The sequence below is a fragment of the Urocampus carinirostris genome, chromosome 3, assembly GCF_059441175.1.
Source record: "Urocampus carinirostris isolate Australia breed hairy pipefish chromosome 3, RoL_Ucar_1.0, whole genome shotgun sequence".
In the NCBI taxonomy this organism is placed as follows: domain Eukaryota; kingdom Metazoa; phylum Chordata; class Actinopteri; order Syngnathiformes; family Syngnathidae; genus Urocampus; species Urocampus carinirostris.
The window spans coordinates 48,528,190-48,749,377 of record NC_142351.1 but is presented as its reverse complement, the minus strand read 5'-3'; the positions used below and the strand labels follow the sequence as shown (position 1 = coordinate 48,749,377).

General features: G+C 38.7%; 6 protein-coding genes and 2 long non-coding RNA genes across 16 annotated transcripts; 3 read left to right on the top strand and 5 right to left on the bottom strand.

Moving 5' to 3' along the window:
- Positions 1 to 1,422: 1,422 nt before the first annotated feature.
- dhrsx (dehydrogenase/reductase (SDR family) X-linked) lies at positions 1,423 to 16,508 on the bottom strand. Its single transcript, XM_088330032.1, has 7 exons — positions 16,342 to 16,508; positions 11,758 to 11,865; positions 10,950 to 11,018; positions 10,647 to 10,748; positions 6,605 to 6,812; positions 4,658 to 4,865; positions 1,423 to 2,512 (listed from the first exon to the last, which is right to left on the bottom strand). Exons 1-7 carry the CDS (start codon positions 16,439 to 16,441, stop codon positions 2,330 to 2,332), a joined length of 978 nt encoding a protein of 325 aa, XP_088186158.1. The 5' UTR covers positions 16,442 to 16,508; the 3' UTR covers positions 1,423 to 2,329.
- Positions 16,509 to 33,135: 16,627 nt separating this feature from the next.
- Positions 33,136 to 58,785, top strand: cd99 (CD99 molecule). 2 transcript variants are annotated; one of them, XM_088332169.1, is made up of 13 exons: positions 33,137 to 33,402; positions 35,782 to 35,814; positions 36,059 to 36,115; positions 37,085 to 37,117; positions 39,995 to 40,051; positions 42,583 to 42,621; positions 43,650 to 43,700; positions 43,821 to 43,889; positions 43,973 to 44,002; positions 46,695 to 46,715; positions 52,026 to 52,142; positions 52,216 to 52,269; positions 57,056 to 58,785. In XM_088332169.1, exons 1-13 carry the CDS (start codon positions 33,150 to 33,152, stop codon positions 57,082 to 57,084), a joined length of 843 nt encoding a protein of 280 aa, XP_088188295.1. In that variant the 5' UTR covers positions 33,137 to 33,149; the 3' UTR covers positions 57,085 to 58,785. The 2 variants fall into 2 exon arrangements, with proteins under 2 accessions (XP_088188296.1, XP_088188295.1); XM_088332170.1 differs by lacking the exons at positions 52,026 to 52,142; positions 52,216 to 52,269; positions 57,056 to 58,785 and adding an exon at positions 48,566 to 49,162 and having other exon boundaries at positions 33,136 to 33,402.
- A 1,526-nt stretch (positions 58,786 to 60,311) lies between these two features.
- prkx (protein kinase X-linked) lies at positions 60,312 to 75,784 on the bottom strand. Its single transcript, XM_088332168.1, has 8 exons — positions 75,281 to 75,784; positions 69,468 to 69,636; positions 68,079 to 68,342; positions 67,254 to 67,373; positions 66,773 to 66,868; positions 65,351 to 65,408; positions 65,091 to 65,168; positions 60,312 to 62,245 (listed from the first exon to the last, which is right to left on the bottom strand). Exons 1-8 carry the CDS (start codon positions 75,417 to 75,419, stop codon positions 62,120 to 62,122), a joined length of 1,050 nt encoding a protein of 349 aa, XP_088188294.1. The 5' UTR covers positions 75,420 to 75,784; the 3' UTR covers positions 60,312 to 62,119.
- A 5,861-nt stretch (positions 75,785 to 81,645) lies between these two features.
- scn1lab (sodium channel, voltage-gated, type I like, alpha b) lies at positions 81,646 to 127,699 on the bottom strand. Its single transcript, XM_088332167.1, is given in 27 exon segments — positions 81,646 to 82,829; positions 82,913 to 83,183; positions 83,765 to 83,869; positions 83,944 to 84,081; positions 84,170 to 84,223; positions 85,417 to 85,692; positions 87,139 to 87,261; positions 88,507 to 88,680; positions 88,761 to 88,915; positions 91,166 to 91,304; positions 96,085 to 96,615; positions 97,134 to 97,490; positions 97,576 to 97,749; positions 97,827 to 98,065; positions 98,240 to 98,354; positions 101,815 to 102,135; positions 104,054 to 104,329; positions 107,172 to 107,378; positions 107,468 to 107,609; positions 107,812 to 107,875; positions 111,144 to 111,434; positions 113,143 to 113,234; positions 117,811 to 117,939; positions 118,686 to 118,776; positions 118,986 to 119,103; positions 119,859 to 120,175; positions 127,303 to 127,699. Coding segments are annotated over 26 exon segments (6,033 nt in total). The 5' UTR covers positions 120,126 to 120,175; positions 127,303 to 127,699.
- A 2,234-nt stretch (positions 127,700 to 129,933) lies between these two features.
- Positions 129,934 to 139,357, top strand: LOC148369920 (cordon-bleu protein-like 1). Of its 6 annotated transcripts, none has more exons than XM_088332164.1 (8): positions 129,981 to 130,075; positions 131,543 to 131,596; positions 132,551 to 132,650; positions 133,600 to 133,873; positions 134,925 to 135,028; positions 137,671 to 137,859; positions 137,930 to 138,053; positions 139,044 to 139,357. In XM_088332164.1, exons 3-7 carry the CDS (start codon positions 132,615 to 132,617, stop codon positions 138,029 to 138,031), a joined length of 705 nt encoding a protein of 234 aa, XP_088188290.1. In that variant the 5' UTR covers positions 129,981 to 130,075; positions 131,543 to 131,596; positions 132,551 to 132,614; the 3' UTR covers positions 138,032 to 138,053; positions 139,044 to 139,357. The 6 variants fall into 6 exon arrangements, with proteins under 6 accessions (XP_088188288.1, XP_088188287.1, XP_088188286.1 ...); XM_088332163.1 differs by lacking the exon at positions 129,981 to 130,075 and adding an exon at positions 131,007 to 131,079; XM_088332162.1 differs by lacking the exon at positions 131,543 to 131,596 and having other exon boundaries at positions 129,934 to 130,075.
- Positions 138,242 to 177,139, bottom strand: LOC148369918 (protein polyglycylase TTLL10-like). 3 transcript variants are annotated; one of them, XM_088332158.1, is made up of 13 exons: positions 159,767 to 159,910; positions 158,436 to 158,576; positions 151,458 to 151,664; positions 147,166 to 147,280; positions 144,890 to 145,036; positions 144,701 to 144,787; positions 143,414 to 143,501; positions 142,212 to 142,348; positions 141,971 to 142,117; positions 141,762 to 141,848; positions 140,325 to 140,400; positions 140,161 to 140,237; positions 138,242 to 139,692 (listed from the first exon to the last, which is right to left on the bottom strand). In XM_088332158.1, the coding sequence occupies exons 2-13, from the start codon at positions 158,498 to 158,500 to the stop codon at positions 139,576 to 139,578; spliced, it is 1,350 nt and encodes a 449-aa protein (XP_088188284.1). In that variant the 5' UTR covers positions 158,501 to 158,576; positions 159,767 to 159,910; the 3' UTR covers positions 138,242 to 139,575. The 3 variants fall into 3 exon arrangements, 2 of the variants coding, with proteins under 2 accessions (XP_088188284.1, XP_088188283.1); XM_088332157.1 differs by lacking the exons at positions 138,242 to 139,692; positions 140,161 to 140,237; positions 140,325 to 140,400; ... (6 more) ...; positions 147,166 to 147,280; positions 151,458 to 151,664 and adding exons at positions 154,512 to 155,082; positions 155,153 to 155,246; positions 155,309 to 155,425; ... (5 more) ...; positions 175,734 to 175,908; positions 176,952 to 177,139 and having other exon boundaries at positions 159,767 to 159,938; XR_015850063.1 differs by lacking the exons at positions 138,242 to 139,692; positions 140,161 to 140,237; positions 140,325 to 140,400; ... (4 more) ...; positions 144,701 to 144,787; positions 147,166 to 147,280 and adding exons at positions 160,910 to 161,090; positions 163,249 to 163,334; positions 168,988 to 169,108; ... (2 more) ...; positions 175,734 to 175,908; positions 176,952 to 177,139 and having other exon boundaries at positions 144,898 to 145,036; positions 159,767 to 159,938.
- LOC148369919 (uncharacterized) lies at positions 169,053 to 175,997 on the top strand. The gene is made up of 3 exons (XR_015850064.1): positions 169,053 to 169,192; positions 173,596 to 173,743; positions 175,785 to 175,997. It is a non-coding gene; the product is annotated as an uncharacterized LOC148369919 (long non-coding RNA).
- An 11,152-nt stretch (positions 177,140 to 188,291) lies between the features above and the next one.
- On the bottom strand, positions 188,292 to 194,038 carry LOC148369917 (uncharacterized). Its single transcript, XR_015850062.1, has 2 exons — positions 193,765 to 194,038; positions 188,292 to 191,444 (listed from the first exon to the last, which is right to left on the bottom strand). It is a non-coding gene; the product is annotated as an uncharacterized LOC148369917 (long non-coding RNA).
- Positions 194,039 to 221,188: the final 27,150 nt, after the last annotated feature.

Genomic DNA, 221,188 nt, shown 5'->3' with positions numbered 1-221,188 from the left:
TCAAGTTTATTTGCATAGCCCTGAATCGCAAAGAGTCTCAAAGGGCTGTACAGAATACAGATTATTGCAAACCACAGACTATTATTACACCATCACGTCAGATCATACTGTTCCATTTAGTGGTCAAATATTTCACAGTGTCCCTGTACACACCTTGACAACAATTTGGAATTTACCTTAACACAGAGACCACAGTGCATTGTAGTGCATTGTGGAGGCCTGAGATCAAAGGATGGATTAAGAGCTTGCAGCTGGTACATAATGTTGCAGCAAGGCTTTAAACCAAGACAAGAAAGTTTGATCACACTCCCCCGATTTTGGCTGACTTGCATTGGCTCCCTATCAGTTTAAGATGTGATTTAAGGTTCTGGGAGTCTTATACAAATTATGCATGGACTTTCCTCCCCATATCTTTGAGATTCAATTTCCCTCTATGTTCCTGCTTAGCTCGGAAGATGCTGGTCTACTTGTGATCCCAAGAGCCAAGAAGAAATCCACAGGTTCGAGAGTATTCCCTATTCAGGCCCCAGTGCTGTGGAAAACTCAATCTGCAACCTCGCTGGAACTGTTTAAATTTAGGCTTAAAACACACTTATATTCTATATTTATATGAAAGACCTATATTTAATCTTGATGATGTAGATCTATTGCAACATCCATTGCAGCCTGGTACTCCTGGAGGGGGGAATACCTTATGTGCGGCCCCTTCCCTAGGTGTCTTATTTACCTCACACTGAGGTTTAGAATTTTTCCCTGCCCTTGTGTAGGTTTTAAAGCAGGGGATTGTGTAATAATAACCTTTACAGCCCTTTGAGACCTCTTGTGATTAAAGGCTGTACAAATAAATATTACTCGACCAGTGAGTTGGCTCAGAGTTGCTCATGCCATGCATGTGATGTTGGTGCAATGTAACGAGGACACACAAATATAGCACATGATTATAGTTGATTAATGCCTATCATTAGTATTATTACTATTGTTGTCGTTAATTATTTTTTTGTAAATGATTACATTAATATTACTAATCAAGAAAAAGTACAAACACACTTAATGGACATCTAGATCCGAGATATGAAAATATTGTCATACATTAAACCAGTCTGTCGTGCAGAAAGGGTTGGAGAACACTGCTTATTGAATAATACAAAAACATTTCCACCTTTGTCCAAATTATAAACCCCTACACTCAAAATGATTAAGCGGGTATTTTAGAAACTCAAAACAGGCAAAAAGTAAGGTTTAAAAATTGTAAAAGGTGTGCAAAAGTACTTTACGAGGTTGTCTCAGATTTACCAGTGTCTGCTAAATGAACACAATATCCTCTGTCCGACAAATTTTCTACAAAAAACAATCATTAAGTATTGGGCTATGGTTGGAGTTGTATGTGTGCGTTTATAGATTGAATAGACGACAATTCTAGTGTCCCGTGAAGTAAATTTTATTGACAGTAATATGGTGTTTTATAAGGCCTGTAAAAACAAGATCACGACATTGAACAGAAAATATGAAGGCAGATGGTGATGACAATGAAACGGTCTCAAAACACTTTGTACTATCAGTCAATAATGATATTTTTGTAAAACCAACACATATTGGGCAGCCTCAATGTCCCAGTCTGATGATCAAAAACACAGTATCTAAAATTGTTTGCCCCAAACTTTCAGCAAGCCAAGGGTAGGCACAGGTTTTAAATCAGAAAAGAAAACCATCGAACTAAAGTGTGACAAAAAAGTGCTGCAAATACAGTGAAATACTGATGATCTCATATCAGTTATTTAAACATTGTGAAATCTTGGATTTGTCAAAGGCAATAGACAATTTATGATTATGAACAGAGGTCAATCATAAGTTTTGACATCGGTTGAAAGTGCATTAAGTAAATCTCTCGTCGCTGAAATGATTAAATAAATAAAGACAATATTGTATTCGATAAGTAATCATGTGTTAATACTAGGGAGCATCAAGTACCGATACTCTGTATTAAATCGCTACATTCTAGTGGCGGTTAAACAATCAGGACCCTAAAATTAGAGGATAAACTACCAGAAAATAAATGCAACATAAAGAAAAATTATTTGTTGGGAGTGAAAGATATTTCTTCAAAATACTAATGAATTTTGCAGTGGAAAGGCAATTGTATGTGATAATGGCATTTTTGTGTGGAATCAAGATTTTGGTATGGTACCAGTCTAAAAACAGTTGTGTATAAATACTGCGGGTAATAAATAGCCTTTGTCTTGGCACAACTTTCCTGTCTGTGGCCAAGAAAAAAAGTCCTTTTTTTTTTATTTGGATCAATTGGTCAGGGAGACCTAATTTACTTTGTAGATTAGGTTGTATGCAGGCCAGAAAGCTGACAACTCTTTTTCCACAACTCTACTTGAAGCTCGGAGTCGTAGGAGTCTTTGGCTGATTGCCTCTTCTCGCCATTGTACAGATAGCAGCCACCCACACCTTCCATCTCAGCAGCAGCGGCAGCATACATGATTATTGAGGCACCTTCTGTTGGCGTCTGAGTGCGGGGAAAGAAAAGTGCAAATATTAATTTGAAAGATTGAATAAAAGTTTTGTGCAGTCAGTTAGTTTTCATTCTAATACAGGGATGTCGAATTCAGATTGGCTCTGGTGTTGGATCCACACTTTCTGTTCTCGGGCGGGCTGGATGACTAAAAATAAATGTAAACTTAAAATGTTTAGTTAGTTCGTTCAGCGTATTTTTTTCAGTATTATGCTTTATAATTAAGCATCCTTTAGTAGTCTATCCTACATAAAATAATCACGGGGCGATCTTCTCGAAGCATAACACTTTTATTTAAAAACAATGGGAATAAATGCATTAACAACTGGTTTATTTTAACAGTGGCATAAATTAAGTTTTAAACCTGAACCAACCCACCACGGTCTACAAACTAAAAAGTGGCACCTTCACTCATATCAAACTACTAGGCTGCACCTACAAACGCTGAGAGTATATCCTTTACTGCCCTCTCCCAGGCCAGAGGGAGCACTTGGTTTGCATTTATTTTAAAAATAATCATTTTTAATAAAAATGACCTAGAGACTTGCTTTTTTTTTGTAACATACTTAGAGAGCCTGCGAGCTATTTGTTTGTCATGATTGTTCTTCTACTTGCTTGATGATCTAGTGGAAAAAAGGATTCGGTACTCTTGAAGTGGCAGTAAGTGTGGCTAGCTTCCCTGGTAAGATCAACATAATCAATTCTTATTTTAAGGCGGTATGCTCTGAGGAGGAATGACTTCTTCCTTCGCGCGTTCTTTTAACATCTCTGTTGAGATGGGTAAAACATGTGCTAAAACTGAGCAGTTCCGCTGAAAATTCATTTGACAGAAACAGAATAGTCTGGGAAATGTGAGGTACATTGCTTTATTATTGTATTGTTCTCAGCTCAGGGATGCTGCTGGAAATGTGAATTTCCCTTCGGGGATGAATAAAGTATCTATCTATCTATCTATCTATCTACATAATAAGGCTTTATGCTTTCATTAATGTACTATCAATTTTTCTGACCGTCACTTATTGGCAGGACGGGCTATGACCAAAACAAAATACTTTACTGATACATTCAAAGTCTTCTAACTGCAAAATAAAAACACCACTTGAACCAATGTAAAGACTGAATAACCACAGAATGAATGGATAGATCAAAGTCATGTGATTATATCAAGAAGTAAATAATTACACACAAATAAATGAATAATAAAGAAGTGCATTAATTTGGACTTCATAAGTGAAAGAGATATAAATGACTGAAATAATCAAAGCTTGAAAATATTTACAATAGTAAACAGTATAAGCCTGGGGTCCCCAAATATGGGGGGGGGGGGGGGGGCACCCGGGTCGCTAGTGATTGCGAAATTAGCTTTCCCAGTTTCAAGGAAATTAAATAAAAAAACACAACACATTAAACAATTCGAAAGATTTATAGAAAGTGTTTTGTATTGTTAGTGAGTTTTCTTACTGGCGCAATAAATCGTTGACGCGATCAGTGTGTAATCCTCCATGACCTATTCTGAATAATAATGCTAAATACATGATTTTAAAAATACCCTGTCAGTATATGCAAAAAAACAAATGATCTTTTCAGGAAAATGCTTTGGTGGTTCACTGAGCCTGTTTGAGCTCTACTTCTAATAATAAATTCCCTAAGGTAAAAATGATACACTATCGACACAGTAATAACATTATAGTTATCAGAATTGCGTATCAAACAACTAGATATTTTCACTCATCAGTAAGAAAGGAGTACCTCTTATCTTAAGAAAGGTCTTCAAACCCCATTATGAGTATACAATTAACATCAGAATTACAACCGTAATCGGATCGACAAACCGGTAATCAAGATCGGACCTTAGTCAAAATCTATCCCAATGGCGCTATCTGCTGCAGACTATCTAGTCACTGAGTGTAGTGATAGATTGCAGTGTGAGAGTGAAATTCTGGGATAATGCCTGGCTGCCAAAATTGTCGTCCGCGATGCCAGGGTTTTACGAGCTGTGGTGGCAGATATTGAATTTTTTAAAAAGCATTTGTTGGCAGTGGTCATAAGTACAGGTGAATGGAAGTCAATTAGGTCATAATTCGGATGTTACCCGAATTGTTAACACAACGATAGTTAAACTGACAAGTTTGGACTTACCCTGAACAAAGTCTTTGCAAATGGTTTCTTGAGAGCCTGTGCAAGGCTCCATAGATTGTTGTAAAGTGCTGTGTCTACCATCCCAGGATCCACCGCGTTGACCATTACAGAGAAATCTTGGCTTGTCATCTGCTCTTGGAGGTGGTAAGTGAAAAGAACCAAAGCTAGTTTGCTTTGAGCGTAGGCACCATGGGAGCTGTAACTTATCCTGGGACAGAAGGAAAAAAATGCCAGGCGTTACTTAACGTGACTTTGCACTATTGAACATCACTGGTGCACCACCCCAATGTAAGAACAATGAACATTTTCAATGGAAAGTTTTACAGGGTTTCTGTCGAAAACGTTTATGTTTACAGTATCAATATAACAAAACAATATTCAAGGTTGAAGATAACCCTAAAATATTCAATAACATGTTATTTTAAGCCTTTAAATGTGGTTCATCGTTTGAGGTGTCCTTTAAAAAGTTGAAAATTAACTATTTTCTCTTAACCCCTATATAGTGTTTCAAGGTTATCAAATGTGATAACAGGTGTGTCTGAGTGGCCATCAAATCAAATTACAAGGGGAATATATAGTTATGGAAGTATATAATGTTATTAGAATGTTGTATCGACTGTATTGAGTGATACTCCTTTCTTAATGGTGGTCAGGACCGAGTGAGACCCCGCGTTAAAATTGATTGGCTAACAACGGTTAGTGGTGCCATTCCTAACGCATTAGGGTTAATTAAGTATGTGTTAACAACGCCCGACTGAGTTCAAAGAGCCATTGTTTTTTATCCCAGCACACCCATTAGTTTTGATCTCACCTTAAGCAGATCTGTTCAGAAGTACGGAACACAGAAGAATTGAGAAATGGGAGAACAGGGTGAGTGATGGATGATTTATTATTTGCTCTACATTTGCTTGAAATGAAAGCTATTTTAAAAAATAGGTACTATAAAATAAGAAAAATTACAATACCAAGCTGTTAGCAATCAAGGCAACATTGGTAGTTGAGTAGTTTAACAGTAAAAAAAATTCTCCAGATAGTTCATTGCTATGTGCACTAGCTAAAACAAGCACCAGCAGCACTGAGCAAAAATGACCAAAAAGTGACTTCATAACAAGAATAGCAAGCAACTTTTTTTAAATTGAGTTATCCATTAAATGCTCGTGCTTTGTGCTAGTTGCAAGGCATACCCACTCATCTAAAATTTGCTAATTTATCAGATCAATACTCAATTTGGTTGTGCAATCCAACCTTACAAAACCCTCATAAGCCATCGTTTTTGTGCTCTCAGAGGCCTGTCTCATGTCCCGGTTTTGTCTTATTTTTTAAATCTAGCTCAAGTCTGTCAATATGTATGTACTTGAACATGCATGAACAAGCGCAACAGAAGCTCTTGAGGTGCGAGTAAAACATTTCCAAATCTGTACAGCTCCTTTAACTAATCTAAGAACTGGATTTGACATAGTTCATTTTGGACTTTTTTTTCTGCTTCTGCTGATTGTAAAGCAGCCAACCAGAAAAAGTGTGAAACCATCCCAATAATCAGGAATGCTCCATTGCTGATCAGCTCAATTTAAAATGCCACGCACTCTTATTTGCTGGAGGATAAATGTCCTCAAAAAGCCAAAACAAATTCCCTGAAATAGCCGGTGATTAAGTTTGTTTGCATTCACCCGTTTCTTGGGCTTTGTTTAATTGTTGACTAAAACAAAATAACAGTTGCTCAAGGTTTAGGTAATGGCCAATCACGGTTCACCTTGCAAAGATACACCCAACTTTCAGCAACTGTCTCATTTTAAATTGACAGCAGAATAGCCCCCCCTTGAGATGGATACAAACTGGCATTTTTGATGTTGCTGCTTGAATCAGATTCCAAAAATATAGTAAAAACCAGAATTCAATATTCAGGGTAAAATTTTAAATTTACAAGACAAACCAATCAGGGAGGTTTACCTCCTGTTGAGATCGTCCATGTGTATAACCCCCGCATAGTGAGTCGCAGAGGACATGTTGACGATTCGGGAGCAGCAGCCAGCACGTCCTGATCTTTTCAGTATGTCGAGCAGCAGGTTGGTGAGCAGGAAATGGCCCAGGTAGTTGAGAGAAAAGTGAAATTCAAAGCCATCCTCTGTTTGCCTTTCAGGAACCAGCATGGTCCCAGCTGCACAAAACAATAACTTATTAAGATAGAAGAAACAAATGTATTTGTTAGCTTGTGGAGGGGGTTTAAACGCATAAAGGCAAATCTTTTATGTAAATATCAACGGTATAAACAGGTTCACACCTCTTTTTATTAATTGTCTTTTAAATATATTTATCAAATTAAATATTCACCAAAAAAGAGTACTGGTTGCACTATTCATTACGGTTGCTCATTCAAAATGAGACAATGTGTATTATTTGACCACAAGATGTTGCTGTACAGTGAAGTGAAACCAAAAAGGAGTGCTACAAAGCACAATGAAGAATTCAAACTACGAAGACTCAAAGTGATCAAAACACACAACATAGCACTAAGATGGCAGACAATCAAGTAACCTCTCTTTGGGTGAGGTTTTTGTTAAGTAAAACAAATGCTAAAGGAACCAGACAGAATGTGAAACATTTTCACTCTAGGACGCCCTCTACTGGCTCGTGTCATATTGGCAGCCTCTGCTCATGCAAGTACATGTATTTCCTAGACACGCTTGAATAAACTTTGCTTTTTCCACCTTTCGTGGGGTTTGGGTTAGCATTTGGACGGTATTTGAAGAGGCCTCTTCTTACTTTCACCATTTTGACGCTATACTAACAAATAGAACTAATAAAGCCCCGTGGGGACGAGCATGTCGTCGCTCTCCATCACTCCCACTGCCCACCATTTTTGCTACCTAAAAAGATTTTACGCCCTGAACAGGTTTGCTAAAGGTAAAATAAAAGCAGAAAAGGCGCAGGGGGAAATAAAGCACAGGGGCTCTTTGAACCAAGCATTGGTATTATTGACACATATTTAATTGAGAAAATATTTAACTTTCAACTTTTTTAAGGGAACCCCACTCCACATTGTTCATGTATTTTTACTTGCTGTGTAAAACAACATTTTTTTCAATGGATGAAATACATTTTTTTCCCACCTTTAGGTGCAAAATAATACAAACCATAGTTTTAATTATTATTTTTCTTAACTGACTTTGTTTCAAAAACATTTGTGATATAATTTTTTATTTTAAGATATTTTGACAAATTTCTTAAAAATAAAAATATTTAAAACAATCTTAGAACAAATTATTTTGTCTGTTTAAATATTTTTTCTTAGATTCATTTTAACCACCACCACAAGGCGCTAAATAGACATTGTCCCTTTGAAAAAATATAACTAGTATTGTCAGAATAAAATTGTAGGAAGTTCACAGATCAGTTTATTTTTCAAATATTAAATATTAACTGATATAACAGTAAATTTCGACAAGAGAAACAAATCTGACAACGAGAACTTGTCAGTCTTAGGACGATATTGTTCATAAGTTGCAACTTCGAAGTGCTTTTATCTGTTTTCACATAAACCAGGGGTGTCAAAGTAATTTTCATTTGGTGGCCACATGGTAGAGAAACTACTCTCTCAAGGGCCGGACTACTAACATAATGGCATACAGAGTGTGCTCCAGCTGCAGGGCTTGGCGTCTTGGCTCACAAATAAATTTTGATTCAGGGATGTAAGATATGAATCTAAAACGATTATTTGGTTGTTTTTTTTCCTTCACCAAGATGTAATCCATTGTAGTGTTACCAACTGTGTATTTGTAAAAAAAAGAAAAAAGAAAAAGAAAATTGAGAAATTACCCGAGGATACTCATGCAGACTGGAAAGATACAAAACTAGCATAAAAACACTAATTTCAATGATTAATTTAATGATTAAAAAGTATTTGATTTTTTTTTAATGTAAATGTTTACCTGAATATAGTAACTTTATTGTTAGATTTCATGGACGGAGCTAAAGGTTCTTTAAACATTTGCAAAGACACCCATGTGATATTTTCTTCAATTTTGTATTTTTTATATCACTTTAAACATCGCAACTTTGACTTTTATTTTAAGTAAAATAACATCGGGTTGGGTTTCCTCAATGTTCTGTGGTTGATTAATGTTAGTCAGCAGCTTTTTATTCTTGTTCTTCTCTCAGCATTGTCTAGCTGGCAATGTTCCCTCTAATTTTCCACGGGTCTGAGCGTTCACACAAAGTTGGTGAGCAACGCTTGAAACAACCGTGAGCAACAGCAATCCCAAGTGTGGCAACTAAGTCATTATCAAACATGTCCAAAACTTGACATCAAGTTACATTTTGCTGAGTTTCTGGCAATGCAAAATTATCTTTCACTTTTGAATGAATTGACTAATGTATTATTGCAAAGGTTGTATGGCCTACAAACGTCATTTGTTTTTACATCAATTCTTACACAAGATTTCCATTTCTTTTTTTTCCTGGTATCTTTGGTCGCATAATACTAACATTTTTGGGTGCTTATTTTGTCGGTTGCACGATACACAACTGTATTTAAATCACATTTTTTAGTGGAAGTACAATGTTGGCAACAAGATTGACTTGGTATAATTGGAAATTATTTGAATGCAACACAAACTTTTTCTTCTTTTTCCGTTTTTTTCTATTTTTTTAAATTCCTTTAAAAAAAATCTCATTGTGTTTATTTTTTCCTAGCTGTTACTTTTTTCTTTTTGTTCTCTATTTTTTTTCCTTTGTTTCTTTCTTTTCTTTTTTATGTTTTTTTTCTGAATTTTTCCTTCTATTTTCTCTTCCTTTTTTTTCTTTTTTTCTCAGCTTTTCACTACTTTTTCATTTTAGTACTTTTTTCTTTTTATTTTCCATTTCCCCCCTTCCTTTAAGTCATTCTGTGCACAATTTTACATAATATTTGGCCGTGTAGGGATTAAAGAAGCAAAAACAACCCGAAGAGCCGTTTGGGACCCGAAAGAGCCGGTTCTTTTTAGTGAGCCGAGCCAAAGAAGCCGGTTCACGAAAAACTGTACTGACTTTACTCAACTTCGTTCTACTTCGACATTGACTTCAAAATACCGCATTGAGAACACAGCGTTAGGGGAACCCGTGTATTTTTACCTTCATGCACTGTAACTTGACTTAATTCGCTTCTTAAATAGCGATTTTTGAGCCCTGATTTTTGTGAGCTGGCTCTGGGCAGTGTGCAATTGCGCACACACGCAGCTTGGAGGGAACATTGCCAGCTGGCCACATGAAAGATGTGTTGGACACATTTAGCCCATGTGACTTCAATCATTTAAATTTGGGTGTCTTATCTATTCTGTCCTCAAAGCTCATCAAAGGCTTAGTAAAAACCCATCAAGATTAACCAAAGTTCAAACATTACACAGAAAGCAGAAGTTTTGCATTCCCGTTTTTGTGCTTGTAGCTTTCACCACTGTTAAGTAGTCAATTATCTTATGATAATTTGGAAATATTTTTATACTTAGTTGAAACAGTTTCTTCAATAACTTGACTTAACCATTTCTGCTAAAACTACCGTGTTTTAGTCTCGTGGTCCAACAATTAGGGTCCCCTCTCATGGCTCAGTTTGTAGGGAAACAGTAGGTAATTAGCCTACACCCAGGTAGTGCAAGTGTGGCTTTTTTGAGATTCATTTTTAAATCTCCACATTGATGGACGAAAAAAAATATTCTTGACATTTTCTCATCAGTGGCACTATTATACAACCCTAAACGAGAATGTTATGGACTCTTGTCTTTCATTTTTTTCAAATCACTTCGCATTGAAACTTCATGTGTGAATATGTAGTGTAAATACATGTGTGTGGGTGTGTATGTTTTGCTTTCACCCAATCACAATGTAGTATAAACTCAAGAACATATTATAGTTTATGAAATACACTACATTTGACATAATGCAAATACAGAAAATAAGAATGTACAATGAATGGCGTGCCAAACAATGCATTAAAACATTTTATAGATAAATTCCAACTTACCATTGTTAACCAGAAGATGCAGGGGAAGCCCTTTGCCCTTGAAAGTTTCAACAAATTTTCGCACTGAAGTCAGGGAAGTCAAATCCAGGAAGAGAAACTCCGCTGGAAATCAGTTCAATCTTAGTCATTAAACATTATTTTGTAAACAAAAAAATATACAATACAAATATAATATTGCCAGTGTCCATGTAAAACACATTTCCAAATTGTGGTCAAGGGAAATTATACATAGGTTGTTGGTTGGCTTTAAATGAACAAAAGTGTTGAACAGACGTAGTGATTTGACAATTACACAACAAATACCTTTTCCTTCTTTGCATTCTCCCTGAATCATCTTTGCAGCAGCTAAGCCTTCCTCTTTTTCATTCCCAGCTGGAAATAATAATGATGAGTTAAAAAAGAGCTATTAGAAACCAAATAGCGCTTTACTAAAATTCTGAAAAATGATTATAATCATGATAATAATGATTAACAGCAGCAACAGTAGCAGTACTACTAGTAGTATATACAATGGGGAAAAAACATGTTCTTGTTGCCGTTAAAAATATAGTAAAGATTATTTTTTTCCGAATTCATCTACAATTATTTCGATCTAGAGGGTAAAAAAAGCCCTTCTCTTAAGTTAGTTAACCACATTTATGTCTACATTGACATATTTTAATCTGTTTTTCATAACATAATTATAAAACACTCTGGCTATGCAAGTCGAATAATTTATGCAAACAACTTTACCAGTTTCTAATTACTTCACTTAGTTGCTCGTTCCTGAAACTTTTTGGGGCATGCGCAGTAGAGAACGCTACTTTGGGGCATCCCACCTTTACAATAGGGTCTTATGTGCCTTCTCGTGGCAGTCAATAACATGTTTTCAAAGTTGGAATAAAACATTAATAAATAGCTACCGAGTGGAGGAAAAAAAAGTGTTATTGGTGGTCTAAAAATTCCAGCAATGTTGACAAAATAATGGTTCATTTAGGGGGTACATAGAAGGGTTTTGTTCTAGGTACAGGTTTGGATGGAAAAGTTGAAATCACGGCTTGAGGGGCTAAAAAGTGAATGTTAAATGAACATAAAGGAATGTTGAGCGCCAACTGCAGAGATAGTTTCCTACCGATGATGACATGCATGCCCAGTTTTGCCAGATGTCTTGCAGTCTCATAACCCATTCCTCTCGTGCCACCTGTCACAATGCCAACCCTTCCATTTTGCTTCTGCAAGGCTGCAAAAAAAGGAGATGGAGAATATGACCAAAGAACGTGAAAAGGCAAATGACAAAATGTTTGAGATGTCTGCAAAGACAAAAAGTGACAAACCTGCTCTGCTTGTTCATAACACTGTTCATAACAGTGTGGTATATATATTAAAAAAAATGGCTTCCCGTTTTGCAAAGAATAAACGTGAGGCTATTTCAGAACCACCTGCGTGATCATTAAATGTATCGAAATGAAAACGCTTTAAAAAGTGCTTCCTTTACTGAATCAAGAATAAAGGGACAGTGTGTATTATTTCACCACTAGATGCCACAGTATTGTGTAGTGAAACCAAAAACTAGTGCCAAAAAGCACAAAGAAGAATACAAGCTATGGAAACTCAAAGTGACCAAACTTCACCCTTATTCTTCTAATTTTTTTGCCCAGCCTTCTGTGAGGTTTTCGGTTACCCATTGCAGCAAGATTGAAGATTATTAGGTGGGGCTCATGTTATGCAAAGTAAATGCCATTTTCTCAACCTAGGAGTATTTAAAAAAATGCAGATTTATTTGATAGATCGTGTATTTTTGCTTATTATTACATAAAAACTTGCTTTTTTTCAATCTACTTAGTTAATTATCACTAGAAGGCGCTAGATATTACACTATGTCCCTTTAAGTCAACAGACTTGATCCATGTAACAGGATTGGGCTAAATCCCTTGCAACTAAATATCTCACATTGTTGTGCAGATTATGGAAAAATACAGGGACATTGCATAAATCCATCCTTGTGATTATCACATGTTACACCACACAATTGGGCTTCATTTTTGTTGGGTAAATTTAATGAAAAAAAAAAAAAAGAGAAAGAAACAGACCTTGTTAAAAAGTATGTCTTGTATAACATTCCCAATTAAGGAGATATTTTAGACTGATATACTTTCTTGGGAAAGTCCACTGAAACCACATTGCTGATACGCTATCATAATTGAGAAGATAGTACAAAGCTCATTCAGTAAACATAGATGATTTTATGAAGGAGGGGATTTTGGGAAGAGTATGACCAACCGACCAACCATGAGTTTTAGACTGGGGGATACTAAAAATACGAGGATATTTGTAACACATTTTCTTGGGTGTTCATATACTTTGCAAAAGTGTTGGAATCCATCCATGCTTATTTCAGGCAGGATGGAGTTGACACCATCCTGATTGTAATGCCAGTCAATGCCAGGGCACAAGGAGATTGACAAACATTTTCCTCTAATTGTTATAATTTGTCAATCTGGGTTTTTTAAAAAATCATTTCACGACATTAACTACGGAAATGTATTTTGGTAATATTCACTCCATACATTTTCTCCTTCATGATAGCAATGCACAGCTTTCAATAGAGACATGAGCTAATCAACTAAACCTTTACCATAGAAAATGAAATTACTGTACCGTTTGCTGTCAGATATATGATACTCTCCATTGAAGGCAATGTTGGGCTACCTTTAAGCAAAGTACTGTAAAATACAAACCCCAGTAGTAATTTTCGTATGTGATTTTCTGCACACATTTGAGAGAAGTGGAACACAACATATGCACAGAAGTGTGTGAGCTTAACATTTTTTTAAGGTTAAAGGTTGGGTGCATCGTTTGAGGTGTCCTTAAATAGATGAAAGTTTATTTTCTCAATTAAGTAGGTGTTAACAATATCCTACTAAGTTAAAAGAGCCCTTATGCTTAATTCCCACTGAACCTATCTGCCTTCATTTTATGTATTTTATTACATTTATCAGAGGTGTTTGGGGCGAACCACATTAGGTTCGAGGAGTGGGGCTGTGACGACAGCTGGAGAGTGACATCATGCTCGTTCCCGCAGTTTTTTTTGTCAGTGTAGCATGAAAATGGTGAAAGTAAGAAAAGGCCTGCTTCTAATAGAATCCAAACGCCAACCCAAACCCCCAGAAAGAAGAAAAAAGGAGTTTGTTCGACAACGTCTAAAAAAAAATCACGGACTTGCATATGCATCATGACTAAGCTGACTGAGGCTACAATTATGACTTTATGCCAGCAGATGGCGGCAAAGAGTAACAAAGTTCCAAATTTCGTACAGCCCCTTTAAATAAGTTAATGGTTTCCCCTTTTAAAACCATTTTTTTTTAGCTTTTTACTTCTCAGACAATGAGGTAGTTTTCTTTTACTTAAATGGATAACGACTAATCAATTATTGTTCATTTTACCATTTTCTTCAAAGTAGTACAGATTAAGAGTACCCGTAACATTGCCACATCTACCTTATTGTCATTCATACAGAATAAGAAAGATGACAAAGAAAAATAAATGTCTACATCGACATTGTTTCGATCTTACATTAAAAAGTAAAAATGAAAATCACTAATATGAAATACTCTCACCTGTTAACCTGTATGATTTAATGTGATTTTTACGATCATATTCAATACAATTTACAGTAACTTTAAAACAATTTTTCCCCCACTGACTTTAACTCTCCTGTTGCCATTGCATCAAAACACCCCGCCACTTTTGTGGTTAAAAACACAGAAGAAAAACACTAAAAACTGAAAAACACTACTAGACCCGAGTGATTGAAGTTGGGCACTCGCACACAATCAGGGCTTGATTCCCGTTGCATCCAATGTTGGGCAAAATGTGGTCGGCAATATTTAACGACAAATCAATCATTGCTCAAATACATAAATGCAACCTCGTGTATAACCCACACACAAAAGTTGAGTTCTTCTTGGAAAACATAGTGCATTGTATACAAATAAGAATGGTATAAGAAAAAAAACAAGGCTTGGTACCAGTATGCAACCATAAATGAGATGTGTGTGTGTGTGTGTATATATACATATATATATATATATATATATATATATATATATATATATATTACACATTAACTCTAAATTGTATTGGTTCAAGTAGTCAGAAAAAAATAAAATGTTGTTTTTATTCACAATTCCATGTAAGCTGTATTAAAAAGTACAAATAAATCCTCTAAAATTAGGAAAGCAATAGGGTTAAGAGAAATTATTTTGTTTCAGTACACGCACTTCGGCCAAAATCTTGAAAACTAAACGTTTTCAATACATTTAATGCAGTTATATAGTAAGTATTTTAGAATTGTCTAGATTGTCGTCGATAGAAATATTGAATAAAATACCCAATATGATAAAGTTTTGATTTATTTTTTTGTGTGGAGCTAATTGGTTTTTACCTTAACCATTTTACTCTTTCAGGGTCGAAAGGTTTTTATTACCGATTTAACCTTTATTTTACACGTATTTGATCAAAAGTTACGGTTACTAAACAAGTCCTATTTTTGGTGAGGAAATACTTTGTTTTAGCTTAACTAGTAATAATATTAAGTCACATGGGGTTAGCAGGGTTAAATAATGTACTGCAGGGTTCAGTACTTGACACCCTTCTTTTCAGCATTTACATGCTTCCATTAGGTGATATTATTCGCAAGTATAATATCAGTTTTCATTGGTACGCAGATGACACTCAACTATATCTTCAGTTGGAGGAATCTGCCACACTAAATTGTGGAAATTTGGAGGCTTGCCTCACTGAGATTAAAGAGTGGATGTCACTCAATTTCTTGCGTCTTAAGTCTGAAAAGACCGAAATGTTAGTTTTTGGTCCATCTAAATGCCGTGACTTATTCTCAAAAACTGCTGTGACCATTGACATATGTCACATCACACAGAGTGACTCAGTTAAAAATTTAGGTGTCATATTTAACCCCGATCTGTCCTTTCAAACACACGTGAAGAAAATTACTAGAACCGCTTTCTTCCATCTTCGCAACATTGCTAAAATTCATCCTATGCTGTCTCAGTCGGATGCGGAAATTATAATTCACGCGTTTGTTACCTCCCGTCTCAATTACTATAATGCACTGCTCTCCGGTCTCCTGAAGTCCAGAATCAAGAGTCTTCAGCTGGTACAAAATGCTGCAGCGAGGCTTTTAACTAGGACAAGAAAGTCCGATTACATTACGCCGATTTTAGCTAACCTACATTGGCTCCCTGTTAGCCTAAATTGTGATTTCAAGGTTCTCTTGTTATTATACAAAATGGACTTGCTCCCTCATATCTTTGACAATATATTGTTGACAATATCTCTGTACTATTTGTAATTGCAACATCAATTGCAGCCTGGTCATCCTGAAAGGGGGATTACCACATGTGCGGTCCCTTCTCAAGGTTTCTTCATTTTACTCATGTTGAGGTTTTTGAGTTTTTCCTTGCCCTCATTTTGGTTTCAGATCAGGGGATAGTGTAATAATAGTCTGTGCAATAACCTGTGCAGCCCTTTGAGACTCTTTGTGATTAAGGCCTATACAAACAAAAATGACTTGACTTGACTACTCTTATTTTGTAAAATGATCTTCTACTAAAACAGACACATATCATTTTTTAAGAAACCCAAGAAAATTAACAAAAGAAAAAAAATGATAAAAAGTAATAATAAAAGAGCTAACCTGGCAGAGTGAAAGATTTGTTGAACATCTGGTAGATGAGAACTTTGATTCCACATAAGTAAAGTTTGAGAAGAGGCACTAAAACCGACAGCGGATTCATGACTCCTCTTCCTGTCTCTGCAGCGTCCGTCGGACTGTCAGAAATGGGTGTGCAGTCTTATCGGGTGTCTGGAAGGAAACAAAAATATCGGTTTGGTTCCGCCCTCCGTTAGATGACATCACTCAGCGTCAGCTAAATCTGAAAGCTTATTTTGTTTTCCTCCTTGTTTGACGCTCCGTATATAGTTGGAATTCGGGATCGGATGATGCCCACCGCGTTAACCCTTTTCTTGTGTTAGCTTTTGGGTCAGTGGTTCTCAACTGGTCCGACCATTCCACCCTAATGACAGGCTACAACCCTAATCAAGTAAAAATGTCCATTCAGATTTTTCATATGAAACGATATTGTCGTTTAACGCAGAGATAGTAGAATATATTCACCTTTAAAAAAAAAAAAACTCAATTCCCAGCAAAACCAAAACCACTTCGAGTAAGGCATAACCTCACATTTAGCCTACATCACATACAAGCAAACCCCCAAAACAGCTTTAAAATGGCCAGATATTAAAAGAAGTTCATACCCAAAATGTTAATACAACGTGTACCGAAACAACGACAATTACTTAATCACGTAGATAAAGATCAATGTACTGGTTAAAACGCTAGAGCAACACTGAAACTCAGAACGATTTATTATTTAACCTGATAGGCTAGTATCTTTTTTTCTCTTCAACGTCTAGTATGTGTATTATTTGTTATTGCAACATCCATTGCAGCCTGGTCATCTTGGAAGGGGGATTGCCTCATGTGCGGTCCCTTCTCAAGGTTTCTTTATTTACCTCATGTTGAGGTTTTTCCATTATTATGGGAAGAAAACGGATTCAAACAAAATCACAAGAAAATGAAATGTGGTTCCTCTCAAACACAATTGGGATGCCGCCGATTAAATCAACAATAGGAAGAGATTGAGCAGGGCAATATCGCCATGTACTGTGTAATCGACCCTCCATTTTATCTTCTTTTTAGGATTATTTTGCTATGGCAAAGGCTCACGACCTATTGAAAATGGGCCCTCGAACCACTTTTGGGTCCTAACGCACCAGTTGAGAAACACAATTCTAGATAACACTCGGTGGCTACCCTCAAGTTGAATCAGCTGTAGAATACACTAAAACCATAATACATCATCCCATTTTAGTAATTTCTTTGTTTGGCCTTCTTTTTTTTATGTTCTTTTCTTTCTAGTTTTGGTGTGGGTCCTTGGGACTTTTCCCCTGCCAGTTTACCCCTGAATTTCAATTTTTAAAAATGTTCATATTAACGACTGCTTCATTTCTCTTTACTGGTCCTTCCAGAGAAGTTCTTTTCCAAGGTCATAGCTGGTGGGGAAAAAAGAACAAGTGGCATTGTGACCCTGCAGACCAGTAGTCATATATAGGACTACACATTTTCCCAGATTTTTTTTCCTCAGTGATGCCACTTGCAGCTTTGCCTGTATGAATGTGTAATTTCCAGATACAGTCTTGGCATGACAGGGTGCCCACATTTTGATGCCATACTCCCCCGGATTACTTTAATCTGAAAAAGGTCTTAAGCAACATTGTTGCTTGGAAAATACTCAGCTCCATGGCAAAACTACAAAATTTTAGATTTACAGATTGTGTCAAAAATGTGGGTGTTATTTTTTTTACTCTGAACTCAGTTCTATTCTACATATTAACCATATAACTAAAATTGGATTTTACCATCTCAAGAATATAGCCAGTGTCGGCCCATTTCTCTCTCAAGAAAACATGGAGATGCTGATACATTCTTTTAAATCCTCTCGTATAGATTATTGTAATGCCCTGCTTGTCAGAACCAGAACAGGAGGAAGACCCAGGTGCGTAACGTTTCTCACACAAGCTTTATTTTACAGGGAATTGGGCAGTCATGCATGTTAACACAAACGCCAGTGATTCGGCGACCGCTGGGCGGAAGAAGTAAGGCAGCAGTCTGGCGTGGAACGACAGGAAGCCAGAGGCAGACGAGATCGATACCAGTTACAGATACCAGACAAATGGGGTCGATACTGGACAGGACGGGACAGGCAGGATTGATAGACACTGGAGACTGGAGTCTGATAACAAGCAGGACGAGATAGACGGGAATGATACCAGACACTGGAGACCGATATCAAACAGGACCAAATAGACGGGAACGATACCAAACACTGGAGATCGATATTAAACAGGACAAAATAGACGGGATTGATACTGGACGGGAAACACAAGCAGGAAACTGGACGGAGTCACAACACACGTCTTGCGGGTGCAGAGGTTCGTTGATGGACTGACAAAGGGTGAGTGAGAGCACTGAGTTTAAATAGGAGGGAAGCCGTTCAGTCAACGAGCTGCAGCTGGCGCCAAACAGGCAGGGCCAATTGGCAACTGTGACACTGCTCTCTGGTATTCCCAAAAAGAACATTGCCAGCTTGCAGCTACTACAAAATGTATCTTCTCGAAGAAGAAATCACATTATGTAACCGCGGTGTACGTGTCCCACCAAAGATCCACATTTACGCTGGACTGGATGATGAGGTTTTTATTATTACAGTTTCTGCAAATGGATGAGTCACAACATTAGCTTTTTTTCTGCTGGGTCAGATCTCTTTGATCTCTTTGTAGTACTCTGGTAAAACTGACAACAAAGCATATCAAAGAGCTTTCTTTTCACTTTACAGAAAATACATTTTAGAATATCACAATACATGTATAAATCTTTGCATTTTAACAAGATACTTTTAACAAGAGATCGTATAGTGGATTTTTAACGTTTACAATGAATTCAACATGTTTTTCTTTACTCTGAATTTTAACCAACATCATCCTTTTTTTTAATGTATATGAAAAATAGGAATAAAAACAATAATGAGTATAAAAATGGATACAATTTACCTGCAAATGGATGAGTCACAACATTAGCTTTTTTTCTGCTGGGTCAGATCTCTTTGATCTCTACAAGGGGAATTAATATTTAGTAAAACAGAAACAAAACGAAAAGAAACCTAAACAGCTTGACAATATCAATCACATTACTATGCATGTTGAGAGATTTGTCAGCTGGGGTTATAAAGTTTAAAATTAACTTATTTTGTGGAGCACCAAAAGATATGTCTTACCTTTGTAGTACTCTGGTAAAACTGACAACAAACCCCACCTCCTGGTCACATGTTAGAAGCCAAAACCAAACCCCACCCCATACCAGCAGATGGCACTGTTGGACTCAGCATTGCAGGACATTTACCAAAAACTATACACATATTTTAGCAGGAATTTCAATAAAATAAAAGTTATTATCACACCCGTTACATACACCCCCCTGAAATTCTGCTAAAAATGGGAGTGCTACACTAAACATAAAAAAAAAAATCACATGCCAAAAAGGCAAATACTGATGAAAAAGAGGACCCGAAAACTGGTACAGTATTACAAGGAACAAACTGAAGTGCATGTCAGTTCTAAAACTCTCCCAAAAAGGAGTGTGAAAAGAAAGGAGGCGATCAAACTCCTAACTAAGCACAGACTCAAAGATGCCTGTTACATCTCTGAAATATCAAACATTGTTCCTGTAGTTGTAAGTGCTCACATAGGCATAATTCTTGTTTCTTACTCAAGCTTTGTTACTCAAACTGAAAGTGCATCTCTACTGAACTTAAACTAGGAACTAGCAGATATTGCGGACAGAGGATTGTCACCTACCAACTGGTCATTCATCTGACAAATTAGACGACTAGGAGGCCTGATGGACTGGCGGACCCTAAGACCATAACGGTCAAGTTGAGCACAATTAACCTGAGCTTGAAGGTCTGGGACAGTCAAGTCTAAACAGTCAGTATCAGGGGAGTCTGCGTCCGGATGGTCAGGGTTCAATGGGGTCTCGTCTGGGAGACCCATACCCAAAGGGATCATGTTTTCAGAGCACTGTGATGGGCTTTCCGTATTGTCACTTGAAGTATGGTCAACATCTTGTTCGGGGATGTGCTGACTTCCCCGACTGGATGTATCAACACTGCGTGAGTCGGACTAGGCATCAGATCTGCTGTCTAGTGAGTTATCCTCTACCTCTGGATGAACTTGCTCTTCACCTGCCTGTATCACCCAGTTTACTGTACGGACATCAGTGTCTTCAACCGCGTCAGGTAAATCAGGGCATACATCACTTCCATGCATAGCAGCGTCAGACTCTGAGTGTTCAGATTCGCTGGCCAGATCATCCTCTAAGGGCAAGAAGCTAACAGAGAGCAGCAAATTCCTGTGAACTACCTTTTCTTTGCCCGTCAGACAATCCTTGACTCTATAGACATTGAGATCAGGCTTGAGTGATATGACTTCATACGGGGTCGACTCCCACTTGTCTGCAACTTTGCGTTTCCCCGGGACACCTCTGTTGGCGATCAACACCCGGTCTCCCACGACGAGGGGTGATCCTTTGGCCCTACGGTTGTACAGCTTGGCATGACGAGTCTGTTCTCTGAGAGTATTCCTCTGTACAATCTGAGCAGCTTCATGTAGATCTTTCTTCAGATGGCGTACAAAGTCAGAGTAGCTGACAACAGCATCATTGGTATTAGCATGTTGAAACATGACATCGACAGGGAGACGAGGGATCCTACCAAACACTAGGTAAAACGGTGCAAACCCTGTTGTCTCATGCTCTGTGCAGTTATAGCAGAATGTGAGCTGCTGCAGCATTTGTGGCCACTTTGCTTTGGGCTGAGGGGGAAGGGTTCTGATCATATCTCCCAATGTTCGGTTGAATCGTTCTGCGATACCATTTCCCATGGGGTGGTACGGAGTCGTATGGGATTTCTGCACCCCTGCCATCTCTAGAAGCTCTTTGATCAGTTTGCTCTCAAAATTAGCTCCCTGATCAGAGTGAATATGCCGTGGGAAACCATAGACAAGGAAGAAATCCTGCCACAGACGGCGAGCAACTTGTTTGGCGGTTTGATTCCTGCAAGGGAAGGCGTGCGCCATCTTGGAGAAATGATCAGTTACGACCAGGACATCTACAGACTTGTTCTGTTGCTCAGCAGTCCAAAAGTCTATACAGACCAACTCCATAGGCTCAGAGGTGACTATGTTCTTGAGTGGTGCACGGTTGTGTGGTTCCGGTGTTTTCCCTACTACACAACGCTGACAGGATTTGACATAATTCACAACATCACGTTCCATGCCATTCCAGAAAAATCGTTGCCTCACCAGAGACAAAGTACGGTTCTGGCCTTGGTGACCTGCTGAGTCATGTAAACCTTGAAGGACTTTCTGTTTCAATGAATCAGGCACCACAAACTGGAAGATTTTCTTGGCCATGTGAGGATCTTTCCTTATTTTGTAGAGCATGCCATTCTGTATGGTGAGTCTGCTCCAATGTTTCAGTAGTTTCATCACACTAGGCGACTCGACAGCTCTCTCACGCCTGGTAGGTCTCTTGTGTCTATGCACAAAGTACATGGTTCTGCTTATTGTGTTGTCCTGTTCTTGTAAACCAACGAGCTGACTCTGTGGGAGTGCCGTTGACTGATCTCCCTTCTGCAGAAGATTGAGGTTGGCATCTGTTCCCATCACTTGACCCACGCCACCAGTGGACTGAGCACTGAAGACAGCAGCAACTTCTTCTGATGTCACAGAACCATTGGAGCCTGATGGAATTGCCCTTTTTACTGACTCGTCTGATGTCCCAGCACTCTCGTCTACAACAGCGTGACAATTGTTGGATACTCTGAACACCTCTTGCACAGTACTGTTGTTCACCCCGTTGACTTGGTCCAAGAGCGAAGTATAGGGCTCGGTAACAAGGCGATGACCCACACATGACCGTACAAATGGCTCACGGCTCAGAGCGTCGGCTACGATGTTCTTTGGGCCGGGAATGTACTTCAGGTCAAAATTGTATGCAGCAAGCTTCGCTACCCACCGCTGTTCACACGCATCAAGTCTTGGTTTGGTCAAAATGTATGTCAGTGGGTTATTGTCGGTCCACGTGGTAAAGTGTCTTCCTTTCAACCAATGGCTGAATTTATCACATACCGCCCATTTCAAGGCAAGAAATTCGAGCCTGTGTGCAGGGTAGTTGAGCTGGGAGCGAGAAAGCGTCTTACTTGCAAAGGCGACTGGTCTGGCTACTTTTCCACCAGGTGGCAGCTGTGACAGGACTGCTCCAATCCCATCAAAGGATGCGTCGACAGCCAGAATAAACGGCGCATCAAAATCTGGGTGGGCCAGAGTGACACCTGTCACGAGGTCGTGCTTCAGTGTTTCAAAGGCGTTCTGGCATGCATCGGACCAATCTGCCGGCGTCAGCTTCACTTGACCTTTCTTGTGGGCTCTCTTGCGCTTATGCTTGTCACCAGATTCAGATGTGAGCCTGAACAGAGGTTTTGCCTTCGCAGAACACGCTTCAATGAAGCTTTGGAAATACATCACCATGCCTAGAAAAGATCTGATTTTACTAGGGCATGGCGTCTTGCCATCTGACTCCATTAGATCAGCGACTTGTACGTCATTTATTGCTCTCACCTTCTCTGGGTCAGTCCGAATTCCATCCTCACTGATGACATGCCCAAGAAATTTCACAGTCCGTCTGAGGAAAAAACACTTTTTGGGTGCTAGCTTGAGGTTGTGTTCCTTGAGGCGAGTAAACACCATCTGCAGGCGCTGGAGTGCAACTTCCTCCGTGGGGGCAAACACCATCAGATCGTCGAGGTAACATAATAGGCTCATGAAATTCTGATCACCGAATATCGACATCATCATCCTCATAAATGTTGCTGGGCTGTTGCAAAGTCCCTGAGGGAGCCGGTTGTACTCGTGAAGCCCGAAGGGTGATGAGAATGCTGTGTACTTTTTGTCATCAGGGTGCAAGGGGACATTGTAGTAGCCTGACGTCAGGTCCATTGTGGAGAAAAAGGCATTTCCCCCAAGTGCGGCCAAAGCATCAGCTTGATGCGGTAGTGGGTAGGCATCCTTTATTGATCTTGCATTAAGCCTTCTGAAATCAGTGCATACCCTTAGTTCTCCATTCCGCTTCCATATGAGAACAAGCGCAGATGCATAGTCGCTAGTCGACTTCTGAATAATTCCTTTCTCTTCCATCTCGTTCAGAGTCGTCCTCAATTTTTCATACTGACTTGGTGGTATACATCTGTAGGGTAGACGGAACGGCTTATCATCAACAAGGTGGATACGATGTACAAACTCTTTGGCCTCTCCACAGTCCATTTTATGGCGAGAAAAGATTGACTCGAATTGTTCGATGATATGAAGGAGCTTGTCTTTACACTGCAGCGAAACCTCACATGACTTCAGGTCAATGTCTTGCAGTCCCAGAGCTTCCAATGTACGCATCATGTCCTCTTCTGACCTGGGTCGGACCTCTTTGCTCTGTACACTCTGCACGTTGCACTTGACCTCCTCTGCATTGGGCAGGTCTTCCGCTGCGATACAAGGAGACACATCTGCAATTTTCCTGTTTCTCCTCAGCACAACAACTCTGTCCGTGGGATTAAAGACTTTAACAGGCACCCATCCATCTCCCCAGAGTGGAGTAACAACTCGTCCGACAAGGACTTGTCTGGGCCCGGCCTTTGATTGGGTTGGCTCAACGACCACTGTGCTGCCCGCAGACGTCCCGGCCAACTCAGGTAACTTGCCCCAAATAACGTACTCGGTCCGTGGATTCAGCGTCACGCAACTCTTGATTTTTACTGTCCCTACCTTGTCAGGAATGCAATCACCTCTCCATCTCTCTGTGTTGGAAAGCATTGACAGGAATTGACTGTGGTGATCGGACAGACCGTTGTCAGGAGTGGAAACTAATCTCCAATAGCCATCTGTACTTTTCAATTGAGTCAAAATATATTTGATGGCATTGCTGCCAAGGATCATCTGTTCTGTCTGGCCTGGCACCACCATTACTGGTATTATCATTTGGCACCCGTAAACTGTGACGTGAATGTCGTACATGTCTCTGGGAGAAACTTGGTGTCCACCGCAGCCTACAATGACATAATTATCGGCCGTGTAACTCATCATATCAGGGAATTGCTGCAGGAGGGACTTAGCCGTGTCCTCACTTACTGTACAAGCCATCGACCCACTGTCCAACAGCGCTCTGAAAGTGGGGCCTTCTTGCACAAGTACAGGTGTGTAAAACAGTTCGTCAGTCTCCGCTATTCTCTGAAACCCCTGAAAGATCAGCTTCTTCGATGGAGGTATCTTGTTGCTATACATCTCATAAATTGATTTATTATCTTGCATGTCAGGCTTCACATTAGTGGTTGGAGGTATACTCAGTTGATCTGCACTGTTCTCCCCTAAGCGCAGATCAGTTAGTTTCCCTGAGGCAGCGGGACAACTTTCGTCACTGGACAATCACGTCGAGAATGCCCTGGAGCATGGCAGTGAAAGCAAAGGTTTTTGTCTCGGCAATGAGAGAGAGCACTGTGTTCGACCTCTTTGCAAATGATACATGGCTTGGCAGTGAAACCATTGATTCTGGCTCCAGGTCGCCTGGTTGGAGCTCCCCCTCTCTCTTGAAACTGGTTCGAGGTAACACGTATCAGAACTTTCTCCAACATACTAATAACGTCCGTTAGAGAGACATACTGTGGGCTCGAAGTCTGAGGTGGCTCGTGCACGAGGGTTGGACCAAGGTTCACCTCAGCTTTGTGTACTGCAATTTCCGCTCTATTCGCAGGTTGTTGTAGGGAATTTGCTTTGTAGCTCTTCTCAGCGTGGTATTCATTCAGCACCTCTAGTACCTCACATGCTGACCACTTTTCGATGGTTTTTGATCTGTAAGTGAGTGCCAGTTCCTTGCATGGGCAGTTCCTAATAAACATGCGAGTAACCTCTATTTCAGGGTTGTCAAATGTTTTGCCCTGCTCACTCAAGCACTCAGAGGCAAGATCAGCTGCTCTGTTTAGTCTCAGCCAGTAGTCATAGGGGTCCTCCTGGTGTTTGGGCAAAGTTGAATAAAAGTCAGCTAAAGGGACAGCAGAGTACTTGGTACAGCTAAAGTGTTTCCTGAGGAGACTATAAATCATGTCAGGGCGGGTATAGACGTCTATATTACTGTTTCTAATGCCAAACCTAACTACATCTTTAGCTTTTCCTCTCAAATGCATTTGGATTTCCTCTGCTTGCTCTTCAAGTCTCACATTACTCTTCTTAATAAATGTCTTCATTAGATCTTCCCACTCATGTAATTTTATTGAGTCTGAGCCATCCCCATTAAATGATGGTGGTTCTTTAACCTTTCTCTGTGTAACCACCTGAACCTGTGTTACATCTGACACATAATCTGGCTTACTCAATGTGTTTGCTACATCTTGTGTGGCAGCAGCGCTAGGAGCTACTGTATTGTGTGACTGTATACGTGAGAAAATGCTATCAGCCAATGTATGTCCTATCTCCTGAATAACATTTGTCATCTGATCAGCTACACCCTCAGAAATGTCACTCGTGCTCTGATTAAACATGTTTCAAATATGTAAATGAGTCAAAATCACAAAATAAATCAGGAGCTTGCGTAACACGTCACTGTATAGCAATTTTAAATACTGTGAGCTGATGGCATCATGAAACAATGTGGCAGGTAGGACAGTCCTCGGTTCGGAGAGTTTGATAGAAGTCACGGGTCACGGCACCAATGTAACCGCGGTGTACGTGTCCCACCAAAGATCCACATTCACGCTGGACTGGATGATGAGGTTTTTATTATTACAGTTTCTGCAAATGGATGAGTCACAACATTAGCTTTTTTTCTGCTGGGTCAGATCTCTTTGATCTCTTTGTAGTACTCTGGTAAAACTGACAACAAAGCATATCAAAGAGCTTTCTTTTCACTTTACAGAAAATACATTTTAGAATATCACAATACATGTATAAATCTTTGCATTTTAACAAGATACTTTTAACAAGAGATCGTATAGTGGATTTTTAACGTTTACAATGAATTCAACATGTTTTTCTTTACTCTGAATTTTAACCAACATCATCCTTTTTTTTAATGTATATGAAAAATAGGAATAAAAACAATAATGAGTATAAAAATGGATACAATTTACCTGCAAATGGATGAGTCACAACATTAGCTTTTTTTCTGCTGGGTCAGATCTCTTTAATCTCTACAAGGGGAATTAATATTTAGTAAAACAGAAACAAAACGAAAAGAAACCTAAACAGCTTGACAATATCAATCACATTACTATGCATGTTGAGAGATTTGTCAGCTGGGGTTATAAAGTTTAAAATTAACTTATTTTGTGGAGCACCAAAAGATATGTCTTACCTTTGTAGTACTCTGGTAAAACTGACAACAAACCCCACCTCCTGGTCACATGTTAGAAGCCAAAACCAAACCCCACCCCATACCAGCAGATGGCACTGTTGGACTCAGCATTGCAGGACATTTACCAAAAACTATACACATATTTTAGCAGGAATTTCAATAAAATAAAAGTTATTATCACACCCGTTACAATTACACCAATTTTAAACTCACTGCATTGTCTCCCTGCATTGTCTCCACTGCATTGTCTCCCATCCTTTCTTTCTGATTTACTTTTATTATATCAGCCCTCGCGGTCCCTGAGGTCCTCTGGCAGCGGCTTGTTGACCGTCCCTAGAGTGAGGGCCAAAACCTATGGCGTAGCAGCATTGAACTGTTTTGTTCCTTACCTAAGGAACAGTCTGCCAGAGGACATCAGGTCTGCTGGGACTCTTGATATTTTTAAGAGGAGGCTCCTGATCCACTTTATGGACATCATTTTTAATACAGTGGTAGGGTGTGGTTCAATGGCTAAAAATTCTGAGGCCATCTGCTGCCAGCCCTCTTAGTGTGGATAAGCCTTCCTTAAGTCCCTTTCCTCACATGGTTAGTCTGTGCCTTGCCGCAACCATGTTTCTTTTGCTTCTTTTTTTTACTATTTATTTTGTTTTTATTGTATTTTAACCCTTGTGTGTGTCAGTGTATTATGTAACAATTCATTCCCCGAAAAGTGTTTTACAAATAAATTTGATTTAAATGGACCTTACATGTCTCAAAAAGTCATTGTTTCATTTTTTTGCACATATTCTGGAAAATTGGCAGAATGAGAATGCCCTACAGCTTAAATGAGTGGATGAGGGTTTGTCTGGTTCCAAATTCCCTACAGCTCCATTAAATTACAGCTTTCGTCCCTTTTAACAAGATTCAATTGACACTGAACAGCTTGAGCAAGATTTCCCCAAGGGTGACGAGGCTATCATCAGTAGAACAGTTCTCTATTTAACTGTGGAACCCCTTTAATGTTTATTTTTGTAATAGATTTGTAATCAGTTTATGGACTGCACCTTTTTATAAGAATGATGGTAAGCCACCTCAGTCTTTGCACTTTTAAATTCCTTCAGCCATTGCCTGTAGCTAATTTATGCCCGGAATATTCTGTAATAAAAGCTACGAAGGAACTTCACACCTCCAGCTCTTATAATGAACGACCTCTCGTCTCATAACCCGGGTACAAAAATGAATACGGAGAGGAAGAAAAGTTGTTCTTCAAGTTGTACGCCCGTGGTCTTACGTACTTCAATCAAACATGTAATTGTTAATTGTGGAGTAACTATTAATTATAAGCTATTCAACAGGAATAAAGTTATTTAATGGTACTGTATTTTAATGAGTAATAAGAAATTTAAACAAAAAGTGTATGTCTGGGTATTTATTTTTGCAGTTGGATGTCAGATTTTAACCTGTTTTAAAAATAATTTGTAAGTCTTGGCTTGTTTATTTGTCTTTGACCCTTCCATCAAGTTGCCTTGTGTACAGAGAGCCAGTAAGAAAGCTGAACTTACAAGCGAACAAACAAAAATGCTAATATAGCTTTTGTATATAAAGGAACACCATTACTTTGTTGATTTTTTTACTTTATAGAATGTCAATTAGTACACTGGGGAAATCTCTCAATACAATTAGTATACACATTTAAAAGAACTAATGTGTCATATTTTCATTCTTTATTTCTAAGTTGTATTTGGTATCCTACTCTTTTTATTCTCTTCCTTGTCCTCCTGTTCTCTCAGTATTCATTAATTCACGGAATTTCCAGAAGTTTTACCTAGAAAAATTCCAGACTTTTCAAAACGGCACATAGTAATTGATTGTATGCCAGGAGATAGCGTCAGTTTTTCAATTTTATGAATCCGTACAAATCTTTACCACTTGATCACAAAAAATTCTTTCATTGAAAAAACACCCTGGAAATTCTGTGGGTGATTCCTCTATTTATAAAAATGGGAACATATTTTTTCAGAAACGCTTATATTGTATCCGATACCGATTGTGTGTGAGTGTCTTTTTCCCCTTAGGATTTTTAGCCTATATCTTCTGAAGCTTGCAGTGTTTGTAAAGTGACCATAGAAAAAGTTTGGCACTTGGGAACACGTTCCCTGAAATTCCACATTTAAACGGTTCATTCTAGAAATGTACAGCGCCTTTCATAAGTCCATCCATTTACCGCACTGCTGATATACTCACTTGGGTTGTGGGTGTGCTGTTGCCAAACGCGATGAACTAAGGATTTTAATTTTATAATTTAATTTAAGTTCATACTTTCACAAACTAATCAAGAAAATTTGATTTTTCGGGGGGGGGTCGCGGGGGTGCTGGAGCCTATCCCAGCTGTCTTCGGCAGGAGGCAGAAGACCAGTCGCAGGGCACACAGAGATAGACAACTCACTCATTCATTCGCACCTAGGGACAATTTGGACAGGCCTGTTAACCTGATATGCATGTCTTTGGAATATGGGAGGAAATCGGAGTGCCCATGCAAGCACATACATACTCCACACTGGAAGGCTAGATTTGAACCTATGACCCATGAACTGTTCCGCAGACGCGCTAACCATTCAGCTGCCGTGCCGCCCCCTCTGATACAATGATAACAAAATAAACTAATTAGGCTGGAAATTGGTTTGTAATTGATTTGTACTTTGATATGAATGTAAGAAATTAAACAATTAATTAAAAATTATAACGATAAATCTACAAATAAAAATACAGACAACAGAATTGCAGTTAAATAAATGGTCTTTATTGTCATCATACAAAAGTACAACAAAAGTTGAGTGCTGCTGTTTTTAGTGAAAGAAAACGATTTAGAGAGCAGTTGGCTAGATGCATGCAGGTAACCTCGAATTGAGCCAGATCCCCGCGATGATTATTGTACTACTGTCCCGAAAGTACCAGTTTCAAACGAGTTGTAGCTCCAGGTCATCAGTTTCAGTATCAACTGTAGCAGTAGGCCGGACCTGCAGCCTCGCTATTGCCTTCTATCCCGACATCACCCCCGGCCGCTGTCCGGACTCTATAACAATCCACAGAGCACCCGCTCGTGATCACCATTTCTTTGCGCTCTTTTGACTCTTCAGAGTTTGATTCAACTGATAAATTTCATTTCAATGTAACAACCTGCTAAAGGCTAGCTGTTGCTATGCTTCCCTGTTTGTTTTGGGTGAAATCATTGACTTGCGCCCACCCTGCTGTTTAACTGACAGCATACAACAGCCTATCACAGTCGCGCACACATAGTCACGAACTTGGTTTGCGTTTGCCTCCTGGTCTCTGTACTGCATGGGTGTCTAAGCTTCAGAAAGCGGGCCAGATTTGGTAAGTGGAAAATGTGTGGGGAAGTCTATTCATTTAGCCTGGCATTCTTTGAACAGTTTTTCATAAATTCATCCTCCGTGAAAGGTTTGCAGTGCTTAGCGTTCAGCGTCGCGACCTTGTAGCTCGCCTCTGTAGCATTTCATTTGACTCTCGTGAAAAAGTCCACCCGTGCCGTTCAAAAAGCTTGTAATTGCTTCAACTTCGGGGCGGCAGTAGCTCAGGAGGTAGAGCGATCGTTTTAGGATTAAGGGATCCCAGTTCGAATCCCGGCTTGTCCGTGTTACATGTCGAAGTGTCCTTGGGTAAGACATTGAACCCCTAATTACCCCCAATACGCAGGTTAGCGCCTTACATGGCTGCACAGATCACGGTCGCTATTGGGAAATGTGAAGCACAATGTAAAGCGCTTTGGGAAGTCATTGACTTGAAAAGCGCTAGATAAATGCAGATCATTTCATTTCAACTTTTCACAGCATTTGTTTCTAGATAGCTTTTTAGTCAGCATGTTTCGTCTGGCAGTGTCATGAGGGACCGGACCAGAACGGAGGCAGGAGGCAGGAAGGGAGAACTCAATTGCGTTGACGATCAAAACTTATTTAATAAAATAAAAGTCGTCCAAAACTCAGGGACAAGACAGAACAAACAGGCTTTAACTAAAAACGTGCAAACACAGGTTTCTTCCGACTCAAACAAAACAGGACAGAGCAAAACAGAACGGGATATGCAGACAGAAAATGCAATGAGCCAGCACCCGCAAAATCCCAAACCCCCCTTAAGAAGCAAACGCGCAAATTAGGCGATCTGCTTCAGCTGTTGCCCAGGGGGCGGGGCCAGCCGGTTGCCACGGCGACCATGCTGGACACGACAGGCAGAGCTTCTTGATAATGTATATTTTTAAACAGCCACAGTATCTTAATAAATTAGGCAGACGCAGTTATTTCTGATTTCAGGGAAAAAAAATACTCAAATTTCCACTTGTCCTTGAAATGGCGGGCCTTTACAGTCAACTTTCTTTTTATTAATTACAGTCGCCATGTTGTAAATGGGGTGGGCTAAAATTCTCACGGAAAGGCAAGGCGGCCAAAGGACTGCTGCTGCTATCCTCTGGTGAATTGATGAATTTCATTTTCAACATTATCATACCTGTCAACCTCCACGGCTCCATGCCCTTACAAACTGTCGTATTTTCCTTTATAAAAGACAAAATAATCTTACACCATATTTTTTTTTCAAACGTGTTTATTTATGTAGTTTAACATGTTATATTGTACATGTCTTTCGTTATATCATCTAGTCTCATCTCATTAGCTGCACTGCTTATCCTCAGTAGGGTCGCGGGGGTGCTGGAGCCCATCCCAACAATCATCGGGCAGTGGGCAGGGGACACCCTGAACTGGTTGCCAGCCAATCGCAGGGCACACAGGGACAGACAACTCGCTCGCTCATTCACACTTAGGGACAATTTGGACCGGCCAATCCACCTGAAATGCATGTCTTTGGAATGTGGGAGGAAACCCACGCAAGCACAGGGCGAACATACAAACTCCGCACAGTAAGTCCGGTAGCTGGATTTTAACCCACACAGGAGGTTCCCAAGACCTTAGAACTGTGCCGCACACACGCTAACCACTGCGCTCGTTATATCATATATATTGTTAATTAACATTTTGTTGTGAGATACTGAATAGCTCGACATGAATGAGGTTTATTATAAAACAAGTTCAAAAATGAAGTAGCTTGGACGTTCACTGTAGAGGAAAAAACACATGCAAATTTAACTAAATAGAATATTACATTTTCTTATTCAAATTATTAATTCATTTTCTGTATTAAATTATTGTTGGTAATATACCAATTAAAGGGATAACTACAAACCTGTCTTTTTTCATTTTCTCCTTTTATACTTCCTTTTTTTCTTAACTTCTTCATACAACATAATAATTCGTAATATAATGCATCAAATCAAGTGAGCTCTCTTTAACGAGTTGAGCCAAAAAAGCCGATTCTCTGATAAGAGACGGACTTCCTTTCACTACATCAAACCGTCGCTTCGTTTGCAACGAAAACAAAACGATACCGAGATAGAGGCTACCGCGGCGAACTCGTTTGACTTGATTGAAACAAAAGGAAGAGAAAAAAGAAGGAAACATTTAGAAAAAAGCCAGAAAAGGGAAAAGAAAGAAATGTAGGAAAAAAGTCAACAGAGAACAAAAAGAGAAAAGTAACAGCTCGGAAAAAAATATACATGACGAGATTTTTTTCATAGGAACTTAAAAAAAACACGAAAAAAAGAAGAAAACGTTTTTGTTGCATTCAAATCATTTCCAATTATATCAAATGAATCTTGTTGCCAACATTGAACTTCCACTAAAAATTGTGATTAAGTACAGTTCTGTATCTTACAACCGAATAAATAAGCCCCCAAAAATGTTAAGATTATGCGACAAAATATAAGGAAATAAAAAGAAAGGGATATCTTGTGAAAGAATTGAAGAACAAACAACGTTTGTCGGCCGTACAACCTTTGCAATAGTACATGAGTCAATTCATTCAAAAGAGAAAAATAATTTTGCATTGCCGGAAACTCAGCAAAATGTAACTTGATATCAAGTTTTGGACATGTTTGATAATTACTTATCTTTCCACACTTGGGATTATGGTTGCTCACTGTTGTTTCAAGCGTTGCTCACCGACTTTTTGTGAACGCTCAGACCCGTGGAAAATTAGAGGGAACATTGTTCGGGACGTACATGGCCCCTGGGCCAACTTTTAGACACATCTGCTGTACTGTATTAAAAAAAAATATACATGAATGAATGTATGGTGTAATTATCCTTTACAACCACTAGATAGAAGTAGAGGTTAACGTTAGATCTGACACTCAACATTGGAACTGCCCAATTTGTATGTTTTCACACATAACCATCGGTCTGTATAGACACTTTCTCAAATCCTTTCTTGAAAAAAAAACAATAGTATCGCCCAAAACACAATTTTATCTATGAGTCACTCAAAGCGAACGTGTTGTTTTTTGTAGGAACGCCCTGCCACACCCAGTTGGTCTCGTCCCAAGTTGACTCATGAGAGTTTTTGTAACTGGATCCCGGCGAGCAGTGGTGTCGCCTTCTCTCTGCGCTCGTCCCCGAAATATCCTCGAGCTAAACACGCACATAGGAACGGCCAGGAACCGCATACCTCATTTTCCCTCTCACTTTTTTCTTCTTTTTCCCGGAGACCTCAAAACTTGGGAGATAAAATTCATTTTGGTCAACATGAAGTTTTGTGTGCTACCCGTGATCTTTCTCTTGGCGACAGGGGCATTGGCGCAGGACGGCAAGTTTCTCTCCTTTTTTCCCCCCATTTAGCATAATCGCATTCAATGCTTTTCTGAAAGCTGTACAAAAGAGACAACACATTTTGCCTTTTGCGACGTTTTCCAGTTATTGCAATCGCTAAGGGATTTCTCCCAGCAAATCGACCTCGTTTTTTCATCTGGCTCAGACCCAATCATGAAGAAACCTGTTGCATGTTTAAGCTCAAACATAAAATCGTGTTTCGTGTTGGAGTAATACTTCATAAACTATTTATCAAGTGCGCCATGTTTTTGCTTCCGTTGCTGGAACTAATGTAATGGAAACAAACAGTGTACTACAGTCCATAAAATATTAACTCTTGACGGGGTTTTCTAAACATTACGCCACTGAAGTAAGCAAAGTTCACGATTATCGTATTAGTTTCACTAAATTCATTCAAATTTTAGATTCCATGGATATAAGTGGTCACTGAAGCTAAACGTTGCTGCTTTGATACGCAGATAATAATTATGTCAAGGGCTAACAGTTCCAAGCACGCCTTCAAAATTACACTGTAGCAATTTGTTCATGTTCATGGATCTATAAATCACCAGTGTCGTCAGAAAAGCTTCTTGATCTGATTCAGATACAGCGCCTTCATCATCTGGTTGCTGTTTGTTTTTTTTTCGTGTAAAGCGTCATGCCGCCTTTCAGAGATGTGGCATCGGCTAATATGTACTGACATGTAAAAAATGAATCAACAACTCAATCGATCTAAACCATATCTTTCTGTCAATTTTCAGTTATAATTTTTGCAACATTCCCTAAAAATGACAATGTCTCAGCACTGGGGACATTTTTAAACATGCCCATGGTCAACTTGTTTGGTTTTTGCTGGTTGTTTTTAATATTTTCACACAGGTAGTTAAGTTAAGTTGAAGATCTATATCGTTTTCTGACCTTATGTGCATTGATCACTCAACTAAAAAACTTGTTCATTATGGCACTGCATAATACAGTTGTAAAATACAGAGCAAAGCACAGTGCATCATTAAATACCCAAATACATTTCTGTGAGCAGAGTTCAAACAAGACACACAAAAGGTCTTCCTTTTAAAGACTCCTAACTTCTGTTTCTCACATTGGAACTTCTCTGCCCAATTCTGTCTTCTTGAATGAATGTATCAAGATATAGAAAAAGGAACGCATAGTAAAAAATGTTCATGTACTGTATTGACGGAAGTAGTTGTGGTCAGTAGAGCAGATGACTCATTGTCAAGAGGCACCAGGCTTCAATCTCAGCTCAGGATTTCCTGGAGGGATTACACATTTTGGGGGTTTGCCTTCTGTGCAAAAAAAAAAAAAAAACTAAATGGCATGTTCGGTTGATCAAAAACATTTGATCTGAATTTAAGAACGATTTTTATGTTTGCCTGTTTATGTGTATCCCTTGATTAGCTGGCATCTAGAGGAGGGTGTCGGCTGACTCGATGACTAACTCAGCCGATGTCGTCTCGGGTATACTCTAAAAATTGATACATTATTCAAATTTAATTTTTAAATTAGATTATATCAATGGTGTTATTGTTTAAAAAAATCATGTCCAAACAGTCCACTAACCAAAAAAAAGAGTCCCACACAATGACCTCATTATGTCACATATCTTGCAGAATATTATTTCTCAGTAACAAGAACTAAATTCACAATGAACAGGATAATTCAAAGAGATTTTCACATTCCATCCGATGTAAGAAGACACGCATCCGGAGCTACCCAATACTAAGAATCTTCCATAGTTTACTACGCCAGTTAATAGGAAATTACTAAATATGTGTTTTCTATAAAAACTTTAAAAAACAAAACAAAATCAATGTTCTGTTAGTATTGAAAACGTTGATTTTTACAGAATAAGTTGTTACTGAACAGTTACATTCATATCACATTTTTAAAATTTGTACAATAAAGTTATTTCTAATCGTTATTTTATTGTTTGCATTTTTGAGTCATGAAATTGTCTAAGCTACTTTCTTCCCAAAATGGCTGCTCTTAAATGCTTAAGGGGGGGGCGGGCGGTGTCTGAAAGTTCTTGATCCATTCTAAAATACGATTTTCAATATTTGGCAGCTTTGCGCTTTAGAAAAGAGAGCAAATAACAAAATGTGAAACTTCAAAAACTTTTATTGCAACTACAGCCATACTTTGGTGCCACGTTTGACTTTTTGGGGGATTTGGGATTTTAAACTTTATAGTCACCCTTATTCTGTCAACAAGTGAAAACAATTGTAGCAAGCTATATCTTTGTATTTTGACAAAACGGTATTTTCTCGTTTCGGAACTGTGTACATGCAAACCGACAAAATGTATACGACAAGAATACAAAACATGCTTTGACCTAAAAAAAATTGTCTCTGTCGTCCAGGATTTGACCTGTTTGATGCTCTCGATGACGTAGGTGAGTATCCCTGATGATTTTGTGTTGGGCTGACTATTTGCCTGAATTAAATAATACTTTATTTCTGGGTGTGTGTATAAATTAAATGTATTTTTGGTATTGAGTATGCCTCCAAATGTTCATGGACAATGCTTTACCAATTCATGTAAAAAATCGTTACTTCACATTGCAAGTACTGGTATGTGTCTGCAGTGATTGATAGCTACATTAGCATCTCAGACACTTTTTGTTTCTGTCTTTATAGAACCAACACCACCAAAACCTGAGAAACCAAGAGTACCCAACAACCCAAATTTTGATGGTTTGTATGGCTCTCTATTTGAAATTCACAAGATTGATTCTTATGAGGGTTTGGTAAAGGGGGACGTATCGTCAAATGTTATGTTTGTCTCAGTGTCTAAGAATGTAAGGAGCAGCTTGTGTTCCTGAAAGCAAGAGAGAAGGATTTAAAACACAGTATCACCACAGCAACAATTCCAGCTTTTTAAGTATTCCTTCAGTGCCGTGAAAATGTATTTGCCTTCTTCCTGAATTCAGTGTTTTTTTTTTGCATATTTTTCACTCACAAAGGTTTCAGAGACAACCCAAGGAAATACAAAATACAGTTTTGAAATGTTGACGTCATTTATTAAGGCACAAGGAAAAATAAAATTAAAACCTACATGACCTTTTATGGCAAAGTAATTTCCCCCTGAACCTACTAGCGAGTTGGGTAACTTTTGGCAGCCATAAAAGAAATCAAACGTTTATTACAATAGTTGGTAGTGAGTCTTTCACAACACCGTGGAGGCGTTTTGACCCCTTCTTCTTTGCAAAATGATTTCAAATCTGGCATATTGAAGGGTTTTCTAGCATGAACTGCCTGTTCAAGGTCTGTATTTCCTCGGGTTGTCTCTGTGTGCTGTTAAAATTGGTTTGATGATGTGATACCTTTGTGAGTGATAAATATGCAAAAAGTACAGAAATCAGGAAGGGGGCATATACTTTTTCACAGCACTGTATTGTAAATAATAAAAGTTCAGTGTAGCTTCTTCTTCTTTCTTATACACATACTATATGATTTTGTGCCAGTATGGTGGTTAAGTGGTGAGCCAGAGATTAACGGTTTGAATCCCAACAGGGACCTTGCTACTCTGTAATGGTTTAGACCAATCTGGACTGTGGCATGCGGAATGGTGTCTAACTGACCGAAGGCCAACATTTTTGTTTTTGTTGATTGTTTACTATATGCCAACTAACTTCTAAAATATTTTGTTCTTATCTCTGCAAGGTGGTCTGGACCTCTCAGATGCTTTTGGGCCAGGTAAAATATATAGTTCATTATATGCTGTTATCACATCCGTTCCAATATTTGTTTGTTTTTTGCCAAGGAGCGTTAAATAAATAAATATATAAGGTCTAGGGCAGGGGTCGGGAACCTTTTTGACTCAAAGAGCCATAAAAGCAAAATATATCAATTTTATTTTGGGAAAGAGCCACACCATATATTATGAGACAAATTTACTAAATTGCTAAACCCGCGCCCCAGACAAAAGCTTAGTCTTCAGCACACGTATTTTTGATGATTTGATCAAAATTATGAAAAGAGAATAATGCCAGAGCCCGTGTCCCAAAATCAACAAACATACCACTTAAATTTGTCTCTTTCTTGCAATTACTCAAGATCGGTTAAACTCATTTTGACCCTCTTTTTCATACATATTGGTTTCAAAACCAGATGTAAGCAGTTATTTTGTAAAAACGTCACAACATTCTGCAGACAGGGAGCCTGATGTGCTTATCTATAGCGCAGACGGCGTAGGGCGAGAGATGGGAGGGAGTGCTTGCACTTTTTGCATAGCTCCACCCATCCCTCCCACTCGCCCAATCAAAAAACTTTAAGTTCTCTTCCGGTGTTTTGGCGTATTTACAGTTTGTTCTGTGGATTCATCATAAGGTATCTGAACACTGAAGACAGATAATATAGTGAGGTTTTATATAACGGATTCTTTAGCGTTGTACAGCCAGAACGAGTTTTTTTTTTTTTTTTTTTGTGACACCTTGACTGTAAATTGTAGTGAAAAACGTGCCCTATATATTCTGCGAAGTACTGCTCTATTATTAGCTTTGGTTTGGCTTTGCGTGTATCTGAACAGGATTAGTAGCTTACGTTTTGGACGAGATGGAGAAAATTTGCATGCAATCAAATTTGTCTCTGAGCCACAGGTACTCATAGAAAGAGCCATATATGGCTCGCGAGCCATAGGTTCCCGCCTCCTGCTCTAGAGTTTGTATTGGTGCTTAAAATTCCTTAAAAATGTTTGACTTTTAATGCTATGATTTCTGGGATTGACTAATGCTTGAATTTTGGGTAAGGTTCTTGTAAATGCTTGAAATCGTTGCCATGATTCACTACAAGTCTGCTTAAAATTTGTTGCCGAGATTGATTTTCCAATTAAATTTTTTCCCCCGTGATAGCCGCAACCGGCACTAGTTTGTACTGGACCCCTATGGCAGTGTTCTCTTTTGCCCGCGTCCCTGCGTCCTAGACGCATCATTTTTGCTGGGGACGCAGAGTCTCAAATCAACGTGCGTCCCCGGGACGCAACTTTTTTGACACAAAATTGTCATTATTACCGGATTACTTTTTTTTAACAAAGATTTACAGCACTTCAAACTTTTCGTCAGGCAGATCCGCCATTGTTGTTTTGGTCTCGCAGTTCGAGTTTTCGTCAGCACGCCGATCTCGGCAAACGAGATCTCGTTGCTTCGAGATGACGTCATTTTTTTGGTGGTTGTCGAGTGAAAGAGAAGTATGCCTCAGAAAAAACAGTATTAGTTGAAAATCAACGCAAAATTAGTTATTTCTTCTGTGTCAGTAATAAGTCGAGACATAATGCAGAAAGTGATAACAACGGCAATAATTCCGGCACGAAAAAACGGCGGAAAAAGTCTTCGGAAGATCGTGGAGGCTAGCAAAATACGTGTGACGAAAGAAAATAAACAAGAATACTCCTAGCAAGAAAAGGACTTTTCTGCCAAAATTGACTAAATTATATTCCTGGTGACGCTATGAGGAGGATGATAATGGATTGGACCTTGAGAAGGCCTTACAACTGTGGCGGGACAGCAAACCACAAAGAATATATGAACTGAAAAATCTGAAGGGATAACTGCTTTGTATTACCAATTAACTGTGATTATTTAAACTAAATGCAAATATTGATTAATATTTCGGTAAATTTATTTTGTATAATGTAAAATATTGTGAACTGAAAAATATGAAGTGATAACTGCTTTGTATTACCAATTAACTGTGATGATTAAAACTGAATGAAAATATAGATTAATATAATTATTTCAGCAATATTATTTTGTATAATGTCAATATTGGTGTGAAGTGAAACATCTTGAAGTGATAACCTATTTGTATTACCAATAAACTGTGATGATTAAAACTGAATGAATATATAGATGTTTATGATATATTTGTCGCCAATTTACAATTTCAACCTCGATAACACTAAATTTTGGGGACCCATGGATCTCTGTTGGGACCCATAGATTTTTGAGCATGCGAGTCCCCGTGACCCATCACTTTTCAGAGGTTAAATGAACACTGCTATGGTTGCATCAGGTGCATACTAAACCTAAAAAGTGGTTAGCGGGTGTGCGGCACAGTTCTGAGGTCGTGAGAACAAACCTCCTGTGTGGAGTTTGCATGTTCTCCCCGTGCTTGCGTGCGTTTCCTCCGGGCACTCCAGTTTCCTCCACACATTCCAAAGACATGCATTTCTGGTGGATTGGCCGGTCCAAATTGTCCCTCGGTGTGAATGAGAGAGCGAATTGTCTGTCCCTGTTTGCCCCGCGACTGGCTGGCAACCAGTTCAGGGTGTCCCCTGCCCACTGCCCGAAGATAGCTGGGATGGGCTCCAGCACCCCCGCGACCCTACTGAAGATAAGCGGTGCAGATAATGGATGGATGGATATACTTAGTATTGTGTTGGTTTTTATTGGTTCCTTTGTGTCTTGGTTTTATGCGAATTGATTGCGCATACCAATTATTAATCATAGAACCGTGTTCAATACTTGGGGCGCATAGAAAATATTATTGCTTGATTTAAAATGGCAAAAAAGTTACTTGATGCACAGTATTTAATGGTTTACGGTTGCTTATTCGCTTTTTGTTTTTCTCTTAAAGATGACCCAGAACCAGAGAATCCCAAGAAGACTAAACCAAGCAACCCAGGAGGTTCAGGTGGATATGTACAGCTTTTGTCTTTAAAGCACGTTTGCAGTCATAACATACTGAACAGTGGCCCCTTTACATATGAGATTAATTTGCTCCTGGATCAAGCTTGTATCTACAACTTCTCAACAATTTTTACAATAAAGTACTGGTTCTCAACTAGTCTGACTTAAGGACTCACCAGTCCACCCTCATGACAAGCTGTGACCTAAATCAAGACAAAATTTCCACTTCATCCAATTAAAGGCTTGTGCAGTTTAAAGCAAATATAGTACAGTATAATATATTCACCTTTTTGCAAGGAAAAAAAAACCCAAATGGCTAGCAGAACCAGCAAATATACTCATCATTGTGCCTACATCGCATACAAGTTACCCCCTTAAACGGCTTTAGAATAGCCACATACTCAAAGGAATTCAAAATATTAATAAAGCATGAACCTACACATTTATAATGATTTAATTATGTATTTAATAAAGATTATTGACCTGGTAAAAAGCAAAAATATTTAAAAAAAATTAAACCATTTGCTCTACATTCCATCAGCGCTCGACACTCGTACATCTTTTTCGTATTTTGCGATTGGTTACTTCTGTGGCTCGATCGATGTCACTGTTTTTCACTTTTCCTTCCCATTATCACCAACTTTCTTGGAACTCATGAGCTGAGAAAAAGAAATAACACAAACAAAATCACAATAAAATGAGATGTGGTCCCTGTCAAATCGGATTGACCTACTAGGTAGAAGAGATGGAGCAGGGCATTATCACCATGTACTTTTAAGAAGTGTAATTGACTTGACTTAATTGACCTTTGTTTTTTCTTCTACTTACCATTATTTTGCCTAGGCAAATGCCCGCAACCCACTCTTGGGTCCCGACCCACCAATTGAGAAACAGTGGAATAAAGCATCCGCGTTAGCCCTAAAAATTTTCCTAATTACTAAAACATTCGAATAATGATTGATCATTAAAAAGAGTACCGTATTTTCCGCACTATAAGGCGCACCTAAAAGCCTTTATTTTTTTCAAAAGCTGACCATGCGCCTTATAATACAGTGCGCCTTATTTATGGATCAATATTAATTCGCAAAGTCTTGCAACAAACTTGCAGCCGCCAACTAGATTTTCCCCCGAACGCCAAGTAGTCCGCGGTGTATGCTGGGATTTATTTACTGGCGTTTCATTGGCTAACCAATGTGTCAATCATCATTTGAATTGATCACTATTGGCTAAAGTTATTCGGAGGTCAAGGGGCGGATCCTTTTTATCATTTACAGGCTGGCATTGGCTTAAACGGCAAAACAAAGCCTGCATTGGCCAAAAAAGATTTGTCAATCATCAGTTGAATCGATCACTATTGGCTAAAGTTATTCGGAGGTCAAGGGGCGGATCCTTATCATTTACAGTCTGGCATTGGCTTGAACGGCAAAGCAAAGCCTGCAATTGGCCAAAAAAGATGTGTCAATCATCAGTTGAATCGATCACTATTGGCTAAAGTTATTCGGAGGTCAAGAGGCGGATCCTTTTTATCATTTGCAGGCTGGCATTGGCTTAAACGGCAAAACAAAGCCTGCAATTGGCCGAAAAAGATAAATGTGTATAGCACGTGGTTTGACGGCATACAGAAAGCATTTTTTACTATACTGTATTTGTATTTTTATTCTCCTGGATTTACTACACTCACGGATATAAGAGGACCACGGCTGCACATTATTATGAACACAACGACTTCGGTGAGCTACTCCGGCTATATATCTTGTTTCAGACTGAACTCGATGTTTCTGTGCAGATAATGGATGGAATGGAGTGTCTATTTTCAAATTAAACTCAATTCCAAGTGTTAATTGTCATATGCACAGTAAAGTTGCGAGCGTAAAAGAAAATAGAAACTAAGGAAAGGTTGGCATTTCTTGAATCCCAAGACCGCACGTGTTCTCGACACGTATTTGCGTCTTTGCAAGCTTTGGGAATAATAAGGGGGTAATAAGTTGGACTGAACTATCTGACTGTTTTGTCCACGTTCCCATTATAGCGCCTTATAATCCGGTGCGTCTTATGTATGTCAAAAATAGGACCAAAAACTATTTTTTCGGGGTGCGCCCTATAACCCGGTGCGCCTAATAGTGCGGAAAATACGGTAATAGGAAATAATAGGAATTGCCTTAACAAAATAAAATTTGAGTTGATTATAAGCACTTACTATGGAGGAAGCCAGCTTTTACTAACAGAGGTGTGTTTGTGCTGGGGGAGGAGTGAGGGAATTTAAAAGAAAAACAACACAAGTGCACGCGATCAGGTCTGTATGGCGGCAAACGCTCATTGCAGAAACGAGCCAATGTTGGTGGTGAGTGGTCCTCTAGTGGTAGCATCTGGAAACTCTCGTAACTAGGATTTTCTCTCGCAAGTTGGGCAAGATTTTTGAGGTAAGACATCTCATATCTTAAATTACTCATGAATGGAGTAGCTTGTATTTACAGGGGCCACTGTAATCTGCTTTTTATTTAATCTGCTAGAGTAAGTGTGTGTTAATTTTTGCAGATGGGTTTGGATTTGACCTAGAGGATGCTCTCAAACCAGGTGAAGCTTGTTGTTGTTCTTTAAAGCTTCAGTGTTCATTGTTCCGAGAGAGAAAATAGTCTGCGTCATTAACAGTGTTGAGAATAACTCCGTTATAAATAATGTAGTTAAATAATGAGTTTTTTTTTTCACTAACTGGGTAATCTAATTATTTTTTTGCCCGTTACCATTTCTAATGGTCCAAAAGGGTGCATTACTTTGGCTGCAGAATGCCCCACCCACTTGACACTGTTTTCAGCGGTGCGGTTTTCGGCTCTCCTCAGAGTTGTTTATGTCACGTCTTTTCGGATCATGACAACATTCAAAAAAGCGACTACCATATAGTTAGATAGGGATTATGACTATAGGATTTACTAATGCGCCAAAATAACAGGCGAATGAGGGTTGAGTCGCAAAAAATGTAAGCCCTATATTTGACAGCACCCGACTTGTGTCGTTCACGAATGAAACTCATCTATGAGCCAGCTCTTGGAAGTGAAATAAGGGAGCCGGCTCCCCACCAATCAACAGCCGGTTTCCTTCGAGACATCTTTTTTCTCTTGTCATTGCTAAATATGCATTTTAGGGGGGGATTCTGTGTTATCCTCTAGTGGTCGTAAACCCTACTTATTGGGTCACTAAATGTGAGAGGCTGTGGAAGTAAAGCGACCTCTAATGGTAGCATCTGGAAATTCTCGTTGAGCATATTTGTTGAGCATAAAAATGGTTCAAATTGTTTTGTATTTTATCTTTTCTTGCCAATTCATAAATATGTTACATTTCCTGTCTTTTCCGCTGTTAATGTGTTTGTATAAAAATGTAAAGTTTACTTTTTTTTTCTTCTTTTATCTTTTTTCCTTTTGTTATAATAAAGGTTTCTACTTGGCTGGTTTTGACTATCGCGTTACCTTTTTAGAACGCAACCCTTGCAAAAAACAAAACAAAGGATTACTCCATTGTTAATATACTTTTTTGTCTACTCTTATTCAGGTAGTAAATGATGGCTGTTTTTCTCCCTAAATTAATCCCACTTCTTTTTTTTCTTCAAGACCCGAACGAGAAACCTGACAAACCTGTCAATCCACCGAGGCATGGTGGAGGTGAGTGTGGAAACTTATTTATTTCACCAGTCACAATTTGCATCTTGGTCAACCAATATATTCTTTTTGCAAACCAACAGTAAAGTATTTTGTCTTGAAGAAATGTATAATCCCACACAGGGGGCGGTAGTTTTGATGACAATGACTTATTTGATGTAAGTGATGGTGGAAACTACAAGCCTGACGGAGGTAAGGCATCTTTTAAATTTTTTGTATTCCTTTTTTTATCACACTGAATTGAATGTCTAACAAATGCATTTGTTGTGGTATAGGTCGCTCTGGAGATTCTGGCTACTCTGATGGTATGTTGTGCTTCCATCAAGCACTGCATGCATGCACAGCATGCTCCTACAAGCACTCGAACACCACACAGGGATTTTTGGTCATATGATCAGTCCGTTTCGCTGAATGTCAGAGGCTAATTTCGCAGTTTTTCATTGTTTGTTCGTAGTCACAGAAATTAGGTCAAAAGTCACGAGCAACGGGCAAAATCCTGTCCTCAAGAACGTTTTCCTGAAAATGTACGTTTAAAATAATAGTCATAGACTGGTGTTAAAGTGACGAGCCAAATAATTATCATACTAAGAACTCTATGTCACATTTCTACATTTCAGGCTTCAAACTTAAAGCAACATGTGAGACACAATGGTTTACAAAACCAAATTATTTCATCATTTTATATTATTTTTACAACGAAAAAACGGAATAGTAAGAGTTGCAAAAATATTTCCATCCTGTCTCTCAGCTCAGCCAACTGACTCCAGAAGTTTATTGATGACTTCTGAATGATCCAATATCGACCTAAATGACTAACAATGAAAAACGGAGTGCAACTGTGTCTTTGAGCCTCAGTTTGAATGCAACTCAGGGCTCAGAGGTCTGCGAAAGGAGACACCGAAAAACATGCAGCGTTATGAAGACGGCAACCTGGACTTGCCTGGTGCGTTCTTTGGTCTTCATAATGCAGCCTGTTCTTCTTTCACGGACCTATGAGACAATTACAGAGCAGCTGCATTTATACTGAGACCCAATGACACTCGTGATCAGTCTATTTGTCATTGTAGTCATTTAGGTTGACATTGGATCATTGGATTTTTTTATCTGTCCCCTTTAACTTTGACACCCTTCGAGTAGATTCATTATTCTTTCAATAAGTAGTAGTTCAGGGGGAGAGGCATGGTGTATAAGAAGTGCTGTCATGCAGATGAGTACAAAACTATCTTGGGGGAGGGGATAAGGGGTTAAAGGTACCTTAAACTTTTTTGCACTAGGCAACTGTTAAGACACGTGATGTAGATATTGTAGAATTGCACGTGCTAAATAAAAAAATCGCATTTGCAAATCCCAGACATATCTGTGGATCTGCAAAATACATGATTCACTCCAGATTTCATAAAATGGTACTGGAGATATTGGAAAATTGACTTAGAAAGTCCTTAAAAAGTGCTTGAATTTTACCATGAAAAGGGTGTATGAACCCTGCACGGTACGTCCACACATATCGTAGTCAACTAATACATACTGTCCCTTCATCATCAGAGACAATAATGCTCCCATTTGATATTTAGGGTGGACGTTTATATGAACTGCTGTGTGTGTAGTATTACCCAGAATGTTTGTGGTTGGTACTACATGAATAGTGGTTATTTTAATTTGTACAATTACATGAAATAATGCAAAATAACAATACATACAGTGGCCTGCAAAACTATTGGCCCCTTTGAACTTTTGCCACATTTCAGACTTCAAACATAAAGATATAAAACTGTAATTTCTTGTGAAACATCAACAATAAGTGGGACACAATCATGAAGTGTAACTCAATTTATTGGATATTTTTTAACAAATAAAAACGTAAAAGTGGGTGTGCTAAATTATTCAGCTAATTTACTTTTAGAGCAGCAAAATCTGTCCAGAAGTTCAGTGAAGATCTCTAAATGATAAATGGAATCCACCTGTGTGTAATCAAGTCTCTGTATAATCAAGTCTCTGTATAAATGCACCTGCACCGTGATAGTCTCAGAGGTCTGTTTAAAGCGCAGAGAGAATCACGAAGAACAAGCAACACACCTGGCAGGTCCAAGATACTGTTGTGGAGAAGTTTAAAGCTGGATTTGGATACAAAAAGATTTCACAAGCTTTACACATCCCAAGGAGCACTGTGCAAGCAATAATATTGAAATGGAAGGAGTATCAGAGCACTGCAAATCTACCAAGATCGGGCCGTCCCCCTAAACTTTCAGCTCATACAAGGAGAAAACTGGTCAGAGATGCAGCCAATAGCCCCATGATAACTCTGGATGAACTGCAGAGGTCTGCAGCTGAGGTGGGAGAATCTGTCCATAGGACAACAATCAGTCGTATACTGCACAAATTTGGCCTTAATGGAAGAGTGGTAAGAAGAAAGCCATTTCTTAAAGCTATCCGTCATAGGTGTCGTTTAAAGCTTGCCACAAGCCACCTGGGAGACACACCAAACATGTGGAAGAAGGTGCTCTGGTCAGATGAGACCAATAATGCGACGTTATGTTTGGCGTAAAAGCAGCACAGCTCATCACCCTCAACACACCATCCCCAAACATGGTGGTGGCAGCATCATGGTTTGGACCTGCTTTTCTTCAGCAGGAGCAGGGAAGATGGTTAAAATTGATGGGAAGATGGATGGAGCCAAATACAGGACCATTCTGGAAGAAAACGTGATGGAGGACCTAAAGACCTGAGACTGGGACGGAGATTTGTCTTCCAACAAGTCAATGATCCAAAAAATAAAGCAAAAGCTACAATGGAATGGTTCACCAAAAAACATATCAAGGTGTTAGAATGGCCAAGTCAAACTCCAGACCTCAATCCAATTGAGAATCTATGGAAAGAACTGTACATCTCAGCATAATAGCCGACCTTTTTACAATAGCCCACATTGTTAAAAAAACAATTCAGTGTACTGTGATTTATATTAGTGAACAGTAGAATAATTCTATTTTGTCACTGTTTCAGGTGGTGCTGATCAGCCTCAAGGTAAATGTGTCTTTGCCTTTTGAACTTCCTGTTTTTGTCTTGACACCTTGTTACTTCTACTAGCATCATATTATCGATTTTCAAGCCCATGAATCACATTTTCTGTTTCCTGTCCAAAACTTTGGCCATTAGAACTTACCAGGGCTCTTTGATACTCCTTTGCTCATTGTGCACCTAGTTTGTACCTTTTTGTGAAGGTCTTGAGTTTTATGAACAGTTTTATTATTGCACAAGGTTTGGCAAGCACTGCGTGGGAAAAAATAAGTAAAAAGATAGAACCCTCTATAAATAAGTGTTTATCACCTCTTATTTCTTAAGAAGAACAACCACAGAAAAAAGATAGTTGGGTTTAAATCCCCAATATAACAAATGTGTTTAGAGATGTCTCTCAGCAGGCTGCACCGCTTAAAGATGTTTCCAAACAATGGGTCTGGACTCAATCATGGCCCGCCAAGGTTACAAAAACTGCTGTTTACCGCAATCCGGTTGTTGCATTTCTTAGGATGCAGTGCTTTTCTAAATATGTGAACTGCAAAAGATTTCTCAAAGACACTGTCTCGTGATAAGACTGAGGGTGAATATGAATTAAATTAGAAGCAAACATGTCTAATGTCCAGATAATAACATGATCACAGATGATTCTGAATTCAGACTTTAATGGGAGTATTCTCTTTTGTTGTTCTTTGTTTTAAATAATGTACTTTTTTATATTTCCAAACTAAACTTCAACAATACGAGCTGTAATATGTAGTAAAACTAGTTCCAACGCAGCATTTTTACGTTCGATACAAAATTAATGTAGCAATCAATAGAGTAGACTGACACAGATATTGATCAAATACAAATTTGAAGTGCTGTTGTTAGTAGTGTTTTCCCCTTATACTTTGGGTAGTCTCATTTTAAGGACCCTCTTTGAACTTTATTTATACAGCTTACTTGGAATATATATTGGGAAGTATCGGAAAATTCATAACATTTGAAGTTGAGTAAAATATAATTCTGGGGATTTTTTTTGGGCGGGGGTTTAACAACACATTGATGGGTCATTTTGACCTGAAAACAACAGGAGGGTTAAAGCTGTTGGCGCTTAGTGTGGAAAATTGATCAATATGTACTACTGATTTTTTAAAGATATTCTGGATGGATGTGGAATCTTTGTCCCATTCCTCCTGAATTTGTGTGATTGATGCATAAAACCTTTATGCTAACCTCTTCACAAACATGGTTGCTTTGACCACACGGGCCAGCATCCGAGTTCTAGCTGCTGTTGTGTTAAAAGCAGAGCGGTGTTTAGAATGGACTGCTTTTACTGTATATGCGTGCAGATATTGGTGCATATGGATGAGATTTGATAAAATCGGATAGGACACACCTAATGAAAACTACATGTAATTGCTCAATTGGCTGATTTTGGTGTGCTTGAAATATCTTTGAAGTGGCACTTGTACCTTGTGTCTTTTAGCTAAAAAGGTCAGTCAGTAGTAGAGAAGAATTCTCTTATATTGCCAATGTACATTGTTTACAATGCGTGGTAGTCAGACAGATTATGTGTTACTTACTTTAGTCTTTAATGCTTTTAGGATGTTTGTAATGGATTAGGGGAACCGGAACAAATGAATGGTATTTGATACACAAGTTATGGATCAGGTTGTTGGACAAAAACATCAGTTTGTGAGTTTCAGTGATGTTGTGACTTGGTGACTAAAACCCCGTTAGAAGAAGGCTTTCTCAATTTAAGGCGTGGTATATACAATTTCAAGACACAAATTTGGCTTATGCAATCTTGATAAAACAGGCTCTTAGACTAGTCTATCTGGCTAAAACTATGCTGCAATTTTGTGTTGTTGCAGATCCGGACCTTCAGTGGCGACAAATCCTGAAGATGCTAAATTTTAACATGCCTGAGGAAGTCATTATGTGGATGTCTAATTTAAAAAAGATCTTAATACCGCTCTTAGAAAAGGCCATGCAGCTCTTGCAGACTATACCCTGACTGTACGTTACCTTCAGTTTGACTATTTTGTCTCCCTCGAAGGTACTCGAATCTGATAAGTAAAATGAAAATAGGTTTGAAATGATTACCATGGGAGATTGGCTGACATCGGGCTCTACTAAGACCGAAACAGGGATTTATTTTCCGGATATGACGAGGGTCTTGTGTATTTGTTGTTGCACCTTTTTCCCCCTTTCACGATTTAAAACTAAATACATGAATTGTTGTATGCTGTTGGTGGTTGTGTCTATACGAAGCTGTAATACCAGGTGTTCTGTTTACAAGGTACTATGAGTCATGTGTGCTGTATGCAGCTATGTTACATGAAGGTATGAAAAATACTGTAAAACACTAAGAGGGCTGTTTGACAAGTGGTAATTTTCTGGTTGTAGAAAGTCAAAGCAACCAGAAGTTCTGTGGGAATGAATAAAATATGTGCCAAACGTCAACGATATTTTTTCTATCTTTTTTTTGTCGCCGCCTCACGGCAGGACACACCCGGTACATTCTCAGCTTAGCCAACAACAACAATCAGTTCTTCGATTGTCAAGTTGTACTTATTAACCAGTTATCTTGGTTCGTATTATCGAGCATATTGTGTAGGTAAATATTAAGAATTTAAATTTGTCATTTGAGTGGTAAAAAAAAAGTATTAGAACATGGTGTTTTATGGCATAAACTAGGAATGCAACTAAACCATTTTAACTACTCACAGACCATCAAGACCGATTAGTCGAAAATTCAGGTTTCAAGTTTAGCATGAAGTTAAGAAAATTCCGTGGCGTATGATAGATACTAAACATGAGAAAACTGGGTACAACGACAAATACATCTTTCATCGAGCATAGTCTGGATTGGTACAAAAACTAAATACAAATTCCATATCTAAAACCAATTAGCCACTGTGCTCGGTCAGTAGAGACATAAATAAACCTCTGTCCACAGGCAAATAAATATTACATTAAAATCAAGTCAACATTTTTTTATCCCCTTAAAACAAGAAGAGGCATATAGCAGCGATAAAACAGTACTGTAAATAGAACAAATATGATGTCCGTTTTGTGAAGTACATTCAGTGGTAGAACACAAAGTTGAACAAAAGTAGTTAAAAAATCTCAATAGTTTGAAATCAAACCGTTTTTACAACTAAATTTTGTAGTTTTCACATTTTAACAACTAACATATCTTTAGCGCATTGCATGCATTTAATTTCAAACACATTTGTAAGGCACAGTCTGGCCTTATATAGCAAAATAGCCTTCGCATAAAGTGTCATCGAAACCCTATTGGCTGAATTTGACCAAGGGGAGTCTATCTCCGTTTTGTTCGAAAGTCTGAGGTACTCTTTACATGTTTGTGCGTCACAGATTTACCACCATGATACACAAAGTCTGCTTTGCAAACTTTGAAACTAGTCTTTGAATTGGTCATATTCTGGCTAAAATGCTCCCAAACATTTGAAATTTTGGTACACATATTTTCTTTTATGCTGCCATTTCTGTGTTTATGTTACAGCCCCTGACAGAGAAGCTATTGCGCGTTTGTGACTCTCAGCAGGAATTATATTTATGTAGAGATCTCTCTCCCTCTCTGTTGGGGATTTGTCGATTTTTGTCAACAACGTCGACTAATCGTTGAAACTCTAGCACAAACAATGTGTTGTACTGGGTTGGAGAAGGTCTGAGCTGCAATCATCAGACAAATTGTTGTTTCATTCTAAACTAAAGTTTAGCTTTTTTGTACGGCTGAGTGCACGGCAGCACAGTGGTTAGCACGTTTGCGACACAGTTGAGAGGTCATGAGATCGAACCTTCCTGTGTGAAGTTTGCATGTTCTCCCCATGCTTGCGTGGGTTTCTTTTGGGCACTCCGGTTACCTCCCACATTCCCCAAAACATGCCTGTCGGGTTAATTGGTGGCTCCAAATTGTCCCTAGGTGTGAATAATCGAGTGAGTTGTCTGTCTCTGTGTGCACTGCGACTGGCTGGCAACCAGTTCAAGGTGTCCCCTGCCTACTGCCCGAAGATGGCTGGGATGGGCTCCAGCACCCCCGCGAGCCTACTGAGGATAAGCGTTGCAGATAATGGATGGATGGAATGAGTGCAACTATTTTGTTTTTGTGAAAATCTTTTGATGTTGGTTTTGTGCTGTGCCCAAAATAGAAAAGCCATCCATTAAAGCTGAGCAGAATGCCCAAAAATTAATCTTTATTTTATGTCACTCTGGGTAATCATTCTTAAATCATTATGAAAAAGCAATGCATCCAACAAACATGATTTCAAACGGCTTAATTACAAAAAGCCCTGCATGGAAAAAGTTTTTATGCATAAATACATATTGCATCAAGCATTCTTCCATATGTGCAAAGTCTTTAAACGGTCAGCACCAGCTTTGCGTGATTGAAATTCTACTCTTGAATTCCTTCATTGATTTTCCGATTTAGGTCATTTACTGAACTGTTGATTTTTTTAAATGGTGAATTCATCAAAACAATATAACTTCTTGCCAATCCCAATTTCAAGTCACATTGCATGTTTTATAGTTTTGGTGGGCTAGTACAATTACTTAGTGTCGATACTATCTGGTTCTTGTAAAGGTGGCCGATGCCGGTGCTCATTTATTCAAAATCAGGAATACTATAGGCAAACAGGTCTTATGTCCAGATGATAAAATTATCACTGATGATTCTGAAGCCAGACTTAAATGGCAGGATTCTCCTGTGTTTTTCTTTGTTTTAAATTTTGTATTTTTAATATTTTTAAATTAAACGCCAAAATGAGGGCAATAATTTGATTATTTTGATCTCGGTTATTAATGTACATGTATTTTTTTTTTAAGTATGTCATTACATTTTTTTATTTGGTAATTTACCATGTGTCGCAATCAGTCTCGAATGCTCCTTTTATTATAGCCTGAGGTGTCAAATACTTGTTTTCTTCACTTTTTGGATCAAAAAACTACTCTACTGGTGCATGCTACTAATACATCGAAAAAGCGGGAAACAAACTTATTTTTCCTAGTGTTGGTTTCACGTTTATATTTTTTTTCAAATTGTATTGGTTTTGTTTTGTGGTTAGTCATATTTGTATATGTTTTGCAAGCTGCTATACTGATCGCCTCCTAGGGACAATAAGGTTCTCCCAAATTTGGAATCATGAAAACAACTGCATGTTCTTAATCAGTATAAGGTTGTACCTTTACTCTGCCCTAAATTTCATGATGAATTACGGCAAGGTACATCTGGGTTCAAGACTGTATTGAAATCAGACCCGATAATGTTTCAAATGAATGCTTAAATGATATCCTTTTGTCTCACAGAGGCGGGTTCCGGAACAATCGCTGGAATTGTTAGCGCTATTGGAGTAGCGCTTCTCGGAGCCGCATCCAGTTACTTTGCATACCAGAAGAAAAAGCTGTGTTTCAAGATACAAGGAGGTAATTGCTTTTCACATACTCTGTTTATATTGCGTTACTTCGTGCAATCCTAAGTGCTATGTGTTGTGAACAGGTGTTGACCCAGAGAGTGGCAAAAGCCGGCATCCTGCACAGTCGGATCCTCAAGGTGGGCTTCCCCATTTTTTTGGTCCCAAAAATACCACATTCCTTATAGCACTCTGAATTTGGTTCTACGTCTTTACTGAGACAGATTCACACATAGTGGCCCCTCTACATATGAGATTAATTTGTTCTAAAATGGAGAAATCCTTGTATCTTGAACAAATGTTCCCCATAAGAAATATCTGAAAACCAATTAATCCGTTCCCAGCCTCCTAAAATCATCCAGGTTGACCCCTCAATAGCTATAAAACACATATTTCTTATCACTAAACACATTCAAACAATGAGTGAACATAAAAATATAGTAATAACATAAATCTAATAATAATAATAATAATATTAACAAAATAAAATGCAAGTTTATTATGAGCACCTACCAGTGAGGAAGTTGGTGGTTGCCAACAGAGGTGTTTGTGTAGGGGTGGAGAAGTAAGGGAGCGCGTGTGAACACGATCAATAAATCCTAGTCTGTATGGCGGGAAAACATGCTGATGCTGGCAGTGAGTGGTCTCAAGCACTCGGCCCTCCAGTGGTAGCCTCTGGAAAATCTCATAACTTGGATTTTCTCTCATATGTTGGCAAAGATTTTTGTAAGACATCTCGTATTTCAACTGTCCCGTAACCAGAGTTGGGAAGTAACAGAATACATGCAACGGCGTTACATAATTAGGATACAAAAATATATTCACATGTATTCTGTTAGAGTTATAGAAAAAAGAAAACGTACCATATTTGTAGAGGTTTATTGTTCTATATACTTTATCAATTATCCATTGTCCGTTTTCGGTCAAATCATAATACACTACAAAGCCAAGAGGCCGAGACACTTGCTCCCAGCCAAGAGGCTGAGTCAAGGTCCTAGCCACAGGGCCAAGCAGCGATCAGTGCGAATGCACCATTCCAGAAGGTACTGCAATACCGGGCCGATGCGTGGAATGGACAGAGCAAGCTCTTATTCCATCTCCCAATTATAAAGTGCACAGTTTAATAACCACGGCCTGCGCATTTTTTTGGTTTGGTTTGAACAAATGTATTGACACTAATAACAGAAAACAAACAGTGTGAGGTTTGAACAACCTCTCTTGACAATCTCAACAGCAATCAAACACATTCACAATATTATATTCCAATATGACGTTTAACAGCAAACACAATGTGAGGTTTGAACAACCCTTCTCGAAAATCTTAATAGCAATCAAGCATATTCACAATTTCGTTATATAACATCTTTGTTAGTGTCAATAGATCCGTCCAGGCGAAAATCGATTGTTTTTGGTCTGAACAAATCCACCGACACCAACAGCTGCAAAACAAACACGACAATCTCAACAGCCATCAAGCATATTCACAATTTTGTTATATCTGACAATATGACGTTTTAACATTTTTTCCTGATATTTTCAACATCAATTAAACAATTTCAGAGTTATTATCTTTTAACAGTAGTTAACCAACGTGTAAAGGGCAATACTATTGTGCAAGGGCATAGCTCTAAAGTACTCAGTTCCTCAACCACAGCCGGCAAAATGGACGGAAAATGATACCGGTAGTTAACATATGATGCAGACCTGTAGAGTCCAGGTCCCTTTAAAAGTAATCCAAGGAAAAAAAGTGTATATTTTCAAAGATAAGGGTGGGAAAAATATATATCCACTTTTGTCTGCCGTGTCCACAAACAATCACCTTTACCGGTCCCCACTTCCCGTCATCCCCCGCGTCTGTTACGCCCCTTCGTTTCAATTGATCAGTGCAAGACTTATCAGAATAAGTGTCCAAAATAAATACAAATAAATACATTACAAAAATATACAGGTGCAAATACATATTCTACATGGTTACACATATTTACAAAGAAAGACGGTACACCGAGAGAGTTTTCAAAGCTTTAATTATAATATTATAACTTTCATCCCAAACCGTGCCTGTGAAGGGTAGCAAAACGCTACTAACAACACGCTGGCAATACAGTTAACGGGTCTGTTAAAAAAAACATACCGTACATGTAGAAACCCCGGTAAACCGTCCTCAGCTTCCTCCCTATAACTGTCGCCATCAAAGTTGTCCTCCTCTAGTATGGGAAAGAGACTTTGTCATATAGACGTCGCCCCACGCTACCTTATTCAAAATACGCTAGCAACACGCTCGCAAGGAAGTGCGTGCAGTAGCTCTGTTTCCTTCTTTAACGGACTGCTCGATTGCGTTTAGCTTATAAGCTGCGTCACGTGCCTTGAAATCGAGTGCCGCTGGCGGCTGTTAGAAAAATTACATAAATTGGCCGCATCACTGAATAAGCCGCAGGGTTGAACGTTTGGGAAAAAAGTTGCGGCTTATAGTCCGGAATTTACGGTAGATAAAAACTTGTCGGGAGTCCATTTTTTAGCTTCCTCCACTTGCGAATCTTCGATTCATTCATCTTCAGTTCTCTCCCGGCTGCTCTGTTTCCAAATCAACACACTATGGCGCACTAAAACATGAAAAGCATTCAATGGAGGGAATTTGAGGTTTTTGGATTTAATCAATATTTGGGGCTCAACTCTGTTCAGCCTCCAGTAACACAATAGCATTTATATAGCTAGATATGCTACGACGTTAGCATCCATGAGTACATTCGCAAGCAATGCAAAGCGTGTGACGTGACGTGTCCTCTTCTGCGCAAGCGGGACATTGTGGCGTTCACACAGGAGATGCAGAGAGGTCGCATTTAGTTGGAAATGTGAACGATCTGACAAAAATATCGGATTTCACCCAAAAATTGGAATTGAGCATTAAGCTCCGCAGCCTCGCGGTGTCCTCGGCCACATCCGCCACGTTATATGACACGCAGGGCGGAAAGCACGATAAGGCGCGCCACGCAACTTAAAGAAAATCGGAGACTTTAATGTGCGCTTTATGGTCGTGAAAATACGATCATCAAATTACAGGTATATTTAGTTCACATAAGCATTACTTTGTGGGATTACAATTTAATTTAAAACAATATTTACATATGCATAACGCGCCGATGAACAAAACGTGATTGTCAAAATTAAATCACTGACAGCAGAGAAAAATGAAGCCTAAACACGATGCGTAGCACAGATTGTATGTTTTTCACACTGCGTTTTTTTGTCTTTTTAATTTTTCTTCTTCATCGTAGCACTCCTTAGTTGAATTGGCGCGAGCCTGCAGTTTATGTGTGTGGGTATTGGTGCAGAAGCGATGCGCTCTGGGACATTTAGTAAAGGCCATTGTCTTCTTTTTGTATTTTGCTGTTAGTTGTTGTTCAAAATCCACTATGCAATCACTGTATTAATGCGATCTTAATGGGAACTAGAAGAGAGCATATCTTGCCTGCCATATAAAGGCGAACGTTTTTTTTCTTAATTAGCGATACTATTTGGCTAAAATTTGAGCACTTTTTCGTAAAATTAAAATAAACCACATGACCTGGGTCTCCGCCAATTCTTTTCAGGGTCACATTGTACGTTCATCTTAAGTAAAAATTTTTATCAATATTGTGTTTATTTTTCATTTTATCAGGATATTTAGTTTTGGAGTAATTGAAAGTAATACAGGTACATGACTGCAATATTATCGTATTATTCATACGTTACTGATTGAAGTTTTCAACAGGTAACTAGTAGGGGTGCAACAAACGATTAATTTCATAATGCATCGGTCGATTGTTTTTTTGAATAATCGATAAATCGGATTTCTAATTTCCCTTCTATTTCTTCAGATATTGAAGTTTTGGACAGATAGACGATAGTGCAGGAAACAAAATATTCTATGATATAAAACAATAAAAAAATAATAATTATAAGTGTTTGTCAGTTACCTAAAAATGGATAGAAATGTATGCGATACACTTGCAAATATGTAATAAACTCTTTTCCTACCAGCTTATCTATGATTCATATTAATTTTGGACTTATACAAAACAAAAAAGAAAAAGAAATACATTTCAATTTGTGTCGATTTTTTTGTATCCACAAAGGAAAAAGTGGAAACAAACCCACTTTTCAAAATGGTGTCAACTAATATGTTTTTTGGGGGTTACATTTGGGAATATGATTAACATTGCCCATATGAAAATGATATATGCCCAATTTGCCCCTTGGGTAGAGTTGAACATGTCATTATTATTATTTTTCTTTTTACTTTATTTATTTCATACTCCTTTTCTGATTGTTTTTCTTTGCATTTTTGTCTGTTCCCCTGAAAATTGTTAACTTGTTTCATGATGAAACAGTCAAACACTACAAAGTTAAAACTTTCATGTCAATTTTGTTTGTGAATGATGTTCAAAAGGTAGTACATAGAAAAAAACGTAATATAGCTTTTTTTTAATTAAAAAAAACTGTCTCAGCGCCCTCTGCCAGACCAAAGCAGTACTACAATTCCCAGCGTCACAATGAAATGGTGTGCACTCTAATTCGCATTGATTTAACATTCTTGTTGGCTCATAAATCACGTGATGCAACAAATCGATGATCTAATTAGTTGCCAACACTTTTAATCATCAGTTTTTAGTCGATTTTGTCGATTCGTTGTGTCAGCCCTAGTAACTAGTAACTGTATCGGGTTACATTTTTGAGGTAACCCTCCCAACCCTCCTTGTTACCACAGTAGTTAATATGCAGAGGGGTTAATTTTCATGGCAATAAACTGGATTTAGTTCGTGTGAATCTTTTAAAAAAAATGCCATATTTTGATATCTGTGCTTCAGATTATTGTCAGTGTTTCATAAATCCCAATGTTGAACCGGCTAAGATATTTAACAACATCTTATCTTCTTATTTTAATTTCAGTTTACAGCAACTTGCTCAGGACAACCTAGATGGGGGTCTGCCCAAGACACGCCTCCCCCGGTGGAAATGAGCTTCCAACCCGTATGCGTTTCTTTGTAAAAAGTACCGTTTATGACTTTTCCCAAAATTCTGCTGCTTAATGTCTGTATTTTGTATCGCGACAGAAAAGTATTTAGTGGCTTCATCAGTCAGCGCATATTTGCCTTTTGTGACTGGTAACACTTCTGTACAGTCCTCTCAGAACTAATGCCATGCTACATTTGTGGTGATCGTGTTATGTGTTATGTTTTTGTTCTATATGAAGTTTGTTTTTTGAAATTAGCATGATAAGTTTTAAATACAACGCAAGGGAGGGGTTAAACAGCGGCAGGGTGGCCAGGGTTCACTAAATGTTCTTTCATTCAGTTGTAACGTAATGGTTTTTGAAGACGACGCATATGCCTATTGCACTGTTCATTTTGCAATTTAATGCTATAAATATATATACTATCAATATACTGGTACACTCATATGAAGACAATTGTTACTACAACTATATCTTCATTTTGGAGTGCACTGTCCTGTTTTCTCATTTTTTTCCAGACTATTTTCTTAGCGAGCCCAAATTTGAGGTACGAGTCGACTCCAGGTTTAATGAAGTCATTCAGTGCCATAAAGTATAGATATGAAGCAATCTCCCTGAGTGCCAAAAAGTTAAATCAAAAACGTTTTTTTTTTTTTTTTTTTTTTTTAAAAATACTATTATAAAGTCTTTGGCGCAGCTCATCAGTAAGTATCGATCCTCTAGGAGTTATTTCAGTATGAAAAGTCACCATTTCATGGCAGGAGGGGCTTTGATTAATCTTTATCCTCACGTCGAGGAAGCCCCCACTTCATTTTGTTGCTTCTTGTATTAAGCAAATAAGAGTGGATAGGCGGCCCAGATGGCGAGTAGGCGTAGTGAAGCAGAAAAGCGAAGATACAAGTAAAGACGGTTAAGGCTTCTAAGCTTTTTAACCTTTTAAAAAAAGTTGATGAAAACCCGTCGTCGTTGGAGCATAGAGGGCTGACATTTCGTGCACGTCCCCGATTGCCATGGTGAACGAAATTGTGTAATAACGTCATCGGAAACGTTCATGCATCGTTCGTGCATAGGTTCAGTTTTCTTGCGATAAAATGTTATTTTGCAAGCAAAGTGCCCTTGTGTTTATAGAAAGCATTCTTTAGATATTGCAAATACAAAAATAAGCACCGAAGTGAAAGTTTGGCTTGAAATGCATCCTTTCACAAAAAGCCGTTTTTTTTTTTCCAGAAATTTTCTTGGAAACAAATGTTTTCAATAAACTTATCAATGTTCAACTGTTGTTTGCTAAACAATGGTAAAAGCTAGAAACATACTTTTATTTAACGAAAGATAAGGGTCCAGGCTTTATTGATATACCCTGGGCCTATATAACTGCAGAACAAAATCTTCTGTAGGTCTTCACAAATGAGTCAAAATTGGCTGGCATCGGGACCTTCCTTTTTCAAAGAAAACGTCTGGCATTGAATGAGTTGATGGCTGCAGAAAACACAACATCCACTCTGGCATCCTGCGTTTTTGCCTTGATTTGACATTGGAGTAAATTAAATTTTGAACTCAGTTCTAGAACAAATTCAATTCGTAAATTGGGTGCATCACTGTATTTTGATGTGACTGTAAATGTGTGAACATATATGGAATTAAAAGTGAAGGGATTTGTTTCACCGCCTGCGATTGCGTTTGTTTTTGCACACCTTTTTCATTGCCAAATTCAAGACTTTTCAAGAACTTGTAAAGCCAATTTTCCAATTTATTCGTGCCATTAAAATAAGAAATCCGGTGGGAATTTTTGTATTTTGTACAGCCACAAATACATTTGTCACATTTACTCTTTTTAGATTTTTAGATCTTGAGTAAATCGCCACTATATTTGATTTGGAGACATGTAAGTTGTACGCCCTACGTATATCGCTTAGCTCCTCAGTGGCTTTGCTTTGCCATTGCATTTTTGCTTGCATTAGTTTGGTCTAGATCAGGGGATGGTGTCATAAGAGACGGCTCAGCTAAAAAGTCTCTGTAGTGCGAAGTGGAAGGAGAAGAGGACGACGAGGTGAGCGGAGAAGATGAGGTAAAATTTTGGACTATTTGATAAAGTTTCAGGAGCGAGCAGAGAGAGTGGGAAAGGTGAGATGGCACAACATTCATTTGGACAGGTAACTTAAAATTAGTTTTACCTGGTTATATCAGTATCAGAAATTATTTTCCCCCCATTTTATTAACACTCCACTTATTGAAACATAAATATTTTGTTTGTTTGTTGTACATGATTCAATTGTTTGTTTGTTTGTACATGATTCAGATTGAATCGTTTCTTGTACATGATTCAATTGTTTGTTTGTACATGATTCAAATTGAATCGTTTCTCCGGCGCCGTCACGAATGGCAGCCACTCCAGCAGCTCCCGTGTTATTTTCGATTGTTTCTCAGTTATTTTCGATTGTTCTCAGCTTAGGGATGCTGCTGGAAAAGTGAATTTCCCTTCGGGGATGAATAAAGTATCTATCTATCTATCTATCTATCTATCTCTCCCAATACAGATGTTTAGTAAAAATAAAGTTGCAGGAAGTTCTTACCAATACCAATTATCACTGGGAAAAGCTACCTTAATTCTTTTTTAATTTTAAAAGTCACGATTGATACGTTATCCTTGCGCTAATACGCATTTCATATTGCTCTGTTTAGGTGTAGTATGCACTGGTTCTCTTGGGCATACTAAAGAATTTTGTGCATAAAAGATTTTATTATTATTGATAATATATCAATAAAAATTAAATAAATTAAGGGCCATTTGGGAGCTGAAAGTGCCAACTCCTAGTGAGCCGAGCCAAAAAAAGCCTGCTTTCTATATAGAGCTGTCCTTTTGGGTCTGACTAAGGGGGCGGGGACACTTTACATGACATAACATGTGAATTTCCCTGCGGGAATGAATAAAGTATAACGAGCCACCAGAGCGGGTGTGTCAGTGTCATTTTACGCACTTTTTAAAATAGAAAAAATCTTCATTTATGGCGTGGTCAGACCACCTAGAAACAAATTCAAGAATTTTAAAGCACTTCACCCAAAATTCAAGCATTTTCCTGACCTTGAAAATACATCAAAAGGTAAGCATCTTCAAGGATTTCAAGCCCCCGTACAAACCCTGTATTTATATTTTGATGACACTGGCAAATGACACATAAAACAGACCAGAACAAATTTAAACCGCCAAAATGTCATTTTATTCACATCACGGGAAGAACAGGACAAATTCCAAGTGAAATTCACTAAGTATGTAGCAAAAACCAAGGCACCCGTTTGCTGCCTTCTGTAAACAATAAGAAAATTGCATTATCCCTTAATACTTGCTTCTGGCCAAGAAGTCACAGGGTTCGGAGGTCACAGAGTATGATGCGGTGAAATATAAAACGCTTAAAAAAAGTTGAAAATAACAGTCTTGTTGTTGTTCATGTTTAGGCTCAGAAAGATGATAGAAAAACTCAGGATGCGAGTATAAAAACCATGTTTTGTGGTACGACGGTTACAATAAGACGGGTTAAAGGGGTATAACATGCTTACTGATACCGGGACAGTGGACCCAGACTCTTCCCTACAGAAAAACGACCACATTTGACCATCTATACCAAATAAATGTGAATATCTCATTCTCCTCCAATAAGTGATTACAATGACCCTTGAGAACAGTTTTAACTATAAATATACCGACAACTATGAGCAGTCATGTCATTTAACGTTGGATTTAGGGGGAAATAAGCTTCTTTCTTAAAGGATAAATATCAAAAAGTTGCCTATTTACAGTATAAGTTTAAACGAAATATCAGATATGATCATTTTCCTGCTTTGACTCATTGTTCATTTCCTTATTTTTGTCATCCAATTGCACTCTCTCCTCTCTTGCCCTGTGCTTAATGTGCTGCTGCAGTTAAACACCCCCCCACCCAAGCACAATATTAGCAGGACTACAGAGGGAAAACCATGTTAATAGACCAATTAACCAAAAGCCAATGAGGACATCAAAAGCGTGCATGCGAGCGCACTATGGTGTTTGCGATCCTTATCTTAAAGCTATTATGATTAACTTGACATTTATATTTCAAAACAGTATTCTATTTTTGAATCATACACATTTATGAGACCCTGGCGGGACTGATTCAACCCTTGTGCCCAGCCAGAGACTCCCTATGTTAACACTTTTGCATTTGTTTGTTTTTAATGAGCGATGGGTCATTTGGAAAGTTAATGTTGAATTGAAACATTAGCCTGACTCGATGCAAAATCTAAAACTGCATCCTTTTAATTTGCATAAGTAGACTTGATGGTTCACACACAAAGGGTAACTATTTGTTACCACAATAGTGTGAACAGCTTTTTGTGATTAAATGAACCCTCATTTGGTGTTAGGATCTCTGGTGACCCCTTTCATGGTTATTAAATGTAATAACTAATTTGTCTCATGGGCCATATCCCAGTTTGTGTAACAGAAAACTGCCCCCCCAAAATAGTATATTTTACAAATAACAGGATATATGACGGGGGGCAAGGCAGCTGGGTTTTTAGTGCTCAGACCCGTGGTACGGAGGTCCAGGGTTCAATTCAAACTACCGCAGCCTCCCCGTGCATAATTTGCATGTACTCCCTGTGCCTGCGTAGGTTTCCTCTGGGCATTCCAGTTCCTCCACATCCAAAAACATGCATGGAAGTTTAATTGGCCAGTCAAAATTGTCTCGAAGTATGAATGAATGAGTTAATTGTACAGCAACCAGTTCAGTGTCTCCCATGCCCACTGCACAGAGTGGGATGGTGGATAGGCTCCAGCACCCAGGCGACTCTACTGAGGACAGGCGGTGCCAAAAATAAATGGATATATACGACCGTCCCCCCAACACCCCCCAAAAAAAAGAGTAAATCAATTAATTTGCTTAAGAATGAATAAGTGGGGGTCCACTGTATTAGCTGTATGTGTGTTCTCTATAAAGACTTTTTTTTTTCCATTGACCAAAAAAAATCTAAAAGTTTTTAAATATTTCCAAGTCCCTTGGTGGTACACAAGGGTCTTTTTTCCATTCCTCGTTGGGGTAAACTTCAAAGTTTGTGGTGTCGCCTTCGTGGGAAACCTTGGGAACGATTGGAGGCTGTGGATTTGAGCAAAAAGGTTACGGTTAGAAGTGAGCGTTTCATTCATGAAGTTAATTCACTTTGTATTTTAGGTTACAGTGTGTAATAATTCACCACCAGGGGTTGTAGCTTGGAATGGTTCGCAAGCGTGTGCATTAGAAGAAGACACTATGAAAGCCCGAAGGATACCACTTTGCCAAAATAGGAAGGCTACTTCCAATATTATACCTGTCAACCCATATTTTAATCATTTCAAGTTGCGTACACCATATAACAATTATTGTACAAGGAATTGCAACCATTGATATGGGAATCTGAGATTGACAGGTATTATATTTCTCTGCGTGAGCGAGGATGAATTTCAGCAACGGGTAGGACATGAAAGCTGATATTAACCCCCACAAGCGTCACCAAAAGACTGAGAAAGCTGAATACACAGAGAAGGGCTGGAAAAACAAATAACTGGAGTTTGTCAGGGCTAGCGTAAGGGGATAACTTTAGCTTAAAGAGGGAGAAGCTACTAAAAAGTTGAGTAAAATATTGTCGTGACCCGAATGACAGAACTCTGCTACATTGGCTTGCATGACCATACGTGGAAGACAAGTGACACTAAAGGACAAAGCAGGCTAAAAATAACAAGAGAGGCGAGTCATGGCCTGCAGCCAAGTAGCTAGAGAGCATGGGGGAAAAAAAGTCAAAGATGAAAAGCGCCAGACGCCCGAGTTTCAGGACTCTGACCATCACGTGCATGTGTAGTAGGTAAGAGGCCGCTAAGAGCTAAACGCACCAGAGGGACCACATCTCATTTGATTGTGATTTGTCCGTTTTATTCCCTTTTTTCTGCCCATAATAATGGGTCCCAAGAAAGTTAATGGGAAGGGGAAAGAAAAGTAGAAAACAACAATTGAGTTGAAGAAGGAAATTATTGAAAAATTTAAAAAATGTCTGCCATCGAAGCGCTACTGGAAGATACAGTAAATTGTTTCAAAATTTTATAGTTTTAGCTTTTTACCAGTAAGTTAATCTTTATTATCTACTATGTATTTAGTTAAATATCATTGTTTAGGTATGAATTTATTCAAGCAGTTGTAAGCAGTTTTGGTGGCTTATATGCGATGTAGGCTTATATGCCAGTGTATACGGTACTTCAAAACCTCTTTGGTTTTGCTGGTTATTTAGTTTTTGAAAAAAGGCGAATATATTTTAATATTTATGCTTTAAACTGCACAATCCCTTCATTCCATATATATGAGAAGTGGATTTTTTTTCTTTCATTTGGGTCGCGACTTGTAATTAGGGTACCATGGTGCGTCCTAAAGTCAAACCAGTTAATGACCAATTATTTAGATGCTAGTAATGTTAAGGTAATAAAACATAAATAAAACGATTGGTTTAACTTTTAGGTGCACTTCTGTTATCTGTAATTTAGACAGTAGCAGTGTGAACCTATTTTGAGAGCAAGATTATTTGAGACGTTACAAATGCTGCAAATTAATAGATCCGACAGAGAGTGCTAAGCCACGCCGACCATAGTTACAGTATCCACACGCGGAACAACTAGGGCGGCCGAAACAACAGCCAGCGACTCTTTAGTAGCTTTTCCTGAATGCATAGCCGTATCATTTCTTTCCTATTATGTAAACTTATATTACAGACAGCAGAAAAGGGTCTCAATTGTTATATACTAAGTTATATTTATGGCATCAAGGTGTCCAATGATGCAAATAACCTTGTAATGTTGGCGATCTATGAGGAAGTAGCCAGCCCCGTACCAACTTCGCATAGAAATTGATTCGGATTTGTCAGCTCTGATGGACCCTTACTGCAAATGGAAAGCAGGGTGGGTACATTGTATTGTTTTCTCTTCTAAAAGACCTTTATGAGTTTTAAATAAGTGACCTCACTCTTATTTCTATCTAATGCCATAAAAGAAGCAAAGTTTTCTAGGCTGTCTTTGCAGATAACTTTATAAGTTCATAACCTATAACGGAATGAACCCTTTCCGGAAGTTTTTAAGGTGTATCCAGGTTTCTATTTTATGGTAACATACCGAATTAATGTGGCAGGAAGGAGCTACACATTATGCTGCGAGGCTGCAGCGTAAACTTTAATCAAAATAAAACACAAATAATTTTGTTTCTGTTCCCATCAATCATCTTCACGTAGAGCATGCCTAATATACAGTTCAAATTAGTTTTTGGCTAAGGAAAGGGGCGAACCTCCCCCTACCAATCGCTCCGGACACATCGTCCAAGCATTTTTGATACAAAATGCTCTACTTACAAATAGATAGATAGATAGATAGATACTTTGTTCATCCCCGAAGGGAAATTCACATTTCCAGCAGCATCCCTGAGCTGAGAACAAACAATCGAGAACAATCGAAAATAACACGGGAGCTGCTGGAGTGGCTGCCATTCGTGACGGCGCCGGAAGAAATGATTCAATTTGAATCATGTACAAACAAACAAACAAAATATTATTGCATATGGTAGCAGTTCTTTTTTCGAGCAAAATATAGAGTGGTTTTCGAGTGCCCTCTTGGAAAAAAATGAAAATCATGGAACTTCAATGGACGCTCAGATGCCAATTTAAATGTTACGGGTTACAAAGCTACTCCCAGAATGAACACTGCGTGTGGATCGTGTGAATCACATGTGATACAAAGATGGACGACCTAAATTAGCAGCCACGGGATGTCATCATCCTCACGTTCTGACTGACTGAGAACAAGCGCTGTCGAATCGATTTATTGATATACGTTCATTTGTTAAAGATAATGTTGGCCTGTTGATTTTTGGACTTTAAAAGACTCCCTATGTTCCATAGGCAATTAGTTACAAGGTTAGGAAAAATACTTACCCTCAGTTTTCTCAACGGAACAGTTTCCCAATCAATGGCTTTAAACCATCTGTGTTTTTTCACATCATCTGCTCCATTCTGAAGAAATGGAAAAAAAGGTTGGACTTTGAATACAAACATTTTACAAACTTTATTTAAAAAAAAAAAAATTATGAACCATAGTAAATATTATGTGATATGAACATGTCTTAATTTACAATATCAACATGGATTAGTTTACAGTTGCTAAATGAAAAGAAAAAAGGTACATTGCAACTCACTTTCATGTTGCCCAGCCGTCTTGCTCGGTCAATTACCAGAAACTTCTTTATTAGGTCTCTATGGAAAACAAACATCTTGTTAGTGTTTGAATCTTTCCTCAAAGCGCCCCCTCGTGGCTAATTTCACACAGTGAAAAACAGTACTGTACCCACAATCAAAAACAATCTGCAAAAAAATAAATCAACGTTTCGATTTTAGATGATTTGACTTTTTCAAAAATATTTATTGAGCATTTTAAAAGATTCATGTGGGTCTTTGTTGAATTAGCGGACAACAGCAAGTATTTTTCAAAGTGCAGGGTGGCATTAGCTCCGGAGGTAATGCGCTCGTCTTGAGGTCGCAGGCTCGATTCCCGGCTCCTCCGTGTTATATGTCGAAGTATCTTTGGGCAAGACACTGAATCCCTAATGCCCCCAATAAGCAGGTAGGCGCCTTGCATGGCTGACTCCCTATTGGTGTGTGAGTGTGTGTGTGAATGGGTAAGTTGTAAAGTGCTTTGGGAGGGCTTCATTGACTTGAAAAGCGCTATATAAATGCAGACCATTTACCATTTTAATGGCCAAATTCCAGAACTTTTTAAGAACTTTCAAAGCCAATTCTCTAATTCATCCAGTACAATTAATGAAGGAATCAAGTGTTTGGCAAAGCTACAAATACATCTGCAATTTACTGTACATTTGCAATTTTAATTTTGCATGTTCATTTATCAAGACATATCTTGAGTATATAGGTGTTGGATAAAAATGACAGCGCTTACATTTTCAGGTGCTGTAAATTCTTCCGATTACAATTTAGCACTGGTAAACGCTACCTTAATATAGCCCATAATAAATGTCCTAATTGATGCGTAATCTTTCGTATAGTGCCCCGTTTAGGTGTTGCATGCACCTGTGCTCTTGGGCGTGACCCAAAGGGGGCGATGAAGTTTCATAGAACAATGCCATTCAAACAAAACGCCAGCTGCCGTTAATCTCAAGAGAAATACAATTAAAAGCTAAACACCAGAGAGCAGTGTCGGTGACGTTTTTAAGCAGACTTATTGGAAAACATGGCAAAAATGTCAAACATTTACAAACACTTCACCAGAAATTCAAGCATTTTTTAATCCTTGAAACACACATTAAAATTCAAGGATTTCAAGCTACAAACCCTGAAAGTGGCTCTTTGCAGAAAGAGTTTGGGAACAACTGCTACAATATGATTCGTTTTGTTAGTATAGCTTGTAAGCGTTCAAAATTAAGAAAAAGTTGGAATGTTTAAAATATAGTCCAAATGCTAACCCAAAACAGTGAAAAAAGAAGAGTATATAAGTACTTGAAGAATGCGCTGACTGAGGCTGCGATCATGAATTTTAGCCAGGAGATAACAGCAGAGAGACGAAAAATTCCGAGTTGCGGACGCCACCTTTAATGAACACTTACTTAACATAGAAATCCAGATGGCGTGGGAAATCCAGTTTTCCTGCCAGGATCTTTTGGTAAATTCCAAATGGATTGTCATCAAAAAAGGGTGGGTGCCTGTTGGAAGAAGGAATGATTTAACTTTATATAACTTAATTTTTGGGATAGAAGCACGATGAATTGTAATGCAATTCCATCGGCTTTTATAATAATTATTGTGTTGACCATTTATAGAAAAGCATTTAATGGGTTTACCAACAAATGAGCAAGGACCTGTTTACAACAATAAAACAAAAACCTTTTAAATTTAAATGAAATCTAAAAATTGCTAATGTGGTGCTAAAGATTGATCCCAAAATTACCCTAAAGGGTGTTTCAAGAAAAGGTTTCCTTTTCTACTTGGGTACGGCTTTAGTTTTTTTTGTTTCGAGACTAATTATTTTGCTTCTGACATTCAGGGACTCGAAAATGAAATTTGTTGTGTGTGTCCGGCAGTACGCACCCTGCCAACATTTCAAAAATGAGAATGCCAAGAGCCCACCAATCCACAGCACGACAATGACCTTTGCTCTGGATAACCTCTGGAGCAAGATATTCTGGTGTGCCACAGAGAGTCCAGGTTCTGCTCCGGAAGAGAAAGACAAAGTGAATTCAGACTACAAACATTGTCATTTCATTCACTTACTAATCAAAGAGAGTTCAATGCAAGGGTATATATGGTTTTTTTTTCACAACTTTGTCTGTTCGTTTAGGGTTGTGATGGCCCTGGGGGAGAAGCTGTGCCTTGTCCTAGTTTTGAGAGGCCCTGTTGCGCCTACCAGAGGGCATCAGGTCAAAAAGGTGGTGGCCGGGTTGGAAATTGTCTTTTCTTATGTTAATGGCTCTGCTACAAGCCGGCAGTGTCTTCTAGACTGGGCAGGGAGCAGGCAATGATCTCCTGGACTGTGTTGATCACTCTCTGTATGTTTGAGGAGCTATTCTCTGTGCGTGTCTATATTATACTCCTTTATTCAAGAAATGGATACCCAAACTTGATAGTGAGTGCAAGTAGTTTTATTAATGTGTGCAATGCAATAAGCTACCAAGAGGTTTGGGGTACATATCTATATGTACCACAAAAAAAAAATTGAATTGAGCTGGATGGATGGATGGATGGATGGATGGATGGATGGCTATAGATTAGGATAAGATGAGAAATGAGAGGGAATACATTCATTAGTATGGTAGTGCAGTATAGTACATATTTGAAAGTATCAATCTTAAAATATATATATATATATATATATATATATATATCTGAAACAAAACCCATGGATAATGATTTTACCTGTCTGAAAGCTTCTTTGCAAAGCCAAAGTCTGTCAGGCGGATGTGGCCTTCCCTGTCCAGCAGGATGTTTTCAGGCTTCAGGTCCCGGTAAACAATGTCTTTGGCGTGGAGGTATTCGATGGCGCAGACGATCTCGGAGGCATAGAAAAGACCCGTTGCGTTACTGAAGCGACCGCGGCTGCGAAGGTAACTGAATAGCTCGCCGCCGGGGACGTAGTCCATCAACATATACAGGAAGCATTCATCATGGTGTGTCCAAAACCTGACATGGGGAAAAACAAATAATATACATCACTGATTTCTAAACTCTAATAAACCAAATTAAAATCTAAGTTGAACTGACAGAAATTTGATAAATGTTATCATAAAATAATGAGCTTTCTTTAATTTACTCAGGATTCCTCAATATGAGATCTGGGTTCCTTCAACATCCAGATAATAAATGGCAACATGAGGTCACACAAGTTAACTAGTAATCCTGTGAAAGAGCAGTTAACTGGTTTGACAACAACTTCACAATGCCAAAATAGTGAATAGTACCCTCATGTAGGTTTTAGATCAGGGGATGGTGTGTTAATAGTCTGTAGTTTGCAATAATCTGTGGTCTGTGCAGCTCTTTGAGACTGTTTTTGCTATACAAATAAACATCACTTGACTTAAAATTGCATTAATAATACAAAATGCACAAAAAAAAAAATTGTATTTCTAAATATGGATCAATTTTAGTAATTGTGTCAGTTGTAAGATTTTTGAGAAACGGTTTGGTAGTTTTCTTTCTTTTGTATGTTTTACGTTAGACTCTCTCTGCTTGTGTCGAAAGAGTTGTAATAGAATTATTTATTAATTTTCTATACATTCCGCAATGCAAGTTTGCAATGTAGTTATTACATTTAAAAAAGAAAAATATTTGTGCTGTATTTATGGTAATTATATACTAACTCAAAGAGGGGTGGGTTCAATTATTTAATGATCATGACATTTCGAAGCAAAAATCTCAGTATTGATTGATGCTACCATGTATTTACTTGAATTGGATTGATACCAACATTTCCAGTATAACCCACCCCTGCTGTAAGCTGTCTAAGAAGAACACTATTCTATTTGTTTGGCTCAACTATAAACTAGCTCATCTTCCTTATGAACAACTGCTAAAATTTTCAAGGGCAAATGATACTGAGGCGTACTGAAATAGTTTACGCCAAGGAAAGTAGGGTAGAGATGTAGTAATTGATGAATTTTTCAGTCTAACTTCAGGTTGGACTTTGACTTTTGATAGTTAATTGATAACAGGTTGGGAAAAAAAAGCTAACTTCACTGCGCACTTGTACATTACTAGGATAGCGTTGAGTACTGTATATACAGAGGGAAGTGAGGAGAACAAACTCACAGTCGTATAAGGAAGGGATGATTGACCTCTTTTAGAACGGCCTTCTCATTGTGTACATGCTGCTCCTGCTTCAAGCGGATCACGTCAGGGATTCTCATCTGTTTCAGGGCAAAAAAGGTCCGGCTCTTCTTGTCCCTAACCAGGTATACCCGACCAAAGGTTCCCGTACCTGGTCAAAGAAGAAACAAATATGGTGATTTACAACCAACATCAAAATGTGAGATGGTCTTAGATTTTGCCTGTAATTTTAAAGCTCCAGTCAATCTCAAATGGACTACAGAGTTTTTTTCTTCGACTTGATAGAATAAAGGAACATATAAAAAAGGTTCCAAGGACATGCCTTTTCTTTTCTTTTTTCCAAGTTAATTTCCATTTATCTAAAAAATATTTATTTTAATGGATGATTTGGTTTCATAGTGGCATATGACCTGAGGTATGATGTCATATCTGGGAGTCTGGGTTGTAAGCCTTGCATGCTTTTCCAAATGTTATCAGGAACAAAGTCCTTGAAAAAAAATAAATAAAGCAACCTTTTTGAGCCAAGGCAAACATTTTTTCATTTAAAAAAAACTAAAAACATAACAAGCCACACTGTCGTTTGCAAACGTCAACAAAATTTCCAGGAAAAAATAAATAAAATTAAAAGCCTAAATTATCGTGTGTTGACAGTATATTAAGTTATCATGTGTTTTATTTTGGGTAATAATTCTGCTGCAGTTTGGGATTTTATTAGATTTTTAACCTATTTTTCAAGTGTTACTACATCCATTTTGTTTTTCCAGAAAAATAACAAATCATACTTAAAATTAGCAAAAATTTGCTTCCTATTGGAATTTATTTTATAACGTTCTATTATTTTTCTGCAGTTTTATTGAAGTAAAATAAGTAGTATACTTGAATCCTTCCTTTCATCTGTTTCTCTGACAAATAAGCTGCATTACATTTTAATTCCAACTTGTTTGACCAAAGCGAATATCACAATGACACATTGCCACCTCATCTCTTTTATTGTCAACCCCAGCGACAGCTCTTTGGAAATTGGGAGTATACTTCCTGTTTGCCGCATGATCACTGAAAGCCTTGCTCGTTGCGGCGTAAGATAACCATCTTTTATCTGTTGTTTTTTTTAGGAAAAATAAGAAAATCATTCCAAAGACATGCATTTCAGGTGGATTGGCCGGTCCAAATTGTCCCTAGGTGTGAATGAGCGAGCGAGTTGTCTGTCCCTGTGTGCCCTGCTATTGACTGGCAACCAGTTCAGGGTGTCCCCTGCCCACTGCCCGATGATTGCTGGGACGGGCTCCAGCACCCCCGCGACCCTACTGAGGATAAGCGTTGCAGCTAATGAGATGAGAAGAAAATCATTTAAATCAGCAACATTATGTGCAAGATTTTCACCTCAGCTATTTTTCAGCGCAATCTTAAGCAGCTTCATCAAATAAAATAAGTTATTAAATATACTGTGCTACCTCATGAGCAGATAATTAGTATATTTTACTAACAAATAATCCTCTGCTGATACAGATGAGTGTTTCAGTCACTCGACTGATCACTGGAGGAAAAAGATATTGAACAATGCCAATGCTCTTTTTGCTCCGATAAAAATGCGCAATTTCTTGCAGCACACTATAAAAGGAATTAGGGCACACTAATTGAAAAACACTGTTTCAGTGGATCCTTGATTGTATTTTGCATGAGGCGGGGGTCAGCAGCATGTGGCTCTTTGGTGCTCCCAAGTGGCTCCCTGGCGCTTTTTCAAAAATGTTTGATAATGGAAAATGATATCGTTTATGGAGGAGGAAAAACATGACACAACCATTGTTAACATTTTCCAATGAATATATACTAACGTGCAAAAATTTGGGGCACACTTTTATTTATCAAATGAGTTGTCTAATGTCAGTTCTCTTGCGCTTATCAATCTCTTCCTTTTGTTGGCCAGACTCAAATATGGATTTTTTGCCACTCTGCCTTACAGATGTTGCAAAAAAACATTTTCAGCCAATATAGTCATTTACCACATTATCAATGTATTACGTGTATTTCTGATTAGTTTCAGGCTATCGTCATTAGAAATACAGTGCTTTAAAATAAGGACGTTTCTAAGGGACCCCAAATTTATAACTGTAGTGTATATACTGTCTGTGTTGTCTTCCTTATAGGCCTTATACAAAGCTTATTTTTTTGCAGCTCCAAACATATATTATTTTTTTGGGGTCCAATAAGGTTTCCAACATTTTGGGTTGCCAACCCCTGGCATAAAGAGACGGCCACCGCTTTTAACTTGCATGTTTGGAATTAAATTCCAAGTCAAGGAGGGAACCGTGAATCCAAGGTTAATATCAAAGCAATTCTTTTATCCAGGGATCAGAATGGAGATTTTCATTTTCAGCTGAAATAGCCAGGGTCCAGGAATAAAACAGGGCCATATTCGATGGAGTTCACTTAGTTAAATTATTTAAAGAAATTAAATCTGCCCACGTGTGAAAATGCCAGTCTCTTGTCCATCTTTTCCATCAAGAAACGAGCGCGCATTGTTAGGTGAATATTGGTTGTGTTTGGTTAATGGAGTCAGATAACTAACAAACAATTTGGTAAACGGTACATTTTAATATTTAATTCCTAACAGGGGTGATGACGCTTCATAGGAAAATGCCGTGCAAACCAACACCAGCTACATCTAATCACAAGGGAGGAAGAAAGGAAATGGCTAAGAGAGGCCACCAGAGAGAAGTGTTGGTGTCATTTTTAAGCAGACTTTTTGAGGAACATGGCAACATTTTCAAGCATCGAGAAGCAATTCACCCAAAAATTCCAGCACTTTTCAATCTTTGAAAACCCAACCATAAAATTTGAACTTTTTCAAGGATTTCACGTGAACCGTACGAATATTGCCATTCACAACCACAAAAGCCATTTTGGGATTAAATGGAATTTATTAAAATATAAGATAGAAACATTTCTAGTAAAAGAGGGAGAATAACCTGCTAAAATCTAGAAAAGAGGAGTTAAAGATCATATGTAGTACAACGAGCAAAGATTTTAACTGCTTAACAACGGAAGAAAAAGAAGAATTGTCCATTTTACAGTTTCAACTAGATGAATTGTATCACCAAAAAGAAAAAAAGGGTCTTTGTCAGGTCACGTGCTAAGTGGCCTGAAAAGGTGGTGCAAAACTCTTTTTTTTTTCATTTTCATTTCTTCAGCCTTAAAAAACAAAGTTGTGAATAATATTCATCAACTCAATATTAACGTTACCATCACAGAGGTTCAACGGAAAAGTGCAAGTTATTGCTTAAACTTCCACGAAAAACTTCAAGTCTAAATATAATCGGGTGACAAACAAATATATAATAAATTCCCTCTAGACAAAAATGTTAAATGCAGTAGATCGAGAGATCTGTGACAAGCCAATTTTACCGCAGGAAGTGCATGAAATGATAATGTAACTCCAAAACAATAAAGCTCCTGTTTCAGATGGCCTATTGTCTGGATTCTACAAGTCTTCTGTATCAGAGTTAACTCCCTTTTTGCACAGTTTTTGCAGAGTATTACAAATTATGTCTCCCTATTACTCTTGCCCAAGGGATAGGTTTTGCTTCCCAAGCCTAACAAGGCTAGACTAGTCTTAGATAATTGACATCCAATTTGCTTAATCAATAATTATTATAGAAATATGGAGCTTTTGTTAGCAAAAGACATTAAAGTCAGTGCTCGAAGCCATCATGGATGAAACTCTGGGAGGATTTATGAGTAAAAGGCACGTTAATAACAACGTGAGATAAGTGCTGGATATTCTTGATTACCCAGATTTAATTGAGGGGGATGGGCTAGTGCTATTGTTGGATTTCTGCAAATCTTTTGATATTGTCGAGCATCCATTTATCGTAGAATCTCTTCATAAAATTGGTTTTTGCAGTTATTTTATGTCTGCTATAAAAAAATGAACCAAAATGGCAATAATTCAATTTAATTAACAGATGGTATGTCTCCCAGGTTCAGGGTCTATAGAGGTATTAGACAGGACCGCCCAGCTTCACCATTTGTTTTTGTTTTGGTGGCCCAGCTATTTGCTGATCACATCAGTTCTATTCCAAACATTGGCATCAATATCTTAGGTAAGAAGCTCTCAATCATTCAGCTTGCAGATGGCACAATGCTCTTTCTTAGAGATGAAAAACAAGTATCTTGTGCAGTAAAAACGATAAATAGGTTTTCCACGACTTCCGGTTTATGCATGAATCTCAGTAAATGTGAACTCAAGCCTAAGGAACGTTAGGTCACTTCTATCTTGAATATTTCTGTAGGATCTGAACTTGTCTACCTAGGGTTACAATAACAAAGGACCATTGAAAAAACTAAGAAGACAATAAACCAGTGGCCCTCGCGGGACATCTCTCAAAGGTAGAGTTCTCCTGTCTAAGACAGAAGATATTTCTCGCTTAAAGTTCGCCTCTTAAGCTCTGTCTTTGCACAGGAAACTGTTGGGCTAAATTGACAAGCTGCTTTGCAATTTTGTGTGGAAAAATAGAAATCACCACATCCCAAAGTCTGTTATTGCTAATGACTACACAAAGGGAGGTTTACAATTTCTTGATTTAGAAAGTTTACGTACGTCATTTAAAAAAACTGGGTCGTACAATCTGTCAATAACCCTTATCCTATATGGGAAAACATACACTTCCATATTTTGGCCAAACTGGGTGGCATACAATTCTTCGTGGCTTGTAATCACAAAATTGATCCACCGACAGGCTTGCATTGCTTGTGCTGGTTTAAGATCAGGTAATTGTTTAATTTTGTAATTGTAATCCTGTGCAGTCCTTTGAGACATTTTTTGTGATTAATGGCTATATAAATAAATGTGACTTGACTCGACTCTTGGTCTTTCATTTTCAAACACAATCTCCCCCCAGGATCTGCCCCTCCAGAGTGCATATTATAGAGCAGTTTACAAAAGATAAACATTTGACATGTATGTTTTGTTTCTGCTGCCCCCTCGGTGAAAACATTCTGGTCTGATATTTGTCATTTTAATGCTTATAAGATTGACTATCAGTTTGAATTATTTGGAAAATGTAATAACCATTTTTGTCAATCTTATAATCCATCAATCAGTCCATTTCCAGTGCCCCTTGTAGCTAAATTTTGCATTCATAAGTGCAAATTCACAGGCAGATTATTTTTTTCAATGTGAAATAGAACAATATATTTGTCCTCAAGCTTACCCCAAAACAAAAAGCCATTTAAACTAATAAAATTTCTCAAAATGTTGGTATTTTTATATAACTGGTGTTTTCCCCACTGGCATGTTTATTTATCTTTAACTGTATTTGTTTCTGGGTGGCATGGCAGCTGATGCCATCGGTTCAAATCCAGCTAACCAGCCTTCCTGTGCGGAGTTTGCATGTTTTCCATGTGCTTGTGTGGGTTTCCTTCGGGCACTCCAGTTTCCTCCCACATTTCCAAACCATACATGGCAGTTCAGATTGTCCCTGGGTGTGAATAAGCGAGTGAGTAGCAGTTTAGGGTGTCCCCTGCCTACAGCCCGAGGACAGACGGGATGGGATTAAGCAGATAATGGGTGGATGGATGGATGTATTTGTTTCGTTGTACCATTGGTTATGTTGCAAAGCGTTGCAATGCAATTCATGAATGGCAGTGTGTATGTTTTTTTTTTCAATAGAGAACAAAACAACAACCAGCACCCGGAAGTGCCAGAGACCTACTGTTTACTTACACAATTTTGAAAAGTCTTGAAGTAAACCCAACCGCAAATGTTTGTCGAGATGTTGCCGATGCGTGCAACTCACCTACTGTCGCGATGCTCATCAGGTCATCAATGCAAAATCGCTGGTGGTTGTCCGGCGCTTCACCCGAGGAACCGCCGCTATTTTCTTTGGGACAACAGTTCTCGTCACTTACTCCGATGTCGTCTTTTGAGGACGCCATGAGTCCCGTCTGTGGTCAATTATGTTGGGAAGAAAATGTCGAAGATTGAAACAAATACGCCATATCATATCCAAAAAGAGTGACACGGGAGAAAAATGTCAAACACGTTGTGACATTTTATCCGTGGTATAATGCAAGGGGACATCGGGGCCTCTTCAGTAAATAAGACAAAAGAAGTTGGAGACACGTAAAAGCGATAAATGGATGGCTACCTTAAAATTATCGAAAGTTTATAGCATAGTATACACATTTCTTAAAGGAGCGCATGTATAAAATTATAATAAGGGATTGCATCTTAAAAATATCCACCAGCGGCCAAGCCTACAACCCATTTCCTCATCTATTTTACGCCGATATTACGGGGGTGCGCATGCGCGTATTTGTTTTTCTTGTGTGTTCATTGGGACTGTTAACCAACTGACAAATACTTGTTTGCCATCTAGCGGCAACTATTTTGATTTTACCCCAGACTCCCAGAGGTCGTTCCGTACCACAGCCATCTTTTTAAAATTGATAATTGTATTGCAATTTTAACGCAAGGCTGTGAAGTTTTTACTCAGTCGAATCAGTATTTCTTATTTCTTTCCCGTCTTTTGGACAATCGAGCACAGCGTTCTCGTTTGCCGCTTGCAATGTTATGCCACTATTGTACTTTGATGGTGTAAAACAGGGGGGGACTAAGTCAGTTGAGCTGGGGGGTAGGAAAACCAACTCTCAAGGGGGCAGGTAGATTAAAGCAAGAGAAACAGACAAATAAAGACAAAAAAAGAAAGGAAGAAAGAAAGAGAGGAAGAAAGAAAGACAGGAAGAAACAAAGAAATACACAGGGAAAAAAACTCAAGGGGGCAGGCTGGTACATTAAAGAGAAAAAAAGAAACAAACAAATAAAGACATACAAAGAGAAAGAATAAAGAAAGAAAGGAAGAAAGAAAGAAATACACAAAGAAAAACATAAAGAAGGCATAAAGATATAAAGACAAAGAAATACACACAAAAAACATAAAGACGTACACAAAGAATATCATAAAGACATAAATGCATAAAGAAATAAAGAGAGAAATAAGTGAATAAGAGTAAGAAAAAGAGAGAAAAGAAAAAAGGAAAAAGAAAGAGAGCGAGAGACGGAAATAGATAGCGAGAGAGCATTGGAATGAAAGTGAGGAAGGGGAAAGTAAAGGGGGGAAGGAAGAGAGGAAGAGAAAGAGAAAGACAGAAAGGGACACAACAAGAGAGAGAGAATGAAAAAGAAAATGAGAGATGAGATAAAGACAGATGGAAAAGACAGAAAGAAATAGAACAAGAAAGAAAGAGATGGAGTGAAAAGGCAGAGAGAGAGAAAACCAAAGAGAAAGAAAGAGAAGAAATATTAGGAGAGAAAAAGGGATAAAGAGAGAAAGAACAGACAAACAAGAATGTATAAAGAGACAGAGAGGGACAGATAGAGAGAAACAAAGAGAGAAAAAGAGAAGAGAAAGAGGGAGATAGAAAGACAAAAAGAGAGAGAAAGAAAGACAACGAGAGGAAAAGAAGGACAGCTCCACTTGCGTTGTGAGTGGTGCCTTTCTTTGGCCACATCCAGTGGGCATATGTCTAACTGCAAGTCATTTTTCTCTTGTGCTTCTAACTCGTTGTCTCGCAAGCCGGATTAGAACCTTTAGGCACCACTTGTGTGAAATGTAAAATGTTTTAAAAGTAAAAGTTTTACGTGTTCCACGTGCTTTATATTTTGGGTCATTTAAAATTGTGTATGCCTTATCACAATTTTTAAAAAAGACTAAAAAATTGAAGAGTTGGATAACGCTTCACACAGAAAAAACACGGCAACCAGATGATGAATGTGCCATATCTGGTCAGATCAGGAGGCTTCTCCCTCTGCTGGTAAACATGGAAACCAGTGCATTACTATCTGTTTCATGTGGGTCGGCAAACACCTACCCCCCAAAAACGGCCTGGAGAGTGATGGGCCTGCAAGCCTGTACTTGCCCAAGGCACACCACAGGAAGTGGTGGTGCCCCTAGAGCTCTGGTTGCTAAGGGATCCGTGAAGTGTGATATATATAAATATGACAAGGTAAAAGTAGTAAACAAGAGAAAAAAATCACACACAAAAAATTAAATAAGCAAACATGACTAATTACAGATTATTTTTGCTATATTTTAAATCGTATCAGTTCTTTTTTTGTGAAAAAGGAAATAACTCAAAACAGAAAGAAAGAAAATAATAAATACACGTTTTTAGGTTAGCCTTGGCAGCAAGACGTCAGCCAATCATATGTCCTCCCTCTCGGTGGGTAAGTATTTTAAAGAAATGCGAGGTTACATGATAGATAATATATCTTTGCTCATTATTTAAATCAACATAGCTTTGTTATTTTTTTTACAATGACTCTTTTACCACTAAATAATACACACTTTACCCTTAAGGTTTATTATCGCTTAACAAGATAGAATTTCAATCGTCAATAATGTGAACAACTGACTGAGAATGGCATGTATGGAAATGGCCTGTTTTGGAAAGCAGTGTGGCCAGTAACAGTTGCTAGGCAACTGGGAGGGATAGGTGACAAGTGATGGTCCTTTTAACTCATCTTAACCTGCCTCCTCTTTCTACTAACCTTGATTTAAAAAAGGGTTCGCGGTCATTTTTATGTTTCATTCCTCCACTTGTATCAAAACAAATCTTATACACGCATACATTAGTGAAACAATGAAAAGAAAAATCATAGCCTAGGGGGAAAACTCCAATGAAAATACATTTAAAGAGAGAATTTTGTAAAAATACGTGTTTTTATTCTTATGGCGTTTAAAGAATAAGATCATGTGTGCAGATAGGATTCACCTCCTGCAAGCATTTCACTAAAACACCACATGAGTAATCCGAGATGGCGAATTAACTCATTCAGTGCTAGATGTTTGTCAAAAAGTAAATGTGGGTGCCAGCCAATTTCACTTTGGTGCTTTTGATGATGGCATTTGTGATAGCTGCAAATTCTAAACAATGCTTTCCACAAACACAAGGGCAAATTGTTTGCAAAATAGCATTTCATTGCAAGAACACTGAATTTGTGCACGCACGATGCATGAACTTAGCGAGAACCTTTCAGCGCCCGAAGTTTCCGTGGTCGCAGGATTTTGGTCACCATGGTACTCTCGTTCCTTTGGACGTGCACATGTCCTTATCAGCCCTGACGAGTTCCTCCGTCATCTTTTTTAGAAGAATAAAGAAAAGCTCTGTCTGTACTTATCCATATATTCACTTTACCACCTACTACTCACATGGGACCGCTTACACGCTTCAATCGCTGGATACAGGAAGCAACACAAGGAAGTGGGGGCCCCCTTGACATGCGGACAAAGATCTGATCAAAGCCAAAAAGTGATTTTCACATTGAAACCATTCCCAGAGGCTTGGTACTTACTGATGAGATTTTTTTTTAACAATACAAAAACTATATTTTACATTTTGGCACTCAGAGACAATGCTTCTGAAAATGTTCGTATACGTTATGGCACTGAATGAGTTAATGGGTTATCATCAAATGCACGACAATTATACAGAGACTTGGTCATTACTAAAAGGTATATATCATTGGTCACTCTCTTTGACCTGTACACAGCTGTCATAGGCCCCAGCTTCAACGACCCTGAACAGAGTAAATATATAAAACGGACAGAAGTATCTCACACTATTATCCTCAGTCATGCTCAGACACACACAAATCCCCCACACTATAAAACCTTTGAGTAAAAAAACAACCCAAAAATGTGCTCTTAATGAAGCCCAACACAAAACGTGGCCTAAGAATGGTTGTATGATTATTTACAAACCATTAACAGTTTTTAACATTCTGTAACTCTCGCATGGCATCTTCAGTGGCGCCTTGCAGTATTGAATAAAACCATTTGAGATGTGAGAGTTTTGAATTACAAGCGAACAAAGTTGACGCGTATTTATGTTTTCTCGGTTTGCGAGTTGTACGATACAACCCAATTGTTTTCTTGTAGAGGCACTAGTGTAGAAATTACATCTCAAACTTGGTGCTTTTAATACGCATATTCATTAATCTCGTTTGGTATGCATTTGTACATAACCTTACTGTCAAACGTGTGAGTACAACCTATTCTCATTTTATTCATTCATACTTATGTTTTTAACCGCAGGTCTTTTTTGGGATCAAAGGTGAGATGCAGAAAAAATGGATGCTTTTCGTCAATTTTTGTTGCTCACTTGTGTCTAGGAAATCTTTTTTCTACAACGGTTTAAAGATATATCCTGTGTGTGTGTGTACGTGAACACACAAAATCAACCCTGGTTTTATTTAAGGGTACGTGATAAACCTCTTGTCCGGAATCTTTACTGGCACCAACTCATCCATGGCTAGCTACATTGATTGAAAACGGACCAATGTGTACCTCATCTCATCTCATTAGCCGTATCGCTGATCCTCATTAGGGTCGCGGGGGGCTGGAGCCCATCCCAGCCATCTCCAGGCAGTGGGCAGGGGACACCCTGAACTGGTTGCCAGCCAATCGCAGGGCACACGGGGACAGACAACTCACTCGCTCATTCACACCTAGGGACAATTTGGACCGGCCAATTCACCTGAAATGCATGTTTTTGGAATGTGGGAGGAAACCGGAGTGCCCGGAGGAAACCCACGCAAGCACGGGGAGAACATACAAACTCCGCACAAGAAGTCTGGAGCTGGATTTGAACCCACGCAGGAGGTTCCCAAGACATGAACTGTGCCGCACATGCGCTAACCACTGCGCCGCCGTGCTGCCTCAATGTGTACCTATCTTATGGTATTTGGCAATACCAAAAAAAGAATCTGGGAGGGGGGAAAGAATGAATTATACACGATTACAAAAGGGAAAAAAAATGCAGTTTTTGTTTCAAATGCATACTTTCAACGGCACTGTGTCATGTACAGTACAGGCCAGGAGAGATTTAGATCGGTATTTTCCAACTTGACGGCATTAGTCTCTAAATATTTAATTAAAAAATGTGTACTATGGCAGCAAAGTATAGCTGCAGGCAAAGTAATTGAATTCAATTATCTGACAGTAAGATAAACATCTGTTAATACACTTTTCAAGTCAGGTATGGGGTGTGGATACAAAGTTTGTCTTTAAAGTGAACTAAGTGCTGGACAACATCCATTCATCCATTATCTGCACCGCTTATCCCTCAGTAGGGTCACAGCGGTGCTGGAGCCCATCCCAGCTATCTTTGGGCAGTGGGCAGGGGACACCCTGAACTGGTTGCCAGCCAGTCGCAGGGCACACAGAGATGGAAAATTCACTCGATCATTCACATCTAGGGACAATTTGGACCGGCCAATCAACCTAACATGCATGTTTTTGGAATCTGGGAGGAAACCCGAGTGCCCAGAGGAAACCCATGCAAGCACGGGGAGAACATGCAAACTCCACACAGGAGGTTCGATTTCATGACCTCAGAACTGTGCTGCACACGCACTAACCACTGAGCCGCCATGCTGCCTGCTGGACAACATGTCATCACTAAAATAAATGCATAGAAACGTGTCTCTTTTCTTATTATTTTATTTTTTTAAGAAAACGTAGGTTGCTGTATTAGGCTTATCCTTTTTTTTCTCTGATTGATCTTCCTTTCAACGGACTCTGACCTTCAGGGGTTATTGTCGAACTAACTATATGTGTTGTGGCTGCATGTACTACTTCAACTTGGAGAGGCTGTTTGTCTTGTTTTAGTTTTTTTTAGCTTGGATAGCTTATTATGTTGAACTCTTGACAGGTACATTTTAAAGTGGCAAAGAGGGGGAGCAGAATTGCTGAGTCTGAGATTTGGTGTACAGCTAGAAAAGAATGGAATGACTTCTCTAAAGTGAGGATTTTACAATTTTTCAGCAATTTGTAATATACAGATAAAAAAAGTTCCATTTTATTCCGGGCTTAAAATCAAAATAAGGGGGAAAAAATGTGGGTGGGAGTAATACAGCATTTTTTTTAATAAATGTGTAATTATAGCAGCAGCACTAACCACAGACTCAGAGCACATTGGAGTGCATCGATCAACAAAACAACTAAACAGAAAATCACCAGTGTTAGCATGAGTCTTTTCAGTCAGGCAGTGTCTTGTGGCTGATTTGGTCCCTTTCGATGTCTTTGAGGATTCACTGTATACACAACATACTTGACATCCTTCCTTAGCAATCAACAAGCACACAACATTACAAAAACATCTACTCCCTTCACTCCTTCAAGTCCTTTTTCCTCTCACAGTTTTCCTTCTCATACTTGTCTTTATCAGACTTGGTCACACTGTTGTAAGAGGGCGGAGAAGCTGTCGATGGCGTCATTTCAGTTTTGTCCGAGGTGGAGTTCTCATTGAACTTGCTGATGACCATTACGTCCTTGTCAGGGTCACGCAAGCCCTCTTTAAGCTTCTCTTTGTAGAGTGCTGACGCTTTTTTCATGGCCGTGCAAAACATGTAGCGGCGGAAGGCCCTCTGGATAATGACGGAGGCCATCTCTTCCTGCTTGCGCCGAAGCGTAGTGGTGATCGGCTCGTACGACACCTTGGACGGATTAGAGGCCATGAAGCGTTCCTCCATCTGCCCGCGCAACACGTCCATTTCGCCACCTTCTCCAAGGACTCGCTTGGTGAAGGCGAACAGGATGTCGAGGCAATGGATGCGCTCGCCACTGACCATTGGCAAGTCCATGGAGATGAGCTGAAGGATGTTGGGCTTGGGCATACGCAACGGCGGGTCCAGGGCGTCCGCAAAGTCCGATAGTTTGCTGTACTCCACGAACTGTGTAGCGTCTGGGTCGAAGCGTTCCCACACCTCGTAAAACATCTCAAAGTCGTCTTCGCTCAGCGGTTCGGCGCTCTCTTCTGTGGCTACGCTGAAGTTCTCGAGTATAACGGCGATGTACATGTTGACCACGATCAGGAAACAGATGATGATGTAGCTGACAAAGAAGAAGATGCCCACTGATGGGTTGCCGCAGTTGCCCTTGTAGTTGTTGCCAGGGTGCTCCATTTGGCTATCACAGTCTGGTTCCCTCTTGTTAAGGATGGGCGCCAGAAGACCATCCCAGCCAGCTGAGGTAGTGATCTGGAACAAGCAGATCATGCTATTCCCGAAGGTCTCAAAGTTGAACAGGTCGTCAATTCCGCTCTCCCGCTTGACGTAAGCAAAGTTGGACATGCCGAAAATGGCGTAGATGAACATGACCAAGAAGAGGAGGAGACCAATATTAAACAGGGCAGGAAGTGACATCATCAGGGCGAACAGGAGTGTTCTGATGCCTTTGGCCCCTTTGATGAGACGGAGAATGCGGCCGATCCTGGCCAGACGGATGACTCGGAATAATGTCGGCGATACAAAGTATTTTTCTATTACTTCTGATAAAAACATACCTGAAAAAGTCAGATACGCAATTAGCACATTTAAATATAACTGAACTAAAAAGAGGACTAAATGTTAATAAGGACATCCTTACCTACAATCGAAAGGATCACCACAACAAAATCAAAAATATTCCAACCTATGGTGAAATAATAGTGACGCAAGGAGATCATCTTTAGTACACACTCTCCAGTGAACAGCACAATGAAGACCAAGTTGATCCAGTAAAGGATCTGATCCATTTCTGGGGTCTGGTCATCAGTCTCAACCATCATGGTCACCATGTTAAGGCAAATTAGGATCATTATGACGATGTCAAAAGCCTGCTTTGTTATGAAGTCAAACACACAGCCTTGAAAAGCATTCTGGGGGTCAAACACAAGACATTGAAACAATAGATTAGATTTATGAAAACCATTACTGTGTAGCACAATAAAGCCGAACTAGCATTTTATTTAAAACTCTTAGTCCTTAAATCATGTACATAATAAGTTCAAACAGGATCTTTTTTTGTTAAAGTCAAGTCAAGTCAAGTCATTTTTATTTGTATAGCCCTTAATCACAATTAGTCTCTAAGGGCTTAAAGGTGTATGAATGTTTTACATTTATATACAATTTTTATCATCGATTTTTGTAAACTACATCTAAATATATTTCTATAAATATAATTAAAAGTGAAACAAATCAAATTTATATAGTTCATTATTCTGTGAATGCAATAAGGAAACATCAATCAGACATTATTCATATTCGTCATTATTGGCAAGTCAAATGCTAGCGACAATTGGACTACTTAAAAATTTCTAAATACACTTTCAAATGATTTTCTCGTTCCCCATACATGGTCAGGACCAACTTTAGCCCTTAGGATAGAAAACATATAAATACAATTGGGCAATCCCCAAATATTCTTCAGTGTAAAGGACAAGGTTTAAAGAAAACATACCGCTGGTCGAGGAATTGGTTTTTGTGGTTTCTTAGAGCCCAACTTCTTCATTGCATTGTAATATTTCTTCTGTTCTTCTGTCATGAAAATATCTTGCCCTCCAAAGTATAGAAACACAACAACAGATGGTTACAACCTCATTAAAGTCCAGACAGAAATCCACCAAAAAGACTACTTATCTTTTTCTTTTGCTGGTTGAAGTTGTCGATGATAACACCAATGAACAGATTGAGTGTAAAAAAGGAACCAAAGATAATGAAGATGACAAAGTAAAGGTACATATACAAGTTGACTTCATATTTAGGTTGCTCCTCCAGCTAAAGAGATGCAGATGGAATAGAAAAAAGTCAAATTGTATGATAAATTCCCTGTGCATGATTTATTTCACATTTGGCATAAACTCACATCACGAGAATCCACAGCTGCATACATAATGTCCATCCAGCCCTTAAATGTTGCCTGATAAAAAATAAAGAGTCAAAGTCAAGACAGGTCTGTGTGACCATCCTTATGCACCCCCCAAATGACAAGAACATTGGGTAGGCTGCAAGATCATTAAAAAAGTCCATAGTATAGTTTTGCCCAATCAAATGTTTAAGAGTTGCCAGTTGTGTCCAATTACATTATTCTATTAACCAAACACCAAGCTCTTTCTATTAATTAGGAAAAACTTTTGAGATGCTAATGCCAATAACAGCAGTATAACCTTGGGTGAAAAGCTTTTTTGAACCCAAAACACATTGAAAACTGACATGTTTTATTCTTTGCTGTGTGGTTTTAAGTTGTAATATCACCATTCACCACTAGATTACAAAAAAACAGTAGTTTTGCTTGCACCCTAATGTTAGAAAGTCTGTACAGTATTTATTGTATGTTGAATCACAGGTTACAAAGAGGGCAAAATTCTAGCATTTTGTTTCTCTTTAACCATCGGCAGATTTTTCAAACCTTGAATAGTCTTTTTTTCCCCCACAAGAACTTTTCAGATATTTTAAATCATTTGAATGATTTTTTTGAAGGCTCAGTCTAAACAAAGGGTCCTCAACCTTTTTAAAGCCGAGAGCTAGTTTTTTTTTTACTGATAAGCGCCAAAAGCTAACATGTTATCACTATGTTATTATTTGAATTTCATTTTCATAGTTTAATAGGCTCAGTCAACCACGAAACATCATTCCAGTTGGAAATCGAATTTCCTAGAAAATCACAGTAACCAATGATATATTTTCAGATCCAGTCCCCAGGCTACTCAGAAGAGTCTGTTATAAACAGTACAGATCAAATGGCTAAGGGGAAAATAGCCCTCGACCCGCTTTTTTTTAAGGGTAAAATACATTTAGTCCAAAAAACGTAATTTATCAATTTAAGTGATTTAGTGAGAAGCTTTAATACTGAGTAAAGGACAGGCACAAAAAGTGAGTTGCAGCAAAAGGAGAAGGACGGTGATGACGTGGTCATTTTAGTTGTAAGTCCACAACTAGGAAACATAGTTTTAGAAAATGGCACCTGTTGTTTAAAGAAATACAAATAAAAATTCAAACGTTTCTCCGCTGACTAACATTTATCATGTAATCTCATTTACATTTGTCTGGAAGACCCTGGTCTCACATTAGCGGTCATTTGCAGGAAAGTAACACATGCGTGAAACATCTCACCACTTGCAACAATGCCAAGTAGCCAGCACCGACATTGTCAAAATTGATTTTGACATTCTTCCACCGAGCGCTTTTGTTGACTAGGTTCAAGCAATCGGACTTGTTGTTGACCACATCAATGGGGAAGACCTTGTCGTCAGTTGTGTTGACGCAGTAATAGTACTTTCCTGCGAACAGGTTGACCCCCATGATGCTGAAGATGAGCCAAAAGATGAGGCAGACCAGCAGCACATTCATGATGGAGGGGATGGCCCCCAGGAGTGCGTTCACCACAACCTGGAGAGGTTCAAAGTACAGACAAAATCAGGACTTTTTTGTAGCCTATGTGGAGGGGCTTGGCTAACCCAGAAAAAGGTTGCTTGATTCTGGATAATTGGCCACTACAATTGTCTAATCACTTGGCTGTTTTACATTACTGTATACTGTGCTGTACATACGCAGGGTACATTTGTTGAGTGGTGTCTGCATTAAGAAGATTTTTATTATCAGACAGTTAGGAGGGTAAAGGCTGATTAAGTAAAGTTTACAATTTATAGGGTTAAAAGCAAAACAGAAAAAAACCTTAGAGGCAGGATGAGGTCACAACATTTTGTCTGACTGTAAATGAAAAAGGACACACAACAAAGAAAAAGATTACAGGTCACATCAACAAGGCACCAGACAAGCAGCGTCAAACGGCAATGTCTGCGATCCATCAACACAATGTGAAAAGAAACATGCAGATAGAAAATGCACATAATAGCATTGGAAGGACACATGCAATCATATATTAATTATTTGAAATTACAACCAATGTAGCCATTACTCTAAAACAGGGGTCCCCAAACCTTTTCTTGTGAGGGACATTTTACTTAAATTTGTCTGATGAGAGGCTAGGGTCAGTTTGTGTCAGAAAAAGTGTGAGAATTTCAGGAGTGCCTGTAAGAATATAATATTTTCCAGAAAGCCACAATCAAATAACCCCTACAGATTCTTCACGGAACAAAAGTCAGAAAATAAATATTTATGATACATTGAAAAAACAAATCAAAATCTGTGGGTTCTTCACACAAAAACGTTCTGAAACATTTCTGTTTTGCTCTATGCAGCCTTAACAGGTCCAATAACAGCTTAGATGTTAGAGCACTGCGGTGCAAGTGGTAAAGATGGCTTGCAATAAGGCACTCGATTTTATCTCATTATCACACGATTTCTAGTCACAGTATCAGGGACGAACGATAACAATCCATTCGTATTGTCATAGTAACATGTGAAACGCACATAAAATTAATGTCCGTCTCCTGTTGTGACTAAAGTCAGTGTAATGAGATCAAACCCAATTCCTTTTCATATTTCATACATGACACTGGTAGTCCAGTGGTAAGCCTCCGGCAGTCTCACTGCCATGACTCGGGTTCGAGGGTTTGAATTTTGTTACAACCAAAAACGTACTACCAGACTTTGAGTGCTTTGATCCATCTGTCTATCTATTGTTATATATACCAAAGTCATATCCTCCTAGTGGAAGCGGTGGTTTGAGTGCTTTTATAGGTTAAAATAATTTGCATATAAAAGCTCTCTGGTATTGTTCAGGGGGCCGGAACAAATGTGGAGTTGGGCCATAGTTTGGGAGCCACTGCTTTAAAGTAAACACATTTTCCTAACATGTCTAATAGAGAACTTCAGACATGCAGGAACATTCCTTGTTTTTAATAGCTCGACGTGAAAGGGAGTCATACTTACCCTCATGCCCTCAAACCGTGACAGCGCTCGGAGTGGCCGAAGGGCTCGCAGTGTCCGGAGGGATTTGATGGCAGTGAGCTCTGAGTAGCCCAAAGCATTGGCCACAAGGCTGATGAGGGACACCTGAAAGCATGTTGACAGGGGCCAAAATCAACATTTTGGGAATTCCTTTGGGTACTCATTAGAGTGAAGGGCTACCAATTGCAGTAGGCCCTTAGATTATGGTCCGCCTAGCCTACAATGTTATATGATGTTGAATTCGATAGGGCAGCAACAACAAATTATTTTTCATGCCTAAAAAACTTCTAATTTTTAAACTTAGCAGTGTTTCCGTGTATGACTGTGTGAGTTACATGCATCACACTTCTCTAAGATGCCTGCCAGCTATTAGCCAACGTAATATTTTGGTTTGCATCACAGTATGTTGGCTGAACACCCTCCCACAATACTCCAATTCTCTCTGCTTGTTCACTTCATCAACAAACTGATTTTAGCTATGGGTCCCAAGACTTGCAGTGATTTTAAAGAGAAAAGCAAGTAAATTATAACAAAACAAAGCTTGTGATAATCAAGAAATATAAAGGAAAGAAATATTTCCATAACTATTCTATGATTGTACCACTTATTAAGACTAAGGAGGTGATTAATGCAAAGGCATCTCCAAAGGGCATGACAATCCTTGCAAACAGAACTCTTAAAATTAGTTTTAATTTACTCAGCCATCATCCCGCCTGCAACCACCTACAATGAATTGTGCCAGCTCCCAAGTTACATCGAAGGTAGATACAATTCAATTGATACTTTAACATTCTATCCCCTTCCATATAACAATTTTACCTTATGATCCCCAACAAAGAACAGATAGATGTCGTTGCCTGGGGGTTTAATGTACATATTGTACGCAGTATTGATGATTATGTCAAGCCACTGATCAGGTGATGATAATGATTCCTTAAAATAATTAAAAACTTATACAAAAACATTATAAAAAAGTATTAATTTGCTGGGCAAAATCCTAAAACTGGCCCAATTTTATGTTCTTGCAAGGGGCTCTGCTCCACTCTGTTTCTTCGCATAATTGTATCAAAAAAATGTTGTTATATTTTGTTTTCTCTGCACACTCAAACTATGCTTTTGATATAAATAGCACCCTCTATCATGATGAAAATCTACTTTACCTTCATTTTCAAATGTTTGCTTTTACAACATTCCTAGACAATCACAATGTTGCATGAATGGTGAACTATCTTTAAAAATTCTGGTGGGCTACTTAGATGTTAATATCATCAATCATTTAAATTTTAGACATGTTGTGGTAAAATCTGTGTAAGCAAACATCAAAACTACACTTTATCAGGTTTTACATACGTCAACAATGAGGAAGTCAAGCCAACACCAGGCGTTGGTGAAGTACTTTACAAAGCCATAGGCCACCCACTTCAACAGCATCTCCAGAATGAAGACGTAAGTGAAAACCTTGTCTGAATATTCCAGCATCGTTTTAATGGTCCTCCTCTGTTCGATGTAAACGTCCTCAAAAGCCTGAGTAAAATAAAAAGAGCACGTAAAAATAAAAACTTAAAGAATGAGACATAAATTAGGCCACATTGAGTGAAACTCACCAGCGCGCCACTGCTGAGGAGGATCATAAAAATGATAAAAGACTCAAACCAGTTGTGCTCCACTATAATAAAACAGGTTTTCCTAAGAGTCCACCAACTCTTAAACACGGATGCTTCCTCGTTGACCTGGCAACACTGGAATCTGCTCACACATCCTAAAGCCGTAGAGAAGAATACAAATAAGGATTAGTAAACAAGTATTCCAGTATCAGCACCAAAGACGAATGTTAACGATAAATTCGTAACTAGATGATACTATTCTGCTGCAAATGCCTATGTTATGTTACACCCAACAACAGCATAAATCACACCTTTGTGAACTCTCAATATCTGTAAAAAGATCTCTTGGATATTTGCACAATGTAGTATGAAAGTCTGAGGCCTAGTAGCATTTGATGGGATTTTCTTGAAAAGTGTTTAACAGCAACCCTGCCGAATTTTAAATATATTTAAAATTCACACCTTGCTACTTATGCACAGCTTAATATATTGTCCAAATATTGTAAGTTTTACATTAATGTTACATATTTGCCTCTATAAGGTGTGCTTACACAAAGGTCATAGGTTTGGTCTTGGCATTGGTGGGGACATAGTACATCTTTTCACGTGATCACATAATATTGGTGGGGATAAGACAATGGTTGTGTGATATTGGTGGAGACACGTCCCCTCCGTCTATGACAACTAATCCTTTGGCTTAAATTGAAAAGGGAAATTTGTAGTCTATATTCTAGAGTTTCACTGCTCAAGTACAGGTAAATATCTTATAATTTTATGAAGTGAACATGCTCATGCAACTAAAGTCATGACACCTTGCATCTAATTTTTGCATACAGCTCAAACTTAGTTCAAATAAACCATACGAAATCATTAGAGTAACTACTTTATCTCAACTAATTGCTAAATTTAAGTTAGTCAGGACTTAAGTGCCCGCTTTTGTTATATTTAGGTGTGAAAGAGAGAGGACAAACAGGCAATGATTCATCTGTTGATTGCATTCCATAAACAAGCTACTGTAACTTTCTGGATTACATAATACAAAGTAAATTATAAAGAAATACATAGAGTAAAATAAAAATATACAAGCAAAACAGCAAAAAACACATTTTGAATATAGCTTCCTAGCATTACTTGTTTAAAAGGTGTTGTGTGGAATTTTAAACTTACTTTAAACAAACTCTTCTTTTTTGAATCTTTTTGGGGGTTTAGGTTGGCGTTTGGACTTACTTTGAACCAGGCCTCTTCTTACTTTTATCACTTTTATGCTACATTAAAAAAACCTGCAATAACAATGTCACTATACAAAACAGCTCAAGTTTCTTATGGTGATTGTTTGTGCACAGCATTTATTAGATTTTTCCACAGATGCACTATTGGATTGTGGTCTGGACTTTGGCTTGGCCCTTCTAACACCTTTAAATTGTTAGTTTTAGACCATTCCATTTTACATTATGTTTCATGTTTAGGGTTGTTGTCCTGAGTGAACCTAAGCCACATTCTCAGGTCTTTTGCAGACTCCAACAGAGTTTCTGTCAGAATCGCCCTGTATTTAGCTCAGTTCATCTTCCCTTCAACTCTCAGTCGCTGTTGGAGTAAAGCAACCTCAGAGCCTGATGCTGCTACCAACATTTCTGAAAGTGGGGATCGTGTTTTCGGGGTGATGTGCAGTGTCACTAACGCTAAACGTAACGCTTTGCTTTTGCCCGAAAAGTTCGATTTTTGTCTCATCTGACCAGAGCACATTGTGCCTCATGTTATTTGTGTCTCCCATGAGGTTTCGTGCAAACGCCAAACAGGCATTTTTATGGTATTCTTTCAGAAAGAGCTTTCTTCTTGCCACTCTTCTGAAAAAGGACAGATTTAGGCTGAGTACAACTAATAGTAATCTTATGCACAAATTATTGATGTATGCCAGCAGATCATGCAATGTGATCATGGGCCTCTTGGCTGCTTTTCTGAGTAGTTTTTTTTTTTGACCTAATGTTTAGAGGGACGTACAGTTCTTGATATGGTTGCAGGGGTTTTATGCTCACTCCATTTTGACGGTATCGCTCGCACAGTGCCCTGGGAGATGTGTAATTGTTGTCTTGAATACCATTCCTGCCTGAACTCTTCCACTTTAGAAATATATCTCGGATCTGCCTGGTTCATCTACAGTCTGTTAACCAGTATCTCCTTTCACAGACCAAAGAGCAGGTGCATTTAAACTGAAACTTAATACCACAGATTTGCACTCTTTTGCAAGGCAGTGTATTTGCACATTAGAAATTATACCACAGTAATCTAACATGGTAGGATCAATCAATAAAAAAAAGGAACCCATCCTCTTTTTTTTCCAAGTTAATGAGCATCCCATCTCTCTGTCCCACTTCCTTGATCTAACACACATGTAGCCGCCATCTCACCCTCAGTAAAGCAGGCCTCAGGGTCCAACGACTCCTCTGGTTCCAGTTCCACCGAATCAGTCCCCTCTCCCGGTGGCCGGATATCAACAGTGCTCCCTTCAGAAGAGCTAAGACGTTTGGGCTCTGTGTCGAGTTTCTCCTTGAGAAAGGAAAGATGCACATAATTACTACAGAACCATAGGGACTCGAGTGTTTTTAGTGTCAATCTTTCCTCAAACTAGGCACTGTCATGACAAATTTCGACTCTCTGAACGGCCTCCGCATTGTGATCCCATGCAACAGTGATCAAATGTACCTACAGGCTTTTAATATGACATCAAATCATATCATATATAACAATACATGACATGGGGGAGGTAATGCAACTGTGGGTACGTTTGATGTGTCCTCAGTTTGAGGAAGAGTGCATGCAGTATTCCAGTGCATCATCAATCCAAGCCTGAAATTGTACCAAGCAAAACATATGCGGTATTTTCACGTCGACTGAGAAATTAACAACCCAGGTCCATTTTTATTCAGTTTATTGCTTTATTATCTTGTCCCACCTAAATTTCTCTCTGCACTGCAATATAAGCCCAAAAAGGTACAATCCACAAACCGAAGGTTCTGATCACCAGTTTTCCTCAGTGACATGAAAATACATTATTTCCATTCCTTGAGAGCAGTGTTTAAGATTTTTTCTGTTGTGTTGAAGTCGGTAGATGACCACATTAGCTTACCAGCAAAAACCAGAACTGTGCACTGTTTAAAAGACAGCATGTGGTCTGGTGTTGACAACATGGCTTGAAGTATATAAATAGCGTGTAGAGAATGTGAGATGTGTCAGTCAGGCTCGTCGTCTTGTAGTTTTTGATAAGGGAAAGCCTTGTATTGCATGCATGAGACTTACATTTGGCATGTGACATTTTTAAACATGACATCCTACACAGTGCAGCAGCCCTGATTGCATTGGGGCCCAGCTAATAGGACATGGGAATGATGGAAGCATGCTCCGCGTGTGTGCATCCACTTCGGAAATAATACCGCTTTACTCGTCCTTGGTACTTGTTTGGCCTTGATGGGTTATGGATTTTACGAGGCAATGCCTGAATGTCTTTTTAGCTCCAACTGGTTCCCTTGGCATGCTACGCTGCGCTTTGTACCTCTGTGGCACGACAACCATATTCAAAAATGTGTGTGTAAGAAGATTATTGATTAATGGGCTGCTCTGAATTATTTTGGACTCCAAGACATGTATATGTTGCAATTTATAGAAACACAAGACCCAATGTCATTGGCAACAGTATTATCATTTTTTTTTATATATTATAATATATTTATATTTTATAATCATATAATATGACAGGAATACTCTCCTTCTTTCAGGCTATCAATGAGTGTTCAAAAGGAATGCACAGCTCAATTCATGACCCTAAATTATGACCCAGAAATGTAAAAATAAATACATACATTCCCTGAACTGCCACCCTTAAAAGGTTGGCAGGCAAGCTCGAGAGTACCTTAGCATTCCTTGGAAACTGTGTGGCTATTTTATCAAAAATATACTTTATTCCTGACAGCATACACATACATTACCTTAAATAACTGGACAGAGAATAGAAATGTTGTAAAATTAAATTTCCTTTAAACCCCTAATATCAAGAATCAACCAATTTCTGCAATTAATTTTGTTGAAGGGAATTTAGACTGGCCCACTTTGTTCATATTTTAAATGACAATTTTAATGATTTTTTAGTCACTCTGAAAAAGCTTACTCTTTTTATTCTATTTTATTTTATAATGTGGTTAATTAATAGTTGATAAAGACAAATCAAAATTAAGGAAGTGGAAATGGATATGAGAGCATAGATGACCCCCATGCTAAATAGTACTGATAACAGTTAAGGTTCAGCTCTGCAAGTCTTGGCCATTATTTTTTAGGCTGTATTTTAAACCTCCCAACCTCAGTTTTTGAATGTTCCATTTTGTCACCTTTTTTGACAGAAGTAGTCCAGTCAGCACTGTAGTGAGTATTTTAATATCCTACATTACAGTGTACACATACTGTTTATTTGTCAAGCCAACTTTTAGAGAGTCAGACAAGGTCAAGGTTTTAATGGTCTCAATTAGCCAACATGTATTTTTTGCTGTAGTGTATTTAAAATCATTGATCAGAATTTAACGGCCGCCTGTAATCATATGCCTGAGTTAGAGAAGATCAGCTATGTTTATGACTTCAAGAATAAAACAATTCATGAATTATCAAATCAACACATTTCTAATTTAGGTCTTATATCAGTGCCATATAGAACTAAAGCGATTATTTTTGTTTTTCTGCTCGTTCTGATACTTTCAGTTTTTATTGGTCTGATGCAAACCGGGTCACAGGTCTAAACCATCCAATTGAGGACGTATGGAACAACAGTGTGTACGAGGTGTACTGCTGTATCAAAAAGAGGCGGGAATAAAGCAAAGTGGGTTGTGGGTCGGGCGGAAGGCAGGACCAGGCAAAAAAACAAAAACGGGCAATCCATTGAAAGTATGACGAAAAAAATGCCTGTTCGTAAATGACATTGGCAGTCCTCATGGTTAGTGCTATGGTACAATAAAGTTGTCTTACAGTTCTTCTCTCACTGAAAACCTTGAGAGCCTCTTTGATATAGCTGCAATAACAAATGGGGGAGTTAAACAAAGTAAATCATGCGTACCACAAGCCATCATTTAATCTAGCTCATGTCTGTGTTCAAAACTGTGATACGATTTTCTTTTTGCAGAACAGACGGAAGTATCAAACACAATGTGAAACCATGTATTTTTTAAGTGTCCAAACACCTGCAACAATAAAACAATGGGGTAAATGGTTGGGGACGTCCTCGGGGCTTCAAAGCAAAGACCGTAAAATGTTTTTAATGTAGGTTACAGGAGTGACATAATGCACAATGGCAAGTACACAATTCAACCAGGGCGTCGCATCGGAACCAAGAAGATGGTACTGCTTTGGAAAAGTGTTTCAATAAGTGGCAGCTTTATACTTTGTAGTATAGATCTCTGCCAGCTACATCATACAATTATTACAGGCTTTTCTCTAGACCTTAAAAACTACGACAGTGAAATAAGATCTTGAAAGCAAAGTGTAAACAAGAACTTTTTTCCATTTTTATTTAGTCTTCAATTGGATTTCTTCTAGCTGGCACAGAGAGGAAATTGAGGTCAACCTTCATGCAGTCCTTTGATTCAATAAGCAGCGTCTGTGGCTTTTCACAATGACCTGCCCTTTCTTGCTGGTCTGTTTATAAGAAATTCATCAAAGCAAATCCATGTCATCAGTTGTATGCATGACGTTATAGTTTAACTCCCATTGCTAGAGAGTAAACCACCTACAGTGGTACCTCTAGTTACTTACGATAGTTTCAGGTTAGGAAGTACCTCCATGGTAAAATATCAACTCCATTTGCGAAGATTGCCTCAAGTTCCGTAGTCCATAATACGGTACAGTATGCGCTGCTTTCATTAGATCAGTTTTTCAATAAACGCCAGGCAAAAAGGTAAATTAATATTTTTGTTATGTCCTTTATTCTTTGTTTTCACATTATGTGCCTCCCGTTTTATGTTTATGTTGCGCTAATCTAATTTTAACATGTATAAGTTTCATGCTCTGATGCTCTTCATGATTTATAAAAAAAATATCATACTCTACTTTTGCCGGGTGAGGGACGGATTGTTGCATTCACATAAAAAATGTGTCTCCACTTACAAAGTTTACAGGTTACGAAGCTACACCCACAACAAATTAAGTTTGTTAGTAGCAGTACCACTATAGTCTGCAATCTAACTACTGCTAAGAGCTCCTCAAGCTGGTCACAAAACCACTCTAATCTGAACCGTTCTGAGAACTTTAACAAGTTCCATATTTTTTGTGGCTTTGTTAGAATGGCTAAAAGAAGACAAGATGTAATTCATGGATACATACATAGCTGTTGAGCCTCTCATACATGTATACTGCATAGCTTCGGTGGCCATATATGACCCCTTAATTAAGTCACTAAAATTTTCTTTATACGTTTGTCTTATGTCTTCATCATAATAAACAAGCCAGATATATCTTGTCAATTCCTCCAAAGTTTAACATGGTGTCAAGCAAGATCAAGAATAACAACACCAGAAACTTACAATACCATAGCATATAGTATGACTGTGAAGGGATCAATGTCTAAATTGTGATGAAAGACTGAACTAGTGTAACATTTGAAAAGGCAATACAACTAACCATCAGCCTTCCCTGCAATCAACTTAAATATATCATATATTCATGTATAACGCATACAACCTTGGGTGTACATTATACATACTGTATTTAGTACAATTACCAGTCAAAAAATATTGAAGACAACGATCGCAAAATATTGGAATCAAACCCGGGTCAAAGGGGTAAGAGCGCCGAATCCTAACCGCTGCAGAGATAGAGATGAAATACAAAAAGGCATTTGATATTATGCCATTATTACACTATTTTTACTCAATACCTGAGATGAATATAAGAGAATGGAGAAAACAGAAAGATGTCCTTAAAGATATAAAAAACTGAAAGAAACATGAGGAAAATACTCTTTGGTGTATCTCATGATGAATTGGACTTGGAAGGACTTTCAATTAACATTTGTCTCTTGTACCGTGAATAAAAATAGTGTGGTGATGAGCTAAAAAAAAACTAATGCTTTTTTGTATTTCACCTATGGTCCAGTGGCTTGGATTTGGCGATTTACCGCCGTAACTAGGATCAATTGCTATTGGATCTAACCGCAATGTTTGAGCTAAAAAAAGTTAAACAAAACAAAATACCTATTTCTAACCAAGATCATACATAATTGCTGGTGTTACACACAAGTAAACAGGGCATAACACAGATTAAACATCCACAAAAAACAGCAGTCCAAGCTTACCTCTTTACTGCCTTCCACATCTGAAGAATCACTGCTTAGGTCTTCTGTGTTAAGGTTCTCGAAGTCGGACTCGCCCACAGCAATAGGCACTGTGACTGTTAGAGTCGGGTTGTGAATGAACGACATGTAGTTGCAGTCATCCATGTTATATTTGTCGATGCTGTCCCCATCAACCATGCTCCCGACAACCAGTCCTCCTCCAGGGCGCCCGTTACCCTCAGTTGTAATGTACAGCCCCCCAGGGTCTTTGGTCATTTCAACTGTTGTGTGATTGGTGATGCAGTTGCCTTTGCCATTGCTATGTAGTTCTTCAAGGGGTTTGCTTTCCTCATGCAGGCTGGAGCCCTTGCCGCCCCCACCAAAGAGAAGGCTTTGGAGGAACTGCCGGATGGTAGATTTCAAAAAGGCAATACCCCGCTGGATACGGCCCACGGCAATTTGCAAGTTATTCATCTCACTGTCGTCGTCAGTTGCTGCCAAGTTGTCAGCGCTGAACGAGCTCAGAAGTAGAGCCAAGAACAGGTTCAGAACCTAAAATGCATGAAAAATGAAGTCATAAAAACATGCTATTAAATTGTGATATACTATAAATGAGGTCTACAAATAATACATTTTTCTTAAACTAAACGCAGGATTTTTTTTCTCACGTGTAATATTTCCTCCAATTAAAATAAATATTCTGAGTAGGCTTGCGAGTGTGCAAGGTTAGGTGTTAACACAATAAAACATTATTGGTGTTGTTATTGGTTCCAAGCAATTTTTTACAAAAGCTGCTCATCAAAGTGAAACGCATACACTTGTTCTGCCGTTTTGTTTTGGTTTTTAAATGCAAAATCCATCAATTTCAACACTGAGTAAGTATATGTGGACCTTACTCAAAGACATTAAAAGTTCCATTTCCCTTGTCAAAAAGTATGAGCACTTAAACACCACAATAATGTTTAAAGGACCATGATTAAAAAGTAGGTTTTTATATACTGTACTATATTCCTTCTAGTCATCTCCTGTTATGTTTATATTTTTCAAGAAAAATATAACAAGATACATACCACCAAGTTTCCGATGACCATAACCATCATGAAGACAATCAAACACATTGTCGGTCCTGACACCTCCATACAGTCCCACATTGTCTCAATCCATTCGCCACAAAGCACCCGGAACACGATGAGGAATGAGTGGAAGAAATCGTGCATGTGCCAGCGTGGTAGCTCACAATCATCATTAATTTTACAGACAGACTCTTTGTAATTCTTGCCAAAAAGCTGCATGCCAACCACGGCAAAGATAAAGACGATGATGGCGAGGACCAAGGTGAGGTTGCCTAGAGCCCCCACAGAGTTACCAATGATCTTGATCAGCATGTTCAAAGTTGGCCAGGATTTAGCAAGTTTGAACACCCTCAACTGTTATAAAAACAATACCAAAAAAATTGTCAGCATCATATTCTGAACATGATAGTGCAGGTTAAAATAAGACTGTTTCCCATACCAGTCGGAAGGACCTTAGCACAGATAGGCCCTCAACATTGGCCAAACCCAGCTCCATTAGACTCAGACTAACAATAATGCCATCAAAAATGTTCCAGCCTTCTTGGAAATAATAGTAAGGGTCGAGGGCGATGACTTTGAGGCACATCTCGGCTGTGAAAATACCAGTAAATACCTATTTGGAAAAAGAAAAACAATCAACTCTAGACATCAATATGAATCTTAGTCAGACGAATGGCTGTTAAAATGTACCTGGTTTCCAATTGACAGGACATTGTTGAATTCTTTAGTCATTGGATAATGCTCCATTGCCATGAAAAGTGTATTGAGCACGATGCAAACCGTGATAGTCAGATCCACAAATGGGTCCATGACCACCATGTTGACAAAGTCCTTAATTTTAAGCCAGACAGGGCAGCAATCCCAGATCAAACATGTGTTGGCAAATCGATACCAACAGGGGGGAAATTTCTGTCTCGACTCTTCAAGTTCTGGGGGACAATAAAATGGACAGCAAAAAAACGAGCATTTATTTTACATAGCTTTAATCATAAAGCTTATTAAATAGCCAATGCTAATGCAGTAACATATGGCACAGGATAAGTAAGAAGTTGGTTGTTTATCATCACGTGATGGAAAAATCGGTTAAAGTTAAGAATGCTGACCTTCCATGGTGTTGGTGAGGATGCTGGCCACACTCATTGCTCTTTGCCTGCCTCCTGGTTCATCTAAATAATCAACGGAGTGTTGTTTTCTCACTTCAGTGTCTGTTGTAGTGCCCTAGGAAAAGCCGACAAATCAAGAAACTCTGATACCGTAGGTTCACAACAGTCTGTCAAGATGGTTGCCAATTTTCATTGAAGGAGTTGTTTACCCTTTGTTCACTCAAAAGACACACTGTACGAAGTTTGAAGTGAGATTCTACGGGGACGCGTCACAGAAAAGTGGTCTTTGACTTGGATGGGAGACTTCCATTTTACTCAGAGTGCCTTACACTGACTTTTCACTGACACATTTCCCAGGGACATCATCAGTAGAAACTCGGGGTTCATTAATATCTTAAGTGTCAGTTTGATTGTACAAGGGTGAAAATCCAACCCTCAAAACCCGTGTTGGTAAGAAAAGACTGTTGGACTAAGGGATGGACACGGTTGGGTAGGGTTACTTTAACTTGATTACTTTCAATTACTTTAGGATTACTCCAATACCAAATATGCCAACAAAAGACAAAAGAAACTAAATATAAATAAAATGACTAAATTTTGTGCAGGCTTGGGGAGTAACGGAACACATGGAACGGCAAAAATGACTTTGGCAAGCTCAGGGATGTGATTTGACCAAAGTGAAATTATCTGAAAATTAGCCGGGGGTCTGGGGGCCGCGGGCACCCAGCTAGGTCCAGGGCAGTGCCCTGGTGGGGGGACAAGTGGGGCGAAGCCCCCCGGAGCTCATGGGTTTTCCGTGTTTTTAAGTACTTTCAATGCACTCAGATGACAAAGAAATAGACAAAACAACAGCATAAATTTTCAATGTATATTGAACTATCCCATATAAAATTACAGTTTAAGTCAACTCAAAATCAGTCACATTAAAAAACATTGGACTGCCTTTGCTTTTAAAAACTATCACTGAGAATATCATCATATCTAACTAATGTGATTACTAAGTTAACACATAAATCATGTTGAAGAGTTCAAATTTCATGAAGAAATAATTGTATCATGACCAAATGAAAAGTAACTCATATTAGAACATACCACAAATGTCTTTGTTATAGCAGAAGATGTTATCTGTCGGAGTCATGTGCATACACAATGAACTACTAAATCACTGGCCATGCAGAAACATGAAATTCATTCAAAGTTCTGAAATTTATATTTTCTGTTACATTCTAGATGAATTATAACATCACTTAATATCACAAATATTGTTTTCTATGTTCTACTCATTAAAACATTCAACATATTTACAGGAATATACAAGTGTTCATTCTTGAGCACAATCCATTCACATGACACAAACACTACTTCCTCCTAGACTTCATTGCTTTGGAATGGGTCTTTCTAGCCTGCTTCTGTGCAGCTTTGATGGTTCTTCTTGAGGCAGCCTTGCTCATTTGGGTGTCCTGTTTCACAGCAAGTTCTGTTCCTTTTGCAGACAACATAGATGCTTCTGCATCCTTCTCCTCCCTGTACCTTTTGGAGGATGTCCTCAGATTTAGGCACAGTTTGGACTGCACAGGATCCATCAGAATGTCTTTCCTTCCAAAATGGCTGACAGAGGTGGTCTTTCTTGCTCTTAGGGCATATTTCACAGTCTGGGTAGAACTGTATGTGGCTATGTCCATTCTGCATGCTTTGGGGTTCATGGTAGAATATCATACAAGTACTTAATTTAAAAAAATATAAATACTGACAATAATTTTGATTACTTATAGGCTTAATAATATTTTTAAATTTCCTAAATCATATTTTAAATGTTATAATTTATTTTTTTAATAGCAGCGTATCCGAATATTTGATAAATGAAAATACAATAATTATAGGCCCTACAGTAAAGTGTTGGTGTAATGTACACATGAAAATCTATTATTGTAATTGTTAAATATTTATGGCCATTTTTATTACGTTATAATATTTTCGAAAAAAGGGGGAAAACTGTCAAATAAATTTGAAAAGTTTACCACCTACCTCAAATATCACGACTCTATCAGCAACTGGTACAGGTTGTTGGGGTGGATCACGTCTCTCTATTACCGCTTCCAATTGTGATGTCAATAAGGGATGGAGGCCGTAAAGTTTTGGAGTTTTCGTTTGGGCACCGAAACTCCCAGCGATGGAATAATTTGTTGTTCTTGACTGGAGTTCTTTCACGTGTTTTTTTGCTCTTTGCGTGACTTTCAAGAGCTTTGAAACCTCTCCCACCATAGTCAATGGTATCATGGCACCAAATGCAAAGCGCTTTCCCGGCACGATCGATCTTCCGAAAAAAGTCACTGAACAAATTCGTCACAGTCTTCTTTCCAACATTTGTAGATAATTCCTTCTCTAACCAGTCCCATTGAAACTTTTTTTTTACGATCTTATCAATTTCTTTAACTCGCGGAGCATCTTTGCGTTCGATCACGGACATCTTTCTTTAAACACCCGGCAAAAACGTGTGAGAAATGAACAATGGCATACTCCTATGCCTTTATAACAAGCGCGTTTATTGGTCAACACGGAGACTTCAACCAATCAGTTACGGAAACACTAAAATGGAATGCTGTAGAGACGAAATCGGATTTTTTACCACTTAAAAAATCGGAAATTTTAAAATTTTATTTTTGGAGATAAAAAAAGCGGAATTCCGCGAATTAGCGGAAAAATCACATCCCTGCAAGCTGTTTGGATTTATTTTCATTTTGTTTCTGTCGCATTTTATGTTAATTTTTCCGGAGATCAAAGAGATTAAAGCCAGGAGAGAAAGCTTACCACGTGTTGTGAGTTATCATTTTATTCATATTTAGTTTATTTTGTCTTTTATTAGCATATTTGGAGTAATCCAAAAGTAATTGAAAGTAATCCAGTTAAAGTAACCCTACCCAACCCTGGGGATGGATGCCACAACCACGTTTTAACAAGTTTTAGTTAAAATGTATACTAATGAACAAATGTCCAGAACAGAGGACACCAACGTGGTGCCCGCAGGCACCGGGTAGCCCCCTAAGAACACCTGAGTATCCCGCGGACCGGTTCTTAAAATAGTTCATCAGTGATAGGTTATTGTTTGTTTTTCAACAAAATTGTATTTCTTACTTACACAATGCAGAGGTTTTAGTGGTCGATTGAGCCAATGTTAACCCAATCTTTTTATAATATATAACAACATAGTAATAACATAATAAGTTGACATTTTAGAAAATGGTAGTCCATTGCGGCAATCAGTCACAAAAAAATGAGCTCAAAAGTTAAAATATGTTGGCGACTGCTGGTCTAGAAAGTGTCAACATGGCTAGTTTTTAAGAAAGCAATGGATCAAAATGGGAGAATTTTAAGCTCCGGCTAATAAAATGTTCCTGATAAACACAACAACAAAAAACAAGTAGTCTCACCTAAGACCAGGTCAAAACAAACCCAGTCTTAGGTAAATTTCAGCCAATGTGGCAACTAAGGTCATGTTACTCAGGTCTCCAGCATTGACTGAAACGTATAGAAAAATTGCTAAATAACAAATTAACTTTAGAAAGCAGGACACTAACCGGAGAGTTAGTTACAGAAGTTCCTCCGACCAGTGAAACGACACCGTTGCAGTCCACGGCGCAATGCATCTTGCCGTTTGCAGGGAGCATGACGCGAGATACTCGGAGGCTGGTCTGGCTAATGGTGCTGCAGCGGCGCTCCAGACGGCGCGGCAAGAACAGGGAGCCCCGCCGGCTGTCGCTCTCTTCAAATGTGCTGTGCTCGTCGTCTGCAAAGTCGTTTTCCGAACCCATGTCGCGTGCTCGTCCGCGAAAACTGAAGAGGCTGGCTTGGCTGTTTCTCCGGGGTGAGAGGAGCGATCCACGTATACTAAGCAGAGACTTAAAAGGAAAATATCTGTGAGCTATTCAAAGTGATTATGTTTGATTGTTTTATTTTTGTTTTACATAATACAATACAATCTTGAAGAAAGGCATTTGACATTAGAATGATAGCACACATTACAATGACCTTAAAAGACCTTTTGTATGGCAGTTGTCTGGTTCTGTTCATTGCAAACGAAACTAATGTTAGGTGGTGCTGGGAACACTAAACAGGCAAAAACGCCATACATGTTGACCAGTATTTGGGCTTGCCTGTTACAATGGAACGCGTTCCTGAGACGCAAGTAGTTTTCTTGGTAACGAGTACTGTAACCAGTATTACTAAAACGTCGTAACCAACTGTCGTTATAACTTAGCGTTATTCTGCTACTTTTTAAAGGGATATCATGGATTGCAACCTCTGCTGATTGCTTATTGTTCCTCTTTCGCTCACGATGCAACGTACAACCCTAATCTGCCAGTTGCGTCCTTTAAAGGGTGGGCTTGTTCATATTTACCTTATGAATACAGTTACAGTAGTGCCATCTCAAACACAGAAAGAGAATGCTGAATTTCTCCTTATGGTGTCTAACACGTAAAGTGGTAGTATTCGTGAGTATACTGTACATACACAAAACATAAACTAACATAAGCTATAAAATAAAATACTGAAATTAGGGGGTCAGTTTATATGCGTTTATTATGCGTTGGTGTCACGAGTAGTGAATGATAGGCAGAGTGTGGCGAGGGAAGGTGCCCTACCCAGGAACAATTAAATCAAGGGGACAAACATGAGCACAAAATTTACAGTAAAAGTGTGCTGAACATTGGTCTTTTCATTTATAAAACTAGTTTTAAAATACACCAAGCCTGGTGTAAAGAAAGATAAACGTCCTGGACAGTACCTAAAAATGCAGATAGAGTGGTTTGACAACTTGCATAATGCTCTGCACTTTGGGGGTAGGTCCACCATTGTTTTTATTGTAGTAAAAGAAATTTCAATGAATGAGACAAAAAAAAAATCTGTGCTCATGACCGCACCAATAATTGCCAATAGAACCCAGATTGACCTTTTAAAGAATGTTGAAATATAGATCTGCTTCATAGTAGAATATGTTCTGGAAAATGGTAGTTTTGGATTCCATTTGCAATTATTGGAGCAATCATGTAGACAACAGAAATGATTTTGGTCCTATTTTTGGAAAGAAACACTCAAAGCAAAGAAAGTAAGCTTTGAAAGTGTTATGGGATGTGTGCAAGTAGTCACTAGCGTTATTTTGCATTAAGTTTTGCAAAAAAATAACAACTAGTTTTTACATCACCATGTCCTGTCCCAGGTTACATGTTATATGTTGGTGGTAACGTTGCACTTTACACATTTGTTTTTTGTGTACCTTTGGTTATGGACTCACATGCCAGGTACAAATTTTGAGAATGTTTAAAAATATGTCACTGTGTGACCTATTGTATGCATTTCCTGGTTAGATGTTCTAATAAAAATAACAAAATTAGCAATGTGTGTTTTAATTATAAAATAAAATTAAAAAGTAATATTTAAGAGGATTGGTGAAAATACCATGCATTAAACAATTAAAGTGCATTGATTTAATATAAGCTCGGCAAAGATGCATTTCTCGGCATAACGCCGGCTCGGCAGCTTTTATACCCGTGGTCCACACGAGAAAATGACGCGGAAATGACGCGATGAGGAAGCGGAACAGTCGCCGGCGTCTGTTTTGCGGGCATACCACCGATGAACAGCGGGTTGGCCAATTTTGCGCATTTTCCATCGCGGGCAACCACGGGTACAAAAAAAACGCAAAATTTTACCCGCGATACAGACGCAAACGGCTGTGTGACCGGGCCCTAAGGAAGGTATTGTATAAGAATTGAAAAGTCTTCTTCAGGCTACAAAAAGCAAGAGCTTAACATGTACCTGATTGGGTGAGGAACATCTCTTTTCATAGGAGAGCCTGTTAGCATCCATAGAGAAGTGAAAAGATCTGTTGATGCTATCCACAGTAAGAGATTTGTGAAACGTTTTGCATGCTCCCCTCTCCCCCTCCTCTTCCTTCTGTTTCCTTTTCTTCCTCCTGTTGCGTCGCTCTTTTGCACTTTTCGAACTGAGCTTGGATGTCACAGAGGACGATTCTGATGTAGGGTCTTCCCTCCCGCTGTACTCGCCGCTGTCGGTAGCTGCTGCCGCGGCAACCTATCAGCCAATAGGAAAATAAATACAGTTGTCATGACAACCTGGTGGCTAACGCCAATCCGTATGAAGAAAAAGCCTGGCAGCAGAAAGCAATCATGGCAGTGCTGACAAATGAACCTCAAGACTAAATATTCTAGGATGCTATGTTGGTTATATGTTAGCCGTAAATTAACAGTAAAATCACAACACACACCAACTCATTACAGTAGTATTGATCAGTTGAAAAATCTTCACTGACCACAATTACAAAACTTCACACAGCGGTGAAAGTGCTGAGTTCTGACCACTAGACAACCAGGGATGTAAATGAGTAACAAAAAGTTATTAGAATGTATCTCATTATCACCCTACTTTTACCCATGGTACAAGAGACAAATGTTAAGTCAAGCAAGTCATTTGTATTCGTATAGGCCTTAATCACAGTGAGTCTCAAAGGGCTGCACAGACCACAGATTATTGCAAACCACAGACTATCATTACACCATCCCCTGATCTAAAACCTACATGAGGGCAAGGAAAAACCTCAACATGAGGAAAATGAAAAAACCTTGAGAAGGGACCGCACATGAGGTAATGCCCCTTTCCACGATGACCAGGCTGCAATGAATGTTGCAATAATAAATAATACACAGCTATTGTTAAAGAATGGAGAACACAGAAAGTTGTCCTGAAATATATAAATAAGAAAAGCCTGACAAGGGAAACAAGTGTTTGGTGTTTCTGATGATGAATCAGACTTCGAAAGAATGAAATACCTTTTTTTTCCTGGACTATAAGACGTACTTAAAAACCCCAATTTGGCCAGAAAGTGCGCCTTATATAGTGCAGGGTACAAGCAAATAAGGTTGAAGAAGCATACAGTAGATATCAGTATGCATTATCATCCAAGGTTTTGAGTAATGAAAATTGCTGACCTAAATTGCAAAACATATGCGATGGGAATCTAACCGGAGTAGCAGTGGTGAACATGACGACACGATATCACCAGACCACCAGTGGTACGAATTATATATGACAAGGCATTAGACATTCTATCATCATCACACTATTATTCCATTCTCTAAGATTTGGATAGTGGATTTTTATAGGTTAAACAGTTTCTCCGCTTCTTCACCTGTGCGTCAATAACGATGCAAAAGACAGAAACAGAAAACAAAATGTTGTTCGACAAAATACTTTACAAGCTCTTTTACGTACGTAAACATATTAAACAGATAAGTTATTGACGCACAGGTGAAGAAGTGAAGAAGAACCTTTTAGAATGCGACATGCAAAATTGAGTTTCTGGTACCATGAGTAGAAATAGTGTGATAATGCTATAATCTCAAGTGCCTTTTTGTATGTCAGCTGTACCAATGGTGGTTTAGTGGTAATATTTTGCTGCAATCATCACCACTGATCAGGTTATATTTCCATTGAATACAATGTTTTGTTATTTGAGGTAGCAGCACAAAATAATGCATTGCATTAAAATGTACCTGTACACACAGAAACTCTGACTGTTGTCTCTATTTCACACGCCTTATAATCCAGTGCGCCTTGTTTATAAAAAAATATAACAAACGGCCACATTTTTGTGCGACCTAAAAAATTGTGCACCTTAAAGTCCGGCAATTACAGTGAATATATTATAAATTTAATGTTGCTTTGTATTCATAGTCTGTTGTCAAAAAATTATTTAATTGCCGCACATATTCACATTTGTCACTTACCAAGCTTAGTTTGAGTAGAAAAAAATGAGACCAAATTGTATACAGATTTTATAGGCGTAGATGTTATGCACGGATAAGGTAATTTTAAGTGGTTGATTAATGAAGTTGGTAACAGTGATGGCAAGCCACCATCACAGCGCTTATCCACAAATGTTTACTTGGTAAAAGGTTGTAAAATTAAAACAAATAACAGTATATTTTTAAATTGTCATTATTATAAGAGATCATGGGCAGCACGGCGGCGCAGTGGTTAGCGCTTGTGCGGCACAGTTCATGTCATGGGAACCTGTCGTGGGTTCAAATCCAGCTCCAGACTTCCTGTGCGGAGTTTGTATGTTCTCCCCGTGCTTGCGTGGGTTTCCTCCCACATTCCAAAGACATGCATTTCAGGTGAATTGGCCGGTCCAAATTGTCCCTAGGTGTGAATGAGTGAATGAGTTGTCTGTCCCTGTGTGCCCTGCGATTGGCCGGCAACCAGTTCAGGGTGTCCCCTGCCCACTGCCCGGAGATGGCTGGGATGGGCTCCAGCCCCCCCGCGACCCTAATGAGGATAAGCGGTACGGTTAATGAGATGAGAGATAAGAGATCATATCCCAAAATGTTCCAAACATTTTATATATATATATATATATATATATATATATATATATATATATATAAATAAAAAACTTTAAAAGTAAGAGTCGAGCCCCCCAAAAATACATAAAGACCACAATCCATCAATTCCATCCATTATCCTCAGTAGGGTCGCGGGGGTGCTGGAGCCCATCCCAGCTATCTTGGGGCATTTGGCAGGGGACACCCTGAAGTGGTTGCCAGCCAATTGTGGGGCACACCTAGGGACAATTTGGACCGGCCAATTAACCTGACATGCATGTTTTTGGAATGTGAGAGGAAACCGGAGTGCCCGGAGGAAACCCACGCAGGCACCGGGAGAACATGCAAACTCCGCACAGGAAGGTTGGTAGCTGGATTTGAACCCATGACCTCAGAACTGTGCCGTACAAGCGCTAACCACCACGCCGCCGTGCTGCCCATGACCCAAATCTTTCAACTCTAATGTCCCTTGTAAATTTTCGAAAGTGATCATCTTGACAGCTTTTCAATGTTGTCAACTAAAACATCCTTGCCTGTGCTTCTTCTTGCTGCCTCTTCAGCTGCTCCAGCATGGCCTGGAACTCTTCCTCTTTTTGTTGGGCCTCTTCTATGGTGGCCTGGTTCTGCTCATCATAGGCCATGGCAACAACAGCCAAGATTAGATTGACGAGGTAGAAAGAACCCAAAAAGATCACCAAAACGAAGAAGACCATATAAGGCTTTCCTGCAGCGCGTAATGTCTAGAGGATTCAAGAAAATAAAGATTAGAAAAATGCAACTATAACAGCAGCAAAACTTCTAAGAGGTGCAAGCCACGAGGTATGTATACCTGCTGGTAGAGGTTTTCCCAGAAGTCCTGTGTCATGAGTCGGAATAAGGACAAGAAAGCCCAACTGAAGGTGTCAAAACTTGTGTATCCGTAGTCTGGGTTACGACCCGCTTTGACACATGTAAAGCCTTCCGGGCAAAGCCTGTCATAGTGATGATTTAAATTATTTTGAGTCTCACAAAGTGCATCTGGAAAGTATGAAGCCGAATTTACTGGTAATGGCCCTTAGCTCAATTATAAGCATTGTGGCAAGAGAAAATAACCTAAAGTGTGATTTCTTAGTTTTCTTCCTACACAGTACATTTATTTTGTCAAAGCTAAAAATAAATGGTTGAAGTCCTTACCCTGCCCCGGATCCGTTTCCACAAAGGAGAGCATCCCTGCGACCAGGGAGGAAATAGTAGTTTCCTAAATGACAAGACATCAGAAATGTCACAACTTTATGAGTAAATGGCCGCCACCAGGCTGTACTTGCATACCATAACAAGTGGTACTCCAATGACCCAGGCGGTTAAGGGATTAGTAAATTGTGAAATTCAATTAACATTTCTTTTATTCGATTAATATCGTCGCTTGTGTAATAATACTTTTGCAATCGAACAAAACTTACAATGACTGTTGTGAAAAAAGTATATATTTTTAGCGTGCTGGCATGCATTAACAGACTTATGACTTGAGTGTATTTTTCTCTTGCCTTCTACATGCCTGGATCTTCCATTTCAAATTTTGCCAGTGGTTCAATCTAGTTGAGGTTAGAAAATTCTCACATAAGATTCCTACTAAAATCTCCAGTTCTTCATTTATCATTTGTATTCTTGGACAGTGGGAAGGGGAGAAAAGTATGGATGCAAGGTACCGTGTTGTGAAGATTTTAATACCACACAATGTCAATCATAAAAAGTTCAATTAAAATGATGATATTAATCAATTTTAAGAATTGATTAGTGCAACAGGCTAAAAACCAGGTGTGTTGTATTCGCATTGGAAAGCAACTCCAGCAACTCGTCTTGATCAAATACATCAAGGTGCAACAACTAAGTATCCTAGTTAGAATTGGTTTTGGTGCATCTCAAATCCATAAATCATCTACGTTTGATAATACAATTGGCAATACACTAAAAAGCATGGGACCTTTGTGTACCAGTATGCCTATGAACACATAGAATGGGCACCAAATTCCCAAACTACAACTGGCCTGCAACAAAAATTCAAATGTGCCTATTTTTAGACCAAACACAAGGAGCAATCAAACAAGGGAGACAAGAATAGAAACAATAATTCAAATGGGCCTGTTTCTATGCCAACCACGGCACCACTTGTTCATGAAAATACAACCCCCAGCCTTCGTTTTTTATTATCCATTGTTTTGTGCAACTTTAGCAGAAGGTCATTTAAACGCAGTTGTGGGCCATCAGGGCCTGCGAGGCATACTGTGCTGACTTTAAAAATATCTGAATCACGTGATGTTAATTATATTTTGTCCATGAATACTTGTTAAAACACTCCAAATTGTCAGCTTCTTTTTATTGCTTTTCCCCCGGTTACAAATACAGGGAGTGCAGAATTATTAGGCAAGTTGTATTTTTGAGGATTAATTTTATTATTGAACAACAACCATGTTCCTAATGAACCCAAAAGTCTCATTAATATCAAAGCTGAATATTTTAGAAGTTGGAGTGGGGCTTTTTTAGTTTTAGCTATTTTAGGAGGATATCTGTGTGTGCAGGTGACTATTACTGTGCATAATTATTAGGCAACTTAACAAAAAACAAATGTATACCCATTTCAATTATTTATTTTCTATAGGGAAACCAATATAACAGCTCAACATTCACAAATATACATTTCTGACATTCAAAAACAAAACAAAAACAAATCAGTGACCAATATAGCCACCTTTCTTTGCAAGGACACTCAAAAGCCTGCCATCCATGGATTCTGTCAGTGCTTTGATCTGTTCACGATCAACATTGCGTGCAGCAGCAACCACAGCCTCCCAGACACTGTTCAGAGAGGTGTACTGTTTTCCCTCCTTGTAAATCTCACATTTGATGAGGGACCACAGGTTCTCTATGGGGTTCAGATCAGGTGAACAAGGAGGCCATGTCATTAGTTTTTCTTCTTTTAGACCCTTTCTTGCCAGCCACGCTGTGGAGTACTTGGATGCGCGTGATGGAGCGTTGTCCTGCATGAAAATCATGTTTTTCTTGAAGGATGCGGACTTCTTCCTGTACCACTGCTTGAAGAAGGTGTCTTCCAGAAACTGGCAGTAGGACTGGGAGTGGAGCTTGAGTCCATCCTCAACCCGAAAAGGCCCCACAAGCTCATCTTTGATGATACCAGCCCATACCAGTACCCCACCTCCACCTTGCTGGCGTCTGAGGCGGACTGGAGCTCTCTGCCCTTTACCGATCCAGCCACGGGCCCATCCATCTGGCCCATCAAGACTCACTCTCATTTCATCAGTCCATAAAACCTTAGAAAAATCCGTCTTGAGATTTTTCTTGGCCCAGTCTTGACGTTTCAGCTTGTGTGTCTTGTTCAGTGGTGGTCGTTTTTCAGCCTTTCTTACCTTGGCCATGTCTCTGAGTATTGCACACCTTGTGCTTTTGGGCACTCCAGTGATGTTGCAGCTCTGAAATATGGCAAAACTGGTGGCAAGTGGCATCCATCCCTCTGCAAGATATCTCACTATTTTTGACTTTTCAGAGCCTGTCAAGTCCCTCTTCTGACCCATTTTGCCAAAGGAAAGGAAGTTGCCTAATAATTATGCACACCTGATATAGGGTGTTGATGTCATTAGACCACACCCCTTCTCATTACAGAGATGCACATCACCTGATATGCTTAATTGGTAGTAGGCTTTCGAGCCTATACAGCTTGGAGTAAGACAACATGCATAAAGAGGATGATGTGGTCAAAATACTCATTTGCCTAATAATTCTGCACTCCCTGTATGTGCTTTTATATTGAAGCATTTAACCAATTACATTTTAGCCATTAATTGTTGCCTAGTTCAAAAATCTACTCAGAAGCCTTCACAATCACATCTGAAGGCCCTGAGGCATAAAAAACATAACGCTATTGGTTTAGCCAATCCAATTCCGAGGTGGCAACTCCATGTACTTCCAGAAGGCGTAACGAAACATCAGCAGTTTCAAAAACCATGATTCGGTAGGGGAAGTCATGAAGTATCACAACAAAAATGTGAAGAGAAAAATCCCAGTGTCCATCAAATTGACTTTTTCAGACATAAATAGAAAAAAACAGGACGGGCTTGACTTTCAGCATTAGCTTTGCTGCCAATAGAAAATAACTTCTTGAGACTTATACGCACAGATAATCTGTGCGACAGTAATTGAAATCTTCTCGAGGAAAAATAAAAGGATACATTTTGTGTACAAATTAAAAAGATTTTTTACGAGTAAAGTGTAGCCTAATTTCTAAATAATAGTGCAATTTCATGAGGTTATTATTATAGATATTTTTATGTGTTGCAGCTATAGCTGCAGTAAAGCTGTTAAAGCTGCAGTGAGTGGTTTTATAGCCCTGAAATAGTCATTGAGAATTGGATTGATTCCGATGTTGCACTACTGAAGGCTTAAGCCTGAAATGCACGCCATTTAAACAATATTAACCCACATGCAGAACATCTGTCTTGCATTATTTTGCTTACTGTCATCACTGATGTACTCGGTCCAGTTGAATATGTCGGCCGTGCTGTTTAGGAACATGTTGTTGATTCCTGATAGGGTGCCATTGTCAATAAACGTGTCAGTGGCAACAGCGCTGCTGCTGTTGGAGAAGTTTCCAAAGATAGGCAAGCGCACACATTTCTGTCTCAGATTGCCCATAAAGAGTTGCAGGCCAATGAGAGCAAAAACGCTGAGGCAAAACACTGTCAGGATCATAACATCCGAGAGCTTTTTAACTGACTGGATCAATGCGCCCACGATTGTCTTCAAGCCTGGGAGTGAAAGGGATAAGGGGTTGCGGGAAAAAGGTACAAAGAGAATTGATTAGTACAATCATATTTAAGATAGTAAAGACGGTAAATTCACTAGCCCAAAGCTTTTCAAATAACAAGCAGTCAGTATTAGGTAAATGAGGGAACCCATGGCGTGTAAAGAGCTTATAAGTGGCAAGTACCCAGAGGGAGATAATATATATTTTGAATATATACATATTTAAAACGATCTTGACTTTATTGGTAAAACAAGATTGTCAACACTCTTAATTCTAAACATCAGGTTTACTAGGATCTAAATTATGGATTATAATGGGAGTTGATGCAACAACATTTCTAAATTTCCAGAGTTTTGTCTGTTACAAACTTTTCTCTCAGCGATAATACTATAGAAACAACAGAATCAAGTTATATTGAACATAGGTTCTTTATATCTAACCCTACAAAAAGTAAGCTCTCTAGTGTTTCATTTTTCATTGTTGTTTGATTTTATTAAAAATGTAGACATTATTAACAAGAGGTAAAGGTGAAAAAATACTTTGTCAGTCATTATTGTCCCCAGTACAAGTCAAATGTTTACAAAAAAAGAGATAAAAATACATTCAAAGAGGGCACTTTTTGATAAAGGGCATGGGGGCAGAAGCAGTAGCACCATCTAGTGACCATCCGTCCATGCCACTGGTGAAAGCTTCGCTATAAACTTGTTCAGGTCACTTTTTTGTCATGTTGATCTGACCCTAGGTCAAGGGCGGGCAGACTATGGCCCAAAGGCCTTATGGAGCCCGTCACGCTTTTTAAAACATCTTTTCCCAACAAAAATGGTAAAAAATATGATGAAGTGTATATCGGTACAAGTACAAGTTAAAATGTAGCAACTCTTTTCAATGCAAATATAGTGCTAAAAAAGGGAACTTTTGAAGAAATGGTCTATTTACAAACAAATACAGTATAAGTGAAACTGGCTTAAAATATGTTGCCAATACACTAAAAACTTTTTTTTCATGTATGGCCGAAGTTTCAAATCAGTCAATCATAGCTTTTTGTCATAGCCCGGCCCTTAAGCAGATTTCGTTTTCAACCAAATTGCGGCCCACGACTCAAAAAGTTTGTTCAGCACCTCACTAAATTTTCTGAGTTGAATGGTTCTTTTTTATGCCCTTTAAAACTAAGTTGCAGGGGGATTTGCAAACCAATACAGAGTTATTGCATGTGTGTAGTCTACTAGTCTGTTGGTGTAGTCATATGCATTTTTATTTCTACATAGACATGTACTTTCATGTGTGTGTGTGTGTTGGGAGGGGGGGGGTGGGGTTGACTACCTACTAACAAAAATTGCATGCTTCAAACAGGAATTAAACACTTAACGGACCATCACGTCAACACACACAAATGAATCCTTTGCCACCAGAAAATATACCTTTGCAATGTCTCATGCATGAAGGAAAAAGAACAAAATCCACAGGTGGCTCCCAAGGCAAGAATAGATTTCAAAGAAATTGTTCTGCATCTCTACATGTCTAAAAGCTAGGAATTCTTTCCATCAATGCAGATCGGAGCCAGATTCCTGCTTTTGTTTTATGAAGGCAACATGAAGGATGGCACAACGGTGCTGTCAGACTTAAGATAAGCTCAGAGGTGAGATGCTGCCAAAAATGCCACTTAGCCGTGAGGCGTTCATTTCCTCGTTTGGCCTTGATGGTGTGCTCACCTGGGATGACTGATATAGTTTTTAGGGCTCGCAGAACCCTGAAAGTTCGCAGTGCTGATACATTGCCCAGGTCCACAAACTCTGTGACATATCTGTAAGGGAGGAGGCAGCGAGGCAGGGGGAGGAGATACAGGGGGGTGGGGGGAGGTGGTTGCGATTGTTGAGGTTGCAACACATTCACGCACGACACAGACACCCACGCCCAAAGCGTGACAGAGGAAAAGGGAAGGATCATGGAAAAAAAGAGGAAACCAGTGGCAAATGGTCACACACAGGAGGATACAATAACTAAGTCTTACCTGGAATCACTGATATAGTTTTCAAAGCTCTCAATACTCTGAATGTGCGCAGTGCTGAAACATTGCCTAGGTTTATAAACTCTGTTATATACCTGCAGAATTAAATGAATAGTTATCACATAGCATTGCTCAAAAATGACAACATACATGAAGCTGTTATAGGAAAAAGTCACTGCTCTCAAATAAGTACCGTAAATTTCAGACTACAAGCCGCTTTTTGTTTTGCTACATTTTAAACAATACAGCTTTAAAAGTAAATATTACATGGTTTTTGCATCCATACAAAAACATATATATATATATATATATATATATATATATATATATATATATATATATATATATATATATACACCATTTCATCTGGAGGGACGAAAGCATGGTCCAAAAATTCTTGTGTGTGTTTTTTTGCTATTTTTTTACCTTTTATTTACTTTGTTATTGTATGTGTTTGTCTTGCTGTCGTGCTTGCGTGGGTTTCCGCCGGGCACTCCGGTTTCCTCCCACATTCCAAAAACATGCATTTCAGGTGAATTGGCTGGTCCAAATTGTCCCTAGGCGTGAATGAGCGAGTGAGTTGTCTGTCCCCGTGTGCCCTGCGATTGGCTGGCAACCGGTTGAGGGTGTCCCCTGCCCACTGCCCGATGATTGCTGGGATGGGCTCCAGCACCCCCACGACCCTACTGAGGATAAGCGGTGTAGCTAATGAGATGAAAAGATGTATATATATATATATATATATATATATATATATATATATATATATATATATCAGCAGTGTATTCCAATTATTTCCTGAGATAATTTTTCCCTACGTTCCTGTTTGGAACCTTCACTCCAAAAACACTGGTATTCTAGTTATCTTAAGAGCCAAGAAGAAATCCGCAGGTTCGTAAGCCTTCTTCATTCGGGCCCCAGTGCAGTGGAACACTGCCAACTGAAAAATACGCTTGGATATACAGACGCTGCCCTACTTATGAACGAGATATGTTCCAGACAATCGTTCGTAAGTTGAATTTGTTTGTCAGTTGCTGCAGTTCTATATTTTGTATGTAATGTACAGTATGTTTAATGTTTATATAAATATGTTTAAGGCTTGTGTTAGTCACCTGTATTGTTTTGTGCTTAAAAAAACACTTAATAAAATAATGTGCACTATAATGATAAAGTTAAGTTTAACTTACTTTTGAAAGATGAGCTTCAAGAGAAAGGCTACTGCCTCCTCGTGGTACTCCTCAGTGGCCGAAAAAAAGCGATCCAAACATTTTCTCAACCGCTTCAAGCTTTCTTATTCGACTTTCATTTAAAATGAAATGGCTCGCCTCTTCTTCTTCTTTATACTTTACACCAACCATATCTATGTTTATACACGAACTAGGATTTCTACTTCGGGGTGGATGCTGGGTGAGTTCTCACAGCGCCACAAGTCGGTAGCGGTGGAAAAAAGCACTACAGTATTGTCCTGTACTCAGAAAAAGGTGCACAAAACAAAATCTAACTTGCAGCAATATCCGGATATTTTTCGACATTCCGAAAAAATGTTCGTATCTATCGTTTACGTAACTCGAATGTCCGTAAGTAGGGGAGCGTCTGTAATAGCTTATTGATTAAGTTGACGTCATACTCTTCACTTCTTCTCCCTAAGGGAGAAGGACGACCCTGGTTGTTGCATGGTGCATGCATCTTGCTCTACTGTTTGCTGGTCTTGTGATTAAGGGCTATACAAATAAACATCACATGACTGAGATAATGTCATCCTGAGCTGTGACGTCATCGGAGGAACACCAGCACCCTAGCAAGCCAGTCACAATAATGTTTTACCTGTCATGTAGTCAAAGAGGTTACAAGCATTTTAAGTGAAGTTTTGGTAGTTTTTGTGGATAATTCAACAGGGGGGCAAACCGAGACTAAAAGAATTCGGGTCTGGGCAGACAAATGCGAGGCTGGCTGGCCAAAAAACAAGCAGTGAACAGGCAGGCTAACCGGTAACCAACAACGAAAAGCGGCAATGTTTATGGAAAAAAAAACACAATGCCAGCTGGAAATAAACAAACCAGGTAAAATCAAAACCGTTGCTAACGCCAGGCTAGCCGATCAAAAACACACAGTAAGCAGACAGGCTAACTGGGAACCAACTCTGAAAAACAAAAAGCGGAAACATCGACAGAAAAAGACGGAGAGCCGGCCAAGAAATAAAAAACCAAGGAAAACAACAAAACTGGTGTTAATGCCAGGCTAGACGATCAAAAAACACCTGGTGAGCAGCCACGCTAACCGCGAACCAAAAACGAAAAGCAGCAACGGCTATGGCAACCGACACAAAGCACTAACGACCAGGCTAACCGGCCAAACAACACACGATTGGCAGCCAACTAGCACCAATTCGACGCTTCTCTTCTGTGTCATCTTTGCCAATACCCAGTCGCCGATGTTTCAAAGAACCATAACAAGTGAATGTACTTTGCTCCGTTACCGTGGCAACTGCCAATGACAAAAACAAGAAAGTTGACCTATCACGTCTGTGTTTAAATCTTGAATGGTCACATGATCCGAAAACACGTGAAGTAAACAACTCGGAGCAAAACTGAAAAACGACACATATGTAAATGGCATCAGATGTGTGGGGGAACGGCGCAGTTGGCGTTCTGCAACCAGAGGCGTCAATGTCAAATTCTTCACGAGGCTGCTGCCAGGTTTGCGGCCGGAATTAAAAGGCAAGAATTTGATAAGAAGGACTCTATTTTTATGGCTGTTTAAGTCAGCGACTTAAAATCTGTCGCAGCTTGTAGAAAGACAAAATGAAGTGTCATTCTTAAATGTAAGCATGCTGCTTTTAATCAGGTGCACTCTGTAGTCAGGAATTTACGGTAATTTGGTGTATTCACACAGAAATAATATAATTCTGTTTTTTTAAGCAAAAACCCAATCAATCATTCACTTGATGCTTAATACAAATGGCAATCAACCCGCTAATCGAAAAGCGCCATATATCTTCTGAGATGAGAGTTCTTGAATTGGGCGAATTACACTAAATAAATGTAAACTTAGTCTCTTGGGAGTGCAAAATTCAGTAGAACAGAACAAAATCATTGGTTCAATCTGTCCAAACGACATACAAAAGGATCATTAGAAGGGAAGAAGAGAGCAAGCCCCTAATGTCCAAGCAAAGATCTTTATCGGCATCCAATTCCAGATAGCAAATATTGTAAAGGCCAAAAGCAATTTAATCTCACCTTAAGTCTTAACCTGTGGCTCGCATTTTTAAAGGCAGTCTATACAGCTATTTTGATTAAGAATCCAAACATTGCATGTACAGTGATCAAAAACTTTCAAAGCTCAGGGTTGATTAGCATGACAGAAGTTGTTAATACGACCTATTGTTTTGGTCCAACTAGAAAGGACAATATGAAGTTTCTTACACTCTAGATTTTGCAAATATAGCCTGGAGGACTAAAATGATCCACTAAACTTCCATAACCAGATTTTCTCCATTCTAATGGTTAAGAACAAAGGAAATTCATCTTTTGATGGTTATTAAGGTCCAACTTGGTAGAAAATTGTTAACAATGTAAAATGTCTTGACTACAGCTCCTAGAAAATAATTGTAGTCTAATAAATAACCATGTTCGGAATTACTCAAGTTGTGTGATGTAATGTCCAATTCAAACTCGATCTAATGCAAATTTCTTGACAACACACTTAACGTAAGTTACAGTAGTTGTAAACCTTGTTGCCTTAACATCCAGAAATCAAGAATCTCTCTAAAAGACAGACAATCCCGACTCTTTTTCTCATGTAATGGCATCATTGCTGCTGGGCAAAAGTAAACAAATATTTGATAGTTTGTGCAGGTAAAACAATGGACTAATTTAAAAAAAAAAGTCTATCATTATTTGTCTTTGTATCATTAATGTTTTTGTATCAAAATGTCTACGTACCGATAAGAGCTAGTTCTAGTACTTGATTAAATAAATCATCAAGAGCTACTTTAGTTCATAGACTGTGAATTATATTGTCCTGGCAACTGACGCAAACGGCAGTGCAGCTGCAAAATAAATATTGTCTAAACTTGTCCTCATCCTGAGTTTGTAAATTGATTGCAAGTGGCAAGAGAACAACTTTGTTTAGATACAGACCTCTGAAGCATTAGACTTAGGTCAGGTTTTGCTATTGCATAATTCACTTGTCAAAGTAGGTGTTTTCCCCCCAAAGCAATAGATTTCATGAAAAATACTTGCAATCGACTGAGCATCATGAATAACTAGATTCCATAATATACCGTGTAAGTTTGAATCCTGTTTTTCAATTCAACAACAGAACTCCATATTTAACAACATTTACAAATATTCAAGGTTGACAAAATACTTACGCCATGAGGATCACGCTAAAGTCCAGCCAGTTCCAAGGGTCACGCAGAAAAGTGAACTTTCCCATACAGAATCCTCTGGCAAGGATTTTTATGAGGGACTCAAAAGTGTAAATCCCTGTGAATGTGTATCTGACAAATAAAGAACAAGATTAAATTATATTAAAGACAGAATGCAGTGGTGACATGAATTATCATAAGTTTGTCAGCAATGTGAAAACATGTCAATTCATGCTTTTCCTACCATGACAACTGATGGGCCATGTCTAACGGATAATGTAAAGGTTGTAAATACTGAAGCCGAATGGAGGGTGGAAGAATCTGCTTTGAATATTGTTTTAGGTGCTGAAGTTGCAGCTGGGGAAGCTGCTGCATTAGACGATTAGTCTTGTCCTCAAGAGCCGCTTATCCAAGCTATGCCTCCTTTAATTATCTAATTCAAATGTTTTTAATATGCGCAGGGCAAGTTCAGCAGAAAACTGAAAACGAGTCTAATTATCCCATTAATATGTGTTGTGGGCCGGGAAAAATGGAAAATCAATCTAGATAGGGGTAAACTAGGAGCACGCTTTGAAAGCCTTGTTATTAAAATGTGCCTCAAGATTCCCATCAAATAAAATCCCTTGGCTCATATCCAACTTTTTTATTAACATTTTAAGTCTGGCGCAAATCATAAGAAATGATTAGGTAAAAAAGCCTATGAATTTTTAAATGCATTACAATGTCCAAAAGTGATGTACAAACAAGGAAAAACATTTCTTAAATTGAATCCTCCAAATCAATCACATTGGATCACCAATAAACACACAACATCTTAAATGTATTTGCCACTACTCAGAAGTACTGACCCAATTAAAAAGAGGGAGAAATTGACTTACTCTACATTCTTTGCCCATTCTGGAGGGTTACTTAGGGTCATAAAAGCACAATTGGTAAGGATGGTGAACATGATCAACATGCTGAACATCGTTGGAACAAAAGAGTTAAGGAGCACTTTATTAAAGTGATTGCCTCATACAGCAAAACAAAACAAAACAATGCATAGTAGAAAAATCTCACCCCATTACATGCACAGTGTGTGCAAAATTTGAAACGGCCCAAAGCAGTCACAAAATGTTTTACCTGAATTTCATTTGTATCTGATAAATGTTTCTTTTCTGTCAACTACAAAGGATATGAGTGTACGAGGACTTTAATAGCTATCCTCCTAAGCGGGTTGAAAGGACTTAAAATGTACAAGGCAGAGGTGGCGTTGAAACGGAAGATTGCCTTCCCACGATTCAATACTATGAAAGTCTGAAAAGGAGAAAAAAAGACAGAGAAAAAAATTGAAGTAGGTTTGTGATGCACCATTCAAAACCAGTTCTCTCTTCTAATCAAATGTAATCTAAAAACACACTGGTATGAGGGCCTGACTTATTTGAAAACGTAATTATAATTCCTTGCAAAGGCTACTTCCGCATCCTTACCTACCATAACCGAAAGGCAGTTGATAAGTTTCTGTATTTATTATTGGACAACTGCAAAGAAGATTGCATATGATGCCAATTCATTAGTTTTACTATATGTCAATAATGTTGCTGTTCTTTGATACCCACACCCTTTAAGGTGGATCTGCTTCTCGTAACCTAAGTGATTTCATCAAAAATAAAGGGCTTAGGAGAAGGCTTTTAGAACAGATTTTGAATTTGGCATTTTGAGGGGTTTTTCTACAGCCCGCTCGTGTTCTCCTTGCAAGTTCAAAATTCATTGTGGTATTCTCTCCTTCTTTTGAGTGTCTGCTAAGCTATAAATGTATCACTTGGTCCTTCGAGCCAGTGCTGTCATAAATTTGAAGTGCAAAGTGACACAAGTGAACTTGACAAAACATTTCTTATGTTATTGCTTCGTAGAAATACTGACACTTCTAATTCCATTATTTCAAAAGTAATTTTGTCTTTGCAGTATTTTCCTAAATTGAACACATCAGAGCTATAAAATGACAAACTTCATCTGCATCCCTCCTCCATTCCTTCAAAAGATATCACTTTCATTAGTTTTTCCACACAGACCTTCTGATTGCTGTAAAAGCTGTCCAAATCCTCCAGAGGAGTGGAAACCAAACCTGGAGGAATGTCGCCATAGATAAAAGGAAGTGATTTCCCTGCCTCCAAGTCAGTGTTGGGCTTTGGCCCGTTTTCATCATCGCAGTCGCTGCGGCGATCTGCCCGGGGTCTCCGGGCCTCCTCTTCAGCGATGCATCTTTCAATGACGACCAGAGACTCCGGGACAAAGGGGCGGAAGCTGTCGGGACCAGGCGGTACCAGCAACTGGGCCATTTTGTCATCCTGCTCCTTTAAGTCATGAGTGGCTCAGGTGGATTAGGGAGCTGCAGCACAAAAAACAAAGTTTCAAATGATGAGTTGGGCCAAACAATACAGCAGGGGCCCGAAACATTGTTGAACATGATCCGTGAAAGCAAATTTTTTTGATTTTAGATAGATAGATGGATAGCTCGATAGATAGATAGCTCGATAGATAGATAGATCGATAGATCAATAGATCGATTTGTTCATATCAATTAATTTATTTCATTTTAATTAATATTTGGGTTTTATTTTTATTTTGGGAGCGCTACACCATATATTTTAAGACATAATTCAACAAAACCACCAATCCTGATCTCCAGGCAAATCCTTATTATTTAGCACATTTCATTTCACTGTGTGAAGTCCAATGGTTTGATAAAATCGGTTAAATAATAATAAGTCGCTCACTCAGTTCTATTGAAAGGCATGATTTATTTTTTACAAAAGAGCTGACGTCCAGTCTGGTTTCATGTTCAATATTTTGCAGCATTTTCTCAGCTTCCGTAGGTCTAGCGTAGTTTTTTTTTCTGATATAACTGTCACGTCTGGCGCGGTTGCCATGGCGCCCAGTTGGCCCCAGCCGGGTGGCGCCGGATTATGGCGCAGTTGCCACGGCGCCCAATTTGCCCCGCCCATGGACATCGGCTGAGACATATTGACTGATTGCTCCTTGGACTACTTAAACGCGTTCCTTTGAGCTGTGCTTTGCCTGAGCGTTTGTTAAACTTTGTTGAACCCTGTGAGATTTTTGTGAACCTTCTGTGAGATTTCTGCAAGTTCTTTTTAACTCTGAGAAATGCCTAGTCTGTAAATTTGCCTGCGTTTGATCCTGTTTTGTTTTTGGTCTGATCCGTTTTTTGGACTTTTCTTTCCCCAATAAATTGTGAGTACGTCTACGCGAATGGGTCCTTTTTTCCTGTTTCCCGCTCCGCTCCGTGACAATTACTGCCAGTTGACTGCTAGATGGTTTTTTTTCAAAGCAGTATGGCTTTTGAGGCAAGCTTAATTTTTATAGACCCCATTCGAGTTTGTTATGTTTGTTGTGAGTTGCATATATTTAACCGTCAGATTAAACAAATGATTAACCCATTCAATGCCAATAATGAAAATCATATTTTTCCATTGTTTGTGAATAAATATCTTGTGCTTAGAAAAGACCCCTTATTAGCCAAGGTTTTTCTTTTGTAGGGTAGGCTACAAATGTAGGCTGAATGATAAAGCATAGAAATAAAAAAACTAAGCTAAATATTTGGTGTTGGCATTTTTTTTACTGGTCCAGCCTACCTGAGAACATCTAGTCTGAATCGGGCCATCGAGCCAAACTGAGTTTGACATGCCTGATATATAGGATTCCTGAGAGACGTAGAGCCAAAACGGGGTCTGTTGGTGTAACGCCAAGAGTTTAGACTGAAGTTGAAATGTTGCCCTATATTTTTGGACCTACATATCACACTGCATGAAGCTTCGACTTCACTTACAATAAAATTGGAAAGTTTCAGAAAAGGTTACTACAGCCCTAAATTTAGCTCTAAGCCAGATGTACTCATGAAAAGAGCCATATCAGGCTCGCGAGACATAGTTCCTGAGCTCTGCAATATAGTGTACCTATTATGGAGTGTGAACATTTAATAAAAATAACACAATGTGAAATTGTTTCACTCTCTCTCTTGTCCATTTCTTCCCAACGATTAAAGTATTATTTCAATATATTTTATGCATGATATTTGACATTCTATACCGGTAGTAGATTGGAAGCATTCATTCGATTTCCCAAAACATTGCAAAGGCTATGATTACAGGCAACCTGTATATCCACCACATGCCCTTTAACAAACTAACTGCTTTGTGTTTAAACAGGGTCAGATTTCAGACTATGGAAATTGGAGACAATGTTAGATGGTACTGTCATTTCCGTTATTGCAGCTATAAGTTAATCTAATTTAAGTGAGAGGTTGAGAGTCTGATTTGGGTCGGGAGCTGCCTTAAATGGTAGATTTACCTGGCCAAATCAGACGTTTTGATACACCTTGTGAGCAGAAAGTGTCACTTAATCTTAGAAAGGCTGCATTGACAGCCAAAGCTAGATAAGAGAGCTTTCCCTTAACTAAATTTTGTTTTTTGTCAGGTTAAAAAAAAAAGAAAAACTTTGTATAAACAAGTGGATAATATAAATATGATCGTCTTGTATGACTATCGATTTGAACCAAAAGATAATACACAAGCAATTTTACAATTAAATGGAAGAAAACCAATGAAAAAACTTTACAGTAGAGGTCCAAAAAGGGCAGACAAGGTTTCTTCTGTGCTTCAGAAAAAGACAAAATAGTGTAATAAACTTAAAAAACGGCAGAGAATTACCTAGATTGATACTGGTAATCGAAAAAATCACTAGTCGACCTGTCATGATTACTGATGCGGGGCACCTGAGTCTGCTCCGTTGGCGCCAACAACCGCAGACGCTGATTGGCTGTTGACCTCTTTTCAAACCCAAGCCTTCCTGTCAACATTTGTCAGATCGTCTGTGAACCTCAGCCACACGTAAGGCCAGCTCTTTTGACTCCTGACTCTATCCTGCCCTGTTTTCCGTCTGATTCCTTTTTTCTGAACCCGTTTACATTTTTGCTCCTCCGTCCCGGCCATCGACCTGTTTTTTCCTCGCTCTTGACTCTGCCGTCGCTCGACACGGAAGTGCCACTTCCGCGTTCCAAGCGATCTGCTACCCGTTACCGACGATCACCGGATCGTGGGTGCAAGCCCTTTCCTCCTTCTAAATAAAGCTGAGTAAACGAACACGATTAGGTCCCGTCTCCGTTTCTGGTCCGTGACACGACCAATGTACACTGACTGCTAAATAATTATTGGTAATATCTAGTAGATGAGAGTGCAGGTATGTCAGAGTCAAATACATTGAAAAATGTACAAGTACTGTTATTTTTTGCATTGAAAAGCATCAACATATGTCATCTTCTAGGAAAAGATTATCTGACTTGGTTTTTATTATCACAATAATATTGCATATGTTAATAAGACCCAGTTAATTTTAAACCAGTCAACTATTGTAAAAAAAACAACAGAAAATAAAATTAATAACAAACTGCTTGATGAAGTTGGGTTGAGTTTTTGTCTTTAAGTAACATTTCCATAACGCTGCCCGTAAATCACAAAATCCAATCATAAGACGGTCCCCGAGTTATCATTAGAAAGAGCCCTCATATTATGATTTGATCTTTGGCCACTAGGCAGTACAGTATATGTTTGGGACCCACTATTGTGTCATTTTACTGCAATCATCCAGCTTCAGCTTCCTTTCACACACAACCTCATCAAGCAAGCAAGCTATAAAAAACAGCAATTCGTGGCTAGAGTCCTAATCCAAGCCTGTAAACCACAAGTTGATGTTAGACACAATGAATTAAACTACTGATTGGTATTTCAGACCAGTTAAACAACCTTTCTTTTATGTTGGTGTACCTCAGTGAAACATTTTTCCAACCAAGTACCCATATCAGAATGCTTTAGGTAACATCTTATTTGAAATTGGTTTAAAATCAAAATACAGAACTGTAAGAGCTAATAACTACGGGTGCAAAGAAGAGTGGGACATATCACAGCCAGCTGTGATATACTAGGCTCTCTATATTGTTGTGCAAATGGATTTTGTCTGATTTATCTTAATAGTTAATGCAAATTATGTCGTGATTACCTAAGTGGAGCCACCTGGGGTAATCATCTGGCGCGCTGGAATGCGCCTCCTGATTGGATGGTGTTCCCCACTTAAGCTGTCAGCGTCCAGAGATGGACATTCGAGTGTACTCCTCGTATCTCTGAGTGTGACTCCAACATACAAGGTACCCACAAATTCCCTTGCTTGATTCATGCTTGCTTCTCGTTGTCTGACCTATTTCTGTTACAAGTTTTACGATCTACTCTCCCGCCCCGGCGACCGACTTACCCGCTACGTTGCACCTTACGCTTTTTATCACGGAGCTGCTGTTCCGCCCGAAGAGGCTTTCGACAAGCAAGAGCCGACGTCCCAAGCCTGTTCCAACGATCCTTGTCAATAAAAACTCTAAAACTGACGCAATTGGATCCGAGTGTCCGTTCTGGTTCATGACAAATTAACAATATAATTTTGAAAGCACTAATCTTTGGAGAACCATATGAATATATTTTTACGTATTTGTTTTTTTTCTTTTTCCAATTAGGATTCTTAAATTCGGACTAAATTTTCGAGCCAGCCTCCTTGCTTATGCAAAGCTTTAAGAAATGTCCTTTTAAACAATAGACAGTGGTAATCATACAATAAACCTTAAACCAACACAAAGAATTTTGTTTTGTTATTCCAAAAAAAAAAAAAAAAAAATTATATATATATATATATATATATATATGGGCAGCACGGCGGAGCAGTGGTTAGCGCGCGTGCGGCACATTTCTGAGGTCATGAGATCGCACTCCGGTTTCCTCCCACATTCCAAAAACATGCATGCCAGGTGAATTGGCCGGTCCAACTTCTCCCTAGGTGTGAATTAACGAGCAAATTGTCTTTCCCTGTGTGCCCTGCGGCTGGCTGGCAACTAGTTCAGGGTGTCCCCTGCCCACTGCACGAAAATAACTGGGATGGGCTCCAGCACCCCCGCGACCCTACTGAGGATAAGCGGTGCATATATATATATATTTATATATATATATATATATATATATATGGAACTTTTTTTTCAGGAAAATAATAAACAACCTTCTTAAAATTCAGGGAAAATAGTTGTCAAACAATATTGGGGCAAAATTGTATAAATATGAATTTTATATATAATTGTATATCAACCAATTCATGTTTTTTTTAAAAGGTTGTTATAAAAGATTGATTTATTTTGGGGGAGTTTCAAGTAAAATGACCCAATTAGGAGATGGATGGTCGCTCAACCCTGTTGTTTTTGACTAACGTTTTCAAAGTCCCAATGTGTAATATTTGACCACTATATGGCACTGTGTTTTCTGGGTGAGAGCGAATGCCAGGGCCACAGAGTATAGGATGGTGGTGACCTAAGTGTGGATTTCACTGTGTAAAAGAAATCCATATATCTCAAGTATTTTTGCCTCGTATTTAAAGTTTTTTGTACCACTAGGAGCCACTAAATGTTACAAAATAAGATACATTTTATCGACAATCATTTTGAAATAATACACTCGAATAATCCATTTTAAATCGGTTTAATGTGGATGCTTTTTTAAAAAAATGTAATTATCTGTAGGGTATGACCAGCAATGACTTTCCTGAGAACAACCTAGAACCGAAGAGGTCTTTCTACAAAGTCACATTTTGGCATACGGCTTTACGGTGTGGTATTCTGGGAACACGGCAGCGGAAAGAAAGATAAAGAGTCATCGACACAGCCCAGAAAATAATCGGGTGTTCTCCGCCCAGTCTAGTGGACATTGCCGGCTTACGACATATCCAGCAACATTATTTATATACTTATTTGGGCGTTTTGTTGTTGTTAAATGTTGTTACACTGCACTATTGTCACAATGCTATTCCTTTGATTGCACAATTATTATGAAAAAAATATTGCATTTTCAGGGTACACTAGTCTCCAAGCACTACCTTGTAAATAGTTTTGCCTAACTATCCTGACATTCTTTTACCTCAATTCTATTTTATCCTGGAGTGCCATGTCTAAATTTCATTGCAAACAATGTTCACTCTGATGTTGCCAATGACAATAAAGACTGTTCTAATATGAATTCCAATTCTAACATTATAAAGGATTCATTTCACCCCAGCCACCACCTTTTAGACTTGCTGCCCTCTGGTAAATGCCACAGGTTCCTTAAAATAAGGACTAACAGGCTCAGAGACAGTTTCATCCCAGGAGCCAACACCACCCGAAACAAGCACACAAGACTGTAAAAAATATCTGTCTTGCCTATACATAGGAAAATGGGTATTCTTATCTTAATTATAGACTAAATTCTTGCTGTTAAATGTTATTACACTATATTTCACTGCACTATTCTTACAGTGTACTTACAACCTAGGCCAGTCTCCAAGTATTACCGTGTTAATATTTTTGCCCAAGGCTGTAGTTTTGGCATGCAAAGAGGGGGCTAGATTGGCGTCGACACCAATATCTAATAATTATTGCACTGTCCCAACCAATATTGTCTGATTGCTTAAAAACTGACCCATCCCCACCAATGTCAAAATCAAACCTACGCCCTTGTTTTTGCCTATTTATTTTGACAGTCTTATTAGCTATTTTTTCTTATTATGTGTTTATCCTAGCGTGCCATGTCTAATGTCATTGTAAACAATGTCCACTATGTTGTTATCAATGACAATAAAGACAATTTTCATTCTAAAAATGTTACATACCGCTTTGGAGTTCCTGTATACCCGTAGGGTACACGTCCCCCCAATATAAGAACCATTTTTCCGGAGCATAACAATTAAAAAAGCCGCACAACTATAAGCTCACATTTGACTTTTACAAATGTGAAGATGCTTTTGCGAGCAGACCTCTGAATGGAGTCTGGGCGTGTCCTTGCCAGATTTGAGAGCCTATTTGCTCACAATCCAGCTCTCAAAGGGAGCGGCCACTTGTCTGAAAATAGATAAATACCTTGTGCTTTATAAAAATAAAAATGTAGCCAATCTCACGTATATCAAAGTGATTATTACGTCCCAACGTTTTTGCGTCGGCCTGAAGCAATGGTGGCTTACAGGGGGCTAATATAGGAAGCACGGTGTTATTTTTCATCCATTTTGTCTCCGTCACAGATCCAATATTATTCTATATTTACATTTCGTCAGGAGGAGATAAGACGTCTGAGTCACAGCTGCATGCATTCATTAGAGTTCAGTGCATTGAACCTGATTTATATTCCGTTTTAACTTGTTTTTTTACTTGAGGACATAATTGTCAAACAACAGGTTGATTGACAGTTCCACACATAAACGCAGTTTTATAAAACACGAACAGTAAGAGAATTTATGAAAAGGATACTTTCATATGAAATGACTAATGGGTGGCATCCATGTCAGAATAAACCTAATCACATCTGGCCACTAAAAGCGACGTTTTCTACTGTTTTGCTTGAAAACTGGAAGATATTTCACGTTTAGAAGAAAATGTCAGATTCTCACCATTACCACGACGTTCCGCAGGTGGCCATTAAGGTAAAATCCAAATCCATTTTCATAATTCGCTTTTTCTTAAAACCGGGCTGTTGGAGAGGGAAAATGCCAGAAACAGTCAAACACATGTCGTAATCTCCCAAAAGAGACAAAAGTATTGCCTGTGAGCACACGTTGGTGCCTTTTAATCCCCCTCAATCAATTTGACTTGCTCTCTGTCGCTTCGGTTTGAGTACAATAGAAGAGCAATGGAGGCATTAGACGAACCCCTCAAAGACGTCAACAACCCGCCCGCCTGGAGGACAAGTATACGTACACCTGGAAACTACTCATTTTCTAGTAACGTTTCTATCGTATTTTCAAATTGAATATGGAAGATTTTTTGTCTGATTAGCAGGTTGATAATTACGAAAGGGGTGGGGAAAAATGGAAATGTCCTCGCATTTTGCCTTAGGAAATGTTGCCACCTGTTGGCTAGTTGTTCATATTGCGTCATGGAGATGTGGAATTATACCATGCGTGTCCTGCAGGCACTTTCACATCACAGATGAACACACTCACATTATGTGCTTAGAATAAAGAGGAAATAATGCACATGTTTAATAACTGAGTACAAAAGGTAGATTTTTTTTTTAAAGTACCCCAAATACAGTAGTTTAAACACTCGTGGTGCCATGCCTAATTTTGTTGTAACCAATATTCACTTCGTTGTTCGAAGAAAACAAAAACAATTCTAGCTCTAATTCTATGGAGTCTATGTAATCTACACTAGCTTATAGAATTTATCGACTGGTATAAACAGACCTGAATTCTGCCTCAACAATGCGCACGCAGCTAGGCTACGTCACACTTGTTTAAAAACATCGAAAGGGGTCTATTATTAAACCACCTCATGTCATAATTACTGATTTGGATCACCTGTGCCTGCTCATTTGGTGCCAGCCACTGCGATTGGTTCCCTGTCCTTTTTTAAGCCCAGTCCTGTCACTCTCCTGTTGTCAGTCCGTCAGCGAACCTCTGTTGTTACAAGGCAAGCATTTGGACCCTGACTCCCACCTGTCCCGTTTGTGCACCCGTTTTTCTACGCGTCCGTTACTGATCTCCCCATTTGTCTCCAGCACCGACCTGTTTTGGATTCTGACTTCGTCTGATCTCCCGTCCCAGCTTATAAACCGTTTTTTGATCCCGACCACGTTTTTGATCTCCTGTCCCGGCTATCGACTTATTTTTTCCGTCCTTGACACCGCCATCTCTCGCTACAGAAGATCCACTTCTGTATTCGGATCACGATCGGATTGCATGAGTGGCTTGCCTTCCGCGTCCAGCAAGCACCGGATTGCGGGCGCTGCCCTTCCTCTTTATCAATAAACTTGTGGTTGACGCTACGTATTTGGGTCCTGATTTCGTTCTGGTTATGTTTGTTTGTTTGTAAATGATTCAAATTGAATCTTTTCTTCCGGCGCCGTCACGAATGGCAGCCACTCCAGCAGCTCCCGTGTTATTTTCGATTGTTCTCGATTGTTCTCAGCTCAGGGATGCTGCTGGAAATGTGAATTTCCCTTCGGGGATGAACAAAGTATCTATCTATCTATCTATCTATCTACCTCATCAGAATTCAGGCTTTCTGTAATAAAGCGGCTATGGTGTTATACCTTATTCCAAACCAAACAGACAAACAAACCAACCATGTCATCAAATGGATTCCAAAACTCTCCAAATTAATGTAATAAATTATGCCTCTTTTTTAAACACTAAATTCCATAAATTGTACTTCAAAACTAAAAATGCATGTGTGTTATCTTTTGCAGGAAATTAAAAAAAATATTAATAAGTAAAATAAATTGAATGCCAATACAGAGAATTTTTTAAGAAATCATATTAATCACTGTAACGGAGAGGACCACATTTCAAATAAGAATACAGGAGATCCAATTTATGGACTAATGGGAAACATGGTTAGACTAAAGGGAAAATAATGACACCACTTATGAAAAATAAAGACTGGACTTTAAGGAATGACTTGAACGTGGAAGATTTTCCCCAACACTGCAATGTTGTTTGGGTTGTTTTGTTTTTTTCTGTTTTGGTTTTGGTTAACAGGTATAAGTATATGCAATTACACAAGTCTATAAGAATTTTAGTGCCCGTTGATGCTACGTAGTAGAATTCACATATTTTGTTATTTTAGTCTGTACAGGTTTTGGAGAGCTCTTAGGACTAAGGGTGATACAAAGAAACATGACTTGACTTAAGCGGTTTGATTATCCTACATTTTTAACAGATGTACATAAACAGAGGTAAATCAAACAACCATCAAGCCAAAAAAAGAGGCAATGTTATTGATATAGAGAAAACTGAGTTTAAGAATTCACCACATTCACTGGAAGTCTGTAGTGCTTTATACCTAGTCACACTCTACAAAAAGGTGTTGTTTTCTGTTGTCATGTTGAAATGTCACTGCCTACAATTCATAATTCTAATTGTTTTCATTTATAACCTGTTAATTAATTCAGTCATTTATACGTTTATTCTTTAGTCGTTATTGTATAACTTCATTACTCCACTAGGGATTATACAACTTTTCTGTTATTTCAGTTGTGCTTTGTGTTTTGTAGCCTGATGTGGCCTTGAACATTATCACATCAGTGCCAGTTGGTACTTGATGGATTTGGTTTTGACAAAGACTTACTCTACAGGTATATTCGGTTTTTCCAAGAGAAAATTCCATCATTTCAAATTTGTTTTGGCTCCAGCATTGCCGTTCTCTGATGATAACAACATGGTAAACCCTTTTCCTCTCTTCACTCATGAACTATCTGCACACACTGTCTGTGACTCATTCCTGTCCAGAACATTCTGTAAAAAAAACAAAACCTTTGAAGGATCTGCTAATAGCCCAGCCTTTATTTACTAATTTACTATTGAAAAGGTTAACCTGAATAATTGGTCTTGTCTCATCTACATTATCTGTGTTACATCCATTTCATTATTTTACAATGTCAGTTTTGGACAGGCGTATACATTTCATAATTAGAGATACTGTATGAAGATTAGTGTGTACAGTAAAATATGCACAAGTAATTGTCAGTCAGCTGTGATTTAGCTGCATTAGTCATTAGAAGAAGCGTTATAAATGCCTCTTCTGCACTCAAAAAGGATCTTCACAACTACATCCAAGTATGCATAGACATTAAGTAAGTAGAGTCAATTTAACTTGAGTTTAATTTGTATTTTTTTAAAATCTGTAGATAACGTTAACTATATTTAGACAAAATTGGAGGGAAGTAACAAAAATCGGCTTGGCAATGTCATGCCTCTTTTCAGACACTGCCTCAGTGGAAATTTAACAATGTTCAAAAAGATGGGATCACTTATCCCCTCTTTATGTATATAAGCTCAAACTTGTCCGAATATATTTCAAATCTTAGTCGAAAAAATACGTACATTTTTCGTCCTTTCTTCTGTAGTACCGGTACATTGACATTTCATATGATGGCGCCAACGGCCTTGTTTAAAGTAATAAGTAAAATAGTGCTCTGACAAAAATAATCTTGTATTTCCTTGCAAATACATTTTTAAATTTTTTTTCCTAACGTGCTTTAGCAAGTATTTTTTTACTACACATTATAGGAGGGTGTGCTCAGACATGTAAAAGAGAGGGGCGTGGTTTAAGATTTATAATAAAGGGGATTACGCGACACAATCCTCGTATTTGCCCATCTTTATCATTTCATCGTACAGTAAACTCATGGACAACTTTCTAGGAAAAAAGACTCGCGGTAACAGGTAAAATGCATTTGACTAAATATTTTGTGTACAATGTAATTACTGTGGACTAGCTTAATGAACAGACATTCACAAGCACTAATCCTTTTTTTGAAGACAATCTACTGTTAATAGGATTTGGAATTGAGCCACACTGCCCTGCTAAACAAGCATGTTCGAATGCAGAATTCACTATATTACGCTGTGCTTCACTTCCATCTGCATCCGGATTATTCAATTTGCTTCTCATTAAGGTTTTCTTTTAAAGGGAAGCAATTGAATGACAATTCAAACATATAGAGGGCTCCGAGCTCTGTGCTAAAAATAGTAACACGGCTTCGTTTTTAGCACAGAGCTCGAAGCCCTCTATACTTTGTCTGAACAGTAATAGTTATAATAGATATATAATTTACCAAATTGAATTTCAGTTTTAGTCACTATTTATCTATTGTTTTGAAACAAAAAGCAAACTTTTTTTTGGAAGGTGCTGGACCCATGTGGGAGAGGGCAGGAACTGGAGACCATCTGGTGGTAGGAGGTGTGTCAGACCCAAACAAAAACTCCATTTTTTGACTTCATGGAGGAAAAATAGCATTATGGTTTTCATCCATCTATCCATCCATCCATCCATCCATCCATCCATCCATCCATCCATCCATCCATCCATCCATCCATCATCTGCACCGCTTACCTTAAGAAGGGTCGCAGGAGTGCTGGAGCCAATCCCAGCTGTCCTCGGGCAGGGGACACCTTGAACTGGTTACCAGCCAGTCGCAGGGCACACAGGGACATACTACTCACTCGCTCATTCACACCTAGCGACAATTTGGACTTGCCAATTAACCTGACATGCATGTTTTTGGAATATGGGAGGAAATTGGGATGCCTGGAGGAAACCCACATAAGCATGGGGAGAACATGCAAACTCTGCACAGAAGGCTAGTAGCTGGATTTGATTCCATGACCTCAGAACTGTGCCACAGACGCGCTAACCACTCAGCAGCTGTGCCGCCCCTGAAGGTTTTCAATTGTGCTTCATTGGATTAAGAAAAATGAATCTACTTTGTCCTGTGCTCTACCGAAGTAAGACATAAAAGCTTCAAAGGAATTATAAAACGTTAAGTGATACATAAAAATAATTGATGGAACCTAACAGACATGTTATGTACCTTGAACGAACAAGTGGCTTCAATTTGGCCACTCCACTGCACAAGCATGATTGGTGGAGTTCTTCAAAATTACATTTTTTTATTTATCTTTTATGGACTCCGTACCTTTAAAACCTTTACAGCAGATGATATTTTTTTCCCCCCGATTTTTCAAAACTAGAAAGTCTGTAGATAACTACATTTTGTGTCGCTGTCCAGTTGGCCTAGTTTGTACTAAAAAGGGATTTAGTCCAGAAACACAACATTGCAGTTACCTTTGATCAAGAATATGTGGTGTAAAGAAAAACAAAAGTTTTAATTTTTTTTTTGCTTTACCTGATCAGGATAGCCCCAGAACTTGACTGACTGGACTACAAACATTGGACTAATTGGTTAAAACGAGAACGGATGGAAAATAAAATCCGAAGACCTTATGTCCCTGAGGTAAACTTTTCTGTGCATATCTGTGCTTCACTTGCTAACAAATGCATACCAAATTGTATTACTCTGCACATGTTGAAAACAATCCAATTGACCCAGCCCTTAGTCATAACAAGTCTCAAAGGGCTCCACTGAACATCCCCTGATCTGGAACCTGCATGCGGCTGAAGGAAAACTCAAAAAGGCCAGCATGAGGAAAAAACTTTAAAACGGGGCCACATAGAGATATTCCCCCTTCCTGGGTGACCAGAATGCAATTAGTAGTTATTATTTATAGTTACGTGTTACTTCATTTAAAAAGTAACTCCCACAGATTACTGACCCCAAAAAATAGCCAGTTACTCCGAAAATAACTACCTAGTTACCAAATACTGTATACCCGGGATGCCGAACACGTGGCTCTGGAGCCGCATGCGGCTCTTGGCCAATAAGAATGCGGCTCTTTGCCTCATCATATTTTATATATACTGTGGCTCTCGGCCTTGTTTCATGTTTAGTTTTTTTGTGTGTATTGAGGGTGGAAACTTTCCTTGAAATCAACACAAGAACAATACTTGTTGTATTGTAAGGAAAGGAGTGTGGTATGGGAAATAATATGTTTTTCATTGTGTGTGTTTGTGTGTGTCTGCCCGTCATGGCAGGTCAGTGCGTGGTGTGGCTCTTTGACTCTCACAGTTAAAAATTTCGGCTCTTTGTATCAAACTTGTTCGCCACCCCTGCTGTATACTCCTACAAATACGGACCCCCTAAATATGCTTTAAAATAGCAACATGATAATAGAAATAGTAGAAAATGTGTACACATTATGGTGTACACACTGCTGGTGGATTATTTTTTTATCATATATGTTCTTTTCTAATGGTAATCCCTTTTAATACAATTGTCCAATTGTAAATTGTATGTGATAAACTGCACTTGTTATTGCTCAATCGTTGTCACATGTATTTGGCAGGCCACCGTACGATTGTTGATCAATTACAATAAATCCCAGAAGACTGTCTTGAGGGTGAACCCCCATCTTCCTCTCGACATGCTTCTGCCACCCGTTTGCAACAAGTGCGAGTTAAGATTGGAGACAACCAATCTGCTGAGGGACCATCAGTCCAAAGAGTCACTTGACGTCAACAAAACTTTAATCCAGCACGGAATAAGGGAGGTGTTTGCTTCAGACACAGCTGATAAAGGCGGCTTGGTCAATCATCAGCAAGCTCAAAGGCATGAAACAGGTAAGCTAGGACAGGCAAATAAGCGACTTTTTTACTTGTAGCAACTTTCTCACTCGTTCGTGACTTATGATCGAGTTTGCACTCTGCTGTTGAGTTCATTTTCTGCGTCTACAGTAATTCCTTGTTTTTCGCGAGGTTTGTGTTAAAAAAAGGACCCATTATAATCAAAATCCACAAATTAGAAACCTTTATTTCAATTTTTACAAGAGTAATGGCAGATTAGCCTGGCAAGTAGGAAAAACTGCTGGGTTTGTTCAATAGAGTTGATAGAGTCTCAAAACCGATACCTCAACAAATACCTCGGACAGATACTGGTGACAAGAGTGGCACCAAAACAATATTTTTTAGTTGTAGTGTTTTATTTACCGTGAAATATATTGTGATTATATCTTTACCTTTTTTCATTTTGCAGGCCAGATTAACAGGCCTGAAGGGCCGCATGTGCCCACTGGGCCATGGTTTGCCAACCCCTGGATTAGACTATCATTTTTACTTTTTTTTCTACAATGTTTGCAAAAAAAAAAAAAAAAAAAGGCCTAAAAATATAAGTAAAATCATGTTCTAATAGGGGGGCAGCACGGCAGCGCAGTGGTTAGCTCGTGTGCGGCACAGTTCTGAGGTCATGAGATCGAACCTTCCTGTGTGGAGTTTCTATGTTCTCCCCATGCTTGCGTGGGTTTCCTCCGGGCACTCCGGTTTCCTCCCACATCCAAAAACTTGCATGTCAGGTTGAATGGTGGCTCCAAATTGTCCCTAGGTGTGAATGAGCGAGTGAGTTGTCTGTCTCCGTGTGCCCTGCGACTGGCAGGCAACCAGATCAGGGTGTCCACTGCCCGAAGATGGCTGGGATGGGCTCCAGCAGCCCCCGGGACCCTACTGAGGATAAGTGGTGCAGATAATGGATGGATAATGGATTTTCCAATCGGTGCTTAATGTATGTCCAATTTCAGTGTATTATTCACATGATAATAATCTGCACAAAAGTTGTCTCAGCAGAATCAGAATTTGTTCAAATTTTAGCAGCTTCTACCATTTCTTGTTTTTGTGTCAGTGAGTATTTCCCAACAAAAGGATCCATCCAATGAAAAACGAAAAAAGAATCAGAAGATCATCTTTCTCAGCTTGTGTCGAAGACTGAAGAAAAAAGCAGATATGGTATGTTTTGGAATTGTTTGCATCAGAAGACATACAGCCTATCCCTTGAATGAAAACATCTTGGATTGGATTGTGTGAATGCTCGGGTAGGGTTTGCTGCTTTACAAAATTCAATCAGATTTATATGTTATTGACCAAAATGTTGCTTTAAATCCAAAAATCCATCCAATGATAGTCAAAATAATGGTTGGGAAGTTTCTTTTTGGGACACAACCTCTTTTTCATAGACGAAGACTGCAATAAACACTAGGGCAGAAATGTCAAACTCTGTTGCTCTGGGGCTGGGTCCAGTGTTTCTGCTCTGAGGCGGACCGGATAGGTCAAAGAATTTCAATTCCAAATTTTGAGCTTTGTTTTTTTCAGTATTATGCTTTATGATCCACATTTGTAACCTACCCTTACATATTATAATCAGGGATGACTAGGAATCTCTTCTAAACATGATACATTTTTTATTTTTGGCATTGAATATGTTAACTGGTTCATTTTATGTGAATTTCCCTTCGGGGATGAACAAAGTATCTATCTATCTATCTATCTATCTATCTATCTATCTATCTATCTATTTTATCAGTTGAGGGAATCCAGTTTTACATTTGAATCAACTCAACATTCCATACAAACTCAGGACTGCCCTCTAGTGGGTGGGGGAGCATTTGGAATGCATTAGTTTAAGAAATCAACGCAGCCTCTCACCGCTTCTACATCTTCATCTCCATGACTGTTGACCATGACCAATTCTTTGTCCTTTCCTTGTCAGACATTGCAAGTTTGGGGTCAGTGTTCCCTCTAAACTGTCACGTGTCTGAGCAATCACAAAAAGTAAGTGAGCATGGCTTGGATTCTAAGGGGTGTCAAACTCATTTTGACTCGGGGGCCACACGATAGAACAAATATTCTGTCGGGGGCCGGACTAGTAGATTAAAGAGAAAGAAAAAGAGAGATAAAGAAATAAGAGAAAGAGGGAGGGAAAAGGAGAGAGGGCAGGACAAAGAAAGAAAAAGAGTGAGAGGGAGAGAGCTTGAGAGACAAAAGAGATAAAAAGGCGTGAGAGAGGGGGAAAAGAAAGGGAGAGGAAGAAAGAAGTCCAAAGAGAAAAGAAAGCGCAAAGGGTAGGAAGAGAGAAAGAGAAAAGGAAAAAAGGAAGTTAGAGCAAAATAAATTAAAAAGACACAGATAGAGAAAGAGACAAAGAGCAACAAAGGAAGAGAAAAAGACACAGAGAGTGAAAGAACAGAGACAGAGAGTGGGAGAAAAAGGGTGGAAAAAAAAAGAGAGAGAGAGAGAGAGAGAGAGAGAAATACAAGTACAGTGTCTTTGTTCAAGGCACCTGGCTTTGGCAACATCAAGTTGACATATTTCAACCTGCAGCTTGTTTTTCTCTTGCACTTCTCTGAGTGTTGTCTCGCGGGCCGGATTCAATCCCTTAGCGGGCCTGATCTGGCCCGCGGGCCGCCTGTTTGACACCTGTGGCTTAGAACAACAGTGAGCAACATCAATTCTGCTTTGGCAACCAAATCAGTATAGAACATGTCAAAAACCTGAGATCAAATGAAGTTACATTTTGTTGTGTTAATGCTGGTAAATTATATCTTCATATTAATGCATTGTCTAATGTACTTTTGGAAAAGTTGCACATCCCACAAATAAGTATCTAACATTTTGTGGATTTATTTAGTTGGATGCAATATACAGAGCTATAACTTTTTATTGGTAGTAGCGTTGGCAAAATTATAATATATTTGAAAATTATTCAAATGTAACAGCAGATTTTTCAGCAACCTATAATCCAAGAAAAAGAGAATATTTTTTTATGTAAACGTGAACAGTCAGACTCCTGTGACGCTTGACAACACAACAGAAGCAAAAAGGTGTTTCATAAGCACAGTCAAGCAAAAAGAAACATGTTGAACACACTGCGCAAAGGCAGAAACCTACTGGAAGTCATGTGCAAAGTGCATCCACCATTTCAATCGCAACGACGATCTACTCCATTACTCCCACCCACGCCTCTGCAGTACCCCACCCCTTCTTTTATGCTCCAGCTCACATGTGCACTAAATTTTGCTCTTACTCAATCTTGTGTCGAAATTGACTTCAAAATACCATATTCAAAACACACAGAGAGAACCCCGCGTTGATTTTACTAGCATGCTCTGTAATTCTGGCCGAATTCTAGGGAATTATTGTTGTAATTTCAAGCACAGGTCTTTTTGCGCTGGATAGATTTTCTTGTGTGCTGTGAAGGTCTGGGTAGTGCGCAATTGCGCACTCACGCAGTTTAGAGGGAATATTGGTATGGGTTTGCTCTAGCTTTACTTTTTAATGACAAAATGTTGCGGGCGGTGAGATGATTCAACAGTGACCCCATGATATTCCATTGTGACCAACATGACAGCTTTATCTTATAATGTAAGAAACAGTAGAGAATTGTAACAAACTGTTTGCATGGATGTACAGAATAATCTGTAACTTCTTCAGAGAAATGACTGAGGATGTGTTCTAGTGATAAGGTGTTGTGAGAACTAAACTAGTAGTTTTGAGTATTTCAATTTACTAATGCAATTGAGAAAAAAAATTAAGATAATTGCAATAAATGTCTTGATAACTGACGATAGAAAATATTTACATTTCCCCTCCAGAAAGACCGAATCGTCAGTTCATCTCCGAATTCTTTCAAAAAAGAGTCAGTTAAAGTGGACAACAAGCAGAATCTTTCTCACTCAAACACCTCGCCTGGACTTTCACAGCAAAAGAGACGAGCTCCGCTCCCCCCCATGGTTGTGTCGCAGAGTGTTCCAGAAAATCTCAGCAATCTCGGTGGCTCGCAGGTCTGTGGTTATTCAGGTGACAACGGCTGGAAATTCGTTGTTTTTGGGTTAAAATGTTCCTTCTTTGCAGAGATTTATTGGGTCTGGCTTTAGGATGCCCAAGAGGAATGCCCCACCGCCTCCCTGTGTGAAAAATCAGTCATCGCTGCAAAAGGCAAAATCACTTCAGTGAAGTGCAGTGAGGTTCGATTCTGGTGAGTCACAGTCAGATTTACAAATAAAAGAACTTCAAGAAGTTAATATATTTGTAACTCTGCGCTTTATTGGTAGAGCAAGAAAGCAGTACATAAACTGTAGAATTGGGCTAAAAAAGGTTCTATTGTCTTACCTTAACTTTAAATGAAGTCTATGTTATCAGTAGCTTGTAAATATTTCATTATGAAGACAGTCCATGCAAATAGTCAAAATAAATCATTGGATGACTTAACTTGCCAATAACTTGCTAATACTATCAAAAACTTCTTTAGGGCTGAGATGTGCAGCAGATCAGAATCCTTGGTCTCACAATCGCCCTCTGCCACAAAGCAAGAAAATTGCGTGCAAACCTTTGCATTAGCTGATGCTCAACACCGTAACATGTTACTTACTAATTGTATTATTAATATTCATAATAGATTTGGAAAATAAAATTCCAAATATGTTAATGAGCAAGAACTTTAATGTTAAATAAATATAACCATTTCATATAATTTTTATTTTATGTTTCAATGATGACAGGTGAGGCACTGCCTCACCTGCCTTCCATGATTGAATCACATCAAGCATTTAAAGGGATAGTGTATATGATTAGGCTACTACCTGCTGTATTGTGTCGTGCAACAAAAACAAGTGCTAGAAGCACAAGAAAGAATACAAACTGGGAGAATTACAAACTACTTCGTCTCAAGGTGACCAGACCACACTATTTCTCTTCTCATGCATTAGCCAAGTTTTTCGGGTACCTGTAGCAGCAAAATGCCGGACAAATATGTCAGTTCCTTTTAAGTGATGCTCATGTCATGTAAAATAAATGCATTTGTATTTGTATTTGAAAATGCATGTTTGTATGATAGTTAAGGTACTTAAGCGAATTATTTAAATTGATATTGTTTTTTTTTAATGCAGTTTTTACTAAGAGGTGCTGATACTACACACTGTCACTTGGAATCAGCATTTTAGAAAATATTTTTCCCCTGTTTTCCTAGGTCTGACTGAAAATGAAGAACTCAAAAGCTGGTGGATTTTTCTTCTGCAGTCTTATGAAGCTACAGTTTTTTTAAATGTTGTTAGTCCAAGATGTAATCTGTATGTTGTGATTGTGAGAATCGTGTGTATTTATTCCTTTTTAAAGAATGATATGTTTCATTATGTTATTTAATGCTTCTTAAAACCAATAGACGCTGTTCATCACTTTAGAAAACATTCACAGGCTACTCAAGAGTTCTTTTGGGACTGAAACCTGAACTAAGGCATTTTATTGTGTAGCAAAAACAATAAACACAACTAGGTTGACAAACTATCAAGGGAATATGTTTAATCTTGGCAATGGTGATCACATAATAATGGTGATGACAAAACAATGATTGCCCAGTATTGTAGGGGACATGTCCCCTTGTCCAAGCCATAACTATGCCCTTGTAAACAATCATTCTTCCACCTATCGCATCACTTTTATGCCACCTCTTTACGTATACATTGTATTTAAACTCCACTCAACCAAAGTTGAAATACTTGATATCAACTGCGTCCATTGACATATTTGTCGGTCATGCTCGCCTCCTTCTGAGCTCTGTGCCGCTTCGGCCTGCGTGCTGGCACCCTGGGACTCAAATTTGTGCAGGTGCTCCTGTCTGGCTGCAAGCAAAGAAGAAATAATTGGTTTTAAAATCCTTCCTGAAATCACAAATAGGATCTTAGACAGCGTCGCCGCCAGGGTTGGCCACGGGCCCCCTATAAATGTGTTGTCCACCCCACTGGCAACCTCGCTTGCCAGTATATTATACATAACACAATAAATCAGAATTGTTGTAGAACTCAAACTTTTCACTGGACAGTTATGGACTATGCACATGAAATCATCAAATATGACACAATACACCAAAGTATATCCGTAGCCGTGTCCTTAAGACTTTCTGATAGTTTTCCCCTGAACTTCATACTTAAAGAATCTGAAATTACAGCTTTTATTTGTGGTGTGCCACCCCAATATCTGGTCTCCTTTATGAAAAAAAATCTGGAGGCCCCAGTGATCCCAGGACATTTTCTACATCTATTATTTTATGACGTGTGTCCTAGGAACATTTTACAGTACGTCAGCGCCACCTGCTGTAAATGCGAGATCCAGCTCTGATAATCTTCAAGGCAGGTACACGAGACTTGCAGTGGCTCCACCAGCTCTCCTGAAAAACGGCAAAAAATAGGAATAAGGACAGGAAATCGCAATGCAACTATTTGCATTTAGTAAAAATTCGTTCATGCTCACACACCTCGCAGTTCAAACTCAAGCCGTCCTGGCAGAGCAGATTTCTCTGTCACTTCGACACCTTGGCGGGGCAGCCTGCCCTTTTTTCAAGAGGAAAACAAAATGTTAATATTACAAAAATGATGACAGTTCTATTTAAATTACAGTAGCTCGATAGGTATAGCGCTTGTCTTGGGACTGAGAAGTGGCAGGTTTGATTCCCGGCACCTCTGTGTCAAATATCAAAGTGTTCTTGGGCAAGACACTGAACCCTTACTGCCCCTGATAAGCAGGTAGGCCTTGCATGTCATAACTGCCTCTGGCTATTGGTGTGTGAGTGTGTGTGAATGGGTAAGTGTGAAGCACATGGTAAAGACCTCTGGGAGGTCTTCAGTGATTTAAAAAGTGCTATATAAATACAGATCACACAAAGATACTGACACAAGAACCGATTCCCCTAGGACAGCTACTTTTTGTTTCGGATTGGCGTGAGAGGCCACCATTTTGATACCGCGGCTCACGGATCCCTTAAGAGCACCGCTTCCTGTGTACTGGTTTCTCAGATACAGCACCTTCATCATTTGGTCGCCAGTTGTTTTTTGGTGTATAACGTCATCCCGCTCTTCAAAAATTAACCGGACCTCAGCAAAGACAGGCATTGACGTATGTCTGACATTACTGATGCTAGATCCAAAATCACTGGTGAAAACGGTTTTGTTTTGAAATTTAGATTATCACTTTGTACAAATCAGATTGCATCTCTTGTGGCTTTCATACATTTTTTGAAAAATAAACTTTGTCCTTTGCTTTCATAACATATTAAAGGCATAGTCTTTAAATCCTGTACCTTGAAGTAATTTGTAAAATTATGTGAAAAAACTGCTCAAGTACTCCGAAACCATAGCAACGTCTTACTTATAATTTTTTTTAAACAACTATTTAATTAGATTATCAAATCATCCAAATACATCTAATCAACAATGCAATACATCACATTTAATTTAATGATGGATTAAAATAATCAAGCTAGATTCAAATACTTTAATAAACAATATAACAATAACAACAACAATAATAGTAAACATCAAATAAATAAATGAAGCCCAAATAGCACATTTGTAGTAATGTTTTAACAGGCTCTGCAGGCAGAACAACAAGCTAGCCCAGGGGTTGGCACCCCTGAAGGTTAAAAGAGCCATTTTGGACCACCCAAAAAAAAACAAATTCGTCGCAAATATTTAAAAGCCTTATATAAGCCTTATGATAACCCAACACATGTTGTATGTATCTATATTAACCTATTGTCAAAATTACTTCAGTAGGATGCAGGACATCTGGTGAAGAATGATGTGACTACTCTGTTGATACCGACCCAAGTTTATCAATATTACTCGTTCATTCTCCAAACTGCTTGTTAGCACTATAAATTATATTGCTGAATATGGAGTCAAACCTCCAATACCTGGTATGTGATATTGAGTTGCTTGTTGTCAACGGAAAGAAGCAGGATGTCTCGAGGGAAGAGAATCATCAGCCGTTCTTGGAGGCCCTACAAAAACAATTGGAAATTCTAGAAAACCCATTCGAGCTACATCACTCATATTTGGGGCCTTGAAGTTCCAACATTTAAATCTGTGTTATTGTTTTCCAGCCAAAAAATACAGACAATACCTGTCTGTATCTGTTGATAATGTGGACCACTGAGATGTATCCTGGGGGTCCCATGTGTTGTATCGGCGACCCCTCCCACTCCCATATGGGGGCATGCATTAAATACTTCTTCAGCTCTTCTCTTTTCCAGTGTTCATCGCAAGGTAGCTGCAGACACAAAATACAAACAACTTAGGGACTTAAATGTCTACATCATTCACTGACATTATGAACAAGAAGCTCATTTGTTAGTCATCATTACAAGATAGGAGAGAGCGCAGTGAGAAGGGCTGCTCTGTTGAGTCATGGACTTGTATCTCCTGTCTTCTAAGTGCCGAATCCATGTTTGTAACTCGGCAGCATTGGAGCATATAAAAATCTTGGGGTCTACCATTGAGCCTGCAACACAAGAAACACTACGCATTCAAAGGAATCCTCATTTCGGAAGTTGAAACTACAAAAGAGACACCTACTGCAAATGTATTTTAGGATTTGCCTGCAATGTATTGTGAAACAACATTTGATCAAATACCAATTATTCTACTTTTTGGAACCTATAAGTTTAGTTTTTTTTTTAAGTTAACTGCAGTTTGTCACGTTTTTTACTCATTTAAATCCTTAGTTTGAAGCCCTAGAGCTGATTTCAAACCCTAATATGAAGCTAAAACCCACATTTTAAAACCTATAGGCAGTTTAAAACCCTAATATGAGAAGCGATCCCAAGTTTTAAGCCCTAGTTTTATGTCTTTAAGCTAGTCTAAAACTCTAGTATGTAGCTTAAACCATAGTTTTATTTTCCAGTTATAAAACCTACCTGCAGTTTAAAGCCATAATATGAAGCTTAAACCCCAATTTTAAAACCTACCCACAGTTTAAGACCCTAATATAAGCTAAAATAGTTATAAAATAGATTTTCAAACCTTTGTTTGAAGCATAATTGGCATTTTGAATCCCTATTATTAAACAGAAACCCTAGGTTGATGCCCCGTAAAATCCTAAAATCTATTTAAAACCCGTGTCTAAACCATAGTGATAAACCTAAATTTGAATACTTGAAAACCCTAATACAAAGCCGAAACTGTAATCCAAACCCTTTTTTAAAACCTTAAAGCCAGTTTAAAAACCTTATGAAGCTGATTTTAAACACTTGTTTATTGCCCTAACGCCAGTTTAAAACCTTAACATGAAGCTAAAACACAAATTTTGACTCCAGTTCACACCCTAAAAACACTTTGAAACTCTGATAAACAGCCAAAACCCGAGTTTAAAACTTTATTTTGGAACCCTAAAAACACTTTTAAACCTCAGTACAGTAGAAGCTGGAACCCTGGTTAGAAATCCTAATAGAAATCCAAAAATCCAGTTTGAATCTCTGAAATGAAGTATATATCCTGGTTTTGAACCATACTAAAATATTTGAACATGTACCCCAACTAAATAGCAAAAGCACACACAACCACTTACTGCTAATTTCAAATTTATGAGGTGACTGATGGGTATCACTCTCCTTTGAGATGACCTGAAAGGTAAGGCCGGAAAGCGGAAGAAGGCCCTGCAAACAAAAAATAAGTTCAGTCCGCTTTTACAATACTCTTAAGGGGACAGTGCGTCATATTTAGTGCCTCCTTGTGGTACCCAAACAAATAATTCAGTTAAAAAAACATAATTTTGAATACTAAGCAAAAATAGCTGAACTATCATACCAATGTTAATTTTAATATAGATCAAAGGTCGAGAAATATGCATTTCTTTTACATAGTGGAATCCCTACTTATTTTGCCTCCAGTGGCACTGTTTTTTTTTGTTTGCATTAGACAACAATGGCATCTAGTGGTCACATGTTACACAGTGAGGCTTTAACTTTACAGCTCAGTTTTGAGAGCGCTTTAAAAATAACACAAAATAGGTCAGAACTGGTTTGGTCTGACAATTGTGGGTTGTTTTTGCACAAAATGTGTGGGTCACAATCTTTTGAATGGTCCTTTCAGAGGTTGTTTTAAACTATTAACGATGTTTGGGTTTTTTTTTTGCAATTTTGGGGGATTTAGACAAATTTTGTAGGGTTGTCAGTAAATGACTGAAATGAATTGACTTTTGGCTGTTATTTTTGACATAAAGACTCAAGGACTTTTCAAAACAAATTTTATTTTAAATGGTAAATGGTCTGCATTTACAGTATATAGCACTTTTCAAGTCAATGAAGACCTTCCAAAGTGCGTTACAATGTGCTTTACACTTATCCATTCACGCACACAGGCAACGACCTGCTTATTGGGGGCATTAGGGATTCAGTGTCTTGCCCAAGGACACTTCGACATATAACGCGGAGGAGCCGGGAATTGAACCTGCGATCTCTAGATCCCAAGACGAGCGCTCTAATAATAACAACTTGGGTTTTTTCTCATATTGTAAATAAAATGTAAAACGAATAAAAGTATAAGATATGTCAGATAATTTGGCAGATTTTAATATTTTTTTCTCATTTAAAGCCCCCGTGTGTGATATTTGACCGTTAGATGGCATTGTTTTGTCTAATGCGAACGAAAACCAGTGCCATATGGAGCAAGATCTACAATGGTAGTGACTTCTAGGTCGGGATTCCACTATGTAAAAGAACTACAAATTTCTCCACCTATGATTTTTTTTAATAAAAGTTAACATTGGTATGATAGGACATCGTTTTTTGTACCACTAAGAGGCATTAAATATTAGACACTGTCCCTTTAAAGGCCCAAAATGAATTTAACGTACCCGGTAAATAAAATCTTGCTGTGCTTGATCCAGGGAGAGTAGCAGCAGGTGGAAAGAAAATAAAACCAGGAAATGATCACGATTCTCCTATGTGGAAACAGGAAATTGATGAATGTGATTTTAAAAACAAGAGAATAACAGAACAACTTAAGCATACAAAGTACAAACCAACAAATAATCTTATCTGACTTGGGGATTTTTGGTCTGTAGGCCGAGCAGGGACGAGTGGACGATCTCGCCGTACATGTGAGCGGGTCTACCTTCCCAGCCTCTGATTGGCTGCTGGGAGAAGATCCTCTGGTGCAGTTCTGCTCTGCTCTTGCCCCAAAGAAAGCCCTGCAAACACAGAATTACACCACAAATCATAAGACGCTCGCGTTTGCACTTTGTGACTCAGAGAGTTTTGCCACAATGTATTTGAGAACTAACCTGGATGGTATTTTTTTAAATTATTTTTGGAAGTGTTGTTATTCAAATGAATTCAAGGTGAATAGAAAATAAGTCTTTAAACTCTTAAAATGATATGGCCCGAAACTATCAATGATGCCTTTAAGATATTGTGCCCTAAGACATATAGTAACATTATTCCTCAGCATAGCAAGCAAATTGTTTTGCATATTGTTTTTACTTAAGTTCATTAAAGAATACAACTTTCATAGTCTCCCTTTTCTGACTCATAACCTTAATGTCAAACAAACTAAAATACAGTAGGTAAGTAAGTAAGTAAGTAAGTAAGTAGGTAGGTAGGTAGGTAGGTAGGTAGGTAGGTAGGTAGGTAGGTAGGTAGGTAGGTAGGTAGGTAGGTAGGTAGGTAGGTAGGTAGGTAGGTCGGTCGGTCGGTCGGTCGGTCGGTAGGTAGGTAGATCTGTAGGTAGGTTGGTAGATCGGTGAGTGAGTTGGTGAGTGAGCAGGGTTGGGTAGGGTTACTTTAACTTGATTACTTTCAATTACTTTTGGATTACTCCAATACCAAATATACTAATAAAAAACAAAAGAAACTAAATATGAATAAAATTATGACTCACAACACGTGGTAAGCTTTCTCTCCTGGCTTTGATCTCTTTGATCTCCGGCAAAACTAACATAAAATGCGACAGAAACAAAATGAAAATAAATCCTAACAGCTTGCCAACATAATTTTTGCCGTTCCATGTGTTCCGTTACTCCCCAAGCCTGCACAAAATTTAGTAATTTTATTCATATTTAGTTTATTTTGTCTTTTATTAGAATATTTGGTATTGGAGTAATCCAAAAGTAATTGAGAATAATCAAGTTAAAGTAACCCTACCCAACCCTGTGAGTGAGTGAGTGAGTGAGTGAGTGAGTGAGTGGGTTAGTGAGTGAGTGAGTGAAAAAGTAATCAAGCGGGTAGAATGTAGATATTTGGAGGTAGGCAGGTAAAGGTAGGTAGGTATGTAACAGTAGGTTAAAAGGTACTAGTTTGGTAGGTAGGCAGGCAGGCAGGCAGGCAGGCAGGCAGGCTGGTAGGTAGGTAGGTAGGTAGGTAGGTAGGTAGGTAGGTAGGTAGGTAGGTAGGTAGGTAGGTAGGTTAGTATGGTTACTAGATAGGTAGGTTGGTATGTAGGTATAAGTAGGTAGGTAAACATAGGCAGGTAAAAGTAGAGAGTTAGATAAAAGAGGGTAAGTAAAAGGTAGTTGGTTAGGTTGGTAGGAAAGCAAACGTAGGTGGGTAGATAGGTAAGTAGGTTGGTAGGTAGGTAGATTGATTGGTTGGTAAGGTAAACAGGTAGGTAGGTAGTTAGGTGTGTAGGTAAATACGTAGGTAGGTAAGTAGGTAGGAAGGAAGGTAGTTGGAGAGGTGGGTAGGTAGGAAGATAGATAAAAGTAAGTAGCTAGGTAGGTCGGTCGGTCGGTCGGTCGGTCGGTCGGTAGGTAGGAAGGTAGGAAGGTAGGTAGGTAAGTAAAATAAACTTATTTTCTTAACACTTCAATTTAAAATGGTGAACTGTCCAGGCAAATCACGAACCAGCTCCAGAAAACAGGTAAGCCGTGATTGGGCTTTCGTTAGCTATAACTTGGTAAATTGTGGGTTTTTTTCTGTCAGAGAAGTGACACTAAGACAGTTTATTAACCTGGTTAATTTATTATTTATTACAAAATGCAATGCAAATCCATTTGAGGACCGCAAAAAAGGACCCCAGTTAAAGAACCAAGGAGGATTTCGGTACTGTTAACTTGAATGTCCATGTTTTCCTGTTTTTACGTGTTTGTACGCACTAATTTTGTGTACATAGTAAATTTGTATATTGTATTTGTGTACAGACCATGTCACACCAATTCCATGGGCTTTTCATGAATTTATTTTAATGTCCTTCTAACTTCTTGTAAAGTTGAAACCCGCAAATGAATGCAGAACGAGTGTGAATAACCACCATGGAAAACATGAACAGTTATCATGTGATTGTTTGTCACCACAAATACACAAAAACACTGTAATGACATACATTGCGATTGTAAGACTGCTCCAATTGTAGCACTGAAGTACATCGTGATGTTGGCTGCTTGTCGTTTCTGCTCCTTAATGACAATTGAGGGCCGTTTTTGCCCAAACGCCACACCCTGACAACACAAACACAATTGTTTCTTTAACACACTCGACGCTTACAATCTGGCGTGTTTGAGTTTTTGGAGCTCAGTCAGTAAACTGAGTAGGGGGGTGGGGCTTGTCAATAGCCTCATGCTGACACGTTTAAGAAGATTATAACCGGATCACACGCAAACACACCTGCTTTTAATTTGTCTATATGTTATTTTGCACATAATTGTGAGTTTGAACCTCATTTTAACAGCACAATGGCAGCTAGTTCAGTTTGGCTTCCTTGACGAGGTGGTACATTTTTCAGAATAAAAAAAAAAAAAAGCAGAAAACCCCATGAGCTCAATGAAATCAATGACCAATTACTGCAAAAATGTTGTTGTGAATGTGAACTTGTGGCTTAATATAAAGGTGGGGTGCATGTTTTAGGGGTTCTGGAGGGTGACAGCTTGGTTGTCCTCTGTAGGTTTTTATCTTGTTTGTATCGCTAGTGTAGCATAATAATAGTGAAAGTGAGAAAAAGGACTGCTTCAAGAAAACCCAAAACCAAACCAAAACCCCAAGAAAAAAAAGGAGGGGCAACGTCTAAAAACTGCACATACTTGCATGCGCATCATGAACCAGCTGACCGAGGCTGCAATGATACCATAATTGGAGAGATGGCAGCAGCGAGTCAAAAACGTAGAAATTCTGGAGGGATCTTTTAATCCAACCAAACAGCACATAGAGTATTTCGTTGGAGGCAGCCTAGTGTGCTCCAATGTAAAATACTGAATACATTGTGATTCTATAGTATGGATGTATACAGTATATTGGATCAGCACTGAAATGTAAATGTAACTGGTTTGCATTCATATAGCGCTTTTTAAGTCAATGAAGACCTCACAAAGTGCTTTACGATGTGCTTCACTTACCCATTCACACACCGATAGCAGCGTCAGCCATGCAAGGCAACTATCTAATTATCAGGGGCATTAGGGATTCGAAATGGCATCAAAACCTTTTGCATTTAAAAACATATTGAAAAACTAGTGTGTTACTCTATGTACAGCATCAAACTTTTCTTATAACTTGGTTCAACTCAAAGGACGTTTTTTAGGCAGTGAGGTATATTTTAATGCTTTAATGGGATAATAGTGAATTTTAAAAATCAAAATGAATTATACTGCTCAGCCAATGCTTTCACTATTTCAAGTTGAAATTTTTTCAACTACATAGAAATGTTCTGTAATGTACTCTTAATTTAACACTGCAAGCTTTGGTGCACATTTCAATCTCAATAAAGCTTCATTAACAAGGAACATCACATAATCTTTGAATATGAATTATTAATATGATTGTGAAAAGTGGTAGGCGTAGTAGAAGTAGTAATAGTGTTCTTGTTCTTCTTTTTGTGATTACCATTGGACAGATTTATGACAGCTTTTTCTCGACCAATACCGGTATACGTGTATAGTATTCAATTTCCTAGAAGTCACAGACACAGATACCAAATACAAACACCACTAATACCTTTGACACCTGCAAAAATATTTTATATTTTTAGAAAAAGACTAAGAAGTAGTAATGTATTATGTTCACGATTTACAAACTTACAAACTGCAAGAAATTAATTCTCTTACTCTCTTCCTCGGTTGTAAATGCCCCAAAGAGGTTAGCTGATGCTAGTACTGCAAGTACCAATACCTTTCGAATACCCCACCCCAGTTATCTTCAAGCAGTGGGCAGGGGACTAGGTGAACTAGTTGCTAGCCAGTTGCAGGGCACACGGAGACATACAATCCACTCACACGTTCACACCTAGGGACAATTCAGACCGGCCAAGTAACCCAAAATGCATGTTTATTGAATGTGGGAGACACCTGCGCAGGAATGGAATTGAATTCTTAACACCAAGTGGCTGCGTGCTGATCACCCAGCAACTGTGGAACATTCAGTAATATTAGATTTTGTGCTTGAAATGGAGAGAGAGAGAGAGAGAGAGAGAGAGAGAGAGAGAGAGAGAGAGAGAGAGAGAGAGAGAGAGAGAGAGAGAGGAAGAGAGAGAGAAAATATCCCTTTTATTAAATAAATACAATAAATGTCTTTCCAACACATGATTCTTAAATGTAGGAATTACTGTTGAGACCTATGTTTTATAAGAATTTTGTTCTTTTTTTGTAGTTATCTGCAAGTCATTTGACTACAATGATTTGATGTCTGCATTGATGCTATTGTCTCATACGTAAGATCTCTGATGAGACTCATAGTAAGTAAAGTCACACAACAACACATGCTCACACAACAGTAACTGGTGGTCGCGGATGCGGATTACCCTCTACTAATCTTATAGTTTTAAAACCAGCACAGATTGGCCCCGTCATTGTCAGTTTGAATTTAGCATCTCCATGTGTTGCCATTGTATCATTCTAATCTCATAATCACTAGCGTGCATCACTGAGTTCATAAAATTGAAGTTGTGTCAACACAAAGTATATTAATGGGAGCTGTAATTCTGCAAGTTGTTGGTGAGGGTTTTCAAAAGTCTGCCTCAGATAGTGTAAATATTCGTATATATTATTGCCTAAGGCAGAATTTGGAGACGTTTTATGAAGCCAAAACTCCAGTTCGAAACCCTAAAACCAATTAAAAACCACTAATATGAGGCTTAGGGGGAAAGAAAAACGTTGGGTTGGGATGTCAAGGGAGGTTAGGGGTTAGAGTTAGACATAAATCATAATATATAGCCAAAATCCTAATTTGAACCCTTGTTTGAAACCCTAAAAATGCTTTGAAACCACAATCTGAAGCCCAAACCCAGTTCGAACACTATGGACGCTTTGAAACCTAAGAAAAACCTTTTAAGTCGAAAAACTGTTCGGGTATGATACGCCTCCAGAGTGCAGCGACTAGGTTTGGAATTGGGCATAGGTGTGTCCAATAACCACACACCTGCCCTTAATTATCATTATCCACTCTCTTTGGTACCGTGAATGTTTTTTTTTGTGTTCTGATTCTTGTTTGGTCGGTTTGTTAGTTGTTTGCGGCCACTTGTTTTTTTGTTCATTACATTTCCCATATCAGGATATGTTTCTGGTTTGGACAATGGTCTTATTTGGTTTTGTTTGTACATGTCATTTGTTTTGTGTCCTCTCGTTCGTTTGTTACTTTGTTCCTGATTTTGTTAATACATAATATCCTTATTTTGAGCACCCTGAAGGAGAAATCCTAGTTCAAAAGTCTAGAAACAAATAATAGAATATTGTGATTGAAGTTGCTTGTTTTCTGAAATGCAATTTTTAAAAATGTCATACATTCTGGATTTATTATCAATTAACTGAAATATTACAAGTAATTTATTGTTTTGATGTTGCTGATTATGGTGAGAACTCTAATATCCCAAATTAAAGTATTAGAATATCATGAAAAAATGTACTTGTCGGGTTTTTAACTATAGTAGTAGGGTATTCAACTAATCAGCAACATTAAAATTATAAAAAGCTTTACATCTATTGCAGCCTGGTCATCCTGGAAGGGGGATTACCTCATGTGCGCTCCCTTCTCAAGGTTTCTTCATATTCCTCATGCAGAGGTTTTGAGTTTTTCCTTGCATCAATGAAGGTTTTAGATCAGGGGATGGTGTAATAATAGTATGTGGTTTGCAATAATCTGTGGTCTGTGCAGTCCTTTAAGAATTATTTTGATTAAGGGCCAAACAAACAAATATGACTTCGCTTGACTGGATTAATAATGAATTTAGAATGTCTGGCATATCTATCTATCTATCTATCTATCTCATCTCATCTCATCTCATTAGCCGTACCGCTTATCCTCAGTAGGGTCGCGGGGGGGCTGGAGCCCATCCCAGCAATCATCGGGCAGTGGGCAGGGTACACCCTGAACTGGTTGCCAGCCAATCGCAGGGCACACAGGGACAGACAACTCATTCGCTCATTCACACCTAGGGACAATTTGGACCGGCCAATTCACCTGAAATGCATGTCTTTGGAATGTGGGAGGAAACCGGAGTGCCCGGAGAAAACCCACGCAAGCACGGGGAGAACATACAAACTCCGCACAGAAAGTCTGGAGCTGGATTTGAACCCACGACAGGTTCCCATGACATGAACTGTGCCGCACAAGCGCTAACCACTGCGCCGCCGTGCTGCCATCTATCTATCTATGGAATCAAATTTGCTATAAATATTTTCCACATCTTACCCTAAATGTTCTCCAGAGAGTTCCAGGAGCTCGATCTCTTCAGGGCCCACCTCGTCCACCCCGGTGTGCCTCTGGGTCACGCTACAGCATCCCATGATCGTGTTCGAACTTCTCCCCTTGCAGAACCTCAGCAACGATGCTGCGAGCGCATCTCCCCACTGCGTGTTTGCCACACTCCAACCAGACGCAAACACACACAAAAAAGCCCTAAAAGAGGATATAAGGTAGAGAAGAAAAGGGGGAGGGGCAGCGACTAATCTCCAGTTCCCCCTTTTTTTGTAGCGTTTTCTGTTTCTATCAAATCCAGTCCATCAAAGGTGTTCATGCAAAGGAATCGAAGCATGAAAATTGATGAGGTCTGTTCTTTCTTCCTATTAGTTTTCTCACTTTTGTGTTTGTTTATTGTTTGCAAAAACTCTTCAAATTTAGATGACCCAGCTCAGAAACACTGTATTGTTGTGTCTGCGTGCAACTTCCCATTCTAACTTCCAAATGGGATGATTACGAGATGAGTCAGCAGGCCGTCAAAAATGGTTAGAATTGCACTAACATGGCAGAAACATTCGGTCACGTTTTCTGCATGGACTTCTTTTTTGCCACATTATTACCGTGTATGATTCCATGTTGAGTGGTCGTACTTAAACTTTAAAATTAAAACGAAAGGATTAGCTTACAAAATTAATTTGGTATGTCATCCTTAGTCTGATTAATCAATAGTGTATCATTAAAACAACTCTGTTGGTGGTGTGATTATGCACTTTGACCCCATCCTGTTATTATTTTTATTGGCTGAATGGGTAGCTCTCCGTGAGACTAAGCCCAATGAAATCTGCCTAGCAACAAAGTGCACTAGCACAATGTTTGTCGGACTTTCTGAGCATATGCACAATTTTTTTCATTTGAGGGATACTGTGTAATATTTCACCACTAGATGTCACTGAATTTTGTTGAGCAACTGAAAACAAGTATAACAAAGCACAAGAAAGAAAACAAAGTACAGAGACTTAAATTGACCACATTTTTCTTCTCATTTTTCTGCCCATTCTTTCAAACATTTTTGTTTTTTTTGGGTGTACACATAGCAGCAAGATAACGGACAATCGTGTCAGCTCCCTCTAGATCTACCCTCATGTTATGTAAAATAAATACAAATGTTTTGACCGGAAGGTTTTTTTAAGTGCACGTTTATATGACAATGTATCTACTTTTGCTTGTTTTTCAAATCAATTTTGTTAATTCTTTTAATAAAAAAATTAAGTTTTTTTACCTTTAGGAGGCCCTAAATAATACACAATGTATCTTTAACAAAGCTCAAAGTAGACAGTCAATTGACAATCATATGAGATCAAATCCTGGCACCGGTTTTAAGTAGTTGTTATGTAATTGTACATTTTCACGTTGCCTAAATTGACAGTGCAAAGTTTTTTTATTCATTTTTCTCAACGTGGCTCAGGAGGTAATCAATGTTATTCAATCTGGCAAATGATTAAATCAAAGTATTGAATTTTACTAGAACTTACCCAGTTTTATAGTTTTACTCTATTACTTCTTTTTCTAGGAAAAAAATAATAATACTTAAACTGAGCAAAAATGATCTGCCTGTGGAGCAAACTTATCTTTCTTTTCGATATTCTTTAATCAGTTGATATAAAATAAAGCCACCAATGCCCAGCATGGATTATCTTTGAGCAGGGTACCGTTTGATGAGCTTTTAAAATTAATTTTTCCCCTTCCTTTTCACCCTGCAGTCTAAAATTACCATTCTTGCAGTATGCTAATGTGTGAAACTCAAAAACATACCTTTTTATAATATTATAATAATATAAACACAATTTTGCAGCTAACCATAAATAATTCTTCAGATCCTTCTATAAAAATAAACAATACAAGTATCACATTGGTTTCTTGGTATTGCAAAGTGTGGTCTCTCTGAGGTTGTGGTCCAGAATTAATGGATTGTATTTATTCAACACTATATGACCCTACATACAACTCTTTGTACCTTTAGGTTGAATTGTGTTACTGATGATTTTATGCTGTTTTTAATATTGAACACCTGCATAGGAGATCACATGGAATGTCCAATTGCAAAACCGCGCTAGGGTAGGGTATGTATAGATGGTGGCACGATCTGGTTTTGCGGAAGCTTTCAGAAGTCCTTGAAGAGCGGAGAATGGAAGCTTCCAAAGACCATCCTTCCAAGATGCAAGAACTGATCACCATGATGTGACTTTAACTTAAGGGTGGGCCTTGGTAGGCAGCTCAAGTTTTCACCAGAGATAACCATCCCCTCTCTAAGGGCAGACGTCATCCTGTGGTTCGCTGCAAGCAAGACAGTGAGCCTGGCAGAGTTAACCGCCCCCATGGGAGTAGAGGCTGCATATGAAAGAGAGTCAAATACACAGCCGAGTGTCAAGAAGCGGGTTGGGCAACATGTATCTACCCTGTGGAGGTTAGCTGCAGGGGATTTGTCTGAACATTTATTTAACGACTCCACAGAAAGGTTGGAGTGAGTGGAGCAAAAATGAAAAGGGCAATAAGGGACCTGGCAGAAGAGGCGGAAAAAGCCAGCATCTGGTTATGGCTGAGAAGCAAGAACGGGTCATGGAGGAAAGAAAGGTCCTATGGGTGGCTGCTGGTGGTAGAAGGGAGACGTCACTGCCATTGCTCTACCACCATGAGATGTTCTGGGATTAATGGAGCGAGATATGAATGAAAGGTGGCTCCCGGCTGATGACCCTGCAGTTACCATTTGGCACTGGCAGCGGTGGGTCGGATGGAAACGCTATACAGGTAGTTCCTAACTGTGCTCTAATCGAAAGGAAATTACACTTACAACGTAGGCCTGTCCCCAAGCACTGACTTGTAAATATCCAATTTTTTTCTTTTTCAGTCTGTATTACGTGTTTATCTTTTTATCATTGATGTGGATGGATAGTGTTATGAGTGCACTGCAGTAAAGAGGTCTAAATATAATGGAAGCTAGAGCTCTTGTTGGTGATAGGAAGGAGTGGAGAGGTGTTGTGAAAGGATAGTAGGATTGTGGACGCGTTCTAAAGGATGGGCTGGGCACCCGTATGATGTGACAGATGATGTTTTTTTTTTTTTGCTATTTTATTTTTTCCCTTTTATTTCCCTTGTTTTTGTATGTTTGTCTTGCTGTCCGGCACCCCTCTTGAGGGATATGAGCAAGGTAGATAAATAAATAGATCTTAATATGGAGTGCCATGTCTAATCTCGTTGCAAACCTATAGTCCTATACGTTGTTATCGATGAAAATAGACTATTCTTTTCTACACATTTTAGACGTTTATTTACGTATGCAATTTTAGCATGAATGACTGTTGTACAATCTGTTGATGAGGCTGTAGCATTATGCACGGCAACCACAGTTTGAGCAGGTGAGGTTTGAAACCTCCAAACATGTTGGAGATGTCTCAGTTGCTAATGGACTGTCTGGTCTGAGTCTTTTGTCTTGTTTTCGAAATTGTAAGGCCTTTTTCTTCGATACTTTTGTAATCCGTGCCATGACGTCCGTTGTACAGGAGGAAAAACTCCCTCTGACCGGACAAAGGCAAGAGCCGCTGTCTCAGGCGACACTTGTTGAAGATCTCAAGAGTTAAATCTGAGGGGGAGAATCAAATAAACTGCAATTGAAAGTGAAAAATACGCTTGATAATGTTGAAGTAGCATACCCAGAGTCTCAGCTATAGTGCGAGGTATCACCTCTTTTAACACCTCACAGTTGACGTGAAGTGCCGGATTACAGTTCATCTCCAAAAGCCAAACCTTTGGAGAATAAAGAAAAATGTGGGCAGGACTAAAAGACTCCAAAAATATGGCTCACCCACCTTGAAGTCCTCATCCACCATAAAGTCACAACCAATCAGGTCAAAGAAACCAAGCCTGCAGTCCAGTTTGGTTTTGGCAGCAAGAAAACATTGTGTCATTATCTGCTGCATCCGCTTCTGAAGCACACATTAGGAAAAATAAAAAGTGTTTCTGCAAAATTTCCAGTTCGAAAATCAAAATATTAATGAATATTGATAGATAGATAGATAGATAGATAGATAGATAGATAGATAGATAGATAGATAGATAGATAGATAGATAGATAGATAGATAGATAGATAGATAGATAGATAGATAGATAGATAGATAGATAGATAGATAGATAGATAGATAGATAGATAGATAGATAGATAGAAATAATACATTTACCTGAATAGCACTATGTATTTCATAACTGTTTTCGATAAAAAGAGATAAATAATACTGTATCAGAAAGTTGTACTTATTCCCACTATGATTTTGAATGAGAACAACATACATAAAATACAATTGAAGAATAAAAGACTTAAAATGTAGATAAACAATTGATCACCAGCACAAGCAGTTTTGCTCATTTAATTAATTATTTTGCTTTTATTTTGTTTTATTTTTTAAATATTTTTGCAGTGCATTGTCTGACTTACTGTTAAAGCGACAAATAGATGAATTATCATATAAATCTGTATTTTCTTCAACACTTCTAGGTCGAAAATTTGCATTTATTCACCTAAAGGGAGCTTGCATAACAGTCCAAAATGTTACTGCTACGAGCAGTGATGGGCACATTACAAGGTAAGTAGGTGAAGTTTCACATTAATTCTTCCAAAAAGCAGCTGTTAGTAACTGACTTACTCCATACTAAATGGAACTAGTTACTAGGGAAATTAATTATTTCCGTCACTTTAAAAATAAGTTTATGTATGTCAAATAATTTGAAATTTTCAGGACAGTTTTTGAGTCAGTTGAATAGAGAACAACAGACAGGTAGGTGTGTTTTAGAACCTTGTAATATTTATTGCCTCATAGCAGCAACGGATTTATCCTACCCTTAAAGTACAACAAAAATAAACTGTAAACAATATAATAAAATATCAGTAGTAAACCAAATAGGTTTAATAAATTAAATCTAATCCAAATGGTCTGTTATAGGGATGGGAATTACGACTTTTTTCTAGAGAACTTTTTCAGCCTGGCCAGCTCTTTTGGCTCCTAAATGGCCCTTTTAAATATTATAATATTATAATATTACCATTTATAATGTGTTATTGTTAATGACTTGAAAAAGGGGGGAAACTTAAAAAAATAAAACAAACAGCAAAATGAACCCTTTATTGTTAACACTGAAAAACGCAGGGAACAAACAAAATCCTGGATACATAAATCCACAAAGAAAAAGATAAAATACAAAACAATTTTAACCCTCTTTGTACTCAACAAAGTCAAAGTCAACAGCACAGAATCCCTGAAAAAAACAAAACATTTTTACAGTTCCCAAAAGAAAAATAGTGTCTCAAAGTTCCCATTTCCAAGAGCTATCTCATAGAGCCGTTTCATTTGCGGACAACACAAGTCCGGTGCTGTCAAAACTCAGTCCAAGTTCGCCTTTTCTTTCAATGCATTAGTAGATACAGTATTCATAATCGCTATCAATCTGTATGGTAGTCGTTATTATGAATGGGAATATATTACAAAAAGACGTGACGTGAGAAATTCATAGGAGGGTGGAGAACTGCTTCATTCAAAGTAACGCACCGTTTTTGTCTGTCAGTAACAATAATAGTATTGTAACTGCGGAAAAAGTAACACGTTAGATTACCGCCTTAATGAAAAAATTAGACCGTTATATAACAGTGTTATTTATTACAGCGTTATTCCCAACACTGGTTACAGGTTCCCAAAAACCTCAAAAAGACTGGCCTAAAAATAAGAAGTAAAATTAACGGTTTTGGTGCCAGTGAGAGTCAGTAGTTTGTATTATTCTTTGTACTTTTTAACACTCTTTTTGGTTGCACGACACTATTCCTCGACATCTAGTGGTCAAATAATACACATTGTCCCTTGAAAGGATAAAAAAATACAGAAATCGTTAAGGTTGGTGTTGCAAACAAGCAGTGCCATTGTAGAACAGCAATGCAACGAGTAGATTACAACCTATTCTTTGCCGATACTGAGAGACATTAACATAATACAGGGTGTTTCAAAAATGATATCCTAGGAATAATAATAATTAATTATTGTAGAAAATATATGTATTCCCCTGTACTGACTCTCTCGCAAATGATTTGTATTTAAAAAGAAAAAAAATCATCTGCTGGAGACTGTTGCCCAAGATATGCTTCAGCGTGTTTGGCAGGAGACCTGACGTATGCCGTGTCTTAAGCGGTGTACATAATGAACATTTGTGAAATGTTTAACATGCTTTTGAACTTCTCATCCACATTTGAATACGTTTTATGATATTTAACATTAATACATTTTGAATTTATTTGTCTTAACCGTGTACTTTCTGTGATATTTACATCTCAAAGAATAAACACCATCTAAGTATCAAATGCCATGAATTGAGTTTTATAATGAAGCAATTTCGAAAATAGGGATAACCAATAATCCACACTTTTCATTATCATACTCCTGAAAAAGATCCCTCCCTGGATTAAGCTTAGATATCATCTTATTTTCATAGCATATTCATATTTCAGTAATGTACGATATGATACTAAAACATTTTTCCCCAGTGATTTAGGATCTAGCATTAGTTTGGTCACATGTCGTTGCATGTCAATGCAGAGTTCTGGCTCATCTCTGAAGAGTGGGATGACCATTTAAACTGAAAAACAACGGGGAACAGATGATGAAGGTTCTGTATCTGGGTCAGATCGGGAGGCTTCTCCTAACACTGGTAAACATCGAAACCAGTACTATCTGTTTCATGTGAGTGAGCAATCCCCTACCCCAAAACACAGCCTGGAGAGTGATGGGCACCACCAGGTTGTACTTACCCAGGACACACCACAGGAAATGGTGCTTCTACGACCCTGCTGGTTAAGGAATCCATAAACATAACAAGATAGTCTTAATGAGCTCAGGTTGTACCAATGACTGCTAATTGGTCCCTGCGAGAAGCCAGAAAACAAGAGCAGCACTCACCGTGAAGGTTGCCAGCACCCAGTCCCTTGGCAGATTCTTTGCAACCTGAAAGTGATCGTTAACATGAGCGTTTAAGCTCTCCATGGACCACACCGTCTCCTCCTTCATGTGCTCGTACTGAGGGTTCTTTTTCTGCACGTACTAGAGGCAGCCACCAGGAGACGCACATACCCACACATAACATAAATGGATAACTACTTGAAAGAGCATCATAATTCTTGTTGGCTTTTGTTTTGTGACTGTAATCCCTCGCTACTTCACGCTTCATACTTTGCGGCCTCAGTAAATCTTGGTTTAAAAAATATTCTGCAATCCCCAATTGAAAATTGCTGCTAGTATGGCCCGGCCACCAGAGTGTATTTTTGTTTTCATCAGGCCCGGTGGCTCCTTTTTGCCGGTCTCTCCACCAAAAAGTGAACCACATTCATGCGGCCGCTGATTACATAATGCTGCGAGGACAGAAGGCACTTTTGTCGCTTGCTGTTCTGGCCCACCTAAAATAAAATGCACGTTTGTGGTGGCGATCCATTGCTGAATGCAGAGGCTGGCAGAGCACTGTTTTTTTTCAGTTCAGGCCGCTAAAGTGTGCTATCGTGACCCACCTAAAATGAACTTCACAGTTTTGGCCACAATCCATTATTTCCATTTGAATATCCCTAAGAGTAAGAGCTGAGAGAATTTTTTTTTGTAATGTATGACAACTCTTTCTTCTGATATTTACTTCTAAAATGAACAGCGACTGTGCGGCCACGATCCATCATCCTTTATTGCATATTGGTCTAAGTGGGGACTGGCTGAGGTGCTTTTGTCCAGACAAGTGAATTTCTGGCCCGCCAAAAATGAAATACACGGTTGTGGCTGGCGCTTCTGTTTTTCAGTTTTTCCCTGCCTAAATTGAAAGGCAACCTTATGGCAGTCATCCATTTTCCCCAGCTGACTATTGTTTTCAGTGGGATCGAGAATACAAATTCGTGTAATGCATGGCGGCTCTATTTTTCTGTTTTTTCCACCTGAAATGAAAAGAACCCAGCTTGCAGTAATGCTAAAGGGAGAAGCAAAAACATGACAACCATGGAAACAAAGCTGCCAATGATCGATACATGTAAATAAGGCACCGGTATTGTTACTCTTGCTTAGTATTATGGCAGGCCTTATCCTCCGGTTGTCTATTTCTGGGTTCAGGGGGCCAGCAGAGCGCATGTTACAAATGGGGTGGGGGGCTACTTCGCAGGTTCTTGCACATTGGGTAGAGTCCCTGTCCCCATTGAGCGCCATAAACGAGGGATTACAGTATTGTTATTATAAGCGCTACCCAACTTGAAAACTGGTACCTGATTTGTCAAATGTGCTGAGAGGTTATTGGAAGTGGGGTCATAGAGGTCACAGGTCAATCGGGCGTACCCGTGTCGAAAGAAGACCATGCAAGGTGACGTGCAGGCGATAAGGAGATAAGAGCGCACATCAAACTTTTTTCCTCGTAACAGCAGCGGCCTCTGGATGTAACTGCAACAGGATTGAGGGACATATAGCTGACACTTACAGAGGAGTAGGGGCTTCAACATTACAATAACTGAAAATTAAACTGCAGATCTGGAACTAGCATAAAGGGGCAATCCGCTGAAAAGGTATATAACTCAATCGCTGTGTGGCATCAAAACAAAAATATATCCATCTCAAGACCAGTGGTGGGCCGTCAGGGCCAGCAAGGCATTCTTTGCTGGCCTAACATAACCAGATATCACTATTATAATTGTAACAAAAGTTCGTTTCATTTTGAACATATTTTTCAAAAGTATAGAATCAATAGTGCTAAAGTCTGAGGCCTGTAAGTGAATGGCACATGTAACTGATAAAGAGTTGCAATAGCAAATCAAATCCCGAGATGGTGACAATGGGGCCAGCTAGAAGACCTCATGTTGAACATGACATGTACGTGTCTTGTGATAGGATACTCACTTGAGTTAAGCGCAGGCAGATCAACCAAGCTACAACGTAGCTTTTTTGAGTTAAAAATATAAAAAATGTGCCATGTTACTAAATTGACTATTCACTATGGCTGAAGGGGATGACAATAAATATTTGGTCACAGATATACTTGCAAAAGCCATTTTCAAGATGGACCTGTCAAGAGAGGCAAGATCGCGTGGGGAGGCAAAAGTTTGAGGACGATTAATTCAAAATTCTTTTTTTTAAATGTTTGCTGTATTTTGCATAGTGACACAATTTGATTGCTGACTCAGGTTTATTGATGTTTAAATCCTCTGGAAAATAGCCTGAGTTGTATACGATTAAAGCTATGCGACTAGCAGGTGTGCGCACGTGTGTTTCTGTGTAGGATTTTTTGAACCATGATGCCATAAATGATGGTATTTGTAAGGATATTTTTTCAAGAAGGACTCAGTAGAACATTGCTGAAGGCCTAGGAGTAAAATGGACACCACTGCTCCACACACTTTATTAAGATGTGTACTCACTGTTGGACAACATAAGCTTGAGGGTGACGCTGTATCCTTTTGGCGGGAACGTTTTCGGCGTGTTGCAGCTTCAGCTTGAAGGCGGTGAAGTCATCTGCGCTCTTCAGCAGGAAGATCCCCCTGCCCTGGTTCAGACCATTGGGCTTGCAGATCCACATTGGACTGGAATTGGTGCTCGGTGCTGTCCAATGCCAAGAGGGGAATTTCATTACGAGAATATTGTTAGTATCCAAAACAGCACCATCTTATAGAGGGCGCCAGCAGACATATTGACTGGAGGATCCGACACCTTCCTTTAATCTACCCTCAATAACAACCTGCATATAATGAGTATGTCCACAGCAGAAACTGTCGGATTGTTGCAGGCCATTCAATGATTTTCCTGCATGCACTTGGTTCCTGATCCTTTCATGCTTGTCCTTGGTCTCAGGACTTAATGTTCCTAGTCAGTAGTGATGGGCAAAGTGATGCTTCGTGGCCCAATGAGACAAGTGTTGAAATCTTTCAGGCTTACTCAGTGTTTCATTCATATTAGCTCTTTAATGACCCCTACTGCAGCAGTGCAATATTGCAGATGTATTTAGTATTGTAATGCCGTAATGAAGACCTGAAGAATTGCTCATAACTTGTATTTTCTTTCAATGAATAAAGAAATCAATGCATATACTTTCAGAAACTGCTTTTTATGGATATTTGTTGGATGGATCGGTACGGAATTTGGATACTTTTCACTCGTTGACGCCATCTCCTGGTTTGTGCCATAATTGCAGCCTCTGTCAGTCTCTTCAGATTGCCCATGCAAGTACATTTTTCTTAGACATGCTAAAATAAACTCTTTTTTCATCTTTTTTGAAACTTGGGTTGGTGTTTGGACATATTCGAAGCAGGCTGCTTCTTACTTCCACCATTTTCATGAAACACTAACAAATAGAAAGAAAAAAAAAACACAGGAACAAGAATGACATGAAACTTCCCTCTCACCCCCTGCTTTTCTTCCCTAATGTGTTCCACCCCAAACACATTGGCTAAAAGTAAAATAAAAGCAGATAAGGCGCGGGGGAAAATAAAGCATAAAGGCACTTTGAACTCAGTTGGGCATTGTTAACACATGCTTCATAGAACAAATATTTAACTTTCAACTTTTTAAGGACTCTTAAAATGATGCCCCCCACCTTTAAGACAAACTATTGTCTCTAATGCAATGTGATTTAATCTATTTTGTCTCCTACCATCGAAGAATTAACTACCTTGTAAAACAACACCAACACAAACCAACACAAACTCTCAGAACCTACTTTTACTCGACACAAGATTCGACGGTTCGTTTTGCCCATCACTACTTGCAAGCCATAAGTTTTGTTCAGACTGTGTTCATCACAAACAAGCGAAGCGAGGGTGGTGATAATGTTTTTCGTTTTAGATTAAGTTTGTTTGTGTGTCTGTCCCGACAAGAAAAGGGAAAGGAGTTTAGAGCTGACCACCATCTTCTACACGTAGGCAGGAATGTTACCCGAGATGTGAAAAAAATCCCAAAATAGCTGACTCAGCCCTTTTGCTTTTGTTGTTTGAGCATTTTTCAGAGAAAGACATTCCACTCTCCAATTGAATATCAACGCTATCAAGGTTACCCAAGATGTTAAAACTGTCCCCAAAAAGGTTTTCAGGGTTTTGCTGACTCAGTAGCTTTTTCAAATAGACATTCTACTCTCTCAGACAAGAACAGCTTTCCCGTCCACCATTCTCGTTTTGTTTATCATTTGTTTTTTAACCCATTTTTGTTGATTTCCTTCCGACCCCCAATAATCTGGCCATTCACCCAGCTGTGTGTCTGGGCCTGGCTTCTCTTTTGTAAAACATAACCAATTTATCTATAAATGTAGGTTTTTTTCCCACCGCTAATTTTAAGGACATATTTATTCCAACCTTATAATAATAAATATAAACCCAAATGACAGCCTTTTTTGCCATCATATATTATGGCTATTATGAAATAGAAACAAGAAGGGGAGGAAGAAAACTAAGAAGTAAAACTGCATCGGATGTGGAACTCTTTCCAAACATTTTCCTTCCTCCTTGTTTGTGCTTCAGTCCTGCCCATGGCGCCTCATCACTATGGCAACAGCATGTTCCCCGGGTGATTTCATCAGAGCCTCACGGGAGGTGATGTGCTTCTTTTTTTTTTTTATTACCTGTGATACCCAGGCACCTGTTGTGTTCACACGCAGACAATCCCATTTTACTCTCTGATTTTATAGCCTACTAAGCTAACTGAACCTGCTCAACCAGGGAGTGGCATGTGTGTGTGTGTATAGGGAATAATATTTGTAGTGTATGCATACCCTCGTGTTGAGCAAAGAAAGCCTCTCGCTCTTCTCTGATGTCCATACGGAAAGTTTTAGGGATGAACTCGTCTATTTTCAACCTCCTGTGTGGCATAAACAAATAATTACCCCTTAAAATCATCTCCGCATACAAGCACATTTTACCCGAGCATTAGAAAAGAGAGGGGATGTCGAACACTGAGTGCAAATTCAAGCTAAGGAATGATTTGAAGTTCTTCCATTAAAGTGAATGTTTTATATCAATTCTTGTTTGATACCAGTATTGTCACACGTCCGGCTCATCTCCAAAGGGCAGGGTGACGCTTTACACTGAAAAACAATAGCGACTAGATGATGAAGGTGCTGTAGCTGAGTCAGATCAGGACGTTTCTCCTGCTACTGCTAACGATGGAAACCAGTTCCATCTGTTTCATGTGGGAGAGCAAACCCCTACCCCCCAAAAATGGCTTTTGACACACCACACCAAGACACACCACAGGAAATGGTGCCCAAACAACCCAGGTAATTATGGGATCAGTCAACTGTGATACCATTCATACTGGAGTACCACAGGGCTCTATCCTGGGTCCAAAGTTATTTAATTAATATGTCAATGATATTTTTAATGTTTCAAAACTATTAAAATTAGTAATATTTGCAGACGACACTAATATTTTCTATTCAAATGATAACTATATTGATTTGGTAACCTGCATTAATCGTGAATTAAACTAAAAGTATGGATGGATATAAATAAATTATCTTTGAATTTAAATAAAACCAAAGTAATATTCTTTGGTAATCGCAAGGCAAATCAAGATTTAGAAGTAAAAATGGATGGTGCTGCAATAGACATTGTATCAGAAATTAAGCTTTTAGGGGTCATAATAGATGATAAATTATTTTGGAAAACACATCAGACACATACAAACTCTAAAAGCATTTCAATAAATAATAAAGCCAAATTCCTTTTAAATTATAATGCATTGTATTTATTATATTGTTTTTTACTTCTGTCATATTTAACATATTGTGCAGAAGTCTGTGGCAATAATTATAAAAGTTCACTACCAGCCCCTTTTTATCCTCCAAAAACGTGCAATAAGAACCATACACAGGGTAGGTAATCGTGATCATACTAATATTTTATTCATGCAGTCCAAATTATTAAAATTGGATGATTTAATAAAATTTTTCACTTCACAAATGTTACTTAATGTCAACAAAAACATGGTGACAGAAAACATCCCAAATGTATTCTCTCGAAAAGAGGGAAATTATAACTTGAGGGGCTGTAGTAAATTCAAAATCCCAAAGGTGAGAACAACCAAGAAAAGTATGTGTGTGTCTGTGTGTGGAGTCAAACTTTGGAATAATTTACAAGATGAGATCAAACAATGTCCAACTATTCATGTGTTCAAATTCAAATACAAAAAAACATTACTGGCGAAATACAGGGATGAAGAAAATGGGATATGAGTGAGACTGGAAATACTGCGTTTAAAATTATGGTTAACTTGTTGTTATTGTTGCTATAATCATATCATAACTGTTATTATAAATATAATTTTTATTTTTTATGTTATTATCATTGGTGCCGCAGTGATATTTGGTAACTAGTGGCATTATGACATTGAGGGATGGGTATTACGAAGTTTAGTGTATAAAATATGTGATTATTGTAATTATTATAATTATTGATATCTGACCTATGTAATAAATATATCCATGAGATTTTGTTATATTAGACACAAGTGGAGAAGAGGATTTGTAAAATGCATTAATTAGGGAAGATAAAGGGGTAAATAAGCATCTGCTTCTGACTACTCCTTTTCGAACATGTTTTGTGACATTATTTGTTGTTGACTCATTGTTTTTATCCTGTTTTTATTTCAATGTTCGAAATAAAGTATTAATTCATTCATTCATTCATACCAACACAAATGATCAATACCAGTCCAACTTTTGATTAGGGATATTAAATGCCACATTTTTTTCATACAACTCAAGTCACATTTATTTGTATAGCCCTTAATCACAATAACGTCTCAAAGGACTGCACAGGATTACAATTACACCATTGCCTGATCTTAAACCAACTAAAGCTTAAATCTTGAGTAATCGATAACAGAGACAGATACAACAAATTCCCTACTCTCTTATAAATATCAAGGGACTGTGTGTATTGTTTGACCACCAGATGTCATTGTGTTGCGCAACCAAAAATGAGTGCAAAAAGCACAAGGAAGAATACAAAATTTGGAGATTGAAAGAGACAAAACCGCACTATTTTTCTTTGTGTTTATTCTGCCCAATCTGTCGCGATGGTTTTGTTTTTTATGTACCCAAAGCAGCAAGATGGCAGACAATTATGTCAGCTCCATCTAGGTGAGAAAAACGTTTTGTCAATTAAATGCAAATTTCTCTTTTTCTTTTCAAAAAATATACCATCATTTTATATTTGTCTATTGTTTAAATTAAATTTAAAGATACATGTAAAAAAATAAATGAATTAAGTTGTTTTGAAACCACAAAGAGGCGCTAAATAATGTCCTTTTAACAAAATATTCAAGAAATGATAAATCCTAACATGATATTTATCTTAAGTTCCTAAAAATAATAATACAACCTTATTCTCAATTATGGTTAGCGTATGCGGCACCGTTCTGAAGTCATGTGATCGAACCTCCTGTGTAGAGTTTGCATGTTCTCCCCGTGCTTGTGTGGGTTTCCTCCGGGCACTCTGATTTCCTTCCACATTCCAAAAACATGCATGTCAGGGTAATTGGTCGGTCCAAATTGTCCCTAGGTGTGAATGAGCGAGTGAGTTGTCTGCCCTTGTGTGCCCTGCGACTGGCTGGCAACCAGTTCAGGACATCACCGGCCCACTGCTTGAAGATGGCTGGGATGGGCTCCAGCACCCCGGCGACCCTACTGAGGATAAGCGGTGTAGATAATGGATGGATGGGTGGATGGATGGATTAGCTGATAAGTACCTAGTATCAAATTACTATTTTTACAAAACAAAAATATTATCCCCAAAAGTAGGAAAATAATTCTCTCTTTTTAAAGAAAGAACAGAGAATCCCCATATGATAATCCTCCTTATTAAATTTTGGGAGAAATTACTAGCGTTTTCTATGTTTATTTAAAAAATAATAATAATAATTTAAAAAATACTTTCTGATTGTTAAATGGCCAAAAGAGTATAACCAATGCTGGATTAATCTGATGTCATGAGCGTAGTTTAGTTTTTTGGTTAGCCAGTCTGTTAGTTTTATTTAAATGTATTTAACCAGGGTAAACATGAGGGTTACAAATACTCTTTTCCAAGGGGATACGGGCCAAAAGGCAGCAGAAGTTCCTACAAGAAAAACGTTCAGTTCCCAAACACATTACAATTCATTTACTGTTACTCAGAAATGAGTCAAAACACATTTAATAGGGTGGTCTGAAGAGCTCCTACTAAAGTCATTCAGAAAACAGACCTTAAAATAAAGTCAGGTTATGGTACCAGTACTTGTGTATCTGTACTAGAGGTAAGATCTTGAGCCCAGACCTGAACCTGTTATTCCAGGTTCGGGCATCAAATGTCAATCTATAAGTCGGGCCGGGCTGAGCTTCTCCTTCGCCCTTACTTTTACTCAAGTAATTATTTGGATCCTTACTTTTTAATTCTACTAGATGTAAATAAATGTAAATGATCTGCATTTATGTAGTGCTTTTCAAGTCAACGAAGACTTCCAAAAGCGCCTTACAATGTGCTTCATACTTACCCATTCACACACACTCACTCACACACCAATAACCAACCTGCTTATTAGGGGGCATTAGGGATTCAGAGTCTTGCCCAAGGACACATTGACATATAACACGGAGAAGCCTGGAATCGAACCTGCGATCTATTAATCCCAAGACCAGCGCTCTACCTCCTGAGAGTGATATGTTACTGAAGTAACTGTACTTGTACTTGAGTAACGACACTTCGGCACTGCACCTCAGCTCCACGCGTACTTTTGCGCCGAAGTGCATATTTGAAGGACCGAGCCCGATGTAAACCCGAAGCTTCACCTCTAACCCAAATTTCGGCGCCGTGCGTACTTTAGCTGGGAAGTACTTCGAGGCTGAAGCGCAGCTTTACTTCAGGCCCGGTCCTTCAAGTCAAGTTAATTGGTCGGATTCGGGCTGGTTCAGGATTTTATACTTGTGGGCCTGGTAGGATCGGGCTGGATTTTTTTAGCCCAGATATTACTTCTAATCCGTACCTAAAAAGGAGGTCAGTTTTTTTAAATGCGGTGTAAGAAAAAATCTACGGCAGTGGACTCATCCTTGTAGCCCTCAGGATGATAGTTGGAGGCCCCAGCTTTAATAAGGACACTAAAGGAACAGTGTGTATCATTTAATCACTAGATGTTGTAGTGTTCTGTCTTGCAACAGAAAACGTCTGCCAAAGATTCCATGTAAGAATGAAACTTACGGAGACTCTGAAGTCATTATTTACTCTCACGCAACCCCCGTGGAAGAAGAAATCCTCTCTCGCCCTCCCAAGAAGTCTGTCTCCTCATCCGAGTTAATTATTTTTTTCATTGGGTCACTTGAGGGCCCACTCCACCTTGCTACACTTCATACTCAACTCATACTCTGTGCTATATGCAAGGCATGGAAGGTTAAATTAAAACAAAACACTTCTGATGAGAGCGCCACTGCTCCCTAGCATTGTGGTGGTGCAATTGCACTTGATTCTTTGGAAAGTTCCCCGAGGTTAACCGTGCTCACGACCCCCTTGACAGAGCCTAGCACCCCCATGGGGCCCGCCCCACTTTTTGAGAACCATTGCTCTAAAGCAGGGTTGTCAAACTCATTCTAACTCGGGGGCCACACGATAGAACATTCTCTCGGGGGCGGGATTATAGAGAGAGAGAGAGAGAGAGAGAGAGAGAGAGAGAGAGAGAGAGAGAGAGAGAGAGAGAGAGAGAGAGAGAGAGAGAGAGAGAGAGAGAGAGAGAGAGAGAGAGAGAGAGAGAGAGAGAGAGAGAGACAGAGAAAAACAAGTACAGCGTCTTTGTGAGACAGCGCCTGGCTTTGGCAACATCAAGTGGACATGTTTCAACCTGCATCTCGTTTTTGTCTTGCGCTTCTCTGAGTGATGTCTCGCATGCCAGATTAAATCCCTAGCGGGCCTGATCCAGCCCGCAGGCCGCCTGTTTAACACCCCTGCTCTGAAGTGACTATAGAGCACTATTTTTCTTGTATTTTCTTGCCCAGCCTTTTGCCAGGGGTTGTTTTTTGGATACCAGTCGCAGGAAGATGGCGGACAATTATGTCATTTCTCTCTAGGTGAGGCTTATGTTATTTAAACTAATAGAAATTTCTCAACCTATGAATTATTTTTTTGGATTTTGTAGGGAATTGAAAAACATATGTATTTAAAACTGCTAGAATGTTTTGACAAAAACTTTTTTGTGGAAAACCTGATTTGGCCTATCCTCAACCAGACCCTAACTTCGGAGTCCCCCAGGTAAATTGAGTTTGAGCCCCCTGATCTATTGGATTCAGAACCTGTCAATAAACATCACCCGTCCTCCGATGCATCTAATCTGTAAAACGATCAAAGATTAAATGGACTGTGTGTAATATTTTGCGCCTCCTACTGCCGTCTTTTGCTGCTACGCTGTGCTCTTGGGACTGATTTTTGTTTGCATTAGACAACAGTGCCATCTAGTGGTGAAATATCACACACTGGGGTTTAAAACTGACCTTAGCGCTCTCCCGTAGTCGACCTTGCAGCCAACCCGCTCGTACACCCGCAGACTACTGAGCAGGCCGATCTTGGTGGTGAGGACCTTGTTGTTGGGGATCTGGTACACCAGCTGTTCTCCTGGAAACCAAGATGTAATCCGTTCGCACAACATGGGAAGAATCTGGTCTTTTACAACAAACATTCACCTTCTCTGAAGTTGAGGTACGTGCGTGAAGATTTGGTCTCGCACCACTTGAGTTTGAAGTCCTCCCTGTTCTTGTTGTAAGACCTTTTCCATCCTCTCCTCTCACAGTAGGCACTCACTCTGAACAACAGACATTAAATAGATTAAACCACTGTGTCGTTACACTTTATCTGGTGTGCTGCAGGAAATTGTTCATTTTATCTTGCCGGCAGGATCGGCCCAAGCCTCAATAGGGCCCCAAGCAAAATTAGATTCGGGGCCCCCTACTACTTGATCATTTGCATCCGTACTAGAATTAATTCCATGTACTACTCCAGGGGTGGTGATTCAGGGGCCGCATATAACATGTTACAATTTTTTAAAAATAGATTAGTTTCATCAAATTGGTTTTGGAACGACCACAATTAGAGCAAAATAGTATATTAGGTCCCTGTTTTAAGCACTTTATTTGTTATGCAGCTTTGAAGTTTTACTGTTGGGGTTTTTTACGTTTTAGTATTTCTGAAGTCAGATTTTTATAAAGGTTCTGGAGTTTTTTGTAGTGTAACAGTAGTTTTATTTTTTTACTATTTTTTTCGTATTTCTGAAGTAATTTTTATGGAGTATTTCCATAATAGTGTTTTTTTACTATTTCTGTAGTACTTTTGTTGTATTTCAAAAGTAGATTTTTTGTTGTATATCTGTTGTATTTTCATGGTATTTTTGTATTATACAGTAATTTATTATTCTAATATGTTTGTGGTATTACTGAAGTGTTATTTTTTTAGTATTTGTTGTATTTAGTAGTATTTCCATTTTACAATGTTTGTGGTATATCTGTAGTATTTCTGCAGTATTTTTGTAGTACACTGGTACTGTAGTTTTATTTTTTCAGTATTTCTGTGATACTTTTATAGGATAACTTTTGTAGTATCGCTATAGGAATAATTTGAGGTATTTGTGTTGTAAACCTCTTGTAGTAGTATGTTTGTAGTAATTTTTCTCTAGTTGTTTTATAACTTATGGTATTATATACTGTATTTATATATTTTAGTATTTCAGCAGAAGTATAATTGATGTATTTCCAGAGCAGTATTTTAGTCGTATTTTTGAAGAATTTTTGTAGTATATCCATAGAAGTATTTTTTGCCTTGTTATGTCCAAATAACTCAATTTTAGTTTCATCAGTCCACAGCACCTTATTCCCAAAAAAAGCTGGCTTGTCCAAATGTGCTTTAGCATACCTCAAGCAACTCTGTTTGTGGCATGTGCGCAGAAAAGGCTTCTGCCGCATTACTCTCCCACACAGCATCTCCTTGTGCAAAGTGCGCTGAATAGTTGAACGATGCGCAGTGATAACGTCTGCAGCAAGATCATGTTGTAGGTCTTTCAACCAGGTCTGTGGGTTGAGTTTGACTGTTCTCACCATCCTTCGCCTCTCCTTATCTGAGATTTTTCTTGGCCTGCCACTCCAGGCCTTAACTATAACTGTGCCTGTGTACTCCATTTTTTCACTATGTTCCTCATAGTGGAAATTGACAGCTGAAATCCCTGAGCTAGCTTTTTGTATCCTTACCCTAAACCATGATGTTGAACAATAATGTTTTCAGGTCATTTGACAGTTGTTCTGAGGCTCCCATGTTGCCATTCTTCAGAGAAGATGCAAAGAGGAGAACCACTTGCTTAAATACCTTTTCTCATGATTGGCTTCACCTTTGTATGTAAGTCAAGGGTTAATGAGCTTACCAAACTATTTTTTGTTCCAATAATCAGTGCTAAAGTTATTTAAATCAATAAAGCAACAAGGTTGCCCAAATTTATGCACTTGCCTACTTTTGTTTAAGTAATTATTGCACACTTTCTGTAAATCCTATGAACCTTATTTTAATTCTCAGATATATCTGTGTTTGTCTGCTATATGATACATTCAACTGAAATTGCTGATGCGAACAACCAATGATTTATAAAGGAAAATCTTTAAAATAATCTTACTAATTCACACACACTCACACACACACACACACACACCAATCACCAACCTGCTTATTGGGGGGCATTAGGGATTCAGTGTCTTGCCCAAGGACACTTTGACATATAACACGGAGGAGCCTGGAATCGAACCTGCGATCTCTTAATCCCAAGACCAGCGCTCTACCTCCTGAGAGTGATATGTTACTGAAGTAACTGTACTTTTACTTGAGTAACGACACTTCGGCGCTGCACCTCAGCTCTACGCGTACTTTTGCGCTGAAGTGCATATTTGAAGGACCGAGCCCGATGTAAACCCGAAGCTTCACCTCGACTCCAAATTTCGGCGCCGTGCGTACTTTAGCTGGGGAAGTACTTCGAGGTTGAAGCGCAGCTTTAGTTCAGGCCCGGTCCTTCAAGTCAAGTTAATTGGTCGGATTCGGGCTGGTTCAGGATTTTATACTCATGGGCCTGGTAGGGTCGGGCTGGATTTTTTAGTCCAGAACTTACTTCTAATCCGTACCTAAAAAGGAGGTCAGTTGTCTGCTATATGATACATTCAATTGAAATTGCTGATACGAACAACCAACGATTTATAAAGGAAAATCTTGAAAATGATCATGGGTGCTCAAACTTTTGTATACGACTGTATATTGGGAAATATAGTTTTGCAAAGAAAATTAATTAATTCGATCAGAAATAGCTACAGAATGGAAAATAATTACATTTTAATTGTCCCCTTTTGCTCTATAAAGGGCACATGATTATAAGGCACACTTTCAAAAATTCCAAGAATAGAAAGTAACCATCTTTGCAGATAAAATGTTCTTGCTCTGCTAACAAATGACTTTGCTCAATTTAAACATTATTTTTCCTTTTTATGAATTATTTCAAAATAAATTTCTTTAATTTGAGGTTAAATAAAGAAAATATACATTCAAAATATACATTCCAACTGGGCAAAACTATATCCGGTCTGCTACATTAAATAATTAGCTAATTTTATTTCTATTATTATGCTGTGAATACAGTAGAATACAGTCAAAAGAGAATTATTTAAAACGGGAAATTTTAAGTATTTTACCGTGTAGGTTCCACGCAGTTGAAACAAAATAATTTACCAAAATTATTTGGAAACACGTTTTGCCTCGACGTCTATCCCCAGCCACAGCCAACACAGAATATTTAAAAAAAAAGGAAATTTTGGTCAAGCCAAGTCAGGTCATGGTTATTTGTATAGCTCTTAACTACAAGAAGTCTCAAAGGACTGTACATATTACAGACTATTATTAGACTACATCATTATTATCAATTATGTATTTTCAGTTTGTTAGCTGGACGTTGGGGCGGCAGTAGCTCGGGAGGTAAAGCACTTGTCCTGGGATCAAGAGGTCGCAGGTTCGATTCCCTGCTTCTCCGTGTTAAATGTCGAAGTGTCCTTGGGCAAGACGCTCAATCCCTAATACCCCCGATAAGCAGGTAGTTGCCTTGCATGGCTGCCGCTGCTATCGGTATGTGAGTGTGTGTGAATGGGTAGGTGTGAAGCATATTGTAAAGCCCTTCGGGAGGTCTTCATTGACTTGAAAAGGGATATATAAAATGCAGACCATTTAAAAAATATGAACTAAAACTGCACATTTCATCATTGACATATTTTAGGGGTAGTAGATCATGAGATTTCTCAATGAAAATTTACTGTTTTAAAAACGTTGAGAAAAAAAAAGTAAATTAATCATTTGGAGCAAGGGTCTCCTATGTGTTGCCCGCGGGCCCCTTGAGCACCTCAGTAGCATGCGGACAGGGTAAAAAAAAAGCTCACCAGTGATGGGTCATTATGATTTTCCAGGAAATTTGATTCCTAACTGGCATGATGTTTTGTGCTTGACTGCATCTATTCTAAAAATATATCCTGGTAATAACATAGTAACATCATTTTAACAACATGTGAGATGTTATTTAAGATATGCCCTTTGTGCCAATCAGTAACAAATAGTAGCTCCCGGTTTCAAAAATCTTGGTTACCCCTCAGTTAAAGATTAAAATGTATATGTAATAAATAAACCTGCTGTCTTGATGTTTCTGCCAAGAGGGCATCTAAAGACTTACATCTCAGCACCATTGGTTCCTCCAAAGTAGAAGAAAGGACTAGAACCTTTCGGCTCCTCAATATGACGCACGTTTTCCCTGACTGAAGAGAAACACAATAGTTAGGGTTCAAAGCTATTACCAAAACACAATAAATGTGAGTAAATAGTGCATTATTTTTGCATAAAATCTATATACTGTATATTTCATCTGTATATTCCATGTCTCATCTTTGACTTCCTGATATGCGACGTCATTTGAGGAACATCGGAATGCATGCAAGCCAAACTCCATACTGGTTTACGTGTCAATTCGTTGAAAAGGTTATGAGTCTTTAAAGTGAAGTTTTGTTAGTTTTTGTGGAAAATACCTAGGCGTTGTGTTGCAGGTGGATGCAGTAATGGCGCAACAAAGAGTAAGCAGCCAAAAAGATCTAACTGGCAAATACACCACACAGGGAGCTAACCAGGACCGAACAACAAAAGGCAGCCGGACCCTCTGCGGAAAAATGAGTCTGGCCAACCAAATGACACACAGTAAGTAGCCAGGCTAACTGAGAACCCACAACGAAAAACAGCTACAGCAACAAAGGCAAAGCTAGACAGGAATGAACCTAGGGACACGGCAAAACAGGCTCAAAAACCAGGCTAGTGCCCAAACAACACACTGTGTGCAGCCAACGAACGCCAACCAGGGAGCAAACAAGACAGGAGACGAAGGCAAACAATGAATGAATGAATAAATGAAAACTTTATTTGAACATGAAAATAAAAATAGAACAAAACAATAACTCAACAACAAAATAATATTACATAATATGTTCGAAAAGGGGTAATCAGAAGCAAATGCTTATATTCCCTACCCCTTCATCTTCCCTATTAAACACACCAAATATAGAACAACAATTGTAATACTATTAATAATAACAGTTATGGTATAAAGACAGCAACAATAAAACATAGTTCTAGACGCACTCGTATCACTCATACCCGATTTTCTTCATCCCTGTATTCCGCCAGGAATGTTTTTTTTGTATTTAAATTTGAACATGTGAATAGATGGACAGCGTTTGATCTTGTCTTGCAAACCGTTCCAGAGCTTGACTCCACACACAGACACACACATAGTTCTCCTGGTGGTTCTCACCTTTGGGATCATGAATTCACTACAGCCCCTTAAGTTATAATATCCTTCTTTTCGAATGAATAATTTATGGACGTTTTCTGGCACTATGTTTTTGTTGACCTTAAATAGCAGTTGTGCAGTGGAAAATTTTACTAAATCATCTAATTTTAATAGTTTGGACTTCAGGAATAAAATATTAGTATGATCTCGATATCCTACCCTGTGTATAGATCTAATTGCACGTTTTTGGAGTATAAAAAGGGGCTGTAGTGAACTTTTGTAATTATTGCGCCAGACTTCTGCACAATATGTTAAGTATGGCAGAACTGGAGAACAATACAATAAATACAATGCATTATAGTTTAAAATGAATTAGGCTTTATTAATTATTCAAATGCTTTTAGATACTTTAGTTTGTATGTGTGTTTTCCAGCTTAATTTATTGTCTATTATGACCCCTAAAAACTTAATTTCTGATACAGTGTCTATTGCAGCACCATCCATTTTTACTTCTAAATCTTGATTTGCCTTGCGATTACCAAAGAATATTACTTTGGTTTTATTTAAATTTAAAGATAATTTATTTATATCCATCCATACTTTTAGGTTAATTAGTTCACGATTAATACAGGTTACCAAATGAATATAGTTATCATTTGAATAGAAAATGTTAGTGTCGTCTGGAAATATTACTATTTTAAATAGTTTTGAAACATTGATAATATCGTTGATATACAAATTAAATAACTATGGACCCAGGATAGAACCCTGTGGTACTCCACAACAGATGTCCAAGTATTGATATGACAACTCTCCCATTATTACATATTGCTTCCTCCCCGTCAAATAACTTTGAATATATTGCAAAGACACGCCCCTGATGCCATATCTTTCCAGTTTTTTCAATAATATATTATGATTAATGGTATCAAATGCTTTTTTTAAGTCAACAAATACTATGCTATGGGTGAACAATGAATGCACACTGTTACGTTAAACTTCCCCCACATAGATTTTGGAAGTCGAAGCACGCGACTCCAAAAAAACAGTCACAAGGACACCAGTGCCAAGGTGAGCATAGATCCCATTTCTCCAAACAGAAATGAGCATATGCAACCGCTGTCTGTTTTGTAGCTGGCCTCACATGTTGTGTTGATGGGATTCTCCATTTTGAAAGTGTTGTGTTGATTCATGACATCACAGGGCAAGAAGAAACAAGCCAGATGTGCCAACTTTTTAACTTAATGTCTCCATTCCCCTGCCGCGTGGAATATTTTGCAACATATTTGCATAATAGTTGGGCGGAACGCTACGCATTCTGTGCCTGATTGATAAAAAATGTTGTTTGGCATTACCTTTAACAACAAAAACCTTATTTGTTGGGATACTTCCTGCACTCACGTGATCTTCTGTCGCGTTTCTTGTTCAAACATCCCTTTTTGTCTTCACCAGATGGTTTCCCTTTTACTTGGGCGGTCATTGGTGCTGGAGACGATGATGCTTTAGCTGGATTGTCTTCTGCTACGTTCTTGTCATCGTTCCAAGCTACCGTGCTCACAGACGACATGATCGCCAACTGCAGAACAACGAGAAGATGGAGGGCCTTTCGTTAAACGCAGCACTTGAAACTGCTGAATAGAAAAAAAGGGACAATGATTTTGCAAAATAAAGGAAATACTGAGGATAGGCATATATATATATATATATATATATATATATATATATATATATATATATATATATATATATATATATATATATATATATTTATATGCCTATCCTCAGTAGGGTCGCAGTGATGCTGAAGCCCATCCTAGCTATATTTGGGCAGGGAACACCCTAGGGACAATCATTGGAATGCGGGAGGAAACCGGAGTGCACGAGAAGAACATGCAAACTCCACACAAAAGTATCTCATGGTTGGCATTGAATGTGTTAACTGGTTTATTTTAACAGTTGAGTGAATGCAGTTTTACACCTGAACCAACTCACTACGCTGCACAAACTCAACACTGCCCCGTAGGGGCCAGCAAGAGCCTTTGTTTTGCATTTATTTAAAAAGAAACTCTTAACTTTTGATGGAAATGACCTAGAGACTTGCTTCTTTTTTTTAACATACTAAGAAATGTATGGGTTAAGTAATCCAACAGGGCAGATTCAGCCTGTGGGTCTTATGTTCGACATGCCTGCAGTCTATTATTGGCTGCATCTTGATCAAATTTATCAAACTTGCTTCTTACGCCACAGCAAAAACAAAACATATAAACACAGAAAAAACAAAACATAATAAAGTATATATACATATATATATACATATATATATATATATATATATATATATATATATATATATATATATATATATATATATATATATATATATATATATATATATATATATATATATATATGTTTGTGTGTGTGTGTGAGTGGCTACCATCCAGCTTTTGTACCTCATATCTTTAAATCCATGCATATACAAAAAGCATAAACAAAATGTTACATGCCCCTAACATTTATTTTCATTGAGTGAAATAAGGAACAGTTCCACTATAGTTTTGAATTTGTGTTTTTAAATATTAACATTATCCAATCAACAATAAATGATGTTATCCTTACCTCGACACCCCACAAGTAGCAAAGATCCAAATACGAGCGTATTTTTGCTTGCGCTCCACTGACCGCCCTGGCCTCGGCTCAGGTCGGAGCCTCCTAAATCTTAAGCACTTGCAAGTTCATTCAAGTGCCGAGTCAAGTCAAACAGTCGAGTCACCCGCAAACAATGCTCTTGTCTGCTACACTGTAGGTCACCCGGATCCCTCCCGCTGCCCCCCACTCGGCCTTTCTCGGCTTCACTCCTCCCACCACAACCGTGGGTAGATTGGCTTGTGGTGTGAGCCATGGCAACAGTTGCCATTACTAGGACAATCTTTCCACAGCGAGCCTTCAAGCGTGCGTATTGCAAATTCACTTTGTGTTTGGACTCATCTAATATTAACTACCTGGAGGCCCCCTGTGTTGTGTCCACGCTACGCCATTGTGTGTCCACAAAGACCTTAATCGCTATTGTTTGAATGATCCAGCAGTCTTGAACAGTGTTCTGGCTAGCATTCTTTTGTTTTTGCGCAAAATCGATCCATCAAATGGTGGCGTGCACAGGTGCAGCGGCAAATGGCTCTCCAGCTATTAAAAAAAATGTTTATATTGTTCCTTATCTTTCTTACTTTATTGGTTAGGAACATGCTTGGCAATATTCTGATGTACTTACAACTGAGGCCAGTCTCCATCTACGACCTTGCAAATAATATTGCCATTTTTTCTTCACTTGGTTAGTCTGTACTTTGTTGGATATGGAAACTGGATGTGGACACTTTTTTCAGGATTGTCTTTATACAGCAATTTGAGTGGTGATGAATTGGCTGAAAAGTGCTTGAAAAAATTCCTTTCAATTGCTTTTTTTTCTTAGTTTTTTCCCCTCTTTTCTCATAGTTTTTTCTTTTTTTCTTGTCTTTACCTTTTTTCTTCTCTTTTCTCCTTTTGTGTCACGGTTTAGTGACTGCAGTCCCTCCCCCTACTCCAAAAGATGGCACCATCAGCTCATTTTGCAATCACCCGCTGAACTATCCTGTCCAGGGGCTCCGCATCAACTAGGTAGCCAACCTCTACCATAAATACTCCGGGCCTCCACCTTATGTTTCTAAATTGTTTTGAATTCAGCTCTAGTTATTCATTAACCAAGACGCCGTGCTTCTCCTCCCAGACCTTCTTCTTCAGTTCCTTCCTCGTCCCAAGATAATCCACTGCAACAATCTTTTTTAAATTTTTCATCATATCTTCTTTTCAAGATCTTTATGCACCAAAAGCCACTCCAAGACTCCCCTCCAAAGTTCCCCCCTCAAGTCTTCCCTCCCAGATTTTACCTCCTGAGGAGTCCTGATTCCACAATCACTTCTCTCCAGTGAAATTGGTTTTGTTGTTAGAGAAACGCTCCCCTGTTGTGGTTTTGATCAAACTATGTTTTACATCTCCTGCATTTGGGTCTGTCCAATAATTTATTTCTTCTTTGTTTTTGTTTCCCATTTGTTGTTCTTGCTTTTTTGTTTTTCATCTCTCCTTTTTCTTCCTATTTTTTATTTTTTGGCTGTTTTTCTTTTTCCTTTTTTTCTTCTTCTTTTTTTCTTTTCCATTTATCTTTATGTTTATTTTCCCCCTTTTCAAAATGATCTTGTGCACGATGTTACCAAATAAGTGCTTACACGTGGATCAAAGCCAAATAAAAAAAGAGCTGTATAGAAGCCAAAAGGGCCCTCTCTTTATAGTGAGCTAAGGCGAAAGAACCAGTTCTCTAAAGAGAGATGGAATTCTCATCACTAAGGAAGTTTGCAAAATCCTGCACTGCTACTTACAATCAGCAACAATTTGCTGCAAGTGGGGAAAGAACTAAAAAAGACGGTGAAAGAATTGTGTTGTTTAATTGGTAAACAAATCAACTAATTTACACAATTTCTTAACAAGGTTTATTATCGCTTACTAAGGGAAATTTCAAGCATTAATAAAGGGAGCAATTGACTGAGGTTGACAGTTGTGGCGTCAGGCCATTTGCCATCTCTAAATGCTCCAATGCTGTAAGACACGAGAAGCTGGGCCCTTAAAAGTGGGCCTCCAATCGGCCCCACCGCCTTCCCCTGGCCTCGCCCTCTCTTCTCAGCCGATGTCAGCCACGCCTTGATGAAAAATCGCCATTTGATAGACGTTAAAGGACGCCGCAGGTGGATAAAGACAGCGGGTTTGTTTTACAACCCTTCCACCCCATCTGCCAAGACCAAGTGTGCATGTGTGTTTGTGTGAGTTCATATATGATAACCCCTTAAGTAAACCTCAATGTTTGGATGGGTTTTTGTAATGTTAATTTCATGACAAAGTCTTCAGCCACAATATTCGGTACACCTGCACTTTTCAATGCACCAGTGACAGGCAGTCAGGGGAGGCAGGTGAGGCACAGCCTCAGCTGTCATAATGGAAACATATATAAAAATATAAAGTTAGATAGATAGATAGATAGATAGATAGATAGATAGATAGATGTGTTATAGTTAGTTCTTATTTAACTTTACAATTTTTTGATTTTGTTTTTCGAAATTGCTGAATTTTCCAAAAAATTCACATGTTTTAAGATGAAGATAGTACTGAAAGTACAAGAAGGCAAATTAAATTACTGTCAAGACCAGAACGGAGACAGGACCCACTTGCGTTACGTTTTTCTCAGTTTTATTGGGAATAAAGGAAAGGATTGCACCCACGATCTGGTGATCGCTGGTCGCGGGAAGAGGGTCGCTCTGAATGCGGAAGTGGTACTTCCGGGGCGAGCGATGGCAAGCGATGGCGAGCGATGGCGAGCGATGGCGAGCGATGGCGAGCGATGGCGAGCAATGGCGAGCGATGGCGAGCGGTGACGGGAACGGAAAATACAGGTCAGGAGCCGGGACAGGAGAGCAAAAAAACCTGGTCGGGATCAGCAACGAGTCAAAAAGCAGGAGAGGAGAGTACACGTGGTCAAGATCAAAAAACGGGTCAAAGACGGGAGCAGAAATAGTAGTGAGTCAGGGTCGAAAATGCTTGCCTAGAGTAAACTGAGGTTCGCAGACGGACTGACAACAGGTGACAGATAGATGTGCGTTTAAATAGTGACAGGGAGCCAATCAGAGTCCAAGGTAGTTGGCGCTAAAGGAGCGGGAACAGGTGCATCACATCGGTAATCATGACAATTACAAAGTATTAATGTTGAGGATCATTGGATCTATTCTTCTGAATTTGAATTAGAACTCAAAAGCATGTGGATTATGCTAACAATTTCACAAATCTTCAGTATGCGCCTGAGACACAGAAAGGTATGTCAAGTCAATAATCCAGCTCCTGCCAAACACTCTAAAGCATATCTTGGGTAACAGTCTCCAACCGATAATTTTTTTTTTTCCCTTTACATATACAAATCCTCTGTTTGAGAGTTAGGACAGGGAAATACATACATTATAATGATTAAACATTCAGATTCAAAGGTAATTAATTGTTTCAATTTGTATGCTTTGAGCATCTTTAGAAGCACAGTAAGGCGCATACTTCTCTTGCCTAAAGGCCAATTTTGGGACTCAAGCATTACAAAGTATCGCATACCTGGAACGCAATTACTTTTCTCTGGAATGAGTACTGTAACGCGTTATCAATAAAACTCTGTCAAGTCACTTCCCATTTATTTTTATATCCCTTAATCACAAAAACGTCTTAAAAGACTGTACAGGCCACAATGACAACGTCCCCTGATCTGAAATCTACATCCAGGTGAGAAAAAAAACTCAACAAGCTGAGCATTAAGAAAATCAGAAACCTCTCTCCAACTCTACTGCGTTACCACACTACTGAGTAATTCCGCTGTTTATCGGATGCAGATCATGAATTATAGTGACTTCTGATTACTGAATCCTATTGCATCATTCATGTTGTCATATACAACCCTGTATCCACCAGCAACTATCTTTAAAGGGTGGGCACGTTGACATTTTCCTACAAAGTAAATCGAATTGCAGTTATAGCAACGCCGTATGAGAGCGCTGAATTACTCCTCACAAAGATATTCTCCCTAACGTATATACTCTCACGTCTTTTGTCTTCCTTTTCTTTTTTGACTCACTTCCAAGCCCAATTTACAACTATAAACTAAAGTACCAAATTCAGGGGTTCAGCTTATATGCACATGTTCGGTTGTGTGTCACCAGTAGCAGATGTTAGGCAGTGTGTTGGGAATGGGGCGTCGCTTATACATGAACAACAAACCGATGGTAAATCAATGGGGAGAACGTGAGCACAGAATTTACGGGATAAGTTCGCCAAATTTGGGACTTTTTATTTGTAAAACTATTTTTGCAATACGTCATGGAGAAAATAAGGCAATGTCTTAGACAATACACAGAAATGGGAGACGATTTGCGAGTGATTTCAAGCCCAGAGACAAAACAGATATGGAGTTCCTCGGCTAAGAGTTAGTTTGCAAAAGCTCAAGATGGCACAAGCCAAATAATATGAAGGGTTTGCTAATTCCTTGGTTCTATACGAGTACATGTACGGTAATTTAAACTAGTTACTTTCGGAGTAATGCGGTACTTTTTCTTTTTTAAGTAATCTGGAGGGCAACTGTGTTACTTTTTAAATGAAGTAACTAGTAACTAATTACTATTTATCAGTAACGCACCCAAGTCTGCTCATGACAGAGGGTGATAGTGAGACCAAAGATTCTTTTTTGGCGTGCTCTTTAGCCCCAAGCAAAGAAATTATTGATAGTATTAGCAAGCTAACAGTGAGTAAAGCCATCCAATTATTATTTTCTTGTCAGGACCCAAACAGATGGTGGACCCAAACGCGTAAAGTTTTCACACCAAGCTTTATTTTACGGAAACGGAGCAGTCATGCGCGCGATCGCTGGGCAGAAGAAGTGAGACAGAGAAGTCAGGCGCGGCATAACAGGAAGCCAGGGGCAGACGAGATTGAAACCGGACAGGACAGACGGGATCGATACCAGATACACGAGCAGATACCGGACAGAACGGGCCCTATACCTGATACTGGATGCACGAGCAAGATACCGGACAGGACGGGACAAACGGGATCGATACGGGATACTGGATACACGAGCAGTATACCGGGCAGGCGGGATCGATACCGGGTACAGGATGCACAAGCAAGATACCGGACAGGCCGGGATCGACAACGGATACAGGCTGCCCAAGCATAATCATGGACAGGACTGGACAAACGGGATCGATACGGGATACTGGATACACGAGCAGTATACCAGGCAGGCGCGACCGATACCGGGTACAGGATGCACAAGCAAGATACCGGACAGGCCGGGATCGACAACGGATACAGGCTGCCCAAGCATAATCATGGACAGGACTGGACAGACGGGATCGATACCGGATACTGGATTCACGAGCAAGATGCCGGACAGGACGGGACAGACGGGATCGATGCTGGATACTGGATACAAGAGCAGGATACCGGACAGGATGGGACAGACAGGATCAAAACCGGATACTGGATACATGAGCAGGATAGCGGACAGAGTCAAAATGCATGCCTTGCAACTGCAGAGGTTCATTGACGGACTGACAAGGAGTGAATGAAAGCACTGACTTTAAATAGCAGTGGAGCCAATCAGGCAACGAGCAGCAGCTGGCGCCAAACGAGCAGGCACAGCTGAGGGCAATGGGCAATCGTGACATTTCTATGTGAGTGGCCTTTTTTTCATTATGGAGAATTACGTATTGATGCTTTCATTCAAAAGGAGCAGCACAAAGACTTCATTTATAATGTAAGAGAGTAAAATAGTTTTCTCTTTGCTATTATTTATACATTGCTTGAATCAAATATAAGTTTTTTATTTGTAAATCTGAACAGATACAAACATAAATAACTTATTCTTATTGACAATTTTGACTTGCCCGTTTTCGGCCATGCATGTTTTTAGTACATGGGAGGAAACTGGAGTGCCCGGAGAAAACTCACTGAGGCGAACATGTAAACTCCAAACAGGAAGGTCGGTACTGGAATTGAACCCAGGACTTCTGAACTGTCAGGTTTTGTGCAAGCAATGTATTTCAGTAATGATTAAAGCATCTTCAAACCAAGCCTACACTTAAAGTCTTTAAAACCAATCATGCATTCATGAGCACTTTTTGTGTTTTTGAGCTTCCCAGTTGAGGGGATTTCATCAGGAAGCGCTGGGCGATTACAAGCCTGCAGCAATGGTGACCCTGCACAACCTATTATTATTGCTGTTGGGAGGGTTTTTCCTTGTGTATGTGCTACATAGCAGCGGCAACAGCGTTGAGTTACTGCATAGAGCGAGGCGTGCCTCAATAGACCAGCTCTCTCTTGCTCTGACTTTCTTACAGCAGTACAATGGCTAGCTTGGCTACCACGATGTGTTCCCAGGCTCGCTCCCACTGATGCCTGACAACTGAAGGCTTGAAAGGTTTACTTCAGGGGTGTCAAACTAATTTGAGCTCAAGGGCCAATTGATAGACAAAACATTCTCACAAGGGGCCAGACCAAATAATTACAGTAATGGCATTAAAAGTGTGCCTTAGCTGGAGGGCTGAGGGTCTTTTCGAAGGCTCACAAATATATAAGATTCAGGGATATACAATCTGATTATAAAAGGATTGTTAAAATATGTTTTTTCTTCACTACGATTTCATCCATTTTAGTCTTTATCATCTGTTTCTTTATTTAAAAAAAACAACAATAACAAAAAAACAAAAAAAATTCCCACAACAAACTATTTAACTCGGAGAAACTCTGAAATGCTGACTGGAAATTTAGAAAAATAGCATACAAACACTAAATGCTTGATCTAAAGGTTTAAACGTATTTCTGTTTTTTATTTTCATTTTTTTGATGAATATTTTTACCTGAATATGGAAACCTCACAGTTTGATTTCATAACTATTATAGAAGGGAGATAAAACTTCTTTAAACTTAAACGAGTGTTATATTTTTGTTCAAAAGGTCATTTTGTTGTCTTTTATTATATTTAAATATTGAATTGAATACTAAAAACATACCTGAACTAACATACCAGTGTTCATTTTTATCAAAAAAAATCATATGTCAAGAAATTATTTTTTTACATACTACGTAAGGTTGCCAACATTTTTGTCTGACAACTTACTGCTATGTTGTGCTCTCTGGCACTGGTTTTTGTTCACATTAGACAACACAGTGCTATCTAGTGGTCCCATATTACACCCTGGGGCTTTAAGTATTTTTCATATTGCCTTAGATAAGTAAAATAACATTGGTATGGGTTTCATCAATGTTCTCCGGTTGATTAATGGTAGTCAGCAAATATAGCTGCGAGTGGCGCCTGCCTTTAGAGACATCCAATGGACATATTTAAAACTGTAAGACATCATTTAATGCGATGCAGCTCATTTTTCTCCTGTGCTTCTCTCAGCGCTGTCTCTCGGTCCATATAAAATGATGAAATTTAGCCTGCAGGTCATGTTTTAGACACTTTTTGTTACTTGATTACTCATAATTTTTCATTATAATAAGGTAGACTGTTATACATTGCCTATTGTTGGACAGTCATTAAAATTCACAAAAAACAGTAAGTAAAATATTTTGATTTTTTTTCCCCCTAAAACCCTAAACAATAATATGAACAAACCCGCTACAAACTAATCAAAACAAAGTAAATATACAAATAAAAAAATAGTTTAATTAAATAAATCACACAAACTAATGCAACAATAGCTTGTATGGTCATATATTTTTCTACAGGTATCCTGTCCACCAACAGCAATCTTGAGCGCAATCCCACCGCTGCCTCAGTAAAAATGCTCATATTTATTACATATCATTTATATATTTTTTTTTATACATGTTTTATGTTTTACATGTGTTTATCTTTTTAATTTTGTCTTTGCTTTGCACTGAAAGGACAAGCCCTCCAATTTTATTGTACCATTGTATAATGACAATCAAGGCCATTCATTCTTTCATTCATTCATTCATTCATTTACACATCTATTAAATTACAGAAAAATAAAACTGTTGGCTAATTAAAGCCCCAGGTTTAACCGTGATTACAAAATAACCCTAACAGTATGGATGACACACAACAAAGAAGACAATAGTCTACAATAGGTAACCGAAGAGTAGACCCAATTCAATACTTGGTTTGATGTGTCACCCTAAAAAAGATTGAGCTGAATCACTGGATGGATGGATAGATAGATAGATAGATAGATAGATAGATAGATAGATAGATAGATGAAAGAGAAAGAGAGAGAGAAATATGTGGCTGATTAACTTTATCTCTGCTAACTTTGTTTTGCACTCCTATGGTCGATTTTTTTCAAAATGAATTTTGAAAAAAATAACTTTTTACCGAAAGTGTGTGTGTGCGTGCGTGTGTGTGTGTGTGTGTGTGTGTGTGTGAGACAGAGAGAGTTTAAATTATATATATTTTTTTGCAAAAAAAAGAATATTTATTTTTACCCTTATCAATGTCTTAACTATAGTTTGTAATTGTTTTAAAGTCATTTGATTAATAAAACAGTGTGACTTTTCATATATATATATATATATATATATATATATATATATATATATATATATATATATATATATATATATATATATATATATATACATATACTGGTATATATCTCATCTCTTCTCATCTGCTGCACCGCTTATCCTCAGTAGGGTCGCGGGGGTGCTGGAGCCCATCCCAGTGGGCAGGGAACACCCTGAACTGGTTGCCAGCCAATCGCAGGGCACACGGGGACAGACAACTCACCCGCTCAGTCACAGCTAGGGACAATTCGGACCGGCCAATTCACCTGAAATGCATGTCTTTGGAATGTGGGAGGAAACCGGAGTGCCCGGAGGAAACCCACGCAGGCACGGGGAGAACATACAAACTCCACACAGTAAGGCCGGGAGCTGGATTTGAACCCACGCACTGTATGTAGAGAGGGAGAGAGGGAGACTATCTATACCAGGGGTCGGGAACCTATGGCTCGCGAGCCATATATGGCTCTTTCTATGAGTATCTGTGGCTCAGAGACCAATTTGATTGCATGCAAAATTTCTCCATCTTGTTCAAAACCAGAGTTGTCTATCATATTCAGGTACACATAAAGCCAAACTAAAGCTAAATTCAAAGGAAACACTTTGCAGTATATATAGGGCACGTTTTTCACTACAATTTACAGTCAAGGTGTCACACAAAAAAAGGGGGAAAAAAAACTCGTTTTGGCTGTACAACGCTAAAGAATCCTTTATTTAAAAGTTCACTATATAATCTGTGTTCAGTGTTCAGATACTTTATGATGAATCCACAGAACTGTAAATACGCCAAAACACCGGAAGAGAACTTAGTCATTTGATTGGGTGAGTGGGAGGGATGGGTGGAGCTATGCAAAAAGTACAAGCATTCCCTCCCATCTCTCGCCAAATGTAAGCACATAAGGCTCCCTATTCTCAGAATGTTGTGACGTTTTTACAAAATAAATGCTTGCATCTGGTTTTGAAACCAATATGTATGAAAAAAAGGGTCAAAAGGAGTTTAACCGATCTTGAGTAATTGCAAGAAAGAGACAAGTTTAAAGTGGTCTGTTTGTTGAATTTGGGACAGGGGCTCTGGCATTATTCTCTTTTCATAATTTTTATCAAATCATCAAAAATAAATGTGCTGAAGACTAAGCTTTTGTCTGGGGCGCCGGTTTAGCAATTTAGTAAATTTGTCTCATAATATATGGTGTGGCTCTTTCCCAAAATAAAATTAATATTTTTTGCTTTTATGGCTCTTTGAGTCAAAAAGGTTCCCGACCCCTGATCTATACAGTACCTACTATGTGTGCATGTATGTCTATGATTTGTGTCCTGTATATTTTCAAGTTATCTTTGTAATCTGCCTGAGAACGTTCCAAAATGTCTGGGAAAATATGTTTGTGTACTCGTGGAAACCTTTTCCTCTACATCGGGAGCTGGAATCCGGTCCGACTGCTTAAAGCATGCACGGACCAGCTCAAAAGTCCTCTGCAGACTTTCCTCGGGTCTGGAATGTCATCCAGTCGAGTGACGTCAAAGAGCCAAGACATTACCTCTTCAAAAACGGTTGTTTCATTCTCCTGCTGTTTCGAAATGGAAATAGATTTTTGATTTTAAAATGGGCCGCAAAAGCTTTATTTATGCAATCTTCATTTGAGTGATGATTCATTCTGTGGCTAAATGATTGCAAAAGTAAATGATTACAGAATGGATCGTGACCTGACTAAATGAAAACCGTGACCAGGATCAAAACAAAATCGTTTAGTGCGCTGTAAGTGTATGCATCCAAACTCTGGAGGTACTTGATTGCACTCGAGGTCAACTTCTTGGTCTTCCGTACCACATCATGACATCTGCAAAATGCATGCTTGGATTATAGCCAAGGCTAAATCACATTTTTTTTTGTTCTTTAATTTTTTTAGGATTAATATGGCTTTATGTTAAAGTTGTATATTTTATTGGTTATCATTTATTATGTGTCACTCTCATTTATTTACTATTATTATTTTTGTTATGCATTTTTAATTTAACACACACACACACACACACACACACACACACACACATGATTACATAATAATTACTGGCAATATTGTATTAATTATATTGACACTATTTAGCTCTTTGTACTCACTCATTTGTTCTCCAAATGATTATCTTGCATAAAATCGTGTTTACAATGTGCCTTGAGTAGTAAAAGCTTTGCTGTTTTAACAGACGTTAAATCTGTATTAATTATAATTATTATTATTATTATAATAACTATACGGGTAGTTTGATAAGTTTTAATATCAGTTCATGGTTAAGTAGTATTTATTATCAGCTTGCAAAAACAGAATTTATTTTATTTGATAGAAAACATGAAAAGGAACCAAATACGTAGTGATTTGTATTTATTTTCCTTGATTGGTTGAACTTAGAGATCATATTATCAAAAGAGCAAAAGTGGCCACGTAACAATTATTAGTATACATTTTATATAGTCAAGTCATATTTTTTGTATAGCCCTTAATCACAAAAGTCACAAACCACTGCTGTTTTGAAAAAACATTATCATTATCTATTATTATCATATTTATAATTATCAAAGATACTACTATGATCAAGTGGTAGCTTCCAATATTCCTCAAAGAGAATGTCATTTGTGGAGTGTAAGGAGGGGGGGGTTTCAAGGGGGTTGCAGTTTTAAAAAGAAGCTCTGTTCTGTGTAACTTGATCCACACCTGACTGGAGCCCGGCATTCCGCTCTCACCGAAGAAAGGTCGCCCCAATGAGGGAAAATTTCGCAAGTGGATTACAGCAATCCAAGTATATCAGCAACGAAGAAAGCAGAGACCATTTGAATTCTTCCTTTATTTATTTATTTATTTTCACGTGACATGTATTGCAGGATAAAGTATCACCACACACATAGTGAATTTTCTACTGTAGCTGGAAAAAAGCCAAGTTCCTGGAAGGTATTCAGTTACAGTACAGGTGAGCAGAGGGCACAACATTGTTGAGGAAAAAAAATCTTACCTTACAAAATAACATTCTGAAAAACATTCCCAGTTTAACGGAGTTAAAGTTTGATTCGAGTCACACAGAAAGAAACCTGATGACACTCATCACTTTCGCAGTGCGTGGGAAACGCTACGTAAAGGTATGGCAAGGAAGATGCATGAAAACACGTTAGAATGAGGAAGCAGAAGGAGGAAAGCGGAAGGCAATGCCATTTAATGGACGGCATTACCAGACAGTATTAGAGAGCGGTATTTACATCTAACCATGTCTGGTAAGACGCCTATCAACAGGCTGAAAGGGTGCCCTTGGAGGAAGCAATAGTATACAAGAAACATCATCAGATACCTCATGAGCACCAAACCCGATCAAATCTACCCTCTTTCTACCAACGTCACAATCTGTGGGGGTGTTCGTAGAATACAACAGGGTGGGTACATAAAGGTGCGGCTCTGTGCAAAGGCTTAATTTACCTCCTTAAACACACACGTTCTGTTTGTTCCTCTTTTTTTCGATAAATATGCTCAATTCCTAGCTAACACATTGTGCGAGCAGATCTAAAGAAGTTTCATGACGTGTTGCTAAAATAACAGCAGTCTCTCAAACTCAAGTGTGGTTTGTTTCATGAACCTCGGTACAACCCGGGCCAGTCGAACGGAAAGCTGCCGCGCAGCACAAAGGCTGGCGCTGTTCATGGAAGGCAATCCTCTCCACCCCCACTCTCTCAAAGCGAAAAAAAAAAACAGCGGAAGAATAAACGTACTGCAGTTCTTTTATGCAGGTGGGGTGGGGTTGACATGGAAGCTAAAAAGAAAAAAAGAATGAAGGAAAAAGAAGAAGTGAAAGACGATTACGCCAGGGCATTTCTTAAACGGGGACCTGCTTGTGTATTTGATGTCAAGCGCATTGAAGTAAAGTCACTTTTGTGCTTATCGGACTCGTTTACTTCATTTTTGCTACTGGCTGGCACGCATCCCATCTCCTGCTCGAAGAATGTACCCAGTGCTAATCTTTAGATTGGTCAGACATCAGCCAAAAGGAGATTTTCAAATTTAATTTGATCCCATTTCTTTCAGGCACATAGAACAGTCTTGGGTCCCCATACTAATACTGTATTTTTTCTATGGAATTTTGCGACCGTCTGCAGGTTTGCGGTCTCCCAGAAAACATCGTTACCAGACAGTGTTAGAACAACAGTAGTACAATCCAGCACTGTCCAGTAAGATGGATCCTAAGAACCCTCTCTTAGCTTAGCCCCCTAAGCTGCTTCTAACCTCTATCATGATATCACAAATTATTTGTGACCTTGATGCAAATGGATGATTATCATCATCATTACCAGGCAGTATTAGAAAAAAGATGTAGTCCAATGCTGCCTTGTAAGATGGAGATCATCACCCTAAGTACTACTAAAGTAGAATAAAATGTTTACAACTAAATTGCACTGTTACTCTCATTTTTGTTTCCACAAGATTGAGTTCAACTGACTAATAGGGAGGTAGTACATTGGTAAGAAGTAAATTCAAGCTGTAGTGGATCAACATGCTTTGTAAGTAGAGCCTAGGTCAGGGTTCGGGAATTCAAAAAGTTTATATGTATATATGTATATGAAGCCACAAAAATATAAATCTCTTATATAATCCTTATAAAGAAGGAAATGCTTACTGTATCTACCTACATAAATTACATTACATACATTTATTTTTCCACTATCAAACATTTTTAGAGACATGCCAGTGAGCCTGTAGGGAGCGCCATAGAACCGCGTGCGACTCCAGAGTCGCTGGTTACCCACCCCCGGCCTAGGTTAACCCAGTTTGTTAGACGAATAAAACCTCTTAGGATTATTTTTTTTACCAATCAAATATTCTGTGAAACATTTTAAAGATAAGTGTAGAAAAGTTAGTTTGAAAATATTACATTATTATGTTTTTTCACTTTAAAATAAAGTATTTTCCAAGGCCCTCCTCTACCACTTGTATACACACAGTAAATGACTCGAATTACTAAGTTTGGTTAAAAAAAATTAAGCTCGTGTTGAACAAGCGTATCTTAACTGGGCTGCGGAACCTCCAACCGGCGTGCTTCCGAAATGTGCGCTGCAGCCCACATGGACTGTCGCGGAACACGGGGCCACAAAAGTTGTTAATGATTGGCCAAACCTGTTACGACTAGTCTGAAGCTATGGCACGGCAACGATGGGAGGAAGGGCTGCAGTTAGTAATTTCCCATTAAACGCAGTCCGATTCAAAGTAAGTCAAGCGGTCGAGCATAATTGCTTTCAAAAGGGTTTTTCTAAAGTTAAATGTTCGTTTGCATGGACTGCTAATAAAACATTGAATTATGTTCTGGGATTTGTCATCTGTGAATTTCTGATGCGGTCTTCTTTGTGTTAGTAGAGTGATGAAAGGTTGATGGAATGTCGCTCAGCTCGACCGGAGCAGGCAGCCCGTATGCAGAAGGTCACTGAAAACAGCGCTCTCCTGAATAACAGAGCTACTTCATAGATGCACTATGCCAAAAGTTTCACCCCTGTACTATTTAAACTTGAATCTCTAAAGAAAACGTGTAATTCAGGAAAACATAATTACAACTGTGTCTAGAACTGCTGCATTCGCAAAGGTGTGCAAACAAGAAAGTGAAATATTCACCCATTAACCCTCAAGCAAAGCATGAGCAGAGCCCTCGCTTGAAAAGGGGGAGGGAAAAGCCAGAGAAAAGGTCAGGAATGGAGAATGCACCTGTAATCTTACCGTCTCAAGAGATACCCCAAGCAAATAATGTGAAAGAACTGAAGACATTTGTTTGAAAGGTCCAGGCTGAAAAAGAAATAAAAGAAAATTCTTGAATTTGAAGCGCCATCGGCCGAGAACACTCTCGTCTTACAGTTGTGGTCGGTTGGGCCCTGTGAAATGATAAAGCCCGGCAGACCTGGTCTCCCAGACTCTATTTAGTTAATCATCAGCGTTATAAACCTGTGCCGCAGGCATTCTGAGGAAAGGGAGAAACAGAAGAGTGGGAATGGATTAGGCGAAGCTTGCAGTACCTGGTCAAAGTAACGAACCCGCCCTCTCGTGCGCTAAACTTCCGTTGGCGGTCGCGCTTACTGGCTAAAGTTGGTCCCATTGTACAACATGGCGCGCGGAGATGGGAGTTGTAAGTACTCACTGCTGCCCACGCTTTTGGCTAACTGTGAGCAAGGCGTGATCAGGTAACTCTGCCCTCTGTGCTGGAATGCGACTCCGCCGTAAAGTCAAAACCCGATAGGTAAACTGGCCTGCCCCTTAATCAATAGTCGCTGTCTTTGTGCCAAAACAATGGGAAGGAAACCCAAAACTTTACTTAAGTGTAGACCTTATCTCGGCCTCTGCTGGCACTGTGGACCGACCTGGTAACTCAGGCGTTTAAACCCTCCCTTATGGTGTTTTATATTCCAAATTGAAAGAAAAAAAAAAGTCCTTCGGTTGCAAGTAGACTCTGTGCTTACTTTTACTAACGTCACACAAATGATATATGAAAGTTTTATATTACTATTACCATTTTTGTTATTTTTATTACTATTGTTTGTAATGTTATAATATTAATTATTATTATTATTATTGAAGGTGGGCCGCGTCGTCCTTAAAAAGTTGAAAGTAGATTTTTTTTCCCTGCTTACTTAGTTCAAAGAATCTTTATAAAAAAATTAAAAAAAATCCCCCCGCACCTATCTGCTTTTATATTACTCTTAGCAAAGCTCTTCGGGACACACAATAAATTAGGAAACAGGAATGGGAAGACAATAGAGGAGGGGGGTGGGGTGATTTGCTTGTCCCAGTGGTTCATTGTTAGTGTAGCATGAAAATGGTAAAAATGAAATATAGGCCTGTTTCAAGTACAGTCCAAACGACGAGCTGAACCACCAAAAAGACGTAAAACAAGAGTTTATCTGAGCATGTCAAAAAAATGGACGTACTTGCACGCGCCACAATAGGCGTTTAACAGAAGCTGCAATAATGACTTAAGCCAGGAGATGGCGTTTGCAAGTTGAATATTTCCGGACAGCACCTTTAGTAACTATTCTTATTATATTGTGATTTTTTATAACACATTCAGTGACATCAATAGCTATTAAGAGCCATTTTCAATTTAAGAAGGTTGAATTTGAATGACCTAATTATGTTGTCCATTGTGGGAAAAATGTAAAATATAAAAGAATTGTATGTACTCTTAAAATTATGTGATTTGATATTGGTGAAAGTTTGATAACTGAAATTTTTTATAGTAACTAATCACACTAAAATGGGAAATAAGCTAAAAGCTCTTATTAGCCAAAAACAAACAAAAAACTTTCTGGCTTGAAAATCTTTCAAAGAGCCTTCCATTTTTTCCCCCCAGAGGGAGAGGCTCCCATGTGACCTACCGCTTTTCATTTGTATGAAAGAAACGGAGTATCATCCAATCACAATCTTACACCTCAATCTGCCGCCTCTGGAGGACAGTGTACGTGGGCGTCAATTTCCCTCCATTTTGCTGTCCTCTTTCTAACTAGAGCGTTACTCGTCAGAATCAATCTATCTCGAAGGACTGCCTAATGTTTAACCTCTCATTGCTGGAAATTCCCTAGTTGAATAAGAATGACGCAGTCGTGTGTCTAAAGTCGCATATGAACTTAACAGTCAACGAGAACAAGGAAGCAGAAATGTTATGCGAGGCAAACATCCTCTTCCTGTTTTTAAACAGTCATTGCTAAAAAATTAAAAAATAAAAAGTTAAGAAGGAAGGCATGAAGATGACTTTACACCGACTCTAGAAACACAATTCAAAAAGTTGTAGAGGAAGGTTATGTAATGAGTTACATAATCTACTTTGTATCAATAAATGCTAAGGCTAGTCACGAGGAAGCTGCCAGTAAAAGAGTTCCATACCGTTGTTCGTCTGCCCGTCTCTTTATGCAGAAACTCGCATCATTTACAGAAGGAGACTGCTTCTGTCTTCGTGTCCTTTTGACAAGTCTGGCAGTTAGCCTTTACCTGCCCCAACTGGTCCATCCAGTTTAAGAATGAACGTTGGCTTCTATTGTTTCCGAGTCTTTCTTTCGGCTTTAGCGGAGTGGAAATTCGATACGTGTTGTTTTCGATTCCCATGGAAAGCAGTTCGAAAGTTAACGCTTCATCGGGCACACAATTGCCAACACGTCGCCCGTTCTAAGCTGACTAACAAACGTCCAGAAAGTTTGAACAACTGTCGCTTGGCAACAGGTTGCGTCCGCAGCTTACGTCTTAAGAAACAGACAACGCAAACAAAGAAGGGATCGAATTTGCGAGTTTACCCAGACATTTCCCAGGTGTGGTCACTGATCCTGAGGCCGAAAACAGGAGGCATCATTGTGTTGGGGGTTCTCGATGCCCCGTTGACTAGTCCTCTATTTTCCTGCTCTCGGTGTAGGACCCTGGCATGGTGGATGTCCCTCCTTCCTCTCAGGTAGCCAGCCTGAATGATGTCAGAGGAAAGCGAAACCCCGGAATAAAATGGCATCAGTTGTCTTCCTGGCGCCAAGGCAAAAGTTCTTTCCTTCCCTGGTGTTCTCTTCTTTTCGGCGGTTGTTAAGCTCTTCGAGAAGACAGAGGCAGAATTTGTAAAGGGCTTGGTTTACATGTAGTGCGACTCCCCCTCCTCCTCTTTCCCCCCGCAGGTGTAATTTTCAGGTCACAGCCAATCTCTTCAGCCCCCAGCGTTTACAGGTGTGTCCCGTGTAACGTCTCAGCCAATGACAACCGAGAACAGACCGCCCCCCTCTCTGTTGTCGCCCTCTTGACTCTCACCTCACCGGTTCGCTTACCTACCCCCCAACACCCAGTAACCCCCAGGTACCTTCTTGTGTTTTTTTTATGATGTCAGCTCAACCTTTGTGGGATCCACCTCCTCTGTTCCACGCAAACATGATGGGTACACCGACAAACTGTCCAGCACACGTCGAAAGTCACATTTCCAACGTGATTTCATTACAAGTATAAACGCCTGGCTCTATTTTTGCTGTATCAGTGACCACAACCTGAAATTCCTGCCCTTTGCCCTCATTAGCTGCCTCCCTTTGTGTCTACACACCTTTCTTCTCCTAACAATAACACCGGCCCATACAACAGGTGAACAGAGTGCAGGTGAATGGAAATTGAAAAAGAGCCAACATAGGTTTAGGGTCAGTTTAAGCATTTAAAAATAGGAGGGGCTAGGAGCCATCAACAAAAGGTTCAGGGGGATTGAGGGCCTCTTAGCCTTAGGGCCAAACAGAGACTGAATCTAAAACCTGATCAGGGTTTGGCTAGATGTTGGGCAAGGCGGCCTTTCGGTCTAGAGGTGTAATTGTCAGGAGTGTTCCCTTAACAATGAACACAATACCAGAACAATATCCTGTTTCGGCAGGGGTGTGGCACAGCTTATAGCAGAACTGTTGGCAAATGTGGAAGGTGAGTGCTTGTCTGTTAAACAAACAGTACCAGAACTGACGCAAAAGGCAATAAAATACTGTGCGATTCTAAGGGCTAGGTTCCCATACGAATGTGACAATGCACAACCCTTTGTACTTAGTTCAAGGAAACAAAAGGCTGATTTACTGAATGTAAAATCAACTGCAGGAAATGTACTTCAGCAAAGCCACTTCACCTCAAGTTTTCTAGACAATTATAAGTAACCGATTAGTAACTTATTCCTCTCAGCCAAGTCAATCTTGAATGGAGTTCAGCCTCTTTAAAAGGGGAGTTTGGTCATTTGCTTTCCTCAAAAAGGTTTGCTTTGTTTGGGTTATCATTTGCATTGCAAATGAGTAAAGGGCTGATGTGTGGGTGACTGCCCTTAACTGATTTGGCTACCGATGGCTATCTAGCCAGCTGGTCACGCAAGGCAGGATGCAAAGACATCACAAACCAGGCAGAAGCATCATTTGCAAATTTAACACACATGAGAAGACAGCATATTCTTTTTTATTTATCTGTTCGCACATTACTAATCAAGGATGCTCGAGTAGCTAGACCTGCCAAGATATAAAATTGTTTTCTTTTTCGGCCAAAGATTTGCCAGGTGAGACCATATAACTTGTAATGTTACAGCCAAAAATGTGCTTATAAATGACGGGAAAAAAATTCTATAGGATTGGACATGAATAAAGCAGTTTACTTGGATAATGTATATTAATGAATTTTAAACCAATTCCTTTATGCATGGCACAATTGTCTTTCACAATCTGTATGATAATCAAATTAAACTTTCACTTGTCTGAAAGACTGCCTATCAGATGCTAATTAGAATTGGCTATTTAATACATTAGCCCAAAAAAATCGGCCACCTGATTGTGTTTAGTCTAAATTCTCATAAAACTGAGAACATCAGAGATACTGGCGTTGTGAAAATAATGCACCATTTTGCTTGCTTAGCAAAAGCAACTAGTGCATAGCATTTGTGATTGACTAAGCTTCATTTAAATTGAGAACCATTTAGAGTTTAAAAAAAAAAATATTGCTCTTCTATGCATTATGCATTTTTAGGAAATCTGATAACAGCAAATTGTATAAATCAGGACATTACTGGCACCGAACTGAAAAAAAAAATTCATAATTGTTGGGCATTTTCTTCCAACCGCATGAAAGGCTTTATTGCTTAAATGGCGGCATCTGCTCATTGAGGCCTCTCTGTGTTATCCACCTGTCTTCTGTCCTTCTGCTCTGAGGATAATTACAGAGATTCACATTTTCTTAGGAGAAATTGGAGGACTTTACCCTGGAAGGATGTTAATAATGCCCTTCTTTACGCTGATCAGCTTGCTAGACTCCAGACAATGAGTTTGCTTTCTGCGTCACTACCAAGCCAGTACCTTCAATGCACAAACAACAGAATTGTAGTTTACTTCTATCATTTATCCATAACAAAAGAGTACACTCACAAAAAGTCAAAGATTTAAAGGATTTCTGGGGAAATTTAGGGATAATGCTAAAATATTCATTACATTACGTAGGCTACTTTGTCCACTAATTGTCCTACTATTGGGGGTTCACAACTTGTTACAACCTCTATAAAACATTGACAACAAATTGATACATAAACTGATTAATATATTTATTTGTTTAAACAGAAGCAATTTTGATACAATCCAGGTCATCACGCTTTTTTTATTTTCATACCTAGATTACAACCTTTGGAAACAATCAATAACCAAGCAGGGTATCCTTTTACTCAGGATAGATTTCAATCTAAGCATTGAGAATGAGAATTGAGAATTTATCTGCTTTGGTTCTTTACAGTCAGAAAGTAAATAAAAATACTTTTTACAAAATAAAAAAAAACTGCAGGTTCTTCACGGGAAAAACAGCCCATGGAAAATACACTTTCAGCTGTGCCATGCACATCTCCAAGATCCGCTTAGTTGTCAGTGCACTGCACCACCACTGGTATAGATGACTTGCAAAAAAGCAGGAGATTTTATCTCATTATCACACTATTTTTAGTACCGTATGTGAGACGAATATTAATTTTGTTCTGCATTTCACAAGTTACAAGGACAATAAATTATATTCTATTCTTCAGAAATAGAATAGAAGATAAGAATAGAATTAATTATTATTGTCACATTTATTCAAATATTACAATATTATTGTTATACAACAATACTACAAAAAGTTTGATTATATCCTTCCAAAATAGAATAGAAAAGTAAAATAGAATGTATTAATATTGTAACATGTAAAAAAGAACCAATGAAATTAACATTTGTGCTACAGACAGTGTGATAATGAGATAAAACCCATTGCTTTTTTCAATGACATCAATATCACAGGTACACCAGTGGTAAGAGTTTGGCGCTCTTACCGCCGTGATCCGGGGTAAAATCCCATTACAACTAAAAATGTGCGTCAAAAAAAAAGGGCGTCAAAATGCTCTGGTATTGTTCAGGGGGTTGAATCAAATGTGAAGGCGGGCCATATACGACCCGCAGGCCATAGTCTGGTGACCACTGATTTAGATAAAGTCAAATACTTCACATATACATCTAAAAATATGACACAATTTTATATATTATTTTCAAGCAAGTCCTGCCCAGATCTGGACATCTTTTTGACATTGCATTGTGGGCTTATTCTGTTAGGTCAATTTTACTCATGATTTAGTCAAGTCAAGTCACACTTATTTGTATAGCCCTTAATCACAAGAAGTCTTAAAGGGCAGTACAAACTACAGATTACCATTAAACCATCCCTTGATCCAAAACCTACTACATGAGGGCAAAGAAAAACTAAAAAACTTCAGCATGAGGAAAATAAGGTGACCCTGAGAAGGGGGCACACAAAAAAAATACAAGGAGCAGACAAATAAACTAACAATACCGCTAACTAAATGCCCAAACAAGAAACCAAACTAATTTGGGTTTTGTTCATCCGATCCATTGTGGACCAAATTTTGTTGAATAATAGACATTTTTGTGTTAACTTTGTCTAATGTGGTCCAAATTTGGCCCCTAAAACGTCATCTTCTTCATATCTTTAGGACGTTTCTTTCAACATTCACTATTCACCAGGTCTTTTTGAATGGAACTTTGGCATCCTATTAATGATGTATTTTCAATATACATGGGTGGATTATGATTAAAAACCAGAGCAGAAAAAAAACCTGAACCTCTAGCATTTTGAGATGCGAGCATCATGTCTGTTCCCAGTCACAGAGAATCATCAAGGGAGAAGCCTTAGCATATGCGGTCTAGCAGCTTCGGCCCTGCCCTAACTTGCCTCCTGCCACCAGCATTGTCTAATTGGCCCCAAAGGATTGGGTTGCTCCGCGTGTGTGTGTGTGTGTGTGTGCTTGTGTGTAAACGATGCAGTCTTTTGCTATAATCTCTAGTGGGGCCGTTACAAAAGGAAAAGCATACCGATTATTGCTTTATTCCATTCCAAATGCACCTGTTGAACTCACTTGCTAGTACTGCATAAATAAGTGGTCTGATTAAGGTCTGTTGCAAAGGGTGTGATCCATAGTAAGAGAGAAGTAAACAAACAATCAAACAATTAAATTTCCTTGTTTATCAAAAATCAAAACATCAAAGATCTCAATATAACACGCAACTTCATACATTGGTCCCACAAGAGAATTTGTTAAATCTTTTTTTTTTGTTTCTATTGAATTTAAACGATTCGTATAACGCATCATCAAAAATAAAATACATTCTGTTTTCTGACGACACTACAATTTTAGGCAATCAGGAATCGCAGGCAGAAATGTCTGTAGAATTTAACAGAGTAAAAACAGTTGGATAAAAACAAAGTATCTTCAAAAAAAATCCAAAATATCTTCAAAAATATGAAGTGTGTCCCAAAGAAGAATCTCTGACCTGGTAAGGAGATGCTATTTCTTGTCTATCATATACTTAACAGGGTAAAAACAGTTGGATAAAAACAAAGTATCATTAAGTATATAAAAAAACAAAGATTGTGGTATTTGCAGATTAGAAAAGCAATTGTTAAATGGAAAGAGTTATTATTAGTCATGCTATTAGCTTGAGACCCCATATAAATATCATGCAATCCAAATTAGCAAAGAACATTGTGGTGATGAGTAGAAGCAGACATAAATTTGATCCCCAAAAAATATTCATATAAAGTATAGTTCATTATTTTTTCCTTATTTAAGTTATTGTAAAGACATTTGGGGAATTGCATAGCAGTGCAATATATAGCTTATTCGATAACAGAGGAAAGCTTTTAGGGTTGTGCATTATGCTGAGAACATACAAGCAAACTGTTTATAAAATCCAACATGGTCAAATTTGAAGATGTAGTGAAACTTAAATCCATATTATTAGTATTCAAAGCAAGTAAGCATCAACTCAGAGCAAATATTCAACTGTTGTTTCTTTACAGAGAAGACACTCAATATTTTAGGGGAACCTATAAGTAAGCCACTGTGTGAACAGAAAAGGAATGGAACAATTTCGATTATAACCTTAAAAATGTCCCTAATTCGCATCCCTTTTAAAAAAAATCATATACTATACGTATTTTAGATAATCATTAGAATTAGAATGAGAATTAAAATTGGAATTAGAATTGTCTTTATTGTCATTAATATCAACGTTGTGAAAAAATGTATCAACAAGATTACACATGGCACTCCAGGGTAAAACATGTAATATGAAGATTATCAGGATGGATAGGCAAAAAAAATTACAACGTTGTGGTTAGAAAAACTGGGCTAAGTTATTATAATAATAATGCAATGAAGAAGAATAGTGAATTGTAAAAATAGTGCAATGAATAAGTGCAATAACATTTAGGAGCAGCAATTATATATATTAAATATATTTATCTTACTTTATTTTCACAGTTTTGTGCAATATATATTTTTTTTTCCACAGGTTTCATTCGGCAACAACAAAGAGCAAAGTAAACCCAAAATTGTGGTTAGATTTCTTTCCACAGTTTTGTGCGTTCGTTTAGGGTTGTGATGAGTAAAATGGTAACGGCTCTGCTACAGTGTTGCAAACCGTCAATGGCTTCTTGACTGGACAGAGCGCACCCGATGAGCTTTCTGGGTGTGTTGATTACTCTCTGCATGTTTTTTTCTGTCCGATGCTGTGCTCCCAATATACTGCACGGTGATGCTGAATGCCAGAATGCTTTCCACTGTGGCTTTGTAGAAGGACACCAGCAACTTATACTTATACTAAAAATGATAAATATATCAAGAGTTTTGGGGGGTATTATATGTTATAGGAATCCTAGTGAAACTATTTTAAGTTTGAAATTTCATTTCTTTGATTTCTAATTTAATTTTGCGGGATCAGGTTCTCTTTTGTCATTTTGATTTGGAAAATGTTTTGCCTATCAGGGAAAACACTGAAAAGAAGTAAGCACCTAAAAGCTTTGGCTTCAGCCTACTCCCTTTGGGCACATGGTTATGTCTTATTGCATTGTTCAGCTATTTTGTGTGCAAATAGTTTGTTTGATTTTGTTAATTAAGGATTGATGCTGAGTTTTTTCTGCCGTTCCGCAAAGAAACAAAAAACAAACTATTCAATACAAATATTTCTTTCGCAATGTTCTTTGAGATATTTGTGATTAAGCACTATACAAATAAACGTGACTTGAGTCAACATATACCTAGAGTAATAAATATCCCCACAAAATGATCAAACGGAAAAACTGATTAGCTTGACTTGATTTTTTAGACCAGCCAAAATATTCACATATGTTCTTGAACCTCTCTCAGGCCAGACACACCCGCAAAACTGTCCTGACATCCATGCAGCGACTCCCTTAAGCGGCTAGTGCGGCTCGAGTTTCACAGATTGGCGGAAGAGACGTTGCAGTTTGTCAGGGAAATGCTGTTTAAAGGTCATTGTGGGCCAAATATAAACAGAGAGACAAGTTCTCCTGCCTGTTGGGCATATTTAGTATTGTGAGGATCTAAATGGCTTGTGTGTATTCAGTTGAAGGCATTGTGAAGTGCTTAGACACTGGGCAGCATATCCAAATACACCTGCCTGCTTGGTTCCTTAAAAGGCTTTAACTAGCTCACAACCTAATTTGTTTACTAAAGCATTAGCGTGAGGAAATAGTCACAATGACTTCCAGCGGCAAGGGAAAACACATGTTTAGTATTCAGATTATGTGAGGTTTATCTTTACTAATGAAGGCTCTTGATATAAAAGAGTAGGGTGAATTTAACAGAAGAAGGATTTCCTACAGATATTACTATGTCTTGAGCTCTACTAGCTTAAACACAGCCGGTTTGTGTGTGTAGTCTACAAACAGTTAATAAGCAATATGCACCTATATTTACCCAAATCCGGGGGCGGACATTTTGAGAATTCCATTTAGAGACAAAACTAACACTTTGGCTTCAGCTAATGACAAATCATTGTTCACATGATATCTTGGCTTTACAAGTCTCATTATCGCATCTCTCATCTCATTAGCTGCACCGCTCATCCTCAGTAGGGTCACGGGGGTGCCGGAGCCCATCCCAGCAATCATCGGGCAGTGGGCAGGGGACACCCTGAACTGGTTGCCAGCCAATCGCAGGGCACACGGGGACAGACAACTCACTCGCTCATTCACACCTAGGGACAATTTGGACCTGCCAATTCACCTGAAATGCATGTTTTTGGAATGTGGGAGGAAACCGGAGTGCCCGGAGGAAACCCACGCAAGCACGGGGGGAACATACAAACTCTGCACCGGAAGTCTGGAGCTGGATTTGAACCCACGCAGGATGTTCCCAAGACATAAACTGTGCCGCACATGCGCTAACCACTACGCCGCCGTGCTGCCCGGCTTTACAAGTCATATTCCGAAAATATAATATCAATCACAACACATTGTCTAGACTAGAGGGGAATAGAGCTTCAACGATTAGTCGACGTTGTTGACAGTGAACAATAATAGAAATAGTCGACAATGAATTCCATTGTCAAATATAGTAGCCAGAGTGAGGCATCTCTACATGAAAATAATCTCTGCTGAGAATCATAAGACAACTTGCAAAATCTTTGAAGCAGACCTTCGTATGATGGCGGTAGCTCGATGATGCAAGAACATTTAAAGTGAACAGTCAAGCATTTGAACAAAATGGAGTCTGACTCGCCTATGTAAGATTCAAGTATCGTTCAAGCCAATGCGTTTTGAGGACATGGACATTTTATACGCATATACTCCGCTATAAACGTGAACTTGAGAGTTATGCCAGACTGTACCTAACAAATGCATTAGAAATTGAATGCATGCAGTCCAAAGAACAAACGTCAGTTGTTAAAACCGTTTAATTTCAAACTTTTGAAAATCATTGAGTACTTTGCAGTTGACCTCACAAAATTCAAATAATGTTTGTTTTTTTTACTAGAAATGTTTCCTTTATTAATTTTTTTTAATTTATTTGCCTGTCCCTAAAAGATGGACCAACTTTTATTTTTGGATTTATGTCTCTACTGACCGAGCACTAATTAGTGTTACATAGTGCATTTTTATTTATTTTTGTACAAATCCACAGCATCATACCTGTCAACCTGTACGTTTTTGCCGTACATAGTACGTTTATTAAGCATTTTAAGACGAGTACAACGTACGAGAAAATCTGAACAGAAAAACGAAAATTTGTCAATTATGGGTACCATCCGGTATACACCGACTATCACAAAACGGCTAATCAATCAAGTCCTCTATAGTAGCCTCTATCTCGGTATCATTTTTTCCGTTGCAAACGAAGCGAGCGGTTTGATGCTGCTGTGCGCATGCGTCTGCCGCCTGGTGATTTCCCATCATGCATCATTCCGTGGTAGTTGTGTATTGAAAGGACGTGCATCTCTTTTTAGAGAACCGGTATTTTCAGCTCAACTCATTAAAGAGAGCTGGCTCTCAAACGGCTCACTTGCTTTGATGCATTATACTACAAATTATTATGTTGTATAAATAAGTTAAGAAAAACGGAAGTATAAAAGGAGAAAATTAAAAAAGACAGGTTTGTGGTTATCCCTTTAATCAGTATATTACCAACAATATTTTAATGCAGAAAATGAATTCCTAATTTGAATAAGAAAATTCTACTTAATTATATTTGCATGTATTTTTTCCTTCTACAGTGAAAGTCCAAGCTACTTAATTTTTGAACTTGTTTTATAATAAACCTCATTCATGTCGAGCAACTCAAAATGTTAAGTTACAATCTATATGATATAACGAAACACATGTACAATATAACATGTTAAACTACATAAATAAACACGTTTGGAAAAAAAATATAGTGTAAGATAATTTTGTATTCCGTAAGGGAAATACGACAGTTTGCAAGGGCATGGAGCCGTGGAGATTGACAGGTATGCAGCACGTTCAATACCAACACAGTACCAAGTTTTGTATTTATTATCATTGTCTTCATATTTGAATATACTTCATGCTAAATTTGAGAAAAGTAAATCCGGTATTTCTACTAATCGTTTCAATACTCGGTGACTAGTTGACTATTGCAACAGTGGTTAGTTGCAGCCTTATTAGGGAACCAGAAAATACATTAATTTTAAAAATTCCTTACTTAATTTCTGCTTAAAAGCAATGGATGGGTTTCATGTGACATATTTCTCTAAGCTGCTGGCAGAGATTGTAAGCTACTTCTTGTGGTAGCTAACTGAATAAGGCCATTGTCAGGCAATGCATTGCATGGCCAGAACACTCATATTTACACCTCTCACTTCCTATCAAGTAAACTTTTTAGATTATACCTTTTTGAATTAGAATCTCAGCCTTAAGCGGTATGTGGGTGGCCATTTATTTAGGAACAGGCTTTGATTATGTTGGGAGGTGCTTAGCCTCACCATGACGTCTTCATGACATCATTTTTGGTTTAAAACAACAACATATCTGTATACAGTATTATAAAATGTCTCTGTTTGAAGAATGCTTTGTACGTGCATGTGCTTTTGTGCACTGTACTGTACATCCAGTGCATCGTGCTGCCTGTCTACTGGGTAACAGCAGGTCCTACTAATGATACAAGATGTGTTTGTGAGATAAACGCTCTCTGGGGTAATAATAGGGGTCGGTGGTGGTGTCGGTTGGGAGGAAGGGGAGTTAGGTGAACACACAGCCAACTGGGATCAGTTGCGAGGGCAAGAACATCACCTGTTCTTTGCTTCCTGTGCATGCAGCAGTGGGAAGGCTTGAGGCTATGATCAAATAGCTGGAAATTTTAAATAGTAGAAAAAGTAGTTTAATTATATGTAAAGCTTGGTTTATTCAAATACCTCTAGCACTATAACATACACTGGAGGTTGCCTGTCTGGATGTTTCTATTTTACTATTTTATTAGTAACTCAAAAAAAGTAAAATGAACAAGGACTTCTGGTGCATAGAATATATAAAGTATATCAAAATCTACTAAAATCTCATCAAAGTAGGAAGTGTGTCGCAAAGAAAAATCTCTAACCTGGTAAGGAGATGCTATTTCTTGGCTATCATATGTTCGAGGCATTAAGATCCTTCAAATCAAACAAATACGGAAGGATAGCCCTCAACCCTTGTGAAGTAAAATCCTGACTGACAGCTTTATATTGCTCTGTGATACACTTCCGATGCAAACGCAAACTGGTCAAGATAAAATACAGCTGTGTCATTCACACAGATGAAGCCACATAATTGAATGCCCAACTGCAATGCAAGACTACTGAAATCTCCCCAAACTTATTCAGTGGAATGTCATTATTAAAAATGACAAATCAACCTGTATTGATATTTGTCAGTAATAAATAATTAAGGGAGAAATCAAAGTCCATGGCATGAATAACGTCTGAGCTTCTATGCTTAACAAAGGTGTTTCTGTCATCGTGCTACACATTAACACAGGAAGCAGCGCTTCTCCGATCTTGGTGGCACTTTTACAAGGCCACACACCCCTTGAGATCGGCGTTCTGTCAACATTTCAGTCTCCAGACAGGTCTCGCACACGGTGTGGCCAATCGAAAAGATGCAGTCAAATGTTGCACAAACCCACACTCGCCTACGGCAAAGAGTATCCATGGATACAGGCTGTTGCTCAGTTGGTGCAAAAAGGAGCAGATACTGTGACACTTGGTATCAAAAGAGTGTACACACACACCGGCCATCGATTGAGTGCTGTTGGTTTATGGCTGGAGCATTGCAAATACCAGTGTGTTTATTGACCATAATCTTTGATCATTGGGAAAGAGTTTCACAGGTAAATGGGCTTAAGATAAACATCCTGGACGTTAGCCATGCAGGAAGGAACAGCTCAGCTTTAGCTACGCTGCACACATAATGTTTCTTATAGCCATACCAGAACCAACTATCAGCACATCCAATTTTTTATCTGCACTTGAGAACAGGTGAGCTGGAAAATATTGCTGAAATTTAACATAGAGAAAAGGTATAATGGTTTAATCCTCAGCCAATTGCAAAGCAATTATATTGTATGTAGACAGTCATTTAAACACATACACGGACATTTTAGAACAGTGGTGTGGATCTTATTTCCCAGGGCCAGCTTAAAGAAAGGTAGTAAAAGGCTATGCCAGTATGCTAATCATTTGACTGTCATAATAAATTCAATTAAAATCACCCATTAACACAGAACACTGAATCTTTGACCAATCAATATTCCCCAAAAAATGTTTCCAATTTGGAAAACAATCCACACTTTTACTAGTGATGTGAATATAAATCTTGTGACGGCTCGATTAACTTTGTCACAAAAAAAATTTGCGATGGATTAAACAGCAAATATCAACTGTACTTTTCATAACTATTAAAAAATATCCAACAAATATTTACTTCGGTATAGTCTTTAAAATATCGTCTCAACAGAACACTAAATGAGAACTCTATCTTGCATGTATATTTTCCTAGACACTGGAGTTTCAAAACATCACTCCCACTTGTCCATGAGTAGTATCACAGTCCAGTAGCAGGTTCTGTGGAATCAATGCCTAAAGTGCTATTTGAGTATGACAGAGCAAAGAGCTTAAATCAAAACCATCAATAAAGTAATTACTAAGTCCATGTTTATCTGTACCACAGGATGCATATGTTTTTGGACACAGTAATTGAAATAAATTCCCAGACTTTAAAAAAAAGTTAAGTTATACACACATGCATCCATGAACACATACAGACACTAATATATCTGTAAAACGTATTGGAACCAACAACATGTTCTGTATACTCTTAAGTTTATTTCAAGCCAGCAGAGTAACATTGTTGTAGTAACTATAACCAGATAAAGAGTCCAGGGAAGCACAGAGAAGGAAGGCCAAAAAAGGCATTGGGACCCTAACCCTAAACCTCAAAAATGTACAACAGGTGTGCCCAACTCCTCATACACAATGCAGTTCCAGATAAACTCAACACCTTACTATTATTTGAAGAAAATAGACCAAGATTTACCAACAGTCATTAGTGTCCTTTTGCATCACGGCTTCCTGCTTTGAAGAGGATATGGGTGAACTTTAACCCCAGCTGACCTACCTTGCGTTGCCCCTTCACGTTTGGAAATCATTGTAAACTTTTTTCCAGAAAATCGGAAGAATGAATTGTTTCAAATGTTGTATTTCCTTTCTCTTTGTTAAGTCCAAAAAGGAAACTTAGTCCCTCGAATACATGCAGTGACCTCTGTTTTAAGACTCTCTTCCAATCTAATCCGTGCGGGTTGGGGAAAAAAAAGAACAACAGCAAAGATGTTGGCAGCCGTGATGTGTGTTGAGAAGAATGCACTGGTGTTATCACTCACGGAGTTATGCAAGATGAGTTTGGTGGAAACCTTTGCCTGGTACTGCACAGGGCCTCAACCTCCTCACACACTCTCAGGAGCAACGCACATAAAAAGTCAAACATGAGAGCAAGCCTTGGATCTTTCCAATTACCCTCGACGATGGGGAGGCAGTCGGACACTGTGCCTGGGTTATCGCAACACCGACACTCCCCATTCTTCTTCCGATTTTACTATTTATAGGCTTCATCTGCAGTATGGACTTCAACAGAGGGCAAAAGGTGCACGGGAGGCTTCCTGAGAAGCGGATGCCTTTAAGTACAATTTTGTAGCCTGAGCCAAGAAAATCCAACTATTTTTTTCATAGTAATTATCCCAGTATTGCTAAACTAATATCTCAACACTTCCGACCAAAGAAACACTTGAAATTATTTTGTACCAGTGCTTTCAAATTATGTATTTTAATCAGTTCAAAGCTTTTGCTTATCACTTAAAGCCATCCGTCCATCCATTTTTTGCACCACTTATCCTCAGTAGGGTCGCGGGGGTGCTGGAGCCCATCCCAGCTATCTTCGGGCAGTGGGCAGGGGACACCCTGAACTGGTTGCCAGCCAGTCGCGGGGCACACAAAGACAGACAACTCACTCGCTCATTCACAACTAGGGACAATTTGAACCGGCGAATTAACCTTACAATCATGTTTTTGGAATGTGGAAGGAAACTGGAGTGCCTGGAGGAAACCCATGCAAGCACGGGGAGAACATGCAAACTCCACAAAGGAAGGTTAGATCTCATGACCTGAGAACTGTGCTACACACGCGCTAACTTTTTTTTTGCTTCAGTTTTTTTTCAGTAATTTTAAAACTTCCGTGCTTGATTCTGAGATTTTGATTTTTGTTAAAGTACATAAACTAACTGCTGATATTATCACAGGACCACACTATTCAGACACATGCATTAAAGTGACCAATGTGAATTGACTTAAAAAAAATAATCATCTTACATAAATCAGCCAAGAGTCAAAAATGTAAATTGAGAGACGACTGTTTATGTTGTAGTGATTAATACAAAAATGAATCGACATTCATCGAGGCAATAATAGCGACAACCTGAGGGCACAGATCCGAAAAAGTGCATAGCAATGTTCAGTAGAGCCGGATCACATGAACACAAAAAAGGAATAGGTCAACACTTTTTTTTTTTTGTCTTCAAATGCGGCGGACATTTAATGTACACGCCCTTTGTGGAATTCGTGTGTATCTGTAACATCATAGGAGATGCAGACAAAAATCATGCCACATGTATTTGATGCATGTGTAACCGCGGTGTACGTGTCCCACCAAAGATCCACATTCACGCTGGACTGGATGATGAGGTTTTTATTATTACAGTTTCTGCAAATGGATGAGTCACAACATTAGCTTTTCTGCTGGCTTTGATCTCTTTGATCTCATTGCAGTTCTCTCTGTTAAGACTGCCAACAAAGCCCGCCTCCCGGTCACATGTCAGAAGCCAAAACCAAACCCCACCCCATACCAGCAGATGGCACTGTTGGACTCATCATTGCAGGACATTTACCAAAAACTATACACATATTTCAGCAGGAATTTCAATAAAACACAAGTTATTACTACACCCGTTACACATGTGTCGGAATAGTATGGTCCTTTATTAATATTATTAACTAGCGTATGTATTATTCAACTAGGATTTCTGGATAAATGATTTTTAGTAGAGTCTTCTACTCAAAAGAAAACGAGAGAACAAATTTCTGAATGGCATACTAAAGTCAAACACTTGTTTTATGCAACCCCACTAGCCTAATTTATTGCCTTTTTTAGGGTGTTCCAATTTGTTTTACACTCCAACATCATTGGCCAAACCAAGACTACCGGGGGCTTAAAGCAGGCTGTTAGCCAAGTGCTGAGCAACTGCGATGTTCTCGACAGCAAGTGACAATGTGGCAAAATTGTGACACCTTAAAGTTCATAAAAAATGTGTTCTCCTTTTTAAATCAACAAATAGGGCCATGTAAAGTAAAGTTGTTCTTATTGTTAAGTGTTGTGTTAATTTAATGTGGTTTAAGGTTCCTATTAACTACTGCAGCTAAAACACAAGGATGTGCACTGTTGGAAAACTGTTGTTTTTGTAATAGTTCTTGTCAGTTTTTAAGATTGATAACCAAACTTTGTATGCAGGTTAGCCTTTTGCCATGGAGAATATATATATATATATATATATATATATATATATATATATATATATATATATATATATATATATATAATAATAATAATTTCCTTGTATTGTCATTCTGTGTAACAATGTACACAGAACGAAATGTCGATTGCACCTGACCCGATGCAGCCGCAGCCAAGAGAGGGCGCCGCCGACCACTTTTTAAGTCTTAGGAATGACTCGGCCGGGGCGCGAACCCGAACCTCCCAGTCTCAAAGCGGGCGCCTTACCATCTAGGCTACTGTATATATATATATATATATATATATATATATATATATATATATATATATATATATATATATATATATATATATATATATATATATATATATATATATATATATATATATATATATATATATATATATATATATATATATATATATATATATTGTAGTTTGTTAACATTCAAATGTAAGCATGTTTTTACAAGCTCATTTTATATACTGCACCATAGGCAATTTAATTGTGTCTCTAGACTGCCTTTTGAACAGAAGTTTGAACTTGTACCTGTTGCTGAGGGAGCTTTTGAACTGAGTTTTGCATTTTGCCAGTTGGAATTTGCATGATATGTAAATTAGGGAAAGGGTCTCTTACTCAAGCAGAGCATTGAACACATGTTTTCCTGCAACTTGTGTCATCTACGCGACCGTGAGGAGAAAATAAAGGAAGAAATGTTGTTCCATGAGCAGGACTGTAGGGCGAGCACTGAGCAAAGACTATGCTAGGATTTCCCTATGCAAATAGCATTACCATACAGTAGCAGCTACCCCCACAAAGCAGAACTCAAATGTACATGGAGTATTTTCGAGTTGAATCAAACGAGAATCAAGCCACTTTATCAGCTTCAACTTTAATAACACCTTTCAACAAATGTCACACGGGTTTCATCAAACTCTAATTAAGAAGCGCCCCGCTCAGATTTGCCCATCTGCTCCTGAATTCTCCAGCGGGAAACTTAATGACCGCTTCACAACTCCTGAGACACAACAGCAGGTCGACTACAATGGGGGAAGGACAGAGAAGGGCTGGGTGTAATTTGTGGTTGGTAACGGCAGCCAGGTTGAGGAGTTAAACAGGGTGGGGTTCTCCTTTGGGGAGCCCAAACATCAATTTTTGCTGCCCCCGAAGGAGCGGCGCGAGCCGGCTGGGTCAAAATGAAAGCATTTCGTAAAGCGATAAGGCGCACGGACGAGCTTCCTTGGGAGCGACAGCAAAATGAGAGTGTGGTGACATACCCTGCGAGTCAAGCCAAGGTTGGCTGATATTGCATCAGCGGGAATCCCATCTTAGCAACCAGCTCAGCTGCCAGGGAGAAGAGGAGGATGCCTTCGGGGAAGAAAATCAACATGAATCGTTGAACAAGGAGACAGCATTATTCATGCTAACTTACATGAGCCGAATTCAAAGCATGGCAGACATGGCCTTTCTTATGATATTAGAACAAAGCTGCTCGGCCAAAGCTATTACACTGCATTATTTGTTTAAAAAAAGAGATATGATGCCTTTGTTGCCATATACAGAAACCCTGATTAGGGCTTGTAGGCTCAACAACGGTTGCACAATGAGAAAAGGGGCTGACTAAAAATCAATCATTTTGGATGTTTAAGTTTTGTTAAAAAGCAAAAAGCGAAAACCAAACAAATTTTCTAAGTGCAAACGAAAATGAGTTTTGACAAGCACAAGGGATAATACAAACCACAGGGACTTAAAGTGAACAAACCACACCATTTTACTTTTGTGCCAAGCATCTTTAAGGTTTTCGGGTACCTATAGCAGCAAGATGGCAGACAATTTAGTCAGCTCCTTTTAGGAGAGGCTCATGAATGTAAAATAAATCCTAATTTCTTGACCAACATGAATTCGACAAAATGCATGTTTATATTCAAACCAATATTATATCAATATATTTTTTAAAGAATTAAGTTTCTTTTTACCACTAGGAGGCACTAAATAATACAACCGGATCCTCTAAAGAGCAATGTAGACACGTAGACAAAAAACACTTTTCATTACAAGTGGGGAGCCATTTCACTTTTTACTATCAATGTTACTGTTGCCATGGCGCCCAGTTGGTCCCAGCCGGGTGGCGCCGGATTCTTCCGCGGTTGCTACGGCCCCCAATTGGCCCCGCCCATGGACCCCGGCTGAGACGCGTTGACTGATTGCTCCTTGGGAGTACTTAAACGCGGCCTTCTGAGACGTTAGTTGCTGAGCGTCTGTGATACTTCTGTGAAACTTCTGCAAGACTCTGCAAGCCTGATTTGTTTGATTTTTACCACGTTTTTGTTTGGATTTCAATCCACTTCTGCGACCATCGATCCCCGGATCGAGTGTGCGCGCATTCCTCCTCTCCTGAATAAATTGTGACTATGTTACCCGAATGGGTTCTAAATTCTGTTTCCTGCCCTGGTCCATGACAATCAAGTGAGGATGACATCACGGTTGCTCAGGCTTCAGGTAATGGCGCATCTCAACTCGGATGCGGAAACCCTGATTGGTCGTCATTAATCCAGGTGGTGTCCGTGACTTCAAAATATTGTACTTGCTGACGCCATCTTCTGGCTGAAATCATCTAATCAGCCTCTGTCAAGATCCTTTTGTTGCACGTGCAAGTATGTAAAACTCTTATAGGCACTCAAATAAACTCTTCTTTTTTCATCTTTTTGGAGGTTTGGGATGGCATTTGGGCTTTATTTGAGACAGTCATTTTCTTACTTTTACCATTTTAGCCTAGAACAAAAGAAAACCGCGAGCACGCGCATGAAATCACTCTCCTCTCGTTCCCGCTAGCTCCTCTCTTTCAGCTAGATCCGTTCCATGGCCAGAACACAGAGAGTAAAAGAAAGATAAAAGCAGATAGACGCGTTGGAAAAATATACAGTATATGATAAGGCTTTTTGGACTCATTTGGGCATTGTTAACACATAGTTAAGAGAAAATATTTACATTCAAACCTTTTAAGGACACCTCAAACTGTGCACAAGACCTTTAATATTCATTTTCAGTGGAAAGCAAGTCATTTATGCACTCTGAGATAGAATAGAATAGAATAGAATAGAATAGAATAGAATAGAATAGAATAGAATAGAATAGAATAGAATAGAATAGAATAGAATAGAATATACCTTTATTATCATTGTTACAAAGTGGTTGAACATATTGTGACAACGAAATTGCTTCTTAACTAGTTTACAAACACAACATTAATCCAAGTGCTGTGTTGGGACTAATAGAGCCAATAAAAGACGAAATTGTTTAAAATATTTTTTTCAATTATTTTTCCTTATTTGTGATTGTTAAGCTTTAATCAGAAAATTTGGCCTAAATTCTTACATGCACCTCAAATTCACAAACTAGCTTAAGCAGTGGTGTAAATTGTATGTAGAAAGTTTGATAAATTTGATCAAGATGCAGCCAATCATATACAGCAGGCATGTCGAACATAAGGCCCATGGGCTGAAACTGGCCTGGTGGATTAATTAATCCCTGCATTTCTGAGTATGTCAAAATAAGAAGCATGTCTCTAGGTCATTTCTATCAAAAGTTATGACTTTCTTTTTAGATAAATGCAAACCAAAGGCTCTTGCCGGCCGATAGAGGGCTGTGTTGAGTTTGTATAGCGTACTGAGTTAGTTCAGGTGTCAAACTGCATTCACTCAACAGTTAAAATAAACCAGTTAACACATTCAATCCCAACCATGAGACATTTTTTCCCCATTGTTTGTGAATAAATGTGTTGTGTTTAGACGAGCCCCCTTGTTATCTGCGCTTATAATACTTAGGGTAGGTCACTAACGTAGTCTGGATGATCTAGCATGATACAGAAAAACAAAGGGTGGCATGGCGCATGATGGGTTAGTACATCTGCGGCATAGTTCTGAGGTCATGGGATCAAATCAATTTACCAGCCTTCCTGTGCGGAGTTTGCATGTTCAACCTGTGCTTGCGTAGGTGTCCTCCAGGCACTCCAGTTTCTTCCCACATTCCAAAAACATGCTTGTCAGGTTAATTGGCCGGACCTTAGGTGGGAATAAGTGAGTGAGTTGTCTGTCTCTGTGTGCCCTTCGACTGGTTGGCAACCAGTTAAGGGTGTCCCCTGCCCACTGCCCGAAGATAGCTTGGGTGGGTTCCAGCACCCCGGAATCCTACTGAGGATAAGCGGTGCAGCTAAATGGATGGATGGATGATAAACAAAGCTAAGAATTTGGAGTGGACATTCTTTTACTGACGCGCCCCGCCTCAGAACAGAAATTCTGGATTCAGCCCCAAAGCCAAACTGAGTTTGACATCTCTGTATTATTCTGTGTGTCAAGACAAGTCACATTTACTTCCATAGCCGTAATCACAAAATATTTCTAATGACTGCACAGACCACAATTACACCATCCCTGATCTGAAACCGACATGCGGGCAAGGAAAAACCCAAGTCCTCAACATGAGGAAGATAAGAAACCTTGAGAAGGGGCCTCACAAGTGGTAGTCCCCCTACCACTATGACTAAGCTGCAGTGGATTTTGCATTGGGTAACAATATACAAAACATAGTAAACATCGATAAGAAAAACATAGGTAATATGAAAAAAATGTGTCCAGAAAATGCATGACAGCAACGACGCCTCGAGCCTGTAAAATTCCCCAAGAGGGCCATGACAGCAACAATGCAGCTTCCAATCTCTGCCGGCTGGTCGAAGCAGATGTTGACATGCTACAGGTCCAGGCTCTGGTCCGCTAACTCACCTCAATCTGTCCTTTTCCCTCATTTTACCACCAGCCAGGCAACCGGAAAGGACAGGAAAAGAAACGTATGAGGTGGCCATTAATCATAAGCTATTGAGTCGAAGTGAGTGTTTAAAAAAACTTCCATTGAGGTTGCAGATATCATCCACGAAGGCAGAGCATTCCACAGCACCTGGGCCTGATGCAGATTTTTTTTCTTGGCTCTCTGTGTCACAAGTAGACCGGCATTTTTTCGAGCGGAGGCTCCGTTTTGTAACATAGGGGGAAATCAAATCCGAGAGATAAGACGGGGCAAGTCCATGCAAACATTTGTATGTAAATAAGAGAATGTTAAAGTCACATCTTAAGCGGACTGAGTTAAGTTAGCTAGTATAGGATTGATATTGTCAAACTTTCTTGTCCTAGTCAATAGTCTTGCTGCCGCATTTTGAACTAGCAGCAAACTTTGATATATACAGTACAATACAGTAATCAAGCCAAGAACTAATAAACGCATGAATTATAATTTCAGCATCTGATTGCGAAGACATCAGGGGAATCTTCGCAATGTTACGGAGGTGGAATAAAGCTATGAAATGACTGATGAGGATCAAAGATAACACCCACATTTTTGACCAAGTCACTATGGGTGATATTACATTTGTCGAAGTTCAGAGCAGTGTTTGAAAACAAATTACGACAATTAGCTGGACCAGCAATTAACATCTCGATTTTTTTTTCTGGGTTGAGGCGCACAAAAGTAAGTGACATCCATCTTTGTAATCTTAATAATGCAGGCCTCCAAATTTCTACAACTTAATAGAGGGGTTGTCTCCAGAGGCAGATACAGTTGAGTGTCATTTGCATAGCAATGGAAACTAATGTTATACTTGAAGATAATATCACCAAGCGGAAACATGTAAATACTAAAAAAAAGGGGGCAAGTACAGAGCCCTGTGGAACGCCACATATGACATCGAAATGTTCAGAGGTCAGATTGCCGTCGTTAACACATCGTGTCCCGTCTGACAGGTAGGACCTTTACAACAAGAATACGGTTCCTGAGATACCAATCCATTTTTTCCAGACGATCAAGTAATACGTTGGATTTTAGTGTGTTTTGTACATAAATATGATAACCTGCATTGAACCCTAGATTCGTGGCAAAAATGAATCATTTCAATGCATTTTACAGGTGTCATCTCTATCATTATTAAAGCTGAAATTCATACAAGTATTCAAATATACATTAAGCTCTCCAAGTACTCACTTCACACCGCTCATCTGTGACCACCTCAGATTAAATAATGAGTAATTTGTTTTGCAAATGGAGGTCTGCTTTCAGTGGCAAAATGAGTCATGGTAACACAGAGACAGCACTTGCCTCCCCATTAAGCGTCGTGTCACTAACTCCATGTGAAGATTTTCAGTGAGTGTTTAACCAGGCAAGGATTTAACGCTTATATAGGGAAGTTGCAGAAGGCAAAGCGGAAAACCTTGTTGATGGAAAAACATCGTGTCATCACAGTGACTTGCTGGTTTTCGTGCATCAATAAACCCCAAGAGTTTCTCCACCTTAAACAAAGATAACAATTGCACAATGTTAATTATATCCCACAGTGATGACATTACGTAACATTACTAGACATTTTTGCTTGAAGTTTGTGTTGTTTAATGATGACGCCACAAAAGGGTCAACCACATGTGAAAAAGAACAAGCTAGGTAAAGTTTACCGGCCAGTGGTTCTGGAATGTAAAAATGAGACTGAAGAAATAAGAGTATTAATATTTTTTTTATTTTGTTCTTAGTTTTGAAAAATGCTAATGATGTTGCACTTTTTTTTTAATGTACATACAAATTAGGCCAGTTTACAACCATGGCGATAACATTATCAGCTACAGTTTGGATTTTCATGGGATGGCTCTTTATGACTTTTTTTAAAAGTACTGTATAAACTAGAATTATTTTCTGTGAGGCGAGAAAAACTAAACAAAAATAACATATTTGACTAAAATCAGTTGTCATTGACAATGTCTAGGATCAAAGTTATATGTACATCTAATCTTCAAATTCACTGACAGCATTATTATTTTGCTGGTTAAAACGGGTGACTGAGGGGTTATCGAATCAGTTGCAAAGTGTGGAGATCCAGGGTTCAAATCTAGCTCCCGGAAATTTGCATGCTTACCCAGTGCCTGTGTTGGTTTCCTCCCACATTCCAAAGAGTGGCAGGTCAATTGGTGACTCCAAAATGTCTAGTGAGGATAGGCGGTCCAGAAAATGGATAGATGGAAAGTTAAAATGGTTACAGTGTCGATCACAGCGGAATAGTATCAATCTCATCCAAGTACTCGCTCCGTGTCAATAATGTTTACATTTGGATCAATCCAATTCCGATCCGGTGACGTTTTTGGGCCTGGGTGAGGGGCGACAGCTGCCCAGGGCGGCATTTTTACCATGGCACATGAGGGGTGGACCGAGATCTTCCAATAACAAACAAATACAATAAAAGTGTTCCGCAAAGTGGTTTTGCATTATCTAACAAAATATAACTTTACCCATTGTCAAATGGGCGCCCTTTCGTTGCAGCTTTGACGCCCCAGCTTGCTGCGAAAGTGTGCCGAGAGACTGAGACAAGGAAAAGCCTAGGGGAGAGGCGGCGTGAGGGACGCTTCACCTTTGACTGGGGAAGGGGAAAGATTCTCTGTATTACTACATAAAAAGTAGTTGGCGGCTCCTGTCTTCCATATAACGGACATTATTCATCTATCTATCTACCTTGGTCATATCCTTCAAAAGGGGTGACCGACAGCAAGACACACACATACAATACCAAAGAAAATAAAAGGGAAGTAAATAGCAAAAAAAAAACACACGAAAATGTTTGGACCATGGCCAACCCAATTGCCCAAACACCCAAACAAGTTAGGCACCTCGGCACCCAAGTTGGTCATGCTTTCGTCCCTCCAGATAAAATGAGACACCAGAAAGCGGCCATGTCACTCGGGTCAGGGTGACACAACACACTCTTTTGTTCAACAGCAGGGCCCGACAGCTTTCACTGGTTTACCCCTGCCGCATCATACGGGTGCCCAGCCCATCCTTAAGAACGCGTCCACAATCCAACTATCCTTTCACAACAACATTATTCATAACTCTGAAAATACAGGCCAACTGCTGCGCATTTTTCTTACTCTGCCAGGCACGGTGGCTCAAGCAGAGACGAGGTTTTCAAATATATATAATACTATAATATGAAAAACTAGAAATATAACAACAAAAATACTACTACAAAAGGATTACTGTACAACAGAAATACTGTAAATTACACCTATAGCAATACTACAAAAAAATCTATGGAATTGTCACAAAAATACTACAAAAATAAAACTATGGTAACACTGTAGTACGAAAATACTAAAGAAATACTACACATATACAACAACTATTCTAATATGGAAAAACTACAAAATACAACAGATAGTACAAAAATACTAAAGAGACATTATACAATAATATTACAAAAATACTTAAATCATATACCTATTGCAATAATTAATAATACTATGAAAATACTACAGATATACAGAAAAAAAACTAATTTCATAATGCAACAAAAGTACCACAGAAATACTAGAAAACACTGCTATGGAAATACTACATAAAACTTACTTTAGAAATACAACAAAAATGGTGCAAAAATAAAACTTCAGTAAAACTAAAAAAACTCCGGAACTTCAATAAAAATCTGACTTCAGAAATGCTAAAAAAAAGCAACTTAAAAAACCCTACAGTAATACTTCAAAACTAAATAACAAATGAAGTGCTTAAACAGGGACCTAATAAACAATTTTGCCCTAATTGTGGTCGTTCCAAAACCACTTTGAGGAAACGAATCTATTTCAAAAGAATTATAACATGTCACACGCGGCCCCTGACTCCAAATAGTTGCCCACCCCTGGAGTAGTACATGGAATGAATTCTAGTATGGATGCAAATGATCAAGTAATAGGGCCCCCCAAATCTAATTTTGCTCAAGGCCACATGAAGGCTTGGGCCGGCCCAGTACACAATAATAGAACTAACACTGTTTACTTGAACTCTTAGCAGGTAAACGACCACATTTTGAAAAGTGTTGAGGACCGAGTTTTGGAAAGAATAAGCTCTCAGCAGCGAGCGACAGAGCAATGGCGTCCCCTGTTGGCGATCGATAAGACCCACTATCACACAAGCAGGCTTACTAACAGCAAACGCTTGAAAAAGAAACGTGCATGTCATCACTTTATATTTGCTGGTTGTTGTTTTTTTACGCAACAATTTAAAACAGCATCAAGAGGATGCATCAAAAAACATTATTTTTTTTGACAAGCAGAATAATATTAAGCTTGCCGACAACAATGACGTCCAAGTTCTTAACACATTTTAAAATTTTGCAGTTTTTGATAAACGTTTCTTTCTCTGACTTTCCGGACCGGTGATTAAAGGTGGGGTGCATAGTTTAAGGTGTCCTTAAAAAGTGAACTATTTTCTCTATTAAGCATGTGTTAATAACTCCCAACTGAGTTCAAAAAACCTTTTTGCTTTATTTTCCATTGCACCTATCTGTTATTATGTGTATACGAGCGCGTCTAGGAATTAATGTCTTCTCTGCCGGTATCTACTGGCTTAAAGTCATGATTGCAGCCTAAAGATTTCAAATGAGGCATCCGGGGGAATACAGTATTGATGAGCCCTATTGTTATTTTTTTATTTTTTTTAACCACCACATGATGGAACTGCTCCCTCTCGGGAGACTGAGGAGAGAACGCTGCTCGGGTGCCCTTAAATTAAAGTGAATTCCTTCAATTTTATTACACAAGTATAACGAAACTTGAGCACCACAAGTGCACGCATAAATAGGAATAAGAAAATAACTACAATAAAAAATAGAATTGTTTTGGTTTGAACAAATTTATTGACACTAATAACAGAAAACAATCTTGACAATCTCAACAGCAATCAAGCACATTCAATAAAAAATAGAATAAAATAAGGTGAGACGATTATCGGCTACATATAAATTGTTTGAAGAGGTGAAAACATGCTGTCATATGGCAGTGAAATATGATGATTAATTCCGGTTCAGTTTTGAAGTGCAAATTCGAGTTGAGAAAGGTGGTAGCTCTTGGGAAGAAGCTGTATCTGAGTCTATTTGTTTTGGCTGCTATGGCCCTGTAGCGCCTACCAGAGGACAGCAAGTTGAACAAATGGAAGCGAGGATGTGTGTAGTCTCTGATGATGTTTTTTGCCCTTCCCAGGCACCGGAGTTATAGATGTGGACAGGAGTGGTAGGGGGCGGCCGATGATCCTCTGCGCGTGTGGGTCACCATCTGCAGTCTCTTTCTGTCTGCTTCTGTACAGCTTGAATGCTCTCAATAGCTGACCGATAAAAAGTCACCAGCAGGTTGATTTTTAAGTTGCTCCTTCCTGAGCACTTTCGGGAAGTGTAGCCTCTGCTATACCCTTTTCAGCACTGCTGAGGTGATGGCTGTCCAGGAGAAGTCTGCAGAGAATTGGACCCCGAAGACTCCACTCGCTCTTCGCCGTTGATATACAGGGGTTAAGGGGCTGCCTTATTCTGGCGGAAGTCCAGGATCAGTTCCTTGGTCTCATCAATGTTCAGTACCAGGTTTTTGAGGACTCACAAAGTCCGAGTACCTCATCTCTGTGGCCCGACTTGTCCCCCTCTGTGATCAGCCCCACCACCGTTGTGTTGTCTGCAAACTTCACAATGATGTTCTCAGGGTGGGTGGGTCTGCAGTCGCAGGTGTAGAGGGAGTAGAGCAGAGGACTCAGGACACAGCCTTGGGGTGAGGGTAAGGATGAAATGTGGATACACAGCTTCACGTGCTGGGGTCGGTTGACCAGAAAAGCCCCTGGGAATGATTTTAGTATGAAAAATCACCACTAAATGGCAACAGTGGCTTTGATCAGATCTTTGTCCACACCCCTTCCTCGTGATACTTTCTCTAACCAGCGATTGAGAGTGTGCCCCCGAGTGACAGAAATTGTGTGGTCACATCACTGGAAACATCAAGCGCTGAAATGTTCTTGCAAAGTTCATGCATCATTCGTGCATGAAAAGCACCATAGTGAAACTTCAGCTTGGAATGCATCCTTTCACAAAAAGCCAACCTAAATTTAAATGTCTAGTGTGAGGTTGTAGGTTCGATTCCCTGCTCCTTAGATGACCTTGAGCAAGACACTTGAATCTAATGCCCCCGATATTCATGTAGGCGCCCCGCATGGCATTGCTACTATCGGTGTGTGAGAATGGCTAAGTGTTAAGCACATTGGAAAGCGCTTTGGTAGGTCTTTAGTGACTTGAAAAGAACTATATAAATAAAGACCTTTTAACCATTTACTTAGCAAAGAAGCACACTAGGGCCTCAAATTGGTCAAAGCGTCACCACTTTAAGTGCTGAGTCATATGTCAAATCCGTCTGAGCCTTAAAGACTTTTAAGGTCTAAGTAGTGACAGACGGTGTATTGTCACTAGGGAACGGACAACAAAACCGTGACCTGGACTCACGTGTAACAAGCTGACCTGACCTCTTCAAAGGAGCTTTACGGAATTTGTAACTTTGTGTCTCCTTGCCACCATCTCCTGGCTTGTCAGTTAACTCATTGATGATGCGTGTGCAAGCACTGTACGTGCATTTCTGAGCTCGAATGAAGTCTTATTTTCTTCATCTTTCTCTGGGTTTGGGTTAGGGTTTGAAATCTACTTAAAGCTGGTCTTTTCATACTTTCACTATTTTCATGGGAACAGTGGAAGATGGGGAATCATGCGGCTCTTTGAACTCAGTTGGGCACTAATGGAGGAAATATATCGTCTTTTTAGACACCTCAAACTACGCACCCCACCTTCAATGATTGGATTACAAAAACTAACACCCACACTGACATAAGGAACGAGAAAACATTATAGTATAATATCACATCCCATAAAATCTTTGGTTGGTCTCTGCCCTGTCTGGAGTACATAACCAGCTCTCTGTACCGCACCAAAGCCAACATTATTAAGACTCCTAATACCCCTACCACCACTTCTTTGACCTGCTAACCTCTGGCAAACAAGGACTGAAATGCTCAGAGACAGTTTCTTCACCAGGGCCATCACCACCCTAAATAAGTAAACGAGAAAAAATACATATCCTGCCTGATGTAAAGTGAAAATGGTCCACCTATTCAATAGTCACTATTGAATAGTGGTTTGTGCCCGGAACCCGAGTACGAGTGTTTTATTATCCCGCCTGTTACAGTGGCGTCACATTTAAATGTAAGAAGTTTCCACCTGCAAATGGATGTTGCTGACTAAACTTAAACAGGAAAAACGGTACAAAAGTCTGCATGCATTATTACCATCTAGGGCAACCACTCAGATTACCAAACTGCCTCTGTATACAAAAACGATATTTACATTTAGTAGGGGCGGGCGGGTTGATCCAAATATCAAGATTATCGAAACAAAGCAAGTATTTAGAACGGATCGATACTAATGT

What these genes read in the sequence shown, in the direction of transcription:
- LOC148369920 (XM_088332160.1), top strand. Translation starts at nt 129,956, where the DNA reads ATGGATTTGGTTTTGACAAAGACTTACTCTACAGGTATATTCGGTTTT. An exon ending in TCTCTGATGATAACAACATG is followed by an intron (nt 130,076 to 133,599) that starts GTAAACCCTTTT and finishes TGTATTTGGCAG; the next exon opens with GCCACCGTACGATTGTTGAT. An exon ending in GCAATCTCGGTGGCTCGCAG is followed by an intron (nt 137,860 to 137,929) that starts GTCTGTGGTTAT and finishes CCTTCTTTGCAG; the next exon opens with AGATTTATTGGGTCTGGCTT.
- cd99 (XM_088332169.1), top strand. Translation starts at nt 33,150, where the DNA reads ATGAGAGTTTTTGTAACTGGATCCCGGCGAGCAGTGGTGTCGCCTTCT. An exon ending in CAACAACCCAAATTTTGATG is followed by an intron (nt 36,116 to 37,084) that starts GTTTGTATGGCT and finishes TATCTCTGCAAG; the next exon opens with GTGGTCTGGACCTCTCAGAT. An exon ending in TCCACCGAGGCATGGTGGAG is followed by an intron (nt 43,701 to 43,820) that starts GTGAGTGTGGAA and finishes AATCCCACACAG; the next exon opens with GGGGCGGTAGTTTTGATGAC.
- LOC148369918 (XM_088332157.1), bottom strand. Translation starts at nt 175,899, where the DNA reads ATGTCGTCTGTGAGCACGGTAGCTTGGAACGATGACAAGAACGTAGCA. An exon ending in GAAACGCGACAGAAGATCAC is followed by an intron (nt 173,311 to 175,733) that starts GTGAGTGCAGGA and finishes GTTTCTCTTCAG; the next exon opens with TCAGGGAAAACGTGCGTCAT. An exon ending in GTACCTCAACTTCAGAGAAG is followed by an intron (nt 169,109 to 169,176) that starts GTGAATGTTTGT and finishes CTTGGTTTCCAG; the next exon opens with GAGAACAGCTGGTGTACCAG.
- dhrsx (XM_088330032.1), bottom strand. Translation starts at nt 16,441, where the DNA reads ATGAATCCGCTGTCGGTTTTAGTGCCTCTTCTCAAACTTTACTTATGT. An exon ending in CAAATCTTTCACTCTGCCAG is followed by an intron (nt 11,866 to 16,341) that starts GTTAGCTCTTTT and finishes CTTTTTTTGCAG; the next exon opens with CCTTGCAGAAGCAAAATGGA. An exon ending in GCATCTTCTGGTTAACAATG is followed by an intron (nt 6,813 to 10,646) that starts GTAAGTTGGAAT and finishes TGTTTTGTGCAG; the next exon opens with CTGGGACCATGCTGGTTCCT.
- prkx (XM_088332168.1), bottom strand. Translation starts at nt 75,419, where the DNA reads ATGGCGTCCTCAAAAGACGACATCGGAGTAAGTGACGAGAACTGTTGT. An exon ending in GCAAAGAAGCTTTCAGACAG is followed by an intron (nt 67,374 to 68,078) that starts GTAAAATCATTA and finishes CTTCCGGAGCAG; the next exon opens with AACCTGGACTCTCTGTGGCA. An exon ending in GACGGCTGGGCAACATGAAA is followed by an intron (nt 65,169 to 65,350) that starts GTGAGTTGCAAT and finishes CCATTTCTTCAG; the next exon opens with AATGGAGCAGATGATGTGAA.